Consider the following 288,358-nt stretch of genomic DNA (forward strand, 5'->3'; position numbering starts at 1 on the left):
TACTAAACTATAAGGGACTCTACCACTAAATAGATTAGCGCACTTTACAAGAGAAACCCGCTGCAAATCGGCGATAATGACCAGGTAATGGCCGTATACTTTACAGCACCTCAATGTAAAGTGGATTAACTAGGGGAGGATCGATCATCTTTCCAGGGTGTCGATGAAAGAGCGGAAACTGTGCACCTGCACGTGTTCGCTTCACACTGTTACGTGCTAGACGCCCGACCAAAACCGAGGTCAAGCCGTGCTTTGCAGTTCGGCACTCTTAGGCGTGGCGGAAACTGAGCCATTACGCTGATTGCATTCTGCGTCACCTGTGTCGCCGAGTCTACCTTCAAGGTAACGTGAGCTTCCTCGGGGTTCTTACCGGCGCATCCATTGGACCGCAGCCCAGTGGGCTTTTTGAGTGATTGCCTGTTTTGATTTATGCACACAAATCCTTTATTAGTCTACACAGAATGACACGTGGAGTTACAGTATGTGGGACTCTGGGGATGCGCCATCGTGGTGATGCGCTGTCGTGGTGTCAGCGTGCCAGGTGTGATTTCTTAAGGGATTACATGCTGTTGTAATATGTGTACAACTCCCCTATGAAACTGATACAGTGATACGATAATTCCCGTGGATAGGCCTACCTCGTCATTATTGCTATATGCCTGATATATTTTAGCCTGAGTCAATAAAGCAGATGTTAAAGTAAATCAGGGCTCTATATACAGAGTTGACATATAAAATAAAACAAGATACTGGATTGTTTACAACCCTAATCAAATCGACTGAACACATCTCACTCTGTTGTATAAATAGTATCCAGTCCTATTGGACCGTTTGCCTAAAAATAATCGGAAAGGAGAACTTCTTTCAAATTCCACAAAACGTTTACTGGCCATACTATCGCCCTTGTGTAAAATGTGATAGTGTTCCCGGGAGGTGTAGGACATCCGTTCTGCCTCGGTACCGTAGGGTTTCTCCGTTATAGGAAACGGCACGCGCTTCCGCGGTCTCCATCCCTTTCCACCGTCCCTCCTCCCTTCATCCGCCTCTGGGCCAGCCCCCCTACCGAACACCGGATTCTGAGCGCTTGCACTAGGTGGGCTCGCTCAAGCAGCCACACCGGGACCGAGTGAAAACGTCGAGGAGAAGTGTAACCCGGAAAAAAAAAACAGTCGCTGTCGAACAAACGGGAGCAGCCACAACAACATCATTTTCATCCCCGTCCTTCCTTCAGTTGTCGTTATTATCGTTCTGTGCAATAACGTGCGTCCCGTTGTGCTATTAAGCTACGGAACGACCAATTTTGTTTACACGCGCGAAGTGTTAAGGACGGACTTGAAGATGAAATAACGCACTGTGAAGACGACTTAGGACAACGGGTCTCCGGAACCGCGTGAAGAGAGAGTATGAAGTTTGCGGTTAGAGTGTTGTGGCTGTTGTGGTTCGCGGTCAGCGATGCAACGATTGAAGGTAGGCAGTTTGTGTACAGGGAAATTATAAATGCGCTTGATATGAAGTGGTACAGAAACCGACGTTCATTTCAACCAATGATTTACATATTTGGATCGTTTTTCTCATAATTATATAAGCCTACGCCACCACTCGATGTACACTTTGCATTTTCCATATTCAGGGAGGCCTTTTGATTGTGTTTCGGACCGGACGCGGAAAACCGTTAAACAAAACCGTGCCGTTTTTTTCCACCAATCTAGTTATAATAAAACCGTTATATATGTCAATTCAATCAGGTGTGTGAATTGTACGTATCTCCCAACCCTGTATACAGATAATTATTTATTTAAGAGGGGCTGGTTGTGTGGCGCCCTCCTTGGGTCGTGCCCTTGAATACAATCCAATACAACATCATAATATTGATTGTTCGATGGGAGTTAGCGGCCCGTATATTCCTTGGCTACACGTAGGCAGCATTTTGCAGAGTTGCTTGACTCTAGCTAAGTACTTCAACTCGTTCTTGTTTATGACCTCGAGTTGTGGTGTAATCAATGTCATAAGATTTGACAGCAACAACATTGACTCACCAACTGTCAATACTTGGACAATTCTATAATCACTTACCTGTAGGCTACTTATGTTTGTCCTGTTCATTAGTTGTTGTTTTTTTTTTATATTAAAATATATTACAATCAAAGTAACCTCAATAAAGCTTCAAAAAAATGTCATTTTTCTGTATATGACTACAATGTCAAGGCCCACTACAGACAAGGTGGTGCCGACCAATCAGATGGCATTTCATCAAAGGTCGCAAATGAAACACGGAAACGTTTTGGTTGTATTTGCCTTTTTATAGGAAACATGAATTTCAGTTCAATGGGCTTTCGTGAGCATGTCTGGTCTTTAGCAAACCCTGGATTCGTTAAAGCCTGTACAGTACAAGGCATAGTTCTGATTGGGCCCTTGTGAAAATATAAAAGGGGATTATTTCACAATGTTTTTGAACAGTTTTTCTTATAAGTTTCACAACAATAAGTTTCACAACAGATGACACAACAAGTTTAGATTCTCAGCCAGTCAGTTCTTCAATCAGTCCAGTGAACATTAGCCAAGAAAATGTCCTCATGATGTAAAGCAGAGGCGGGTTTCACAGCCTGCTCCTTTGACCCCCAACAACGTTTTACATTTTGGCTTTAACCCTAACTTGGCACACCATATTCATTAGTCAATGGCCTGATGATTACTGGGCTAACTGTCAATACAGAAATGGTGAAATGTCTGTGGGCTGGTGTTATCGTGGGCCATAGGAGATGGACTATTAAACCGAGTAAAATACAGACATGGTATGACAGACTGTAACACACTGTTTATATGAGTGTGTGTGTGTGTGTGTGTGTGTGATGTCCTGTGGAGTGTATGACTTCCCACAGTGCTGTAATCTGGGGAGAGGAGTCTTTGCTACAATCAAACATAAATCCTTACATCAGCGAGAGTATGTGTGTGTGTGTGTGTGTGAGAGAGAGAGATCCTGTGAAACCTTGGCTTTCAACAGAGGAAGGGTTTATGACTGTGTGCATGTGTATGTGTGTGTATGTGTGTGTGTGTGTGTGTGTGTGTGTGTGTGTGTGTGTGAAAGGAAGTGAATGTGTGCACACTCGAGTGTGTCAATAGAAATAAATCAAATAAAATTGTATTTGTTACATGCTTCATCAACAACTGGTGTAGACTATTAGTGAAATGCTTACAGGCACATTTCTAAACATGCAGACAGTAGTAAATACAGTAATGCAGGGAATACACAGAACATTATCTGAATAACAGTCATTTGGCTGTATGCAAGCAGTACTGAGTCGATGAGCAGGACTACAAGGTAATTTACATTTACATACATATAGGTGGGGCTTACAGCAGGTGGGTTATAAAGACAAACAGCAGCCAAGTGAAGTGTGTGTTTGTCTGTGCGCCGGCATCTGCTGTATACATGCGTGTTCATTTAACATTTGTATGTGGGCGGAATCAGGCCGGTCTCTCTTCGCCACTGAGTATGCATGAGGCCGGTCTCTCTTCACCACTGAGTGTGAATCAGGCCAGTCTCCCTTCACCCCTGAGTGTGTATAAGGCCTGTCCCTCTTCACCACTGAGTGTGCATGAGGCTAGTCTCCACCACTGAGTGTGAATCAGGCCGGTCTCTCTTCACCACTGAGTGTGTATGAGGCCGGTCTCCCTTCATCCCTGAGTGTGTATAAGGCCGGTCTCCCTTCACCACTGAGTGTGCATGAGGCCGGTCTCCCTTCACCACTGAGTGTGTATGAAGCCGGTCTCCCTTCACCCCTGACCTCCTCCCCTCCCTCAGGTCCCTGACCTCCTCCCCACTGCCACGCCCTCTGTTGTACATGTGTGTGTGTCTGTGCTGTACTGTGGAGTGTAAGACTTCCCTCAGCACTAATCTTGGGAGTGGAGACACCGCCATGACTAGGCATAAATCCTCGCTGTCAACAAAGCCTTTGACACTGTGTGTGTGTGTGTGAGAGAGGGAGAGACAGTATGGGCCTTTTTGTGAGTTTACATACGTGTGTTTTCCCCCCGGGCACGGTTCCGAGATCAGGTCTCTATGCCAAATCCCCAGACATTAAACCACCCAATAACCATCTGACCCTGGAACAGCCAATAGGGAACACACACCTCTCCCTCAAGGGCCGACGCCTTCCGCCTGGAAGAGGTGAGATGGACAAGGTGGGTGAGGGTGTTTGGTCCTGGCGGTTCCCCTGTAGGTGGTCGGCGGTCTTCATCTGAACTGCCTGTTGATAAGGACAGCTGACCTCCAATGGATGATTCCACATGGAGCTGTAACCACTAACTGGCACCCCTGGATCTTGGTGTTAGTATCGGCTGAGTTTGGGCCGAGTCTGGAACTCTAACATCTGTTTTCTACAGGGTCCCAGATTGTTAGGGCTGTTTGACCTGGTCACTTGGTGGTTCTCCTCTTTTGGGTGTATATATTTGGACCAAAGTATAGTCAATATTTTCAAGTAAAACGACAACAAATTAGACTGTGTTCCGTTTCTGTGGAGGATGACGTGATGTGCGTTTAAACATGTTTTTGTTTGTTTGAATATGTATTGTGTTGTGGGCTCCTAGACCCAATGGAGATGTCTTAAAACTCTCCCTGTGTCTCTTTCTCTCTTTTTTCTGTCTCTCTTTTCCATCGCTATCTTTTTTTCTGTCTCTCTTTCACTTCGTCTCTCTTTAATCTCTGTGTCTCCATCTCTTCCTTTCACACTGGTTTTCTCTGTCTTTCCTCTCTCTCTCTGTGGAGCTCAGATGAAGTGAAATTCACATGGACACACACAGACCCAGTGGCAGCTTCGGATTTAGTTGTGTCAGACCCTCTGTGGTCGTGGAGGCTTGATGTAACATCTTTTTCAAATCTCTGCCAAATCTCTTTCAGATGTAGCACTGGACTGGCTCCAGACTACACTCACCTAAAGGATTTTTAGGAACACCTGTTCCATTTCTCATTAATGCAATTATCTAATCAACCAATCACATTTGCTTCAATGCATTTAGGGGTGTGGTCCTGGTCAAGACAATCTCCTGAACTCCAAACTGAATGTCAGAATGGGAAAGAAAGGTGATTTAAGCAATTTTGACCGTGGCATGGTTGTTGGTGCCAGACGGGCCGGTCTGAGTATTTCACAATCTGCTCAGTTACTGGGATTTTCATGCACAACCATTTCTAGGGTTTACAAAGAATGGTGTGAAAAGGGAAAAACATCCAGTATGCGGCAGTCCTGTGGGCGAAAATGCCTTGTTGATGCTAGAGGTCAGAGGAGAATGGGCCGACTGATTCAAGCTGATAGAAGAGCAACTTTGACTGAAATAACCACTCGTTACAACCGAGGTATGCAGCAAAGCATTTGTGAAGCCACAACACGCACAACCTTGAGGCGGATGGGCTACAACAGCAGAAGACCCCACCGGGTACCACTCATCTCCACTACAAATAGGAAAAAGAGGCTACAATTTGCACGAGCTCACCAAAATTGGACAGTTGAAGACTGGAAGAATGTAGCCTGGTCTCGATTTCTGTTGAGACATTCAGATGGTAGAGTCAGAATTTGCCGTAAACAGAATAAGAACATGGATCCATCATGCTTTGTTACCACTGTGCAGGCTGGTGGTGGTGGTGTAATCGTGTGGGGGATGTTTTCTTGGCACACTTTAGGCCCCTTAGTGCCAATTGGGCATCGTTTAAATGCCACGGCCTACCTGAGCATTGTTTCTGACCATGTCCATCCCTTTATGACCACCATGTGCCCATCCTCTGATGGCTACTTCCAGCAGGATAATGCACCATGTCACAAAGCTCGAATCATTTCAAATTGGTTTCTTGAACATGACAGTGTACTGAAATGTCCCCCACAGTCACCAGTTCTCAACCCAAAAGAGCTTTGGGATGTGGTTGAACGGGAGTTTCGTGCCCTGGATGTGCATCCCACAAATCTCCATCAACTGCAAGATGCTATCCTATCAATATGGGCCAACATTTTTAAAGAATGCTTTCAGCACCTTGTTGAATCAATGCCACGTAGAATTAAGGCAGTTCTGAAGGCGAAAGGGGGTCAAACACAGTATTAATATGGTGTTCCTAGTAATCCTTTAGGTGAGTATATAGTAGAAACCCACTGCTCTGGACTGGCCCCTGGCTATATTCTGCAGCCCCTGTCCAAGGTGCTGAACTATCGTCTACATAATGGCCTCCAGGGGGCAGGCAACCCTGAACATAATGAATTCACACCTTAAAAATAAATAAAATCTGCAGAACCCTAGAATGTTGAATGAAAATCAAGTGATTAACGGTTTTCTTTCACCCATTTAGCCAGATTGCATTTAGCCTCATTTAGCAGGCCCTATTATGCAGAGTGACTTCAAGTAGTGAGTGCATGCATTTGCATACATTATCATATGTTGTTGGAAATTTATCAATCTCTAATAAAAAATGTATGAAACTAATAATAAAATGTATGAAACTGCACTGTATGAAACTGCACTGCTTTGGATAGAGTAAACAATTAGTCTGGTTAGAACATTTCTTCTACATCTCTTTCATCTCTTCAGGCATTTCCATTACAAATGTTGCAGTGATTTCCTTTTATCAATACTTTTTTTCTATATAACCCTGGGTCAATGGAAACCTGCCGACAGTTGTCTGGGCACATGATATTGTTTCACCACAACATGGCGTTTCGGCAAGTTCCATAATGTGGAGAAGTGTTAAGAAAACAAAACACGGCTTGTTTGTGTGTGTGTGTTTTTGTTTACCACTGGCACGGTTCCAAGATCTCCAGACTCTGACGTCAAACCATCTAATAACTGTCTGACCCTGCATCAGCCACTTGGGAACAGTACAAACTGGTCCACTGCAAACACACACCTCTCCCCCTAGGGGCTAATGACAGACTGGGTTAACCTTTAACCTTGTTGACGAGTGTCAGAGTCCTCTCTGGGCGCCTGTCGCTTTGCATTGTGAGTTTGAGTAGGTGAAGAAGTCAAGAGTTCATGGTTGTAGGGCATCTCTCTCTCACGGTCTATCTCCGTCTCTCTCTTTCTTTTCTGTCTCTCTTGCCTTCCCTCTTGTCTTTCTCCGTCTTTCTTTGGTGATGAACCGTGTGGTGTGAGACGCAGCGCTGAACCAGGATGCAAAGGTTCTTTTCAGTGTTTTTAGAAGCGTTCAAATACGAGATAACTTAGTTAACATGATTTAATTTGCTTTACAAATGTTCAAGCCCCTTTTCAGAAGAATGCATTCGAAGTATGGGGGGCTTAATGTTTCACCAGTGCATGGTGTAGTATGCGGGGCTTAATGTTTCACCACTACATGGTGAAGTATGGGGGATTTAATGTTTCACCACTACATGGTGAAGTATGGGGGGGGCTTAATGTTTCACCACTACATGGTGAAGTATGGGGGGCTTAATGTTTCACCACCACATGGTGAAGTATGGGGGGCTTAATGTTTCACCACTACATGGTGAAGTATGGGGGGCTTAATGTTTCACCACTACATGGTGAAGTATGGGGGGCTTAATGTTTCACCACTACATGGTGAATTATGGGGGGCTTAATGTTTCACCACTACATGGTGAAGTATGGGGGGCTTAATGTTTCACCACTACATGGTGAATTATGGGGGGGCTTAATGTTTCACCACCACAAGAGGTCGTTGTCTCCCTTAATCAACCTACTCGAGATGGCAACTCATTCTACAATTTAGCATGTATTCCTTTACAAATCCCTTAAGCGTTGTGTGTTTTCTACTTGATAAAGGCACTGGCTCGAAATTTGCTGATCATTTGTTGGTTGCGAGACCCGACTCGGAGACGGACGCCGGCCATTTTGTGCCAAGAATGCCCCGTCCCGCATCAGCAGTTCCCGCTGAATGAGGTGACAAACTCATTCAAGCAATAGCAACTGGAAGAAGATGAGTTTGGAATGAGCATCGGCGTGGAAGGGTTGCTCATTCTCCGCTTCCCAAACGGTTCCCTGTCCCCTACGCAGCCCCACAGGCTTTTGGTCTTCATGCCCTGGGTAGGGATTAGGATACCATTGGGGACGTAGGGACAGTGGAGACGGTTTTAATGTACTCTCTCAGTGGCAGGGCCTGGCTTCCTGGTGAAGTAAACAGACGGCCACCGTCCTGCGGGCCGCTCGGGGTCCCTGGGGACGTTTTGGATTTGTAAGAGGAGTTATGTGAGATGCAGGTATGTATGTCCGCACAAGATTTCTTTAGCAGGTCACCACAACTGTAGCGAAAATGCACTTCCTGGTTTTAGGGTTAGGGTCAGGGAGAATTTGTCATAGTGTTGGATTCTGTGGTTCATTTTAGGTTTATGCTGTATCGGTTAGGTTTAGGATTAGACGTTAGGGTTACGTTTAGGCGGAACTGTTTGGTTATTAAGGTTAGATTTAGGGCTAGCAAATAAGGGACATTGATTTCTGGGTCGAGGTTAGGTCTCAGGTCCTCACAAGGATTAAAAGACAAGTGTGTGTGTGTGTATTTGTCTATGTGTGTGTGTGTAACAACGGGGTGGTTTCCGATGATAAATTATTTGAAAACAATCACACTGACAGGCAGACACACACCCACCCACAGGCCTGGATCAATACAGTGTGATTTAGCTGTCTTGCTTGTGTCCGTGGTCGTCCGCCTGTATCCCGTTCAACAAAGACCGCGACCGTTATGGTTAAATGTCGACTAACCTCCCTACAGCCACATGCAGACCGCCGTCAATAAAAACCATACTGCTTCGTTTATTCTCTGGTTGAATATTTCCTCCCGTGGGTGTCCGTGGGCATCTCGGTGTGTGTGTGTGTGTGTGTGTGTTGCAGTGTGTGTCAGGAGTGGCCTTGCGAGGTAAATCCCAGAGGAGGTGGTGGAGGGAGACATTCACTCACTGTACGCTTCACTTGAGTCAGTCTCTGTCGGGTAATTAGGAGTAAATCAACTAACACGAGTCAGGACTGTCGTTCTCCTCCGTCTTTCCCTCTCTCCCTCTTTGTTTCTCACGCGCTCCATCACGCGTTCCCTCTTCATCTCTCCCTTTCTGTCCATCTCTCTCTCTATTTCTTCCGCTGGCTTCTCTCTCTCTCAGCCAGGAGGTCATTGTAAAGGCTACCGATCTGAGTCCCTAAGTCTCCCTCCTCTTCTCGTCTCTTTACATCCCTCTTCTTGTCCTCCTTTCTTCTCCCCACATCAATCTCTTCCTCTGTTCATGTCCCAACCCTGGGGGGCGGGGGGGGGGGGGGGTAAGCCTCAGTCAAATACCAGAGCCTGATTCAATGCAGCATCCACAGGCTACTCTACTTCACTGACTCCCTGGCACAGTGGCCGTCGTCAGACTGCAGAGGAACTCAGTGCTGCTGATGAGGTCCAGTCCTAAATCAAACCACGGGTTTGGGCGCACTGCCATTCGAATTTTAGTCCATTCCAGAGAGTGGACCGTAATTGCTCAGGGAAAATGAAACGCACTGGGCATCTTTAATTCTGCGTTGTCGCTGTACACTCGCGTTGAACGCACACTGGTGACAGACAGACGTGCTCGTGTTGACAATGCGCACGAGCACGTGCGCGCCTTTTGCGACCGTGACGACAGGTTGCTTTTTCCCTACCAGGCCGTGACTGTATTCAGTGACCGTTCTTGACTGTGATGTCCAGGGGATGAGTGAACGCGTCGCTCTGTGTTCCACGAGGACCCCTGGACGATTGTCTCCTTGAATGGGGTGACGGTTTCATCCGCCTGGGCCTTTCAGAGGTCTCCCATCAGCCGTGGTCCAGTCTCCTTGGGGGGTGGCCTCTTGCAATACATTCACGGTCTTTGTTAGAATTTTCTTCCACTGTATTTGTTCGCTGCCTCAGCTTGTAGATTGTTTCTATAGAGAGGACTTTCATGTTCAGTAACCCACTACTCTCTCTCTCTCTCTCTCTCTCAGCTCCGGAGGAGTTTGTGTCTCTGGCTGAACTAGAGGATGCGCTGTTGACAAACTTGTTTAGGGGGTACCAGAAATGGGTCCGACCCGTCCTGCATGCCAATGACACCATCACTGTACGCTTCGGACTCAAAATCTCCCAGCTGGTGGATGTGGTAAGATGACTGTCATGACAGATGTTTAAAGGGGACATTTGAAATCCGTTTTTGAAAGGCTATGGGGTAAGGTTTGAAATGCATCTGAAAGCTATTGTTAAGCTCCAAAACAACAAAGATGTTCTTCTGAATCGATAAGCACTACCACTGATGATGTTCTCTTTCCCCCAGTCTGATTTTGTGCCTTGGGTGTCCTTCGGTCCGGTTCACTCGATTTTACTGGGTTCTGCTGGAACCAGAAGACGTATACATGTTCCTGAGATCTTAATTAATATCTTTGTAATGTATTCTAGCTTGAGTCATTAACCAGGCCCAATTATTTCCCTCATTCTCGACCTGATTCTGAAATCAGATTTAGATAACACACAAACACACCGCCTTTCATAGGAACACAGGAGCAAGGAGATGGAGGAAGAAATAGGTGGGAGAGGGAGAGAGCCCTGGAGTAAATGGAAAAGGATGATCAGGTGAGATGGGAGACAGAGGTTGAGCTAGCGGCACTAATAAGTGAATATTTATTAGCGATCGGATATTAACTTGTCCACATCCTTTAGTTCCGTATCGTTAAATAGGTGGAGACTAAACCTACTCGCAGGTGTCAGGGCTCCAGATAAAAACACATTTCCTGTCAACTGAGGAACTCATCCAATCTCTGTGGACTCTACTTACCAGCCAGGTAGTTGAATGTGTCCCCTCGCCATCAACAAACCTGTTCTAACTCAGTTTTCCCCGGCCAGTCCCATTCAGACGAGTTAAATAATTCAGTTTCTTTCCCGACCGCGGCGGCAGCAACGAGGCCGATCTGTAGGAACGTTGAGTCATCTGAGAGAGAGAAACAAGATTTTTAACACGTTTGTTGATAGCGAGGGACAACACATTCAACTCCCCAGACGCAGGCAGGGTCCTTAGGGATTATACACAAGACTTTTGTTGACAGGAAACCTGTTCTTGCCGAGCTGGGATACCTTTGAATGTGTTCGTGTTTGGTCTCCGCTACAGTGTCTGACAATGCGATTCTAAGGGTGTCAACAAGTAGATATCGAACTAATAGGGAGACGAACGACGGGGGACGATCGAAAAGGAAGCTGCGTCGGGGGCGGGGAGGTGTGCGGCAGAAAACAGAAGGCGGGAGACGCGAGGACAGCGAGAGAGATGGTGGGAAAGAGAGTGAGTTCGAGAGACCCGGGAGAGTGACAGTGAGACAGAGTGAGACAGAGTGATTGACAGAGAGAGATGTGGAGGTGGAAAGAATAGAGGATGGCAAATGTTCAACACCATAACCCTGTTCCATCACAGTCCCTTCCTCCCTCCGTCTCTGTTCAGTTCAACACCATGGGCTGTTCCTCTGGCCTCCTGTCCTCCCTCTGTCTCTGTTCAGTTCAACCCTGTGGGCTGTTTCTCTGGCCTCCTGTCCTCCCTCTGTCTCTGTTCAGTTCAACCCCATGGGCTGTTTCTCTGGCCTCCTGTCCTCCCTCTGTCTCTGTTCAGTTCAACACCATGGACTGTCCCTCTGGCCTCCTGTCTGGGGGCGGAGTGTTAACAGGGTTATTTAGAGAGCAAGCGGACAGAGGAGGACAGGGAGGTGGGCTTTAGGGAGGTGGACATGAGGCAATGGCGATGACAGGAAGGGGAAGACAGGAGAATAGGGGGAGATGGGAGAGAAGTTGCAGCATGGAGAGTAAGGGGGGACTGAGAGGGGGAGGGTTATTCTGAGAGGAAGAGAGTAGAGCAGGAGGACCTGATGTAGAGAGGAGCAGAGAAGCGTAGGGAGGTACATTAGTGAAGATTTTAGAGGGTTTCCTTCTCGATCTCTTTAATGGCACCATCAGGCCAAGAAGATTACATCCATTATTTAGACAGACCTCCAAAACACACACAAGGGTGTCCACACATCCTCTCTCGCTCGCTGTCCCTTTCTTTCTCTGTTTATATTTCCTTCTTCTTTCTATGACTAACTTTCTCTTTTCTAACTCACACACAAACACACGCACAAACAACTGTGAACGAAATTCATCCTGAGCCCATGGTTTACACGCAACATATTCCTCACTGACATGGTGCCCCCTTGTGGTCATTTCATTTCAAGAAAACGCACAATTGGGTGTAAACCCTCTTTGGGACATTGTTCTGTCAGCTGCTGTCAGTCTGCTCCGTTGCCTTTGTGGGCCACAGAAGGTCCTTAACTTGACGGCCTTGGATGTCCTCTCAAGTCTAATTTGACCGACAACCTTCCAAAGCTGTCTGTGCATGTTTTAAACTTCAAACCGCACAGCCTTTGATCCAAACTTTTCCCACAGTTATGCATTCGTCTTGCATAAAGTAGCCTGTAATCTCTTCATCCTCCTCATCCTCTGATCACTTATGTAAATGCTGACCTTTTCCCTCTTCATCTGACAGGATGAGAAGAATCAGCTCATGACTACAAATGTCTGGCTATGGCAGGTAATGTTCTTTCTAGTTACTGACATTTAATTGGTTAGTTGGTGGCTGTAGAATTAGGCTGGGGCTGAATTCCCACAGTCCCCCACTCCCACATTGGTAAAATAGCTCTGTGTTTTTACCATCACGACACGTCAGAATATTTTAAAAGTAGGCCAACATGGAGCCTTTATTAAATTATATTGTTGTCTTGTTATTATGCCTTTATGTATTGAAACATTGCAGGAGGGTGTAATGTTATTGTGCCGTAACGTTGCAGGAGGGTGTAATGTTATTGTGCCGTAACATTGCAGGAGGGTGTAATGTTATTGTGCCGTAACATTGCAGGAGGGTGTAATGTTATTGTGCCGTAACATTGCAGGAGGGTGTAATGTTATTGTGCCGTAATGTTGCAGGGGGGTGTAATGTTATGGTGTCGTAACGTTGCAGGGGGGTGTAATGTTATTGTGCCGTAATGTTGCAGGAGTGGGTGGATGTGAAACTGCAGTGGAATCCAGATGAGTATGGAGGAATCACGTCCATCCGGGTTCCCTCTGAAACAATATGGCTGCCGGACATCGTCCTCTATGAGAAGTGAGCTTATTTTCATGCATTTCATTACATTCACTGTGGAATTGAACAGAGATATTAAATAAAACAGAGTTCCCCCGTGCTTTGACTACTGCTTAATAAAGGCAAACCAGTGCTCAACTGATTTTGCTAAATATTTCTGAACGGGTCTGTGTCCAGCATACACTGGACTGTCTCTAAACATTTCAAAGCATTTTCCGTCATTAAAAAAAGTAATGTCTTTCATGAAACAATTATATTTTTGAAGCTGTAAGCCCCCCCCCCCCCCACTTCCAATCTCTTTTTCTGCCCCCCCCCCCCCCCCCCAGTGCCGACGGGCGTTTCGAGGGCTCTCTGATGACCAAGGCCATCGTGAGGTGGGACGGTACCATCATGTGGACTCCCCCGGCTAGCTATAAGTCATCATGCACCATGGACGTCACCTTCTTTCCCTTCGACAGGTGGGACTGTCACACACACACAGACACACACACACACGGTCGTCATATCAATCCATCAGTCCTACCTGTCGGAAGGGAAGAAGGTGACATCCATGATTACCTCTTGATCACTTTATTGCTTTAACTGAATAGATTAGAGTTGTCTCACTCTTTAACTATAACTGAATAGATTACGTTTTATCTCACTCTGTCACTATAACTGAATAGATTACGTTTTATCTCACTCTGTCACTATGATTGAATAGATTACTTTTTATCTCACTCTGTTACTATGATTGAATAGATTACTTTTTATCTCACTCTGTAACTATGATTGAATAGATTACTTTTTTTCTCACTGTCACTATGATTGAATAGATTACTTTTTATCTCACTCTGTCACTATGATTGAATAGATTACTTTTTATCTCACTCTGTCACTATGATTGAATAGATTACTTTTTATCTCACTGTCACTGTGATTGAATAGATTACTTTTTATCTCTATCACTATAATTTATTTCAACTGTCACTCCATTTTGTTCTTTATAACACACTCACCCCTTGCCCTCTGGCTGGCTGGTTGATAGGGTGTTTGATTGGCTGATTGATTGGCTCGTTGATTGACTGGTTGATTGATTGGGGAACTGGTTGATTGGTTGGCTGGTAAGTTGATTGATGGGGTAGCTGGGTGATTGATTAGTTGACTAGTTGGTTGGCAGCTTTAAAAAAGCTTAGCAATTATGAAATTGCCCATTGTATAATATAACAACATAATAAAGACTTCCCCATCAAAATAAAATGTCATAACACAGACAGTTAGACAACACAGACAGAACTACAGACAGAACTACAGACAGATCTTCAAAAATCCTCGACAGAACTTCATGTACCCCAGACAACTACAGACGAAAATTACAGACACTACTACAGACAAAATTATGGACACCACAAAGACGGAGCTACAGACAGATTTTCAAACAGAACTACAGACAGAACTACAGACTGAACTTCAGACACCACAGACAGAATGTTTCCCCCTCAACACAGACAGAACTGCTCCATGAAGTTCGGCTCGTGGACCTATGACGGCAACATGGTGGACTTGGTCCTGGTCGATCACTACGTGGACCGCAAGGACTTCTTCGACAACGGTGGGTAGGAATGCTGTCGCCGTACGATTCGTTCAAGGCGTGTTCATAGCCCATACGCCCAGAAAAGGCAGTTGCTCCTCGTCCAATTGGGACTCATTCAACAAGCAACATTTAAAGAGAATCACTCACATAAAAACGACTCTCCAAAGTGTTTGACGATAACGTTGAATCACGGATGCCGTTTCCCTCCAGGTGAGTGGGAGATCCTCAACGCCACGGGCGCCAAGGGCAGCCGCAGGGACGGGATCTACTGGTACCCTTTTGTGACGTACTCCTTCATCCTGAAGAGGCTTCCCCTGTTCTACACGCTCTTCCTCATCATCCCCTGCCTCGGCCTGTCCTTCCTCACCGTCTTGGTGTTCTACCTCCCGTCCGACGAAGGAGAGAAGCTGTCGCTGTCGACGTCCGTCCTGGTGTCTCTCACCGTGTTCCTCCTGGTCATAGAGGAGATCATACCGTCTTCATCTAAGGTCAGCGGGGGTCACTGGGGGTGTGGCTGGGGGGGGGGGGGCTGTGTTCCCTGCCAGAGGTCAGCTAGGGTCAGGGTGGGTGTGGCTGAGTGGGGGGGACTGTGTTTCCTATCTGGGGTCAGCGGGGCTCACTGGGGGTGTGGCTGAGCTAGGGAGTGTGTTGAGAGAATTCCATTAAGAGGTGTTCTTCCTGTGACTAAGGTTATCCCGTTGATTGGAGAGTACCTCCTCTTCATCATGATCTTCGTCACCTTCTCCATCATCGTGACGGTGTTTGTCATCAACGTCCACCACCGCTCCTCCGCCACCTATCACCCCATGGCCCCCTGGGTAAAGAGCCTGTTCCTGCAGAGATTACCCAGACTCCTCTGCATGAGGGGACACACTGACAGGTTGGTGGGCTATTCCGCTCCATTTGGTTTTCAACTGTTTCATTTTATGATTATTAATTTTATCTTTCAAGATTACAAATAAAATTAATAGAGTGGAAGTTTATGATTGTCTTAAATCCCTTAACATTGTAAAGGCTGTTGGGTCGTGGGGTATCTCTGCACTGAATTAACATTTCACGTTTAGCCATTTTTTGTAATCGTTAGGTACCACTACCCAGACATTGAGCTGCGCAGCCCCGAGCTGAAGACCCGTGGAGGTCCAGGGCGGAGGGGGGCATCAGGGCAGGGCCAAGGCCAGCAGAGAGGCCCTGCAGGGGGGAAGGAGGATGAGAACCATGCCTGGCTGGCCATGTTGGAGAAAGCCACCAACTCTGTACGCTACATCAGTCGTCACATCAAGAAGGAGCACTTTATCAGAGAGGTGTGTATGTGCATGTGTGTGTGTGTGCATGTGTGCGTGTGTGTGTGTGTGTGCATGTGTGTGTGGGGGGGTGGGTGTGGATGACTGTGTGAGTGTGGTTTTGTATGTTTCTCTGTCTATATCAGTCTTTCAGTTCTCAGGAGGCACAAGCGTATCTTGATGTTTGGACCCCCCCCCCGTCTCCCTCTCCACAGGTTGTGCAGGACTGGAAGTTTGTGGCTCAGGTGTTGGACAGGATCTTACTGTGGGCCTTCCTCACTGTGTCCATTCTTGGTACCATCCTCATCTTCACTCCCGCCATCAGCTTGTACCTCACTACCCCTCCTTACAACACATAGTCCCTGGACCCTAACCCCTGCACTCTAACCCCTGACCCCTACACACATCCCTCCTTACAACACATAGTCCCTGGACCCTGACCCCTGCACTCTAACCCCTGACCCCTACACACATCCCTCCTTACAACACATAGTCCCTGGACCCTGACCCCTGCACTCTAACCCCTGACCCCTACACACATCCCTCCTTACAACACATAGTCCCTGGACCCTGACCCCTGAACTCTAACCTCTGACCCCTACACACATCCCTCTGTACAACGCATAGTCCCTGGACCCTGATCCCTGCACTCTAACCCCTGACTCCTACACACACCCCTCCTAACAGCACATAGTCCCTGGACCTTGACCCATGCACTGTAACCCCTGTGACCTCCACACATCCCTCTGTACAACGCATAGTCACTGGACCCTGAACCCTGCACTCTAACCCCTAAACTCTAACCACTGCATTCTATGCACTGACCTCTACTTACTGACCCCGGACACCATAAACACTAACCCCTACGACCTCTCACCCCAGACCCCATAAACACTAACCCATATGACCTCTCAACCCAGACCCCATAAACACTAACCCCTATGACCTCTCACCCCATAAACACTAACCCCTTCTTACCAACCCTGGACACTTACTAACCCTGTATTTGAGGGTCCTATATTCGGACCCAGTGTTGACCGGTCCTGGTTCTGATGACCCAGTGGGAGCCTGTGTCAGTTTCTGACCAAGCACACAGTGGCAAGCATTATTTTCTGATCATGGGAGCAACAATTCACACCCAAAAGCTTTCACAAACAGCATTTCACCATGGGTGAAATGTATAAGTGAAATATGTTGGTAACTAAGCTGGGTTAGATTTAGCAGTGAATGTATCAAACTAAACATGTTTGTTATTATTAATAAAGAAAAAGGTCTGTAAGTTCTAGGGGGGAAATTATCAGCCCTTTAGGTCCCTAGGGTTGATTAGAAAACAAAACCCAAAACCATGACCTTCACACCCCAGCCTCCACTACCATCATCATGTCTTCAGACGTTCATGCCCAACATTGTCGATCCTGACCAAGTCCCCGACCACAACTCTCAAACCCTGCCAAAAGCACCCTGTCCATCTCCTTTCCTCCCCAAGACCTCCAAACCACCTGGCAACAAGGTAGATTCCCCATCTGGACTTCAGCTCCTCGCCTGGAAACTACCACAACTACACTGAATAACAATTCGCCTCTAGACTTTGTTACTGAATCTTAGCCTGAGTTCCGGTCTGTTTGTGTCATCCGGCTAAATCCATTTAGTTCATTGTCACGCCTGTTGCCGGCCTGGTTCCAGATCCGTTTGTGCAGTCATTCCAACCCAAAGGGGTTAACGTGACAGGACCAGCAGGACAGGATCCGGGTCAGTAACAGCCTTGCAATGACAGTAATGGAGTTGACAAGAGGAGAGCGCCCAGCCGGAACCAAGCTAACTGCGCATCTGTTCGGTCCTCCCAATTCGCCTCGACTCGTCGGCCTCTGCGAAATGTACACGGACAACAAAGCAATAACAGGGCCGCCCACATCTTAAACCACCACGTCTGTATGTTATGATTTAGAGATGTGTCGGTTTGCGTTAAAAACCTACACGCTGGAATGCCTGCTAAATGTTATTTTTCTGGCCTTTCTGTTGTAACGGTCATGAATGACACACTATGGGTTATTGAGCACAATGTCACACACACACACAAACACACACACTAACTGTAGCTGTCTTTCTGTCACATGTCCTGTAACATTTTATTAGAAATAAACATCTTCAGCGTCAGAGTCTCCCGTGCTGAACTGAATCATATTATGTTACAGTGCCCTGGATTGTTAGTGGGATAAGGAAACATGTTGTGTTATTTCAGGTCTACTCTCCAAAAGTTTGGATTTGAAATCAGTCAGTTACTAAGTGGTTATTTCAGCTTGTATTCCAGGTTGTGTACATATTGTAAGTATTGGCTTAAACAGGTGTTTCTGGTTAATCAGGTGGGTTTTGTCACATTTGTTGGAGAGTCGCTAAAGTTTAGTAACGATTCCAGAGTTTGGAATCTGGTGTCTGTCAACATGAGGACCAAATAAGTCAATCAATCAATCAAATGTATTTATGAAGCCCTTTTTACATCAGCAGTTGTCACAAAGTGCTTTTACAAAACACCCGGCCTTAAACCCCAAGGAGCAAACAGTAGTAGTGTTGAATTTCAATGACTAGGAAAAACTCCCTAAGAAGGCCGAAATGTATGAAGAAACTTAGAGAGGACCCAGGCTCAGGGGGGTGACCAGTCCTCTTCTGGTTGTGCCGGGTGAACATATTAAGAGTACAAATTGTAATGATAAATGTACGAGGGCTGAGGCCAGAGTCTATTCAAACCTAGTCCAGGTCGGAAGCATGACCAGATGGACAAGGACAGGGACAACACCTTGCATGTCAGTGAATGCCAAGCAAGCCATTATGATGCTGAAAAGAAACAAGTCATAACCTTATGCTTATCTAAAACTCACTGGCCCAATTTAAATTTATTTTATTTGCTGAGGCTGAGACTCGAGACATAAAGGCCTCAAAACAGATAACGACTGATGATGGCTACTGTCCAGGCCTGACAGACCATCACAGGGTCTGTGGGGGTCAGCAGGTATCAGACTTCAGGTTGGTTTTGCATGCAAATAATAGGCAATTGAATACTATAGATACGTGCATAATTTAGATTTGTATTGATTTGTCACCGTACTGAGACATGCACACCAATGCCCTCATAGGAGGTGGTAAATCATTAATGGAACTTCGTAGCAGGTACATTTATTTTTCACATTTGAAGTATGGAGCCCAAGAAAGAAAACAGTCATTGACCCAATGTTTATGCTGGATGAGCCTGATGTTTTGCTCACCCCGATACAAATATATTGGTTCCCTTTTCACCACAAGGTGGCGCATGTTTCCGCTTGTCTTTTAATCTTTCCACCAGTAGAGGGCGACGAATGTCCACGTATCGTTCTGTCAAGTGGGACTCTTTATATAATATTAATTACTATATCCGTGGTGTCCATCCGTATTTCTGTTTCTATGAGTCACGAATCGCTTACCTTTGGACATTATACAGTACTTACATTGAAAAGGTAATTTAGTGGTATTTACAACGTTTAGGGCTGATTAAACTTAGACCTGGACTTAAAAATGAAGTTCAACGGAATAGAGCTGGACTTTTTTGTCCTGGATTAGGTTTAACATGTATCCGCGAAACCGGTCCTTTACAAAACTTGTGTAAAAATTATTTAGCACGTTAAATGATTTGGGACTAATTAATGATTTCACGTATATCAGATAACCTAACCCAGAAGATTACCCAGAAGTGTAAATTTACATATTTTTTTAATCTCAGTAACTAATCGTTGACAGCGTGGAACTTGCAGCAACTGAACAAAAAATATAAAAACATCCCAGTCTATCGTGACCCAAGACTAAGCATCGGTCTTGGAGTCCACATTGTCACCCACTCCATCGCCGTCTGTTCTGGTTAGCCCGCTGTGGAGGTAAGCAGCAATTCGTTATACAGTACAGTCCACAGGAAGGGTCATCGGTTGCACCTGCCCTTTGTCAAGGTCTCGTGTGACTCAGCATTCAGGTCAGATCCCCGTTCGCTCTCAACAATTGTCCTTCTGCAGGCGCGCGTTAAAGCTCCATCACAACCCCCAAAAATCCCGCCACCTAAACCTTTTTTTTCCCCCAGTGCCGTGTGGTTCTCGGTAACCGGCAGTCTGTCCCGCAGAGACTCACATCACCACAATCGCCACGTCGAGACACCTCCTGTCAACAAAATACCTGCATTATACCTCTACCAAAATGCGTTCCGTCTCCGTACATCGAAATACTACACACTGAAATGTACATGCGCACGTCAGCTGTGAATCCATTTATATTATACTCTCCGCTCATTTCCCACTATCTCGTATGCTCACCACCCGTTTTATATAAAAGTCCATCATGTAGATTCTGTTCTAATGTGTATTTACTTTTTGTTGTCCACCTGCAGTTACAACAATTACAATTCTATGTGGTAATGTAGGTGGCGACTAAATGTGATTCTGATCGTTTTACTCAGACCTGGCTGTTATGTTTGTGTAATGGGCACGCACACTCAGACCCTTGAAGCCCTGCGACTTCACAGTTTGAAATGTCATTTTTCGAGGACCACCCTAGGCCAAAAAAAATCATAGTTCTTTTTAATACAACCACATATATTTTCTTGTTTCTCTGAAGCTCAAAGGCATGTTTTTTTTTTTTTTTTTTTTAAATAGCCGTGGTTGTATGTCAGAAAAAGAACATAAAAAAAAGGAATGGATTTCAGCCAAGAAAGAATGGGGCGCCTTTACACAAGGACGACCACGTACGCTGCAGGTAGGTACAGAGAAATGGTTTTCCAAATACACACTGAAAAAGACTCATCTGTAGACCTCAGCGACTACAGCCATTGTGCCTCAACTCAGCCGTGATTTGTGTCGAGTTTCCCTAGGCGGTTATGTAGTCTGACCTCATCCCGCTGGTCAGGATTCCACGCTGAAAGTCTGACTCATGGAGACAGGTGTGTGTGTGTTAGTGTGTGTGTCTGTGTGTGTTAGTGCATGTCTGCTAGCATGCCAGTGTGTGTATGCATGTTTGTTAATGTTGTTATTGTCGAGCAGCACTCCCAGACATTCCTCGCTTTTTTCCACTGTTTACTGACTGACACCTCAGCAAGAAGCCATGCAAAGCCATTCTTTCCAGAAGTATTCATTCATATTTTATAAACAACCCTTTCTGCAGCACTGTTATGCATATGTAGGTTTGGAGAAAAATATAAAACTGACTGGGGCTTCAGGGTTTTGTTTGTTGTGTCCCGCACAACATCATCAATCAATCAATCAAATGAATTTATAAAGCCCTTTTTACATCAGCAGATGTCACAACGTGCTTTTACAAAACACTGGGCCTTAAACCCCACTGAGCAAACAAGAGTAGTGTTGAATTTCATAGCAAAGGGAGATGCGCCAGTCATTGTCTCGGACTTCTGTCTGTCTTCCTGAGGTGTCTGTCTATTCAATGTGTCTGTCAATCTGTCTGCCTGTTGTCTCAGTCCGCCTGCTTTTTTATGCCTGCTTGTCTGTCTCTCGATTCAGTCTGTCTCTCTGTTTGCATTTTTGTCTATTCACACACAATATGAGATGTATCCACAACATCTCCTCCTGTGCTGTCATAAGTACCAGAGATACAGCCCTGGGAAGAGTCAACTCTATTCTGATAGTACCAGAGATACAGCCCTGGGAACAGTCAGCTCTGTTCTGATAGTACCAGAGATACAGCCATGGGAAGAGTCAACTCTGTTCTGATAGTACCAGAGATACATCCCTGGGAACAGTCAGCTCTGTTCTGATAGTACCAGAGATACAGCCCTGGGAAGAGTCAACTCTGTTCTGATAGTACCAGAGATACAGCCCTGGGAAGAATCAACTCTGTTCTGACAACTCATGTTTGCTAATAAAGAGAGTTTGTGTGTGTGTGTGTGTGTGTGTGTGTGCGTGTGTGCAGATATGGGCATCAAAATGCATATTTAGACCACTCCTAAGAGTTTAGTCATACTTGTTTCATTTTATTCTCAACCACAGTCCAGTGTATTTCATTAGAAGGTACTTTGAAAGCTCATTAAAATAACAATACACATAATGCATTAAAAGAGTTAATTTGTACATGTAAAACGGCATTTTGGTAATTTAGTGTCTAGAACAACTACCATAGATTAACAACCACAAATCAGTCATGGCAATCATTCATTTATACTTAGTTCACATAACATACATTATGTAGTGGATTTTGAATGGAGGTCTTCCCTGTTATTTGAAGTAAAACACTGGCTTTCCCCTAATTCTACTAAATTCTACATATTAGAAACAAAGAAGCTCGCAATTACCCTTACAGGCCCCTTGGAATTGTGCCTTCTCCTGGACAAAAGTTCCTTCTATCCAGGCGAAGAGAAAGTCATGCTATTTTGCTACAATGTCATTGCCGTGCAGAGATACGCTGACTGACATAAAAGAGGTCCTCGGGACAAAGTGGAAAAGCACGCGGTCAATAGAACTGTCCTAATATTGCGCCGACTCATCACGCGAGTCATTGCGGAAACAGCCTATTCATGGACTAGCACAGGTCCTGAGACTAGCCGGCGGGTTTGGCCTCTCTGGGGCAACGCAACGCATGAGAACCAAATGACTCCCTTTCTCGTGTGGTGGCCCGATCACAAGTAGGGTACTACTTTGGAAATAGTGCACCGTTTGTGCCGAGGTCTTCGTCAGCCTGGCTGTGGGAACGCTGATGCGAGGCGATGGCAGGCCGCTTGTAGGTACGCGGTGAAACCAGGCGGTGGTGGAGCAGCGCACTGGAGCAGGAGGTGGTCTGCCGGTGCATAATGCAACTGATGCTGAGAGACAACTGGCAGCGTGCAGGTCCAGAAAAACTAACCAAAATAGACAGGGAAAGAGAGAGGAGGAGAGAGGAGGAGGACGAGAAACACGGGGAGAAATATGGGAGGGGGAGGAGATAAAAAGGGAGAGATGGATTGTGGGAGAGATAGAGAGGGTCAGGGAATGACTGTGTATCTTGGAATGTCCGTTCCAGAGAGGTCCATAGTGACTAGGTCTGTACAAGAACCCTTTGTATAAAGACCTATTATGACAGCATTCCAACTGGGACCCCCCATTATCAGATCCTAAATTCAACAGGGACCTCTCACTATCAGATCCTAACTTCAACAGGAACCCCTCACTATCAGATCCTAACTTCAACAGGGACCCCTCACTATCAGATCCTAACTTCAACTGGGACCCCTCACTATCAGATCCTAACTTCAACAGGGACCCCTCACTATCAGATCCTAACTTCAACAGGGACCCCTCACTATCAGATCCTAACTTCAACAGGGACCCCTCACTATCAGATCCTAACTTCAACAGGGACCCCTCACTATCAGATCCTAACTTCAACAGGGACCCCTCACTATCAGATCCTAACTTCAACAGGGACCCCTCAGTATCAGATCCTAACTTCAACAGGGACCCCTCACTATCAGATCCTAACTTCAACAGGGACCCCTCACTATCAGATCCTAACTTCAACAAGGACCCCTCACTATCAGATCCTAACTTCAACAGGGACCCCTCACTATCAGATCCTAACTTCAACAGGGACCCCTCAGTATCAGATCCTAACTTCAACAGGGACCCCTCACTATCAGATCCTAACTTCAACAGGGACCCCTCAGTATCAGATTCTAACTTTAATAGTGACCCCCTCAATCCAACTCCAGTGAGATAAAAAAACAAACATACAAGACTTTTACTCTCACTTTGCCTGTGAATCTCCGAATTAACCACATCCTGGGAAGGAATTATTTTTAATGCTTACAACGAAGATAAATTGCAGCTTAAGTTAGAATTAATGGAAATCTTTGCAGCTAAAGTTATACACTTAGCTTTTTATTGAACTCTAGTTTGAGAAGCACTGACCAAAATCATAGGCTTTTTTTTTTGGTTACTTTTTTGTATTTCAGCTTTTCTAAGTAACACTTGGGAATTGGGATTATAAATTACTATAAAAATGTGTGCATTTTGATAATGCACTTTGTGTACAATAATAATTATAATAATTATAATAACAACCTTGAATCGAATGCCTTCACTGATAAAACACTTTAATCAGCAACCCCAACTACTCAATTTGCTTGTGCTTTGATGGTCCCAAAACCTAAATAAATAAATACTTGGAAACTCTTGGACTACAGCCCAGCGTTAGCCAACTACATATGAATTCCATGCGCAGCGGCGTGCCCAGCAAATCCATAGTCAGCACTGTTTCTCGCCCCGTGGGTAAGCTGAATGTAAAACGCACTAACACTCTGTCTCCGTATTGGCTAGTGAAGGTATGGAACAGCGTCGCCGTCCAGAACACGCAATTCCCCCGGCACAGCGTCATAATGCATAACAACATAATGCAGACCATTTTTGTTTATGGTAACAATGTTTGCTCCCAGCTAATATCCAGCGGGTCAGAATATAACGCCGCTTTCAAAATGCTAAATTACGAATCGATGTAACACATTTGTACATAATAAATTTACTGACAGTAGGTTCCAACATAATAATCAGATTACACTTATCCAGGCCTATATTGTATTATTTAATGAATATCATGGGGATATAGTCTTGGTCTGTGTTCACTAGTGAAGAAAATAAGCCAATCTAACTGGGACATTTTTATGTCCAAATTAGATCAAAATCATTGTCTTGCTACCAAGAGAAAATGTGTCTCTTAAAAGGGGTCAGAAGACAGGGTGGCAGGAGTGTAGATTTAAGGAAATGTGCGATGGTCGAAGATTTTTTTAGTACCTGGTAAGTAGCTTCAAACGGGTTGCGTTTGGTAAGCCTACGACAGAATGGTGTGCAATGATGAAATAAAACGAAACGGTCCCGTATTGGCCGAAAGGTTTAAATGACACCCATTAATCAGGCCCCACCTCGTCACACCCAAAAAGCTGGACCGAACGTTGCCTACCTCTGTTGAAGCACGTTATGCACCTGGTTGGGGAGTCCATTACATTATGTAGCCCTACAAACCGTCACATTTGAAGATAACATACTGAGATTTAAACCGTCTTTGGAGTTCCTTCAAAATGAATACAGTACGATATTGGAATCAAGTGTAAAATATAGGAAGGAAGAGAGAGAGAGAGAGAGAGAGAGAGAGAGAGAGAGCAGAGGAATTTACGCTGTTTCGTATGAATTCAGTTAAACAGTCCACTTTCGTCTGCTGCGCTCTCTAACAACAGAGAGACGTGTGCGCGCGGCAGCGGTTTAGTCAGCCTCTTTCATAAGAGGATATTCACAGCATTCTCCTGGAGCCAAAGTTTAATCTCTGCGCACTGAACGGGGATTCTACAAGTACCATGCATCATCTGAAGTGTTTTGGATATGTGTCTGTTACTGTTTACCTTTGGACGTGCTTCTGCTTCAAAGGTAGGCAAATGCTTTTCTTGCGTCTTATCTTTTGCGCCGAAAGAAAAGCGTTGCCAGTTTAAGTGCACTGAATTGTTTTGAAAGACGAAAGTGAGCACTAATGGCAAAAGCAGGCAATTCTATTGTGTAAGACATGATCAATACATAGGCGAATAATTAGAGGGTTTGTAGAAAACCTAGTCTTACATATTATAAAAAACGGTGAAATTGTTAATTACAGCGGCTCTATTCACGCATTGGAAACCACCAATGCCAGTTGAAGTGAGAAGTGAGAAGCCCTGCTGTTATTCTCTTTTAGATTATGTTTGTAAATACTGCGACGGTTGATTATGGCATTGCTGTCGAAGCTGTCAAATATTTGCTGTTGGTTTGAATCTCACTCACTGTGTGTGTGTGTGTGTGTGTGTGTGTGTGTGTGTGTGTGTGTGTGTGTCAGTCAATCAATCAGTGATAGCACACGCGCGCAGTGCACCCTGCAGCACTTTGACCTCCTTAATAAACAGGTAACATCTGTCTTGTGTCTGTGTGTGTGCGCGCGAGTTATCTCCCACCAGGGAACGATATCCTTTATTTCATCCGTAAGTAGCGCGCGGTTGTCCATGAAGGCTGGATCTAGGAATCCGCGCTAATATGGTCTGGATATGGAGAGGATGTAGCGATATAAACATTCAATGTAGTTATTTGTATGGCCATGGAGTACATTTCGTTTTTTCATACAAGGACACGAGTTGATAATTTTTTTATTATTTCACTGAGTTTTTTTTTTACACTTCCTCCCTAATCGGATTCCCAAATGGCGCCCTACCGCCCCTCCCCCGTTTAATGTATTGCACTACAAAGGGAGTAGGATGCCCTTTGGGAATGGCGGTAAAACCTGAAAAATATCTGGATATTGTTCTGGATATAATTTACTTCCTTCCTTACCTGAACGCTCCGCTGCATGTTTGCTGGTAGAGGATCCAGGTCCTCACAGATTTGTCGGCTAAAATAAAAGACCCGTATTTAGACCTGGCAGGTCAGTGTGCTTCCCACAGTTTATCAGGACCAGACATTTATCACAGACTAATTAGGGATGACGGACATCCTCAGTCGGTTCCAATTCACATTCCACTCCTCAAAGGACCCTAGTTGACCTTAGTGGTATGTTGGTGGTGTGGGTTTGAGCTTCCCGCCAGCACCTGTTGTGGCAGATAATCCTGCCAGAGGTGTGGAAGGATTATGCCCCCCCCCCCCAAGTCCCTGGAAGAGCTTGGTGATACTGTTTTGTCTCTGTTTCCAGTATTAGCTGGTCGTAGTTTTGTGAGCCAAAGCTAATTAAGGGCTTCATTGCAACAAAAAAAACCTGACCTTTAAGACATCCAATTATCTTTATGGTGACAGATATTAATGTTTTTAAAAATGACTTTTCCCTCAGGGTTTAGACTAACTTGTGAGGGCGTTTCAGCTGGTTTCAGAAATCGAAAGTTTGTTAATGTCAAACCACTAAACTATAGTTCCAAGTCAGCTGGCTGAACATTAAAGATGCTGCTGTAAATTAATCTGTAGGTGTTCTAGGTGTTTGTCACCTGGTCTTTTTTTTGTGTTTGCATTCTTAACTTGGTTACACCCTTTCCCTTCATAAAGAACTACTTTAAAACAGGACCCATGTGTTCAGTTTAAAGTCCTCAGCGCCGGACCCAAATCAATATGTAATCTGCTTATCTTCATGTTATTGTGTGTGTGTGTGTGTGGGGGGGGGGGGTCTACCTCCGTAGTGCTCTGGGAACATAAAAGGGTCGGGTGTGAAGTGGGTTGAACCCATCCAGTTCAGTACCTGAGGTCCCTGATTGAGTATGATAACACTTCGGGAAGAGGTTTTACGGCAGCCTCCACATTCTACACGTTATTCATTTTCATCCTTCCCTTTTGGTCACTACTGTCTCCAGAGTCGCGGAACGTTTGTGCGTTTCGTACTGGGCATATGCCCCGGAATCTCCCATTTCTAGTTCTTCCGTCGGCGATGACAAGCAGTTTGCCACTGACCCCGGAGCCTTGACCCTGTGTGTGATAGAGTTTCTATTTAGGTAGGAAGACGTCACCTTAGCGCCTCACCCCAGAGAGTTAATCTGGGCCTTGGCACAGCTTTGTGTGCGTGTGTGTGTGTGGATGGGTGTGGAGTCTGGACAGGAAATGTAAAATGGTCAGTTAAGCCCCGCCTCCTGAATATGAATGGGTCACGTCGGGGGGCCGTCGCCGAGCCACACAGTGTGTTATAAGCGGTTCAACAATCCCTCGTTTGACCTCGATTCACCGAGCTGAGGGGTTTTATCTCTGTTCCACATAATGTTAAGAGACTGGAACAAGGCCGTGGCCACGTCCCAAACGGCATCCGGCTCCCTATCCCAGTGTGTGGCTTCCTTCACGAGGCCTGGTAACAAGGGGACAGGTCTCCGTTCGGGACGCAGCCGTGCCTGTCCTAAGTCCCCACATCTGTTGGTGCTATCTTGTAAATTCTATTTGTTCAGCGTGACGCTGGCATATGGCTCAGAGCACCAAGCAACACGGGCCTGGAATCCACGTTAGGGGCCCTTTGGTTGACAGGCCAGCATCTCTCGCTGCTGGGCATCTGTCCCGTGGTAAAATGGAAACATGGTCTCAAACTTTTTTTTTTTTTTAAATCTTTATAGAACATTGAAGATGCTAGTCAAAGGATTGTTTTGTGGACTATTAAAAGTGATTATTCCAATAAAATGTATTATTCTTTTATTGGTTCTGTATTCCCATGTTTCAGATTTGAAATTATACAATGGCTACAGGCTTAAAGTGCCGACTGTTAGCTTTAATTTAAGGGTTTCATAATCCATATCGAACTAATCAGTTGCAAATTATAGCATATTTTGTTAGGATTAGGATACCGAGAGCATTGGACAGGTTATGTACAATACTTAGTACTTGGTTGCGTAATATTTAATACTTGGTTGCGTAATATGTAATGTTTGGTTGCGTGTCCTTTGCCTGAAGTCGTTAACCTATAGACATCGCTAGACGCTGGTTGTCTTCCCTGGTGATGCTCTGCCAGGCCTGGACTGCTGCCGTCTTCAGTTCCGGTTTGTTCTAGGCCTTTCTGCCCGTGGTCTTGTCTTCAGCTTGTGAAAGGCACGCTCAGTCTGATTCTGAGGCTTGGCCAGTCAACATGAATCGCAGTCAAATAAGTTCAGAGGCATTTGGTGGTGTCTTGCAGATGTTTCTGGAATACCATGCCCCCCCCCCCCTCCCGCAAAAAGTGATGGTATTTCACATTATAATTTGCCCAACAATGTTGTTATTGGCTGTGATTTTTGTGTATTGATTTCTCTCCACTGCCCTGGACGTCTTGTCAAAATGGCAATATGTTTTGATTTTGTGGCTGGGGAAGGCGGCCAATGTAGAAATCATTGTCATTTCCTGATTGATAAAAATCGACCGAGTTGCTTCGCTTCATGTTTGTGATTAAACGTGCAATAAATAGGAGTAGCGAATCATGTTACAATCTAAATAGCTGTGAAACACTTTTTTTTTTGTAACTAGAAATATTTTTTATAGCAGTGTTCTTGTAGTTCAGCTTTCTTGGGAGAACTTCCCATCAGGCACTGCTAAAGAACAGTACACACTCTGAGACTGAAGCAATGGTGTTAGACTGGATACACTCTAAGTTTTTTTTAGGAAAAAACAACGTTTTTTTCTGTATTAACAATGGTTGTCTTCCTGTGACATCAGTGGGTTATTGTAGGATGTCTTGTATGACATCAATGTTGTAGTAAAGTTGGTATTTTATGATGTCAGTGGTTAATTGTAGGATGACTTAAAGGTGGTGTTGTAGAACATCAGTTCTTAATTATGTGTGGTTTTGTATAAAATCAGTTGTTTATTGAAGGTGATAAGTGTAACACAGACCCCATGATCACAACACTGCTTAGTGACATTTTAAATAATCGAGACAAATGAGTGTGTTTATTCACATTAGGTTTCAATGCACTATTATCCCTCAGGGAAACCAAGACGTGAGGTCGGGTGAATGGACCGAAAATGTGTTTTGTTGACTGCTATGCTGTTTGGGGGGGGGGGGGGGGTCAACCTGCCTGTGTGCAATAATGACATGTTTGAGGAGGTGTTTACATTGAGAATGGACTCGTGTTTTGGCTGTCTATTCCCGAACTGATTACTCTATCATCAACGAGCGCTATCGCCTGCGACTGACAGAATGGGAACGCCGCGGGAAGAACAATACGGCAGACGATCATTGGAGCCATAATGTTCGCCAGTGACATTGTACTGACAGCCGGCGTACAGGTGAACGCCGCTTAGTGTGCCGTCTCGCTGCTTGGTTGTTACGGCGAGAACCTAAGAACCAGTGCTATTTCAGTACAACACACGTGAACTGTGTCGGTCGAAGACGTCTCGTGTCGTTTAAATCGGGTTTTGAGAAGTTGCTCATGCAGTTAAACTAGTATGAATATACGGGGGTTGGGGGGAGGAGGAGATAAAGGAGTATGATTTCAATAGAAGTGAGGGCGGAGATGAGCCAGAAGGAGATAAAGGAGTATGTTTCAATACATTTGTGGAATAGGAAAAGTGTCGTATAGAGATCTTCTGAATGCGGGCAGCGTTGTTATCCGTCTGACAGAGGTGGTCTTTTTTCGCCCCCCTTTGTCAAACTTTCTTTAATGCAACCCAATGAATAAATTATGGCTGATGAATAATTTTTAAGGTAGACCTAGGCTGGGAATGTTATGTAATTTTAAATCTCTGCTCCACATTTAATTCCTAATGTTTTCCAGCTTGCTAAATAATATTATTCCACTACACAAACTGACATTTGTTTGCGCGGCAAAGGCTGCCAGAAAGAGTGATAGAATTTGTATTCTGGTTTTCCTGAAATGCCACACCTCTGTGCCAGAGTGCCTGAACTGTCAATAATGCATTAATGCACCATTTGCCCGGATGGATCATAGAAACACTTAATCCGCATTTTTACAAGTTTGTTTTTGCCAATACTCAGTTTAACTGTTATTATTCACACAATTCAATGGACACTTAACAGGCAGTTTTATTTATAACTAAATGTTGAGTCTCTAGATGACTGCACTCATACTGCAGTTATTGATTTTCTTAGGAAGAGAACAGGAGGAGTAAAAGGTTGAGAGGAGGAGTAAACGGTTGAGAGGAGGGGGTAGAAGGTTGAGAGGAGGGGGTAGAAGGTTGAGAGGAGGGGGTAGAAGGTTGAGAGGAGGGGGTAGAAGGTTGAGAGGAGGAGTAAAAGGTTGAGAGGAGGAGTAAAAGGTTGAGGTGTAGAAGGAGTGGAAGGAAGAGAGAAGTAGCAGAGAGTACGAGGAGGAGAGGAGGGATAGAAGGTGGAGAGGGGTTGGAGGAGAGCGGCAAAAGGAGAAGAGGATAAAGGGACCCCTCGTACTCTTCTACTCCTCACCTCTGATCCCACTACCCTCTCCTTCAAAACGCCAAACCAGGTTCCTGATTCTGGCAGTGTATAACAGAACGCTGTCTCTGGGTCCTGAACGGCATCCTGTTCTCTTCATGGTGCTCTGCTGTTAACTGGTTCCGTAAGGGTCAATTGGGACAGATCCCTGCAGTGTTTAATCCCGTCTTATATTTAGCCTTTCTGATCTGGTTATGCGAGTTTCATCTCTTTAGTGCACATCAGCCGTCAAAGGCGGCGTCCCACTGGCGCCCTATTCCGTGTGTAGCGGCCTTATTTGGCTGGGGCCTGGGTGGGGAAAATGGTGCATTTTGGGACACGCAGTCTTTAACAGAAATCACTTTAGGTGATTTTAATATTGAATAAAGAGACCCAGGTTCCTCTTCGTATCAGGTTTAATGTGGCATACTTGGACAGTCTAGGATGTTGCTATATTTAATTCAAGGCAAAATCATATTTATTTATTTATTACAGCAGAATTCACAAGGAAAGTGTGTTCTTGCTAACACGGTGCTTGTGTTTGATATTGTTGATGCTTGTTCCCTGAATTTTGTAGTGACCTTGAGCCAAACACCTAGAAACCTCTTCCAGAAGTTCAGATCCCTTGGCGTAACAGGAGGGTTGAGCTTTCCGATCCCTGGTCTCCCTAAACCACCTGACCTCTGCAAAATTGAAAGCCGAATTCGGATAGAAGACGAGCGCCATTCCAAGACCTTAAGTGGTTTGAGAGCCTGGATGAAATGAAGTGCAGAAACGCAGCTCGTCATCATCATAACGCCTTTTATGTCGAAGCGTCGTTAAAGGGACCATGGCTACAGGAGAACCGAGGACGAGATGAAAGCCGTCTTCTCCATAAGATGTTATCATCAGGCCAGACAGTTTCATTGGTTTGAACGAACCATTCCTCCTTGCATTTGAGACACTGGATAATATCTAACGGTGCGGGCATGTTTTCTCCTTGGAGCCATTTGCACTGTTTGTACCGAAATGATTGTTATCTCATAGCTTCATAACGATCATATATTACATATTACTTTACGGAGATTTCCAGATCGGTAGTGGGCCTGTATTTTCACTTGGAAAATGGTACGACATAAATGAAATTGGCTGGTAGTCTCTAGTAGGGAGGGCGTACACATTCAGCCATCTACAGGACAAGTACAATGCAGCCTGGACACCCATCGGTACCACAGAACCCACTCCACCATTGTTCCCTGACACGGTTCAAACACTCTGCCACACCGGGCAACCCAGGCTAGCCCTGAAATCAGGATGAACAACGAGAGTTCGGGGACGCCCATGCTACGCCTTGGTCTGAACCAGTGTCCCGGGGTTTTGTCGGTCGCTACGTAAACACGGCGCCTATTCAAACCTGCATTGATGGATGGGCTCGAGCTCCGGCTTGAGTAATAGGAACACATGGTCTTCAGGCACGGATGCGTTTAATTCCTTTAAATAAGTCATAAAGCATAACAATGACACACACACACACACACACTCACTACAGACTATGTTAATAACACTGTCAGATAAGCTTTTAAGAGAAGACTCCATGCCGACTGGCCCCGCTGGCGTGTTCTAGGGAGAAACCTTGGTATCCCGGAATCCCAAATACCACCCTAAGGCCCACGTAGGGCACTAGCCTGCCAGAGACATAATGCACGTTTGGGACTCCAGCACTGTGTTTCAGCCCCGGCTTGAACCTCCCAGACAAAGGCCTGTGTCACCAATGAGACCCTATATGCTATTGGAGCCAGGGAGCAGGAGTGCAATTCGTAGGGTGCAGTTTAGGACAGATTTTCCTGATGTAGCTGTGAGTAGACAAAAAAAGAAATCAGTGGATTTGAAAAAAAAATAAAATGTCAGGAACAAATGAGGCCAGGTTTGCACCTGTTTCCTCTGCAAAAGGATATGACATACTAAAAGAGACAGAATTATGAAAAAAGAGATGGATTCTCTTTGGATAGAAAGATTAGCATAATTAATAAGGTGCAAAAAAGTTGGTGCGTGTTCTTCAAAGGACTAACACAAGCTTTGTTCTCTCTCTTTTTTTTTCTCTTTCTCCATATTGTCTTAATTTCTCTATTTAAAATGGGTTTCATTGGCGTTGGAAACATTTATTTACATTGCCAAAACATAAAAATACTAAAGAACAAATGTGAAGAGAAAAACAACCTATACATTTGAGAAAACACCACACATACAAATGTCTCGAAAGGATGGACATCTAATGTGTGTGTGTGTTTGTGTTTTTGTGCATCTGCGTTTTTGTGTGTGTTTGTGTGTGTGTGTGTGTGCCTGCCCGCACGTGACAAGACGACCTTCACATTTGGGTGAGGAGGTTTGGCGATGAGGGCCCTCACCTTTCACCTCCGTCTGCGCTGATCAGCTGGTCTGGGACAGTTCCTGTTTGGTAACTTGAGAGGAGGTTGTTTGAAGGATGGACGATGCCCAGAATAGGAATCACTCTGTCGGGCGTCATTGGGATGCCACCTCACTCAAATGACTTCCCTCCGCCTCTGATTTACTTTGTTGGCACATTGCGTGTCTTTTGCTTCATCTGCACACTGTCTCTTTTGCTTCATTGGCACATTGCGTGTGTCTTTTGCTTCACTGGCACACTGTGTGTGTTTCTGTATTCTTCTTGTCATGCCAACATCACATAAAAGTCACTGAGTCACTTGACATCAAAGCCCCAGTGTCTATTCATGCGCCTTTTTAATTCGACTTAATCAGATTGTTTCTTCGCTTTTCATTATGACTCCAGCCGTTTGATATTACAATCATCTATTTATTTCATGTTTCCGGGCAACAATTGCAGATTAAACAGCACCATAGTAATTCCACCCACAAACATGACTGTTGTGATGATGACGATGATATGTTATTGTTGTTGAAGTCTGTGTGTTTGAAACCCGAAGAAACCGAGGAAAACGAGGGATGTTGAGAGAGAAAGAGATTGAAAATGAGACAGACGAGAAACATCTTCATAACATGATGCTGCCCCCACCTCACTTCGGTTGGGAGGGAGTCCTTTGGGGGGATGTGGGGACGGGGTCCTTTGGGGGGGATGTAGGGATGAGGTCCTTTAGGGGGGGGGGTCCTTTGGCAGGGGACAGGGTCCTTTGGTGGGGTGGGGGGTCCATTGGGGGGTGGGGAACTGGGTCCTTTGGAGGGGGGCTGTAGGGACGGGGTCCTTTTGAGGGGATGTAGGGACCGGGTCCATTGGGGGGGGTGTAGGGATAGGTTCCTTTTGGGGGGGTGTAGGGATAGGGTCCATTGGGGGGTGGGGAACATAGTCCTTTGGGAAGGGGGGTGTAGGGACAGGGTCCTTTGGGGGGAGCTGTAGGGATGGTGTCCTTTTGGGGGGATGTAAGGACGGGGTGATTTGTTACACCTGAGCAAATGTAGGATTTCTATGACAAGGGGATAGCGACCTATGTAATTATGATGTATCCGTTTTTTGCTTTTAATATTTCTTTTTATTTCATAATTTTCTTAAAGTTAATTTAAATTCTATAGTATGTTGTGTACACAAGTGGTAACTATTCCTAATTGAAATACAGGAAAGTTTGGTTATATTGTGCAACCGACTTAATGTTATTACTCCACAGCGTTCAATTAACACCAAATTATTTATACTGCCTGGCTATGTTTAATAAATCCCCTCTAAATAACAACGACCGTGTGTTAGACATGACTGAAGATCATAGTGTTAATTCAGAGCAGTTCATTATGGCGCGTGTCTCTGTGTGTGTGTATTGCGCTTGTGCGTAATGTTATTTTAATCACAGTGTGTCCTCTGGGTCTTCGTATAATGAGAGTTTGTCTCTGCAGTGAATGAAATGAGAATGCCGTTCTGTTATGCAAACTGATTAAACGGCCACAGTGTGAGCGTTCCATGAGGTGAAGTGTGAATTACAGAGAAACGATCAGAAGATATTGTTTCGTTTCTTCTTACATCAACAGCACTGTTATTTCTTTAAGTTTCTCATTTAATTCCATAGTCCTGTAATTTGTTTTCTTCATAAACCACCCACTGTCTTTGCGTCCATCTGTGTGAATATAATCGCTGTTTGGCATCAACGTTGCCACGTGATAACCTGGCAGGTCCCTGCGGTACGTGGACACACTTTTGTTTGAACGCGTTCACGTTTGGGAAATCTGTTTTACTTACTTATCGAGGTGTAGGCTATCGGTGACATTACTGGTTAGGGGGTGAAGTGAGCGAAAAAGACGTACATCGCTCATCTCTCGTGACTTGTAGACATTGGGGACAGAGTCGGTGGCGCAATAACAACCATCCACCATCGCTGGCACCCATGTCCAAGCAAAACATTTCCTATTTTAAAGTTACATGCATTAACTACTGCTCCTAGTGAACGCAAGTCCTACTTAAGGTCAGGACGTTACAATATGTTTCGTAAAAACCAGGCTAAATGTAAATGGTTTTCACGTTTGCGTTCCGTCGAAAACCAAAAAGGTTTTCACGTTTCATTGACTTTGAAAAGGTGAACGCACACACACGAAGGCCGGAGGTTGGCTTCGTGTACGATATTGCATGTTTTGGTCGTGGCGCCGGACGGTTCGATGAAACACTTCCTCAGTCATATCTTCACCACAGCGCTAACACACCTGCTTCCTGTTTCTCCCCCCTCTCTCCCTACCCTCACTCCCCCCTCGGTGTCTCAGGCAGTGTAGGTGGCCAGTACCAGAGGAAGCTGTACAAGGACCTTTTGACCAACTACAATCGTCTAGAGAGGCCGGTGTACAACGACTCTGCCCCCATACTGGTGGAGCTGGGCCTGACCCTGCTGCAGATTATAGACGTGGTGAGTGGGGGTGTGCATTTTGGGGTGCGTCGTCGTGTGGGTGGGTCTGTCGTCGTGTGGGTGGGTGCGTCGTCGCGTGGGTGAAGTGGGTGTGTTTTTCGTGAGTGGTCTGGGCGGTTGGGGTCAGTATGTTTGAAAGGCTGACTGGTTGAGAGGATCCTAATTCTGAAATCTCATGCTTTGTGTTTGTAATGTTGTTCTTCAGTAACCACGCTTATCCACCAGCTTTATGTACTCCGTAATATTAAGCTTCTTACGCCGAGTTCAGACGCCGAGTTTCTGCCAAGTCCAACTGGATAGATATGAAGCTGTCTGGCAGGGTGAAGTGCTTTGCTTGATGGTCGTGTCGTACAACTGCTGATTGTAGTTTCCAACACACTGCTCACTGCATCATTGTTGATTTTAGGTTTGTTTTAAGTTGTGAAGCAGTCACAGTCCTTTTTCTGTAAATGTTCTGTTATTCTAGAGCCAGAACAGTTGGATTTGTTTTTAATCATATCCTGGTCTACGTACTGGCCAGCTACTTTGCTTGCTGCCTAGAGGGTAGCTAGTAGGGCTGGTTAACAGTGAAAGTAATGTTTGTTAAAACTCAAGATGTATTAGTAGCTATTTAGCTTCCAGATGAGACTGGTTGAGTCATGGACAAAAATATATTTGAAGGCTGGGGCCCAACACACAGGACATTTTTAAATAATTACCTTTTGTCTTTTTGTAGAAAACATGTGCACATACCAGTATTACTTACTCAAACAGGTTCGGAGGCCAGAAAGAAATGTGATTGGTACAGGTTAACATCCAATAGAAATGGAGAGGAGGCGGTGCTCATGAACTCTTCAAATTACATCAAGGAGCGTGCAATTCTGCTAAAGTGTGCCTATTATGTTATAATGAATTACGTGCTAAAATGACTTGATTACGCTAACATTCAGTGGTGAATTTCTGGTTGAGATAACATTCACTTGCTTTTTCTGATCCAGATTGAAATGTTCATCACGATTGGGTGCTTGCCTCACAGGTTAGAGCTATTTACTGTTGAAAGGGGAGTCCAATTTGCCAGTAGAAATGTGTTGAAAGCTTACTGATGGGCTACTAAATTAACATTGGAAACAAAAATGAAAATGACAAGCGGAATGCATAAATACAATTGTAATAAAGTAGTTGCTGGCTAGCGTAATATTCTGTATAAACCCTAATGTTTTACTGCCCTAAACAAACATTTGTTTAAACACAGCGCCCCTACTTTCTTCAGCACCACGTATGCCCCCACAAATCCACCCTGGGTCATGTTTTCCTTTCAGTGCTCCCAGGGGCTTGACTCACTTTTCCAACATGGAAATGCAATAAAAGGAGTGTGACGTGTTGTTCTCCCCCTCTGCACATCGACTCTCCCCACCTCCCTTTTTTGGATTGTTTATCGCTTTTATTTTCGCCGCTATTTCAGCTCCCTCTCCCGGGTTTTCAATTTGGTATTGTTCCCCCCCCCCTTTTCTTGCTGTTTCTCTTTTTCTCTCTCCCTCTCTATCTCTGTCTTTCTTTTTGGCTGTAACAACAATGGCACATTTTCCTGGAGTATCATCAGTTCTTGTGCTCTACATTCATGCTTTCTGGACATAGACACATTCCCAGAATATTCCAGAACTGTCCCTTGACATTCAGAAAATATTGCCAGAGTGAACAATTATTTTAAATTGACCAAAATGTAATTAGTTAATCGACAGTGAATAGGGAAATAACGCTAAGTCTAAGAACCTTAAATTCACCTTTTAGTGACTTTGACTGTGCAAATGACACAACTTTTATGTACCACCCTTTATTAAGGTACATCTTTAAATCCTATCTTGTGTTGAAGGTGTTGAGCAAGCTTGCTCGCTAAACTGCACTGGCTGTCTGCATTGGCTGTCCGTCCTGGGCTCCTTTCGGCATCAGCCTGGCATCAGATGGCGACAGCCCAAGCTGGGAAACTGAATGCATGGCTTCCTTTGAAATCAGTTTACAGGCCTTGCATGCCTGTAAGCCAGCTGCTGCTTCAATCAACTGCTAACAACCACTCTCACTGTGTGTGTGTGTGTGTGTGTGTGTGTGTGTGTGTGTGTGTGTGTGTGTGTGATGTATTGCATAGAATGGACCCGTATTTTGCTACTGAAGCAATGAAATATTTCCGATTATGCAAATCCTACCGATCTGGCCAAAAGGCATAGATATACAATCCTAGAAAGGCCTTTGTCATAGATACCATATAATGGAATGTAGCAGCGCGTCTGCCGTCTTACCAGGGAGCTGTAATAAACCAGTTACAATGGGAACACGTGGCAGTGGAGGCATATAAGTCAGTAGTGTTTCCTTAAAGGGATATGAATAACATAGTCCTGCATGGCCTTATGTACAAAATCATTGGAATTTTCACAGTAGAAATAACTCATGTAAAAATGAAGGACGCCAATTTAGATATTATTCTAAAACATCCATTTTCTTATTCATTCTATAATTTTTATTTCATGAAAGCCATGTTCTATTAGTGGGTAAAATAACTGATTTTGAGCATTGTTTAAATGTTGATGTGATATGTAGTAACAGGTCGTAAGCCTGTTGGGACTCCATCACATGTTATAATGCTATTACAACACTTACCCGCTCTCCAGATCACCAGATTCAGCTGTAGATCTACAGCACGGGCCTATGTGTCCAGAACTCATCTGTGTTTGTGTGGGTGTGTGTGTCCAGAACTCATCTGTCTTTGTGTGGGTGTGTTTAAGTTTTTGTGTGAATAATGTAGGTCTGCAAACTCACAACAAAACGTTGCTCCATCTGGTCATCAGTAGGAAGTGGGACAGGTCACCCCCCCCACACACGCGCACACACACACACACACACACACAGACAGACTCCTCAAACCCAATTCCTGATACACGCAAATAAACAAACCAAATAGTTTCTTTGAAACTGCAAACCGACCGAGCAGGGCCGAGGGAGTGACTATACTGACAGGTCTGTTGTTCTTTTAATGATTTTGTTTGGGGTTTTATTAGGATTGCTAATAGGAACTGTCAAAAGCAGACCTGGGGTCCACACATAACATCCAACGTGACAGTACAGAATAGATGGGTACAGTACAAAGGCAGAACTATTAAATGTTTTAAAACCAGACTGCTCTACTAATCTTGGACAAAAAAAAAAGACCAGAAGGCCCAACATACATTTGTGTGCTTCGTTGTTTGGATTGCAACAGTGTGGGAAACGTGGATTATGATGGCCAGTCTGTTGTTACTCCAACCAAGTAATATGTTCAAGTTCTATCTCCATCTACGTCGGCACAGTGCCCCTCTCTGTCCTGGAAGTCTGTTATTAGTTTGTTTATTCATTTAGCTGAGAGCCAGCCAATGGCTGATTAGTTTGCTTTTAGAGTGATTTGTAAATGCATTTAGGACACACATTTGTTGGGAAATGGGCATTTCCATTCTTAGGCAGTGGAATGGCCTGTGCTTCCTTCCATTTTTCGGGACAAACGCTTTCCTCTAGGCTTGGATTAAATGTATGGCAATTGGTGTCGAACAGGTCCTGTTAAAAGTAGTGTGATATAGTTTCCTGGGTGTTATTCGGGATGGGCTGTTGGTCAGGCCCTTGTTGTGTGGGTTTATCAAGTGGTTTTTTGTGTGGTGACAATGGTGGTAGGTAGCGTTTCTTGCTAAGTCCTTAGTGGTGAGATCAAAGTGGTAGATTTGTATTAGAGTTTTAAACATATGCAGGTAAATAGATTTTTTTTTTATAAGCGTTCATTTCATGTACTCATTCTCTGTCGGGCATGGTTGTCTTTGATTCAACCTAATCCGGTAACGGCTGTTTGAGATGGCGCTCAGCCCAACGAGGTTCAAACTTTTCCTTTCAACCAAAAAACAAGGAAAGATGTAACTCGGAGGTAAAGACCTTGACTGCAGACAGCCTGTCACGCTGAGATAACAGATTTAGGCAAAAGAAAATCTTTTCGGGCTGAAGACTGGTTCTGTATAACAAATAGTGCCCTTTTCCCCATGTAGGGCACTAAGTTTGTCAGAGCTCTATGGGCCGTGGCACAAAAGTAGTGCACGGTGAAGGGTCTGGAGTGCCGCTCGGAAGACGGCCGACGACAGCCACCCCGGACATCGAAGAGGCAGTTGAACAGGCTTAGTGGCGTGATGACTAGAAAACGTGGGGTCTTTGTTCTGTATCATCGCAAAGTGACAGGCAGGAGGAAACAAAGCTGTTTGGAGGAAGTGGGATGAATAGGATTGGACAGGGATGGAGGTTTGGGAGAGGGACACAGGGTTGGGGGGGGGGGGGGGTGATGGTGATGGTGAGGAGAGGATAGGGCGATGAGGCGTTGAAGAGGACGGGTAGATATAGGGACGAAGAGTAGTCATGGATGGTTACAGCAGCAGTTGAAGCTGGGATTCTCAGACAATGACAGGAGTCATCCCACCTGTGGTTTGCGGAAAAGCTGAGGGATCGTTCTGGAGAAATGTATTGATAGTTTATGCACCTTTTAAATACAGATAAGAGAATTGGATGCAACAACTAAGATGGAGACCGATTGTACGATGGAGAACAAAACGGAAAGCTGAAGTGGAGAGTCCGAGATGGAGAACCGACTGCTGGGATGGAATGATGGTGGGAACCGAACAGGACATTTATATGACATGGGGAGAGGGAGAGCTAAAGGGTTTGGTCATGGGGGAGGAACTGTGTCAAGCCAAGACCACCCTCCAAGCTGCTGTGCAGTTGTTAGTATTGCCTAGCACTGCATTTCATAGACCCCTTGTTACAGAGTCCAGAAATTACTGCTTTGTACACTGTTTTAGGAAAACTTCTGTTGAAGCCAATGGTTTTTAACTTAGTCAGGCACCCGGTTCCGTGGGAGACCAGATTAACTTCTATGTTGAAATAGGAGCTGAAATTAGTAACCTGCACATCAATATTTTTGGGGGTGGACGTGGAGGAGTGGAAGTCAGGAATTTCCGGGTGCTTTATAAGGTACCGCTTACGATCTAGACTAATTAAAGAGCCGTCATCAAGGGATCTTTACAGGAGGGATAAATATTGCTGGTAGATCTCTGTTTATGACATTCATCATAGATGTTTAATGTCCTCAGTGTGTTCGTGCTATGCTTATCAATTAACCAGCTGCCTTCAGTGTCCGACCTTCATTAAGAAAGATCAATATTAGCAGACATAACAACCTGCAGTCAAGCAGAGCAGTTTTAACTGTCTCATTCCTCTTTCATGTCCAACACAGCTTGGTTAACTTCTCAGTAGCTCAACATTCTCAGTAGTTTAGTAAATAATTTAAATGCTTGTAATTAGAAAGAAAAGTCTACATTATATGCATGTATGAAATTTTGTGAGAATGATTTCTCTATCAATCTGTTTTGGTTTTATAAAACAGGAATGATGTATCAGTATGTTCTCTCTCGTTTTCTCTCGCTCACTCTCTCACCCTCTCTCTCCCTCTCTCTCTCTCTCTCTCCATATTTCTCTTTCTCCTCTTTCTGTCCTTCAACATGAATGTCCATTCTTTCTTCTCCCTCCCATCATCGTCATTCCTGGAAGTGGTTCAAGAACAAAAACAGACCAAATGTCGCTGTGTGTCGCTGCCAAGATGGCTGCCTTCCATGTTAAAACACATTTTAACTGCGAGCGTTTTGACTCTCAGACCAGAGCAGAGGAGCCAAGATCCCCCTCAGCGGTTTAGTTTAGTCATCTGTTCGTTCAGGGGTGAATGTGTGAGAGAGACAGCCAGAAGTCCACTGAATGTGTTAGTCTTCAGATTGAGAGGTGAATCGGAATGAACGAGTCACACTGGAACCTGACTGTTACAGTACCTCCTCTACCATGTGCGACGACGTCATACGATGGTCACACGGGGAACCACTCAAACGAACATGGGCGAGGGGTGTTTGATTCAGACGTGGCGTGACATGTTGCCCGACGCACTTGTTGCTTTGAGCCTCGAGCCAACATCTGAAAGATAATGGATATGTTTGATTTCCGTTCCTTTCTCTGGTTCCTCAGATATATTTTGTGCGGGCCAAACGGCGCACCGTTCCCCACATTGTCCACTACTTTGGGCCCGATTCCCGATAGGCTCTGTGTTCTCTTAACCCAGGGTGGAGTGTTCTTCTGACAGAGATGTGTTCTGAATACCTCTGCTCTGAAAAGCACTTTCCTCTTTTTTGTCTTTTCCTCTCTTCTTTTCCAGGATGAGAAGAACCAGGTTCTGATGACCAATGCGTGGTTACAGCTGGTAGGACTCCTTCTGCCTTCCGCCTTCTACCTTTCGGTCTGTCTGTGTGTGGGTGTGCATGAGAGAGCGATTCTAGTTCTGTGCGCCTGACCTAATTTGTCTGTTCCCCTGTCACATGCATTGTTTTTCCCCTTTTGGTGACATAATTTCCTGTCTCTAAAGATGCGCAAGCCCAAGTCTCAGAGGCTTCACTCCGGACTGACGCTGAAGGGGAAGCTAATGAATTCATATTCTGATCAACTTAATTAGTCTTTGCTTTCCACGCAAGCGTGACACCTGCTCAGAGTAGGTGTAAGAAATGCAACATTCAAAGATCAGCTTTGATACGGTTCATCCCAACATTAGCATTCTCTTCCAGCTTTGAATGGAACACCTTAATCTTCCGTTCTTAATTCCTTCACATGAGAACATGTAGCGGAGGCAGTTCGTGGGGGGATAGAATGCACATCTACAAAGTTTTTCCCCCCAAATGTTGACAGTGACATGTGGGCTCGCGGTCGAATAGAATGTTTGATTTTCCCCTGGTCTTGTTTCCATGGCACCTGTCAATAAGGGTAGTCCTTGGATGAGGTCACAACCTACAGGACTTCCTTAGGCCTGTCATTTCACCTCTCAGTTAAGGTGAACAGGCTCTGAATGGTGTGTTGTTTCTGAAATGAATTTATGATGACGTTGTGGGCCTTAATTGGTGTATTCGCTCTGCCAAAGAAAATGTTTTGTGAAGCATTTTGCAACAATAAAAATGTAAGTTTTCCGATTAGAAAACATTCCCCCCAGACGCTCTTTAGAAGCTGTTGAGTTCAATTTTTTTCTTAAATGGAAATTGTTGTTCTCTTGTGTTTGTCATCATAAAAAAATAAGCAGCTGGAAAAAGGAAGCTCACGGCATTTTTCCAGATGGAAGAGCCGGTAATTTATAGTTGTGTCAAACACTAGCAGACTCTTCAGACTTCTATAACACTTCATTACAGAAAGAATTGTAAAGTGCTCGGAAAAGCAAAACATAAGAATTATTAGAAACATCCTATGATAGAGTTGGTCTGGACGGGAGTTTCGGCCATTTCGCCCAGAGGCAGGTCCTCAGTGATGTCATAAATTAGAATCATAGATAATTGTACATCTTTTTTGTCAATCTACATTTTGCTCTTTCACTTCACACGTAGTGTTGACTTTCCTTCACCATCTTGTCAATATGACGTTCCATCTTCTACACCAGAAACAAACCCAAATAAAACTCCCTCATTATTTCCATTCGCAAGATAAAATCAACACATCAGCCGTTGAGAATCAAACCTTGACAGTTCTTGAGCTTGGATTCTGCCACAGGCACCTTAGCAGCTTTTATTTATTTCAAAATAAGCGTTCCCTCGATGCTGATGGTCAATGGCAATGCCTGACGCTGATTACTGTTAAGTAACTGGGCTACGGCTCCTACAGTATCCACATTCTGTTTCCAAGCGTTGTCTCTCAGAGGTTTTCAACCTGTGATCTTTGGATCCCTTTGGTACCATCCAATGGTGTAATGTGTTGATCACATTCAGCATCTCTAAGGCATTTAGACATTTACAGAACTGAATTTGGTGTAAAAGTGCTTCTAGAGGTGGTCAACCTGTAGAGAGAGAATACACAATCTACTTCAGTCGAGAAATAGAAAACAGTTAAGTCTATAAAAACCAACATTTCAATCTCCTCTCCCGCTATCGTCTCCTCTCTACTCCCTCTCTTCTCATCTCCATTCTCTCCTCTTATTTCTTGTCCTAGTACTGGACAGACACCTATCTCTCGTGGAACCCAGATAACTTCCCTGGGGTCCAGAACCTTCGTTTCCCCTCCGATCACATCTGGGTCCCCGACATTCTCCTCTACAACAGGTAAGCCCTCACCGCTCTGGTCTCCGCCAAAAAGAACACAGCTATGAAGTATTATCTCTGGTCTCCACCAATAAGAACACAGCTATGAAGTATTATCTCTGGTCTCCACCAATAAGAACAAAGCTAATGAAGTATTATCTCTGGTCTCCACCAGTAAGAACACAGCTACGATGGATTATCTCTGCACTTTGACTCAACCAATGATGTTTTATCTTCTGGCCTGTCCAAGGTGAAGGCAGAAGTACCTTTTCCATTTACCGGTTCACTGTTTAGCTCCACTCTACCCTCTGATTTGCAAGGTTTGTACAGGAATGGAACTACAACAAAAAAAATGCGTGTCACTATTTACTGTAAGCCGTTAAAAATGCTGAATCAGTAAAACTGAGAAGCAGGTGATTAACCTTGTAGTGTATATTCCCGGTAGAGTCGGAAATTGACAGACGTTGCTCCAGTAACCCAACGGTCGACACACCTCCCATGTGGTTTGATCTCACCCGTGTTCATAGCGTTGACTAATGAAATGATTAAAAGTTGACTGCCTACTGGCAGTAAATAAACTTCAGTACCCCAGAGGCTTTGCATCTGTGGCCCAGTCCTGTTGTAGGTTTTATATAGGTGGATGCATGGGTGTGGTTGATATTGGTAAAGACAGATATTTCTCAGATTACGGTTTTCTTTTTTGTAAAAGAATGACCGGAGGGAAACTGCTGCTGTCAGGACATCCCACTTCTCCCACGTGCATGTGGTGACCCTGGAAGTAGCCTGGAGTTTTAGTTTACAACAGCATTTAGGGCAGTTAATGCGACATCAAAAAAAGCTTTCATAAAAAGCGTTTTATTTACATGCATAAGCCCCGGTGCTGTTGCTGTAAACACCTCACCTCCCCTGCCCCGGCAATGCCCCGGTGCTGTTGCTGTAAACACCTCACCTCCCCTGCCCCGGCAATGCCCCGGTGCTGTTACTGTAAACACCTCACCTCCCCTGCCCCGGCAATGCCCTGGTGCTGTTACTGTAAACACCTCACCTCCACTGCCCCGGCAATGCCCCGGTGCTGTTACTGTAAACACCTCACCTCCCCTGCCCGGCAATGCCCCGGTGCTGTTACTGTAAACACCTCACCTCCCCTGCCCCGGCAATGCCCTGGTGCTGTTACTGTAAACACCTCACCTCCCCTGCCCCGGCAATGCCCTGGTGCTGTTACTGTAAACACCTCACCTCCCCTGCCCCGGCAATGCCCCGGTGCTGTTACTGTAAACACCTCACCTCCCCTGCCCCGGCAATGCCCCGGTGCTGTTACTGTAAACACCTCACCTCCCCTGCCCGGCAATGCCCTGGTGCTGTTACTGTAAACACCTCACCTCCCCTGCCCCGGCGCTGTTGCCTGTTGCTGTAAAGCATCCAATACAGTGTGACAAATGAAAAGCTAATACGGTTCTTAACAGCTCAGTGGTCACTGATTCAAGGAGCGTTCTAGCAGAACCACTCACAAACCCCACCCCCCCCAGCGCCGGCCCCCGTTACATTACAGCCGGAGAAGTCAGCCATTTTGTGTTTTAGAGTGGAACCATGTGGAGAAGGAGTGAGCGAGCACCACCGGCGGTCATTTGGTACGTCCTGTATGAGGAGCTAACACACGGTCTGCTGACGGTGCCGGCTGACCGATGTTGATGCCGGAATCAAACTGACGTCCGTGAACCCATTTCCGCTTACATTAACCGACTGTGACGCTTCAGGAAGTAGTTTGTGTCTGTGTGTGTGTGTGTGTGTGTGTGTGTGTGTGTCTGGCTCTCCTCTGTTGAACTGTCAGAGTCTGTACAGTCAGAGGGGGGGGGGGTAGCCAGGGAACCTGGGACCGCTGAGTACTGGCTGACACAGATACTGCAGAACAGCCTGTGAAAACGGTCCACTACTGGTTACATGCCTCCAAGCTGAACCCCAGTACGCTCAGACCCGCCGACAGGCTTTCAGAGTTCGCGGTGAACTCGCCGTGGAAGAAGAGGGACGTGGCTGTGGTCAGAAGTGCTCCTGGGTGCCTGGGGGGCGGGGGGGGCGGCGGGGGGGGGGGGGGTCCAGGTGGCTGGCTGCTTCACATGTACCGCTGCAGTATGGGTTTGAATCCTGACAACGGCTCTCAGCAACAACAAAAAACTAACAACAAAAAAATTGATATTATCTTTCACCATTGTCTGGGTGCCATTATCTTTCACCATTGTCTTCATGAATAAGGAATACAGGCCCGAACATGTAGGTTAAAAGAGACTCTTCCCTCACAGTAAAAATTCTAGTTGTCAGATGTGTTAAGGTACATTGCACTGAGAGGGATTATAATTTTTTTGCCAGGGTAGGTAATAAGCAATTGCAATTTTTCAACCTTCACAGAATTTCTTTTTCGTATTTCTCTTAGCTGGTTTTCAGTGGACGAGTAAGTAGCCAATTGCAACGACTCTGAAGGACCAGGAACAACGAGGAAGGTTGTCTGACTTAACGTTTGAACCAATAACGTCCCGCAGAAACACGGAGAGCTGTACTAAAAACACCCACGGCAGGAGGATTTGTTGCACACGTCGGTGTCAGACGAGGAGTCCGTCCCCCCTTTTTTACAGTGTCATTATATCAACGACAGCTGACATCAAATGCCGTCAGCCACCGTAATTGCTGGCTGTAATTTAAGTGTCGGCCAATGAAACCGGTAATATAACGAGGCTAAGTAAGATGTTGTAAATGCATCTCTCCACATCACACCCTGACGTAGTCACCCTCCCCCTGCAGCACACCCTCACCCTCACCCTCCCCCCTCCCCCTGCAGCCCTCCCTCCCACATTACCCCCCCCCCCCCAACCCTTCTGTCTAATGTCAATACTCACTTGCCGGGGTGTGAAGGTCTCTTTCTTTGTCGTAACATGCGAGTCAGTCTTCTTTGTCGTAACATGCGAGTCAGTCTTCTTTGTCGTAACATGCGAGTCAGTCTTCTTTGTCGTAACATGCGAGTCAGTCTTCTTTGTCGTAACATGCGAGTCAGTCTTCTTTGTCGTAACATGCGAGTCAGTCTTCTTTGTCGTAACATGCGAGTCAGTCTTCTTTGTCGTAACATGCGAGTCAGTCTTCTTTGTCGTAACATGCGAGTCAGTCTTCTTTGTCGTAACATGCGAGTCAGTCTTCTTTGTCGTAACATGCGAGTCAGTCTTCTTTGTCGTAACATGCGAGTCAGTCTTCTTTGTCGTAACATGCGAGTCAGTCTTCTTTGTCGTAACATGCGAGTCAGTCTTCTTTGTCATAACATGCGAGTCAGTCTTCTTTGTCATAACATACGAGTCAGTCTTCTTTGTCATAACACATCATTTGATTTTCTATTGATTGCACCCAGAGACATAGAATCTGAACAGCAGTTCTTGTGTTTCTGTTTTCAAAAGATAATACAGGACTTACCCACACAATGTGTAGATGGCGTTCAGACAGGAATATTTCTCTGTTATTGACTGAATACAGTGTTTGTATAAAATACAATGTACTCATTCAAGATGTTCAACCTAGCAGAACAAAATGCCTGAAAGGACTGCAGCCAGCATATATATATAATAATTTAGTGGCATATGCCTTTTTTGAAGGGTTTCAAAGTTTGTGTTTTTGGTTACACCTTTATCCTTCTCCCCCACAAACCCTTTGTGGAAAACATTCTGTTCCGTTAGGTTGCTATTGACTCTGGATTTTTAAGCAAGAGAGATTAAGAGTCTGGGACTGTTGAGACAAATCCCATGGCATGAGATTTTGTGTGTAGATGTATACTGTAGTTAAGCAAATTTAAACTGTTAATTACACATCCAACTCCAAATGGAAGGTTTTGACAACTATTTTGTTATTCAACAAAGTCCTAGACTGAATCCTTGATATAATGTAATAAATCTAACTACCAAGTAAACGTTATGCCTTTTGAGAAACTGTTCATTTAATCAATTACAAAATGTTGGTTAAAAGGGCAAATACTGTCTGTTTTTATGGTACAAGTCCACTGACCATGGTAGATGGTCCATTTGAAGAACAGGAAACCAAATATAATTATTATTTTTGATTAGTCGTCATAGTTCTCTAATGGGCAGGAGTCGCTTATGCTTTCACAACGCTCCTAATTTGGCTTTGGACAACGAATGGCTGATTACCAATGGGTGTATCCAAAATGGCACCCTATGTTCCTATATTTGGTACACCGCTAGTGACCAAGACCCTTAAGGGCCTGGTGAAATGAAGTGCACTACCTAGGTGATAGGGTGCTGTATTCGATGGGGTCTGTGTTTGGATGAGATCCCTAATGACCACTGCTGCCCTCCAATGCAAACAAGTGAATAACCAGACATGCTCTAAAACATAATATGAATTATGCAATTTCAGCGCAATCTCCAAATGATGTAAATCATGATGTCTTCTTGTTGGGTTTGGTTCACTGAAGTATTAACATAGAAATATAATTGTAATAATAATAATAATTAATTCAGTCAGTTCTACTAGTTTGTGTATGTTATGGTATTCATGTTGCTTTTCTTCCAGTAAGCAGTCAGGAAGATGCTAAACCAACCCCTGCCCCCTTTCAGTCCACTTTTTGTTTTCTGGGCATCAATCACATGACCAATCATAATGTCACCTTAATAAAAACAAATTGATGGATGTCGGCGTGACTCGTGAATAATTGCAATTTGGTTTTTGGGGAGGATGGGCACTTTAATTGATTACTCATTGTTTCCCAAACTGAGAGCAAATCTCTCCAAGCCTACCTGCTAGGCACTTATATAAGGATTTGATATGTATTTGCGTGTGAAGGGCAAATATGAATTAAAAGCAATCAGACTCTCTTTTAAAAAAGAAATACTAATTATATTTGGTGGGGAGGGATGGGGGGGTGATTCCAGGGTGTATAATCTTTATCTGCCGTCTGTTGTGATCTATTTCTGATGAATCGCAGCTCAATCATAGTCTTTTTGATGTCAACTCTGATTAAACCCTGTTCGAGAGAAGACATGATCAATAATATAAACACTGTCTTTCTCTCTAGCGCCCCTCTCTTAGAGAGATCCTCTGGCTCATTGAATATGTTTTTCTTCTCCTTTGCCCCTCCTCCCTCTCTCCTCCTCCCTCTCCCTCTTTACTCTCTCCTCTTGCTCTTTGTTTCACTCGTCCACCTTCGCTGTGTCCCAATGTCCTGTGTGGCTCAAGTGGACATTCAGTGTCTGGGTTTAATGAAATGGAATCCTTGATGTTGTTTCCTTCCCTCCTGCAGTGCAGATGAGAGGTTTGATGCCACCTTTCACACCAACGTCCTGGTCAACTCCTCTGGCTACTGCCAGTACCTCCCACCAGGTCAGTAACACCACAAATACCTCATTGTTTTCGGTCCTAGTGGGCACCAGGACATTTTTGTTAATTTCGTCGTACCCTAACCTTAACTTCAACACCCTAAACACAATGCCTCAACTTTACATTACCTTAGTGCCTAATCCTAACCCCCCCCCATACCTAAACCTAACCCCTAACCACTAAAACTGTGTATTTTTCTTGGTGGGCATTTTTTTCTGTAAACCAGGACCACACACACAGTACATTCCACCAGGTGTGTTGCCCTTGGTTACCAGATCATATCGCTGTGCTAGATTTCGGTGGTTGTCGTGTCGGCACTCGGGTTTGAGTGAAAGCCACTATGAATGCAGAGATGCAAAGTGACTTATTGACATTGAGTTATTGACTTGAATAATATACATAGTAAACATATTTACATATATGTACATATTATATGTAAATTATATTATACGCATTGACAGCCTGTCCCCCCAACCCCCCCCCCCCCCCCAGGTATTCTGAAGTCAACCTGTTACATCAACGTCCGCTGGTTCCCCTTTGATGTCCAGAAATGCGACCTGAAGTTTGGCTCGTGGACCCACAACGGCTGGCTGCTGGACCTCCAGATGCTGGACGTGGACATCTCCACATACATCCCCAATGGAGAGTGGGACCTCGTGGGTATGACACAGAGCCACCCGCCTGTCCCCCACGAGCTTCAACTGGAAGGCGGTGGTTGTGATCAAAGGAGCTGGGGGGTGGTGCAGGAGAACCTGGGAAGGCTAAACACGAGACAGGCCGCGTCGTACTAGAGAGGTTCCAGGGGTTTCGGTCACATAAGGCAGGAGACCTCCTGTGTCAAGCCAAGGTCATTTGCAGTCTGGGAGGGTCCTGGAGCGGCCAAGAGCGGCGTAGTCTCTGCATGGCTTACCTCTCCGACCGCTATGGACACTTCGGCCTCTGGCCAAACCCAAATGGATTTGGACATTCCAAGAAAAACAGTTGCCCGCCCCCCCCCCCAATTTAGGGGACCATCCAAAATATGGGTTTCTCATGCCTCACTGATCCTGAGTGTTTTGTCCCCTGGGCTAGACAGCCAGTCGCTGAGCCCGGTGGATTCCCTGCTAACTGAAATATGCTGTTTCACTTCCTGGTCCTCGCGGCTAGACAACTGGCCACGGAGCCGGGCGCCGTTACCGTTCCGTCACGCCTCCTGAATTATGCTGCTCTCGTCCCATGTCTCCATTCTGCAGCCGATCGATTAATGCAAAGCGCTTCTGGCGAAGTCTTAGTAACCTTAATAGTGTTGGAATGCAGATATCCACACACATACCCACCTGGTTGGAGGGGACCGGGGGAGAGGTGGAGACAGCTGGCCCAGGGACGGCTCACCAGATCTGGGCACGGCTGGGCAGCAAGCAGGGCTGGCTCCAGAGACAGACCTGTTGTCTTCTGCCAGATAAGGTGCCTGCCACGGCTTAACAGGGCACAGACCTTTTGTCCTCTGCCAGTTTGATTTAAATGGATGATAGGGCCCTCGTTACTGTTTTATACACACACATTGTACAGATGTTAGGTTTTAATCAGTTAAAAGAATGATACTTTTAAGTGATGAGTCTGAAATCCTCAGGCCCACAAGCCAATCAGCACTCTGCTGATTAATGCCCAGCTGAGTGATTGAACCATTCAAATTTCTCCTTCTCTCTCACTCTCTCTCTCTCTCTCTCTCTTTCTCACACACACACACACACACACACACACCTCTAATTACCATTGCTTCACTGTCTGCTGTGGAAAGCCTAACCACAGTGATGAAACTAATTCATGCAGACTGCATCCAAAATGTCTCCCTGAGTAGTGATCCACGATGTAGGGGATTGGCGACTGCTTAGGACACACTCGTGTGTTTTTAATTCTTTGAAATTAATTGGATACAACCTCATCTTGATCGCCCCCCCCCCCCCCCACCAAATTTTAATTTTTTCAATCTAACCTTGACTCTGGTACTGATTGCTAGCTGAGCGATTTATCTCGTGAAGTCTCGTGACACGCAGAACCGTCACGCGAGCACGTAGACAGGATGTGGGAGGCGTCGGTTGGCGGAGAAGCTCGGGCACAAACACACTGATGTGGAGCAAAGCAACAAGTGGTTTGTAAAGTGTCAAGTGGTTTGTAAAGTGTCAAGTGGTTTGACTTTACAGGATCCAAGTTGACACACCTCAGAATCCCCAGTCCCGTCGGTCCTGTCCTTCCTGTCTGGCCAAGTCATTGTGACATGTGGCCGTCGTTCAGTATACCACATTAGAGAGAGTGCAGCAGGAGACACAAATAGGAGACGCGTGTGTCAACACTTTGGAACGGACAAGGACAATGTGCATTAGGAGATTAATTCAAACCGACGCTTGGTTTACGTTTCCGTTGTTTATTCGCAGCAAGACGTTTTCAGTGTCACACGACTTTGTCTCAGCGCTGCTCTGGGGCGAGCCCTGTCTACAAATCAATCAATCACATTTATTTATAAAGCCCTTTTTACATCATGTTGTGACAAAGTGCTTTTACAAAACACCCTGCCTTAAACCCCAAGGAGCAAACAACAGTAGCGTTGAATTTCAGCGGCTAGGAAGAACTCCCTAAGGAGGCCGACATTTTGGAAGAAACCTAGAGAGGACCCAGATCGTTATTGGATCGTATTTCAAAAAGGCCTTTGCAGACCCTCCCGATGCCCGAATCCCTCTGATGGTGGACACCCTGGAGGTTTGACGGCCAGTGACCGTTACCCTTCTCTGTGTGCGCACGGGAGTCCCACGCATTAGTGTGCTGCCGTGCGTAGGAGTGCACGCGTGCACGTTAGTGCATCTAACCTTCCTCCGTGTGGGTCTTCTCCTCAGGCGTCCCGGTGAAGCGCAACGAGCTCTACTACGACTGCTGTAAGGAGCCCTACCCGGACGTCACCTTCACGGTCACCATGAGGAGACGCACGCTGTACTACGGCCTGAATCTCCTCATCCCCTGCGTGCTTATCTCCGGCCTGGCCCTGCTGGTCTTCCTGCTGCCCGCCGACTCCGGGGAGAAGATCTCTCTGGGTGAGAGGGCCCTTATATAGGCGCTAACTGCTGTGGAGGGGGGGGACACCCACCAGGGGGGAAGGGACACAACCAGCACAAGAACCGGAACACACACAGCCTGTTGTGTGAAAGCAGCGTGTAGGCTAAGCCTTTTATTGTCCTTCCTTCATGTGAATTCTGACACTGTGCTTTGAATAAGCCTCTTTATGTCATTCAGTATTATAAACAAATCAATAACAAACTAGGTGAGCAATACCTATAGAATATGACTGACTGACTGACTGTCTGTGTCTGTCTGACTGACTGACCGAACCCTTATCTGAAAGTCAGATCAAATAGCTGAGATCAAAGGATCCCTTGGGAGTGGTGGGGAGCTGTATTGACAATTGAAAGAAACTAAATAGATTCTTCTCATCCCCCTTCACTCCCTTTTTCTATTTCAATGACACCTAAACACCCTGTCTCGCTGTCTTTTTCCCGTCTCCCTCGATCTGTCTCGCTGTCAAACTTTTCCCTCTCTCCCTCCCACCATCTCTCTCCATCCCTCCCTTCCCCTCTCTGCCTGTCTGTCTCCCCCTCCCTCCCTCCCTCTCTCCCTGCCCCTACCTCTCTCTCACGTACTCTCTCCGTGTCTCCCTTCCCCTCTCTGTCCTTCTCCCTCTTCTAGGTATCACGGTGTTGCTATCTCTGACGGTCTTCATGTTGCTTGTAGCGGAGATCATGCCAGCTACATCAGACTCTGTTCCTCTCATAGGTAATACACTTTTCTACTGTGAATTTGTTCTTTTTTTCCTTTCTAGTACATAAAGGATTGCATTGACAGAATATGTCCTTTTGCTTTGTGGTTTAATATCACCAATGGATGATATCAAAATCATCAAATACATTTCTAATTCTGATTTTATTTACTGTAAATCCACATGGAATCCACTTTACTGAATAAAAAAAATATATATATTTGAAATTAACTACATAGAGTCTTGAATATAAGGAACTATCCGCATTTCAACTGTTAACCTTTAAACTGTTGCCCTGGGGTTCCTGGAAGCTGGGCTGTGCGTAAATGTGTGGTCCAGAGGAACCCAATGAAAAAAAGAAATAATATGACCCCCACCAAGAAAAATGCCATAAAACAAGAATCAGGCAAATGCAACCTTTTGGTGTAAATGCAGAACGCAATGCATGGCGCCAACCCAGCACTCATCGCCCTGGGAACATCATCCCCATGGTAAAAATGTGATGGTGGCCACATCGTATCATGGGGATACTTTTTGTCAAAGGGGACTAGGGAAACTTCTGGATTGAGTGCATAATGGATGCAGCCAAATATAGGAAAATCCTGCAGGGAAACCAGTGGTGCCCATCCATTGTGAGAGCTTGAGCAAGTTTGCCAAGAATGTGGAACAAAATCACTCGAACCAGATTTGCAATGCTGGTAGAGACTTGCCCTAATTGACTTGCAATTACAGCTAATTGCTGCCAAGTTTTATCTACCATGTATTTACTCAGGGGGTTAACACTTACCCCACCAACTCATTTTTTTTCATCTTTAATTACCTTTTGTTTCACATTAAAACAGAAATGATTGTGTATGTGCTGTTAATCAAAGTCAGACATTCCCAAATGAATCCGTTTTCCTTCCAGACTGATACAAAAGCAGCCAATTAGCAATGAAACCCAGAGCAGAGCTTTGCGAGTGCCAACAATTGGTTGGATATTTACAAATATACATTTGGGTTTAGAGTTGAAGAAGAACATTATTGATGGAATGAAGCAATTCCCAGGAGTGGGAGAGGAGAGGGCATGAGAGGAGGGGAGAGGGCAGGAGAGGAGGGGATGGAACATGGGAGGAGGAGGATGACATGCCCAGAGCACTGTCAGGGAGCTAGTGATTAAACCACCTCCGACAGACGTTGCAATTGTTCTTACCTTCTGAAATATTCACTACACTTCCATTCTTGCTTGCTTTTTCCTTTGTCCTTTCTGTATTTCTCCATCTTCATTAATTTATTTATCCTTCTTTCATGCTCTCCTCTTGCTCTTGCTCTCTGTTCATCCTTAGGCGGGGATACTCGTAGCAATAGCAGTTTAAGATCTCCATTTCTTTTCTGTTTTGCTCCCTCTCTCCGTCTCCTCTCTCCCCTCACTCCCTCTTCAACGTTTTCTTTTTTGCTGCCTAGAGGGTATCTCCTTAAGGGTTTGGTGTTTCCTGTTGGTTTTACGAGAGAGGTGCAGGCTGCTGTCATGCAGGAATCTGTGTATTGTTGGTGTTACACAGGGAGACAAAAAAATCTAATTCTTGTGACTAACAAGATTTCATTGCTTGGATGGTTCAAAACACCAACTATATTACATTTTTGATCAAAAGAACCAAAACGATGAGCACTTTGTCTCTCAAATGCATCATTAAAGCGTTGGTTAGCTAGCTACTGAATTTGAGCCATATTAGCATCAACTGAATACGACTTAATAACCGAGTACAACGAGCTGAAATGAGACAGCCGCATTTCCTCAGATGTCTACTTTTTGTCATTGTTGGTAGCGTACAGCCTCGGCGATGCGCACGCTTCTCCCCAGTGACGTCATCATCCAGCCCATCTAATAAGGCCGTGTTGCAGGGGACCGAAATGGCGTTGTGTCGCGGGGAGATGGTGACTGGCTGACAGATCTACAAATCATAATGAGTGGTTATTTATAATTCAAGGTGACTTGTAGATCAGTTGCCGGCGGTAGAAGGCGACCCAAGACAACATTAGTCACTCGGCCGCTGCCCACGGTTACTGACTACGAGACTGGTGTTTAGCCTGCTGGCTACTTGTTAGTTATGTATTCGCCCTGTCAGGTATAAGGAATGTTTTTAGGATGTTAGATCTCTCCGGTCCCCATTCCCCACATGGCCCTGGGGCGAGAGGGTGAATGTGCGTGCACATTGTATTCAGAAACGAATAGCTGAACGCATTCTGACAAATGGTACTAGGTCATTAAAATGTTGCTGTGCTAAAAACGTTCTCCCGCTACGCACTGGCGCTTTAATGCGCGTTCGTCATTCCGAACGCATTCGTTTGGCAGGTCGGATTTCAGTTATCGTTCGTGTTGTTGTGTCTTTAGCTGTTCATCTACTTGGCGTAGAGGCTCAGTGCCGCGGTGTCCCCCAGGGCGTGATGACGTTTGATGGCGATCCCCGGTCGGTCTGACTTGGCAACATCTACCATCTATATGCCCAGCACTCTGTTAACATCTTTGCCAGGGCTGCCCAACCCTGTTCCTGGAGATCTACCGTCCTGCAGGCAATCTCTTCAACCGCATCTGTCACCAACTTGGTTCATCTTTTCACCCAGCTAATTATTAGAATCAGGTGTGCTAAATCAGAGTTGAAGAGAAAACCTACAGGACGGTGGGTCTGCAAGAACAAGGTTGGGCAGCCCTGACCTATGTGTCTATATGTCTACGTTCCAGCCCAGTATTTCCCCGGTTTACCACTATAAGACGTCTGTGTTGCTCCAGCTCAGTATTTTCCTCTTTACCACTATATGACGCCTGTGTTGTTGCAGGTCAGTATTTTTCCTTTGCCATGATGATCGTTGGCCTCTCTCTGGTGGTCACGGTCCTTGTCCTCCAGTTCCACCATCATGACCCACACGGGGTCAAGATGCCTAAATGGGTAAGTAACCACGGTTACCGAAGATCTTTAAGTGTCCTGTTAGTTAATTCATACGACGTGCACAGTAGCTGTATTTGGGTGTCTGCTTTCTGGTGTTCTTAGAAACGACTCACCAGAAAGTTACAAAGATACATCACAAAACGGAGCACTGACTATTTTACCGGTCGAGTAGGAATCGGATTCTTGTAATACTTTTATGTAAATTCACTGGCTGTTTGCGGTGTCCGAGTTGACTAAGCTCCAGAACGTAAAGGCTTTAGGGGCAGCTCGGTCATGTCGTACATCCGTAGTGCCATCCCAAAGTAGGATTTATTAATGTAAGCGCTACAGCACAGTGAAATCCACCCCGCGAAAAAAAAATCTTCCTCCCCTGAGTTCAAAGTGAAAAGTCTTTGTGGAAGACAACTCATTGACATGGCGCGTGTCATACGCTACTTCCAGGAGTGTCAGTTTGTTTTCATGAAATATTCACAAGACCCTCAGAACCTCCTCAGTTGGAGCACAAAGGTCTATCATGGAGACAGCCCACTGACTGAGTCTAAGCCATCGTACCGGATGACACTTCACGGAGCGACACTCCCCCCCCCCCCCCCCCGTCCGTCCGTCCGTCCGTCCGTCCGTCAGACGGTTAAGGCCTGAGGGGGTAACAAAGCTCTCAGACTTTTGCATATTCGTACAGCCTCACTCAACATGCTTTGACAATGAACCATCCCCAGCTGCCCAGAGGCTCTCATTGTCGTCTAGAGACTGTATAAGATGATCTCCTTACATGGACTGCACACAATGCTCTGTATTTTTTTACCTGTTCACCCTGTCCTTAACCTATGTTCCCTTTATCTGTTCCCCCACTCACTTGACCCGCTTCTTCGTCACTCCTCCCCATTCTCTCACCCCCTCCCCTGTTCTCAACCCCTCCCCGCAACTGTCATTTCTTCCCCCTTATCTCAACGCCGCCCCTTTTCTCAACCCCTCCCCTTTCTCACTCTCCTCCCCGCAACTGTCATTTCTTCCCCGTTCTCTCAAACGCCGCCCCTTCTCTCAACACTCCCCGTTCTGTAACCCCTCACCCATTTGTCGCCTTGTCTCCCTTCTTTTACTCTCCCATCACGCCTCCCTCCCTTACTCGTCTCCCCTCCCTCCGGTCTCGTCCCTTCTAGATGCGAGTCATCCTTCTCAACTGGTGTGCCTGGTTCCTCCGCATGAAAAAGCCAGGCGAGGAGCGCAAGACGGCGGTCGCCACCACCACCAGCACCGCCACGGCCACGGCCACGGCCAGCACCACCACTGGAGGCTACAAGTACTCGCACCCTCCCCCTCACCACTCCAGCACCACTTCCATCCAAATGGGCGCCATCCCAGGGGGACAGCCCGCCAATACGTCCACCACCACCAACGGCAACATGAACCTGTATTTTGGCTTCCACTCCGCGGGGGGGGCCCCACGACAACCCCTGCTGCCCGCCTAGCAGTGATTCTTCTGGGGTCGGGGTCTGCGGTGGTGGGGGTGGGAGTCAGACCACGGGAACAGGGGGCACTTGTTCCCCGAATGAGGTGCTCCTCTCGGACAGAGATGCAGGGATCCTCCGGATGCTGATGTTGGAACAGGTCCCGGAAATCGGGCGGATCTTGGAGGAGGTTCAGTTCATCGCGCAGCGTTTCCGGGAGCAGGACGAGGGTGAGGCGGTGTGTAGCGAGTGGAAGTTTGCGGCGGCAGTTGTGGATCGTCTCTGCCTCGTGGCGTTCACGCTCCTCTCCATCATTGGCACGTTCACCATCCTGATGTCGGCACCCAACTTCCTGGAGGCCGTAACCAAGGATTACCTCACGTAATTCAGAATGGAGGTGTACAATCGACGGGCTGATCGCGTTAATGCTGACTAGCTCTTTAGCCAATGCTAAACATAACACTTTAAAAACTCTTACTGCCTCTGCCCTGTGATACCACCGAAAAACCCCATCCTGTCGATCTCTGAGGTCATCACTAGAGTAATATATCGTAGTACACCAGTTATTTCTTAACCAAATGTCTATATTTTGATAATGGGTGTGTATTATTACGATAACATATACAGTACCAGACAAAAGTTTCGACACACCCATTAAAGTAAAACTTTTGACTGGTACTATATATATATATATTCAAATATATCTTTGATGTGGGTGTGGCTAAACTGTCAAAATGGTTTCCGTAGCGGTAGTCAATGCTAACCACATGCAGTTACAGTCAACTGGTAGTCTACATCTGGTGAGGCTAGGGTTATAGTGTGTGAATCCACTGATACTTTGTATGCCTTTGCCCGAGCAACATTTCAGCACTCACTTCCAGCCTCTTGTTGTTTTCCCCTTTCTTTGTCAAAATCTTGATTGTTTTTCATAGGCCTACATTTTCCCATATTTTCACCCCATTGAAACCATTTCTTTACTTTTAGGCTCCTTTCCCTGTTTACTCCATTCTTTACTTGGTCCGCTCCTTTCTCCCTCTTTCCCCCAGACATTTCTCAGAGTTCTCATTGTGATTACGTGTGTAGTATTTTCTTGGACATGTTCTTGAGAATTTCCTTCATAGCTCAGCTTTTCCTTCCCAGTAACTCTATTAAATGTATATATACTGTAAATATGTACATAACATCACGGAAGCTCAGAGGAGAAATGTCATTATCCGGTACAATCAGCTCTCTGTGTTTCTCTTACTGTTTTTCCCTCTATTTATTTGTTTACCTAACCGTTCCTCTGTTTCACAGTTTCTCTCTGTATTTTCTCTTAGCACAGATATTTGTTGTCAGCTTTGAATATGATTCTCATTGCTAGCTAACGCGCTAACTTTGCTAAGCCACATCCAGTCAGTATGGGCGTCATATCTTTTTAAAGCAGTCTATTATGTGTCAGATTTGTAGCTACTGTACTGGTGTCACCGCTATCGGGGTACAGCTTAATCCTCGTAGATGTTCTCCCAAGTACCACTTAAAGTGAGGCGACACGGATAACGTCATTGATATTACTTTTTACAATCGGTTTTCCTAACTGTAGAAAAAACAGGAGCGGCTCACGGTGGATATACAGCGATGTTCCTCCCTTTGTGGTCCAGATTATTCTAGTGCCGTGTTCTCAAATAAGGAATAGTAAACAGCCTTTCCTAATCTCGTATTAAGCAAAGGACATGAAACCCGGTGGCAGGAGGGATTATTGCAATAAACTTTGATGAACCACAATGTGTGTCTAACCTAGTCACCGTGTCGACAAGAGCACCGTAAATTACTCACCGTGGTGACTTGTGGTGATCCTCTTATCGTTACATGGGTGACATCAGACAATGTGGACTGACTGGTGGAGGGACAGCTGTGTCCATGGCACTGCCGGAGCAAAGACTGGACCGGACTCACGGATAAGGGAAGTAGTAAAAAAACCAACAAACACAGAGACATTGGTCAAGAGAGAACTTACAGACTATGGAGAGTTTGTGGGTTTGAAGACGTAGCCTGATCTGCATCCTTCCCGTTGTGCTTTGGTGTTCATTTTACCACACCATGTAATAGAACCAGAATGGAAATCCCCAATGGAAAGCCCACTGCTTCGTCACAGAGTGAAGTAGCGGACACCCCCGAACCTGTCCTGTTGGGAGACATATGCTTGCCAATCCCAGAATCATACCGCTAAACGGATTTGAAAAAGCTAATTGTTTGACGTGTGTGTCACATGGTTTTCTTTGACTGTCAGCAAATTGTGTCAATACGTTGTTAGATGATCGTGTTCCCTGTTCATCCATGTGTAGCCCCCACGTCATGCCAAGTACTGGGACAGCCGTACTTTGTCCTCTTCGAAGTGATTGTTGTTGTGTGGTAAATGTTCATGTCACGCAGAAATGGATGCAGTAACAGCATCGCCCTGCTGAGTGGCCTTGCCATTTTAGAAACCTGATGAAAGTTAAACTAAAGTGGGGCAACTTAACAGTATGTGACAGCAAGTTTAAACATTCTACACACTGGCAGAGTCACTCTGACGCACACTGTTGGTTTAGATACGCTGCTTACCACAATAATCACAGGTGTAACACTGCCTGTTCCCAGTATCTTTGCTTTGCTACATGTTTAAGATTGTATCCTTAGAAACACGTGCATACATTAATGTTGTATATTGTTATTTTAATAACAATAAAAATAATATTTTTCTCTCTCAGATGTTTGTCAAAATGGCAATGGTATTCTGGGCTCCTTTTCTTGACCTTGGTGATCCCTCTTGGAAAAACTCCAGACCCTAATTCTACCTGAACACCATCGGCCCTCAAGGCTGATTTATGCTTCAATGTCAAACACATCTGCGTAAGATCCGCGGACACCACGGATAGCCGCACAGGTCCGCACATCCAGGTCGTAGAGCGGCACAAACGATGATTGGTTGAATGGTGGAGGGAGGGATTTACGGAGTACGGAATTCCAGTCAAATTTGGCTTCCTGTATCAACGAAGAGGGATAAAAGTACCTCAGTTTTATATAATGCTTTCGTGGCTGTCCTGGCACATTAAACACAGTGAAACCAACTCCAATTTTGGTGAGGACACACAAGGTAAGTTCAGTTTTTCAAATGGGCAAATTCAGTGTTGATTACTTCTACTACAAAGTTGGCTAACTGGCCAGTAAAGATGAATGATTCGTATTAACAACGCAGGAAACAAAAACTAAACTTGGTTGACGTTTTTCTCTGTACACTTGAGTTATCCCTATGAACTGGGAGTAAAAAAGATTTGTCACGTTGTTGGAGAAACTAAAGTGCATCCTTAAACTGCAAGTACTAAAAGTGTATCCTCCAGTGACTCGGTGGCATTCATTTTATATGTACCAGTCGTTTGTTTTGCATGGCTGCATTAATTAGCCAACAGTTCAGTTAAATGTAGTTCTATTTAGAAGTAGCTATCAAAAATGCTGCCACAATTGTATCTGTAGAAACAGACGTTTTATGTAAAGCAAGTTTGGCTAGCTAACAATAACAGTACTATTTTTGCCATGCTTTAGTTAGGTAAAGCAAGTTTGGCTAGCTAACAATAACCGTACTATTTTTTCCATGCAGCTTTTCGGTTGGGTAAATAGTTTTAGCCGAAAGAGAAAAGGGGAGCAGGGACAAGTGTCAGGCAACTTTAGTTTGAAGTTGAATGAAATGATGTATTTTCTGCTTTGTTTTTTATTTAGTAGGCAGGGAACAGACAAGAGTCTGATAGTGAGGGACAGAATGGTACAGAGAGCCAACAGGGGACAAGGAAGAGGAGAGAGTAGACCACAGTTTAAGGTTACTTGAAAGCAGGCATATGCCTGTTTATTTTCAGTCGTCATGAACTGCAAACTCATGCTGTGCGTCCCTCCCCCCCTTCAGGTTGAGTAGCCCTGTTGAATAGTCAAATATGTTGTCATTGCAGATGAAGTACAGCAGCAGCTCATTGATCCCAATAGTCACCTGAAACTGACCTGGACTCAAATGTAACTTCACCAGCTGCATCAGTTGCCCCCGAGGCTGAGAACGGACAACCATTAGAACCTGCCATGTCTAATTACCAAAGTAATTACCAAATATTTAGTAAGAACGGCCACCTGACAGCTTGACTTTAAGTGATAATAATTTGCACACTTCATGGATGTTGACCTTTAGTTATTTGATTTCAATATTGTTAAATTTTTTATTCTTTGATTTAAAATGCAGAGAAAGTGCACGTTTGAACAAAATACCTGAGTGCACTTTCTAACCCTTTCGTTGCATTTTAAACAAAGCGTTCTAAGTAATAATTTGTTACACTTACAATTGTACGTACAAATATATTTGACAAAATAAAGAGGTTTTCTTTAAATGTGTACGTCCATAATTCACTGAGTTCTGTAGGCCAGCCCTCAGCACCGTATCCTGCCATGACACATGAAAAACCTCCTCAAGTCATTGAGGACTCAAGCAGCCTGAGAGGCTCTCCCTGCATCAGCCAAGGTGCCTCCCTCTGTGACCCGTCTTCTCCACTCCCTGGCTGGGCCTCGCCATTGTTCAAAAGAGAGTCTGTGGTATTTAGGTGGTATATACTTTGTTGCAGGTGTGTTGGCAGCATCTGTATAGGCCAGACAGATGTGCAGTGCAGCACAGGCCTTCACAACATGTACATTTGTCTGGTAGGGAATCCTCCACCTAGTGACCGTCATTCCAAACGAGTTCTCAATCACACGTCTGGCTCGTGATTGTTGATAGTTGTAGATCCTCTTGCATTTGTCCAGATTGGCACCTGATAAAGCAGAACATCCTCATCTTCTTCCGCTTAATCCGGGGCCGGGTCGCGGGGGCAGCAGTCTAAGCAGAGATGCCCAGACTTCCCTCTCCCCAGACACTTCCTCCAGCTCTTCCGGGGGGACACCGAGGCGTTCCCAGGCCAGCCGGGAGACATAGTCCCTCCAGCGTGTCCTAGGTCTTCCCCGGGGTCTCCTCCCAGTGGGACGGGACCGGAACACTTTCCCAGGAAGGTGTTCCGGAGGCATCCGAAACAGATGCCCAAGCCACCTCAGCTGACCCCTCTCGATGTGGAGGAGCAGCGGCTCTACTCTGAGCTCCTCCCGGGTGACTGAGCTTCTCACCCTATCTCTAAGGGATCGCCCTGCGGAGAAAGCTCATTTCGGCCGCCTGTATCCGGGATCTTGTCCTTTCGGTCATGACCCAAAGCTCATGACCATAGGTGAGAGTAGGAACGTAGATTGACCGGTAAATCGAGAGCTTCGCCTTGCGGCTCAGCTCTTTCTTCACCATGACAGACCGATACATCGACCGCATTACTGCAGAAGCTGCACCGATCCGTCTGTCAATCTCCCGTTCCATCCTTCCCTCACTCACTCGTGAACAAGACCCCTAGATACCAGCTAACAAGGAACGTAACAGAGACATTTGACGATCCCTCAAGGTCTAATACAGGTACTGAAGGTCACAGTCTGTTCCGGACGTTCTAGGTACATTCATAACGTTCCCCTAAGGTCTTTCAGAGGTACGGAATGTCACAGCCTTTTCGGGATGTTACAGTTATGCTTCAGGTAGTCAGATGTGCTGTCAATCTATCTCTGTGACTGGTCAGTGTTCCGTACGATTGACAATTACGTTCCTTTGGATTTTTATAGGTATTAATTTGCAATGGGTGGAATTTTTTTTTTTACCTCTTATCTCCCTGTCTCTGTCCAATATAGGTGGTGTTTCTGTCATCTCTGTAAAGTAAATCTCACGTCATTTGGTTTCACGGTATTATGTCGTATAGCCTCCGCCCATGTGAGATTTGTTCTAACTTTAACTCATTTTCATGTAGAGATATTGAACCTCAAAACCCGCCCGCAGTGGTCGCTTTAAACTTTAGCTCTCCGAGGAGATAGAGTTGGAGCTTTTAAACTTAACTGACATCTCTCGCGCGCGCTTGCTATATGATTCATAATGGCATAGTGATTATGCAAAGAGCGTGCATTTCATCTGGATGTAAAAGACAGTCTGGGGAGCTGAATCACATTGCAGTCTGAGGAAGAATCTAAAGATCTACTGTGCGTTCCTACGCCCAGACGTGTTTAACATACCTTCCGGGGAGACATCACAGGTGGTCTCCACCCGTTTCCTACGCATACTAACTGCTCCATCTTTGTCTTTTTGTGTGTGTGTGAGATTGTCTTATTCCCCCTGGTTGTTTCCTCCGACTCGCCATCCGTGACTCAAATCAAACGCACGTGCTTCAGGAATAATACAGCGACATATCTCCGCGGCACGTGCTTTGAAAAACCCCTAAAGATCCTGCCGGTGTTAGGGAAGCTACTTTGAAAAGAGAATGCAACAAGGCACCAAACAAAAGCTGTCTCGTTCACAACAGACAGCTCTGTAAAAAAAATAAAAAAAACATAAATGTCCACATCCACACCTATTGCATTATATTGATGTTATTGATGCAATGTCTGATATGTTCATGACAGGTAGTCGAAACGCACAGGTTTTCAAATGCATTAAATCTGTTACAGACGTGCTTTTACAGCACATTATGCCAGTAACCTGTTTATTATTATTCCAGTTAGTTCTAATGATAATGCATAACATTAGATTAAACCAGTCATCTCTCTCTCGCTCTCTCTCTCTCTGTCTGTCTGTCTTTCTCTCACACACACACATTGTGACCAGAAGTTAGGCTGCATTATAACTTTTAAATTAATATAACGGGCAAATATCATAATTATTCTGTAGAAAAATGGGAAATAACTATAGTTTGTCATTATTGGCAAAACACGTAAGATAATTGGTGGGTTGTTAATTTACAGATATCTGTAATTCTACAGTTTTTTATACTATTTAAAAAAAACGGAAAAACTACTGTAAACATTTAGAGTAATTTACTGTAAAATTAAGATTTTTTTTTTTTAGAGTGTAGGAATTACTTTATGGTTAAATAAAAAGCTTCGAAATGCTCACTGCCTTTTGTACAGATTGTGTTCTGTGGTGACCAGACGATGCCTTTCCTACGAGCCTGCTGGCTTTCTGTTCTAAAACAACATGAACTCAACCCGGTAACCCAGATCTAAATCAGCATGAACTCTAACTCGGTAACCCAGGTCTAAATCAGCATGAACTCAACCCGGTAACCCAGGTCTAAATCAGCATGAACTCAACCCGGTAACCCAGGTCTAAATCAGCATGAACTCCACCTGGTAACCCAGGTCTAAATCAGCATGAACTCTAACTCGGTAACCCAGGTCTAAATCAGCATGAACTCAACCCTGTATCCCAGGTCTAAATCAGCATGAACTCCACCTGGTAACCCAGGTCTAAATCAGCATGAACTCCACCTGGTAACCCAGGTCTAAATCAGCATGAACTCCACCTGGTAACCCAGGTCTAAATCAGCATGAACTCCACCCGGTAACCCAGGTCTAAAGCAGCCACTGACGAGATTCCGACACTGATTTGTCGAGTTTGCCTGTGAACGATCTGCGCAAGTAATTCGCCTGTCCGTTGGCGAGAGGCAAGTCACTACTGCGGATGGGTTCACGTCAGTGCTACTGACAGACGGAATGGGCATGCTGCATCCGTCTGTCACGTTAACGCGCGTCAATACTGCGGAAGTATCCGCTGCGACGGGGTCTATCGCACATCAACATGCGCCTGGCCATTGTTCAAATCACCTTACTACAGCGACTGTCAAACACGACAGAATGGCATATTTAGGACAAATCTTCTGTTTGGTACATTTCAAATTGCACTGTTTAGTGTCGGCAAACACTGAACTTTTTGTCACGGAGATAAGTTGATTAACACAAACCACTCTGAAATAAATGCGATGTCAATACCCATGTTTAAACCGTGTGTCTCAAGTCTGACCTCATTTCACTCTGTTACAGCAGTGGTTCTCAATCATCAGGGACCCCCTCACTATTTGAACACACCTCGAGTGAGATATAAATAGCCTACGAGGGATTTTACTCTTGTCTTCCGCATTGCATGGCTGAATTTATCAAGTCTTGGGAAGGACATTTTTAATTCCCACTTTTGGCAACACAGATAACAATTTTCAGCTTTTAATCTTGTTAAGCTCTAGCATTTTGTCATGGGGCAGATATCCCCCCCCCCCCCCCATTTTTGAAGCTACCTATTATCCTCCAATTCACAAAATGTTGACAGAGATAACTTGGAATGCTTAAATTACATGTGGTGTCTAAATCACTCAATAAATGTAAGGCTCCTGTGTGGGTTTGAATCTGGCCAACTGCTCTTTCGGCAGCTGAGAACATACTTTGCTGATTCATAATATTGCATTGCTTGGCCAAATCCTGCGCTTTTTGGTAGATTTTTTATTTTTTTAAATACAAAATGTTTAGAACAAATTGTCTTTCATGGAGGACCTTTGCAGGTCCCAGTTTCAGATCTACTGTGTTCCAGCACCGTAGCAACAGAAGCAGATCGAAAGCAGAGCTGTGCATGAGGCTCATAGTTCGTTGCTGTGGAAATTTCACCCACTGTTCTTTTCTGCATGAAGGTAATTTCGCTGAGTTTACCTTTAAGATTGAAGTCTTCTCATCCAAATGGTGACTGTGGTGAAATGCAATCTCAGGCCACACCGACTGCACCCAAACGGGCAGACATTTATTGGTTTCTGGGATTGCTGTTGCTTCAGTTTTTGTGTGTGTGCGTGCGCGCACAAACACAAAGTCGCACAGGAAAGCAGGACAGCCAATGTGTGGACCACATCCCATTTTGTTTTTCTAATTTCAGCATGCGGCCCTGAAAGTGCAGTTGTTAAATTTTACAACCCTCAAAATTACGCTATTTAAAAAAAAAGGTGACACGTCAACCAAAGTGCGTCATTAAGCCTTTAGATATTTTTCAACGTGACAGTTTCTAACTCTGTAATCTGAGCTTGATGAGAGACCAGGGTAATGTCACACTGCATTTCTTAAACCCCACAATGCCTTGGGGCCGTTTCACTGGTCTGTCCCTTTAATGTGAATGGGTCTACAGGGTTTCCTCTCCAGTATCTCTCCGGCAGTACCATAACCAGGCGGCACGTTGCTTTTCTCAGGCGGAGGTGTGAGGATAGCTCCAGGAGTTCCCCTGGCATAGCACCTGACCCTTTCATACCAAGCTGATACACCCCCCTCCCCTGATGTTCACTTTTAGGTTAAAGCTGCTCATTTCCCCCAAGTCAGTCTGTTTGTTGAATCGATAGAGAAATGCAATGACTTTTTTTATTTATTTCTTGGTTGCCTGGCAAAAAATATGGCATATATAAGGCATTATATCTGGGTCAGTGTATAATGAGGTAAACAGTGAATTTGGAATAATGCAGTGTAAAATGTAGTTGATCAAGCCAATTACTGACCTAGATAGCAGTTGTAAGTTATGATTTTGCTAGTTCTAGAATTTTACAGTAGGTTCTAAATTCTGTATACGTGATCTCTGGTAGCTGGAATTGATTCACTGAAACCTTACAGATTGCATAATGAAAATTTTACAAATATCCAGCCCTAGATCGTTCTTTATGAAGGTAGAACAATTAGAATCATCTCATTTGGTCTTGATCACCTAGTTCTGTATGAATCGTCTGAGTTGGTGTACTGTTACTGAGTGAGCCAGCCACCCTGCTGGTTCCAACCCTTCAGGTCAGGCCGGGGACAACAGGCAGACCAGTGTCCTGACGCTCACCCCATCCCAACCAGAATTGTTTCTGCCAGTGAGATGCCTCACTCTGGGGTACCTACTCTGAAGAGTCGGGTCAGTATGGATCAGACTGTATTAAAATAATTGGTCTGTTTTAGTGCTTGTGCTGTGTCTGAATCTATAATGAATCGTCTGGTTTTGTCTAGGCCACCCTCTAAGTCTAGTGGGAGTTGTATTTGGTCCTGTTTTTGGCGTAGTCTTCTAAACCTCATCCAGTTTACCTAGTAGTGCATGTGTCTTCCAGTTTGGTCTTGGTGGTGTGGTTTGCTTTTTGAATAGTATGAATTCTCATTGTTCTGAGCTCTGCTTGGGGTGATCACACTCAAGGAAACACATTACGCTGAACATTTGTCTGCATGGTTAAAACCCTGTTTGTGTCCCTGACTTATCTCCCCTTTTCCTCTAAGTCAGGAGATACTAAGAGGTTCAAATTACGTTCGTATCATAATGAGTTTACCGCTCCGCTCTGACGTTGTCTTCTGCTGCCAAACGCCCCCTGGGGATGAATGTGTGGGCTGGAAAAGTAGAGTTCTTAAGTGGATTTAGCCCATTAAATAAACTGTGTTCATATGATTGAGAAAAGACCAACAAAAATCAACTGTGTTTAACCGCTCGATCTGCGCTAAATGAATTTACCCACCCACCCCCCCCCCCCCAGCATGTAAAAACAAAAAACACATGTATCTGCCTGGTGTCTCAGTCAGTGCTCGCAGCAAGTGTTTATTTTTATACACGCTTATGTCATGTGTTTTTTCTGCATCCATGCATGGGGCTATCTGACCCCCTCCCGTCTCTCCAGACCCCCCCCCCCCCCCCACCCCCAGTGCATCGTAATGACACATCACACACTGCCTCATGTGTTGGGAAGCCCCTTCTGTAATTACAGCTGAGTATGATTTCATTTGCTTTGCAAACTAAACAACCATGTCGTGCTTCCTGTTGCCTGGACTGCTGTGGTTCTCACCCAGTACCTAACGGGTGACGGTTAAAGCGCCGCGGCTCTGTGATTGTGGGGAGAGGCGGCTGTCAATTCTGCAGCGGGGGCATTTATTCAGCGTTAGTTCACACACACACACCTCCTGTGAAATCAGTTTAATATACCACCCCACAGCAAACATACTGTTACAGGAGTGAAGTTAGTTAGCAGGAAGAGACCATCAGATATTGTCACTAACATGTGATGTGTTCGTCCGTGTTACTCGTCGAGCTGGCAGAGCAGAGCGGAGGCCTTGGCGATCCAATAGTCGCTGGGCTGACGTGACGGCAGCATCACCGTGACGACAAAGTTAGTGGAGTGTCCTGGATGACGAGGCGACAAGGTACGGATCAGCAAAACAGGTTACACTGCCCTCCTGCGACACTGGGTTCAGTCCGTTACCCTTGACCCTGGCACACCAGAGGTCAGTGGTTGGTTGACCCCAGAGCACCAGATCGGTGTGAAGTTGGCCGATACCAGCACAAACAAAAAACATTAAGGCACAAACGGGGCACAAACCATTAAGCCTATTTTGCCGAAGTTTTGCGTGGGTGGTGGTGCCCATGTTTTATGGAGAGGTTTGGGTATAGAGATGGGGTTTATATTACCGGTGGTAGACAGAGTCCCAGCCCTGGCTGATGTCTTGTAGAGAGGGGCGGGGTAGAGGGAGGGCTCTGGGACGTAGTTCCGCTGGGGTTCAAAGTGCACCACAGGGAGCACGGGGTTCATCACCCGCGGCAGCGCGTCCTCAATCGCCGCGTTGACGTCGTCCCAGCGACAGGCATCCATGAACACCCCGTGCACCAGCAGGCCGTCCTTGATGGTGGGTAACTACGGAGACGGAGGGTCAGGAGAAAGCGCTGTTAACAGTTTAACATGGTAATGTTACGCTGCAGGGTTCGGCCTGAAACCTCTCTGCTAAGACAAAGCCACTGTCGGTTGATAAAGCCAGGCGGTTAGCTGCACACTGACTTTGGTTTGCCTGGTGCTGTGACCCAGGTCAGTGTTTGGCTCAGTTCTGTGGCCGGGGTTGTTTGTTGTGGTCAAGTTTGTTTGTCGTGTAATTTGATTTCAGCTGGGATGATTGCTGTAACAGAACTCATGTGGAATATCCCCAGTGGAATCCAGTGTCTACTGATAGGACGAACAGGTTGTGTAGAACACTAATCAGTGCAGTATTTTAATTGTGAAGCCTTGCTCAGGGGCAGGTTGGTGTATTCTGCCCCCCCCCCCCTCCCCCGGCACACCTCAGAGTCCATGTCGAGCTCGGCCCCGACAGGCAGGTTCTTCAGGGCCTCACTCACGGCCCCCTGGTCTCGGTACGCTGACACCATGTTGAATCGGAAGGTGAGCTCGTCGATGGGGAGGTTGTAGTTCCTGGCGTGGTTCTGTAGCGCCCCTACAGGATGTCAGGGGGAACAGCGTGACAACAGTATCATTAGTTCAGTCCAGATTGCAACTTGTTTGGTACCGTATTGAAGGTTCTCTGTAAATATCCAAGAGAATATTAAAAAAAGCCCAGCCCAGTGAAGACACTACAGGCTATTGAATAGAGTCTGGAATAAAGAGACCATAAACAAACAATGTACTGACCGGTGAGGAATCCCTGAGGGAAGAAGAGCCCAGAGATCCAGAAGGATTTGGGCTGACCCCGTGTGATCCAACTCTACCGACAGAGACAGACAGACAGATTTAGTTACCCTGCAGGAATAATGCACATACAGTGGCTAGCGAGTTCCCCTAGGCTATGTTTGCGCTACGCTAATCCCGGTAACCTCGAAGCTACTGTTAAGGTGGTCCAGAGGGACTCGCCAAAAACCACACTTTGCCCCGTTTTTATGTGAGAGGGTTAACCATGCACATTAAAAGAATGACCGGGTTCCCCATTCAAGTCAACGATGGCACCGTGGATGGACTGGCAGGCAGTGTTGTGTAGGAGCAGAAAAGCCATCGTTCTGCCAAGATCTCTGGAAACGACCACATCAAACTCACACATTCCTTTGCTTGAGCTGCACCAGTTGGCGTCATTTGGGTGAACATCCTACACTGTCATGGAAATGACGGCGTCATAATGACAGACTGTCAGACAAACTGCCAGGTTAGATGTCCCCGGGGGTCAGGCCCTTTGTCATGGGTGAGATAAAACAAGACACACACAGACTGTGGCAAGTGACGCTCGCTTCCCATTTCGGGGCTGTCCCAGCGTGTGCGTTCTGACCCAGTGGTGTGTAAATGTAGGGACTGCATAATGAAAGTCAGACCAGTCTCCTGGAATGGAAGCTGCCGTCTGGGGAAGCAGAGCGAATACACAGGGAGGGAGGGAAGACTGTAGAAAGACAGATGGTTAGATGGAGCAGAGGGAGGACTGGGAGAGACGGGCAGATTGACTGAGGCAGTGTACAGCCCAATCCTTAACCACACATCTCACTACCTCTGATAATGACTGAACGTGTCTGGCCTGGGGGGCAGTTCCCTGAGCGCACCACATCATACATTACAAGTCTTCCTGTGTGAGCTAATGAGAACGCACACAGACGTCTAAGAAGTGAGCTAAATGGAGATTTTGCTTCCGTGTGCACGCTACGTTGTGCACGCTACGTTGTGCACGCTACGTTGTGCACGCTACGTTGTGCACGCTACGTTGTGTACACACGTGATTCCAGATAGAAATAGCGCTCTGTGGAAACACTCCGGCCCGCAATGTCTTCTGGTACAGCTGTATGCTGGTGGGTGTGGTCAGTTGTTCCTGTCTGTGGTCCGTGGGTCTGTCAGCTATAGCAGTGGGGGTAGTAGCAGTACAGCTGCAGCTCACCATCAGGACCACAGACACAAGGTTCTGTCTGTACTCTCACCTGTATGTCTCTCACCTGTATGAAGGAGGTCCTGTCTGTCTCTTACCTGTATGAAGGAGGTCCTGTCTGTCTCTCACCTGTATGAAGGAGGTCCTGTCTGTCTCTCACCTGTATGAAGGAGGTCCTGTCTGTCTCTCACCTGTATGAAGGAGGTCCTGAGGGCCAGGTCTTTGATCCAGGAGGCCAGAGGTTTCAGGGAGGGGTAGGCAGAGTGGGTCCAGTGATCAGGAACCTGGTTGTTGAGGAAACTATTGTAGATCCTCTCCATCTCCTCTGACATCACCACCAGCCCAGCTATGGCCTTCTGTAGGGTGCACAGGGACTCCTGGGGAGGAAGGAAACCAAGCCAGGGTCATGGAGAAGGGTTTTAGATAATACATCTGTTATTGTGAATGTCAACCCTTTCCATATTCTAGTAAGGAAGTGCCTGACCCAGGAACCCCAGCCGTTCCATTAATGAGCTGCACTCCAAAGCTAGCACATTTCTGAAGTACTGCTCTGACCTCTGACCCTGTACTCACCCTGAGGACTCCGAGCAGGTTGTTGAACCGATCCACTTCCTGTCCAAGGACGGTGGTGAGGGAGTTGACGCGGCCGTTGGCGTCCCGGACAAACAGAGCCCCCGTGGCCTCGTCCATCTCCAGACGCTCTGAAGCAGAACGCACGTTACATGCTGAGAGGGCATGTGTCCGCATGGGTGCGTTTGTCCCCCCCGCTGGGGCGCGTCCACCTAACTCACCAGGGATCTTGGCGAGGACGGAGTCCGCGAGCTCGTGGACAATCTGGTCGTTGGTTTTGCCGCCGCCGCGGGCCGCCGAGCGAGGCTGCACCTCCAGGATGGTGTGGATCAGGGTCACGGCCTCCTTGCGCTGCACAGACCGACAGACACTTTGAGGGCCACAGCGGTGGTCACCAGACACCGTAGGACCTACTGTCACAGCTTTAGTGGCTAAAGGAGCCCCTAAAACAATGTCTCGCTGCTTCCTGGAGGCCGGGGCATTGTTCCAAAGTGCGGCGGTCTCACCTGGAAGGCCAGGTTGGCGTTCTCGTGCATGCCAAAGATCTCTGGGTCGTCAATGAGGGGGAGGTTCTCTATGTATGTCTTGTAGGCAGACAGACAGTCCATGTCAGGGGCGTAGTACACTCCTGACAGGCATTTTAGGAGACAAAGGCTCAGCCTATAAGTCGTACTATAATTTACAAATTGAGTCAAAGAATACCCACCCCACCCACAGCCTCGAGGAGGGGATCACCTGAGGGGGAGAAGGCGTATCCTGGTTCCAGTGTAACAGGGGAGAAGAAACCTTTCAGAATGGTACGGAGGCAGCGTTGATCCCAGGCATCAGTCACTCTTCCACCGTATGTTATCTCACCTGGGGGACGGGAGTGCTCATTAAGCAGCTAATAACAGGAGAAACCTACCCCGCGGAGACCAGCTGGACCACCTATACAAAATGCTAATTATCTAGTTTCCATTGCAAAACATGGCCATTGATTTCGCTAATGAGTCCAATCCAGCTCATGTAATTAATTAATAATAATTGATTGGACCTACACAGCACTTTTAGACACCCAAATGCTTTACATAGAAAGCAGGGGGGAGGCTTGGGTAATGATTGGCGACCAATCACAAAGCCAGCACCTAACAGCTGTGAGATGGTGACAAGTGGTTAGGATTTCATGATAAGAAAGTAGGGCTGCAAAACACTGAGTTGACAACAGTACATGCTACTATGGTTAAATGGACATGCAGTGCCAGACAAAATATGGTGGAATTATGAATTTAGCAAACATACATTCGGCAAAAAACAACCAAATTGAAAGATCTAGATTGGAAGATAAGTGTAATTTAAGATGAAATTAAATTAGGATAAACCAGACCAAGTTTTGGAGAATAATTTGTATTTGTGTTTATGCATGAAGGAGAAAGTAATTGCGTTTGTGTATCACGATTCTTTAGCAGGAGCTTTGAGTCTCTGCAGTAGGAAGGTTCCTGTCTGCCTGCTCGTACAGAAGGGGGAAATTATTTCAAAGTGTTAATGCATTCCATACACAACCACAGCCTCTGGGATAGTCTCCACTCACAGCCGGCCTGCCACTAAACCTCACAGAACCACAGGACCTCATACTGACCAGCAGTAACGGCATGAATAATAGAGGCCCGGGGGAAGGGGGGGGGGGGGGGCAGAAGGCAGTCAAGTAGAGGAAGGGGGGGGTAACATTCACCCACGCATTTTCAAAAATGGATTTGAGCCCACAAGTCAAATGTAAAAATTCCAGAAGGACTATTTCTGAGGTGTTTGGTGTGCGATACCTAAGGGGTGAAGACAACAGCCCACAACACACAGCGGTGTCACGCCAGACGCTGTGTGCCCTCGACACGTAAGCCCGCTGTCTCAAGACCTCATCATATCTCAGCCTGTGCATGTTGCCCAGACCCCTGAGCAGGACCGGCTCTAGCCTTCTGGGGGCCCCAAGCCAAATTCTATCTGGGGGCCCCAAGCAAATTCAATTTTGGGGCCCCAAGCCAAATTCTATCTGGGGGCCCCAAGCAAATTCAATTTTGGGGCCCCAAGCAAAATTCTATTTGGGGCCCCCTAGCGGTCAGGGGCCCTAAGAGGCCGCTTACACTGAGAGCCGTCCCTGCTCCTGAATACAAGTAACAGCGGTTTGCACTGATGACAGAGGCCGTTCAGTCGTAACATCAGTCAGCAGAAGTCACAAAAAATCGGGCCAGTCGGCCGTCTCGACTGATCTACGGGGTCCGTGGCACCGCGATCGATCCGTGGCGGCCGTCGTGTCCGGAAACGTAGCGGTCCTGGTAGGCACGGCAACCGCACAGGCAACAGAACGGATAACGTTTGATGCACGTAGCACTCAAGGGGAGGCTAGGAAGGAGTAAAGGGGCAAGTGGACTCGCACACACCCACCAGTGATGTAGATAAGCGCGTCCCAGGGTATGTGTCCTGACTGACAGTAAAGGTTTAGGTTGAGTAGGGCACACTCTCGGTCACTGTCGTTGAACTCGTAACAGATGTTCCAGCCCAGAGGGCCAAACTTCTTCCTCTCCTGCAACCCACACACACACACACATACAGTTAATTCTGCTGTGAGACTCAGCATCACTTACACTCATCTAAGACATGGGGGTGTCTGTTCGAACCTGTATAACAGCTTGGAACAAGCAGACGCCAAAGATGATCTTCCTCCATTTGCGTCCCAGGATGTGCTCCTCGAAAAGGTTCTTGGTAATCTCGGTGAACGCGCGGCGCACATTGGCGCGGAGACCCTTCGGCGGCTCGTTGGTCACCTGACATACGGTGAGGAGAAAAATCACTTGGGATATGCTTTTCCATACACAGTACAAACACTTTAAAGCACTAGATTGCAATTTACAAAAAACAAATTGCTAAATTACTTCGTAAATCTCCATATTTATATGTTTAGAAAACAAATTACCCCCCCCCCCCCATTTCTACTTTGTCTTGGACGCTTATATTTGAAAAATCTACCAGTACCAACAGTAAGTGACACTGATTAAGTGTGACATATTGCTGTATTCATCAACTATACTCAAATAAGAAAATACACAAAGCTTTGCCTCCGTGAAGTATTATACAGCCCAAAGCTACAGAACGTGAGGAAGTGTTGATCTAAAATATGAATGTTCCTTAAGAGATGTGCTTGAGGCCTCCGTGGGTGGGAAAAGCCTTCATTCCCAGCCATAGCTAATGGATCCATGAGAGATGCAGCCGAACTCAGTCAAATGGAATGGAGGTGTGTGTGTGTGTGTGTGTTGATAAAGCAATGGCCTTACTCTCTCAGGGATAAAGACGGCCTTGACAGAAAACACTGGCCGGGTGGCTAAGCCTAACTCAGCATGCACGCTGAAAACAGTGTCCACACAACGCTATTTCATATATCTTTTTTAATCCTGTCCTTTTATTTTCACAACTTCATTTAAAATAAACAAATCGGGGTGTTTAAATTGATGTTGAATGTTGTTGCCCGTAGCGGTCCTGTCCACACGTCCTAGCTGCCGCCCACTGAACTCAGGAGAGGATTGGTTACCAATGTCTGCGCTAACGTTTGTCACGTTTGCTGGCACGTTTCAAAAAGAAAAAGCAACAACACTATCCTAACATGTAACACTGCAGAACCAGAAGCTCTCTGTGTGTGCGGTTGTTCTGTGACGGGGATTGTGGCGGTGGTCACCTTGACTGAGTTCTGCAGGACGGTCACAGGGAACACCGTGGTGGGCATGGAACTGAGGAACAGGCGGAAGTTCTCGTGGATCACCGTGCCTACCGGACACACACACACACACATCAATAAAACTGGAGCAGGCCAGGGAAACAGCAGGTGCAGAGTGTTACAGCCATTAATATCCCATTCCCCGTGCTCCGTCCTGGATATAAACATTGTCCTTACCTGACCATCACCACACCTGTTACCCAGACACCAACACCCCATGTGGCTATACCACCCCAGTAAAAGGACGTCGGCGTCGGCCCGCTGAACGCCCGTTTAGTTGGGGATGGGGAAGGGTTGGGGGTAATTTCAAAACTAGACGTCTGGCTTCATGACTTTGGAATATTTGTTTCACTTGCGATCTCCCCTGAAGGCTTCCAGACTGAGCAGAATGCTCCATGCAGACAAGACAGCCCATGCCAATAGAAAAGCTGAAGCAGAGAGGCTGCTCTCTCACCTCAGTGGCTTGTTTGACGTGACTGAGTAAACTGTTTGGCTGGCTAGCTAGCTAGCGAATGACTGGAACATTAGCCAGCCCGCATGACAGCTACTGTAGCTACTGTATAATACCATACTGCATCTAATAATGCCCTCCCGTGACTGTATAATACCGTACTGCATCTAATAATGCCCTCCCATGACTGTATAATACTGTACTGCATCTAATAATGCCCTCCCGTGACTGTATAATACCATACTGCATCTAATAATGCCCTCCGTGACTGTATAATACCATACTGCATCTAATAATGCCCTCCCGTGACTGTATAATACCATACTGCATCTAATAATGCCCTCCTGTGACTGTATAATACCGTACTGCATCTAATAATGCCCTCCCGTGACTGTATAATACCATACTGCATCTAATAATGCCCTCCCATGACTGTATAATACCGTACTGCATCTAATAATGCCCTCCTGTGACTGTATAATACCGTACTGCATCTAATAATGCCCTCCCGTGACTGTATAATACCGTACTGCATCTAATAATGCCCTCCCGTGACTGTATAATACCGTACTGCATCAAATAATGCCCTCCCATGACTGTATAATACTGTACTGCATTTTGTGGATTATTTTTTAACTACAGAATATTTTACATTTACCTGCAGTGCATTTCAGTGGATATCTGTACAAGCACTTAGTGACAACCGCTGCTGTGAAAAATGCTTTATAAAATAAATGGGATTGGAAAGGGTGTGTGTGTTTGTGGTATCTGACCAGGCTCGGCAAAAGTCTTGATCAGTTCCTCCATAGCCAACATCCAGGAGACGGCCAGGTGGCAGTTCTGGAGGAAGATCCAGTGGCCCGTCTTCACAGCCTCCATGATCAACCTCTCTGCTATTGGACCCTGGCCCTGGCCAAGAGAGATGGACTGAACCCTGAGGGGGGATGAAACAGAGAAGGGTTGACCTACAGAGGTAGAGGTGTGAGACACGGGGAGTACACAGAGGGATGTGACACAGGGAGTAGACAGAGGGATGTGACACGGGGAGTAGACAGAGGGATGTGACACGGGGAGTAGACAGACGGATGAGACACGGGGAGTAGACAGACGGATGAGACACGGGGATTAGACAGAGGGATGTGACACGGGGAGTACACAGAGGGATGTGACACGGGGAGTAGACAGACGGATGAGACACGGGGAGTAGACAGAGGGATGTGACACGGGGAGTACACAGAGGGATGTGACACGGGGAGTAGACAGACGGATGAGACACGGGGAGTAGACAGACGGATGAGACACGGGGATTAGACAGAGGGATGTGACACGGGGAGTACACAGAGGGATGTGACACGGGGAGTAGACAGAGGGATGAGACACAGGGAGTAGACAGAGGGATGAGACACGGGGATTAGACAGAGGGATGTGACGCGAGGAGTAGACAGAAGCCTCACCTGTCCAGACACCCCCTCTCCTTGGCGAAGCGCTGGAAGGCCCCCATGGGATCTGAGCCGGTGCTTAGGATGAAGACCAGCGGTGTGGTGGGAGACATGTCGCCGTACAGTGTCCCCAGGTCCACTGGAGGGTTCTCCACAAACTGCTTCCCCAGACTCACAATGACAAACTCAGTCACGGCAAACACCACCTTAAGGGAGGAAGAGAGTGACAGAGAGAGAAAGTAAATAAAACGGATGAGTGAACAATGACATTGGTAGTCATCCCAAACTGGCCTGAAGGGAACTTCACGAAATGAGATGTAATCGAAATGAAAAAAGAGCATTGACATGGAAGCGCAGGCCTTTTCCCCATCACAGACAAACGCTCCTGTCCCTACCTTCTCCTCCATGAAGCTCTTGATGAGCACCATTCACAGACAAACGCTCCTGTCCCTACCTTCTCCTCCATGAAGCTCTTGATGAGCACCATTCACAGACAAACGCTCCTGTCCCTACCTTCTCCTCCATGAAGCTCTTGATGAGCACCATTCACAGACAAACGCTCCTGTCCCTACCTTCTCCTCCATGAAGCTCTTGATGAGCACCAGTCACAGACACACCCTCCTGTCCCTACCTTCTCCTCCATGAAGCTCTTGATGAGCACCAGTTTCTGGAAGGGCCCCAGTCTCTGGTCCCAGTGGCCCCGAACCCTGTCGGTCTCCTCTCCCTCGCAAGGCTCCTCTGAGAAGGACTTCAGGTCAGACTCAGGAACGTAGCCATGCCAGCTTGCTGGGTTGATACGCACTTCCAGACGACCTGGGACATACACACACCCACACACAGATTAATAATAAAAAATATCCACAGCAGAGTACAATGTAAGCAACCATCGTGTGTGTAGAGAGGTGTTGTTGGTGTTGTTGTTCCCTGAGCAAGTCAATTAACACTAGTTATTCACAGGCTGTGATGTGTCCTTAACGTGTTCTTAGTAACACACAAAAGTAATAGTAAAAGGCTGATAATAAATAAATAAAGCTTTCCTTAACAATTCCTAAACAAGTCTGCCAATTCCAAGTGTTTTAGTGAGATTCTGCAGCCCTGACATCGACCAAAAGTGTCTCCCACAGCCAAGACAACCGGGTTGGTCCTGGAGGAGCCGTGTGTGTCTGTGTGTGTGGGGGGGCGGGGGGGGGGGGCTATTTTCTCCCACTTAAATTGTTTCCCCAAGGCACACACGTAAACGAGAACCTGTTCTCAATGTGTTTGTCCCCGAAAAAATAAATACGGGGAGCCAGTGGAGGTAGAATTGCGGTGGAGTGATGTGCTCTGGGAGTGGGTGGCGTATTGGAGGGGGTGGTTTATGTGAGGAAACAGCTCAGTTCTGGTCCAATCGCAGCCTTCTAAGGCACTTGACTGACGCACCAATGAAAAGGGAGGCGACGATGAGTTGCTCAGCAGCAGGTTGTGACAGCACAGGTGGCGACCTTGCAGCGGCGATGGAAACATTAGAGTTGATGACAGGACGGGTTACCTGAACTGCATGCTAACACACGACCAATTCGTCAGGGGCGGATAAGCACACCGTCAGCAATCTGTGGCAAGTGAGAGCTAGCTTAGCATGTGTGCTAGTCCCGGCTAACTGGAAAGACGGGGGCTCGCTCATGGCGTGTAAAATCAGACAAAACCCTCAAATTTACATCGGCAGCTCTTACAAAGTGTTTCTACTGAAGCCCAAAGATCGGGCAACAGCAACCTACCTAGTTGGATGGAGATGGGCGTAGCGGAAATCTCCCGCTCGATGCCTTTAAAGCAGGGCAGAGAATCCTCAAGCTCACAGCAGGTCTGCCAGGCACACGGCGTTAACCACGGCACGTCAGGCCTCGCGGCACACTCCTGGGAAGGGGAGGGAGGCGGCAGGCGAAATCGACAGACGAATTGGAAAGGGGGAGGAATAAAGAGGAGGGGGCGGGGGTGTAGATGAACAGAGATGGGAGGCGAGAAGAGAGGTGGGTGGAGGAAAGGGAGGTGGACACGGGAATACAATGAATGTAGCGGAGATAGAAGAGGACGGGGAAACCGCAAGAAGGTTGGCGAGGCGACAGGAGGGGAGGGGGGGGGGGGTGCATGGGGGATTAAATGGAGTGTCCAAGTGATGGATGGAGAGGAAATGAGAAAATAATGGCAGGGGGAGAAACAGAAGATGAGCAGGAGGGCGGAGAGGAGGAACATCCGTTCACTGACAATTGTCTTCCGATTGTATCGGGCCAAAGTGGCCGTATTTCCTCGGCCTACATAATGACGTGTAAAAGGCCTTGTGTAAATGGCCCGCTGGTTATGAAGCCGTTGATGCATCTGGCAATTCGTGTGGTGTCAGAGCTGATATAGGAGGTGCGAGAGCCCCAATGTGGCCGCCAGACACTGATTTAAGGCCAGTTAGGGAAGCACTCAAGAACCTTAAGCACAACAACGCCGTGACGCGGTTGGAATGCGGATTGCCATTTTTAAGATTTGGCGCAGAATGAATGACATTACACAACTGATCAGGCAGTAGACAATGCAGAGGGATCCATTTTGGGCTCGTGAGCACCACTTCCAAAACCCCTGGCTGAAATGACCCAGGCGCTCCGGAGCGTCTCTTTAAGTAGGGGTTATGAACGAGGGAAGGGAATACGGCTGATTGTTGACCGGTGCCTCTGTCGAGACAGAACAATCAGTATGCTAGACACAGTGACAGCAGCGGTTAGAATCGCACCCCCACACCCCATCTCTCTCCATCCCTCCTCATCCCTCTCCATCTCTCTTCATCTCTTTCTCCGGTGTCTCAGAGGCACCAGAGCAGAAAAACAGGCTGACTGGCACACTGGTAAACAGACAGACACTCAATAAGGAGACAGAAAACGAGTGCATTGCAATCGTGCTCGGTGAAGAAAGGATAACTGCAGAGTTGCTGAAGGGAGCAATCTTGTTTGGTTTAAAGGCCATATCCGAGATATTGACAAAGGGTTCTGTCTGTGCCTAGATTTCTATAAATCAGGCACCTTTCTTTCATTTACATAGATCCGAAAAATTTGTAGGAGTTTAACAAAGGATGAAATCAGAGCCCTGTAAATAGCTATGAGTAAATGGCCTTGTTTAATTGGCATACTAATTTTTAAATACCCTTTTGTGTTTGGGTTGAAAACATAAATTGGTGATAAATTGAACATAGGAAACTGACTAAATGTATCACTGTTATATGAATATTCAGTCATTTAACGACGTAAAAGTCTAAAAAAGTTGCCAATAATGCCCATTCAAATTTGCTCCAATATAGTCTGTCAACCAACAGCACTCAACTTATGAATATTCATGTGCAGGGTCAGATATTAGCATACTACTAACTAGCAAAGCTAGCCATCACTAGCATTCACATGTTGATGTAACTTTAAACTGTAATCGATTACGTTTCCAGAGACCACCATTTAGAGCGCTGGTTGAAAATAAAACATGTTAGTGCCGACACAAGCTCCTAGTGTTGTAACAGCTTGCCCGTGATTGGCTAAGAAGAAGCCAATCAACTTGACTTCCTGACTACCTTGTCGAGGGGGGGTGAGCCCCGCAGGAAGTGCAGCCACTCCGCGTCGGACACCTCGCCACGCTGTCGCATGACTTCCACGCAGAGCATGAAGCTGTCTCCACAAAAACACACAAATCGTTACCGCCATACGTGCATTTTGATATTACGTTTCACACACGAAATGCAGCGGGCCAAGTTCCAGAGTAAAAAAAAAAACTCTGGAACTGAAAGACGAAAACCCTTGTCACCTGTAAATGGTCTTGTGCTCCTCAAACAGGCCGCGGGACACATTGGTGTAGCTGGTGAGCAAGGTCTGGTCCAGCAGCACCTGCAAACGCTCCTCCAGAACGCTGCTCCTTTCAGACATTTCTATGGTGGTGTTGAAGAGCTGCAGTCGTGGAAGAAAGAGGAGGAGTCATTGGTGGGGTGGGGGTGGATGTGAGAGGGAAGGGACGGAGAAACGAGGGGAGGAATGGAGATGGAGTGTGATAGAAGGGGAACAACAAACGTTCCTGATTTTTGGAGGTCAGAGAAACCATTCATCTGTCAGTACAGAGACATCTGATGTGGATCACCTGTTTGAAGTACTTTAGGGAGAACTGGTACATGGGGTCTATCTCGGAGAGGCTGGCGATGACAAAGTACATGACAGAGCCTCGGGTGGCCACGGGACGGTAGCGCTCCCTCGCCGCGTTGATCATCAGCTCCGTCGCCTCCGCCTCCTCCAGACGATGTTTGATGGCCTCCGATGTCACCTACAGGTTGTGGGTCAGATGGAAACCGATAGAAAAAAGATGATTGAGGAACACTAAGGACAGAAACTACACGTACAGAAAGGTGATACAAATACCGCTCAAAAGAAAAGGTGACCACCCCTGAGAGTTCAACAATCACACCCTTTACCATAACGAGTCCCCCCATAGACCTCAGTAACCCCTGGCCTCAGCTGATATATGTGTTTTCTTTCACCCCTATGACCCCTGACCTTTGACTCCTGCAGGGTCTGCACCAGCTCTTCATTGTCCAGGATGTTGCCCTTGGAGTTGAAGAGCAGTTTGAGGATGCGGTCCTCAACAGCCTTCAGTTGGTTGCGGTCGGCATTAATCCTCACAATCAGTTGGTTCCTCTGCTCCTCTAGTTCCGGTCGCTCCAAACGAACCACATCACTGTGGGTGGGAACACCAGACAACCGCAAGTCAATCACGCCATCACCGTTTCACCACGGGACTCAGCCCAAGTCCAACCCGCCTTGGCTGTCCAGTTAGCGGTCAGAATGTCTACCCAAACCCCCTGAGCGCTAATGGAACACCTCCCTTTGGAATCATAGGTAACACTATTTAATTGCTATAGGAACAAAAGTCCAGTTTGGCCTGGGGTGGTCAAGAGTTGTTGAGTCAAAGACTCCTTCAGATTGCCTGTGTGTACCTGAGAAGCTGATCCTCCAAGCCAGACTTGGTGACAGTGAAGTTAATGATGGTCACTTTGATGCACACCTGGAAAACATGAGAAGATAAATACAACAAACCAGCTTAAAGCTCATAGTAACATAGTACTTGAGAGAAACTATTTTAAGCATCCATAGCCATCCAATCAAATAATGTTCATAAATAAAAAATACAAAATGTTACCTCTTTAAATCGCTAAAAAGCAGCAGTGAAAAAGCTTTGATGTTTGATTCAAAAGCAATGTGTCTTGTCCGTGACAACTTTGTGCAGAGATGCCTAGAAGGCATGAAAGAGACAGACGTCGTAGAGATGAATGCCAGCCTGTTCTTTCACATCCCTTCTGTCTGAGGAACTAATGAACCAATGAACCTTGATGGTTGTACAGTCATCTCCCTAAAACTGATAAACCAATGAACCTTGATGGTTCTACAGTCATCTCCCTAAAACTGATAAACCAAAGAACCTTGATGGTTGTACAGTCATCTCCCTAAAACTGATAAACCAAAGAACCTCGATGGTTCTACAGTCATCTCCCAAAAACTATGAGGGACCTCAGCATTACCCTGGACCCCAATCTCTCTTTTGAGAAACATATACAATTTACTTCAAAGGTGGCTTTTTTAAATATCCAGTACATTGCAAATATTTAAAAGGTTTTGTACAAAAATAATGCAGATCCACAGTCTCGTCAGATTAGACAAAATCAGCCTCTCTACAGTGGCTCCATTATTGCGGAACAATCTGCCGATTACTGTGAGAGACAGAGACTCAGTCTCCATCTTCAAGTGCCTACTGAAGACGTGTGGTTAGGAGTGGTCTGGCCCAGGGGTGTGAAGCTGACCGGAAAGGAACTGGATCTACAAACCATCCCGCTGATGTCAAAAGGGCCCCGTAAAATACATGCGACAGATGGACGAACTGCCCCGCAGGGCTTTTGGTTCGAGGTCACCGGGGTGCCGCAACGTGGTGTGGCTGAGGACGTGTGAGCTCGGCGGTTTGGGAGCGTCGGGCCGGGGCTGGCTCGCAACGCCTTCAAATGGCAGCATGGGTTTTCTCCCGCAGGCTGGGTGAGCCAAGGGGCACAGCCGGCCAGCAGGTGGGAACACCTCACGTCAACCGTCCCCTGGCAAGACTTGGGCCGTGATGCCACCGCTCTCTGCCAACCGCTCACGGTGTTTATAGTGTCAGTGTGCCAACGTTCGTCACATGGAGCGAGAGAGGGAGAGGTGTTTGTGTGTGTTTGAGGGTGTGCGTACTGAGGGTCATTTATTATATTTGTACCAGAAACAGATGGGGAAACCAGACATTTTATTAACCTCAAATAATTCTAAACACTTGGTGACCCACCTCAGGTAGGCAGTGATTGGTGAACCACCTCAGATGGGCAGTGATTAGTGAACCGCCTCAGATGGGCAGTGATTGGTGAACCGCCTCAGATGGGCAATAATTGGTGAGCCGCCTCAGATGGGCAGTGATTGGTGAGCCGCCTCAGATGGGCAGTGATTGGTGAACCGCCTCGGATGGGCAATGATTGGTGAACCGCCTCAGATGGGCAGTGACTGGTGAGCCGCCTCAGATGGGCAGTGATTGGTGAACCGCCTCAGATGGGCAGTGATTAGTGAACCGCCTCAGATGGGCAGTGATTGGTGAACCGCCTCAGATGGGCAGTGATTGGTGAACCGCCTCAGATGGGCAGTGATTGGTGAACCACCTCAGATGGGCAGTGATTGGTGAACCACCTCAGATGGGCAGTGATTGGTGAACCGCCTCAGATGGGCAGTGATTGGTGAACCACCTCAGATGGGCAGTGATTGGTGAACCGCCTCAGATGGGCAGTGATTGGTGAACCACCTCAGATGGGCAGTGATTGGTGAACCACCTCAGATGGGCAGTGATTGGCGACCCACCTCAGATGGGCAGTGATTGGTGACCCACCTCAGGTAAATAGTGAGGGTTGGCCATCTTGGTGGTCATGTAGAATCGGAAGTTCTTGTCGTAGTCGACGTCAGAGTCGCCCAGGCGGATGAGGGTACGTCCTCCGGACACGAACGTCTGTTTCAGCAGGATTGGCTCCAGTGACGGGTCCACGCTTTCCTTCAGCTACACACAGACGCACACACAGGCGCACACACACACACACACACAAAAAATTTCACTAGTCACTTCGCGCAGAACAAATTACCACTAAGACCCACACCCTATTTGAGGACGTTATTTGTGAATAATACGTGGAATCCAGGACGGCTCACACCTGTTGAACCCTCTCAGATCTGCAGTGGGCGTAAGGACAGGGTGGACACTGGACAGCTGTTGAACGGTATGCAGCTCTAACCACGCCCCTAGGGCTCATTATAGATGTCATTCATTTGCAATTGTAAAAGTTTGAAGCAAACATTTGTAGTTAAAGCAGTGATTATTACTATTGAATGCAATCAAGCCTCCCGTGTTCAGCATAATACTTTTCGTTATTTCGTCAGGGTGTGTGGCTCTTTCAGTAAATCAACAGAGAACCAAATCTCCTTGGTTTTCTAGGTATTCACAGCATCACTTCTGATATTTTTCCTATTCCCTGTGACTTGGCCAGACAGTCACGGTGTCCAGTCCAGTGCTCTCTGACCCTGAACGTCAGGTTTTGTGGTAACTTGATCCGACTGCTTTCACTAGAGGTGAATATCAGATGGCGAAGCTATTGCACTTGAAGAGGGCCCTGTATTCCCGCGCGAAAATAAAAATAAAAAAAATAATGTATGTCTCTTCTGGTCACGAAGATTGCTGATGTAGCGCTTAGGTATGGATTTGAGACTGGTGTGGTGACTCGTGTCCAAGACAATCAGTCAACCCCAAGAATGTACCGGTAACCCCCCCCCAACATTGTCCCAACCCACCCCCCACTGGACCCACCTCCTCCAGCAGAACAGGCACGCCCATGCGAATGGCGTTCTCCAGGGTCCGCAGGAAACCAGAGTCGGTCAGTTTGATCACCTTCAGTCCGTTCTTGGTCTCCTTTGAGCGGATCCAACGGTTTGCCTTGGAAGGGAGACGGGTTTAAATATTCATTATGGGGGTATGAATATTCATTACGGGGGTATGAATAGTCATTACAGGGTTGTTCATTGTCTTTGTGTTTCACGTTGGTTTTGTTAGTTTGGCTAAATCCTATCAGACCATATGGGCCAGAATTTAATAAATGTTATTTCTATTATTGTTATTAGGTCAGTTCTTGTATTTGTTCGATTTCACAAGAAAGGGTGTTTTTGCATTCCCTACCATCCCTGAGACAGCATCGGGCCAGGTGTTATTGCCTTTTTTTACAACGAGCCGGAGAAATAAGGTTCAAGTGCCTTGCTCAAGGGCTAAACGACCAAATGATTCCATTATTCACATTAGCATTCATGTTATTCAGGTCGACTCCGGGAATCAATCTAACCTTTTGATTACTGGCCCGAAGCACTTAACGGCTAGGCGACCAGCTACCAAGCTTTCAGACTCTCTTTAACGTTTCAGGATTTCCATCATAGAGGGATATCAGAATCAGAAAGAGTTTCATTGCCAAGTAAGTTTCACAACAAACAAGGAATTTGTTCAAGTCCGTTGGTGCAACAACAACTTATACACAAGGAATAAGGGAAATAAAAACAAATAAGAACAGTGGTCTGAGCATAAAAATTAGTGCATTAATAAATAACAAAAACATTACAAAGAAGTATATGCAAGGTGCAAGATTTGTCCAGTTCAGGGTTATATGTGTATGTGGGAGAGGGTTATAGTCAATGATATTAAACCAATGATATTAAATCACTGATATTAAACCAAGCTTACATATTGTCTCTTTAAGGTATCAGGGTGTCCACCATAAAGGGTAATTATGGACATTTCTCTCCTATTAGAAAGGCTCTACAGCTACTAAGACGATGGGATTCATGAAACTACCAAATCTGAATCACTCACAATGACATGAATGAAAACTGACCCAGGCGCTCCACCACAGACCTGATGTTTGCTTTCTGTTTGTGTGTGTGTCTGGTCTGTGCGCGTGCGTGCGTGCCTGCGATGCTGAAGTGTCCCCACGCTAGGCTGCCAGCCAGCTAGCCTCCCTCCCCCCTCTCTCCCTCCCTCGGTGCCTCTCCCCATCTCCATCACAGGCAGTGGATGACAGAGGCAGACCAGTGGGCAGACCACTCCCTAGGGCACCACCGCAGACAGGAGGAGGAACGCTGGATGACAGAGAGGATAACAGGCTGTGTCAGGGGGACTGGAGCTCAGCATCGGGCTACAGAGGGACTGAGGAAGCAGAAACGTGTGTGTGTGTGTCTTGGTGAGAGGGCAGAGTCTTAGTACTCCCTCTGCTGCATGGCTGGCTGTGTTTGTTTCAGAGGATAGGCAGGCCGTCAACACTTTGTTCCAGCACGGGATCAGTACAAGGTTTCCGACATATTTCTGGTGGGCCGGGTCACCTGATCCTGAGGGTCGATCATGAGCGGCCAGCGCCTCCCGCGGGTCACCAGGATGCCGTTCTCCGTGGAGACGGTGTCCCTGGGCAGTCCGTCGGCGTTCCACTGGCGGATCTCGTAGGGGTCACCCAGGATGTTGATGAGGCTGAAGCTGCCGCTGATGGGAATGCCCAACTCCTGGCACCGCGCCCTCCACTGGTCCACAAGCTGTAAAAACACAAAAAAACACACACGCACACATACCCACACACACACACACACACACGCATGTTAAGAGCCAAGTCTATTCAGGTAGAATGAAGATTCCCCAGTTCCCCATTCGTCTCCATATCAGTCACTACACAGAGGTTCCAGCTGGGACTGGTGCTGACAGCCAGGCAGCCTGTCATCAGTCAGACGAATCAGGCGGAAAGCTCCGGACAGGGGCATAGGGGATGAGAGAACTCAGGGACAATGGGTTCAGTCATGGTCTGGCCCAAGGGGGAGAGAGGTGGGAGCACAACCCGGCCAGAGAGACAGGTGACATAACATCCTTACCCACACAGACCAGTGCAAAGTCAATGGTCTGTAGTGGACCCTGGTTATAAGGTGGTTATAGTGTGACATAGCCGGCGGTACAGGGCAGGTTATAGTGTGACATAGCCGGCGGTACAGGGCAGGTTATTGTGTGACATATCCGGCGGTACAGGGCAGGTTATAGTGTGACATAGCCAGCGGTACAGGGCAGGTTATAGTGTGACATAGCCGGCGGTACAGGGCAGGTAATAGAGTGACATAGCCGGCGGTACAGGGCAGGTTATTGTGACATAGCCGGCGGTACAGGGCAGGTTATAGTGTGATATAGCCGGCGGTACAGGGCAGGTTATAGTGTGACATAGCCGGCGGTACAGGGCAGGTTGTAGTGTGACATAGCCGGTGGTACAGGGCAGGTTATTAACAGTGCATACCAGCTGTCGGTAGTGCATGGTGAAGGCCCCATAGTAAGCCACGCAGGCGGCGGCGATGAACACGTTGCCCACCACGTTGCCAATCTCCTGCCGGAACATCTCCATGCTCTCCTGCCAGCGCACCTGCTCGTCCCCCAGGGCCGCCGTCAGTTTGCCCGCCCTGGCCAGCCTGGCCTCCGTCAGGGCCATGGTCTTGGCTGGGGTTGGGGGTGAGGGAAAAAGGAGAGAAGCAGCATTAAAGAGAGGGAGGGATAGTCAGGAAGAAGTGAAAGGGGAGAGATGCAGGAAGAGGGAGGATGTTCATGTATCATTCAGCAGACGGAGCAGGTCGCTGCACATCATCAGTCCTGTGTCCTCCGAAACGCTCTGGGCCTTAATGAAGGCCCTCACCCAGACCACCCCTTCTCCGTTTCCCGGCCAACCAAACCTGGCCAACGCTCCAGGGCGTGTGTCCCTGCGATACGCCTGGATCCGCCTGTCCGTCACTCACCCAGACCACCCCTTCTCCGTTTCCCGGCCAACCAAACCTGGCCAACGCTCCAGGGCGTGTGTCCCTGCGATACGCCAGGATCCGCCTGTCCGTCACTCACCCAGACCTTCTTTCTCCGCTACGCTCTGGTCAAACTGCTCCTGCAGCACTCGGATCTGGTTCTGCACTTCCTGTAGCTGCCCCTGTTTCTCCTTAAGGGTCGCCATGGTAGCGTTCAGCTCCATCTGCAGTGAGAACAGGAGGCGGTTTACGTTAAAGGTGATGTTCTTTGCTCTGAACATGAACGTAGCAGGTCAGACAGCAGGTCAGACAGCAGGTCAGACAGCAGGTCAGACAGCAGGTCAGACAGCAGGCCAGACAGCAGGCCAGACAGCAGGTCAGACAGCAGGCCAGACAGCAGGCCAGACAGCAGGTCAGACAGCAGGTCAGACAGCAGGTCAGACAGCAGGCCAGACAGCAGGCCAGACAGCAGGTCAGACAGCAGGCCAGACAGCAGGTGTTCGTGATTCTAACCTGTGCGGCGGCCAGTCTCTCTTTCTTGGGGCCGACCTCCTTGAGGACACGTGAGTAGAGGTCCATGGCCCTGACCCACATGCACATGGACTTACAAGCCTTGGACACCTTCTCCACCTTCTCAGGCACAAAATCTGGGTTGGAGATATACCTCTGGAGCTGAAAAACAAACATCCAAATAAAACATTATTTTGGTTCGCCTCCCAAACGGCACCTTATTCCCAAAAGGTTTCAGGGACCCGTGGTGCATTTAAAATCCCAACACACGTCAAAGTACATTTAACTAACGCATGGAAATGAATAAAGCAAATGAAGCCAATACAATATGAGTTTCAATGTTTTTAAGAAAGTCTGAAGGAGTTGTTGAAATTACCTTCTGTAAGATCTGAGGCTTGATGTTTTCCTTGTCGTAATCCATCAGCTTCCTGAGGAAGTAAGAATCACCCAGGACCTGCTTGGCACTGGGCCAGTCTGGTCTGTGGGAGGTGGAAGAGGAGGGTTAAGGAGAGACATGCAGTGGGTGTGTGCGGCCTTATCTCGGTTACATAACCTTTGCGTCCTCTCTCCATGCCTCATTCTCAATATCCATTGGATGAGAAAGCATGAGGCCCCTCCCCTCTGACCTTCTCCAATGGGCGTTGAGAAGGAGCGGAAGGGAAACTGGCATAAGGCCCCAGTCTGCACAGATCAGCTAAGACGACGAAAAGCAGAGTGGACAGCTGATTCTTGGTGACTGTCCGCGCACAAAGCCGAGGGTCACGCCGCCCAACTGGCATGCTATGAGGACACGACACACCAGTTAATGAGGCAGATTAAACCTCATCAGACAGTGATATAACGAGGCTCCATCACATCCCTGTTAATCAGAGTAACAGTGGTAGTTGCATCACATCCCTTTTAAGCAAAGTAACGGTGATAGTGGTATCACATCCCTGTTAATCAGAGTAATGGTGGTAGTGGTATCACATCCCTGTTAATCAGAGTAATGGTGGTAGTGGCATCACATCCCTGTTAATCAGAGTAATGGTGGTAGTGGTATCACATCCCTGTTAATCAGAGTAATGGTGGTAGTGGTATCACATCCCTGTTAATCAGAGTAATGGTGGTAGTGGCATCACATCCCTGTTAAGCAGAGTAATAGTGATAGTGGTATCACATCCCTGTTAATCAGAGTAATAGTGATAGTGGTATCACATCCCTGTTAATCAGAGTAACAGCGGTAGTTGCATCACATCCCTGTTAATAAGAGTAACAGTGGTAGTTGCATCACATCCCTGTTAATCAGAGTAATGGTGGTAGTGGTATCACATCCCTGTTAATCAGAATAACAGTGGTAGTTGCATCACATCCCTGTTAAGCAGAGTAACGGCGATAGTGGTATCACATCACAAAGTTATCAGTATGGCAGCTAAGCCTGGTGAACTCAATGACTCGAGGTGAGATCCACTTCTAAATGATATATATCTAAGCGTGGCTGGTGAACTCAATGACTCGAGGTGAGATCCACTTCTAAATGATATATATCTAAGCGTGGCTGGTGAACTCAATGACTCGAGGTGAGATCCACTTCTAAATGTTATCTAAGCGTGGCTGGTGAACTCAATGACTCGAGGTGAGATCCACTTCTAAATGATATATATCTAAGCGTGGCTGGTGAACTCAATGACTCGAGGTGAGATCCACTTCTAAATGATATATATCTAAGCGTGGCTGGTGAACTCAATGACTCGAGGTGAGATCCACTTCTAAATGATATATATCTAAGCGTGGCTGGTGAACTCAATGACTCGAGGTGAGATCCACTTCTAAATGTTATCTAAGCGAGGCTGGTGAACTCAATGACTCGAGGTGAGATCCACTTCTAAATGTTATCTAAGCGTGGCTGGTGAACTCAATGACTCGAGGTGAGATCCACTTCTAAATGTTATCTAAGCGTGGCTGGTGAACTCAATGACTCGAGGTGAGATCCACTTCTAAATGTTATCTAAGCGTGGCTGGTGAACTCAATGACTCGAGGTGAGATCCACTTCTAAATGTTATCTAAGCGTGGCTGGTGAACTCAATGACTCGAGGTGAGATCCACTTCTAAATGTTATCTAAGCGTGGCTGGTGAACTCAATGACTCGAGGTGAGATCCACTTCTAAATGATATATATCTAAGCGTGGCTGGTGAACTCAATGACTCGAGGTGAGATCCACTTCTAAATGTTATCTAAGCGTGGCTGGTGAACTCAATGACTCGAGGTGAGATCCACTTCTAAATGATATATATCTAAGCGTGGCTGGTGAACTCAATGACTCGAGGTGAGATCCACTTCTAAATGTTATCTAAGCGTGGCTGGTGAACTCAATGACTCGAGGTGAGATCCACTTCTAAATGATATATATCTAAGCGAGGCTGGTGAACTCAATGACTCGAGGTGAGATCCACTTCTAAATGTTATCTAAGCGTGGCTGGTGAACTCAATGACTCGAGGTGAGATCCACTTCTAAATGTTATCTAAGCGTGGCTGGTGAACTCAATGACTCGAGGTGAGATCCACTTCTAAATGTTATCTAAGCGTGGCTGGTGAACTCAATGACTCGAGGTGAGATCCACTTCTAAATGTTATCTAAGCGTGGCTGGTGAACTCAATGACTCGAGGTGAGATCCACTTCTAAATGTTATCTAAGCGTGGCTGGTGAACTCAATGACTCGAGGTGAGATCCACTTCTAAATGTTATCTAAGCATGGCTGGTGAACTCAATGACTCGAGGTGAGATCCACTTCTAAATGTTATCTAAGCGTGGCTGGTGAACTGACTTGCTCCCGAGCAGGATGCACACAGCCTCCATGACGGTCATGACCATGTCGGGGGGTTTGGTGAACACCCTGATCTCGGAGATGTCGGCCTTGTCCAGTGAGTCCAGAGCCTTGTTGGCGCTGTCCAGAGCGGGGAGAGCCTCGTCCAGATCCCTCTGGGCGTCGTCCGCTATGGCCTGGGTGTCGTCCGCCTTCACCTTGGCCGAGGCCTCGTCCTCTTTCACCACCCTGCGCACCTGCAGGACATACCCAAGGAGTTAACACCGCTTCACGCAACAATCGGACACGACACGCGGAAGAATTACACTTGTTTTGGTACATGTGTCTCCCCGTGCTGAAACATGGGAAATGTCCCAAGCCAGCCACCAGGTCTGGCGATAGCAAGCAATGATTTACGTGTGAAATGTTTGGCCCTGACCCACCCTGTCGGCTCTCTCCTGGTCCGCGGCTAGCTTCCCCATGAGGGCATTCACGTCCACAGACTTCTGTTTGAGGACCGGCTCCAGAGCCGAGAGGTCGATCTTCATCTTGTCCACCAAAACGTTGGTCTCCAAGAGCTTCGTCAGGCCGTTCTTCACGCGGTCCCGGGCCTGAACACAACCAAAGGATCGGAAGGTCGTCGTCTTATTCGTGGGATTTTTAGTCAGCAGTGGCTACTAGCCTGGGATCCAATCTGTCACCGCTAAACATGCTGGATATGACACGTCATTACGGAGTTGACAGGAGACCAGAACCAGACCAGGCCCCAGGCTAGATAGGTACAGGTTAGTGATTTTTATTGATTAGGAAACGCCAGAAATCATCAGCTGCATTGATCTCTTGAAACCTCTAGGTCTCTGGGTTAATGGTAGTTACTGATTACTAATTATAAATGACTAATCAGCGGTATGCATGTCTTACAGCCTCTAGCTGCTGTCTCTTCTCTCCCAACATGGCCAGATAGAGGTTGATGAGCTCCAGGTAAGAGGTGGGGGTGGTGTAGCAGCGGCGCCTCAACTCTGAGTGGAACTTCTCAGCCATGTCCTCCACACTAACGTGGACCTCCACACACATCTCACAGAAGCGGGCCTTCGTGTCCTCGCTGCCAAACTCCACGTTCCGGAAGAACGTCTGGGACACAGAAAGCAGGGCCTCACGAGGCCACTATGGGGGAGGGGGGGGGCGGAAATACAGAGAAATACAGAAAAAGAGTGAGTGATCAAGAGAGAAAGAGAAGAAAAAGATGTCAGAGGTTCTTTTTAACCAAGCATAATAAAGTGAGTAAACACCAGACTGAACCCAACCAGCTGGTGTCACCTTGGAATGAGGGAGAAGAGGAGCCGGGCAGATTAAATAATGAAATAACAAAATAAACAGGGAGATTAAAGGATGTGGAGCGAGAGAAGGGAGGGTGGCTATCATGGCTAATGGACAGCTGGGGTGAGCCCCCGCACTGTGATCCCTTCACACACACACACACACACACACACACACCTCAGGCCTCCCGACACACACTCCGAATGGAGACACGCGGAAGAGTGTTACACCCTGAGAACGCAGTGACTGCATGATCCTCATTAGACAGCAGAGTGGATGTGTGTGTGTGTGTGTGTGTGTGTAAGAGTGAATGCATACTGTTCATGTAACAACACTACAGTGACGGATAATTGACGGCCCTCAAGGCCTTGCTGCTAATTAGACAGTAACAATCAATGACATGGAGAGGGAGGGGGAGAGGGTGGGGAGGAGAGAGACACAGAGGGAGAGGGTGGGGAGGAGAGAGACAAACAGAGGGAGAGGGTGGGGAGGAGAGAGACACACAGAGGGAGAGGGTGGGGAGGAGAGAGACACACAGAGGGAGAGGGTGGGGAGGAGAGAGACAAACAGAGGGAGAGGGTGGGGAGGAGAGAGACACACAGAGGGAGAGGGTGGGGAGGAGAGAGACACACAGAGGGAGAGGGTGGGGAGGAGAGAGACACAGAGGGAGAGGGTGGGGAGGAGAGAGACAAACAGAGGGAGAGGGTGGGGAGGAGAGAGACACACAGAGGGAGAGGGTGGGGAGGAGAGAGACACACAGAGGGAGAGGGTGGGGAGGAGAGAGACAAACAGAGGGAGAGGGTGGGGAGGAGAGAGACACACAGAGGGAGAGGGTGGGGAGGAGAGAGACACACAGAGGGAGAGGGTGGGGAGGAGAGAGACACACAGAGGGAGAGGGTGGGGAGGAGAGAGACACACAGAGGGAGAGGGTGGGGAGGAGAGAGACACACAGAGGGAGAGGGTGGGGAGGAGAGAGACACACAGAGGGAGAGGGTGGGGAGGAGAGAGACACACAGAGGGAGAGGGTGGGGAGGAGAGAGACAGACAGAGGGAGGGGGTTGGGGAGGAGAGAGACAGACAGAGGGAGGAGGTTGGGGAGGAGAGAGACAGACAGAGGGAGGAGGTTGGGGAGGAGAGAGACAGACAGAGGGAGGAGGTTGGGGAGGAGAGAGACAGACAGAGGGAGGAGGTTGGGGAGGAGAGAGACAGATAGAGGGAGGGGGTTGGGGAGGAGAGAGACCGACAGAGGGAGGAGGTTGGGGAGGAGAGAGACAGACAGAGGGAGGAGGTTGGGGAGGAGAGAGACAGACAGAGGGAGGAGGTTGGGGAGGAGAGAGACAGACAGAGGGAGGAGGTTGGGGAGGAGAGAGACAGACAGAGGGAGGAGGTTGGGGAGGAGAGAGACCGACAGAGGCAGGAGCTTGGGGAGGAGACAGAGAGAGGGAGGGAGGATCAGAGACGGAGCGCGAGGAGGGGACACCCAGGTCCCCCGTGTCCTGACCTGTACAAACCAGTCGATGGTGCAGCAGTTGACCAGCGAGGGGAACATCCGACAGCGAGACCTGAAGGCGTCTCCAACAGGGCTCAGACACAACACCATGTGGAGCTTCTCCCGGACCCGCGAGATGAAGTACTGGAACACCTACAGGCAGTGACAAACACACACGCGTCGACACACACAACCTCACACGTTCCACTGTGCCATAACTCTGACGGTAAGTCGTGAAGGCGTGTTCCTGAAAACATTAGGACACGGTCCAGACTGGAGGCGGTGTTTGTCTTATTAAAGTAAAAGGGGTGGTACACAGATCGGGTGATGCTACCTGTCCAAATCACTGACCCAGCCAGAAGGCTCCACACAATGCCAGGAATGTTCTCATGATGAAAAGGACCATTTCAATATCAAAATGTGACTTGTTGCTTAAAATATAGCTGAATACTTAGGATGTGTGTGTGCCTGTCTGTGTGTGCCTGTCTGTGTGTGTCTGTCTGTGTCTATGTGTGTGTGTGTGTACTAATTTCCCTACCATTTCAGGACCAACATTCACCGCAATGTCCTGATCTTATAAGTCCTGATTTTACAAAAACTATTAGTAGGCTTCTGAGTTATGTTAAGGGTTTGGGTTCAGGTTATTGGGGTTCCCCCTGAGGAACTCCAGACACGGTACCTCGTCCCTGTTTGACTCGTTGACTCCGGCCTCCTTGGCTTTGGGGCGTGTGGCAGCTAGGATCTGCTCCAACTCGTCCTTCTCAAAGAGACTGGGCACCTCTCCACTGTTCAGCATGTTGTTGATGTCCTCCAGAAACTCCTCCACCACAATCTGTCGCAGACACGCCGACTCGCTCAATCAAAATATAACACACACACACACTCACTCAAACACCCCCCACCATCCCACCTGTGTATCTGTGAAGAGGAAGACCATGTCTTTGCCCTCTACCCCGGCCATCTTGTAGAGTCTCCGGAGGTCCTCGTGAAAGCTGTCGTAGTTGTACCCTCGGCTCAGCTCGATCTGGAAGCAGCGCATGCCGCAGATGTGAGACGCCAGCCGCGTCAGGGACTGCTTCCCCGTGCCCCCCACGCCTACAAGGAGGGCGTTACCGCGCTCCTGCCGGATCATACGCGCGATCCTGGGGCGGGGTGGCGGGTTAGTGACGTTAATAACTTCTTTTTATGTTCTTGGATGTTTCTGTCTCGGCTGACGGACACTGGGGAAGTACCTGGAGACGTGTTCGATGGCGTCCTGGAAGAAAACGAGTTTGGTCTCCTTGGAGAAGGTCATGTTGTAGTCGTCCAGGTAGTCCTGGAGGACAGCTCTGATCTTATCCAGGTCTGTCAGGTCCTCATACAGACGTTCTGACTTCTCTGCCCCCACCTGGAGGATGCAAAGACATGGATGCCAGAACAGAGTTCACTACCTCACAATATGAAGTGCTTTGAGGACCTGGGGAGCTGATTGAAATCATACAGCTGTAGTGCGTTTTACCTTGATGAAATCTCCAAATATAATGGGTTTGGTGACAAAGTAAGACGGCTCCAAGTTGAAGCCGAAATATTTGCCTGTAAAAGAAAGAATGGAATTCTAATTACAGGTCATATCTCAACAGCAGTGTTAAGGAAAGAGACTTAAGCAGGTAAATGGTTTTAAAAAGGAGTGAAAACACTTCTCAGTGACAGGCCAAAGTCTCACTATTTATTTCTGACCAACTAAGAGAAGGTGTTTTAAGTATTTGTATATAATGTAGAACTCTGTGGGTCTTACTGGCCATCTCAGAGACGATAGTATTGAAGTAGGTTTTGTCTTGGTTGTTGATGAGGCGGTCGTGGAACACTCTCTGACACTCGTGACAGAACAAACGGAAGATTCCAGTCTGGTCCCTCACAGTGCTCGGCTCACACTGCAACATCCCTGAGAAAGAGAGAATATGGATGGAAGAAGGACTGGAGAGAGGGATGTCAAAGGATGCCACACTATCGTTTCTGTAATATCTTGGTTCTATACTCCAAAAGTTTAGATTAGAAATAAACACAGTTACGATGAGGTTAAATGAATTCAAATAATATTTTTAGCAAAGTTTATGGTGAACATATTGGTTTCACCACTTAGAAATAACAACACCTTTTGTAACTATTTCCGGACACCACAATCACCTTAAGGAAAGGAGAGTGTTTACCACAACGAAAAACATTGTTCTGCTCTGGTGACGGTTTAGAGGCTGCAGGGTAGAGGAGTGTGGGCAGGACATTCATCTGCTACTTTTTTCATTTACAAATGACTCAACCAATACAAACTTTACTTTTGGGTCTGTTTGTGTCTCTGCGTGTGTGTCTGTATATATTTTACTATCCTGGCAGTGACCAGAAATCACAACAAGCAGAGTAAAACAAGAAAATGACTTAAGAGTTTAACCAAAGAATAACTGACCACTTATAATTAACAGATGATAACAATGTTTAGTCATAATGTTATTAACTACAACCTCCCTGAGTCACTAATGTTTTACAGTCATAATGTCATTAACTACAACCTCCCTGAGTCACTAAGGTTTTACAGTCATAATGTCATTAACTACAACCTCCCTGATTCACTAATGTTTTACAGTCATAATGTCATTAACTACAACCTCCCTGAGTCACTAATGTTTTACAGTCATAATGTCATTAACTACAACCTCCCTGAGTCACTAATGTTTTACAGTCATAATGTCATTAACTACAACCTCCCTGAATCACTAAGGTTTTACAGTCATAATGTCATTAACTACAACCTCCCTGAGTCACTAAGGTTTTACAGTCATAATGTCATTAACTACAACCTCCCTGAGTCACTAATGTTTTACAGTCATAATGTCATTAACTACAACCTCCCTGAATCACTAAGGTTTTACAGTCATAATGTCATTAACTACAACCTCCCTGAGTCACTAAGGTTTTACAGTCATAATGTCATTAACTACAACCTCCCTGAGTCACTAAGGTTTTACAGTCATAATGTCATTAACTACAACCTCCCTGATTCACTAAGGTTTTACAGTCATAATGTCATTAACTACAACCTCCCTGAATCACTAAGGTTTTACAGTCATAATGTCATTAACTACAACATCCCTGATTCACTAAGGTTTTACAGTCATAATGTCATTAACTACAACCTCCCTGAATCACTAAGGTTTTACAGTCAATAATTAGAGTCACTAAGCACACGGTTCTTGTATTTCTCCTCCTCAGGGGATGGCTTAAAGCGTGTTGGGGAAATCCATCATTTATAGACAGTGCAGTAGACAGACCCCAACTGCTTCACCAGAGGAGGATGTACTGAAAAGATTGCCTAAAAGATCTTATGTATGTCATGAATTTATGATGAAGCTGCTCAGTAATGTCTTTGTATAAATTACATTGTGAGACAACACAGGCCGGTTGTCTGTGAAAAGGCCATAGAGCGGGAAGTAGAGACAGGATTATTTCATGGGACCTCTATTAGTTAACTGCAGAATGATTTGTAAGTTAAACTGGGTAAAGAAACAAACAAACAGATCAATTAACTCAAGTAACTGAATATTTAGACTGACTGGTAATAACTTCTACACAATGTGTTTCTGATGAAACCAAACAGGAACATACTTAAAAAAAAAAAAAAAAAAAAAACGGAGCTTTGACAGACTTGTCATTTTTTAACCATTTCAAGCACCGCCTCAGTTCCCCTCACCCTGGACACACTTGGAGAGGTCCCTGAGGTTGAAGACGTAATGGGACTTGGCTGGAGTCGGCAGCAGGTCTACAGACATGCGGTGGTATATCTCAACGGCCGCGTCCACCACGCTCCCGGACGCCGACTTCACCGCCTGGGGGAAGTCACTGAGGAAACCGCTCAGAATGGCCTGCGGGACAGAGACGGTAACATATGTGTCCTAAGAACGCCAGGACAGCCTCAATGACCTAAATGTGCAACCAATATAGTAGCCTTCCACCAACCAATCCACCTGTTGTTTCAACAGTAAATTAGCTCAGAGGGAACGGGGGGTTACTAACTGGGGGGTTACTAACTGGGGGGTTACTAACTGGGGGGTTACTAACTGGGGGGTTACTAACTGGGGGGTTACTAACTGGGGGGTTACTAACTGGGGGGTTACTAACTGGGGGGTTACTAACTGGGGGGTTACTAAATGGGTGGATACTAAATGGGTGGATACTAAATGGGTGGATACTAACAGTGGAGTTACTAACAGGGGAGTTACTAACAGGGGAGTTACTAACAGGGGAGTTACTAACAGGGGAGTTATTAACTGGGGAGTTACTAACTGGGGAGTTACTAACTGGGGAGTTACTAACTGGGGAGTTTCAGAGGACCTGCAAGACCTGTTCGAAAAGGTTTAGAGATCAGAGGTCAGATGCTGAAGGTCACAGGTGACGGACATTGAAGAGATGTTTCTGTAAATTGGATTAGTGATGGGAAGTTGGACGTTAGAGGTTACAGGTCAAGGACCTCGAAGATATGTTTGTGAAAAAGGAGGTCAGAGGTTGCAGGTCACGGACCCTGAAGATCTGTTTGAGGCTGTGTTCGGACGGAGTGGGCAGACACAGCATGCTGAAGTGGCGGATGAAGCGAGGGGTCACAGGGTTTCGCCCCCCTCCTGGCGGAGCACATGCTGCTGCAATCGTCGTGTCCTGCAGTCCAGAGAGAAGAACAGGAGGCAGGAGAAGCACGGTACGGGTTACTACGCCGAGTACAGAAAGAACGTTACTTAAAACCATAATTTTACATGCATTTGAACTTTCATATTTTATGGATGGATTTAGTCCAGAAATGGTCTTCATTGGAGAAAGAACATCTCCTGCAACCACACACTACGTTCTGATCCCTCATATTGTCCATCGATTTTGTTTTCATTAAAACTGTATTTGAGCTTTGACTTTCAGCCTGAAGTCTGAAGCACATCCAACCGTTACAGGACTTTGAAATGAGAAGTCAAACTTCAAAGTGAAACCCTGATTGTATGAGTAAATATTGACATGCCCTGGAATCTGTATTCTGTGAGGGTGTGCGTGTTTGTTTGTATATGCGCAAACTGATGAAACACACTGTTTAATGTGATTTGGTTCATATTCGTTTAACATGGGTGTAGGGGCTTGTGTTGAAACACACTGTTTAATGTGATTTGGTTCATATTCGTTTAACATGGGTGTAGGGGCTTGTGTTGAAACACACTGTTTAATGTGATTTGGTTCATATTCGTTTAACATGGGTGTAGGGGCTTGTGTTGAAACACACTGTTTAATGTGATTTGGTTCATATTCGTTTAACATGGGTGTAGGGGCTTGTGTTGAAACACACTGTTTAATGTGATTTGGTTCATATTCGTTTAACATGGGTGTAGGGGCTTGTGTTGAAACACACTGTTTAATGTGATTTGGTTCATATTCGTTTAACATGGGTGTAGGGGCTTGTGTTGAAACACACTGTTTAATGTGATTTGGTTAATCTTCTGCTGTCCGTCTAAGTGGGGGGGCCGGTCCTAGTTGGCCACTGGGAGGAAGACCCCATGCAGCTGGTAGTGATGTTGGAGGGCCAGTAGGGGGCACTCTTCCATCTGGTTTAAAGATCAGATCCCACACCCAAAGGGGGGTAGATGTTAAGCTAGCCCTGAGTAGGGTGACGTCTTTCGAAATGGGATGTAAAACAGATGCCCTGACCATTAAACTTAATGTCCTGGCTACATTTCCAATCTGGTCCTCAAATCATCACAGCCGCCTAATCATCCCCAGCTTCCGATGGTGTCATTTATCACCTCTTTTATCAGTACTAGTAGTGAACGTGTTCGACATCAGTAATGTGAGTGGGTCTAAGAGGATAAGAGAGAAAGATAAAGGACTTAAGTGTAAACACAATAATAACATAATAGTAATTGGTCCGTAATAGGTACAAATAGCCCCTTGTAATGTTTGGAATGTCAATGAAAACCAATTACCATCTATTGGTGATGACATTGCACAACAGGAACTGAACACTAGGACAAATGCATGGCTGCGCACACGCACACACACACACACACACGCTAAATTACCCTCCTACCAGCTTGAGCTCAGGAGCACCAATCTTTAACGTAACATCGACCTGAGAACAAACCTCTGGCTGAATACTAAACAAGTGAACGTATTCGCTGACCATGAAAGAAAACTTGACATTCTTCCTTAGGACTACTCCAGCAGAATGAGAAATATGTTAGACCCAATATCCTCTAGCCCAGACAAGGTCAGGTTCTCTGTCTACATTATAAAAGAAGTGTGTGTGTGTGTGTGTGTGTGTGTGCGTGTGCGTGTGCGGGGGGGTGTATCTGTCTGTATGAACCTGGATCTCTTTCCAGAAGAACGTCTCTCTGTCATAAAAGCCTTGGAAGTCTTGGAACTGCCTGAGAAGCTCGATGGGGGGCTGGGAGCCGTAGCTGTCCAACTTGGGCATATTCAGATCATCCACAAACACCACTATCTTTCTGTGAGCGGGAGCACCTGAGATGGAGGGAAGACAGGACAGACGCACTGTCACTGCGATTTACTTACCTCATCTGTCTCTGACACTGTATATTTATATGTTTACCAGTCACTTGAACGTGTGTCCAAACTTCTGACTGGTACTGAATATATATTTTACCTATTTATATCTCTGTCATTGTTTCGGCAATATCACTATTTATTTTGGCACAACTTGGGCGTAGCTTGGATTAACCTACACCAAGCCAATATATTTCTGTGACAGATCAAATCTAGGCACGTGGTGTGGCCCCAGAGTAAGGTGATAAAATGGTATAGTGAGGGGAAAAAAGTATTAGATCCCCTGCTGATTTTGTACGTTTGTCCACTGACAAAGAAATTATCAGTCTATAATTTTAATGGTAGGTTTATTTGAACAGTGGGAGACAGAATAACAACTAACAAATTGAGAAAAATGCATATCAAAAATGTTATGAATTGATTTGCATTTTAATGAGTGACCACAACACTTTCACCCAGTTCTCCTCTGAATCATTCAGATGTTCATTGGCAAACTTCAGACGGGCCTGTACATGTGCTTTCTTGAGCAGTGGGACCTTGCGGGCGCTGCAGGATTTCAGTCCTTCACGGCGTAGTGTGTTACCAATTGTTTTCTTGCTTACTATGGTCCCAGCTGCCTTGAGATCATTGACAAGATCCTCCCATGTAGTTCTGGACTGATTCCTCACTGTTCTCATGATTACTGCAACTCCACGAGGTGAGATCTTGCATGGAGCCCCAGACCGAGGGATATTGACAGTTCTTCAATAAATAATCAATTTATAACATTTATGACATTCGATTTTCTGGATTTTGTTGTTGTTATTCTGTCTCTCACTGTTCAAATAAACCTACCATTAAAATAATAGACTGATCATTTCTTTTTCAGTGGACAAACTTACAAAATCAGCAGGGGATCAAATACTTTTTCCAGCCACAGTACTGGATTAAGGTTCTCTCACCAAGCACATTCTTCCTCTTCTTCTCCAGTTTGGACTCGATGATCTCCTGTGTTCTGGCCGAGGTGGTCTGTGCTGAGAAGTTGATGTAGATGGGAACCCAGCCCCCCTTTTCCTGGACCCTGTTCAGTAGATCACGGGCCACCACAGACTGACACACACACACATGCGCGCACACACTTAGGAAAACTGAGCCGTGGGCATTCGGGGACGAGCCACGATGGCCAGAAATCATCAGTGTTTTTGATGAGAGCTCTGCCTCAAGCTGTTTAAACAGTTGTGCACTGGCAAACACAGACAGTTGAAACAGACGAAGCTAGCGGGGGAAAAGGGATATTTGTCGGTCTGCACATAGCCCAATAGAGATTTAGCTTTTGAATTTAACCTAAGCACTCTGAAATGTAGATAACTGGGGGGGGGGGCATTTAAGACCCACTCTCTCTCCCAGGGACAAAACTACAGACGTGTTTTTTTCCGCCCTGGCGCCTCAGAGATTCCATCCCGCCGGCTTTCGCTTGCTGAGCACTGGGTCACCAGCAGCCTAGAGCAACGGGTGCAGGTGAGAGGTCGTGTACCATCCATACCTTCCCTACTCCGGTGCTGCCGGTGAAGAGAACCGAGCGCCCGACAGACAGCAGCCTCTCCATCAGGTAGCCGTATCGCACCGTGTCTGCCGTGGGCACCAAGGTCTCAAAGAAGGGCAGGTCGCGGTCATATCTGAAGGCAGGAATGACCCTCTCCCACGGCTCCAGACGCTTGCTGCTGAAGTCCATGTACACACTCCACAAGTCACCTGATCTGGGCAGCTACGCGCGCACACACACAGACAGACACACACACACACCCACGCACACAATTAACAAACGATCGAGCATTTACTGAACTTAATTTACTGCAGCCAAGTCCAGAACAGATCTCTATTATAAACTTATTATTGGGTTTAACTATATTTGTAATACTGGGGTGTATGACCCTTTATCTTGAATCGAACGGGCACAAAAAGCCCAGAAGAAGCTTCGACGGTTTCTTTTCCGCATTGTCGACAGATGTTCCTGGCGCTGGGCTCTGGTGTGTTGTTTTCCCCTGCCTACGTCTGTGTGCAGGAACAGCGCGTCCCCGCCCCGTGTCTGGCGCCCCGGTTCCGAGCCCGGCCGCAGAGCTGTCGGCAGGCCCCCCGATCACACGCTGAGAGAGATCGAGCAGCCAGCTGTTGCGGCCAGCGGACACGTGAACAGACACACGGGTCACTAAACTCGCCAACGCCCCATCCCCACGCGGGGGGGGTTGGATGTGTACATGGCGTTGAGGACTTCTCAGAGGGCCTCATCCCCTGGAGAAACAGTGGCGCTGTGTTCTCAGAGGGCCTCATCCACTGGATAAATAGTGGCACTGTGTTCTCAGAGGGCCTCATCCCCTGGAAAAATACTTCGTCAGGGGGTTTTGGTGCATGCGTGCGTGTGCGTGTGTGTAATATATGTTCCACTCTTAATCAGAGTCACACAAACCGTGAACAATACAATCAAGGTACAATTCCTATTGGATAACAGTGAAACCACCTATAGTGTCTTCAATGATGAGTTTAAAAATAATACTTCAACAGACATGAGATTCTATGTTTCTCCAGGTTATTATATATATATATACATATATATGCTTCATTCAACTGAGACGATGGGGAAAGTTAGAGCCGTGGGCCAGATTAAAACCCATGCTGCTACAGTATGTTCACTTGAGGCTTGGCCCAAGACCTCTGGACCAATATATTTAAACAGTGTAAAGTTGCTAAGGGAACAGATACAGGTTTTCCGGACGCTGTGTATAAACTGTACCGTCCAAAAATCCACATGAATCTGCCACAATAAATAACTCTACCAGGATTGGCTCTATTGTAGAATTGATTAAAAAGTGCAGATATTTATGTGGTTGCAGTCTTTGTCCTGCATTCTTGTTTGGTAGCAGGCTTCAAACTGAACGCACAGGTAAGGGGAAAAAAAGGCAAGATAAAATTCCCCCCAGTTTGTTGTGGTTCGGTTCAGCTTACTGCACATGCAATTTCAGATGGGAACATTTTCTGAACAACCAGGATAGCATCACCCAGTCAAAACTGTGTAGCGTCTACTGTGTGTGCCTACTGTATTTGTTTCACTACAATGAGGATATTTAGATGAGGGGGAAATATATATTTTCGGCTTCGGTTTAAGGTTATGGATAAAATTGCCTCTAATAAGGGTTATGTTTAGGGCTATTTTCAAGGTTATGTTTAGTGTTAGGAACAGTCAGGAAACCCTCAAGCACTGAGGTAGCCTGGACATCTCGTCTCCTAACAGCAGGGAAAGCAGAGTTGTGTGCGTGATTACAGCGATGTGGACGGCGACGAGGGAAGGCCCCGCTAACCTTGGCGTCGTTGTTATCCTCAAACTGTTGCCGGACGAAGCTGTCGAAGGCGTCCCAGTGAGTGTCCGTCAGGTTGCCCCCCACCGACCACAGGTAGCAGAACACAAAGGTCTGGCACAACACCGGGTTCACCAGCTTGGCCTCCTAGGTATTGGAAGGGGTCAGACTGCGGTTGGCCTCGGCCACGGTATGGTGGACGCACGGCCGTGTGTGAGTGTGGTGTCATTTACCATGTTGAGGTTGGGTCCATTGTCGCTGAGCAGCAGCGCCTCCAGCAGGCAGCAGAGGGTGGTGACTTTACTGATGTCCACCTGGGTCATGGCCTGAACACAACGCCTCAGCACAAACTGCAGACCCTCCTCCACGTACTGCCTGAACAGCCTCAGCAGGTACTCGCGCACCTCCTCAGGGAGCTGGGGGAGGCAGGCAGGGAGGGAGGGTAGGGGGAGAGAAAGAGAGACGCGGGGAGACAGTGACAGAGTCAAGGTAGAGAGTGGCAGGGGGAAGGAAAATGCAGCAGAGAGACAGAGAGACAGACAGAGATAAGAGGAAGTATTTATATGTATGATCAGCACACCAATGAAAGGTAGAAAGAAAAGAGGCTTTTCATTTGAGATACTGATCCATGAGAAGGACGTCATCCCGGATAAGAGCGTCTGCTAAATGATTTACATTTCAAAAATGTAAATGAAGCAATCAAAAGAGAATGAGTTATCAAGAGGAACCTCTTCTGACAAGACAGATGCAGTAAAGAGGTCAATGATACACAGCACGCGGGGGGGTGGGGGGGTTACTCTTATTTAACGCAACGGGATATTTGTCAGCTTTACAGTGAATTATTGGCACCCTCAGTAAACATGAACAGAAAAGTCTATACAAATGTTACTGTTTATCAGGCTGATCATATTAAAACTATTAAGCAACAACAAAAAAATATTTTATCAAAGAAATTCACAATTATTGGCACCCCCCACAAATAGAGGACAGTCCAAAGGGTGGAGGTACCAGAACTCTGGAGAGTTTCTGGATGATCTCAAATGTCCTGTGTTCTCCCACCTCATCCAGCATTATAGAAGATGTCTCAGAGCTGTTATCTTGGCAAAGGGACTGTGGATAAAGCTCTAAATTCCAGGATGCCAATCATTTCTTGATGCAGTTTCTTTTCTACAATTATCACTCAATTAAAGGTTCAGTTCATACTAACACTAACTAAGGTTCTTTGTCACAGACCACAATGTGGTCACTCAAGTTCGGTTTAGATATATTGGCCTGTTTTGGGGCAACCAACGTAAAGGTTGTACTTTGTAGGGTTAGATGACATGCCTGCTAAATGCTACCACCAGTTCATATGAGCTAGAAGCATAGCTAGCATACAGACACTGGTGTTGGTAGTAAAAGTGTAAGGTGATGATTATGACTAACATAAGCTGGCATCATGTTCATATTACTACCACAACATAGTGTGAGGCATGCACTTGAAAAATAACAAATAACTGCCTATTGCTGGGGGAAACGGCATACTTCCCACAAAAGTTAAATTTTTTTTGGTCAAGTTCCATTCAACGCCTCACCACTCCTATTTTTGCCCTCGTTTTAGCATCTGTCAGCTAGTAAATCAAAAAGAGTGGCAGAAGCAATAAAAGGCCCAGCATTTTTTTTAAAGATTCAGTGATCATATAGGATGAGGGAGTTGAAAAGCCCCTCCTCCGTCGATGCAAGAGATAAAACACAGTGGTTAGAGGCCACAGCGTAGAATCCTCTTTCATGTCTTGTTGTCAGTGATTTGGTTGTGAAGTTGAACTGCTGACACTGACGGTTAGAGCACAATTACAGCCGTCTAATCTAGCCAGCCAAATCTCCGTCTGCCTTTGGTCTGAGAACGCTACACATTCTCTGTGATCGTCAGACAGCGGGGGAGAGGACCACAGCCATTACCAGATGGAGGTGGCAGCTTATCGAGGGGAAACAGGCATGATGGAGACGGCACGTTGCTGGTTCTACAGCAGGGGGCCCGTTTGAACTCTGAAGACGTGGCAGACGGGTACTCAGGCGTGACTAACGAAAGCACCTTGTCAGTTAGACCGCTGATCCAGGTCTGGACGTGGGGCATCCACTTGAGCTCGTCCGAGTCCACGTAGACCATCCCGCAGCGGCTAACAGTGGCCGGGGAAGCCACCGCCAAGTCCTGGACCTGACACGCAGAAGGGACAGACGACACAAAAATCTTAGGAAAAAAAACCACCTGACCATGTTGCCCCTCACACTCTCTGACCTTTTACCTCCCAACCCCCCCACCCTCCCCCACACACACCTCGAACAGCATGTGTATGGACGGGGTGAGTTTGATGCGCTCGCTGTTGGCCAGGCACAGCATCTTGTTGTCGTCCAGGACCGTGTTCATGTTCTCGATCCACAGCGCGTCCACCGGTCCGTCCGACACGATCCACTTGTGGTCCTCGCCGGCGTCACTGCAGGCCGCCCGAACGCTCAGGGCCATCAGACCGTCCCGCCACTCCAGGGTCAACGTGTTTACCTGCAGGGGGGTCGGAGGTCAGGGGCGGAACGGGCAAACTAACAGGGGTAGAATTGATCGCCCTGTTAGTTCACCGGCAGCGTGTTGAATTGATTAACCAAAGGATCGGCGGACCTCGCCGTAGAGCTCCCCCATGGTGACAGCCTTGGGGTTGAGGACGGTTGTCTTCACAGGGAGGTAGAAGGGGTTGTTCTGGCCGTGGCCGGCCTGGTGGAGGCTGGCCAGGGTGTCGGCCAGGACGGCGTACACCGTGGTCTTCCCGCCGCCCGTGGGACCCACCAGCATCACGCCGTGACGCACCAACATTGTCTCGTACAACTGGATGACCTGGTCAAAAGAGCACGGGCGAGGGCGTGTGGCGATCATCGATAAGCTCGAAGCAGAAAACGACCACGGCGTCACGAGCGTGCCTACCTTGTTGGTCATGCCGGACAGGGGCTGAAGGTTGCGTTTTACCAGCGACTCCAAGACAGTGGAGGCTAACACGCCGTAGTCATGCTCAGGGATGGACACGCCAGGGAACAGGTCCGACATGATACCGCTGGAGGGTAGAAACACACACACACACACACACACACACACACACACACACACACGTAGCCATGTTAGGCAGAGGGCCTTGACTGCGGGACTCTGTTGGTCTGTGCGTTTCTTCTCTCACCTGAACAGAGCAGCATCATCTGTGAGGAACTTGGGCAGGTTGGAGTCTCTCAGAGCCCTGATCAGCACCACATCTTCACTCAGATGGGGATTCTCTCTCTTCAGAGACCTGGAGATAGCGGGGAGATGTAGAGATGAGGCAGCAGGTCTAGTTGGACCTGAAATGGTTCTAGTCAAAAAAAAATTATTTTACATATACTTAAAGGATAAGCTATGACAGGAGGTTTCTTTCTACTAATCCCTTTCTGAATAGAGTTACTTCAAGTTTTAATTGACCCCAATCTTCAATACAGAAAAGTACAACACTAACGTGCTTGTCACAGTATATAGACAGAGTGAGGGGGCATGGCAGTCAATCACTAGCCAATGACAGCAGCCGGCTGAGTAGCCTACACTGGGCATACAAGCACATCACCTGGAACTGTCACTCTCACAGAGTACATTTAGCGCACACACACACCTTCCATAGAGGATATTAGCTTTCATCACTGTACGTCCCCCTCTATTCTGTCCTCCAAGCCCCGACGCTCTGTCTTCCTCGAACTCTTCATCTCTGTCTCTTTATCTTCCCAGCTATCTTTTTATCTTCCAGGAAGACAGTGTGCGATGGATTCAGCCCATTACTAAACTGACCAAGTGGGCTGGTCTTGCTCTAACTCTCCTTCCATTCCCTCTCCTCCTTTCCCAGAGCGAGGCTTATCAAGGCAGATGATGATGCCTCTGTAAATGTTCGTCAATCCATTTGTTATAAACGCGGATTGCCGTCACACACACACACGCGCGCAACACACTCTGCTGGCAATAACAGGGGCCCATTAAATTGGATTTACAGTGGCAATAAAAAGTGAATCGGACGGAGGGGAAAAAGTCTGAATGACACGGCCGGGGCTTGTAACTCACACACCTGTTAAATTAACACCTCTGCCTCGGCTGGCAAGACAATGGCCCTATGAGTCAATCAGAGCCCGGCGCACAAACACACAGACACGCACACGCCCGTCAACCTGTGCCGGAGATAAAGCATGATGGATGGCACAGACAGGGGAAATGAAGTAATCCGTCAATCACAGCCGCATCTGGGCCAGGAGGATTTGAACGATGCAGACCGAGGTCTCGTACATTATTTCCATAATACCGTGTCTCAGTCATCGCTGGAAGGGAGCTGTCATCTGAGGAGGAATGTGCGGGCGAATCAGGTGGGATGTTGGGTCCTACCAAACGCATACCTTCTCAGCACTAACAGAGGACAAGAGGCTTCCCCCCGGTCCTGTGTTTGGTGTCACTGCCACCTAAAGCCAATGCTCGTCACAGCGTTGCTCTCAATCCACTTTAGGTGGGTTTGGGATTTCAATAAAAGTGCTTATGAAGTGGCCTCGCATGGCAGGGCTCTGTGACTGGGGGGGACGGGGCTTGTGGGCCAGGGAAATTGTCAGACACCAGGTTGACACTTGGATGAAATAGCTGTTTATCCAAAGTGTCAGGCTCTCAAAGAGATAAAGGCAGAGTGGGTCAGAAGGAGAAACGGCAGAGTGTGTCAGAAGGAGTAACGGCAGAGTGTGTCAGAAGGAGGAAAGGCAGAGTGTGTCAGAAGGAGGATCGGAGAACCGCTCCCCTGTGTGTCCTAACCAGCCGCGACGAGAACAGACCAGACGACAAAAAGTGCCCCGGAGACTGGCGCCGACCAGCTCAGTATGACGCGGCGCATGCCACCTCGGACGCCGGGGCGGCGCTTACAGAAGGGCAGAGCCAGCGTTGCCTACCCGGCCATGACCAGGACGGACTTTACGGCCCTCATGCCAAAGTCGTAGTGGTCCTGCTGGGACAGCTGCTCGGAGCAGAGCTTGTACATCTGGGTCATCTTACGGGCCAGCGTCTTACTGGACTCGAAACCCTCCGAGTACAGAATCACCTGCGGGAAAGAAGGGAGAGATGCGCGCTGGTCAATATTGGCGACCAGCCACGGCTGGCTGGCGGGCGGTCACGAGGGGGGGGCATCCGGCGCGGTACCTCAGCGATCAGCGCGTAGTTGGGTATCATCATGGCAATGGGCCTGAACAGGGCTTTGAGGTTGTCCGGGAGCTCCGTGCGCCCGGCGTAGCCAGGGTTCATGGTGATGAAGGCCGCGCAGGTCATCACCAGCTTGATCTCTCGGCCCTCAAACATGAAGCGAGACAGCTAGAACACAGAGAAACAGGGGGGGGGGCAGAGACAGAGAGACGGGGGGGCAGAGAGAGACAGACAGAGAGAGAGAGAGGGGGGGGCAGAAGGACACAGAGAGAGGACATCAGGGGGCATGAAGGACTCTCCTAAAAAGCCACCAGCAGTATTCCCACATCACGGTTAACAACGGCATGCTGTTATGGTAACGCTGGTGTGTCCCAGGAAAACAGCGGCTGTGAGGAGGGGACGGGTCTGGGTTCAGGAGGCCGGGGGCGTCCTGCCAGTGGCTGTGAGGAGGGGACGGGTCTGGGTTCAGGAGGCCGGGGGCGTCCTGCCAGTGGCTGTGAGGAGGGGACGGGTCTGGGTTCAGGAGGCCGGGGGCGTCCTGCCAGTGGCTGTGAGGAGGGGACGGGTCTGGGTTCAGGAGGCCGGGGGCGTCCTGCCAGTGGCTGTGAGGAGGGGATGGGTCTGGGTTCAGGAGGCCGGGGGCGTCCTGCCAGTGGCTGTGAGGAGGGGACGGGTCTGGGTTCAGGAGGCCGGGGGCGTCCTGCCAGTGGCTGTGAGGAGGGGATGGGTCTGGGTTCAGGAGGCCGGGGGCGTCCTGCCAGACAGCCAGGGGTTTTGACTGAAGGGGCTAAACACACAGCACACCAGGTGGAGGACCTGCGGAGGAGTCATTGTGAGCATCACCGTGCCGGTCGATCCACGTGCACGCTCGTCGCGCGAGGGGGGGGTGAGTCACCAGCTGACGGCCTGACGCCAAGATACAGAATGTTCCGTTCCCACCGAGACACACACCTTGGCGGCCTTGGCGTTGCGGACGGTGATGAGTTGCTGGGCGATGACGGACAGCACCTCGATGTCGATGCGGTTGAACTCGTCGAAGCAACACCAGGCTCCTGATTGGGCCAGACCGCTGAAGAACTTCCCCATCATCTGAAACAAAGACAGGCGATTGGTTAATTAGCGCCAGACTCTCAGCTGGGGGTCGTGGCATTGAGTCCTGTGGCGTCGCTGCCCTCCGGTGGTCGCACCTGGGAAGCGCGGCTGGGTGGACGAGGGAAGAGGAATGGAGAGAAAAAGAGAAGGTCAGAGGTCACCTTGTAGTCCAGGCCGTCAGAGCAGTTGAAGACGACACACTGGATGGACAGAGCCTTGGCCAGATCCTTGGTGGTCTCGGTCTTCCCAGTCCCGGCCGGGCCTGCTGGAGCCCCGCCCAGGTCCAACTGGAGAGCCCCCATCAGGCAGAGGTAGCACCGGTCCTGGATGACGCAGAGCAATACATGGGCTTAATGAATGGAGGAAAGGATGGGTGGAGCAGTGGGGGAGTAGATACTGCACGTCCGGATGTTATAACGTAACGGTCTGCCTGTAGTTACGGTTGGATGTGTGTGTGTGTGTGTGTGTGTGTGCTGACTGAACGTGACACAGAGACACACAAGGAGCGACAACATGACGGTAATCAGAGCATCCTGACAGAGGGCCTCTACCCCCATGTCTGATCAGTGGGTACTTGGGGGGACGTAGGACATTGAGGCGCACCGCGCACGCACGCACGCACACACGGAGAAGTCAGGTTGCGTGTTACCGTGAGCGGGGTGATGACCAGGCGAGGGCAGGCTCCCAGGTACTCATAGCCATAGACGTATGTGGACAGAGCCATGCGGGCCACGCAGTTATCAAGGCCGAGGTCCCAGTAGTAACGCAGCTGTCTCTGCCACTCAAAACTACTGGCAGAGTCCACCTACACACACGCACAGGGTCAGATGCACACTCGGTCACTCTTTTTGTCAGATTGACAGAAAACCAGAAATTGCTGTGAATGTGGGTTTTTGCCTTCCGGGTCACGAGGTCGGTGACGATGTCCCTGGCGTGGACGTCCACCGTGATGAGAGCCGTGATGATGGCGCGGTGCAGCTTGGGGAGGTGGCCTCGGACCAATGCTGCCAGGGCATTCAGCCTCTGTAGGAAGGAACACAGACACACAGACACACAGACAGACAGACAAGACAGACAGACAAGACAGACAAGACAGACAAGACAGACAGACAAGACAGACAGACAAGACAGACAAGACAGACAGACAAGACAGACAGACAAGACAGACAGACAAGACAGACAGACAGACACACAGGGAGACAGATACACAGGGAGACAGACACACAGAGAGACAGACACACAGACACACAGGGGGACAGACAAACAGGGAGACAGACACACAGACACACAGACAGACAGACAAACAGACAGACAGAGACACAGACAGACACACAAACAGACAGACAGACAGACAGACAGACAGGGAGAGAGACAGGCAGTCCAAGTCCGGGATAATTAAGGGGATTAATGAAAGTATTTAACAGAACTAGAATGCCTTGACTGAAGGTGTTCCATCCCTACATCAATGTTGACACGTTCAAAGTCCAGCAGGGCCTGGAGGCGGTCGTGGTCCCCTTCCAGACAGCCGTCCAAGTCCCTGCACCACATCAGCTGGCTGACCGTCAGCACCACCTGGTGGACACAGACGAACACTGCGACTGTGCTCCCACACCAGCACGTTTCCAACAACGTCTCGAGGACTATGACTCCATTAGGTCCTTTGAGGAGAGATCCGGCAGATGTGTGTGTGTGTACCTGTGAGGGGTGTTCCGCCACCACCCACGCCTCCCTCTCCCGGGTCTGGTAGTCGGCGATGGAGGCCTTGCTGAGCCGTCGCAGGGATGAGAACATGGCCTCCTCCACTTTCCCCAGCCAGTCCTCCACGTTGCCCCGCGCCTTCAGACCCTTAGTCAGGCCCACCTACACACACACACACACCCACACACACACACACACCCACACACCCACACACCCACACACCCACACACACACACACCCACACACCCACACACACACACCCCATGTTCTTACAACAAGTACCTCAGTTAATTTACCTGTCTAGACACTGCTCATTAGCAAACCCAGTGATGTGCAGATTAGGAACAACTCATTTAAGTACTATTTCAACTGGCTTAAAGACTTGATTTGCAGAGTGACTAATGTGTGCATCCCATTCCTGGCCTGGCTACAGGTAATTACTCTGCTATGTACGTGCAGGATTGAATGACAGACGGCTTTGTGGAACCAGAACACAGTCTACACACGCTGACTCTGACCAACTCTCAAAGCCATCTGTCTGAGGGGCTTCTATGATCGGCCGTGCCAGAGTTCTTCTCATCTCCGTCCACTAGAACGTTAAAACACATCCTCATCATGTCACTACAGGCACTTTATTTCCTCCTAATTTAGTCTGACTTCATGTTCTCAACTGAGCGTTGGGGGGTTGAGGCCAAGCGCGGGATGACGTAACGCTGCTGAAACACAACATCGGGTTTTAGGAGTGACACTTTGGCCGGGCTACAGTGGTACAGGGAAGTCATGAGGACAGAGATGGAGTGAAACATACAGGATCAGTAAAATCTCCACCCAACTTTCATCTCCCCAGTGAGGAGGAAGATATAGAATAGTCAAAACGGATCCCTCTCACAGAGAGACAGATGGAGGAAAAGACAGAGCGAAACAGAGAGAAAGACTTGAGGGAGACAGAGGGCCACAGAGACAGAAAAGAGAGAACAAGAGAGACAAAGAACTATAAAGAAAGAAACAAAGAGACAGAGAGAGAGGAAGACAGCCAGAGAAAGATGATCGAAACCAGATGGTGCTGACCTTCTCTCCCTCGGGCGACACCATGGCCAGGATGTCGTTGCTGTAGATCTTTTCCTGTTCTCCATCGACGGGCTGGGTTGCGTCCGGGGACAACAGGGCGAACTCCAGGCGGGCGATAGCGTCAAAACACTTCCTGAGGTGTGGCTGCACCGCTTGTGGGTTCCTGGTCTGGGCCAGGATCTCCAGAAGCTCGTCGTTGGACAGGAAGTAGAACCTGGGAACAGAACAAACACAGAGAAACACAAACACAGACTGGTTGAAATGTAACAGGGAACGTCGTCGTGAGACAGAATCGTCTGTGAGTTCTGATTAATGATCTCAATGTACCGGGGGAAGATGACCCTCTTGGACTCCAGGTAGGCTTCCAGACACTTCTGGATCTGGTCCAGTAAAGCATTGTTGTTCTGGAAGATCTCCAGCAGACCTGGTCAGAGAAGGGTGATCAAAGGTAAAAGGCGCTGGTGGCAATGACCCTGGGTCGTGTAACATTCCAAGTTGAAAGCGGTAATTGAGAGCACCTGATAAGTGGCTAGAAAGTGAAAATGTCTAGGAATAACTGGTGTCCGGGGAACGTCCTGTAATGTTCAGTGTCCGGTTATCAGCTCTGGTGAAATTTGGAAAGTGTGAGACCAAGAGGGACCAGGAGAGACAGTGAGAGGGACCGAGAGGGACTGAGAGAGAGAGAGGCATGGTCTGACCCAACAGGGTCTAGTCCCTACCTGGCTGTGTGGCGGCCCTCAGGGAGTTGGGGAGCTGGTTGACTTTCCTCATGATCTCCTTCCAGGACTTGTCCACCTGCATAAACATCTTGGCCTCCGCCGGGAGCTGCCTCTGGATGTCCGGAGCGCTGAAGATACTCTCCAGATAGAGCCAGCTCCGCTGACACCGCAACCATTCCTCCTAGAGAGAGGGGGGGGGGGGCGAGGGGGGAGAAAGAGAGGAAAAACAAGAGAAAGGAGGGAGAGGCAGGTTAAGGTATGACTTGAGGGACATGAAGCATTGTGTGAACGCGGCAGCACCAGCCTCACCAGGGTCTGACTGAAGAGAGCCAGCCGTCTCTGCCAATCGTCCACTCTGGTCCTCATGGGGCCGACGTAGCGAGAGGACGCCACCGTGGCCACGTTGATGGTGCTGTCGTCCAGGAGCACCTGGGGGAAACACCAGCGGGGGTCATCACCAGCTAGCCACGCCGAGGTCCCTTTCATGACCAAGCGCTGACACGATCCCAGTGGATTACCTGAACGTCATCCGTCCCGCCCAGGATGAACACGTCTTTGGACTCGCGGTGCGGCAGAACGGTGAACTCTGAAGTCTTCCACAAGTCCTCGACCTTCATAGAGAATAGAGTTCAGACGGTGACGTACACAGAACAGCCGAGGGAGGGAGGGGGGGGGTACTTGAGAAGGCTAACGAACCCATACAGTTACTGATAAAAGGCCCACGAAGGGTTGTCTCGAAGGAGCAACATTAAGTTGGGCGCGGCGCCGCCATGGGGGTCTGGAACCAACCACGCACACAGACCCCCCCCCCCCCCCTGTTGACCAAACAGACACGCACCTTTTTCAGAATGGTCTCCAGCGACGCCTCCCCCGAAGCCTGTCCCGACACCTGTAGGACCCATCAACAGCCACGTATTACGCGACTAACCAGGGACAGTCAGGACCACACGGCTGACATTCTTGGATCGGGGGAAAAATACCTCCTGTATCTCCGCGTCGTAACGGAATATGTTCTGCTGTTCCAGAGAGGCCAGGGTTCGGGGCTCTTTCTGGAGACTGGTCTCCATTAGGGCCTCCAGAACATCCCAGTGTCTGGCCTTCAGGCTCGGGTTCCGCAGGTCCGTAATCACCGGGAGCTGGAGGGACCCACAGGGAGCACTCATAACAGGACACACACAGCACACGCTCACACACAGACACGCTGGCGTACACCCACCTTCTTCCTCATGCCCTCCACCTGCCCTTTGAGAAGAGGCACCACGGTGTTGGGTGGCAGGCCTTTCTCCAGCTGGCCCACGGACTTGGAGTAACGGTTCACCTGGGCGGCCAGAACCTCTGGGTCCAGCTCGTCAAACTTACACTGCCAGGGGTTTAGACAAGTGGTTTTACATTCGGTTCGATTTTTTAGCGCTGCTTTCATTCACAACGGAGAGACGCGTGCCGTAATAACCATCAAAACAGTGCAGCGTTCGGCCCGAAACGTCCAGGAAGTCTGACTATGTCGAGACAAGCGAAGGCTACAGGACAAAGAGGTATCAGCTGTGGGGTCCAGACAGTACCTCCATCCATCCAGCCAGCAGGGACTCCCACTCCTCCACAGAGTCCCATAACAGCTGCTTCAGTTTCACCTCCGCGCTCAGCTCCTCCAACTCCTCATACTTAGTCACCTCCACCTACAGGGGTCAAGGGTCAAGAGAGGGGTTACCTCACCCCTCTGACGCCCAAAAATTCAGCCACCTCCATTTCTCCACTGCCCTGTACATTAATCCAGTCAAAACGGGACTATGAGCACAGAATATTTAGGTCATGACAGGTGGGGATTATAAACACCATACGGTCTCAGAGGAAGTTCTGACTGTGTTCTGGTAATGCATCGGAGTACCTTGAAGTTCTTTTGGTAAGACTTGTACTGACAGGCCTGGACCTGCAGCTCGTCTATAGAATGCTGTATCTCCTCCAGCAGCTGTCGGACTTTAGGACGGTCAGCGTCGCTGTCCAGGATCTGGCGGTTCTGGAAGAGAACAGTTCACACATTCCTAGTTAAATCTTTCTATATAAACACGCTCTTCAAAAAGGCAGCGTTTTCTTTCGTTACTCAGGGGGAATGTTACGTTTTTTCAAACAGGTAGGGTTGACTGAAAGCCCGCTCCCCTGCATGCTAATATACAGGGCTGGGTCCATTGTCCACCGTCACATCCAATGAAGTTATCAGTAAAATAACAGCATTACAATTACCTGGGCCAACTCTTTGACCTGTTTGACCTCTGCGTTGAGTTCGGATATGTCCTTCTGAAGGTGGGTACAGAACTTCTCCACGTTGGCGTCCCTCTCGCCCACAGCCTTGTCGATGGCATTTCGCACGGACGTGACGGAGGGTTTCAGGGTGGCGTACAGGGCCAAGTCCTCGGGTGGGGTGGGGACGGAGTAGCGCTCGATCAACGTGTACATTTGGGACACGGTCTCCGCCTGCTCGTCCAACACCTCAATCTGACAAAGACACAAACCGTGGCTGAGTGAGGACAACTGAGGTGGAATGATTTGGTGAGGATGGTTTAATGAAGATTGTGTAGTAAGGAGAGTTTAGCGAGGATGATTACGTGAGGATGGTTTAGAGAGGATGGTTTAGCGAGGATGATTTAGTGATAACAGAGTGGTGATGGGAACAATGACTTGACAGTGACGAGGGCATGGCCAACCACATGAGTGTGACCCTTACCCTCTCCTGTATCTCCTCCAGGAAGGTCAGTGAGTTGACAAACTCTGCGGTAGCCGTCGGGACAAACTCCAGCCTGAACTGGGCATCCTGAGCCTCAGTCATGATAGCCTCCATCTTCCTCTTGGCCAGCAGGGGGAGCATGTCGTTGATGGTCTGGGGCGGAAAGGGGGGGGGGGGGGGGGGGGGCCAGAGGTTAGCCAGCACGCAGATACACTTGGGTGCGTTGCGTGTGTCTTGTCCATACCTCCAGACAGCGTAGCGGCGACGGGATGAGTTTGGCTTTGAGCTGCGTGGTGTCCACCAGCAGAAGGCCCAGGTGTCTCTTCTGCTGGATGTTCAGGGCCTCCTGGTGTTGCCGGTGGTACTTCCCCAGACTCTCACCGTAGAAGGACACGTCTACAGGGAACAGCACACAGTCACGGGACGATTGGCCCGGGCGCCACCGTCTAGTTCCTTCCCACAGTGAAATACGAATGTTTTAAACATAATGCATCAAAACAGGCCCCAACTGGATCCAAGGGTCTGATCGAAACGGAGAAGGGAAAAAAACGAAGAGGTCCAAACAGAGAGGGGGATGGGTTTTGAATAAACGCTGGTCATTATGGCCACGGTACCGTGATCTTGCCCCCTGAGCCCCTCCAGGTCCAGACTGTCGTTCTCTTTGTAGAAGATCCTAAAGCACTCAAAGGTGCGTGCGTACACACTGGCCGAGTCAAACGCAAACTGGACACACTTCTGAAGAGAGAGAAAAAAAGGGGGAAGACAGACAGAGGGAGGGGAGACTTTTTTTTACAAGCAGCATCTTCCACTCAGGTTCTCAGGAACATTCTACTTTGACGCCGGTCATCAGAGAGCAGTTCTGGAGGTTTGCTGTTCATTGCACAACTCAATGCCTTAGGTGAAATCCAACAGGAAGAAAAGCTCTGGACTGTATTACGTAACCTGTGACGTGATGCAGTAAGAACACATCCTGACCTTGATGTTGACGATGACTTCTTGGAGGTGATGGTCATCCTCCAGCATATCCACCAGACTGGGACCATCACCACAGGCCTTCTCCTCCACCTACAACAAACACGTTTCAATAGTCAGACTGCTTTCCAACAGTTGGTTACACATGTTGTATGTTTGTTAGGCTCAGCGTAGACTCGTCCACATTACCTTGTTGTTGATCATGGGCTGAGTGAAGTCATCAAAGTAGGAGTCAGACACCAGAACATCCAGAGACAGGACAGCCTCCTGGAAGCGGGAGATGATCTCCGACACGCACTCCTGTTCAGAAAACACAGCGAAAAAAAGACCCAAAAAAGCGTATTAAATATGTTGTAGCATGATGATGTCAGCGTGGTGAAAGGTGAGAGGTCAGTCGTGACAAACCTGGAAACTGTCTACTGAGGGTTCGTAGGTCAGATCGTGGGTCTCCAGTATCAGTTCTGATACAAACATGGGCAGTGGTGTAACCACCTCCGCTCTGGGTTCTGCAGACTAAAAGATGTGATTACAACATTACTACAACATTACTATAACCATTACCCACCTCCACCCTGAGCTCAGCAGATTAAAAGGTGTGATTACAACATTACTACAACATTACTACAACCATTAACCACCTTCACCCTGGGCTCCGCAGACTAAAAGGTGTGATTACAACATTATTACAACATTACTACAACCATTACCCACCTCCACCCTGGGCACCGCAGACTAAAAGGTGTGATAACAACATTATTACAGCATTACTACAACCATTACCCACCTCCACCCTGAGCTCTGCAGACTAAAAGGTGTGATTACAACATTACTACTACTGCCACACCTTATGTAACTACAGCCTTGCTACAACGTCACTGCAGCGAACACAATTTTACTGCTTGCGTTGTAGTAACACTCGCTGAACTTCCGTACCTTTTGGCCCGTGTCCTCTGTGACTCCGAGTCCCCCGGCCTCTGCCCCGCCCCTGGCTCCAGCCGAAGCAGCGCGGACCCAGCTGTGGATGACGCCGTGCGCGGGGGTGTGGTCGACCTGCTCCTGCAGCGCGGCCAGCAGCCGAACCACAGAGTTCACGGCCAGGACGTGCAAAGTGCTCACTACCAGGTAGTCAGCCAGCCGCACGAAGCTACGACCACAGAGCGGAAACGCACACGTCATGACAAGCGAAAGCGGTACGGACTCGGGTCCTGTTGTGACGCGGCGCAGAGACGGTGTGTGACGCGGCACAGAGACGGTGTGTGACGCGGCGCAGAGACGGTGTGTGGCGGCAGAAGGGCGTTGGTGCTTGCAGACAACTATGAGTGGCAAGGGGATGGATGAATGTGTGTTTGCGGTACCCACCAGGTGAGACGTCTACTGTGGTATCTCTTATTGGCCTGCTCGGTGTAGGTCATCTTATCAGGAACCTCGTCAAACATCAGCTCCATCACTGGAGACGGCTTCCGGTCCGTACCCTCTGGAGTGCGCGCGCACACACACACACACACACAATGGTAGACGTCGTGTCAAGGTAAAGACATGCAGAGGAGGGAAAGTCATGGGGGGAAAGTCAATTTCCGGCTCAGTGTTTAGGTTTAGGGTCAAATTTACAATTCATTTTAGAGTTAACATTTGGGGTTCTTTAAGGCCCAGGCGTTTTTGGTTAAGTTTAGGGTAAAGGTTAGGCATTACATCAGGGTAAAGTTTAGGCATAAATGTTACTTTATTGAGGTTAAGGTTAGGGTTAAGTTAAGGGTTAGGGTTAAGATAAGGGCAAGGGAGCATTGCAATTTTGTTTTTCTTGGACCCATGAGGATATTAAAACAAACGTGTATGTGTGTGGGTGTGTGTGTGTACCCATGTCAGTGCTGGTGTCCGGTGGGTATCCGGCGTCCTTCATGGCCTCACGACAAGCACTCCTGGCCACCTCCTTCACCAACTCTCTGAACTCCTCCAGACGAGACGACACCTGAAGAGATAAACAGAACACGAAAATGAACGGAAACCAAAGGACAGAGAGACTAGGCCAGAGAGACTAGGACAGAGAGACACTGTACCTCTTTCAGCTGCTTATACTGTGCCTGCTGGAACTCCACCAGAGTGTAGGTGTGGTCTCTCTGGATGTTACACAGGCCCAGGTCACTGATCCTGAAACACATCTCCCTGATGCCAATCAGTGCGGGACGCAGAGACTGGACCAACACACACACACACACACAAACATACATACACACACACACACACACACACACACAGGTTATCTGGGATGTCGACTGTCCTCCCCCCAGTCCCCACCACCTCCACTCCTCCCACACTCCCCATCCCCTCATGTCCTCATCTCCTCCATTACTCCCCATCCTCTTCTTGCACCATCTCCTCACCTTCCACACTTCCCATAACCCCTCCGCCTCAGGCCTCTCCCTCTCCTCCCACACCCCCATCGCCCCTTCTCCCCCCAGAACCCGACACACTCCTTGCCCTAACAACACCACCCACCTCGTTGACAATGAACAAGCGCTCCTGCAGGGCCCGCTTGCAGGTGCCGATCTTCTTGGAGCGCATGTTGGTCCTCCACACTTTGAAGGCCTTCCACTTCCTGAAAAGTGCGAAGGTCGGGATGGCGAGGAGGCGTCGGTGACAGCGGTACTCGTGCTCCCAGCGCTCCAGGGGGACAAAGTCCACCTCCCCGGAGGACACGCTGGTCACACCCTGCGGGCTGATGGTGGAGTAGTCCTGCTGGTTCGTGCCCTCGTACGTTACCACCCTGACAGGAAGGGGTTAACACAAGGATGAGGGTGGAGGCGTCGTGTTTTGAGGGTGGAGGCGTCGTGTTTTGAGGGTGGAGGCGTCGTGTTTTGAGGGTGGAGGCGTCGTGTTTTGAGGGTGGAGGCGTCGTGTTTTGAGGGTGGAAGTGTCGTGTTTTGAGGGTGGAAGCGTCGTGTTTTGAGGGTGGAAGCGTCGTGTTTTGAGGGTGTAAACGTCGTGTTTTGAGGGTGGAAGCGTCGTGTTTTGAGGGTGGAAGCGTCGTGTTTTGAGGGTGGAAGCGTCGTGTTTTGAGGGTGTAAACGTCGTGTTTTGAGGGTGGAAGCGTCGTGTTTTGAGGGTGTAAACGTCGTGTTTTGAGGGTGTAGAAGTCATGTTTTCAGGGTTAGGGCGGTGTGTGTTTTACTTGGGATAAAAGGCAAACTATTTTTATTTAACGGAGCACTTACGTGTGTGTGTGTATGTGTGTGTGTGTGTGTGTGAGGAGTGTGTTGTGTTTCTCTTACTTTAGGTTATAAGCATCATATTTAATAGACGACTTAGGCGCTGCGGAGGTCATGTAGAGGAAGCCCAGATGGGGGTTGTTCAGGATGGTCCGGACAATATCCGGCGGGGAACATATTCTGGCACGGACCACTTCCTCCGCCGAGCTGAAGAGGAATGCCTGATGGGCTTGGGGAGCGGAGGGGCGGAAGAGGGTGGTCGGGTAGGACTTGGCGTAGCGGGCGTGCTTGGGGGGGGGCGGGGAACCCAGGGTGCGTTGGCGGATCGGAGCCTGAGAGAAGAAACCAACGACACGGCCATTTCATCTTCAGTTGTTCGGCAACTATGAAAACAGACAGCGAAGGGTTTTTGAATAGACAACTTGCCTTCATGGCCCTAAATTAGGTTGACGGAACTGCGGGAAAAATAACAAGCACGGCATTATAAAGAAAACGACTGTCCGCCCAGTATCTCTCCGGCAGAGCCTACACACTTACCCCCGTCATCAGAGAGTAAGGATTACATAAGGAGTCTCAGTGACAAACAAGAGCACCACTGTAGGCTGTCCCATTCTGCCCCCTGCAGCCTACAGTCAACCTCTGGAAATGATTTCACAAAGCGGCTACACGTCACCAGGGAAATCACAGTGGAGTTAAAAATCCGATTTTAAGCGATTTCGCAGGAGCTCTCATCCAGAGCAACCGCCGCATATGTTCTCCCCCCGTCCTCCCGATGGATCTGGAACCCACCAGCCCGGCACCACGTTCTAACAGCTGTACCACACGGGAGCCATTTCATGAAACTGTCCGTCACACGGACTCCACTCTGACCCACCTGTTTCCCCGTGATGTGCCCGGGAAGCTCGGGAAGGTGCAGGGCAGAGCTCTGCCTGTCGGGGGCAACTTCCAACCGCTCAGGCCCGGCAGAGGAGGATAAGAGGGGCTGCCAGCCTGACTGGACCAGCCTCTCGCGGTTCTGACTGTGGATAAACTCTGGCTGCTTCTGATCCTGGTACTTCTTCAACACCGGCTGAATGGGGGAATGAATGACAGTCTGTGTAGTTGGAATTGGTGTTTGTGAGAGAGTTGATGGTAATATAGGGAGGCCTAATAATAGGATAATATTTAACACTGTCCGGTATTCTAATTGCGCACACACACACAAGTGCTATCCACACACACAAGTGCTATCCAAGCCCACAAGGCTATCCTCATGGGGACCAGAAAATAGAAATTGCATGCTCCCTTGCCCTAATCTTAACCCTAAACCTAACCATAACCTTAACCCTAACATTTGGTCCCCAACTGTATAGTTAGACCTAAAACACACACACACACACCTTTACTTTATGGAGGCGTGAGACTCTCTCACCCCCCCCCCCCTTCCCCCCACCAAAAAACCGACTACCCCTCCCCACAAACCAGTATCTCGAGGGGGATGGCTCTCCTCCCTGCCTTCCTGCGTTCCAGAGCCTTGGTGGTGCGGCTGAACACCAGGGCGTCAGGGTTATGTCGAGCCTTAGTCGGGGGCACAGAAACTAGCCTGGCCCTCAGTGACTCTGGGTCTACATGTCCCAGGGGCTTGGAGACTGGGGCTGTAATCCTCTGCAGCCAAGGCCCGGTACCGTCGTCTCTCCCGGGAGGGGAGCCCTTCCCAGAGAGCGAAGACATGACGGCCTCTGACTTGAATAGTCTGCCTTGTTGGTTCTCAATCAGTGGACGCTAAAGATGAGGCTGGATGAATGTTAACACTGTCAATACAACTGTAAAAATTAACTGCCATGAATTGAGATTTAAACAGCATGCTGGTTGAAAATAATTCACATTTTGGCTATCGTCTTTATCAACAATATTAGTCAAAACACGGCAAATACAAACGACAAACAGCAACAGTCCGGTTAAAAACGGAACTACATCAACGTCATCACAGTTAGCGTTAGGTACTGTGTAGCGCTAGCAATTTACACTGCTTGTAACGTCGTCGGACCAATTCGTGGTGCAATTACTTACATATTAATGGCAGTTTACACTAGAGGGTGGTAGAGAAATGACGGCTGCAAAAATAGGAAACGTAGCTATCAGCAAAAAATAAGTTGGAGGCTCCACTCAAAACAAAGTGGAACAACTGATCTTGAGTTTACGGTTTCTTAGCAACAACACCACGCACCGCGCAGCCAAACAACGTTGCCCGGGCTCATCACAAAGCTGAAACTAAAACAGGAACTTCTCAAAGTTATATTTCCACAAGATCTCCGGACCTAGGGAGATGAACAAGCAGCATTCCCAAAATCGTCTTTATCCTGCAAAATGGAAACATTGTCTTACAGGACATTGACACTAAACCACACAAACTCAAAAAACAGCGAATTTATCCCACCACAGAAAAATAAACATAACCCAACACTGAAGAATATAGAAATATTTAAACAATGACGACAAAAAACACCAAAACTGAATTTAAATGTTTTATTATAACAAATATCCAAGTGCAAAGTCATATTAGCACACATTGGCTATACAGAAGTTGTTGGCACAGTCACAGCTAAAGAGACTCCAGGTCTGCAGTGGATGCCGTTTTCCTTCTCTGTGAAGTCATTATATTTAGCTGAAATAAACACAGAAGAAAGTGTCAAGAATTCTACCAATTTTAGGGGCTTAATCAAAATGTTGTCCAATGTCCATAACATTTTTATTTTATAGATAAAATATGACTGTCATGCAGATTAAAAAGTATAATTAAAAGAATTGTGTGAGCAGATGTATCCGATATATACATTTGTACGTGCAGCATTCTAAACCTTTCATTCCACTAAATGGATCATACTCATTGGCCACAAAACAACAGATATTTTTTCACAGAAAGTGCAAATGCTTGCTGTTGCAAAAAGTTTTGCTACGGTGTGTCCCAATTGAGTCATTTCATTGAAAGTATCGTCCTTCAGTCACCGCACGGGCCAACCCTGCAGATATCAATCTGACGGCCAAGCTGATGTCATCAGAGTGCGCCTCTCCCCATGCACAGGACGTCCAGTACCTGTTGTGAAGCTGAAGTTGCCCTCTGTTCTGCCTGTGTCAGACGCCTCTGTAGACGACTGTTCTTCTCCTGGTACTCTGCCATCTGACGCTCATACTGGACCACGAAAAACATTATTAACCGGCAATATCTCTTACTGGACCACACCAACATACTGCCAGGATATTATTGGCATTGGTTTCAGGTGGTGATTTTGGACAAGGTTAAATTACGTAAAACTGTTTACTTTTCATCATCTATTAAAAAGGTACATGTGAGTGTGTATGGGATTGTTAAATCACCTCTACTATGGTCTCATGGTCTCCCTGTAGCTGAATCTCCAGCTCTTGACAACGCTGCTTCTGGCGATTCAGCTCTCCCCTAAAGCGAACAGAAGTGGAGGTTGATCATAATAGTTTCTTAAGTCACATGTACTCATTAGCTCAGAGTGATCCAGTTCAATGTGGGAGTGTCTGAAACAGTACACATACATTTCAGTCATTAATCAGATATTCTCATCCAGAGTGACATGCAAAAGGAGTGCATTGGTTTTTGTCCCGGCCCCACTTGGGAATGGAACCAACAACCCTGGCTTTGGAAGCGCCGTTTCCTACCAACAGCTGCTGGCGAGTGTCAAGTTATTCAAACTAGAGTTTAAAAAGATGGCGCCTGCTTACTTCAGACTAGCGAGTTTTGTCTCAAAGGCGTGGGTCAAGCTCTTGGCCTCCTCCTTCCAGCGCTGGGTGGTCTTTTGCTGGGCAGAGAGGAGACGGGTGAGGTCAGCACTGGAGCTCCTGCTGTTCTCCTCGAGTTCTCTGACCCGGGCGTCCAGGCCCTGCTCCTTCAGGGAATACTCCTGCTCCATCTGAGAGACCTGGAGGAGGGGTGACTGTCTTGGGTGTATTTCTGGGACAGGCATGTGTTTGTTCATATTAATGTCCACCCACACACCTGTGCTCTATCCCGCCTTCCCTCCCGCTTACCTGCTGTTTGGCCTGTCTCTGGGCGAGCAGCGAGGCCTTGCGTAGCTCCTCCATCTCCCGGCGGAGCTGCAAGTTCTCCTGCTGAAGCTGGAGACGCTCCTCGCTGACTCCGCTGCAGTCCTCCCTGGCCGCAGACAGAGACCCCTGCAGCCTCAGCACCTCCTCCTGGCACCGGGATAACTCCTCAGTGTAGCTGTTGGAGGGAGCGGGATGGGAGGACACTTAGATTAAAGGATGGTCCTGGAGTTCACAGCCAGAGGGGTTCAGACAGACGACGGGATGAAGCGAGAGTGGAGATTAGAGGCAGACGGGGAGGAACAGCCAACGGACAAGACATCGCCATCACCACCACCACCCCCACCACCACCACCACCACCATCACCACTCACTCCATCTCCATTTTCTTCAGCTGGTTCTGTGTGCTCTGCAGGGTGATGTTCATGTCGTCCTTCAGCCTCTCAGCATTCAGACACCTCTGGTGAAGCGCCTCAATCTTCCTGTACTCTGGCTCCCCTCGACCCTCCTGATACACCTACACGGAGTCGAGAAATGGTTACAATGCATTATAATGCTTAAAGACATCAATCTCCCCACAGCATTAAAGCAGTTCTCGCCGGCTCTTCTCTGCCCGTCATAGAGATGCCATAGATCAGTCAGCATCTTTCTGTAGCTCATACAATCACCAATGGGGTATTGTACAAATGAGAGATTCTACGGTTAAACGGTCTGTAGACAACAGCTAAGTGATGTACATTCTGCGTTGTGCAAAAAAAAGAAGCCTTTTTAGCTTGAGTACACAGCCTACTTACCAGAATCCCTTTGTGAATGAATTATAACCTTCACTCATACACAACACAAGGTGCTCCTCTGAGGACACACTTTCTGTAGAAACAGGTTATAACCTGCTTTAAAAAGACTATTATTGGTGGTTTTCATAGTCATCCACCTATTCAACCTTTTCTAGTTCCTCCTCCACAGCTTTACGTTCCCTCAGCGACCTCTCGATCTGGGACTCTTTATCTGCACACTCCAGCTGTAGGGCAGACAACTCCTCAGCCATTCGATGGATCTGTGCGTTACACTGTTTACGCACATTCTCTACCTGACACACACACACACACACACACACACGAGAAGAAACAACAGATTGATCATGTGGAACAACACTGATGTTTACGGTCATGGCATAAAAACTAACATCTTCAGAAGGACATTCGGAGACAGACTCCTGGTGTTTCCAAATAAAAATACACACTGGAACTCGTGAGTTAAGTTTCCTTGGTGCCAAAGCACGTCTAGATTTAGAACCATCTGTGTCAGTCTAGGCTTAGAACCATCTGTGTCAGTCTAGATTTAAAACAGTCTGTGTCAGTCTAGGCTTAGAACCGTCGGTCAGTCTAGGCTTAGAACCATCTGTGTCAGTCTAGGCTTAGAACCGTCGGTCAGTCTAGGCTTAGAACCGTCTGTGTCAGTCTAGATTTAAAACAGTCTGTGTCAGTCTAGATTTAAAACAGTCTGTGTCAGTCTAGATTTAAAACAGTCTGTGTCAGTCTAGATTTAAAACAGTCTGTGTCAGTCTAGATTTAGATTTGTCTGTGTCAGTCCAGATTTAGAACAGTCTGTGTCAGTCCAGATTTAGAACCGCCTGTGTCAGTCCAGATTTAGAACCGTCCGTGTCAGTCTAGATTTAGAACCGTCCGTGTCAGTCTAGATTTAGAACCGTCCGTGTCAGTCTAGATTTAGAACCGTCCGTGTCAGTCTAGATTTAGAACAGTCTGTGTCAGTCTAGGCTAACATTACCAGGCCTAGAGAATTAAGAGTCTTAAGACCCATTCACAGAATAGCCTTCCAAGAGTCTATCTGCTGACAAGCAGGTCAGTGAGTTCATCCACTACAGTAGAGCGTGCAGAGAGAATATTGTAGTAGTCGTGACGATGTAGTTACTTGGAGATATAAAGAATGATTTAACACCCCTTTAGGTAGAAGAGACAGACCTCTTTTCTGGTGCGTACGGCTGCGTCCTGGATCAGCTGTCTGATGGCCTCCTTCATCTTCTCCACTTCCTCAGTCTTCTGCTTCTCTCTCAGTAGGGCCTGGAAGATGGACAAAACCCCCGCTATGTCATTAAAAATATATATGACCTATGAAATATGAACTAACTCATCTTCTACAACACATTAATTATGAAAACAGAACTAATCCGATCCAATTCATGGTTCGAAGGCGCACGAACAATAAAACACGAACACATTTTTCTACGACACACAAACCAAGTATAATTAACTACCCAATGAAAGTGTCCATAGTGGAGTCATAGTGGCGTCATAGCAGTGTCATAGCGGTGTCATAGCGGTGAGGGTACCTGGTCCTTCTGAAGCGAGGCCTCCTCCGCCAGCTGGGTGGAGTCTCGGATCTTGGAGAAGGCCTCGTATCGCTCCTCCTCCAGGGAGGCGCAGCGGCTCTGCAGTTCCCCCACCTGATTGGTCCAGGCTTGATTACACACTGCACTGTGGAACTACATCACCTGGTAAACAGTAGCTAAATCAGACAGGACGGGGACCTCTGACCTGTCTCTCCCACACAGCCTGCTCCCTGCGGACGCCCTCCGCCTCCTGACTGGCGGCCTTCAACCTACGAGACGGGAGACAAAGTTACAGGTAGAGAGGAGGAGGGAGCAGGAGAGACACACCCTGCCTCCCGACTGGGGGGGCTTCGGCAAGGGACAAACCAAGGAGGAGTGACTATGTGGGTGGGTCACGGCGATAGGAGGTCATGGTAAGGTTTGTGTGTCCCCCACACCTGGCTTCTAGTTGGCCCAGGGCTGACTGGAGATGCTGGAGACGTCGATCTGAGGCCTCCTCTCTCCCCTGAGCCTCTGCCGCGTCGTCCTCCTACACACACACGCGCACTTTCAGCATCACAGAAATCCGTCATTCAGGATCCGGAGAATGTCAGAAATCGACTCGTAGTCCTACCCTCCTCTGGATCTGCCCATGAACGTTCTGCAGCAGGCGGGTCATCTCCTCCACTTTGGCTGTGGCTATCCTCAGGTCCGCTTTGGCTTGCCTGCAGCAGGTCAGAGACAACACCACCGATGAACCTTGTGGCATTACCTGAGCTTGACAGCGGCTACAGGCCAACCTCACCCGGCGGCCATTCTGGATCTGTAGTGGTTAGGGCCTGAATTGTCTGAAGGCTAGCCCGGATGTGTACCTGAGCTGGTTGCGTAGCTCCTCCATCTCGCTGCCCTGTTCCGTCAGCGTCTTCAGGAACTGCTGGTTGGTCTGCGTGTGGCACAAGAGACACGCGTGGCGGTGAGGCATGCTGCCGCACGGATCTTCTCACGCACGTCCGCGTCTTACAACGAACATGTCGCACGCGCACACGGCTCCCTCGGAAAACACACACCACTCATGACACCACACTGCAAATCGACTGTGATCTTTGGAGACAGACTCACTAACTAAGCCAGTGCCTTGCCCCTCATTAAAAATAGAGAAGGATACATGACTCTGGAAGCAGAAAACGGGTGTGACAGGTTCATCTGTAATCTATGCTTACAGAGCCAGAGATATGCTCTGCGTGTGTGTCTCTGGGTGTCCGTCTCGTTCTCTCTCAGGGTGTGTGTTTCTTTCTCTCTTTTGCTCTCCCACGCTCCCTGTCTCTCCCTTTCCCGCTCCGTGTCCCTCGCTCACTCCCTTTGTCCCTCGCTCACTCCCTTTGTCCCTCGCTCACTCCCTTTGTCCCTCGCTCACTCCCTTTGTCCCTCGCTCACTCCCTTTGTCCCTCACTGTGTCTCTGTCTTCAGTGAGTGTTGTGTGAATGTGTGACGGGTGCTGCCAGGTCAGAGGGATTACCCGGTTAGAGGATTACGCAACACTGCTGGATGTTCAGGTTAAAGTTTAAAATGTTCTAGCCAGGTCCCAAAAAAAGGCTTCAGACAGCTGACAGCTCATTCTACATTCCATATCTCTGGTATCGTTCAATTAGCGGCAACTTACTGATTCCAGTTTCTGATTGGCCATCTGGAGGTTCCGGATGTGCTGCTGGAATTGTATTAGTTGATCCTACGGCAAAAGAATAAGGTAGTGACATCACGACCACGAACTCACACGGCGGTAATCACCCAGTGCATCTCATTAGGCGCCGGGGGTAGTGGTGACAACTGAAACAATATCGCCCCCTGGTGGCCACGGCGAAGAAGGTCTACCTTAAGGCGCTGTCGCTCAGCAACATAGAGCTGTCCGTCAGAGGTGGTCCTCTGGTAGAGCTGCTGTAGCCGGTCAAGCTCCTGGGCTGACTCCTGCCACAGCTCCATGGCTTTGTCCCGCTCCTACACAGACACACACACACTATATCACACACTATTCCCTATTTCTGGGCACCAAAGGTCTTGGGACGACCTACAGCCTCCAAAAGAACCACTTCTCCGTTTAAGTACGTGGCGATCCTCCGACAAGCCTGTACTGCTCAGTGTTAGTTTAACGTGTTCCACATCCAAACACGCGCCGTTCCCACCTGTACAGAGAGCTGGATCTGTTCCTGCAGGTTCTTGACAACCCCGTCATCCCCCAGCGCGTCCTCATCTGCCCCCGGTCCCACTGGAAGGGCCTGTAGCTGCCTCTCCACCGACTCCCTGAGCTCCGCGTGCAGCCTGGACGGACACAGACCCGCGACCCCGTCAACCACTGGAGTCCGTGCGGGCCACGTTCAAGGTTGGAACGGAGCAGCATGTGCAACCGCCAATGTGTAAAAGGGCGACGGTCAACAAGACGCACGTCAGCCTCTGCCCGGTTTAAAGAGGACAGACGGACCGCACCGCCGACTGCTTTTGTGCGGGGTCTCGAACAGCCCAAAGGTCTAGAACAGCCGTTAACAGGGCCACGCCTCGGCTGAACTCCGCGACCCCAGGTATCTCTGGCTAGTTCAAGGCCAATACCAAGGCAGCCGGAGGTTAACGACCGTGTTTCTGTGGCGAGCCAAGCCTACCGTTCGTTCTCCTTCACGACCCTGTCCAGCTTCAGTTTCACATCAGTCATCTGCACCTGCAGGTTCAGACGGGGTTAAAGGTCAACATGCATGACTCACTCAGCACACTGACGTTTCTTCAGGGTCGTCGCCCTCCGCTGGAAAACATACAACGACTACAGAACGAACGTTAGGATGTATGATTAGAGGGGCCACACATTATTTGCACCGTACCCTCAGATTATGTCCATAATTCGTCATTTACTCACAATAAATTGGGCGGGTACAAAAGCTTATCCTAAAATTCAGGATTTCTATTGACCTACAGCAGGAGCTACAGTGGGTTTCTTTCATCTATCACCTCCCCTCAAACAAGCAATAGCAGATGGCAACCAAATCGAAATCCCAGTCGTTTTCAGGTTGCTAAAATTCTAGACAGTTCACTCAGTTTATGTTTAAGTGAGAAAACTATCAGTAAAAATTGTGGGGAATCATTGTAACACCTAAAGCACAATATGGCATATTTATAATGTATATATATATATATAAAAGAAAAAAATCTGATGCTTTTGTAGGCTGATTGACCAAAAGTGGGGGAAACTCTGTGCTTTTAGGGAGGTACAACACATTCGCTAATTTCATGGCTGCAAAAACGCAACAAATCTCTGGGAGAATATTTACCTGGTAGCGCTGCAGCTGTCCAGTCATCTCATCCATGTGTCGGTCATACTCCGCTACGAGAGGAGCCATGACACTGAAACACAAGATCACACAAATCACCTCAGCCAGAATCACTAGGAATCAAGGGTAAGACCAGCGCACGCACACACAGCCTTAGCAGTGGCTTCCAATACAGATATTAGAGACACAAACTTTTCATTTTGTTTAGTGACCTTCGCCGCCCACCAAACAAAGAACTATATTTCTAACAACAAACAGTGTGGTAGTGTAGATGTGAACAGGCCCCGGGGCTGAGAAAATTGATACCAAAAAGATGAACTTCGGCTAACTCTGAAGTGAAACGTTAAAGATCAACCAAACTTTACGACCCTTTTTCCCCATCAAGACTAAACATATCCTGGTGATAAACTCTTGAGAAGCCTCGCATATAAATCGCTATACCACGGTTAAATTGCGGAGACGTTCATTCTCCTTGGGTCAGTGGCTCGGGGGGCAGGGCAGTCGGTTAACACTAGTCCTGGGAAGGGCAGTCCGTTGTCGGTGCTGTCAGCTTTATCATACTTTAAAATCTCTGCGCGCGCGCGCTTCGGACAGCCTACAGGGCTGAGACGGACCCCTTCTGCAACATGGCTGCCGAAAGGGTGGAAAGTCTCCAGACGAACGGTGAGAACATCCTCCTCGGCATGCGCGAGTACACTTTCACCCATGCGGCTGCAACCTCTAAGCACCGTCGTGGGAAAGATGCTGCTCTTCACTGTTGTTCTCATCTTCAGAAGACTACAGCCGGAAGAAGTGGAGAATCATTGCTTCCTCTGTCTTTGTGGTGTTAATCTTGGTGTTGGTCCTGGGTCTGTACTTTGGGCTGGTGGTGGAGCAGGTACTGCACAGCATCACACAATCATCAACTTTGAAATGTATTCAGACTCCAAAATGGCACCACACAGAGTGCGCTATTTTAACCAAAGCTCCCTGGACAGTAAAGACGGGTATTGCAGATAGGGGGCCCATTGGGACACCCGGTCATTAGTTCCTGAACACGGCCAGAGTCCGTCTGGGTGACCCGGTCAGAAAGCGGTTCATCCTCCCCTCTTACCCGCGGTCAGAAAGCCATGGCGCAGCGGCCTCTGTCTGCCTCGCCTCCTCGCCCTGCGAAGACAGGACATTTAGAAAGCTCTCAGCTCACTGCCAATCCCTACAAATGTGCTCTCCAGTCTCATGAATAAATATCGCAAAGGTCTCAATGCTCTCATCCTTGCAAGAAGTACAGAAAAGTGCCAATAACTGACAATTAGTTGCGGGGGAAATTCATCTCTAAAATGTTGGTTGATTCTCTTAAATCATTATGAAGTTCATTAAATTTCCTTTGAGTTAACAGTTCATACCTCATTACTTTTGGTTATTTTATGAAGCCTTTTTTTCTCATTAATAGTGACAATTGCTCAGGAAGATACTTTGTTTTTTTATACAGCAGAAGTAGAGGCAATTAATGCGCTACTTGGAAGCTTGAGATGATTAGGAGGCAATGATAATGAGAGTTGATTGGTTTATTAGTGACCAAAGTCCCTTGAACTTGACACTTTTATCACACCTCACTGAACATAAAAAAAATGTGCTGAGCTGCGCTCTGATACAATGCTTGCTAAAACATCAAACCTATATTTGTTTGTCTTGTTGCATGTGATGTTATTTGTTTATGATTATAATATAGTGTTTATTTGTACACACATTCAGTACATCAATAAGTATATTTGTTTGTGTATACAGTACATACAGTGGGGAGAACAAGTATTTGATAACCTGCAAAATCGGCAGTGTTTCTTAATTACAAAGCATGTAGAGGTCTGTAATTTTTATCATAGGTACACTTCAACTGTGAGAGACGGAATCTAAAACAAAAATCCATAAAATCACATTGTATGATTTTTAAATAATTAATTTGCATTTCATTGCATGACATAAGTATTTGATCACCTTCCAACCTGTAAGAATTCCAGCTATCACAGACCTGTTAGTTTTTCTTTAAGAAGCCCTCCTGTTCTCTACTCATTACCTGTATTAACTGCACAGGTTTGAACTCGTTACCTGTATAAAAGACACCTGTCCACACACTCAATCAAACCTCTTCACAATGGCCAAGACCAGAGAGCTGTGTAAGGACATCAGGAATAAAATTGTAGACATGCACAAGGCTGGGATGGGCTACAGGACAATAGGCAAGCAGCTTGGTGAGAAAGCAACAACTGTTGGCGCAATTATTAGAAAATGGAAGAAGTTCGAAATGACGGTCAATCTCCCTCGGTCTGGGGCTCCATGCAAGATCTCACCTTGTGGGGCATCAATGATCCTGAGGAAGGTGAGGGATCAGACCAGAACTACACGACAGGACCTGGTCAATGACCTGAAGAGAGCTGGGACCACAGTCTCAAATAAAACCATTAGTAACACACTATGCCATCATGGATTAAAATCCTGCAGCGCAAGCAAGGTCCCACTGCTCAAGCCAGCAGATGTCCAGGCCCGCCTGAAGTTTGCCAATGACCATCTGGATGATCCAGAGGAAGAAAGGGAGAAGGTCATGTGGTCTGATGAGACAAAAAGAGATTTTTGGTCTAAACTCCACTCGCCGTGTTTGGAGGAAGAAGAAGGATGAGTACAACCCCAAGAACACCATCCCAACCGTGAACCATGGAGGTGGAAACATCCTTCTTTGGGGATGCTTTTCTGCAAAGGGGACAGGACGACTTCACCGTATTGAGGGGAGGATGGATGGGGCCATGTATTGTGAGATCTTGGCCAACAACCTCCTTCCCTCAGTAAGAGCATTGAAGATGGGTCGTGGGTGGGTCTTCCAGCATGACAACCCTGAAACACACAGCCAGGGCAACTAAGGAGTGGCTCCGTAAGAAGCATCTCAAGGTCCTGGAGTGGCCTAGCCAGTCTCCAGACCTGAACCCAATAGAAAATCTTTGGAGGGAGCTGAAAGTCTGTATTGCCCAGCGACAGCCCCGAAACCTGAAGGATCTGGAGAAGATCTGTATGGAGGAGTGGGCCAAAATCCCTGCTGCAGTGTGTGCAAACCTGGTCAAGAACTACAGGAAACGTATGAGCAAACAAAGGTTTCTGTACCAAATATTAAGTTCTGCGTTTCTGATGTATCAAATACTTATTTCATGCAATAAAATGCAAATGAATTACTTAAAAATCATACAATGTGATTTTCTAGATTTTTGTTTTAGATTCCATCACTCACAGCTATGATAAAAATGACAGACTTCTACATGCTGTGTAAGTAGGAAACACTGTCAATTTTCCAGGTTATCAAATACTTGTTCTCTCCACTGTACATGTACTGTATATTTAATGTATGTGGTTCTGTGTTCGGTCCTGTCTTCCGGCAGGTCATTATTTATATCCTTAATTAACGATCCGTTCCCATACAATACCTGTACTGTGGATGATGTGTGAGAGCGGTGTCCATCTTGATAATGACTCAAGGCGGAGTTCAGCCTTTGAACTGAAATGCAGAATGACACCAGTTATAACATAGGTACCTTAAATACATACTACAGTCGTATCAAATAAGGCTATGGTTGTGGCTATTGATATAGCACAACACTAGTTACTAAGGTACGGTTAGTCCTCAGAGAATCATCAACTCACCTTGATCACGTAAAAAATCAATATCTGTGGACATCTTAGAATGGACTTGCAAAAGAGCACAGCTGGCAAAAATTAACTAGTGTGTGGATATGCAGTCGCTATTAACTTCACTAGCTATAAAGCTAAAGCTAGTAAATATAGCCCGCTACTGTAGATATTAACGCGACAGCTGACAGTACAAACGAAACAGCCTTGTACAACAACCAACAAGTGTTTTTCAAAATACTAGGGGAATTGTAGAACGCGATTAGACCAGTTGATTTGTAGGGTGCACCCTTGTCATGACCGTGAAAAACTACAATGTTGTTTAATGTTTACTGTCAGATTAGCTAGCTGGGTTTCTGGGCGTAGCCAGTTGGCTACTGTTGCTAGCTAATCCCAATTGTAGGTTTGCAAGCAGTGATTCTGCTTCGATATTTTAAGAGCGACAAACATTAGACGGGTAGTCAGAGGCATCTAGCATGCTATTAGGTAGACGTGTTTGCTTTTTGCTTGCATATATTATACAATTCGATTAGATAGTGTTATTTACAAAGATACGTTTTGTAATGTGCAATTCCAAGTTTACACTGAAAACACGGTATGTAGATACCCATTTAATTGGTCAATAATCCTTCCGCCATTAGTTTGAAGAAGCCAACAGCCAAAAGCCAATCAAAACAACGAGGTGCAACTTCGTATTCTGCCCCCCTAAATAAAAAACCTAAGCATGTAGTTCCACGTATTTATTGAAGTGCGGGTTAAAGTTGAAACCACGTAGTGTTTCATTAGGTTGTAAACGCCGTTTCATTATGTCAAAAACTGTATTAAGAGACAGTTGTCTTGTACTTCTTTAGACGCCAACTACTTCCCTATTTACTTCACACATCAATCATAATTCCAGGAAGTTGATACTGACATAATATAAGTGCATTGCTGGCAACAATTTGTTTTATGTTAACAAGATACAGCGAAGCTAGCCATCATTACATCAGCGTGTACCTGACTTGGATTCCTTTAACAAAGTGAGTAGTCTAGATTTCACACGTCTCTATGCGCTGATTTCTTTCACGGTCGCATCCTTGATTTTATTTACAGGAAGTATTCTTTTGGTTCAGTATCTGGTTGACTCTATACTCCTGCACTCGTTTTCCGATAAGTTATTGCATAATGCAATGATAAAAAAAACAATATAAATAAAGTCATAAATAATGGAAAAAACGATCTGGGATTAGACCCGTGTCATTATTACAAACCTGTCAGAGTTTCTATTTTTTTTAAGCGTTATTGTAACCAGCAAATGGATTGAAAACCAAGTGTCATTTATAATGCCGAGCTGGCCAAAGGCATTCAGTTGTAAGACAGTTGCAACGTAACCACTGTTAAAACCACAATACAGATCAACAGCAATTATCCGATTGCAGGTTGTTTATTTTCGTTTTTGAAGTGAGGTGATACAAGTGTTTCAAGCTTTTTGCATTTTGTTTCAGTCACTGGAGACTGTGCTAAAATGAGGTACAGTAGTATAGGCTTTAAGGGTGACCGAAAGTGAGACATTTCGTAGGCAGCAGGTTATTATTGAAATGGGCAGATGTTAAGGACTGAGGTAATAGTGGGTGGAATCACTTCTAGATAAATGAGGTGTTATCATTGAGTCCGAAGTCATCTGTGTATGGAGGGCCAATTAAACACGAGTTTAAAGTTGACATTGATGAGTGTTGTCGGGGGCACAGGTTAGAGGATGGCAGTGTGGTAAATTACAACTAACTTATGCGGGACCTTTTTAGCAGCAAGCCTACTGCGTACTCCGCTATAGTCGAGGACTGGCAGAATAGTGTATACAAGGCGGCAAGGGTGAAGGCTGCCTTATTGCAGAACCACAAACCAATGCTGGATTTCACTTTAAACCGCTCCCAACGCGAAGAATCAAAGGCAACAGTATCAATCTGTGTCCGTCCCAGACAGAGATGGAGTTTGTGATCGCAACAACGTGGGACAGCTTGCCTGTGAATCACGACCCCGTGAAGATGACCTTCTCCCCCGGCGAAGGAGGGATGAAGGTCCAGGTGTCGGCTCCCCTGTTTAACGAACCCCCTAGTCCCCCGGGACCTCCTGGGCCCTTCCCGGGCCTCTGGGACTATGAAGGTGTGTAGACCGATGAAACAGCGTTTGCTTGTGGTGGGGGTTCGTAATGACGCCATGACAACTGTGACGTGACGTAATGGGTGTAACTTTTGTTGTTTTTGGGGTTGCTTAAAATGAAGTGGGTCTGAATGGCCATAATCGAATATGTTCTTGTGTTTCCCACAGTGGTTGAGTCCTTCTTTCTGGACAGCACCACCGAGAAATATTTAGAGTTGGAGCTTTGTCCGTAAGTGTCTATTGCCTGCTGGTCATGATACACTCACAAGATATATTTAGTGGTATGACCATTCTGGTTCTGTTTCCTTCCCTTTCTACTGCAGGCACGGACAACATTTGGTGTTGCTGCTTTCTGGAAGAGGTCATGCATTTATGGTGGGTTTGACCGCACAACTCTCATGTTCGATCCATTAGAGGACTGGTCACCCCTCTGAGCCTGGGTCCTCTCTAGGTTTCTTCCTAAAATTCGACCTTCTTAGGGAGTTTTTCCTAGCCACTGAAATTCAACACTACTGTTGTTTGCTCCTTGGGGTTTAAGGCCGGGTGTCTCTGTAAAGCACTTTGTGACAACTGCTGTTGTAAAAAGCGCTTTATAAATTTTGATTGATTGATTTTTTTTATTTGACCAAACAAACAACACTATGCAACGCATTACAATTCCACCCAATATAGGCTGTTTCAACAAGACCCGAATACTATGTATCTTGTTACTGCCTAGATTTCAGGAATATTTATTTTCCCCTTCTTGATAACATGGTCATGTTTAATCCTGATCGGTCGAATCATCAACGGATGACAGTTTTGAAATAATGTACCCTAGACCGCGATTAAGCACGAGTAGGCTACATAGCAGATTTTTCATGATAGATGAGGAAATGAAATGTTTAATTTCAATTAAAGTGTCTCAGCCAGGCACATTTCCCATACTAAACGTCTCAATGATAGCGTACCAGACAGCAAAAAACGTCACACTGAAATCCCCGTCAGAGTTTGGACTTCGTCCGCGGAGGGGAATTAATCGCATACTAAATATTTAATTTAGTTTGTTTTTCACAAACGACTTCCTGTTTTGTTCTCTCTTCTTCGGCACGTGTTTAACATTTAACATTCTGTTGTGTTGTGGGGCATCCAGCAACAACTGCCCCTGTGGTTCGCGGCGTCCATGACAGAAAACCGCTGGACGGGGGAAGCTCTCGTCCCTTGGCGTTACTTCCCCCCTAACGTCAACAAGATGAACTCCTACGCCATCCACGGGTCAGGAGAAGGCCGAACCTACGAGTCCCTGTACCCCGTCCCTCAGGCGGACCTGGTGGAGGGACAGAAGCCCAACTTGTGAGTGTGGTTTCAATAGGGCAAAACCACGTGTGTATGGAAAATACTGTGATCCGTTTAAAGTGTTTGACTGTGAGACACATACTAAAGGTTACTGCAACACGGATTCATTACTGTTTATTTACTGGCACAGCGTACACGTAACTAAGCCAAACTGCAGTTATAGCCCAAGTACTATGTATATATATATAGGAAAAATTGTTTATTTCCTGTCTTCATTTCTTTTGTGAAAACGTAGTGTTTTTAGGAGAGAGGAACTGCAGTGAATTGTTATTCAGGGGAGGTGACACGCACACACACGCACACACGCACAGCCAACTCTACCTTTAAAAGTGTTTAGATGACAGAGATTAAGCACTGACAGAAACGCCTACTCGTCGTGTATGTATGTGTGTGTATGTATGTATATGTGTGTGTGTGTGTGTGCGTGCTTCATAACTATTCATGACGTAGATGAGTTAGCTGTCCTGTCATCAGCAGACACCAACAGTCAGCCTAACAGATTGAGAAAATTAAATGCAGATTTATTTTGTGTGTGTGTGTTTGTCACAAGCACGCAGTGTGCAACAAATTCACAGATTTTGTGTGTGTGTGTGTGTGTGTGTGTTTGTTTTTCAAACTGACAGATTGCACTTCTTTCTCCTCTCACAATGCAGCCATCTCTTGGAGTACTTCCAAGACTTCCGCCTGCAAAGCATCATGGGGGAGGGCTGGGTCCAGCCCGAATCGGATCTTTGGAAAGCGAAGTGCTGAGTTGGAGAAAATACACACAGAGCAACACACACACACACACACACACACACGCAATGACATCGGGCGCGACCAAAGTCACGAAAGGGGGAACAAAGTGCAATCTATCTTGATTAGTGAGTGATGTCAGGCTGGCTGACATGAAATATGTTTGTCAGATGGTATTACAGCCCCACCTCAAATAGCCTGCCGACCAAGCAGAGTGCCCGGGCTTAAAAACACATGAAGGGAAGTATTGAATCTATGCATTAAATAAGGTGATGCCACAGAATGAAATATTTTGTTGTAATTATTCGAGAGTCAGAGCTTGTCTGGAGCCCACGTAGAACCCAATCAGATCAGAACCCTATGGACAGATGGAACCCAATCCTCTATGTGGTGAACTACTTCAGATCTGAACCCTATCCCCTGTAGGGTTGTAGCGCGATACCAGACCCAACAGAGAGTGGGTTCATCAGGAAGTGTTTACACTTTCCATTGATTACTTCCTGCCATATATGCATTGATCGTCACGCCGTGTCTTTAATTCATAATTACTGTGACCAGTTCACGGTGCTGGAAATCTGTACAGAGGGATTATCCTTGGTTCCAAACCTCATCACATCCACTTCCAAGGCCCGTCGGAGAGTCACCTGATGAGATAAGCTACCTGTTATTGATGACAGCCATGTGTGCCATTTTGTAATTATGTTAAATGAGCTCTTGTGTCACCCTTATTTCTGCAATCAGTATAGGACTGTTGGCTTATGGAATTTTAATGTGAGTAGATGGGTGTCAGACTACAAAATAAATAAATGAAATAAATAAGAACCAGACTGTCCCATGGAGCATCATTTTCAATTTGTTACACCCTGAACCAATGACATGTACACACACACACACACACACACACACACACACACACACACACACACACACACACACACACACACACACACACACACACACACACACACACACACACACACACACACACACACAGGACATCTTAATCAAAGTGTTTTAAACCAGTGCATTAATCCTCACTCCGTCTCGCTAGAGACTCACAAACCATCAGGCGGGACCTCTGTCAGCCTCTCCATCCATCCATCTCTCCACCCCTCCCTCCTCCATCTCTCCGCCCCACCCTCCTCCTCTCCACCCCTCCCTCCATCCTCCTCTCCACCCCTCCATCCTCCTCTCCACCCCTCCCTCCCTCCTCCTCTCCACCCCTCCCTCCCTCCTCCTCTCCACCCCTCCCTCCTCCATCTCTCCACCCCTCCCTCCTCCATCTCTCCGCCCCACCCTCCTCCTCCTCTCCACCCCTCCATCCTCCTCTCCACCCCTCCATCCTCCTCTCCACCCCTCCATCCTCCTCTCCACCCCTCCCTCCCTCCTCCTCTCCACCCCTCCCTCCATCCTCCTCTCCACCCCTCCATCCTCCTCTCCACCCCTCCCTCCCTCCTCCTCCATCCATCCCCCTGCTCATCCCTTTTCATGCCCGAGTTCCCACTTCCACCCACTCTTCATAAACGTGTACAAGGCTTCAGCAGGGACCCGACCAGCGTATTCATCAAACCTCTCTCTCCTCTCGACCGTATCTTTCCCTATCTCTTTTACCCCCAGCCCCTCACCTCTCCTGTTTCTGTAAAATATGTCCTGAGACACAGCCGATTGATTTTCATTTCATGGCGCTAGTGTTCTTTTCCTCTTACTCCCCTAACAAGCTTTTACAGTTTCCCCTTTGAAATTGAACATGTCGGGGAAGTGGGTTTTTACAGTGATAATTGTTGGGTTTTGACGGTTACTTTTCTGTATAGTTGGCTGTCACAGTGCGAAAGTGAAAGTGAACTAAAGTCAGTGGTTAAGTTTAGCTTGGTTCACATTGGTTAACAATTAGATCATTTGTTTAGTTAGTTAGATCATAAATCTGGCACCATTCCAGTCATAACTCCTTTTAAGTGGATATTAATAAAGTTTGGATATTCGAGTTACCTCCTAGTTTGACATCCCATACAGTGAAAGTTCTGGAAGACAGAGTTATCAGAGAATGTCAATCTTGTTAGTCAGTAAACAACCAGATTCATCCTCATATATAAAGACCAGGGATAGGAGTCTCAGCACATCAACACATCCGCCACTATGACGACACTGATCCAAAGTAGTAAAGCTGCTCTAGACACTTTGATACATTTTAATAGGTGGCAGGCTTGGGGCGTTATGGAGTCTTTAATTAACCTTACATCTCAAAAAAGCTCCTCTCCAGTGAACACAAATAGGAAGAACACAATCAAAGAAACGTCCAAATCATCACCTGTTCCATCATGGCGTAGATGAAAGACAGCCTCTCCCCGCTTGAGACAGAACTCGCAGAGTTGAAAGAAGCACTCCTGGACCGGCTTTGCAGCGGCACAGATGGAGCTGCCGCGTTGATCAACTCTGCCAGGTGAAAAACGAACGGAGGCGGATGACAGAAAATCTGACACCAGACGTCAGAGACCTCCAGAGAGAAAGACAGAAAACGAGAAGAACTCTCTGAAACGGAGTCAATGACAAGGAGAAGCACGGACGAGATCAAGGAGGAGATGAAACACGTTTTGGGTAGCAAAGAACTAGAGAAAGAGCCAGGATAATGAAACAGGCCCTGATGGATCAGCTGGGGTCATCAACGCCAACCGCCAGCCGCCAACCGCCTCGCTCCACAACCCAAAAGAACATCAATGGCAAGAAAGCACAACTTTGTGTAGTTTGGAGTAACTACGTGAAGTTGACACTCTCCTGGGATTGCATATAATCTGTCCTAATTAAAAGAAAACCTTTCTTGGCTTGCGGGCGTCGTAGAGCTGACACGGGGGCAGTTTTTGTGAGTCTCAGTGGACACTTTTCATCCATTCGGACAGTCACAGGGGAGTAGAAGGGGCTGAGGGGTGCTACAGCGCCCACTGGTGGTAAGAAGATTAACTACACAAGGGAGCTGTTCGTTTCCACAATGCTTGTTCTCGCGAATACGGTGGCACCCTGGACCGTAGCCAGCGAGTGGGTCTGATGGGAAGTTCAGGTAGGACGGCAAGGTTAAGACCCCTAGTCTGACTTCCAGTGCCGTAATATCTTCCGTGTCCACAGACTCGGCACACAGTGACAGTCAGAACGAAACAGACTTGGCCCTAGTCTCGTCAACCTAGCCAAGTCCGCTTCGCTCTCCTGGGGCGTTGGGATTGGATCGTTCATCCCAGACGGAAGAGTGCCCCCTACAGGCCCTCCGACATCACTACCAGCTGCATGGGGTCTCCCTCCCAGTGGCCAACTAGGACCGGCCCCCCCACTTAGACGAATGCAGGGGGCCATGCTGTTGTCCCTGCTGGTGATATAACTCACTGCTGGTCACACCGGCAGGCTGAGAAGGCTATCCCTTAAGTCCTTGGGGGACTTTGCCTCGGAAACTAGTGCAATCTGGTTGCACGTCTCCCTCCACGTCTCCCTTCCCTATAGCCCCCCCCCCCCTCCCTAACCCCTCCACAATGAGTTGAGGTCAGGTCAGAAGCCCTCATTGAGATCCATCCATCCATCCATCTTCTACCGCTTATCCGGGGCCGGGTCGCGGGGGCAGCAGTCTAAGCAGGGATGCCCAGACTTCCCTCTCCCCAGACACTTCCTCTAGCTCTTCCGGGGGGACACCGAGGCGTTCCCAGGCCAGCCGGGAGACATAGTCCCTCCAGCGTGTCCTAGGTCTTCCCCGGGGTCTCCTCCCGGTGGGATGGGACCGGAACACCTTCCCAGGAAGGCGTTCCGGAGGCATCCGAAAAAGATGCCCAAGCCACCTCAGCTGACCCCTCTCGATGTGGAGGAGCAACGGCTCTACTCTGAGCTCCTCCCGGGTGACCGAGCTTCTCACCCTATCTCTAAGGGATCGCCCAGCCACCCTGCGGAGAAAACTCATTTCGGCCGCCTGTATCCGGGATCTTGTCCTTTCGGTCATGACCCAAAGCTCATGACCATAGGTGAGAGTAGGAACGTAGATTGACTGGTAAATCGAGAGCTTCGCCTTGCGGCTCAGCTCTTTCTTCACCACGACAGACCGATACATCGACTGCATTACTGCAGAAGCTGCACCGATCCGTCTGTCAATCTCCCGTTCCATCCTTCCCTCACTCGTGAACAAGACCCCTAGATACTTAAACTCCTCCACTTGAGGCAGGCACTCTCCACCAACCTGAAGTGGGCAAGCCACCCTTTTCCGACTGAGGACCATGGCCTCGGATTTGGAGGTACTGATTTTCATCCCCACCGCTTCACACTCGGCTGCAAACCGTCCCAGTGCATGCTGAAGGTCCTGGTTAGAAGGGGCCAACACGACAACATCATCTGCAAAGAGCAGAGACGAAATCGTGTGGTCCCCAAACCTGACACCCTCCGGCCCCTGGCTGCGCCTAGAAATTCTGTCCATAAAAATTACAAACAGAACCGGTGACAAAGGGCAGCCCTGCCGGAGTCCAACATGCACTGGGAACAAGTCTGACTTACTGCCGGCAATGCGGACCAAGCTCCTGCTTCGGTTGTATAGGGACCTGACAGCCCTTAGCAAAGGACCCAGGACCCCATATTCCCCAAGCACCCTCCACAAGATGCCGCGAGGGACACAGTCGAATGCCTTCTCCAAATCCACAAAACACATGTGGATTGGTTGGGCAAACTCCCATGAACCCTCCAACACCCCGTAGAGGGTATAGAGCTGGTCCAGTGTTCCACGGCCCGGACGAAAACATTGAGATCCATCTCTTTTAATTGGTATCTTTTTCCCTTTGAAATGCAGGCAGTGATTAGGCAGCAGAGATCCTTAAGACTCCTCGTTATCACCATTGGCTTCATTACATATGGTCTTCCACTCTGAACAGGGTCTGTGTGTGTGTGTGTGTGTGTGCGTGCGCGCATTTTTGAGTGTGTGATCTGGGCAGGCAGTCCATACTTTGCTCCACGTTCTGCGTCACACACACACGCACGCACGCACGCACGCACACGCCCATACCCAAATCACACACACAGCTCTCCATCAAAGGCGCGTTACCTGACAAAATTCCCGAAAGGTTTATTGTCCCCCAAGAAGATATACGCGAAGAGACTGGATGGAGCTCGGGACATGCAAAATTACAAGGAGGAAATTTACCAGAGGAAACCATGAGGTCTGACATGATGGATTTCCCACTATTTTGAATTTTATTAAATATAAAAACCCCAACTTGAAATGCTACCACTCTGTCACTGGTGGACACATCAGCGGGGAACCTGATGTGGTGCATCTAAAGACAAAGACGTCGCAACGCAATCATTTTCAGGTGACTACCTAAAACACAATGGCACAGCAGTGTATATACACCAGTTCTATCTATTCATCGGTTGGACTTTTAGGAGTGCTGAAATGTGGCATTAGACCTCAGAACTGGAGTGGCTCTAAAACCACGTGATATCGTTCTGCATCTTGCCAGAGAGATTTAGCATTTAGAAAATCACGCTGATTGGCTCGGTGGGGGTGGGTGATCTTTCTTGAGGGACAACATGATTGCTGCTTCATTGTTTTTAACTGAAGAACTGAAGAGGTGAAGAATAAAGTAGGAAGCTACACACACACACACACACACACACACACACACACACACACACACACACACACACACACACACACACACACACACACACACACAGAGAAACACTCTGCTTTTTGTCAAACACTATGGATGAACCTGGTCAAGAAAGAACTCGACAAATGGTTCCTAACCATTAAATTGGACCAGCTCACGACAGTTTGGTATGACTGAGAAACTTTCTGTGTAATCTCATCCAATTTCCCTTCATGGCAAAGTAATCTTATGACTTAAAGTTTGGAGATTCAGTGGGAATACATTTGGGGGGTTAAAGTATTGGAAAGAAATTGAAAAAAGGATCAAAAGTAGATGGGTGTTATTTCTAAGATCTAGAAATGTATGCAAGGGCTATTTTAGTTCTGACATAGTCTGTGACAGTGAATCGCAGCATCAACTATGAACCTGCAAGTGACAAGCATGCCTGTCAACACTATAAATATAAAAAAAATATGAAACAAAACTGAATAAAAATAAAAATGTTAATGCAGCATGTCCATTTTGGTCCATATTTCATGAGCTAAAATCAAAGATGACAGTAATGTTCCATACCCATAAAACCCCAATAAAATGTATGATACAAATACAACACAATAACACCAAAGACGGTCTGAGTGCTGTGGGGAATCTGATTTAAATGGGGTTTTCGGTAGCTAGCCTGAGCTTCCCGTGGTGGCGGAGAGTTCCATGTAGTCATGGCTCTGTTTAGTTGTGCACCTCTCAGCTTCTGTTTGAGCTTCAGCAACTGATGCCCACGCTTCATCCATCGCTGAGAAGCACATCACTACAGCGGGTCACAGTGGTTAAAACGGGCACGCCTCGCCCGTCCGCTCGATATCTGTCGATCAGCCGTTATCGGCACCCCCTGACCAAAACGCCTTCCCGTGGCTCAGTACGTGTCTCAGTGTTCTGTGCCAACTGGCCCTCGAACTTAGCCGTGCGAGCAAAACTCTTTTGTGTGTGTCCCCTGTCTGCTTTTTATTTATGTGTTCGAGAGGTATATTTCAAACAAAAGAGAGAAGAGTGACATTTTATCGCGGGCTTTCCATCTAGGGTGGCATCCCATCAGTTCAATCAATTCACACAATCTCCACGTATTTCCATACTATATCGAGATGAGGTTTAGCGTTGGGTAATCCCATATGCAAAGCTTGATGTGCATAATGTGTCATCAGCACAGGTACACTCAGGCTTTATTCAAGGTCTGTGGAAGGCCATTTGCAAAAAAAAGAAATCAGGAAACAGTAAAGGTTCAAGGCAGCTTCCCTGTGGTGCCCCTTTCCCCAACCGTGCTTCCTTAAACCAAGACCCTTGACGTTCTGTTAGGTGACTCCTCATCCAAAATATATCAAAGCCATATTTTCAAAAATGTTCAGATACATTTCATTAAGCCTGTCCGTTTAGCAGTACAGTAGTAGTGCAGCATCTAGGCTGGCATTTTTAACAGGTGTGTTGTAACGAATCATTTTTCAACTTCCATCCATCCATCGTCTTCCGCTTATCCGGGGCCGGGTCGCGGGGGCAGCAGTCTAAGCAGGGATGCCCAGACTTCCCTCTCCCCAGACACTTCCTCTAGCTCTTCCGGGGGGACACCGAGGCGTTCCCAGGCCAGCCGGGAGACATAGTCCCTCCAGCGTGTCCTAGGTCTTCCCCGGGGTCTCCTCCCGGTGGGACGGGACCGGAACACCTTCCCAGGAAGGCGTTCCGGAGGCATCCGAAAAAGATTTTTCAACTTCTTTAATAAAAAGAAATCATGGAGATTCTTGTTTTTTTGTTGTTTGGTCAGTTGTGCATAAATAAGAAGACTCAGTATTTGGTGCTGGCCCTCTATGTCTAAGTTCATACTCATTTTATTATATTTTATTTAACAAAAAAGTTGGGCTATGTCAAAAGGTTACGTAACGAATGAGCCAGTAAACTCAAGGAGAGAGGGAGCTGAGCCAGAATTCTATTGATGGAATTCCACTGCTTTCTGCCATCACTCTAATGTAATTTAGCTGCGTTTTGTGTTACAGTGTGGTTTTTTTAAAGTTCTGTGATTAGTGAATTTACAGTATATTTGACCATTTAACGCAACTCTAACTATGCTGTTGAATGAGAGTGTGTTCCCTCCATAAAGCTCTAGTGTACTGGAGTAGCACCTAGCTCTGGTCTAAAGTTCTGTACTAGATAGCACCAAATCTCTAGTTTAAAGTAATGGACTAGAAAACACAGAAGCTCTTGTCTACCAGGGATCCCATCTCCAAATCCTGCTTTCAGTGTTGAATCATCTAGTAACACATTGATGGTTGCATGGAGACAAAACAACGGTTGGGTGTTGAGTTGAAGACACAAGAACGACAGGTGGGTAAATGCTTATTAGCAACAGCTAATTATTTTCAGACAACTCCATCATTACCATGAGGCTGTGTGTGTGTGTGTGTGTGTGTGTGTGTGTGTGTGTGTGTGTGTGTGTGTGATGCTGGCTGACTGGGCCTAAAGATCCGATCAGACCAGGCGTGGACGGTGTGAGTGTGTGTGTACTTGTTTAACCAGACAGTGGATATAAAAAGTCTACCCACCAGTTTGCACAAGGCTAAATCTAGCTAAAAGGCAATATAATTGCTTCTTCCGAGCAATATTCGCTTATGCATAAGGTTTGGTCAAACAACCCACAATGCATGTTTGATTTCCTTAACAATTTGAAGAGAACACCAGGTTGAAACACTGTTTTCCAGTGGGAAATGGATTCAAGGAGTGTCTGCTCTGACACAACTTAGCTCGTTTGCTCATTGTCTCGACCAAAGACTTTGGAGAAACCTTCCCAAAACGTCTCTCCGCGCGCAAACAAATAGAATAAACAAGAACGTCAAAGGATTTTCTACACATTATAATTGTTTTCCCGTCATCATCAGCCTAGTAACTTACACATAGATTTCCGTGACCTTCTAGGCAACTAGTTCAATTAGGTGATGTATTCTACTTGTCAAGTAGAAGGGTAGCCAACCCTGCGTCACTGTTCACACAAACCGCTCTCGCCATCAAATGCAAAATGTACCTTTGCGTTGTCTTTCGCTGGCATTGGTTCTGTTTATTTACATTTCTGGGGCGTTCAGTGTAGGCTACGTGAACCCAAACCAAGCTTGTCATTGGCCCTCACCTCGTACACCTTCAGGGAAGCACACGCCTACGAATGTCCCGGCCTTCCACGTTTCCACGTCCCGGCCTTCCACGTCTCCACGTCCCGGCCTTCCACGTCTCCACGTCCCGGCCTTCCACGTTTCCACGTCCCGGCCTTCCACGTCTCCACGTCCCGGCCTTCCACGTCTCCACGTCCCGGCCTTCCACGTTTCCACGTCCCGGCCTTCCATGGCAGTGGGGAACAGTGTCAGGCCTGACGCATTACCGGAGACGGTTTTTTTAACGTTAACTGATGGTATGTAAGGGTTACTATCGGATATTGCACAGGGCACAGGGCACCTTCAAGGTTTGGATTAGAGATTTCGTGTTATGGTTCAGATTAGGTTTTGGAGTTCCTTTTTTTTTTTTTGGATAATAAAATGTTGGTCCTCACAAGTACAGTATCAATGAACGTTCCTCGCAAGTACAGCTAAACCCACACACAGTGTGTGTGTTCAGTCATAAAGGCTTGGCCGGTAATGGAGGCAGAACACAGCCATGATGTTCCAAGGCGACGGCGGGGCCGTGAACAGAATACAGTAAAAGGCGCAGGGAGACAAGAGTCGAAGCGAACGGCTGTACTTGTCTATGAGTGTCAGTTACCGCCAAGCAGAGATGCCAGTCAACATTAATGAGGCCCAGACAAGCTCCCACTCAACACACCAGAGCAAGGGAGGAGAGAGAGGGAGAGAGTGAGGGAGAGAGGGAGGGAGGGAGAGAGGGAGGAATGAGAGACAGAGGCTTTTCATTAGGGGAGAATGTCAAAAGCCCACACACACCCTCAAAACCCCTTTGCCTCTGAAACACACACACACACACACATCCGCGCAGGCAGACAGACACACACTTCAGCGTAATGCAATTGCACTCAGTGTGCCATTTGTCTCAGTGTGTGTAATCTACCTGTCCCAGTATTACCCGGCCAGAGCAGTGTGCAGATCTGTCCTCAGCATCAGACCGAAGCCAATCAGATGGACTCTTGCCTCCTGTTTATGAATCAGCGGTAATTTATGCATTGACATTTCCTAATGACATAATGGCTCATCAATAACAAACGTTTTGTTTTCAAATGTGCCTTGAAACACACACACACACACACACACACACACACACTGGATGCCAGCAGCACATCAAACATGTCGGCAGAAGGAAATCAAGCTCATATGTTCCTATTGAATAAATATTGGAACAAAATGGTTCTCATGAGGACACAGAGAAAAGTCCATTATCTTCCATCTGCTATCATGGGGACTCTGGTGGAAGTCATGTGGCTGCCTGAACTCCTGCCCTGTTAAACAGATAGTGTTGGTTCCGGGTGTGTGGGTTACAAAATACAATTACGCATGACGACGGACACCGGCAAACGTGGAAAGGAAATTATGAGGCGGGGTAACTGGTTGTAGTGCAAAATGTCTTTTCAGAGTGTCCAAAGAAGTGGAAAGTGCGGTAACACGCCTAAAAGGTGTGTGAACCAACACACCTTCAATTCCTAGTATTTTCCCCCAATCGTTTTCCAGTCTAAAAGGTTGACATGAGTATCTGATCTACAGCGAAAAAAGCATTCTATTAATTTTGTTGCCTTTGCACTGTGATTCTTGCCTTTGCACTGTGATACCACATCCTTCACATTGTTTTGCAAAAACAGTAAACAAATCTTTCATCAAAGGGCGCAAAATTCACTTAAAAGTATTTTGTGCCAAATTAAGATTAATTTGTTGCAGTCACTTCAGTCAGAAAAGGCAAGGGCTCAAGTTTCTGATTTGGCCAATCTGGTCAACCAGAACTACATAAAGAACAGTGGTTCTGACAGCAACGTATTCGACATAATGCGTAGAAAAGTAAATGCTGAAACTGTACTGAAATAAGTACCATTTAATATGAAGCAGAAAGGACAAATAATGCCTCGTTAACTGCAAACTGGCTAAGGCTAACAGGATAAACTGTCAAGCCAAGAAGGGAAGACAGGGAGGACTTTGGCACCGTCAGACATACTCTGACATTTAAATGACTACTCCCGTTGGCAACAACGCACACGGAACTGGCAAAGGACTCTGGGTAATGTTAGTGCATGGAGCAGCTGTTGCTGCAGGTGACCAAAAGCTCTGTTACCGAGCAGGAAAACTGAGGATGGAGAGAGTCGCGCCAACTCTTGCACCATCGCCACACCCCCCAGGTGGCGGCGTAGGAACAGGAAGCGCGGGTAAAACAAATGAACCAGAGAAACATTACCACACCCCAACAGACTGAAGCCCAGTTACTTAAAACAAACACTTCAAGTCACACCGCTCTCACTCTCTGAGAGATTTCTTTCCAGAGGAGACTGCACTCGAGAGCTAATTCTTTTATCTGTTAAGTGGCAGAGGAAGATGGAGGGTCAAAGGAGGAAACCAACTAGGATCGGTTCATTCAGTTCTGCACCTCTCATGGCTTCCTGACACAAGGCAGACTTCGGGACCCAAATGCCGACGAGCAGGCAGGACAGGATCCGCACAAAGAATGAAATGACAGAACCAGGAAAAGGCAGTCTCGTAGTCAGTGGGTTAGCGAAGGTTGGCAACAGAGCAGTAAGGCAGACGTACGCTGGGGTGGTGGACCGGCGGTGGTTGGCGACAGGGGCAGAGCGGCAGAGGTACGCTGGGGTGGTCTCGTTGGCCGGTGGACCGGCGGTGGTTGGCGACAGGGGCAGAGCGGCAGAGGTACACGGGGACAGACGGGCTCGTTGGTCGGGGGAATAACCGGCGGAGATCAAAGAACCAGGAGGGCATGAAGACGTTATGGGTAACGGGGAAACCACTGGAAACAAGGAATGCTGGAAGCGACTGTACCGGGACAAGATGACCTGGCAACTGCCAGTACGGAGAACAGGGAGGAAATACACAGAGGGGCGAATGGGGAACCGGGAACACCTGGTGGGGGGCGGAGACAAGACAACAGGTGAAACATCACGGTGTGACAGCTCCCTAGTCCCTATATAGGATACTACATCTGATGGGAGCTCTGAGGGCCTGAACCGACAGTCGTGTACTACAAAGGGAATGTGTGCGTGGTGCCATTTGGACCGAAGCCTAGTTGTTCAGGTATCCACGCTCTTCCACTTCCTGTTTTTATTTCCAGTTGGTGATAGATGCGTGGATGGATGGAGATGGTTCATGTGAAACTGAGTTCATTTCCGTCAATAAAAGGGTAAACAAGTAGAGTGAACTTGAAGATGTTAAACAAATGTTGTTTATGTCCCAGTTTTCCAAGTAGACAATACTGACAGGCGTTCAATTAAAATGTAAATGTCTTCAAAGTAAATATAGGAAGAAAACAACACATTTGGTTTGAAAGCCAATTATGAGCATTGCAACAGTGGCAGCATCCATTCAAATGCACAACTTGTTAATTGGTAAATTGTTACCGTAGCAACACAGCTTAAAGAAATTCATGGCATTGTTGAGTTAGTAAGAGAAAGGTTGCTTTATTTTCCTTTCCGTGACAATAACCTTAAAATTACTGTTGAAATTCAGTTTGTTAGTTTTCTTCGTCTTCTAAAAACCAAACGTACATATGCACACCTAATTTACTTCTCATGAATATTGCACACCAAAAAAATATTTTAATATGAAAAGATATATATATATATATTATATTTAATTACCCTTGCTGTGTTCGTGATAAGTGGTGTGAAACACAGACACACACCTACGCACGCGGACACACCTACACACACAGACACACATCTACAGTTAACAGAACTGCGAAATTACTAAAAGAAAATGTTACATTTTATTGAATGCTGTTCTTTCCCTCCCTCTCTCCCTCTCTCTCTCCCTCTCTCTCTCCTTCTCCCTCCTCCTCTCCAACACATCTTTCTGCTGTGAACACAGTGCAGTATTTGGTTATATATTCTTGATTCATATTCTGGGTCTGCAGTATATGATCTGTGGGAAATACTGTATAAGTCTCTAATGTGGTCTTTCTCAGGCGATAAGGGCATCTCCCTTTGCTCTTATCTCTAGGGTAATATAGGTTGATTTATTTTTTCGGTCGGTTCTTTCCAGTGTTTCTCACTCAGGTTTCTGTTTTCTCATGACTTCTGTCCTAGGACTTGGTGGGGAAACTTTGTGTTTTGAGGAGGCTCTTCATTAGGTTAACTTCACTGCAGATTAGGGGTCTGCAATGAACATTTCGGGAATCACTCTCCTTTAGGAGGATGTGAAGCTAGTTTTGGGGGGGGGGTGTTGATAATTAGTGCGAATAGTCGGCTCTTCGTGTGCTACTTGGGGATGTGCGTTGTCCTCTTGAGGATACGTCTGCAGTATTCCACACACAGTGTCTAAATTGGGCATTTGTCCCAATTTGTGAATTATTGGCTGTAACCCAGATCTCACAAACATTGCCCAAAAATCTCCCCCCTTTTTGACTCCCAGCAGTTGGGTGAAAGGGGCTTTATGTGTGGGCGTGGAATGCTCTCGTTCCCCAGCTCCTCCCTCCCTTTTAGGCTCCCTGCTCTGCCATCCTTACCCATCCCTCCCCCTCGTTTTCCTCTCTCTTTGTCTTTGCCCCTCTTTCCTCAGGATTGGTGGAAGCAGCGAAAGGCCAGGCAGCTAATACGTGTAGAGGCCGAAGAATAACACAGTCTGGCCTCTCTGAGTACAGGTGACTCAATACACTGTGTGTGTGTGTGTGTCTTGTGTGGTGTGTGTATCTGTGGCATGTGTGTGTGTGTGTGTGTGTTTCAGGCCACCGTGGTGACAGCAGTGTATGCAGACACCAGTAAATCCCCCTTTCAGTGTAAAAGATCCGGCGCCTAAGAACCCTATGATGAAGGCTATCAGATAATCAGAGATAAGCAAACCCGCCAGGAGAGGACTGGCCCACGGAAAACCAAACGGGAAGTAAATCAAGGCAATATGAGGGGATACGAAACAGAAGTGTGTAAGAGGTGAGGGGTTAGAGGTCATATGAGCAGCAGTGTATGTGAGAGATGAGAGTTCAAAAGGTTACATGTTCAGCTGTGTTGTAGGAATGAGGTCATTTGTCGAGTGTGGGCGGTAAAGGGGTCAAAGAGCAGAGGTTATATGTCAAGTGCTGCTCATCCCTGTCCAAAGCAAATAATAACTCAACCTTTAAACCTTTTTTTTATTTAACAACAATTTGAAGAATACCAATGTTACCATCCACTCAGTAGTGTCCCCAGAATACAGCTGTATGGTGGGAATCGATTTAGACGATCCCAAATGGCACACTATTCACTGTAGTGTCCTAAACTTTAGACCACAGGTACTCCCATAAGGGTTTGGCCAAAAGCGGCGAACTGAAGAGGGAACAGGTTATCACAGGGACACACTTTAAGCTAAATGCTAATGGGTTGCATTTAAGTGATTGATGAAGCTAATTGCTACCAGGAGAACTCAAGTGAGTCATTCAACGAAGGAGATCCACCAGTCTCTGATGATCAGGTAACACCTTTATCTATCGATTGAATCTCAGTCCCTGTCTTATCTTAGCTAACGGGCCTCGGGGACGGAACTGCCGGCTCATTTAGGAGCGGTTGTGGCCAGGGGTGTACAAAATCAGAACACTTCCCCCATTGTCCACCATTACCTGGCTGTGTTCACCAAGTGAGGGTTTTAATTGGGACCTTCCTTCACCCGGTAAACACAGCCAAGCACTTTTATGTTGTACATTTACCTCTGGTGGTCGCTGTCGTAGGTGTGTTTAGAACCACGCCTTGGGGCAGTTGTCTATTTTTCAAACGTCTCACAGTCATGTGGAGAAGCCTCAGGGAGGTAAACAGGTCTGTTGTTTGAGCCTTCTTCCTACCTTTCTGAAACTGATGCTTTGGGATTCTGGCTAAATAATGATATGACTCTGCATCCAGTAGGAAGGAGGTTAGGGGTTTTGGCGAGAGCTCATGCTAACTAGCGTTAGCGCAATGGCTGGAAATCTACGGCCACATTCTGTAAACTGAACACAGACATAAACATGGTCTTCGTGAGTTAGTCTGACTCTGTAGTAGAAGGGCTTGACTGAAAAAATTCCCACCTGCCCTTTTAATCTGTGCTCAAGCGAAAGCTCACATAAGCAGGCATGTGTCTGGTTGGCTGAACGGCTGACTGACTGGCTGGCTGACTATCTGATTGACTGACTGTCTGACTATATGAATGACTGGCTGCCTGACTGACTATCTGACTAACCGACCGACTGACTGTATATCTGACTGACTGACTGGCTGACTGATAGATGGTAAAGATAGATGGTGAGATATAAAAGAGGAGAGATGGAGATAGGTTGAGACAGAGAGAGGAGAGATGGTTAGAGGGACAGATGAAGAGAGTAGAGATGGAGAGGGAGATAGGAGCTGTAATAAGGCACTCTTCAGGATGAATACAGACCCAGCCAGCCAGCCAGTCAGTCAGTCGGTCAGTCAGTTAATCACTCATGCTCCATTTTTGGCATTCAAAATAGAATGCTGTAAATGCCAGCATCTCATATGCATTTTGGCATTTCGTCTAGTTCTCTGGTGAATTTCAGAATTCCCCGCACACCACTGAGATAGACAATTGTCGTGTCATTCTGAAGTGCGCTTTAACAAAAAAGCTGATAATCAAAGAAGGCTACGCGCTGCAGCGCATTAACCATCCGGAGCCCTTGACACCAGTTAAGCATTTCTGACACGTTGTCAGTCACGGTAAGCCTTGCGCGTTGGCAGTCGGTTGCATCGCAGCAAGTGTCATTTTTGTGATGGGGTATAAAAAAAAAGTACGATTTTGAAAATCGTCACTCAGTCACTCGGCCGCTCACTCAGCCACTAACTGCTTGTATACTGTCTGTCAGTCACGCTGTGCTAAAACTACAGAAAACATGGAAATAAATGGAAAATGAGCAGTACTCACAACATAAATGGAAGAGCAATTTAAACTGTCTGTGTGCACATTTCCTGTCGCCCGGATTCACCCAGGATGAGTCGGGGTCAAATCCCAGGTTCCGTAACTATTGACAGACCACATTGTTGGCCTGGAATGTGACCCGGCAACCTCTGGATCAGGGGCAGTATGCTCTTACCGCTACGCCACCTATTCCACTACACAGTCATTGAGTCACTAACAAACGCACGTACAAACTCTCCTCCAATCCCTTTAGAGAGCAGCTTGCAAGACACTGTAGGAAGGAAGAAGGGTTGAAGGTCAGATAGTTGGAGAGTGATAGAATTAGAGAGTGAGTTGGAGAGTGATAGAATTAGAGAGTGAGTTGGAGAGTGATAGAATTAGAGAGTGAGCTGGAGAGTGATAGAATTAGAGAGTGAGTTGGAGAGTGATTATTATTTTTTTAATCATATCCTGGGTGTCAGTGTTTACTGGCTGCTGGCCAATCAGATCTGGAAAAGCGCCACTGATCTGAGAGAGCGACAAAGTCATGAAGAGATAACTGCTTCTCTCATCCCTTCTCCCGTTCCTTCTCTCTCTTTCTGCCGCTCGTTCTTTCTCCCTCTGACTTTCCCTTTCTCCCCCCCCCCCTTTTCACTCTCTCGTTCCTTTAGCTCTGTGATGAGGCAAAGATAACCTTCACTTCACGCAGAAAGGATGAGGAGAGAGGTACAGAAGGACATTTTAATCTCTCCTCTCGGTGCGACGTGTTAATGCCAGCCCCAAGTCAGACCGGAGACAGAGAAACGGATAAACTTCTGACGCGTCCCCCACCTGCAATTAACTCCCCTCCATCTCTTTGTCCTGCTCTCTGTCACCACGACGAAACTCATCTGTCGGCGTGTCTTTCTCTCTTCCTTTAATTATCTTTGGTCTCCCTCTCTTTCCATCTCTCTCACTCTCAATTACATTTTCAAAATCAATTTCAATTTGCTTTTCTGGTATGACGTGTCAAAACATATTGCAAAAGGTCTGCGTGTTGAAAGCTCACGTCACATAAGTCAGTATTGACAATGGTCTTTTTGAATCAGGGATTTGTTCTGAAATGTTACCCGATCCTAATCAGTATGGATGGAGAAGTAACAAGAGTAACTCTACGGGCCCTGACTTTAAGGTTGTGGTAGAAATTCACAGATTAGAACCAGGTAAGGCAGATATCAAAATACTCTTTAACACAATAACAGTTTATTATTATATTTGCAAATAGAGACAGAAGGACACTAACTAAAGACCAGTGAAAGTCTGTCTGAAGCGCAGTTCGAATAACTTCCTTTTTGTATAGGTAAGAAGGTGTGACCACATCTTCCAAAAGAACTGACATTTCATCAAAACATGTTTGTCTGGTCTAAAACAGTTTGGTGTATTCCTCTTATCAGTTTCACTCTCCACCCCCAGGTTTCACCCAAATTCAGGTTGCCCACCTGCATTTTACAAATAACTTTTTACTTCAATTGTCCACCCATGTCTTGTACCTCTCCATCTTGTCTGAAAACAAGTTCGGTACCTTTCTAATTAGCCCAATACTCAACCAGTAATCCTCTACTCCCCAATACATCTGTAGAATTCATTTTAATACATCAGCTCAATAAATTTCTATAACGGGGTCCAGACACAGAACTCTTACTGAGGTAAACCAATCACAACATTTGTGGACATTCCTGGACTGGGAAAGTGACAATCAGATCTGACATTGATAGTTGTATGGACTGGCTGTTTACCAACAGAACACTTTGTTCCTCACGCTTGCTTCCAAAAATCATAGTTATGACCAACATTTGTAATAACACATATTCATTTCAAGCCTGTAAGTACTTTGTATTTATTTGGCCAAAGCGATATAAATGCTTAGGTTTCTCGTTTTCAATAAACTGGAACACATTTCTACAAACTTGCTTCACTTTGTCACTATTGTATGTTTAACAAAATGTATTTAATAAATAATAAATCAAGTCTATAACACTAGAACATTTGGAGAAAGAGAGGAGTGGCCTGAATACCTTTGGGGCCTGACTCTAGACAAGACCAAAAGAGATGGATCACATCAATCTCCTCTAGATTCCACATATGGCAAACTGTTAAATACCACATATATTTAGAATTTAATAAATACGTTTTTGTTACGTATATTCGCTCATAAACCATGGTTGCCATGGTTTTGGAAAATCAAGAATCATTTGCTAATTATCCAGTTTTTTTTTTTTAAACAGGTTAGTTGTTGACATTTTGACCCTAGACAGACATCATACATTTCTATTAATTGCATGTGACATCATTTTACCTTTGTTATTTAACGTAACCTTAATAAACATTCTACCTTCCTTATAATTTGTTTATCTCCAGATAATTGTTTGTTTATGCTCCATCAGTATGGTTTTCAGTTTGACCATATCATTTGCTGCAATGTCAGTTTTGTCTTCTCAGAGATTTAATTGAAACTGTGACCAAATATATATATGTATGTATATGTATGTATGTCTATATTCAGAAAGGAATATACTTTAAACAGAGTACCTTCCTCAATCCAAAAGAAATGGTTTGTTTTATTTGTTTAAAGGCAAGTTGTCATCCTTTTAAACATTAGGTGTGCCTCCTTCAGTTGCCTACATGAAAACCAGTTTGGATGTAAATATCATTTGGGTATAATACATGCTTTTAACAAGAGGTTCCATTACTTCATATTTTAGTTTTAATACTCCCCACCCATATTCGTTATACAAAGTTTTAACTTCATCTGGCTTACCATTCCAAATAAAATATAAATGTTTTGACATGAGGCAATTTTCTTTTCAAGTTGTTGAAGCCATAAACCCTCTTCTGGTGTTGGTGAAGCCGTAAATAAATATGTGAAATGAGGTATCACCAACAATCAAATCAGGGTAATTTTACCATAAATGGACAGACGTTTATCTCTCCAAGCACTTACATATAAGATCCCCTATGCAAAACTTGCTTTAGCCCAATTTAATTAGTTTAGGTTGGAGGAGAGAATGAACTAGGCCTAAGAAGAAGAGAAGTAAAAACTAAAACGTGACGACAAGACCCAAGACCATGACCAAATCCAAAATCGCTGCCACAACGAAAACGATGGCGCAGAATGCCCTGCATGCTTCTTCTCTCCATTCATTCACTGCCTCAATTAGTGTCCAGTTCAGCTTGTCTTTAAACCTAAATAATTGCAGTGTGTGCATTGCTCAACGGAGAACATTGGTCTAATTCCCTGAGATCTGGATCTCCCCTCAAAAATCATTATCATTATCTTGGCCTCTCTCTCTCTCCTCTCCGTCTGTCTGTCTCTCTCTCTCCGTCAGCACTGGCAAACTCATTTGTTTGATTTCTTTCCCTTTATTTTCACCCTGCTCAGTAGTTTGGCGAAGCCACCCTGTGAATTCTTGATCAGGGCTAAAGCATCCTTCATGTCTACTTGCCTTTAACCCGCTAATGAAGCAGAAAGGGCCGGTACCAACAGCTCCCCGCATTCCACCAATAGTGCGCCACTTTTGACAACCTGTGACTATAGGGTTCTGTTTGAAAGAAGTGCACTGCCCTGGGACTAGGGTGTCATTGGGACGCGGCCGTCAGATTAGAGAACGACGGATAACCTCTGCCCGGCCTTGGCTCGTTGGCGGGACATTGTTTTCTGTGCCGGCAGATAATGTTGTTTCTGGCTTGGTGAGGCCTAATCTCATTTTGAATGTGAGACTTGTTTAATTTTGGGGAGCTTGGGTGTGTATGTGTGTAGGTGTGTATTTTGGAAGTATGTTTGCAGTTATCCGTGCGTGTAAGAGAAAGATAACCAGTTCTTAAACACGACTCGTACGACAGCAGAGACACCAGCACTTCCATTACCGTGTCCTAACTGTGACCCTTTTCCCTAAAAAGAGTCAACTACTTTGGGCAGGGCTCAAACGGCTCCAGGGGGCAACTGGGTGACGTCGTCGTCTCAGAATGGACCGACGTTCGTGCGCAATTCACGACCCGAAGAACGCCGGCTGCTCTGGAGGAAAAGAGATCCGACCTAATTGAGACGGGTGTACCTAATTAACCGGTCACCGAGTTTGTATAACCGTACGGGAGAAGCAACAGTCAAGACAAGGAGGTAAGAATAAGACGTAGCGAAAGGCCTGCTCTAAAGTCCTCGACCACCTAAACAGTCCTGAGATTGTCACAAAGGAAGTTCTAAAGTCATCCGAAAGAAGAATCACTTCCATCTGTATTTTTCCACACAAACCCAAAGCTTTACTCGGTGTAATGTTGCGGAACCACAGTACGGATAATGTACACAAAGAGGGAATCCAACTGTCATGTAGGAGACCTTACTGGTGACACCAGATCCGTTATGTAGCCAGTTGTGATGTCATTTAGGGCTTTGTAGACCAGAAGGTGAAATCAATACTTTGACTGACTGGAATCCAATGGAGTTCGGCGAGGATGGAGGTGGTTTGGGCAGAAGTATTCGTTTACCTCTCGGATCCTATGAGCAATAAACGAGCTGTAACTTATGAATTGAGTTTAAAGCGCCCGCCCCCCAACCGAGTACTGCCTTTCCATTACCAATTCGGGAGAAATGTAATGCATGGATAGGCTTTTCTGCAAGTGCTGAGAGATAGTCTCGGGTGAAATAATTACGTTTTACAATCTTGAAGTCCCAGGTTGGTGATGGCGGATGAGTGTGGGATGACGAGGGCATCTGAGACAAAGTGGATCGGGGCGGTGGGGGGGGGCTATCACTTCTGCCTTGTCGCCATTGAGTTGGAGGAAGTTCCTATGCATCCCACGTTTTACCTCATCCAGTCAGTCGGACATGACCGACGCCGGGATGATGTACCCCCGGCGTATCGTCCCTGAGGCGTTGGGGCCGACCGCTGTTCTGAAGGTCCGGCCGAGTGGATTCACGTGGCGCAGCAAGGGAAACGGGATCAAGCCTGGCGCTTGCGGACACCGCAGGATTGCGGTCAGAGAGGCAGGAGGTGAACCGGTTCATGGGCAGTCGGCCGGTCAGAAGCAGCACTGCGGCCGGGGGAAGAATCAGGGTCGTGGCGGTGCAGCCGAGAGCAGGTCATTCACAACCCTCCCCCAGGAGCTCTCGTCACCGGGCCTGAAGGCAGAACGGAAAAACCTTTCGAAAAGCTAGCCCTCGCTGGCATATGCCCGAAGATGAGTAGCTGCCATCTTCCCCCAGAAATCGGAGGTTTGGAACTTGGCGTGCCGCCTGAGAGGAAGTCTGGGTCAAGGTTCTCTTGGGCGACGGGATGACGCCAGCGATCTTACACAGTGTGAAGAGGCTTGTCGAGGGGTTCCACGGGTAGTTTTCTGATTACTTCGAACACGGCAGCAGGTGACACAAGAGCAAAGATCAATATGTCTTATAGAACACAGAGAAAGGGACATAAAACCCTTTCCACAAAGATAAACAAGAATTCCCTTACAATGTTCTCCAGGATGGTGTAGCTCCAGCTTGTAGTCATGGTGTTAAAAAGCTGTAATTTACTTCCTGTTCCTACGAAGCTGACAGGCTGCACATGCGGCTTGAGATGATTTGATTGACAAATCCAGTTGAATGGTAACATCGAAGGATTTCTTTACAGGCCAAGAAAATCCCAGTTCTCCAAATAAGGTAAACCTATTTCCGAATAAGGTTGTGTGTTGGCATTTAAAAAGGTTTAGAGTGTCCGTGCGAATGTGCTACTATGGCCTTAAGCAAAGCACTTATCAGGCGTCCACATGGACCCATTTCAAACACCAAATCACAGACATCTCGTCACAAACATCTCGTCACAGACATCTGATCACAGACATCTCGTCACAAACATCTCGTCACGGACATCTGATCACAGGCATCTCGTCACAAACATCTCGTCACAGACATCTGATCACAGACATCTCGTCACAAACATCTCGTCACGGACATCTGATCACAGGCATCTCGTCACAAACATCTCTTCAAGGGTGGACACATGCCAGTATGCAGGTGAAGGTGTCTCTTGGAAGACAGATATGTCGAGAGGCGTGATGTTGCTGAATGTTATAGTGTGCGTCGGTGCGGCGCTGAAGTGCAAGGGGTACTGACAGACTATATCAAGGCCTAGCAGACAGCTGGGAGCATTAACCTCTCTTAAACTACTGCATGCCCAACGCATACCCTTGCATGCCCAACGCATCCCTCTCTTAAGCCCACACACTCACTTTAGTAATATCCTGAGGGGAAGACAGGTAAAGGATCATGAGCAGGACTTCTTATTTGGTTTCTATGGGAATTAGGTAAGATTCCTTCTGAGGATTGGGGCAGTTTTCGTCAGACTCAGTAAATGTGGACTGCCTGGGGGACTTGTAGCTCCCACTGGAGCGAGATCACAGCCAAGTGCTGTCAATCAAAACCTGACTTAGGTCCTGCACTCAACTGTTTGGCCGTAATCTCTCTCTCTCTCTCTCTCTCTCTCTCTCTCCTTCGCTGTGTTTCTCGCTGAGCTACAGCGTACTGTGTCAACTATGAATTGCAGACACCAGAAAGGGCCCTCTCTTCCTTTTACACTATTATCCTGGCCTCTCTCCACCTCCATGCTCCTCTGCCACTCCATCACACTCCATCCATCTCCAGTGTGTTGTATGTCAGCATTAGTAACCAGAGGGGAGCTGGGAACAGCTACTATTAATAAACGATTCCATGTTGCTAAGAGACCCCTGTGACACCGCTATGGCGACATCACCGTAGCGACAGACAGTCACACTGTGAAAGGGATTGCCTCTTTGGCAGGGCAGGAGTGCGTGTGTGTGTGTGTGAGAGGGAGAGAGACAGAGATAGGAATGAAAAGAGGGTGAGGGCAAGTGGGGAAGGAGTCTGTATGTGACTCTCAAGAGCTTCTTAATCCCCCTCTCCCCTCTTCCTGGCCCATTCTCTCTCCTCTCCTTCTCCTCTCATCTCCTCTCTCTCCCTCTCCTAACTCCTCCCATGTCTTTCTATCTCGGTTCCCCGTGAATGTAATTACCTTATGCACAGAGTAAAGGAAGGGGGCAGGGGAGAGGAGCGGGGATAAGAGGACGGGAAGAGGGGTGAAAACAGCTTAATGCAATCTCACAGTGGAAACTGCAGTAATATATCACCTGCCACGGTTAATAAAATGTCACGTTGCCACTGCGCTCTCCACAGGGAAGAAAGGTTAACTGCTATTTCATATAAATGTACTCTTCCCCTTTCTCCATGAGCACAGGTGGAGCCGGATGGGGGTTACAAGCCGCTGTGGTGCACACGCCCGCACGCCCGTTCACACCACACACACACACCACACACACACACACACACACACACACACACACACACACACAAAACGGTATAAGTTAACTTACGGAAAGCTGTCTTGTTTCGCAGCTGCCTAAGGAGCTGACCACCGCTGTCAGTCAGTCTGGGAAGCTTCAACCATTGGGCAGCATCCAGTGGCGGGGGGGGGAGGCTTGGTCGGCAGGGATTTCCCGATCCCGACGCACTCTACTGACTCCCTCTGGCGACACATGGGGACGGCAAAATTAACATTGGTGAGATTGTCCTGAAATGACCAGAACCACACGACCCTTGTGTAGAAAAAGGGCGGGGTGATCGGCAACAGTGTGCAAGTCTCCTGAAATCCGCTGGGAGTTGTTGCGATGAGTCAGGGCCGCAGGTACACCTCGACAGGAGGAAAATGGGAAAGGGAGAATTACGCCAGTTGCATTATTAATGCAACTGGCGTAAGTCTTTTATAAAACGTACACTGGTAAACAAGTTCCCGCGAGGTCTGCCCAATTGGTTTGTCCCACTGGTGATGTGTTTTGGCAATACCGTTTTTAATCTATAAATCTTTTTAGAGATTTCTATCAGTTATTTGTAATGCTAGACAGTAAACAAAAGGAAAATGTATTACAACAAAAGACGGCTATTTTGTCGGGGAAAGGGTCTATATTAATGGGAATGACAGCAAATATTGAAAATGTGTCTCGGTTCATAAATCAGTTGAACTCGTTGGACTGTCACTGAAATTGCTCAGCCCTTACGGAGGCATAGCGAGCTTCAGCTACAGCAAGGCCTTATGCCACAAGGACGGCAGAGTGAAATAAACAAAACAAGGTGTAAACAAAGTTAACAAGAAAAGCTGAACATTCCCAGAGACTCCTTCCTCTACATCTCCTCCTCCTCCATCTTCCTCTCTTCATTCCTCCTCCATCTTCCTCTCTTCATTCCTCCTCCATCTTCTTCTCTTCATTCCTCCTCCATCTTCCTCCCTTCACTCTTCCTCCTCCCTCTCTATCCTTTCACTCCTCCATCTCACTCTCCTCTATCTCTCCGACCCTCCTCTTCCCCTCCTCTCCCCCCTCCAATCCATCCTCCTCTTCTTCCGCCCCTCCTCCGTCTCCCTCTGCCATTACTCCTACTGCATCACCCTACCTCCGCCCGCTTCTCTCCATCTCCTCCTCTCCCTCCCTTTCCCGTCTCCTCCCTCGTTCTACTCCCCCGACGGTTTCGGTTGGCCCGAGGGACATCACCCCTCCCACGCGTCCTTGCCTCATCCCTCTCTCTCTCCGTTTATTTATACCAACGACCACAAGTCACCCTTTCATCTGCCTCCAGACAGAGCAGAACAGTTCAACCGTAGAACTGTGTGTGTGTGTGTGTGTGTGTGCAAAGAAACTGCAGCTCTTGCTCCCTCTCTACAGGCCCGGCTAACTGAACTGAACGACCATCTTACGTAAAGATGCGTGTGTGGTGGCTGGTATTAAAATGGACTGCACCCCAAAGCCAATGAATGTACATATCAATGCTTGTAATTTGATCCAAACTGATACATTTCATGCCCTCTTAGGACTTCAAATGCCCTGATGTGGGATGCTGTGAAATGAGTGTTCTTCACTGTGTGGTTAAATAAGAAACGTTCAGAGCATGAGGTTTGGTTTGTGACATTACAATGGGGAGAATAAAACAACACGATGAAATTGTAATGAAATAAGGCTTGTCGACTACAACCTATCATTATGTTAATGTATAATGACCTTTATTCATGCCCCTACCAACTCAGAACTGTTGATCAACACTGTCCTGCAAGAAAAGAAAGCTCAAGAATAAGTCGTCCTGGCCTGGACCTGAAAAACATTCTCAGTGCAGGATCTCACTCTGATTAATTTGTGACTAGGAAAACCCCCAGCTGAAGAGCACCCAGTCAAATTTACAAATCAAGGAAACAGCTGGGCTTGGTAGCAATGCCCACTGACACCGATTTATTACAAGGATGAAATCGGGCCATCCCCTCAACGATTACTGAGCCCATGGAAGCTCTCAGTTGGATGGAACTATAAACTGAGGAATTTGCTGCGTTCGACCATTTGGGCGACGCAGTAAAACAGAATGGTTCATTTCAAATGACAGATTACAAACGAGAAATGACAGATCCACACCTGTTGTGATATCATAGGTATCCTCTGGCTGTAGTCACCTGGAGGCTTTCTTCAGGCACCATGCTGGACCTGCTAACAGCTAGGTCCAGCACTGTGACCTGGGGGGGTGGTATCTGTGGGCAGAGGGTGTCGTACTGTGACCAGGGGCTGTGGTACTGTGACCCAGCGGTACTTTGGATGTGTTAGGAATATATGATTGCACAGTTGAGAATTGGGAATCACAATCCTCAGGGGCGCTGCTGTTCAGATCGGCGAGAAGGACTGAGGGCACTGAGACTCTTTTGGTGAGGTGCCCATTGTGCCCCGCATGGTCAAATTCACCGCAATTTGTTTTCCGAACAGATTGGGTAGTGTTCAGGATCAGGAGGGCCTGCGAAGACGAATCGGCTATCTCAGTAGCGCAATGCTTGGAAATGTTTCCAGAACCGTGCACTCTAAGCAGAGCATATGATTGCATGGTCCTTTCATCTTACCTGTCTATCAATGCATTAGACATTTTTGTTCTGTTTTGTTACTCCGGGTGGCACTGGGACTTTTGGGTGTAGCTTATCGGAATCCTGATTAAATCCTACATCCCAGGTATGCTGCAAGGCAGGATCAATACAATACCAGCAGGCTCTGATTAAACACCAGATTCAATAGGAAAGCCAAAGTAGTGCGTAACAATAAATCTAGCCGTAAACATCTAACTTTAAACCTAACCTTAGCCTAATCCTAGAATTAACAGCAAAGACCACAAAACGTTATTCCCAAACTCTAATCCTAATCCTGACCCTAAATTAAAAAAAAAATTACCTTTATCCTAAACTCTTAACAAAAGAAAGCCTTTTTACAGACACACACACACACACACACACACACACACACAAAGATGGGTTCCGTACAGGGAGCTGATATGTCTGAATGAGATGAATTGTAGGAGGGAGATGAAACACCTTGGATTTTCCATTAGTGCAACACTGGAAAGAGAGTAATAAGGTTACAATGGGAAGAGAGGAAGGAATGACAAATCCAAACGGGGTAACTGGTGTTGGTTTAAAGGAACAACACAGAAGGGAAAACGGGATATTAAAGTTGTTTCCTCAACCACTGTGGTACAAATTATCTCAGAAGACACTGTCTCTCTCACCCTCCCTCCCTGTCACTCCATCCCTCCCTTTCTCTCTCTCTTTATCTCACTATCTCACATTCTTGTAAGCACACACACACACACACACACAGAAACACGAGCTCCCTCGACCCAGAGCAGTCGGCCCACACATCCGACATGTCAGGTCTCTGGCCGGCAGCATCGGTGTGGCCGTTAACTAACTTCTCCAACAGCCCGACATCCCAAAACCCGCCCTGACTTCCTGGCAGGACACAGCATTCAACAAAGGTTAAACACCTCCGACTCTTAGTGCCTCCTGCGGTCCCGCAACAACAAGTGCCCTAAGCGCCTCCTCCGGTAGAGGTGTTTGCCGACAACACCCCTCTGACGTCGGTGAGTCCGTGTACGGGGAGGAGGTGGACCTGCTGGCGGCCCGGCGCCTTTTTACGGCGAGGGCTCCCGGCTGTCGGCTCGATCATTCAAACTCCCCGGGGAATGTCAGGTGGGAGGAAAGCAGCGAAGCGTCACCAAGGAGGCACCAGATGTGTCAATCGCAGCAGGTGAAGCAACGACTGAAAACTCGGATGGTCTATTTTTCCGCCCGTCCGTCTCCATCGCTGGTTGGGCTCAGGCGGTTGGCTTCCTGCGATCCGGGGCAAGAGAGCGGGCCAGACCAGCGCCGACCTCCTCGACCTGGTTACCCACTGTTCCAGAAATCTGTCCACCAGTGGGCAGGGATGAAGGGGACAGTACAGGTCAATTGCGGACGAACCCTGCCACTTGAACGGTTTTTCTTCTGTGTGCCGTGGCCCTCAGCAAGCAGCCAAGTGTCCCATAAAGACTGAGGGCTTTGCTCCCTGCATCCGCCCGAATGTAGAAACACAAATGAAAACTATATTCAAGAGAAATAAACGACTGCACAATATCCAGCGAGACACGTTTCAACAACGTAACGGCTCGTGTGGTTTGTTTACCAAGGCGTGAGACACCGTTAAGATATGAGGTAGACGGGTAGGTAGACGGGTGTCTTGCAATTCGTTCCATTCGTTGGCAGCAGAGAACTCAAATGAATGACGGCTAAGGCATGTGCAGTTTTTGGAAGTGATGAGGTTTGTGATATCTACTGGAACTTTCAACAGACATATCTGCTGGAATGGAGCAGAACTATCTACAGGAAACGGAGCACAATTATCTACAGGAAATGGAGCACAATTATCTACAGGAATGGCAGATGTTGTGACCTTTACCAGAGGGTAAAGGTCCCAATGATGAGGTGTCTACAAGGTTCAGAGGATATAGGTCACAACGGTGAGGGGTTGAGGGGGGTGAGAGTGTAAAGGTCACAAGGATGACGTGTTGAGGGGGATCAGAGGGTAAAGGTCACAATGATGAGGCGTTGAGGGGGTCAGAGTGTAAAGGTCACAATGAGGACATATTGAGGGGGTCAGAGGGTAAAGGTCCCAATGATTAAGTGTTGGCGGGGGTCAGAGGGTAAAGGTTACAGAGATGAGGGGCTGAAGGGTACCGGTCGGCAAATAATAAATTGAGGAACCTTTCAGTGAAGGCGTGGCAGGACGGAGACCTTTCCAGGAGTATAATTAGCAGCATGAATGAAAGGTGCCTTAGCAGAACAAGAAAGCAATTCTGGATTACACTTGTGACTGCAGGGTGTATATGAGTGTCACGTGACAGTTAGCAGCCGAGTCAAACACCAATGTAGCTTTGGGTGCGCGTACAGTACTCCACCTCAGAACCAGAGTGGAGCCGAATGGGCAGGGGCATCGAATTCAGAGTTTTAGCTTTTCTTTTAGCATTAAGAAATAGATGGCAGTCAAACCAGTCAATGTTGTATGTTAGTATACAGAGACAGGTGACAAATTAAAGGAAAAACCAACAAAGTAAGACACTGGGCCACAAGCCGCTAGAACTGCTTCAATGCGCCTTGTCATAAATTCTACGAGTCTCTGAAACGCTACTGGAGGGATGGGAAACCATTCTCCCTAAAGATATTCCCCCATTTGGTGTTTTGATGATGGCGGTGGAGAGCGCTGTCTAACAAGTCCGCCCAAAATCTCCCATAGGTGTTAAAGTGGGTTGAGGTCTGATGAACACGAAGGCCATAACATGTAACCCACATCATATTTATACCCATCAAAGCATTCAGTGGCCCCTCGTGCCCTGTGGATGGGGGCGTTGTCATCCTGGAAGAGACCCAATAATGAATAATGAACCCTCTTTCAAAGTCCCTTAGATCCTTTCCTCTTGTCATCTTGATCCGAAATCAAGGTCAACTGTGCCTGCCACCATTTATATACACGCCACAGAGCCTGACAGGATGTTAATTGGTTAATTGGATCATGCAGTACACCTGTATGGAAGCATCTGGATTCGTTCTCTTCCACCACTCATTTAAATCAGGTTTTTCCTTCAATTCATCACCCGTGTGCACACACTCTGTTTTACAGACGCGTACAATGGAACTGTAAAATCTGTAAATGTGATGTCGATATTGCTACTCTGACACCGTGAATGTCTACATCAGCTTAAATGAAGGTGTAGGACACTCAGTGTTCATGTCCGGTTGCAGTAGATGCAGCCAACGTTTGGTGCATTCTGTTCCTGCACGCTGTCACCCGCCTTCGGGCACATTACAATGGGACTGGTGAATGAAAGGTGATTCTGATTCAGTCATTAGCTGACGCAGGGAGATGAACCGAGGAAATGGCAAACAAACGCGCATCTTTAATTAGCATCTTTATTTTTAGCCCCGTTTTTACCAGTCAAGTGTCACCTTTCATCACGTCGTCACGTCATCACGTCAGCCCAAGAGACGCGTTTCCTCAAAATCAGCCGCAATTAACGGCAGGTGTCCACTCAAGTCACTTAAGCGAATTGAGTCGTAACTAAGGTGACAGGTTAAGACTTTGAGGCGAGGGTTTGAACTTCAGGTTGCATTTGGCAACAACGTGTGTGTATGTGTGTGTACGTGTGTGTGTGTGTGTGTATGTGTGTACATGTGTGTGTGTGTGTGTGTACGTGTGTGTGTGTGTGTGTGTGTGTGTGTATCCGGGTGGGCTTAGGGCTGGGGTTAGGGGAATAGGATTCAATTGAAAAGAGAGAGCAGGTGATTTAAAGTTTGAGATAGAGAGGGAGCAAGAGGGAGATAGAAAAAGAAAACATGACAGTTCAAATAATCCTTTCAGAAACCAAGAGAGCCAACGAGTAAAAAAAAAAAAAAAAAAAGAGAGAGAAAGATAGAAGAGAGAAAGATAGAGGAGAGAGGAAATGCCAAGAAAAGCAGGGCTCTCAAACTGAAGCACGGCGATAACATGACCCAACAACCTAACAGCATGACACACACACACACGTACACACACATGCACACACACACAGACACACACACACACTTCTTTGAGAAAGGAGGAAAAAAGATGAAGAAATGACAACCACTCCAGTGAATGAAGGAATGAATAGCATGGTCCTCTCTTCCAGGCTCTCTGGGCCATTATGCATTCCTCCAGACTCTGTCAACCTCAGATAACGACTGACAGAAGAGAGGGACAGGAGAGGGGAGGGGGGGATGAGAGAGGAGACCGAGGGATAGGAAAAGAGAGAAGCAGGAACAATGAGGTGTGAGGAGTAGAGGGAAAGGGAGAGAAAAGACAGATGGATGAAGAGGGATGTAGAGGGAAAGAAAAGACAGATGGATGAGGAGGGATGTAGAGGGAAAGAAAAGACAGATGGATGAGGAGGGATGTAGAGGGAAAGGGAGAGAAAACACAGATGGATGTGGAGAGATGTAGAGGGAAAGGGAGTGAAAACACAGATGGATGAGGAGAGATGTAGAGGGAAAGAAAAGACCGATGGATGAGGAGAGATGTAGAGGGAAAGGGAGAGAAAAGACAGATGGATGAGGAGAGAGATAGGAAAGAGGGGCTGCTCCCTCCATTTTGTGCAATCCTGTGAGTCAACGGAGATACACACTGCTTTAGAAACCCCATCATTCAGCGGTATATGTCCTGTTTAATACTCCACACCTAGTGTGAAGTCTGGTCGCACTAATGGTGATTAATCTCACAAAAGGTTATATTTGTTCTTGACAGAAGCGTATTGTTTGCTACAAACACGGAATCACCATATTTTGACATGGTTTTGAATCAGCGGTTTCCCCGGCCATCCTCTAGCAATGTTGCATTCAAGACAGCAATCTAGAGAGCACCTTTTGGAGCTCCACCCAAGCAAGGTATCTGCTGGGAGACATAACTGATTTACACTAGCGTCCGACCCCTTTTAAACACATTTGTTTAACGTGAGACCTGGTTTAAGAGGCTAGCGCAGCGCTTCTCAAACTCGTCTCGACATTTCACATCTTTATTGTAGCCCCGAACTAGCTCGTCTGATTCACCTAATCAAGGGAGTGTCAGTTAGCACATAAGTTAATCAAATGGCTGCTGGTTCCCAAGGAGAGGTCTGAGAACTGATGATGAGCAGCTGCAGTTATGGTTAATAGAGCTGCATAGCTAACATTGGCGACGTGTAGCTAGCACTACTAGATCTGTACAGTAGCTAATGTAGCTAATGTCAGTGGACGTGTTGCTAGCGCTATTACATCTGTAGCTAATGTGGCTAATGTCAGTCGATGTGTTGCTGTGCAGCTAATGTCAGTCGATGTGTTGCTGTGCAGCTAATGTCAGGGGATGTGTTGCTGTGCAGCTAATGTCAGTGGATGTGTTGCTGTGTAGCTAATGTCAGGGAATGTGAGGCGGTGTAGCTAATCTCATGGGAAGTGCAGCTGTTTAACAAACATCACTGATGCGTAACTGCGTTGCTAATGTTGCCGATCTGTGTCTGCGTAGCTACGGTTAGTGAATTTACTCATCGACCCTAACAAAATCAGCTGCGGAACTTCCGGTGGCAATGACTGAGCGAAGGATATGCGACTTTTAACACTTGTATTGAAGCAGGAATTTAACTTCACAGTGAACCAAACTCTATTGATAGGCATACTGGCCCATGGTTGTTTTACTGATGGACCTGGTAAGACTACGAGAAGTACAGTGAAAGAGGGCAAAACACATAGGAATTACCATGAATAGAAGGGGCACCCTCACTGAAGTCAATTAAAGCCTGTTCCATTCACTGTATTTCTATGATAAAGGATGCCTATTCTCTCCAAGCACATCAAACCCTCTGGCTAAAGTCTAGTCAGTAGTTTTACTGAGCGTTCAACCTAATATTTCGCACACACCTTTGGACTTGTTCCACCTACGCATTACTCATCGCACACACACACCCACACACACACATGCACACACTCCAACAGTAGCCTCACTTTTCAAGTGCCCAGTCATCCAGAACTTTCCCCTGAAGAAGGATATAAACTCCTCCATAACCTTTGCCCAACCCTCTTCCTTCCTACTAAAATGCCTCCTGGCTAAAACGCAAGTTTCCAAATGTCTCATTAGAATCAGGTACGGAAGGATGATAGTGTTGAGGAGTTATTACCCCGCCCCCCCTCGTCCGCCTGGCTCTTTGGACATAATCCATCCCTCGTTACTTAGCTCACTGATTAATACAGATAAAGTGTGTGTGCTGTTTGTGGTGTGTTTGGTGTGTGTGCTGTGTTTGGATAGTGTGGTGTGTTTGGTGTGTGTGGTGTGCGGTGTGATTAACCCGCAGTGTGTGAATCTGTATGGAAGCACATACTAGTGAGGATGTGACATTTAAACTTAGCAGACACACTGTAGCCTAATGTCTTTAAGATTATATTAATGCTATTCATAATATATTAATAATATCAAAGTTCCTGTCTCTGTACTTCCAGGAGGGAAACAGAAAGAACAAAAGATGTGAGGAGAGTGGAGAGAGTAGTACTAGTATAATATAAAGGGCAGTGTGGTACTTGTAGAATATAAAGGATAGTGTGGTTCTTGTAGAATATAAAGGACAGTGTGGTACTAGTAGAATATAAAGGACAGTGTGGTACTAGTAGAATATAAAGGAAAGTGTAGTACTAGTAGAATTTAAAGAACAGTGTAGTACTAGTAGAATAGAAAGGACAGTGTAGTACTAGTAGAATAGAAAGGACAGTGTAGTACTAGTAGAATATAAAGGACAGTGTAGTACTAGTAGAATAGAAAGGAAAGTGTAGTACTAGTAAAATTAAAGAACAGTGTAGTACTAGTAGAATAGAAAGGACAGTGTAGTACTAGTAGAATAGAAAGGACAGTGTAGTACTAGTAGAATAAAAAGGAAAGTGTAGTACTAGTAAAATTAAAGAACAGTGAAGTACTAGTAGAATGTAAAGGAAAATGTAGTACTAGTAGAATATAAAGGAAAGTGTAGTACTAGTAAAATTAAAGAACAGTGTAGTACTAGTAGAATATAAAGGACAGTGTAGTATTATTGGAATATAAAGGACAGTGTAGGACTAGTAGAATTCAAGGACAGTGTGGTACTACACGTAACTGAATGTCATATTTCTTGTTTCAAATGGTTATTTGTTGAATTTAACAAAATCATGTGTTTCTTTACCCCGAGGATTAATCCAAACGTAAATGGGAAATTAATATAGTTTTTTGTCAATATATTAAAATAATCCCAGTTTCATCTTTCAATGTCCTATGGGAAGAATGTTTGTTTCAACCAATGAGAGTGGGACCCGCAGTGAGCCGGCATTGCCTAGCAACGCAGACGCTCTCTGACGGGTACTAGCGGTTTAGATACCATAATTGAAAAACGCAAACGTTTAAATATATTTCGCAAAGCTTGTGCGCGCAGCACAGTCGATCTAGTTAGCATGCTGCATCTTCCCCTCTCTGTGTCTGACACTGAAAGTTACAAATCTTTAATTATCTACTTCTACAGCAAAATAACTTGCTTCACTAAATACAGACACAAACACGCACACACACACACACACTCCTACATATGCAAATCCTCAAAACACAGTCGCAAGGAAAACAGAGGTCTAGCTTTGCATGTGGTCTTGCTGCTAACAGCATAAGTCATTAGTAATTGGATGCCACCACTGCTACTGAGAAAGAACACTTTGTATCAGAGCGTGGTGTTCCCTCCTGCTAAAGGGCTACGATATAATTACCCCCCCTAGTAAATTAAGTGTCTCAAAGAGTAGCCTTTGTTCTAACCTTGGCGTCTATACAATTCCTACTGGGTTTCATGTGCAAAAGAAGATAACATCTAGAAGCTCTTAGTAGTTAGGATTGGGTTTAGGATGAGGTTCTTGATAGTTTGGATTACAGTGGGTTTAGTGTGAAGTTCCTAGTTGTTAGGACTGGGTTTAGAGTGAGGTTTGTAATCGTTAGGACTGGGTTTAGAGTGAGGTATGTAATCGTTAGGACTGGGTTTAGAGTGAGGTTTGTAATCATTAGGACTGGGTTTAGAGTGAGGTTTGTAATCATTAGGACTGGGTTTAGAGTGAGGTTTGTAATCGTTAGGACTGGGTTTAGAGTGAGGTATGTAATCGTTAGGACTGGGTTTAGAGTGAGGTTTGTAATCATTAGGACTGGGTTTAGAGTGAGGTTTGTAATCATTAGGACTGGGTTTAGAGTGAGGTTTGTAATCATTAGGACTGGGTTTAGAGTGAGGTATGTAATCATTAGGACTGGGTTTAGAGTGAGGTTTGTAATCATTAGGACTGGGTTTAGAGTGAGGTTTGTAATCATTAGGACTGGGTTTAGGGTGAGGTTTGTAATCATTAGGACTGGGTTTAGAGTGAGGTTTGTAATCATTAGGACTGGGTTTAGGGTGAGGTTTGTAATCATTAGGACTGGGTTTTAGGAGGACATTCCAAATAGTTAAGACAGGGTTTAGGAGGAAGTTCCTAGTCATGAGGACAGGTTTTAGGAGGAAGTTCTTAAAAGTTAAGATTGAGTTTAGGATGAAGTTCCTAGCCATTCGGATTGGGTTCAGGATTACAGGCCGTCAGAAAACTAAATCTGACTTAGGTTTTGCAGTTTGTCACTTCCCAAACAGCAGCGCACCCCCTAGTGCAATGTTCTGATAATAAAGGGCACTATCTGGTGATTAGGGTGCCATTTTAAACACTACACTATATTTAGTCTCAAGGGAGCCATTATCGCTAGGAGGTCAGATGCCAGATGCAGAGGTCAGATGGAAGGTACAGAGTTCATATGGCAGAGGTCCATGGGCTTCTACCACAAGCCAGCCATTTATTCACACCTCAGAGGAGAACGAGACACCAAACAACCTCCCTGACCTCATTGGGCTTCATGGCTGTGTGTTTCTATGTGTTGTGTGTGTGTGTGTGTGCGTGCGGGTGTGTGCAACAGCCTAACACTGTAGAAACCACAGCGAAATACTTTCCAGTTGATACACAGAATTCCCCGCTGTTGACTGCCCTGCGTTAATACTCTGGTAGCATCTCAACTGTTGAGACCTTCAGTTAAATGTTTCCCTCGCTTCTCAATGGCCGTGGCTTTTATTGGTCGATGGGGCAAGATCGATGGTTAGGCCATGGAGTTACACTGGAGTTGCATTGGTGCTGTTGATCCAGGAAAGCTCAGTGGGTCCCCGGAAACACTCAGTGGGTCTCTGCCTAGCAGCTGGGGTTGCTGTGGAAAGAAAAGAGGTCCAAAAGGGTGTGAGTGTAACTGGTGTAAAATGGATAGGCAGTTACAGATGCCCACTGCTAGCATTTCATTCAGTTCACTTCTCAAGGGCTGTTTTTATTTATTTCTTTTTTTGTGGGGGCAACGGAGCTTCGTGGGTGGAGCTTCGTGGGTGGCAGTCGTCCAGGTGTTGCTTGGACCACTGGTTGTAGCCCAGATCGGGGGCAGTCAGTTCGACACATTCAAACGATCCGTCTCAGACACCAACTTCCCGCTGTCGGCAAAGACACATCATCAGCAAATATCCTCTGGAAGGGCAGTGAAGTGGAAGAATATTTTCAGCAGATTCTGTGTGGATACTTTGGACGTCTGCACAGCACCAGGGCCGTCAAGCTGAACCCTTTAATACGGCGTGAATGTATTACATGTTTATCGCCTGAAAAACCTGGGATATGGACAAACTCTTTTAGTTCTTGAATTTTGGAGTCTCTGCCAAGCTCTGAGGTTCCCAGTGCCTCTTTTTGGGTTTTTTATTAAGTTGAACACGCTATTAAAATCAAGGCAATATATATAATTTGGTATTCCTGTCCCAGTGAAATTAAACACCTATTTGTTTCTGCTGTAAAGTCACAGTATTTGCTAAACCAGTAGTAGTGTATGTAAATACTTAGTGACACACAGAGCGAGGAATTTATTTGTGAGTAAAATAATTTGTGATATTGTGTAGGCAGCTAATAATAATAATACATTAATATACGTTAATATTAATAACATAATTTTTTTGGAATACAGTGACAAATATGTACCAAGATAAAAAGCAATGTCGCCAATAACAGATATTGACTGTCAGTGTTTGATCGTACAGAAGGTGATATTTTCAGTAACATTGAATGACACAAGGCACTGTGTATTTGTAGTGGCGGCAAATAAGGAGTGGACAGATTATCAACAGAAGCAACAGGAACATATGCTCTAAAAGAGATGGATAAAGAGAAAGGACAGAATGAGAACGAGAGATGAGGAGCAAGCTCTGGTCCAACAAACGGTGGAGGGTCTAGCAGATGGATGTGAACCGGAAGGACCGCGCCGGCATAACGGCGCAACGTCACAAATACACCCACGTGAGAGGTGTGTGTGTGTGTCACTCCAGTTCATCTTAATTACCAAGTAGTGAAAGCCAGAAGGGAGTGCAGCGCTCACTCTTTTTGTGCGCGCGCGCGCGCGTGTGTGTATGTGTGTGCATGTGTAAAAAAGGAGGGACGTGAAGTGTTGGAGAGATGGGGGGAGGGGGCAATTAAGAGTTTTGTATACAGGAGTGAGGGAGAGAAACGAGCAAGTAATGACAGGGAGACAGACAGGGAGACAGACAGGGAGACAGACAGAAAGACTGAGCCGCAGACAGGGAGACAGACAGGGAGACAGACAGGGAGACTGAGCCGCAGACAGGGAGACAGACAGGGAGACAGACAGGGAGACTGAGCCGCAGACAGGGAGACAGACAGGGAGACAGACAGGGAGACAGACAGGGAGACATACAGGGAGTGAGATGGGAAGGAGTCACGGAAGAAAGGAGTGGTGAAAGGAGGTCGATATGTGTATAAGTGTTTAGGAAGGAGCCCAGAAGGGAGAGAGAGAGGGAGAGAGAGAGGGAGGGAGGGAGGGAGGGAGAAAAGGCCTAGTGGTAATCACGGGTTGCTGATGTGTAGTCAAGCTCTGACTGCACCCTGTGAGTCTTTATGTGAGTGTGTTTGTGTGTGTATGTGAGTGTGTGTGGGTGTGTGTGGTCAGTAGAAGGTCCAGTCTGTGTTTGTGTGTGTGTGTCTATGTGTGTGTGGTCCGTAGAAGGTCCAGTCTGACAGTGTGTGTGTGTGTGTGTGTGGTCCGTAGAAGGTCCAGTTTGACAGTGGGTGTGTGTGTGTGGTCCGTAGAAGGTCCAGTCTGACAGTGTGTGTGTGTGGTCCGTAGAAGGTCCAGTCTGACAGTGTGTGTGTGTGTGTGTGTGGTCCGTAGAAGGTCCAGTCTGACAGTGTGTGTGTGTGTATGTGTGTGTGGTCCGTAGAAGGTCCAGTCTGACAGTTTGTGTGTGTGTATGTGTGTGTGGTCCGTAGAAGGTCCAGTCTGACAGTTTGTGTGTGTGTGTGTGTGGTCCGTAGAAGGTCCAGTCTGACAGTGTGTGTGTGTGTGTGTGTGTGGTCCGTAGAAGGTCCAGTCTGACAGTGTGTGTCCTACTGTGCTCACCACTGTGTGACCAGCCTATACAAAGGTTTGCTTCCATCACAGTGTGCGTGTGTACTGGATCGCTAACTCCGCCTTCAAGCTGCAATCACTGAGGTGTATCAACCCCCCCTTCTCTCTCTTTATCTTTCCCTTCCCATTATTCTTTCTCTCCCTCATCCTCCCTCCCTGCCCACTGAACTGCCCACTATTTTATTTAGTCCAGACACTTTTTACCACTGAACCTCTTCAAATCGACATTCAGTGCTAATTTCCCGATGGCCTTTTCATGGATCGCAGGTGATGTAACAACATTGTGTCGCCATCATGTCCAAAGGCTCTATATCATGAGCCGAATTAGCCAAAATCACGAGTCAAATGAAACAAATGAATTCACGGGGAGATTTGTGTTGTACCATTTTACACAGAGGTAAGGAGTTTTTTCTGCACATCTGACCACGTCGCAAAGCCAGCATGAGTTATCTAACATTAGATAGCTATGCGCAAGATAGCTAAGCTAATGATCTTAGCTGAACAAGCCCTTACTCCATGAAACCAAATGGAGGTATAGCCAGCAAACCAGTGAAGCACACACAATAATATATTTCACCAAAGCTAGCTGACTGCTGTCACCAAAAGTAGCTTACACAAAGCAGCTGCCTCCTGTCGGTTGTTGCCATTTACAGCCATTTACGGCTGCTGCTGTGCACAGCTTATCCCTAGTGGGGATACTCGATCTGTGCTATTCTGCAGACACGTTTTGCACTTAGCTTAGCATACATCATTATGCTAAATTAAACAAGCTACTTTAAATCAGGTAGAGTTCGCTAGCTAGTCTAATGAGTAAATTAATTTTGCTAGCTAGGTTGTGATTGTTTTCACTGGCCTGAAAAACATTTGTAGGGACACGATTTAGATCAAAGCTGAGCAGCAAAAATATATATGTTTTTTTTTTTTGTTTAACCACAGTTGCTCCTATAACTCAATGGCACTTGAAATTGTGGTCCTAAAGATAGGGTACATGACAAACAGTCCCAATGACTAATGGCTCTGATGAAAATGATTAAGTATTTTATACAAATCCTTAGGTCTCACAGACACATAAACAACCACAGTTATATAAACCAAAACAATTAAAGACCGGTTAGTTGAAGAAATCCTTTTATTAGGGGCTGTTAGGTCGAAGAAACACCGGTTGGTCGGACTACTACTGACCCAGATGGACCACTACTGACCCAGTCAGACTACTACTGACCCAGTCAGATTACTACTGATCCAGTTGTACTACTACTGACCCAGTCAGATTACTACTGATCCAGTTGTACTACTACTGACCCAGTCAGACTACTACTGATCCAGTCAGACTACTACTGATCCAGTCAGACTACTACTGACCCAGTCAGATTACTACTGACCCAGTCAGATTACTACTGACCCAGTCAGACTACTACTGACCCAGTTGGACTACTACTGACCCAGTTGGACTACTACTGACCCAGTCAGACAACTACTGACCCAGTCAGACTACTACTGACCCAGACTACTACTGACCCAGTCGGACTACTACTGACCCAGACTACTACTGACCCAGACTACTACTGACCCAGTCGGACTACTACTGACCCAGACTACTACTGACCCAGACTACTACTGACCCAGACTACTACTGACCCAGTCGGACTACTACTGACCCAGACTACTACTGACCCAGACTACTACTGACCCAGTCGGACTACTACTGACCCAGTCAGACTACTACTGACCCAGACTACTACTGACCCAATCGGACTACTACTCAGGTATATGCTCCCTGCCATGTGTGCGGCCCAAATTAACTCCCTACTGTTCCCTAGCTAGTGCACTACGTTTGAGCAGCGCCCTATGGGCCAGGGTCAAACACAGTGCACTAGGTAGGAAACAGGCTGCCCTTAGGGGCACGGTTCTGCAGATGGCTAGACAGGTGTGAGCTGCTAGTCTGTTTGGCAAGGTTCATCACCTTCTGTGTTGAAGATGATTAGACACACGCGCACGCGCAAGACAAACACAGGAACACTACAGCACTGAGGCATGTACAGTAAGTGTCAGAAACTTGTTTGGCATCAACGATGATCGAACTTCTTGGTGTGTGCGTGCGTGCGTGTGTGTCTGTCTGTGCATGTGAAGTGTACACCAGGTAGGCGGATTTTCAAACCTTCTCCATCTCTTAAGTCCTCCCTGTCTTCCCCTTACCAGCCATCCCTTTAACTCCTCTGTCAATGTTGTTCTGTCTCTCCCGCTCGTCAGTAAGATAAGTGACTGTTTCTCTCCTTGGCTTCAGGGTGTTTATGAGGAGAAAAGGAGGTGTCAGTCACTGCTTCACAATGGGATCTCTGTTCTCTCTTTTCTCTGCTGGGTCTCTCTGATGCTGGTCTATTCCTCTCTCTCTTACACACACATACACACACACCCTCTGTGGGCAGGCTAGCCCAGTGGGAAGACAGGCAGACAGAAACGTGGACACAGCCCAGTGCTTGCCCTCAACAAGACGTCATGTGTTCCACACTCGTCTGTGTGTGTATGTGTGTGTGTTCAATATCTGTGACTGAGCGTACACACACACCCACACACACACAGACAGACAACTGCGCTCACACGTGCACACGTTCTGAGAATTATCCTCATTGCATCTCCTTTTGACACTTGCCATTTGTTATACTGCCAACGTAAACTTCTCCATTCATTTTCCTTTACCCTCCTATTTGCTATACACTCACTCACACACGCACATGCTCACTCACACACACACACACACAGACACGCATACAGTCTATTTTACATTCAAATCCTTCTCTGGCTCGAGAGCTGTGATTAAATTCCCTCAATTTCTCTGCCTGAGGATGCCTTGGTTTTGTTCCCCTGAAGAGAATCAGTCCTGAGAACTCCATTGTGGCTCAAACGGTCGCACTGCGTCTACCAGCCCAGACATGGAGCAGGGTGAAACAGGGGAAAATATGGCCACCTACCAACTGCATTAGTTAATGTCAGAGAAATCACTGCTAACATTATGAAAATCCCTCGAGTTGCCAGATGAGTCTATGGCTCTCTGCCTGCATGTAGTCTGTGTGGAAGGTAACAGTTCAAGCGGATCGGCATATCTTTACAAAATTAAATCCGTAACATAGAAAACTGACCTAAAATCATGGTTTTGAGTGTCTGCGTTTGCCTGCATTCTTGTTTCTTGCAGTACCGGGCTTGGCCTGTGGGTGTCACTGTAGCTCTGCAGCAGTCGGCGTGTGAGCTCTGCATGGTGATGAGATGACATCTCACTGGTGGTGGGAGAAAAGACCGAGGGCACGCTAACCGACAGAGTGAAAAGGGAGAGAAAACAGGGAGGCATGGCGGGAGGAGAGGGTGAGGCAGGGAGAGACAGGAGGGAAGGCAGGAGGAGAGGGGGAACAGAGGAAAGGAGATAAATGTCATGCAGGCCAATGGACGGGGGAGGGAGGGCAGGGGGGGTTGGGAAATAGGCTTGGAGCTGGAGAGAGTGAATGTGAAGAGATGCCATGCAAACCAATGGACTGTGAGTGTCTCTGTGTGAGTGTCTCTGTGTGAGTGTCTCTGTGTGAGTGTCTGTCTGTGTGTGTCTGTGTGAGTGTCTGTGTGTCATCCTCAGATGCCAGTACAGTATTCATGACAAAGATAGCTGGATTTACAACCTGGTAGGAGCCAGGGATTGTGGAAAGTAGAACCTCTCTCTCTGTGTGTGTGTGTGTGTGTCTCTCTCTCTCTCTGTCTCACTCCGTCTGTCTCATTCTCTCTCTCTCTCTGTCTCACTGTCTCTCTGTTTCACTCTTTCTCCCTTTCTCTCCCACTTGCTTTCCTATCTTTGCTTTCTCTCTTCCTCAATCTCTCTCTTCTCCTGTCTTTTTTTACGTCTTCTTCCCTCTCTCTCACTATTTTGATATTCCATGTTTACATTCTCCAAAACACTCTGCTTCTCTCTCACTCTCACCCTCTCTGTCTGTCTGTCCTTATCCTCTCACTCCATCTCTCCCCCCTTCCTCACTCTGTTCCTTCCTCATCTCTTTCTCCTCACTCTGTTTCACCATTAACCAGCTGGCTAGTTTGATAAAAGACCGCTCACGCCCCCCTGTTACAGCCAGCTTTATCATGTCACTCTAAAGACCAATGTCACACTGGGCAAGTCTGTGTCTCTGTGTCTGAGTCTACATCTATGTCTCTGTGTCTCTGTGTTTACGTCTCTGTGTTTATGTCTCTGTGCCTCTGTGTTTATGTCTCTGAGTCTCTGTGTTTAAGTCTCTGTGTTTAAGTCTCTGTGTTTATGTCTCTGTGTTTAAGTCTCTGTGTTTAAGTCTCTGTGTTTATGTCTCTATGTTTATGTCTCTGTGTTTACGTCTCTGTGTTTATGTCTCTGTGTCTCTGTGTTTATGTCTCTGTGTCTCTGTGTTTACGTCTCTGTGTTTATGTCTCTGTGTCTCTGTGTTTACGTCTCTGTGTTTATGTCTCTGTGTCTCTGTGTTTATGTCTCTGTGTCTCTGTGTTTACGTCTCTGTGTTTATGTCTCTGTGTCTATGTCTCTGTGTCTCTGTGTTTATGTCTCTATGTTTATGTCTCTGTGTCTATGTCTCTGTGTCTATGTCTCTGTGTTTATGTCTCTATGTCTATGTCTTTATGTCTCTGTGTCTCTGTGTTTAAGTCTCTGTGTTTAAGTCTCTGTCTTTATGTCTCTGTGTTTATGTCTCTGTGTTTATGTCTCTGTGTCTCTGTGTTCATGTCTCTGTGTCTCTGTGTTTAAGTCTCTGTGTTTAAGTCTCTGTGTTTAAGTCTCTGTCTTTATGTCTCTATGTTTATGTCTCTGTGTCTATGTCTCTGTGTCTATGTCTCTGTGTCTATGTCTCTGTGTCTATGTCTCTGTGTTTATGTCCCTGTATGGAGCGGAAACAGAGATATTATGCTGTTCTCAACTGGGGAATGTCTGACCGACCGGGTATTGAACACAGGTATCTGTGAGCCACAATGATGTCTCAGGCATAGAGGTTGTGTTGTTTTCATGGGGACCACTGCTAGCTATAGTAACTGTTAGAGGGGTCAAGGTACCAACATGTTTTTCTTCTTTTCTTTCAATGTCTCCGTCACTGCCCTGGGGCTTGATCTTCAGAGTAGAGGGAAGAATCCACTACTATTGTCCTGTGCAGCACATTTGGTAGCACAAGGGCGTGGGTTCGATTCCCACAGGGGTCAGCATGAAAAGTGGCCTCGCTACTGTAAGTAGCTCTGGAAAAAGAACATCTGCTAAGTGATTTCACTGTCCAAATGTTTAATCTGGCCCTCCAACACCACCTCACCACCACCGCATCTAATCTCCCATCCAGGGACTGACCTGGACATGACACACACACACTCACTCACACCCACAAACAAACACTCACACAGACACCCACACACCCACAGACACACACCGTCCGTCCCCCAAAAACACCCACAGACAAACACCCACAGACACACAACCACAGCTCCCCCAAAAACACGCACACATGCACACACATATACCCACACCCACACACACACATCCCAAAACACACACACACACACACCCAGCAGGCACTGTGAAGTCTATACATCATTAGAGAAGCAATGTAATGTTAAACAACACCCGCGGTTTCTTCACTCTGTGTGTGTGTTTTGTGTGTGTGTATGTTACATTATCCTTGTTTAGACAACTAGGAGGAACCCCTGGGGTGTGTTTGTGTTTGAGACAGCTGACGGCTCTCTTTCTGATGATGACTACAGGGTAGGGGGCCACACACACACACACACATGCACGCTGTAAGATGTTCTGGTGATTACCAGGGTATAGGGGGCAACATAAACACCAGAATGAGCAAATACCAACCAACAGGGTGCGTCCCAAATGGAAGCCTGTTGTAGTGCACTTCAGTTGATCAGAGGCTCTGGTCAGACTTAGTGCACCAGGGTGCTCTTTGAGACGCAGGGGAACAGGCAAGTACACTTGTTAAACCAGTGTTGTGTAAATATTCTCTCTCTCCCAAACACCCCCTGTCTCTTGCCCCATCTCCCTCTCCATTTCTAAATTCCTCTCTCATTCTTCTCTTTCTGTCCAACACCCCTGTCTCTCAGTCCCTCTCCGGTTCTCTTTCTAACTTCCTCGCTCATTCCTCTCTCTCTCTCTGCAACCCTTTCACATTCTGCCTCTACACTACTCCACCGTCTCCCTCTCTCAAAAAGTAAAGGGCTTTTATTGAGTTTGAAAAACAACATGAAATCTCAAGGAAATACTGCACAAAACACATTTTCGGGCCTTTCAAATATTTTACATCTTTGGCAATTTAAGGTCTAAGCAATTCATTTTCTATTCAGTCCAAGTTAGTGCGAAGTTTTCATATAAAACAGTTTTATGGTTAATATTTCATAGATCATTTTTCATTTTAAATACGGTGGCGCTACGCTAATCTTGCTTTAATATAAACTGTTATAAACTCTACAATGCATCCAACGTTTTCTAAAGGATTAGAAAATAAAAAATGGTTATGTTATACAGTTAGGTCCGGAAATATTTGGACACTGACACAATTCTCATGATTTGTTTCTCTGTACACCACCACAATGGATTTGAAATGAAACACCCAAGATGCAATTGAAGTTCAACAAAAATATAATCTGAAACGTTTAGGAATTGCAAACATTACCATACTCAGTCCCCTTATTTCAGGGGCTCAAATGTAATTGGACAAATTAACACAATCATAAATAAAATGTTCATTTTTAAATGTTTGTTGAGAATCCTTTGCAGGCAATGACTGCTTGAAGTCTGGAACGCATAGACGTCACCAAACGCTGGGTCTCCTCCTTTGTGATGCTTTGCCAGGGCCTTTACTGTAGCTGTCTTCAGTTGTTGTTTGTTCGTGGGTCTTTCTGCCTTTAGTTTTGTCTTCAGCAAATGAAATGCATGCTCGATCTGACTAAGATGAGGCGATTGACTCGGTCTTGCAGAATATTCCACTTCTTTGCCTTAAAAAACTATTGGGTTGCTTTCGCAGTATGTTTTGGATAATTGTCCATCTGTAAAGTGAAGCGCACTCCAATCAGCTTAGCTGAATTTGGCTGAATCTGGCCTTTCTATTCTTGAGGCTTATGAATGGTTTGCACCTTGTGGTGAACCCTCACTATTTGCTCTGGTAAAGTCCTCTCTTTATGGTAGACTTAGATAATGATTTGCGACTTCTGTCTCTTCTAGCACCGCACCTCAGCCAAAACAAAACGGCAAAACCAGCATTCTGGCAATGCAACAGATGACTGGCCTGTACACAGTGGACTGAGTCACAAGACTGTTATAAATAGTATAAAAACCCACGTGAGGAGATCTGAACAAACCAACGAGATGGCTTTATTCCATCACGCCGTGTGAACGCAATAGGCATCAGAGTGTTGAGTTGTTGTTAAAAGCATTTGGTGAATTACAAACGAATAGTTTAATTGTGAATGACAGTGAGTTTCCAAAATAAGATCAATACTGGTGATGTTCACTGTTTTCTTCTTTTTTTGCTCCACTGGTTGCCCTTTTGTCATGGCAAAAGGTCATAAATCTTGCTGCTCTGATCAGCACATTGCAGTATTAGTTCTCATTATTTGGTTGGGCCTCACTGTGCTGCTGTCCCGGGGCTCTGTGGGTTCTATTGGGTTTGTGAACAGAACCTCAGAACAATATGGCGTAGGAGGATCTTCTCCAGGTTCATCTCTATGTAGATGAGGGCTTAGTTATGGGTGGTTTGAGAACGGCTGTCCTTTAAGTGGGTGTGAAATTCAAATTCTCTTTTCTGGATTTTGATAATAAGTGGGTATTGTCCAAATCCGTATTTGTCAGGTTCTTTGTTATGCTCTGACGATACATAACTGGTATAGTCTTAGTAGAGTGTTTGTCCCTATTTGTGATTTTTAGGTTGGTAAGTTGATGCTCAATTCAAGGTAGGTTTATTTTCTTTATTTTTCCTCACCATCTCAACTATACGCACTTTACAATGATCGCTCTTCCAGTGTTTTTGAGAAACGTTTGTTTCGTGAAAATTCCTGACCACCAGTATATGTTTTTGGTCCTCTTCAAACAGACACCCCATAAAAGGGTTCATCACGGATCCCAAACCAAAAACAGATTTAATGCCTTGTCAGTTATGTTTAGTGCCATCCCATCACGGAATGCTCTGCCAAGAAAGGTTACTCAAGCAGAAAGTTTAGCTTAAAACTAAATATTCAAAAACACAATGTGTCACAGCGCTTACCCTCCAGCAAAGGCCCTAATTTAACAGTACTGTAAGAACATATCTTTTTTTATTATTGTTAATATGGTTTTTAATTTTTTCTTGTCGTTATTGGACTTTCTACTCTTTTATGGATTTATATAAAAATAATGTTTGTGTTTCTTTATTGAAGGTAAAAGTCATTGTTATGTTGTCTTGTCCATGACTGTTCCGTTTGCTCTGTTTTTTGGTTTATACCCTCGTGTCAAATTGAGTCATTCTTTTTTGAGATCCACTAAGGAAGGATAAGAAGATTTCGCCATAGTTCAGTTTTCTCAATTAGCATTAATACATGTTTTTGTCACTTGGTGTGAATACATGGTTTACACATCTGTCCCGAGGTATTAAGATGGCAGTTTGATATGCTCACCTTTGTTAAAGGAAAACTGAAATAAAATCCTCCAGCTTGACTAAATTACTGCAGGTTCCAGTTAATGTTCAACCCTCTGCATAGCTACTACCTAGCTAGCTAAGTGCAAGGATGGATACATGGAATCCAGGACATAAAACATTTGCAATATTGGCTACAAAAGACAATCGCATTGCGGAATTACAACAAAAAGGTGATGTAACAAAACTCAATGGAAGCAAGATTAAATAAAGTTTTCTCTCTGTAGCTTTTTGACTTACTCCCCCATACTCTCTAACTCAGCCATCCCCCATACTCTCTTTCTCCAGCCCTCTCTAACTCCCCCATACTCTCTCTCTTACTCTCCCTATTATCTTTCACACCCTCACCTCTCTCTCTTTCTATCTCTCCAGATCTCTACCTAACTCCCCCATACTCTCTCTCTCTAGCTCTCTCTCTCTCTCTCTCTCTAACCCGTTGAATGTCTCTCAATTAACCTCACTTTCTCCATATTTCTAAATCTACCCTAGAACATAATGACCACAGAAGGTTTAGCTAACTAGAACATCGAGACCACAGAAAGGTTATCGAGCTAGAACACAGGAAAAAGGATGAGCCAGAAATAGGAAATACCATGGCTAAAATTCTGAGGTAAAAGCGCTTCATTAAGCCAGAGCTTTAATGACAAACATCTTGACATACCGGTTCCTTCTATCTATCTATCTATCTATCTATCTATCTATCTATCTATCTATCTATCTATCTATCTATCTATCTATCTATCTATCTATGGATTCTTCTCTTTCTCCTCCTTTCTACATTCAATTCTGTACTTGCATCAGTATGTTGTGAAAGGAAAAGCAACCTGAATTAATGCATTATTCTCCATGTTCTTTTAAGGAGTTCATGATGTGTGGAGTCTGCGATGCCAGATGAACACTTGGATTCACTTCTCTTTACTGCACAACTATCTGAAACCAAAACAAAACGTTAAGGAGTCCATGGAAGTAACATAAACACTGGTTATTTGCTCTGTGCCTGCGTTCCAAATGGCTCCCTTCCACCATGGGCCCTTGTTGAAATGAGTTCACTACACAGGGAACAAGGTGTTAATTGGGATGAAGCCTCTGTAGTTCAGAATGTATTTATCTCTTTTTTCATCGTCTCCAACCCACCCATCTTTCTAAAGAGCTTTTAGTATCTCCTTCACAGGCAATTTTGGCTAACACACACACACACACACCCACACACACACACTGTGTAATTGTCTTTTTCTCCAAGAGAGAACATTATGGGGGAAAAGAGAACACTAAGCCCTTTCCCAAGTAGAACCCTAATCACTTCCTGGTGCAACTCGTTTTGAGCCCCGCTCCCAGGGCACTGGTTAGAAGTAGTGCCCTAAACAGGAAAAGGTGTGGAATTTGGAACACGGACGTGGTCTTCCTCCCATCATTTCCTGTCTGGCAGAAAGCCGCGAAACAACAGGCGGGGCCGGACTGGAACACAGATCCGATCGGAGCAGCACGGAGTCATGGCTTATACCACAGACCCGATACAATCTGTACCACTTCCTGCCACCGGCTGAATTCATAAAACATAGTGCGTGCCCAGAACACCCCCCCCCCCCCCACACCCGTTCCCTATACACTGGAGGGTACATCACCCTTACCCCTGTAGGACCCTGGTCAAAAGTAGTGCACTGGTCAGAACAGGCCCCCGCCCATGGCCACTCTGAGATCCTAGATTCCGCTCCGAGCCTGGACGTGTCTCTGTAGAGATGAAGCCAACATGCGTCGCTCGGGAGAGGGGAGGGTCCGTGTGTCGCCGCGGCAATGACTGTCAACCCCCCCCCCCCCCCCGGTCCACCGCGTGAACCACAGCGGACGGGGAGATCACGGGCCGGCACCCCCCCGCTGTCACACGGGGGACCATCCTGGATACGCACAAGTGTGTCGCAGCCCCATGCGGCTCTTGGGTCTTTTCCATTAGAGGCGAACGCTCCGGTGGGTTTAAATGAACAACCGTCCTCCACTCGTCGTCCGGAACGGCAAGGGAGTAGAGAGAAAAGGGGGGGAAAGAATCGGGGAGAGAAAACGGCAAGAGTGAGGGGAAATGAGAGAGACGGAGCGAGCCATGGTAACGGGGAGGCTCAGAGAGGAAGAGTGGAGGCTGTGGAAAGAGTCCTCTACATCTGGATACATGGACCATGATGATACACATCTTCTGCCAATAGATGACAGAGTATTAACCTGAAACGCAGCACAGATCGGGACTGAGATCAGGTGGCTACTTCATCCGTCTTGGACGTCTATTTAACAGACTCATGACTTTGACGGGAGGCTCAGCGGCAAATTCTGGCACCCGGTTACCATCCCTGTGCGCTGGAGTTGATGGCCTCTGACCTCTGCAGCGCCCAACACTGTACTGGGGGATTGGCGTCTCAGGTTACCGGTGTTATTTGTTGGTTGACTAAGGGCCTCCTCAGAGACAGCGGTGCCAACGTTCTGCGAACTTCGGTGCGGCTCCAGTCGTTGAACTTCATTCGTCCGACTTGATTGACTTTGTAGAAGTGCCCGATCGATAAGGGGCTCTACTTCCTTCGAGCACTTTTTCTTCCCCTGGTGTTTTGCAAAGACCTTTGTAGAGGTTACGTTCTTACATCCACGAGAACAAACCTTCAGGTTTCCTGTAAAGTACTTCCTAGGTGATTGCGAGCGCCAAAACTGAAACCTGCTTGATGCTTTTCAGACAAGGATGGGGAAGAGAGATATTTTGTCGTGGGGTTCTCAAAGTGGTCACTTTCTAGAAGACGCAAAGTGGATTTCTGTCCACACCCGCCCATTGGCCTTCCAGCTCGCTTTGTGGCCCAGCTGGTCTTCTCCTCACCCAGTGCCACTATTTCCATCAGAACTCTCTGACATTCCATTAACGGATAAGGCTCGTGTTTGCAAGGTCCTTCAGCAACCACGGCGCCAACCTACACTGCTGCGAACTCAGCACACCACACTTTTCCCCTTTACGCTTCATCCACAACGTCCTCCCAAGACACTGTTAACCAAAGTAGACAGCGCGCCGAGACTCGGACTGCAGCATCAGGCCTGGTCGTAGTATTTCCGCCGAGACGTTGGCCCTCATCCGCTATTCATCTTCCAGTTTCGGCGCCATCGTACTGTCTGGCTTCTGACCCTGGAGACAGATGCTTCTCGTTGCGCTCGGTAAGGCTTTCCCAGAGAAAAGTTTTTGGTCGTTATCCGGATGGTTTCAACAGCCGTGGCACATCAGTACCTGTTTGTGTGTTCTTGTGGGAGAGGCTCACTTCTCATCCCATCAACACCAGTTTCAGCTGGAGTTTGATGTTTAACACAGGCAGGAAGTTCAGTGTGGACACCAACATGAGGTTCTGAAGAAAATTGAGAATCAGGGAGTTTTTGACGAATACAAAACAACAAACACGTGGTTTTGTGTTTGTTTTTTCGCACACACTGCATTTAATCGTTCATGGTATTGAACCTTCGGTGTTCATTTTCCTCGCCTTGTTAAGGTTTACTCGACATGCAAATAACCCCCCCCCCCACTGAAATTAGCAAGAAAAGAATGAGAGCTGGGTAGGAAGGAGTTAGGGAGAAAGTCGGGGGAGGCATAACACAATAAGAGAAGCAGAGGGAGGTTGATGTCGGGGAGGGGCATGGGGGTGTAGAGGGAGAGAGAGACAGACGTATAGTGAGAGAAAGCGTCCAAACAGGAAGAGAGATGGCCAGAGAGGGAAGGCCATCTGTGGCAATGAAAGTGCTTAGGGTGCAAAGTGTTGCCATGCTGAAGTATGTTTATGTGTGTGTGTGTGTGTGTGTGTGTGCGTGTGTGTGCGTGTGTGTGCATGTGTGTGTGCACTTGGCCCGCGCTAACCTTGGATTGGAGGTAATTGGCACTTAACATTAAACGGGCTCGGTCCCAAGGGGATGATTCAGACCAGGGAACGACAGTTAAAACGACACACACAGCAGAGAGTGCGCACGCTGCTCAGAAAAACCACCACACCTCCACACCCCTCCGGGGGATGACCAGGGAGCTGCTGGGGAGAAGAGGAGGTGAGAAGGCTGGATCTGAAGGCTAGGTGTGAAGGCTGGTGTTGGTCAGTAGATTATTCTAAAGTTGAGGTGGTCTTTGTGAGACGAGTGATTGGCCGGTAGTTATTATAAATGTGTAACAAAGGCAGACATGTTTGGTCAGTAGATTATTCTAATGTGCTAGAAAGATCGCTTGGGGAGACACGACTGGCCAGTCGATAAAAAATCTGTCCAAGTTCTGAGGACGCCAGTCAAAGACTGGAGTGTAATGTATTGGATGACAGAAGGCAGTAAATGTGGTTCTGTGTTCACTCCTGGTTCCATGCCACTCCGAATCAGCACCTAAGCATGCAATGCTTTACCAAATCCAGAGTAGTATAACAGACAGAGTGTTGGGTTTGTTCACATTCTTGTTCTTTTTTTAAAACAGATTTTTGCAGGTCCCTCTAGGTACGGTGAAAAGGCCTGCGTCTTATGACCATAGCATGTGTAGGTACGTCAGGACCGAATTAGACAGGCAAGCAGGAGCAGTTCCATCTTATGCTTTGTAGGTAAACAATAAAACCTTAAAATCAGTGCTAACCTTCACAGGAAGCCTATGTATAGAGTCTTGTACGATGATGATCAACACTGTAAGTTCTAATTAAGAACGTCGTATTTAGCACTAGTTTCATTTTATTTATTGTCTTATCAAGGTAATCTCAAGTGTTCCTCCTCTCTAGGTGTTTAAAGGACGCGTGAATAGAAATGGAGATGGCAACGTCCTTGGTTCTGTTTGGAGTGGACTGCTTTGTTAATTCAAGGCCTTCAGTTAGCATATATCCAAACACTTTTTTCAGGGACTAACACACACACATTTCCCAAACGAATCCTGGCTCGTGTCTAACCGCAGACTAAGGCTCAATATGAATGCACTTCTGTGAGATCTTGTGAGGAGTAGTTTGGGAGAAGAATCACCTTTAAATCCAGGAATCTCTTTAAAAGAAAAGCTACGCCGAACCTCCCAGCAGTTTCAGTACAATGTTCTATTTACCACGGTTGACAGGAAGCTGTCTTTATTATGATAGTCAGGGGTTAGTCGGGGTGATTAACTAGAAAACCAGGACACAATTCTCTCATTGTTCTTCCGTATTCCCTTTCTCTGCATTTCGTTTTCTTTCACTGTCTCGTAGTTCTACTGGGTGTTTCTGTGGGGAAGCGTGGCGCATGCTAAACTATGTCGCCCTTCACTGAAGGTCTTCCCTTTCTTGTACTACAGTCACATTCAAAGCAATACCACAGCGATAGATTCAAGCAGAAACACACACAAATGCACACACACACACACACCCTCCACCCACACGCAGACACACACAAACGTTATGTGTTAGATGAAAAGCCTAAACGTGTACAATATCCAAACGACATTTTATTCAATCTAATGCATTTTCTAAACACAAACTATACATATTCTGTTAGTAAAAGCGTGTCAGGCTTTTTGTTAGGACAGAAGAAGTTATAGGTATTTTTTTTTTCCTTCATCGCCATGAACTACCAGGAACAAACAAACCATGCAAGCGAACTTTTATGTGACGACTCTTCACGTGTTTGGTGAATCAAACTGGGCCAATAATGCAGCAGAATCTGCCAGGTTCCCCATTGGACAAGCCTAATGGGCTCATAGAGAAGTATACATCGCCCCTGAGCTTATACTGATCTTGGCTTACAACTAAACCGTGTAGGGCTAGCTACTGCTAACAAGCCAGTGATGAACTAATGCACAATTTGCCACCATCTATTGTATGTTGATGTAGAAATTAGTATTCGGGAAAGTTTTATCCAGATGGCGATGAACAAGATTGATTGTTTTATAACTGGAAGTGTGATTTACGATACATGGAATTAACAATGCATACATTGTCCGCAGCGTCGCAGGATTTCTCACTTCTCAGTTCTGAGTGACACAGTGTGTTTTTATGCAGCGAGGGTGATTAACTTACAATGAAGATTTTCAAGATAAGAAAGTGTCTGAAAAGCTCATTAAAGACACCTGAAGACTTTATGCTTGTGCACACACACACATGGCAATCTTCTGCATGAGAATATCTGCACACACACACACACACACACACACACACATATGGCTCCACACAGCAAAAGCCATTGACTCTCGTGGGACTCAATTATTGCCACAGACGAGTCAAGACTCAAACTTCTTTATATTATTAACGTGACTTCATTTGTCTTTTAATATTCAAGAATATTTCTTATTAACTAACTCAGGGAGAAAAAAAGGCCCTTCTTCTCATGAAAGAGAGTAGAGAGAAACAGCCAAAAAAAAAAGAGAGAGAAAGGGAGGACATGGCTTTGTTCCTTCTCGCCAAAGAAGAGGTGTGGAGATTAAAAGCCTCCAGGTCTAGTCTTTGAAGAAAGCGGGATATTATTTAAAATTAACAAGACTCTTCTCAATAAGACTATTTGTTCTTTTATCCTGTCCGCTCTGTCTTTCCTCAACACTTTTAACACCAAACAGATTTCTAATTTTCTTTCAGCCCTCATCCCCCCGCATCATGTTCCGTTGCTTGTTGTCATTTTTTAGGTGTTGCAACACACACGCCGTTAGCATACTGCTATTAGTATACAAAATGTGATGTAGCACTTTAGTGGCAGCACTCTCTAACTCCCTCCCTCTTGTTTCTTTCAGCCGTTTCCCCCATTTTGACAGCCATGAAACAGAAACAGTCAAATGCTCTGTTCTTTTATTTTGTTTTAATTACAAAAATTCAATGCATATCTCTGATTAATATCCAACGCTTTTTGAAATGGACATTGTGTGACTAAGTAGGTACCCAGTGCTTTGAGTGAATGCTTTGTTTTCATTGAAATAGCATCACACGCTCCGCATCCATCTAACCACACATGCGCGCGTGCGCGCACGTTAAATAACATCCCGTCCTTTCTATTTCAACGAGCAGTGATGGATGAATCTTCTTCAGTAGAAAAGCTCTGTTTGATACAAGCAGAATAACTTGGGAATATAAAAGCTTAATGAAATATAAAAGCTGTAAAAAAAAAAAACACATGAATGAAGGGGTATAAATGAAGGGTATGATTCTGTATTTGAAATAATATCTGTCATTATTCTTTGGGCATTAAATGCTGTGGCATTCCCACAGTGTTTTCCAGAACTTTTGGAATAACTTCCTGCTAGGTCCAAAAGTATATTGCTTTAGCCGTATCTCTCAAGAGTTTATTTTGTAAAAAAAATTAAAATAAAAATAAAAGGCAAATCAATCACACTCGTTCGGTTCGTCTGTGCGCTGAATTCTTGTTGATTTCACGGCGGACATCGGTTGAACACAGTCGCATATGCGTTTCCACGCCTGCATATTTTACTGTGTACTTCGGCATGATAGATTATGTATAAACGGTCTGCTGCTGTTTATTTTAATCATGTCGCACCTGGTTATTTAAATGCGAGCGATTATGTATGTATATAAATAATTCATCCTTCATACAGGCTGCATCCCCAATGTCACCATATTTACCTTTGGGCCTCTTTGGGCCACGATCCCAAAGGACCCTTATCAGAAACAGTGCTTTGCATATTGCGCAGAGTCCCATTTAGGACAGTGCTTGATGATGTATTATTTTGTATTTATAGATGCACTGATTAGTGGATGGGTATGTACAGCCCTGGGAGGGGTGTGGGGGTTGGGGGTGGGGGGGCTGATTGTGTTGTGGTTAGAGCGCGCGGCCAGATAACCAAAGGTCCCTCGCTGGAGCCCCGGTGCCACCCGGGGTGATAAATCTTTCCTCATGCCCTTGAGCAAGGCACTGAACTCTGACAGATCCTGTCACTCCGGATATGAGTCTGATGCGAATGACAGGAGGTACAGATATATCACTGCACCATGGTCTCCATTCAGTTATGTGTGTTGGTACCATTTACACAAGTGTGTTGTGACTCTTCAAAACTTATGAACAATACTTTCAGCAGGTCAAACACAGGCATTAAACGCATTACATTATGTGTTAATTTTGTTTGTAGACATCTATCACTGCAAAACCCCTTGATTCAATATACAGGTTTACTGTAATATATTATTAGTGCATGGGTGCCATCACCAAGACACGACATTTCTATAAAAATAACCCTTTGAATGCCACACATACTACAGTGACGTAAATGACTGTACGTCTCTATCCTGTCTTTGATCCGAGGTGTCATCACCCGACCGCATCTTTCACCATCACTGACGCACCGGAAGAAATGTACCGTTTAAATATTACAACATTTGTGCTGCATTGAAATGAGCCAGTGCTTGGGGGAGACACCAGTTTCCACCAAAGCCTGTCGCAAAGAATTCTGCTACCGATTGTCCATGCCACCGTTCGCCAACGTCCTCATTGTTCGCGCACCCAGGTAACGACCAATTGGTATGGTGAACTCGGAGAGTGGCGGAAAGTGGCAGTCTCGTCCTCCACCTGTTCCGTAATCACATACGGTATTTTCGCTGCCCTTACTGTACGCTTCATATCCGCCATGCGGAGCCCGCGGCAGATTGTTAGGGCGCGAGACTGGCAGCCGCCGGAAAACGCCGGAGTCCGGCGTTCCGGTATCACGACAACGTGGGAGGAAAAAGAAGACATTTTTTACCACGGGAACTGCAAACCTTTGTGCCTATCTGTGGATGAGCATGTATTATTTTATACTGCGGCCCTCAATTAGTTGCTTATTCCTGTTTATCTACGTAAGTTCCCCGAGGGGCTTTCATCTATCAGGCTCTTCCTTGTTTGTTTGTGTGTGTGTGTGTGTGTGTGATGTTGTCTATTTTGAACAGCGGGTTGTCAACACAAGACCACGTAGCGATTCGCAGAACACGTGTGTTTTCACCCACACATCATCAGCACATGCCAGGATTAGGCTGTGTGTTCCGTCACACACTAATCAACAGCCTTGTTTCATGTGCCATATACTCCATCACAGTGGAACATTACATGAAGGTAGAATTTCATAGAGATAAATGGGTTATAATAAAGAAAATAATTGATGTATGCTTTAGTTCTACTTGTACACCATAGGCAAAGACTACTGCGCCACTCTCTGTCCCATGTAAAACATCTTCAGAACGTTCTACTGCGCCCCTCTCTGTCCCATGTAAAACATCTTCAGAACGTTCTACTGCGCCACTCTCTGTCCCATGTAAAACATCTTCAGAACGTTCTACTGCGCCACTCTCTGTCCCATGTAAAACATCTTCAGAACGTTCTACTGCCCCACTCTCTGTCCCATGTAAAACATATTCAAATATTTAAATATGAAATGATGGTAAGTGGTGAGTCTCAAAATCCCTTTTAAACTGAATCCTAAATTAGCTACGGTATAACCAATCACCTTCAAAATCACACACTGAGTCTATTAGCGTACACCTATGTTAAATTACAGTGATTTAAATTATTTTGGGATTAATTCCGTTTCTCTAGTTTCCCTCTATTGGGAAGTGAATTGCAAAGCCGGAGCTTTCAAAAGCAATAAGGGACAATCTTGTTGAAAGAAACAGGTCAGGGGATGGTTCAAAAAAGACTTCAAAGTTCCTGAATAGCTTCGGGAGGTCAAGACGTCTATTAAAAGCTGGAAGTTGTACAGCATCATTGAAGACAGTGCCTGGATCAGACCGTCCCTCCAAACTGGATAACAGAGAAAGACGGAGGCTGATCAGAGAGGTCACCAAGATGTCAATGGCAACTTTGACAGAGCTACACCCTGTTATTGCTAAGACTGGTCAACGTGTGCCTGTAACAAAACATCTCACATGTTCTATAAATCTGGCCTGTGTGTTTGGATGACAAGAAGGAGGGCGTCAAGAGAGCCCACCTTGAATCCCATTTGAAGCGTGCCATAAAACACTGCGAGTGTTCCCCTGAAGTTCCCTGTTCAGCATGACAACGCCTCGAAGACAAACAGCCAATGTTACAGTGGAGTGGCTGAGGAATAAATAGGCACGTGTCCTTGAACAACCAAGTTATGGCCTCCACCTAAATCCAATAAGAAATCTGACTTGAAGATTTCGGGGTGCATTTTATTCCAGTTATCTCATGCTTATCTCATGCTTATCTCATGCTTATCTCATGCTTATCTCATGCTTATCTCATGCTTAGCAACCACCAACGTACAAGGGACAGTCGATGTAGAGACATGTCATTTTAAACATGTCCAATTCTGTTCCGGTTCTTATTACGCCGTTCAACCAGGAAGATCTACACCATACCACCTTACACGCCGGATGCACAGTAATGCACTCTCCAGTCTTTAACCTCGACTGACCACACAGGCGCCCAGCTCACCACAAGGAGGCGCTAGAGTGTGATGAGGCAAGAGAACCATATTCCGTTACTTACTCCACAACCCTGGAGGCTGATCCGCTGGCCTGGTTCTCCGCAGGGACTTTACTGTGTGATTCAGGGGCTCCACCCCAAGGAAATTGGCGGTGCTCATACAGCGACGTAATGAATGCAAACGTGTACAAATTGACAACAACATAAAAAAAAAAAAATCTTATAATTTCATAAAATGTATGAATAAAAAGCTAATCAAATTCTTACCATTATGTCACGTTATAATTTATAAAAGTGTCTGAAAACTTTTTGTTTGTACAATTTTGTTTATTGTGGCAAGTCCGAGGAATCCACATATGCAAAGCATTTCATTCTACTATAAATGAAGACCATATAAGAGCCAAAATGTCAAATTAGGGCCAGATGGATAAAAGACCTTGAACCTTTAAGGGTGAAGGATAATTCAATAACCCTCAAGGGAATTATGACCACTTTATACACCCTTGACAAACGTCACATTGTATTAACGTGTGACCCGAATAAAGTCTGTTGGATGAAGGCATAGATTTTCAATGCATTGGGCCCTCATCTGCATCTCTGGACCTGAAAGCCAATTCCACTCCTCTTTCCTCACCCTAATCAGTGACTGATTTAGACCTAGGCCACCTCAGGTGCGATAATTATATGGTAGAGCAGAAACCAGCAGAGTCCCAAACCCGTCAGGCAGGGATATTCTGCAGCATTGTTAATCAGGCCAAATTTACAGGGGGTAAATTTTCTGCATTGCATTACTTTTCATGAAAGGTGTGTGTTGTGTATATGTATATATCCAAGATTGATACAACTCGAAAGCCCTTTTTCTGGTACAAGTTCATTTTAAGTGTTTTAAGAGTAATTTAGTGTACAAATAGTAACTGATTACTTAATAAAATAAGTGGGCGTATTTCACATTCGATTTTTTGCCAATTCATAAATTTCCACTTACGTACATTGTTCATTGTTATTGCTTTGTCATTATGGGGTATTACGTGCGGATTGTTGGCAAGAAATGTTAAAGTTAATCGATCACAAATGAAGTCTATCACACAACAGAATGTGTAGAAAGTTATGGGGTCTGAATACTCTCAAAGGCACTTATATATATATATATATATATATATATGTACATATATATATATAAATATCTGATATTCATATACTGTATCTTATGTATGGCATGCGTTCTAGTATAGGCATGTTTCTATCTCAGTGGAGCTGCATCACATTCTGTTCCATTTGCTTATCATTGTATTATTTTCTCTGCCTTTCTTCTTTTTATCACATAGGAAACCTTTCATGCGTGGCACATCTCAGTCGACTAGCTTTTGCGGCGAGGTCTCCCCCCTTGTATCAGAAGAAATCGGGCCCCTTGCAAATTGCAAAGCCTCTGTGGGGAGATTAAACTCATCAAATCCTGTTTCAAAGATATATTTCATATATGGTTTATCTAAAAACCCTGACATCACAGGAGGGATCTGTGCTGATGACGACCGAAAATAACGGCACGGCCTGGGGAAATCTAGCATTGCGTTTTGGGCTCAAATTGAAAAAGAAAATAACACTTTCATATGTGAACAACCGTTTTTATCTCGTGTGGCGCCGAATTAAGTAAATGAAGACGTAAAAAGTCAAGAAAAATGCAAAAACAAACCAACCTCTCCCGTGACCTCCTCCTGGGGCATTTTCTCAATACGCAGTGGCTTTGTGGTCGCTGGAACCGACTGGAAAAGTTACTTCCTGCACCTCAGGTTTACAGGCAATTTCTCGGGTGCACTAACCTCAGCCACAAGTTTCATTTAAAGGTAAATCATAAGGTAAATCAGTGTTGCAAGCTAGATGTGGATTGGATAAAGGTTACGATAGCCAAGCAGACAGACTTTAAGACTTAGTCCCTTCTAGCCGGCTCTGATTGGCTGTATGTTGGGTTTTATTGATTGATAACATTTCATGGGCAGGACAACCTATTTTCAGCAGATTCTAAAACAGATTTTCTCATTGGAGAATATCAAACAATAGCAAATTTCGGCAGCCGGGGCCATAGTAAATTGATGACTTGATGAACAGAACGGATCTGGCTGCCCGTTAAATAGTACTATGGTAGGGTAGGATTTGACTATCCTGTTCTCAACGTACATTGCCTGCTGGCTCAGGTCTAAGCAGAGATGGAACTGGATTCCAGGTGAAGACATTCTTTTTACACTGAGTGATTCTTGAAGAGGGGTGTGGAACATTTTTGATACGAGATGTGGAGCACCTGCGCGTGTTAGACCGTGTGACCTCTAGATTAGAGCGGGGAAAGTGCCGGAAGCCATATCAACGAGAGGAACTTTGGAACGACTGGCGTCACATTACAAAATGTGTCTCGTCATGAAATGACAGATGCCTCATCCGTATCCAGCCAGTCAGACGGTATCTCGGTCCAGGAGGGCCTGAAAGGACGTAATGGCGTCTCCAGCTCGGTTAGTGCTGGCGTCTGGCTTGCCGACTGGATCAATGGCAGTCAGGGAAGCTGAAGAGGAGACGGAGAAGGAAGGACGTCTTAGTGAATGTCCGACACGTCTGTTTTTCTGTGTCGCAAGCCGTCTTTGTCAAACTCGGATTCCACCTTTCAATCGATTGTACCACACCATATACTGTCCATTTAATATGACAAATGTCAGTCACAGGGTTTTAAAGTTGACATTTTTCTAACAGCTCCTTCATAGAGGAGACGCTCATGTCGTAATCAAAATTGTAATAATTCTTTACGCTTTCCCAACTGTCATTTCGTGAGCCGAACTCGAGGCGGAACAGCAACTGTAGTTTTAAAATGAAGCGCGGTGGTATTGATAAACCAACACGTAAAAACTTTCATCTATGATTGAATCTCCATGGCATTCTAGCTGACTACAACTAAGAGGGAATGAGAGGTGGGGATAAAACATTAACTGTATGTCGCCGCCGCTCGACAAAAGTCTATGTAGGTGCTAACACCTCAAACGTGTTGACACATCTACAACAACATCATCCCAGTATGGAAATATCCCTGGAGCAACATGGAGACACCGAAAACAACACAACATTGTCTCCCCAATGCATTCAAGCAGCCCTTAGCATCAGTCCAAAACGGGTTAAAGAAATGATAAGAGAGAACTGCGGATATATAATGGATCTTACGAAACAAATGTGATTGATTGACTGAAAACCTAACCTTAATCCTAATCTTACAACCTAGCCCTGACATTTATTCTCACCCTATAACCTAACTCTGACCAGGACACATTAAGGCTCCTTTCGCTTCACATATAGATGTTGGCTTTCACTACACCTGAAGGAGTAACGTGACTTACTGGCGTGAGATAATGTTGGGTCTTGATGTTATGTCGATATGTTTGCCTTGTCACCTGTCCTTTCCTGTGTTCTCCCGGCCTCAACCAATCAGGTTTCCTCTTTTTCTCTGTGCAGTTGAATGGCCCAGGGCATTGTCCTACTGAATTGCTTTTTTACTCCCTGGATTCTGAGCCTGTGTGTGTGTGTGTGTTTGTCTCTGTGTGTTTGTGTGGATATGAGTGCACAGCTAGTTGCTGAATGGGAAGCTGATTGCATCTTTCTCTTCGCAAAACAGTCCTTTAAGTTTTCTATTCAAAACACGTTTCTAAAGATAGTTTGTAGCAACATAGTTTTAAGATCCTCCTATCCTCTAACATATCTCCCTGTCTTCCCACTTCTTCCTCGCTCTCCTGCTCCCTTTCTCACCTCACCCTATTCTCCTCTCCCTCCTCACTCTCCCTCACTCTCCCTCCCTCACTCTCCCTCACTCTTCTCATTAGTTATTTCTCAATTTCATTCTCTTTTTTGACGTTGATATTCTGTACTGAATACCTCTGTCATTTGAGAGTGTGTGTGGCCCTGTCGTATTAAAGCGTAACCCCAATCTTGTTATCTCTGTAGGTAAAGGTTTAACATGCATTCCCTCCTCCCTCATCCCCCTTTCCCTCCCCCCATCCCTGCCAGTCATCTGTATGTCTGTTCAAAATGTGTACGAGGGGATGTATGACAGGTGGGTAATCATGTCGACTCTTTCCACGAACAGCTTCGTCAGCCCCATATGGAGACAGTGTATGGAGTACCCCTTCTGTTTCCGGATAATATACCTAGCGAGAGACTGACACATACTGTACACACACACACACACACGCAAAGATATGCAGGTTTGAATGCCATCTCTCCACCTCGATCTACCCCATGACTTCCCTCTCTCCCTCTCTCTCCCTCTCAGTAGTAGGATTAGGGCATTAGGAGCTAATCTATGTTGGTGCGGAGAATTATGGTAACACACACACACACACAGCACTGCGAAGGAAACAGCCTGATCTTGTTAACTGACGCTCAGTCATCCCTGGCACTGCCAACCGTGCACATTAATTCCATCTGTGTGTGTGTGCGTGTGTGTGTGCGCGCACCCATTAATTTCCACCATCTTTGGCCTGGAGTGTGTCACAGTCACGAGTGCCAAATCAAGTGGCTGCGGAGGAAAGGCGTGAACACCCACCAGGACACGCGTGCACCCAATGAACGGTGGCTTCATGGGGGGGGCGTGGGGGGGGGGACCGTGGCGCTAACGAAGCCCCTACGACACACCGAAGCCCTGCGCGGAGGAGGTCCACCCAGCACCGGGCCACAGTCCCCAGAACATGACGTCCACTGGGGCCGACACAACAGACGAGAGTGGCCAGCTGAGGGCTCGTCTGGGCTGTAGTGTTCCGGTTGTTTTCATGTTGTTCATTCATTGTTTATGTGTACGAGTGGCTGTGTGTGTGTGTGTGTGTGTGTGTGTGATGACTCCCCATAGTGAAAGGTGGCTGGAGGCAAACAGGACAGACCAGATGTTGTCTTTTATTATGTATCCCACTGTTCCTCTGTCTCGATTTCTCTCTCTCTGTCTCTCTCCATTTCTATCTCTGTTTCTATTTCTCTCTCTCTCATCTCTCTCACCTTCTCTACCCTTTTCTCCTCCCTCCCTCCCTCCCTCCCTCCCTCCCTCCCTCCCTCCCTCCCTCCCTCCCTCCCTCCCTCCCTCTTCTCGTCTGTCTCTCAATCTCTATCCCCCTCTCTGCTCATTCTCTAGTCTATATCCTTCTGGCCAAGGTCCCTCTAAACACACACAAGTCTCACAATACACTGTTAGATATGTTTCTAACCAAGTACTTCAGCATGGATAATAACACCATCAAGCTTCTATATATTTCCATTATGGACAACGATTGCCAGTCCATCCAACTGATCATGTTTCCTGTGACCATAAAGAATTACAATATTAAATATTAAATTAAACACTGCTCCTGAAATCTAAACACTCATTATAAATACCAATTATGTACGTGTATTTGTTGTCATGCAGGCCCGATTGAACAAAAAAAAACAAGAAAGAAAAAGAAAGAAATAGAAAGAAAAAGAGAAAAAGAAAGAGAGATAAAGAAAGAACGGTCATGAAATGGTGTACCTTTAACATCAACAAAAAGAGCTGCATGCATGTGAAAAAACAAAAAGAGATGCATGCGTGTGAAAAAACAAAAAGAGCTGCCTGCATGTGAAAATAACCATAAAATTGCCATATGACCCTCTATGGATCCAGAGCGTGTTTGACTGGGACACTTAATTGTTTGAACTAGTTTAAGTCAAAGTTGTAGAAGTTCAATAACAAAGTTTCAGTTAGACCTGTGGACTCAAATTCGATTGATTGATAAAAAACTCCAACATTTTGGAATGAAACTAGTTTCTGAGAGCATTGGGGAGCCCAACACTACAGAGGGCAGAGAAGCCATCTCCAACCACTTTTTCCTCCTCAAAAACCATAATCAATGCTGGCCATTGTGTTGTATTGTAATCCCAGAGCTGAATATCAAATGCAGGAAGCAACTCAAACAGGTTGTTCATCTGAAATGTGAAAAAGATCAATGAAACCACCAGATGCCCAACAGTCTGTTATTGTTTCTAGTAAAGATCCATCCATAGAATTTAAACTTCATTTTAAGTGTATAATATAAACGCATTCCTTCTATTCCAGAGGAACAACTGCTTTCAGGTCACTATCAGCTCTGTTGTGCTGTTAAGCTGATCGCTGGTCAAAATTTAACTGGGAAATCTTTTGTTGGAAAGTATTTAAAGACAGTAGTTTATTGCGGTAAGATAGGTCTTTGTAAGAGGGCGGGTCAAAAGTGAATCGCGAACAAGCCTTTTGTTGTTGTTGTTTTTTTATTTACTTTAAAAATCTAAAAACGTATAGTTTTTAAAAAGCGGCTGTAATCTGATTACAATACGTTCTATGTGTCCCAACCTATCAGCAAATCTGATTGACTGCTGTTACCAACAGTCTCCAGGAGAGGGTGGAAACTGAGATGCCTTGTCCCTGCGCTCTAGCGACTCCTTGAGGTGGATCGGGCACGTGCAATCTTGGTTGGGGGAACGCCTTCAGTTCCAGGACGCGCGGCGGACTGCTCTTTTTTGTCGCGGAAACGGCTTCGGATAGGCCCGGCGACGCCTGCATCGCAGGGTGAAGGCGTGGTGGCGGTAAGTGGATGCCATGAACAGCTGTCGGACATAACAAAATCAGGAGGGTCGGGATGATTAAGAAATGGGAAAAAAGCAAGAGGCCTACAGCATACTGCAATAAGTCATCTGCTAAAACAGGTGTGTTTAAGTTAGTAAACAGAGATGTTTTGGCACAGAACTGCAGAACACACACACACACATCAAGTGTCTGCATACCATGAAGCTTTACTTGGCTCAGCTCACAATGAGACAGAGTGATCCATCTTAGGACTGAAATACAGCGACACCCTTAAAGCTGCGATGACTATCTAAACAATGCTTTGATCTGACATCTATCTTATATCCCTTATATCCTCCTCTCTCCCTCTTTCCCTCTAACTCTCACCATCATTGTTCTGTCTCTCTGTTTCCCTCTAACTCTCACCATCATTGTTCTGTCTCTCTGTTTCCCTCTAACTCTCACCATCATTGTTCTGTCTTTGGGTCTGTCTGTCTCTCTGTCTCCCTCTAACTCTCACCATCATTATTCTGTCTTTGGGTCTGTCTGTCTCTCTGTTTCCCTCTAACTCTCACCATCATTGTTCTGTCTCTCTGTCTCCCTCTAACTCTCACCATCATTGTTCTGTCTTTGGGTCTGCCTGTCTCTCTGTCTTCCTCTAACTCTCACCATCATTGTTCTGTCTTTGGGTCAGTCTCTTTGTCTCTATCCCTGTCATTCCCTTCTCATTCACTCAATTTGGTTCAATAGACTTTTGACACAGAGTTTGGTTCCTTACATTGTCAACAAATACATAAACAAACAGTGGTCAGATTGAACTCAGTAAGCGAATAAGAAGAAGAATGATGGTGATTTAGATGGTAACAGCTACAACAACAATAATAATGAGAACCGAACATACAGTATGCCATGTGGGTATTACTAACAAGCCTCAAGGTACAGAAAACTAAACCAAGTGGCATGTCTGTCTCTCTCTCTTATCCTCTCATTCTGTCTGCATGTCTGTCTGTCTTTCATCCCCTCATTCGCTCTGTCTGTCTGTTTGTATGTCTCTGTCTTTTCATCTTCTCATGCATCTCTGCCTCTTATCTTCTGATTGTTTCTTTCTCTGACTCGCTCTTTCCCTCTCATCACTCAATTCAATACCATGCAGCAAAAAAGAATACTAATAAAAACAAAGATTGTTAACAGGACAATCATGGGATGGACAATCAAGGTAAAAGAAAATACAATAGGCAATAAAAACAACAATTGCTCCGAATGTTTTTTTATTACATTTTGTCAGGAAAAATCTCTCTGTCTCAGGTTCTGCTGTGGGACCGTGATTACAGTCTTTCCTCCACAGGGAGCCATGTTTCCCTGGGTCTGCCTTTCTCAGAGGCATGGCCAGGCTCAATGAGCCTGGACTCTGTCGAGGTAGAAAATTAGCGACAGGGTTTTGTGAACTGACGTGGTCAAACCGATTTGAACTGATTTAGATTGTATTTAGATTGACTTTCCCGATGTGTCGTGTAGTTTTGTTTTGACTGCGTTGTACTGATTGTACTTTCTGATCCTGAGGCAGTGTGTGCGCAGAACACATTGGTGAACTCGGCCCTGAGACCAGGCTGATGAAAGGACTTATCTCAGCTCAACCCTTGGTAGTGCAGGTTTTGGTAATTATGTGAAAACATAAAACCATTTGTATTTCTAAGGTTTCCTACCAGGGCACGGGGCTGCCGGTACTGCTCTAGCAGGTCCTTCTAGCAGGTCAGGCTTTTTGGGTGACAGGAGGCACAGGTCATCTGTGAACAACAGGTGTTTGACCTCTGAACTGTGGAGGCAAACTTACCAGGGTCTGGAAGTGTCGCCACTTCGTTGATGTTCATTCTCTTATCCATTCCTCTCCTGTACTCTTTCTCCCTTCTCCCCCCCCGCTCTCTCTCCTCCCCTGCCTCCCCCATCTCTCTCTCCTCCCCTGCTCCCCCCCTCATCTCTCTCTCCTCCCCAGCTCCCCCCTGCCTCTTCTCTCTCTCCTCCCCTGCCTCCCCCCTCACTCTCTCTCCTCCCCTGCTCCACCCCCCATCTCTCTCTACTCCCCTGCCTCCCCCCTCTCTCTCTCCTCCCCAGCTCCCCAGCTCCCCCGCGCCTCTTCTCTCTCTCCTCCCCACCATCCTTTATTCCTGTCTTGTGTTTCAGAAGAATGTGGACGACCAGCTTTCAAAAGTGTGGGTGTCATGACAACGTAAATCCTGCCGTGTAGGCGTCACAATAGAGTGCGTACACAAGTGTGATTTTGTGTGTGTGTGTGTGTGTGTGTGACAGCGTGTGTGTATATGAATGTGTTTACATGACTGTGTGTGTATGTGTGTGTGTGTGTGTGTATGTGTGTGTGCATTGCCAGGGCACTGAATTCATGGTTCATTTGGCTCCTGGCAGTAGCCAGGGATTGACAACTTCAAAGGTTCCCAAACAAAGGCAGGCGCTGCGGAGTCCCTTTTGATCAGTGCTAATCATTGTTTTAGTTAATGGCCTAATTCTTCACACTGAGCTGGAGTCTGTCAAGCCACGACACTGAGAGTGGCGACACCACTGACAGGTCCAAGTGTGCGCGTGTGTTTGTGTGTAAATAAACCCGTGATTGCACCTGAGCACGTCCGCATGCCAGTGTGCGCGCGCTCGTTTTTGGTGCGCGTGTTTTAGCTGTGGCATCTCTCCGTTTCGTTCGAACCATTTTAAGTAGTGACAGACGATCACCAACGGCCGACAAACTAGATCATTTATTGTGGGGGGGAGGGGGGGGGGGGTACAGCAGATGGAAGTACACGTCCAGCAGGGTGACGTCCAATGGACAGGAGACCCGTCTGTGGTCGTGTGTGTGTTTGAGTGTGTGTGTGTTTGAGTGTGTATTAGAGTGTGTGTTTGCGTGTGAGAGAGAGACAGAGAGCAGGGGGGTCCTTGTGTGTTTGTGTGTCTGCATGTGTTTGAGAGTTAGATATAAGGAATCCTAGCCCTCATAATAAGCTGAGTGACTCAATATGAGCATCAGTACGAGTGTCTCTTCAATGACTGTAATCTATGGTAGACAATAAAGCCGTTTAATATTGTGTCAGACGGCTGAGTGCATATCTGTGTGTGTTCATACTTATATGTGTGGGCGGGTACCTATGTTAAAGCACATATGAACACAGATAAAAAACGCCTTTTCACTCAACACAACACAATCTTTTAGAATATGAAATGACCTGGTTGGCTTTAACAAGATGCTGATCTTTGAAAAGAGGGAGGACAGAGTGAGAGATAGAGAGATAAGGATGAATGGAGGAGATTGAGCAGAGAGAGAGACAGAGAGAAGAAAGGATACTGGGATAAAGAGAGCAAATCTAAGACAAGGGGAGCAGGAGAGCATCGAGAAGGAGCAGTCATCTTTAAATCAACATTATCTTCCTCTAAGACAGTGAGAGGTGAAAATAAATAAGTTGAGAGGCTGCCAACGCCTTTGTCTGTCAGTGTGTGTGTGTGTGTGTGTGTGCGTGCGTGCGTGCGATGCATGTGCTTGTTAGTGTATTGCAAAATCTGCAAATCATGGGCTTTGTGTGGGACATGTTTGAGAGGTGGATTCCTTCCTTTGATAAGTCCCCGACTGGGGATTGATGGGGTGTCGGGGATAAAAGACTGGCTTGGATTATCCTTCCAAAAGGTTGACACGCACACGAACCCGCACATGCACACACACACACACACACAGCCACCGACACTTTGTTTTCATCCCTAAAACAACCCCCGTACAACCTGAAGTTAAAAGACAGTTGGTTGCGGGTGTATCTTTGAGTTTGTGTTTGGTTTTTTTCAGTAGTCTGTGAGTTCCCCCCTCCCCCATTTCCTTCCCCTCTCTGGCTGAAAGTGTAAATAAAAGCGGTGAGTTGGCGTGGGCCCAGGGGATAATATATCTTATCATGTTTTAATGCAGCAGGATTAGAAGGGCTTTGCTTGTGTTTGCTTCTAAAACGCTTCTGGGGCTACGAGAAAGAGAGAGGGAGAAGGGGAGGGAGAGAGAGAGAGTGGGGGAGAGAGAGTGGGAGAGAGAAATACATACCTAACTAGTAATTCCTTTACCCTTCTCTTTCCTTTCACTCCTGTCCCTTTCTTCTCCTGGTCTAGACACTCCCTCCTCTATCTGCTCCTGTTTTAGAAATCCTCCTCTATCTTCTCCTGGTCTAGACATCCTCCTCTTTCCTCTCCTGGTCTAGACACATCCTCCTCTTTTGTCTCCTGGTCTAGACACATCCTCCTCTTTCGTCTCCTGGTCTAGACACATCCTCCTCTTTCCTCTCCTGGTCTAGACACATCCTCCTCTTTCTTCTTCTGGTCTAGACATCCTCCTCTTTCTTCTTCTGGTCTAGACATCCTCCTCTTTCCTCTCCTGGTCTAGACACATCCTCCTCTTTCTTCTCCTGGTCTTGACGTCCTCCTCTTTCCTCTCCTGGTCTAGAAACAACCTCCTCTTTCCTCTCCTGGTCTAGACACATCCTCCTTTTTCTTCTTCTGGTCTAGACACATCCTCCTCTTTCCTCTCCTGGTCTAGACACATCCTCCTCTTTCCTCTCCTGGTCTAGACACATCCTCCTCTTTCTTCTCCTGGTCTAGACATTCTCCTCCGCTCACTTCTGGTCTGGACGCCTCGTCTCTTCTCTTGTTCGGCACAGTTCTTCCCTCCCCTCCTCCTGGTCAGGAGAGTTCCCATCAGTATACCTGTGCTCATTTCAAAATACCCACATACTTTTTTGGCAGAACACAAGTAAGTCGTTTGCTGTCTGCAGTCATTTAAAATCCATGACAGCTTTTGTAAATCTTAAGAAAAACCTGTGTGCCTCTCAAAGGACTCCCGCACGTCTCCCGGTGATCTTCAAAGTCAACAGAGACTGCGTTTGAAGGCGACGGACTGAAGATGACGCTGATGACACAAAGGGATGTCACGGAGCGGTGTTGATGTTGACGTCAGCGTCGCTCCGGTCTGTCCTTGATTGGCTGAACGACAGGCCCCGCACGGTCGCCGCAAAGTGTCATAAAGACTAAGAATGGGGTGAGAGACGCGCACAGGGATGGACTGATGAAGAGAACGAGGGAGGGGGAGAGAGAGACGCGGAGAGAGGTAGAGAAAGAATTCAGACAGGTTATCAGAGAAGGTTTGGAAATCCTGTACGTTTGTGTGTGTCAGCAGTGCGTTTGCTGTGTGTGTGTTTGGTGGGGGGGGAGACGGCAAAATGGTGACAATGTCTTTTCAGACAGGTGGTCTGGGATTGGCCCTGGGATTCCTGAGGTCCTGCGAGTGTGTTCTCTCACATGTCAATCAGGGTCTGTTATGTGTGAAGGTGAATCAGACAATTGACCGACATGCCGGATATCTTTTCATACCAGCACTCAGACTGCACAGGACAGCTCACACAGCTCTCTCCACAACCCATAAATGAAGGACAGACGGGAGACAGAGAGGGGAGAGAGACAGCAGGAAGTAGTGGTGTAGAAATGGAAGGGGGGGGGTGAGTACGAAGAAGAAATTGTGTTTGTAGAGAGACAGAAAGACAGCTGGGACTCAAACAGTGATCAGTCAGCCAGTTAGATTGATCACTCAGCAGGTAGGACACCGACCTCCTCCAGTTGGAACAACTTCCTGGTCCGTCTGTCCGTCTGTCTGTGAGTTCTACTATGATATACTCCGCAGGACATTGCCCCCCACTCCAGCTCACAGGAACTTTATTTGGCAACAAATGGTAGCCCTGGCTGTGCACTCCTCTACCCTGCCTGTCTCTCTCCTCTGCCTATTCCTCTACCCTGTCTCTCTCTCTCCTCTGGCTACTCCTCTACCCTGCCTGTCTCTCTTTCCTCTGGGTACCCCTCTACCCTGTCTCTCTCTCTCTTCTGGCTACCCCTCTACCCTGTCTCTCTCTCTCCTCTGGCTACCCCTCCACCCTGTCTCTCTCTCTCTCTCCTCTGGCTACCCCTCTACCCTGCCTGTCTCTCTCTCCTTTGGGTACCCCTCTACCCTGTCTCTCTCTCTCACCTCTGGCTACCCCTCTACCCTGTCTCTCTCTCTCCTCTACTATATGAGTACCACTACTACCACTGCAACAACTACTATTACTTCTAGTATTCATAATTAATTAGGTAATAATAATAATAAATCAGGTAATATTAATAATAATCATTCTCATATGTTTGTCTATATAAACTTCAATTGTATTTGATGGCTGGTGTTTTTATTTAATTCCAACTATAGATCCAAAAACAATACAAAGTTCTTGCTCTGTTACATCACACCCAGATTGTGCATGCTGTTGACTTCTTCTATGACATGTGTATTTGTGGCAAATGCTTAAATCACAGGAAATAAAACCTATAATTAGTTGAAGCTGCCAAATCAGTTTTCTGGGAAAGAATGAGCCAGCCAATCAACATTCTGAAGAAGAATGAGCTGGCCAATCAGCAGTTTTTGTGTCTGAATATTTAGTCTATGAATACTTGACCGCTTCTTGTAATCGTTGCCATAGCTACCTGACCATTTAAATTCATAATACACAGTCTTCTGTTCCCCTCTGTGCACAGATCATTTGTGTGACATTGTCAGCCAACCTGTCTATTAAAATCACTGACGAATGCGCACGAGATCAAAGGCCACAAGTTAGATTATCCCATCACACAACCTTGCAAATCACCTTGATTTGGTCCTTAATTATGTCCGCTAACCAATTCACTATAAGTCAACTAAGCTTCATTGTTGGACATTTTCCAACACTCTTGGTACATTTCTTCCATAAAATATCCTACCTTAGGCCCACATGTTTTTATTTTATTTATTTGCATGGTTTCCATGGTGTCTTGTATATTTGTACTCTCTCATTAGCTATTTTTATTTGGTTATAAATGAGTAGTTCTAATCAACTGTTTTGTTTGGATAAGGCGAAGATAATGTGTTCCATATTTCTGCTGCGTTGAACCGCATATTTGCCGGATGACAAAACTGGCGAACACAACTCAGCTTGGCCAGCTGTAGCTAATGTAGCCCCCCGAAATGTTCACCCCCCCCACCCACCCCCACCCAAAAAAGTACAAACTTTACAAACAGTACAAACTTTTTTGGCTTGGCTGCCAGATCCTGATCTTTTGAGAACTTTATTTGAGGAGTTGCCTGAGGCGTGAGAGGAACCAGAAGAGCACAGTCATGCTGAGGCGGGGGGCCCATAATGAGGACAACCAGCTCCCGCTCTGAACTTTATGTGGTGATCTTCCTGGCAGCGAGGTCTGCCGAGGCATCGGAGAACTGGGAGAGGAAAGTACAGCGACGTCGAGATCAGACTCGCCCTCTACGAGATCATCAGCCGACTCCATCGCCATCATCTGGCATCCTCCCTGACCCTCTCCATCTTCAGGGCACGCGGCATTCAAAGACTTGGCCTCCGTTGGCTGACCTGTCAGGACTCCCTGCACTGCTCGTTTGTTATTTCGCTCTTCAGGCACGTTGAGATTCTATCAAAGGCGCTATACGAGTCATTATTACTATCACATTTATTTGACTGGCTGGTCCAATTGCTTTATTCCAACTCCAGATAATTGTAGCTGATTGTGGTGAGGCTTTGATTCTCACATGACTTCTTTCCCTCTTTGAAATTTAGAATAGCAAGCATTGTGGTAAGATACAGCACGATCCTGTGTGTGGATGAAGATACAAATATATTTAATAAGGAGCCAAGCCTTTCTTCAGCTTTTTAGACAAACAACGCTGTTTTCTTATCGTATCACATAGGTGCGATTTAGGCCACATAAATTCACCAATAAAAAGATCCTTTAAGATTTTTTATAATCATTCGATTTTTATCGGATTTCTTCATGTAACCTTTTCAAAGGAACCAATCCTAAAATATTTCTGCTAGACTTCCTTATAAAAAAAAAGTTAGATTTGAAACATTGTCTACTTTGGGTCATTTGCGATATGTAACCGAATCAACTAAAGAAAAAGAAACGCACGTAGATGCGGCTTTGTGAAAGAGATACTTGTCCTCTGTGGCAATATAAAATGTTGGCATTCTACCTTTGAACAAGGCTAAACTTTGAAGATGGTGAAGCTGACTTTGCCACGGTTTGAGGAGAAAAAGTTATTGATTTCAAAAGGCTGAAGGAAGAATTTGCCACTGGATACATCGATGGAGATTTGCAAAGTGCTTAATATGGAAGCTTAGGTCACTGGAGGAGCGAACTTGACCTTTGACCCTCAGGTGTCCCAGATGACAACCTCTCTAGTGTCTTACTTTATACCAGGCAATTCGGTCCGATTTGGGATACAAAACGTAGAGTCGCTGCGTTACTCCTCTGCCAAGGTTACAACATGCAAATCACGCGTCAGAGAACAAACGGCAAAAAAGGAACCATGGATATTTCTCCTCCTCTGTGTTGCCATCAAAGTTACTTGATTACGGTTTGGATTAGAGAAACTAATTACCGCCGTCATCACAGCAACATTTCAGATGAGTAACCTGACGATGAAGCAATTTAAACTGTATAATATGAATCATATTATCCATAACTAAAACACATCAGCCATCCCACACGCACGCGCACACACACATACACACACAGGGATTCTGCAGTGCCATCACAGGTTGCTATAGCTACAGGAAGAATAACAGATAAATAAAGAAGGAATGGTGTGTGTCTGTGTCTAACAGACAGAGATAGAGAGGTAATTTCCTGCATCAACTGTGTGTGTTAGAATACGTTTTTTGGTTATCAGTCCTTGCCTGGTATTTGTGAGGTGAAGTGTGTGTGTGCTCTAGGGTCTCTTTTTGCCTCTATTTTGCCTTGCTAACATTCTATTATTTGTTTCTTTAAATTACACCATGTTTTCCTTTCTTTAACTCCAATTCTTTCTTTCTTCCCCCTAATTATAAACTCCAGTCCCTGTGGAGTTTGGCAGTGATCCAGGTCAGAGCAGCAGTGTGTGTGTGTGTGTGTGTATGTGAGAACAGAGTGCAGACATGACACCCAACAGACAGTGAAAACAGATGCACTGCCGTCTCTCTCTCACACACACACACACACACACACACACACACACACACACACACACACACACACACACACACACAGCTGCTGCTGCTGGTGTTTACTGATCCACTGTTTACACAACAGACCGGATCGGACACACTCTATTATGTTCAGTTACAGTATTTGTATACACACACACACACACACACACACACTCACCCCTGTTGTGTTGGAATACTGTGGTTTTCCATATTTAGAAGTAGAGGTTCTTTCTTAATCACGTTAAGAGGACAAGGTGCTTAATTCCATACTCTCTCCTCTCCTCTATTCGTTCTGCCACCTCTCCCTCCCTCCTTCCCTCCCTCCCTCCCTCCATGGTTAGTGTCCCTCCCTCCGTCCTCTGAGGGATGAGAGGAATCACTCACTGAGCTTTGAACATAAAAAGCAACAACAATTATATAGATCAGCTCGTGTTGGCGTGTGCATTTCATTTCTGTATTTATGTTTTCGGGGTGGTGGCAGTTGTGTGTGTGTGTGTCTGTAATATCCTGGTCCATGAAAACATGGGAACAAGAAGTCTCCAAGTTACACTTAGGTTTAGATTTGGGGCATAGGGTTACTTTTAGGTTATATTCATGGGTTAGGGCATTAGAGCTAGGATAGGTTTAGGCATGGAGGTTAGATTGAGGTTAAGGTTAGGCTAGGGTTAGGAGTTAAGGGCAGGCGAATGTGAATTTCTGGGATTAAAAAAACAAACACCTGTGTACATGTTTGGATGCTTAGGGTTATGAGGAGGTAATAACATCTTGCTCTTCTCGTACACCGTCATATGTATTTACGCTCTTCATTTATACCTTAATGAACTGTTCCCACCTCCGTCAGGCTGGCACTGAAACAAACGGCTGGAGAAAAGACTTCTGCCCGCGTCACTGCGCGCGTCTCCCAAAAACACACTTCTAGGCCCCTACTTTGTAGCAGGACCCAGGAAGCGCCGGTAGCTCGTAGTGCCCCACTTAGGGAAGAGAGTGTACCATCTAGGACTCGGCCCCCCCCGCGTAGCACAGGACTAGTGAAGGAGGGAGGAGAGCGGACTGAAAAGACGGAGGGGAGAAACGGGAAAGAGGACACATCCAGGAGGACAGCTGTTCGGTTTCTCACTCCTCCCCATCGACACTGGATATCCCTGACAGGCCTTTGAAACCGCCGGACCCAAGGGACGGACCGGGTCACGGCGGTCCAAACGGAAAACGCCAGGAGGAGAGCCGAGAGCACCACACGACAACGCACCGCTACAGCCAGGTCGTCCAAACGCAGTGTCGTCTCAGGACAAGTTGCTGCGGCAGAGAAAGTCATTAACTAGGCCGGCCAGAAGGGCTCTGTTCAGTTGGAGTTTTACAGGAGCTATCAATCTCAGCTGTCGTGGTTGAGATTTTAGAGCTATCTATAACACACGCACGCACACGAAAACAAACAAGCGCACACATGCACCTTACACACACACACGCGCCAACACAGAGTTTTAGAAGGGGCTAAAATGAGTGTAGCGAACAGCCATCCATCACTTAAACCAAACAAAAACAGAAGCGACTTCAAACTGATAAAAATATAAACTCCTGCAATATCTGCAAAACCCTGTGAGGACCTGGTCTACCAGTTACCTCGGCAATCTCAATCATCTCTGTGTCAACTGATAAAAGGTAGTGGATTAAATATTAAAGTTATTGTGCTGCTGATTTTTGGTTTCGTACTAACGGTCCACAGTGACAATATTCTGGTAAAGCCAAGTGTGCTTCATAAACTTTCTGGGTGAGATGAAAACTATGAGTTCCTCCAACCACAAACTTCACCTGAACTCAGCCATCCCTAAACTTCAAAGACACCTGTTCTTCTCTGTGAAATGATCCAACTCCCCCTAACCCCCCCCCCCCCCCCTTTGTAAAGTGCTTGTGTCCCAAATGGAACCTTATTTCCTTCATGATGTACATCTTTTAATGGGTCCGGTCAGGTGTAGTGCACTATAAAGGAATTAGGGTGCCATTTTATGTGCAGCCGGCGTGTTGAGAATGAGGTGAAAAGGGAGGAGAGACACAGCGAAAGGAGCACAAAGCACCCCCCCCCCCCCCCCCCCCCCATTACAGGGTCGCTACGACAACGGGGTAGACAATTTCTGCCACATTGTCATTTTCCCATTTTCCCAATAATTACCCGGAAGAGGCTTGTCCCAAATGGCTCCCCATACACTAAACACTGCTCCACTTCTCCCCGGGATCAAGGGATGAGTAGCGCACTGCGAAGGGTGTTATTTGAGACGCAGTTTAAATAAAAAAAAAGCTACTTCCTCAGGTTTTGCGGGTGTAAGCACATCGCAGGGACGCTCCGCATATAGCAATTAACGCAGTTATGTCCTATCGGGTGTGAAATTATCGGTTGTAAAAAAAGCACACATGGGAAGCAAAGCAGAAGGTTGGAGAAGGATCTGGAAATAAGTTAGGATTGTGTGGGTACAGAACAGAGAAGTGAACATGAAAAGAACAATAGCGTTAATTCTGCAAAACATTAACTGGTTTGTGGCCAAGAACACTGACTGTTTTAAAGAGCTATAATAGAGGAAGGTTCTGAATGAAGGTTCTGTAATGACTGTCAGCCATGTTGGATGAACCCGCCTCCCCTTTCCTTTCTCCCTGCCTCTTCTGTTCTGTTCTCTCCTTACCACACCAGGGCAATGTTCCTGGACAGCTACCCTGCTGAAGATGTGTTCAATCTTCTACTAGATTTTAACTTCAACCCCAGCACCTTATTGAGGACCTGATTGAAATTCACCTGTGATTATTACAATCAGGCACATTAGGGTTGTAGTTACAACCTACAGGATTGTAGCTCTTCAAGAAAATAGTCCTGATTACAGAGTCCTACTATACCATTTGAACAGCGTTTTCAGAATTTCTCAGTTTTTCCTTTGTGTGGGTATTTAGGTTCCAAACTGTATACAGCCAGCAGCTACTTGGCCAAACATATCTTATTCAATTGAGTGCAATTTCTGTCAATGTGTCCAACCGCCAAATGCTATGCCAATGGCTGTAAATGCATCCGACTGCCAAACTCTTCCCCGTCCAAGTGAACACTTGTTAGTTGTAAATTTTTCCCAGGTTAAAATAAATGACAAACAGAGAACAGGGGGACCATAAGAGAGGTGGAGAAAGAGAAGGGCGGGAGAATTTGAAGGGGAAGGCTTGACACGATCTTCAACTTTCCTGAACCCGCTATGGGTGGTTGATACGCTACAGTGCAGTATACGATTCTATAGATCTGGAATTAGGAAATGTAGAAGGGGGGCATGCTGGGAAACTGCTAGGGGGAAAAAGTATTTGGTTAAGTCATGAACCGCAACGTTAGGGCGTGCTTTTAACCCGGCGCCTCGGGTTGAGAGACAGGTCCAACCTCCCACGGATGACATGGGATCTGTTGGTCTTTCCTGAAGACGTTCCTTTAAATCGATAGGGAAGCTTGTGGGCATCGTAAAGTTAAATCCCAAACATTTGCAAAGTACAAATGCCTTGATGACATAGATGGACAGACGGACATGGCTTAAAAGACATACATGTAATATAAAAATAGAGGTCAGTGAACAGTCAAAGCATATCTCATGCATAAAAAAATCCTTGTTTTTGATTCCTTAAAAAGTACAGAACGCAAGGCCCTTGACTTTCTGGTCTTTTCCAAACTGGATCAGAATGCCCTCTTGTTGGGAGAATCACCTGGCCCTTCTATAAATGTGTATATTGGGCATGCTTTTCTCAACTGGGGAAGAAAGGTATGTTGGCCTTGAAACTGCATTCTATTTCCCAGAGTAGTCTGGGTATAAAATCATTCCTGAGTAATCTGTAGCAAAGCAGAGAAGGAATCTAAGATATTTGAGGTATAAAAACAATTCTTTCCACCCTAGTTGAACATTGTTTTATTGTAATTCAGACCAACACTGTTACGTACAGTGGCTAGTTACACGTCAGGAATTTTGAAAAAACCTCCATCCAGTTAATTACCAGACCGACTGTAGAGAAAAACCTTTGTGATCATTGTTACAGTATGTAACGAGGTAATCATGCCATCAATGAATTACAGTTGTTCATAGAATGTGGTCAATCTGACCATCAGCCGACGAACACTTTCGAGTGGTTGCAACCAAACATGGAACACAGTTCACTCAGCAATTCCTCACAATGAATGTTGCGCCTTAGAAGCTGAAACGTTTACAGGGGAATGTACTGTAACGAAACGGTGTACAAGCAGTATACAAGACGATCTATAGGTGCCTTGGCATATAAAGTTCTACATTGGATTTCTGTCCAGTTATGTATTTGACAATGTAAAATAGCCCTGTTTATTGATTAGTGTGCCACATGCGTTAATATGCTGTCATTCAATAACATGATTACAGTCATAAGCTAAATTCGGTTTAGTCCCCATCTCCTTACACTGTACTGGACCCATTGTGTGGGGGACTTAATATTGTCCCAGAGTGTTTACATAGGTTACTTAATGGTTTCAAGTTCACATTAAATCTGCACTATAGGTTATTAGTTCCAATTTAGAATAAAGATGCTGTTTAACACTGATGAAAAGATATGTCCACTCACTCTCAAAATTTAATTTATATCTACAGGTTTACTTACCCTTACAGTGTGTGTGTGTGTGTGGGGGGGGGGATCTTATCCCCTGCTGATTTAATGTTCAGTCTATAATTTTAATGGAAGGTTTATTTGAACAGTGAGAGACAAAATAACAACAAAAGAAATCCAGGGAAATGCCTGTCAAAAATGTTAGAAATTGATGTGCATTTTAATGAGTGAAAAATGTATCTGATCCCCTCTCAATCAGAAAGATTTCTGGCTCCCAGGTGTCTTTTATACAGGTAACGAGCTGAGATTAGGAGCACACTTAAAGGGAGTGCTCCTAGTCACAGCTTGTTACCTGTATAAAAGACACCTGTCCACAGAAGCAATCAATCAATCAGATTCCACACTTAACCCCATGGCCAAGACCAAAGAGCTGTCCATGGATGTCAGGGTCAAGATTGTAGACCTACACAAGGCTGGAATGGGCTACAAGACCATCGCCAAGCAGCTTGGTGAGAAGGTGCGATTATTTGCAAATGGAAGAAACACAAAAGAACTGTCAATCTCCCTCGGTCTGGGGCTTCATGCAAAGATCTCACCTCGTGGAGTTGCAATGATCCTGAGAACGGTGAGGAATCAGCCCAGAACTACACGGGAGGATCTAATCAATGATCTCAGGGCAGCTGGGACCATAGTCACCAAGAAAACAATTGGTAACACACTACGCCGTGAAGGACTGAAATCCTGCAGCGCCCGCAAGGTCCCCCTGCTCAAGAAAGCACATGAACAGGCCCGTCTGAAGTTTGCCAGTGAACATCTGAATGATTCAGAGGAGAACTGGGTGAAAGTGTTGTGGTCAGATGAGACCAAAATCGAGCTCTTTGGCATCAACTCAACCCGCCATGTTTGGAGGAGGAGGAATGCTGCCTATGACCCCAAGAACACCATCCCCACCGTCAAACATGGAGGTGGAAACAGTATGCTTTGGGGGTGTTTTTCTGCTAAGGGGACAGGACAACTTCACCGCATCAAAGGGACGATGGACGGGGCCATGTACCATCAAATCTTGGGTGAGAACTGCCTTCCCTCAGCCAGGGTATTGAAAATGGGTCATGGATGGGTATTCCAGCATGAAAATGACCCAAAACACACGGCCAAGGCAACAAAGGAGTGGCTCAAGAAGAAGCACATTAAGGTCCAGGAGTGGCCTAGCCAGTCTCCAGACCTTAATCCCATAGAACATCTAAGGTGGGAGCTGAAGGGTCGAGTTGCCAAACATCAGCCTTGAAACCTTAATGACTTGGAGAAGATCTGCAAAGAGGAGTGGGACAAAATCCCTCCTGAGATGTGTGCAAACCTGTCAAGAAACGTCAGACCTCGCCAGCAAGGATTTTGCCACCAAGTACTAAGTAATGTTTTGCAGAGAGGTCGAATACATATTTCTGGATTTTGTTGTTGTTATTCTGTCTCTCACTGTTCAAATAAACCTACCATTAAAATTATAGACTGATCATTTCTTTGTCAGTGGACAAACGTACAAAATCAGCAGGGGATCTAATACTTTTTTCCCCTTTTTTTATATCCATGACTTAATAGCACAGCATTGAAAACTCCTAACCTGTTCTTTTTACAGAAAACAAACCCAACCAACTGAACCGATGTCTGTAACCCAGCATCTCGGTAAAAAAAAAAAACAGAAACAAAGATGTTTTTGAGGGCCCCGTTATTCTCGACCATACTCACCTCCTGTCACCTCTAGCACAAAAAGCACTCGCACTCGCACAACCTAAACACAAACCAACAAAAGAATTGTTCATACACACAGACACGACACTTCAAACGAGTGTACCACTGGTTCCCATCCCATTAACTACAGACGTGTGTGTGTGTGTGTGTGTGTGCGCTTGACAGAGAGCACACCAGCGTACTGAGCAAGACTCTTCATCATGAAGAGCTCCTCGTTATCGGCAGCAGGACTAATGCCCTCCGACGTGAGTCTTCCTTTGAACACTGGGAAGGTAATCCAGATGTCAGCCTCCCGGTGTAGTGCTCTCCTTCTGATCAGAGCCCGATAGAGCCCTGGTGAAACGTAGTGCCCTATATACAACAGCCGGGTACCATTTGGGAGTCAACCGTAATCTCAACTATAACCTCCTCGATGTGTCGGACTGCAAACTTCTTACTATCGTTCTCTCTTCTTTTTATCTGCCGCCCTCCGTTTCCCCTCCGCTCTCTCCCTTCAAACTTTTGCAGCCTGGGAATGTCCCCCCCCCCCCCCCCCCCCCCGCCACCCCTCCCCCGCTCCTCACCAGGGCCGCCGTGGTATCACATGCTCGCTCAGCCTCAGAGGCTTCGATTCGCCACAAGGTCGGCCGCCTCAAAGCTGGGGTGGGGGCAGCGAGCCGCCTGGAGGACGAGGCCCGGGTACAGCAAGGGTGGCTGGGTATTCAAATCAAATCATATGCCAACATACTTCTCAGGCAACACGTGTCACATGCTTCTGTCATTCGAGACGTTCCCTTGGACCAGCACGAGTCTCTCTCCATCTCCCTCTTGCTTTCTCTAATTCTCTCTCTACCCACCCCTCTCCTCCCTCCCTCCCTCTCTCTGTCTTTTACTTCCATCTCCCGTTCCCCTCTCTCATTCTTGTTTGACTGCAGGTGGCCAGGAGACGAGGTCAGTAATTTGCTGTGTGTGTACTTAAGCATGTGCGTACATGTCTCCTTAATTGTGTGGGTGAGTGTGTGTCTTCATTGGCCTCCCTGTGTGCCTTGGCAAGGTAATACAAGCCGCTGCTTAATTGGCAGCCTTAAGCCGCTCTCTGGCCATCAGGCCTATAAACCTCCACACAGGAGCTGCTCTCTTCCTGTCTCTCCTGTTCTCTCACTGCCTCTGTCTACATGTCACACCCCGACTCTCATCTCTCTCCGTCGCCCCCTTGTAGCTTGTTTTTCTCCCCCTCTTCGTTCGTAGCTTTTATTCAACCTGCCGAGCATGAGAGCCAGACAGAGAGAGAGAGAGAGAGAGAGATAGATGCTAGTGATATTGGCGGACCATGTTGCAGTAGAATCAGGAGGGATGAGTCCAGTGCCACACCATTTGTCTCCCAGCACAGCACCCTGACAGCCATGCTGATGCAGGGCAGCCGCCCAAATGGCACACTACCGCTCCTTCAGTGCACTACCTTCTGCCAGGGCCCCGTTAAAAGTAGTGTACCCTAGCTAACGGAATGAACTAATGAACGGAGGCAAACGACTTCCTACTGCCACGACCCAATGGCGTTCCGGTTTTAACTCCGTGGCGTCGCGCTGACGTGAGGTGACGAAGGGGGGAGGGAGGAGCGGGAGAGGGCGGTGGCGGAGGGAGGCCGCGAAATGTTCCGTTTCTGACTGAACCCGGTGGCGTCTCCCTGAAGTGAGGAGACGAAAAAAGAGAGGAGAGGTTAGAAACGTGTGTGGATGAGAGGGAGAGAGTCCTTCCTTGTTCCCCCTCGTTCGCCCCCTCTCCCCCCGACCTCCCCCTTTCCTCACCTCCTCCCCCTTGTCTCATTAAACTGGGCGTGGCTTTCACTTCACACCAATTATGTTCGTCTTCTGCTTTTCATGGAATCACAGTGGCATTGCTGAGATGAGGGAGAGGGGAAGAAAGCGGATGACAGCTAGCATGGCTTCTCCTCAACAAATGACAGATGGCGTTCAGACTGTAGCGTAGCCCTCGCTTGTTCATTTTGGTTAGTAGGGCGTGCTGATAAACGGGACCCACCCGTTTGGGAGCTTCTGGAAGCTCCCAGAACAGTTGAATCCACAGGCACCCCGCTATTTTGATTGGTTGCTCAAAATGAACCTTTCTGTGTGATTGGGCGCTAGAAAAAGCAGTGTACTCTTATGAGCAATATTTATATGTTATCACTGATGTGTTTATCTATCATTATACCATGAACTTCAATGTACAGAGGGAAAGAGAGACATGCACACAGGCAAAAAGGCAGGCATTGTATGGATACAAAAGGTTTTCTTCTATTTCTAACCATTACTAAATGGAACCATTTTCTATCAATTCCATTCTGTCTTTTTTAAACATCCCAAAATTAAGATCCAATTATGGTTAATATGTTGCTAAAAAAAAGCAGAGCAGTCCGAATTCCAAATGGCACCCTATAACCTATATAAAGTAAACACGGCCCATTCGGACGTCCAGAAGGCTCTGGTCAAAAGTAGTATACTATTTGAGGAATAAAGTGCCCTACCACAAACAGCCAGGCCGGTCGACTCCATCTCACACTAATTCCGACTCTCTGACACACACGGACAGACTACTAAATCAGTGAACATTTAGAGGGCCTCTGATCTCGATAATAAAATTACCCAGGGTGCAGTCTTGTCACACTCGTTACTATGGCAACGGGGCAATTGACAGGAGGGCTGGAATCGTCATCAAGCGATCTCTCATTCTGTCACAAATCATGAGACATCCGATTCGCCGGAGTGATATCTACAGAATACTGCTCGCCAGCTGTAGTAGCGACTGTTGCTAGTTTTCAGTGTTGTCGGTCATACGTTTACAAACACCAGACAGTAACTGGCAGATTGTGGAGGGCAAATAAACCAATACTGTACATGTGTGACTGGATGTAGTATGGATACATGATGCAATCAATCAATTATTACATTTGTCAATCAATCAAGCTTATATTTCAGAGGAAATAATTATAAAGAATATGTAGAACAGAGTTGACCCAAAAAAACCATCAAATATATGTTTCTCTTATATTTAAAGTGAACTTTGTCAAACATGTTCTAAATAGAAAGCTTGTTTACCCCCATGAAATCAGACCTTTTGGAAACCAACCCAACAATCAAGCTAACAGGGTTTGAGTTTTTACACAGCCTTGAAAAAAAAAAGTGTTTACTCAAAAGGTATTTCCTTCTACATTAGTTAACTTATAATGTATATAAGTCAGCAGTGCAAAAACTAAAATGAACAAAACACTAAAATATAATTTTACCACCACCACACTACCACCACCACCACAACAATACCACCACCACCACAACAATACCACCACCACCACAACAACACTACCACCACCACACTACCACCACCACCACCACCACAACACTACCACCACCACAACAATACCACCACCACCACAACACCACCACCACCACCACAACACTACCACCACCACAACAATACCACCACCACCACAACACCACCCCCACCACCACAACACTACCACCACCACAAGACTACCACCACCACAACACCACCACCACACTACCACAACACTACCACCACCACAACACTACCACCACCACCACACTACCACCACCACCACAACACTACCACCACCACAACACTACCACCACCACAACAACACTACCACCACCACCACACTACCACCACCACCACACTACCACCACCACCACACTACCACCACCACAACACTACCACCACCACCACACTACCACCACCACCACCACAACAATACCACCACCACCACACTACCACCACCACCACCACCACAACACCACCCCCACCACCACAACACTACCACCACCACAACACTACCACCACCACCACACCACCACCACAACACTACCACCACCACAACACCACCCCACCACCACAACACTACCACCACCACAACACTACCACCACCACCACAACACTACCACCACCACAACACTACCACCACCACAACACTACCACCACCACAACACTACCACCACCACAACACCACCACCACAACACTACCACCACCACCACAACACTACCACCACCACCACAACACTACCACCACAACACTACCACCACCACCACAACACTACCACCACAACACTACCACCACCACCACCACACTACCACCACCACCACAACACTACCACCACAACACTACCACCACCACCACACTACCACCACCACACTACCACCACCACCACAACACTACCACCACAACACTACCACCACCACCACACTACCACCACCACACTACCACCACCACCACCACAATCACCACCACCACCACACTACCACCACACTACCACCACCACAACCACAACATCACCACCACCACAACCACAACATCACCACCACCACCACAACACTCCCACCACCACCACCACAACACTCCCACCAACACAACACCACCACCACCACCACCACACTACCACCACCACCACCACAACACTACCACCACAACACTACCACCACCACCACACTACCACCACCACACTACCACCACCACCACCACAATCACCACCACCACCACCACACTACCACCACCACAACCACAACATCACCACCACCACCACACTCCCACCACCACCACCACAACACTCCCACCAACACAACACCACCACCACCACCACCACCACACTACCACCACCACCACAACACTACCACCACAACACTACCACCACCACCACACTACCACCACCACACTACCACCACCACCACCACAATCACCACCACCACCACACTACCACCACCACAACATCACCACCACCACCACCACAACACTCCCACCACCACCACCACAACACTCCCACCAACACAACACCACCACCACCACCACCACACTACCACCACCAACACCACAACACCACCACCACCACCACAACACCACCCCCACCACCACAACACTACCACCACCACAACACTACCACTACCACCACCACCACAACACCACCCCCACAACACTACCACCACCACAACACCACCACCACCACCACCACCACAACACCTCCACCACCACCACAACACCACCACCACCACCACCACAACACTACCACCACCACCACCACAACAACACCACCACAACACTACCACCACCACAACACTACCACCACCACCACCACAACAACACCACCACAACACTACCACCACCACAACACTACCACCACAACAACAATACCACCACCACAACAACAATACCACCACCACTACCTATACCCCTACCTCTACTACAACACAATCACCACTACAACACTACTACCACTCTACTCAAGTTACATCATGATTACAGATATCAATAGCATAGTACTTCAGCAGTATGGATGACGTGGCAACGTTGAATGGATGTTTTGTGATATTTCAGGAGAAGTGTGTTGGCCATGACCATTCAGGCCAGTGAAAGAGTGCAGTGAGGACAGTGTGGACAGTGAGGACAGATGTTGGCCATGACCATTCAGGCCAGTGATAGAGTGCAGTGAGAACAGTGTGGACAGTGAGGACAGGTGTTGGCCATGACCATTCAGGCCAGTGATTGAGTGCAGTGAGGACAGGCCACACTTTCCATCTGATCCGGCAATTTCCGCCATACACAAGTGGGCCATATAAATTCTGCTTGCTCTGGGCTACCAGTGAAGTAACATCATATCCCTAGTTGCTACTGGCTGCAGATAAGATTTACTTTGAGCTCAGAATGCAGGTGTAAGACTCTGCTTATTTTCGTATCTTGCATTTGGAAAATCGTTCTCGTGAATCATATACTCCAGCAACGGCATAGTTTGGATCCCAGCCCATTTGGAATACGCAAGTTTGAGGTGGAAGTCTACCAACTCTTCTGCCAGAAACAAGTTTAATTATAGAATACCGTGAGTGTGGCTTTTTATTGATTACTGGATTTGTGCTTGTTCAAAAGACAAAAAAAATCTGCAGGTCACATGGACATGTTAACCTGTGCACATTTAACAGATTGAAACAGCTGAAATTATTGAGATATCTCATCACAGAACCTTAAGGCTTTGCTTATATCTCAGCCTCATCCCATCTCCATCCTGCTTGCTCCCCTCCTCTCTCGGTTCTGTCTGCTTTCATCAGTGCTACTACCACATTCCGATGTACGTCTGTATCACTTAGATCTGCACGGCTTTGAAGACTGTGCTTAAGAGGTGATCGCAAGACCTGTCTCACGCCGGAAAACACACAAGCTCACACATACACCCCCCGCCACCACCCCACCCCAGGCAGGCACACACACACACACACACACACACACCTCTATGTAACAGACAGGCAGGCAGATCAGACGGATGATGATTAACAGACAGAAAGCAGGGACTTCAGCTGTGGATATAAGAGGCTTCCTGCCTGGCCGCCTTTCCTCTCAGGATCCCTGCAAAGTTCTTAAGGGATTTACACTGAGCTAATGCTAATTCTTGCTAGCACGCTCTTATGAGATTTACACAGAGCAAATGCTAATTCTTGCTAGCATGTTTTTGTGAGAATTACATGTTTAATGCTAATTCTTGCTAGCATGTTCTTATAGGATTTACATGGGGCTAATGCTAATCTTAGTTGGCATGGTGGGAAACATTTAATCTGTTGTCTACGTCATGTGAATATTAGTCGTGTGTACTTTATGCGTAAATGTAGTCTTGAGTGTACTCCACGTGCACATTTAGTCTAGTGTTCACTTCAGGGGTATTTTGTGATTTCGTACTGTATTGTGTCAAACAGGTAGTTGTGTGTTACAATGGTGAGCACACACATACACACCAGCAAACACTGCACGCATGCATGACCATTAAGATATTCAGTCCTCCATTAGCAGTGTATCACTCCATTACATGCAAATATCTCGCGTTTCAATGCGTACACGCGGCATCTCAATAACTACCTGCCCGCGAAAGAAACAAGGAAATGGTTCACTCCATACAATCACTATCCATTATACACCCAGGCGTGTTTTGAAACAATGTGTTGTTAGAAGAGAAAATCAACAGTGCCTTCACTCAGTACGGCCTCCCTTTGGCTGGCTCCTTCCTTGGCTTCTCCCTGTTTGCTTCAAGCAGTTGTCAGGGCATCGTATTCCAAAGGAGTTAATTAACTGGCGGCTGTCTTCGTTGTGTGTGTGAAATGACAGATGTTAAACCCAGATAGCACACAAGTGTCTTGCCGATGTCGGCATAAGATCGGAAAGATTGAAAGCGGTTTAGAGCGTTGAGTGGAGGTCGGCTGTACGTGCGAACGATCGAAAGGGTGTGGCCAGGAAATGGGTCTGCGATGGGCGGTTCTATGCGTTTACTTTGTACAATCCTCTGAGGTCTTTTCCGTGGCCATTTATTTCCTGACCTAAGTCCGATAAAGACCTAATCCGGCGACAAGATATTTTTGCTAGAAAACAATTTTCATAGAGCATAAGGTGAGTACACAAACTCTATCTCGAAATCAAGTTAGCCAGCTTAGTCATATGCGTAGGTACGCAAATTGTGTTTCTATCTAATAATGTGAACTAAAACAATGTGTGCAGTGTACCTAGCTAAGTACCCAGGTATTTTTTTAAACTGGGGCTTTCTATGAGTTTTGGATTTTCATCCAAATGCAAACCGCATTTTAGGTAACTGAAAAGGGACCTTTTGAAAAACTTGTTTCAAGGTGAAGATATACAGAAACGAAATTTTCAGTGTTTACAGGGAAAACTGAGATTTTAGCTTGTAACGCCGGTGTGCCTCTTATCTCTGGTTTGACGACAGAGTGTGTGCCGTTCTCTTTTATTTACATGAGGCGATTTTGTGCAGTTGCGGACGTAGCCAAAATAGTGCTGGTTTTAATCTAGCTAACAGTTACACTCCCACTGTGTTGAGGAACAGAGGCAAAGTAGTGGTATTCTGATGGTCTTGCATGGTGGCCCCCTTATGCTGACCAAGCCCAAATTTTAAACACTTTGTTCAGATCTCCCCAAAACCAGCCAAAGGATGGAAGCAATACCCAGCACAAGTACTCTTTGAAACAGGTAATATTCTGTTTGTAGACGAATATATGTATTTGTAATACTACACATACATATATACTTGTATTACCGTCATTAACTGTGCATGGTCCTTGTCTTCTGTTACAGAATATTTTCACAAGATTGCAGGGCGGTGGGAGAAGTCACGTGTGACATCAAACCTCAACACTGACTAGGAGCAAGAATGCCAAAGAGGCCGACAACATATCAAGGGAGAACATTTAATTTTTTTATTTTATTACTTTAGCCCGATGTAGGAAAGTGAGTAAAATATATCCAAATAGACAATTAGTCTAGTAAAATATCTTGACTAAAATAATCTGGTAAAAAAGCCTTTTCAACTAATTTGTTGTCCTTTCATATATATCTGCACTTTACGTCAGCAGTAGATTCGTTAAACGTCGGCAGTAGAGCTATTAAATGTCAGCTAAACGTCGACGGAGAAGCGGGAAGCATCATTCAAACATCGGCGGAAGGTAAAAATCTACGTCTACTCGACATCTTGCCGACGAACAGCCGACGTGCATACTGCATTCCGCCGACATCTCGTGTGTACGATGGTACTTGGTCGAGGACGGGTTACAAAGATTTGAAACATCTTTCTGAGAGGATTGCAAAACATGAGAGCAGCGGGAGTCATCTGGACAATGCTGTGAAACTGGGCTCACTTGGAAGGTTAAATGTCAAAGCCCAAGTTGACAGTGCATACAGGCGCTCCATTGAGCAGCATAACAAACATGTGGAGGAAAACAGGTACGTTCTCAGTCGTATCATAACGTATTAAACTGTGTGGAAAATGTGAAACCGCACTGTGGGGGCACGACGAGTCAGTGGACTCCGTGAATCCTGGAATATTCAGATGCATTTTCGAGACTTCAGAGGCACTATGATGCTCAGCCCATCTTCAAAGGGACATCTAGCACTGTACAAAACAAACTGTTAGTCTGTATATATGAAGTGTACAGGGAGGAGATAGCCAAGCAAGTGGACGAGACATCATTTGTTGCCATACAGGCAGATGAGACAACTGATGTCTCCTGTAAATCACAAATGGTGGTTGTGTTGCGTTACATGTCAACACAGTGACAGAGGTTTTTGGAGTTTGTGGAAGTCAAAGATAAAACTGGACTCGGCCTCTCTAATAGCATCAAGTGTGTGTTGGAACCACTGAAGCTGGAAGAAAAGCTGATCGCTCAGACTTATGATGGTGCGGCTGTAATGAGTGGAAACGCCCGAGGGGTACAGACACTAATGAAAGAGACATACCCACATTCCCAGTTTGTTCACTGCTATGCTCACCAGCTGAACCTGCCCTTGCAGCAACTTTGTTCAGCAAGGATGAGAATCCTGAAGGTGTTTTTTGCAGATTTAACTGCATTTGCCACCTTTTTTTCTGTTGCTCCAAAACGTGTTGGACTTGCTGAGGCAACACAGAGATGCATTCCAAGGCTACCCACTGTGCGATGGAACTTTAAAAGTAGAACTGTCAATGCAGTTTGGGAAAACCACGCTGCGCTGCTCCTGTGTATGGAGGACAAACGCACACAACCAGGATGGGATGAGGCCACCATAAGTGAGGCATACGGGACCAGAACTCTGGGACCAGAATTATTTTTCTTCCTTTTGCCTGAAGTTGATGTGCACACAGAGCATTGATGCATCTGGGAATAGCAGCGCACTCACCCATTTCAAGGGGAATGTCCAGAATTAGCGGAAGCAAACTGATGAATGGGCTGCCACCGTTCACGATGGAACAGACGAGCCAGGCCGAGTAACCAACACAGCACCGGTGATGAAGGAGGCATGCGACACAGTCATCTCCCAGGTGGAGCAGAGGTTTTCACAATGTGACCACCTGATTGCTTCCAAGCTGGTTGACAGCTCGCTCTTCCCACAATTTGTCCTTTCATTCCTGAGCTTGACTGTGCAGTGAAACCATGGCCTCTAGGAAACAAGGAAAAAGAAGCATGAGCTGACCACTCTGTACCGCCACACTGAACTTCTGTTAAGACCCATCCATGAGAACAACCTAGAGGAGGCTTTTGCAAAATAACAACATCTATGACGACACTCCGAGTCAGAGAGGAACTTTTCCACCTTGAAGAGGTGCAATGCATTGGCCATGTTGTCCATCGAAAGCCAGCTGATTCAGCAGCTACACCACTTCATTCCCAAAGTCATCGAAAAGTTTGCCCAGAGGATGAACTGCCGTGCCACCTTTCTCTTCAAGAGAGCCCTGAGTGAAAGCATATTTTATCATCCTGCCTTTGTGGTGCTGGTCCGTGCATTGGTCATATTTTTGTGCTGGATCGATTGATATAGATGGTGACGATTGTCAGTGTGTTCTTTCTTATCTATTAAGGTTGTGGTCATAGAATGGATCTGTATCCCTAAAACATTGTCTTTCCGCTTCGTTGTAGCTTTCAGTGGTGTTGAGCTCATTGCTGTTTGCGTATGGCCCTGTAGGCACAGTGGTTCTGAGCTTGGTTGCATTCCTAATTTAGGTTTGTAAATGTGACAGTGGCAATTTTACATGTGTGAGAGAGAAGGAGAGCAATTACACAAGATGGTCTCTCTCTCTCTCTCTCTCTCTCCAGTATGTGTACAACAACACCTGGCAGAAGCAAGCTGCTCTGTCGTTAAAGGTGTTTTGTGGAGCCACGCTGTTTGTTGATGTGTTAAATAAACACATCAGTAGCAAGAGGGAGTTTTGTAGCTTTACTGCTATGTATCCTATATTTTGAAATGGTTCGTGCCCCAGCAATTTCTTTACATATAAAAACGCCACTGGACATCGGTAAGACTAACGTGTGTTATCTGGGAAGTAATAGCAGGCATCTATGGATCCTTCCCCTTTGCCAACGCAGGCCGCTAATGAACACACTGAGTGGTACAAACGCCTGCGGATGTGTAGAAAAACAGAGGGAGAAACGATCACTCCACACACAGCAGCCTCGCTACTGGCAACGGCACACAGGGTTACCATCCGAACAGACAAGGCGATGCGGCAACCGGCGACTTTGGTTTGCTAGGCTGTGACGGACGGGAATGCCGAGTGGAAGGATGAAGCCCGCGGCGTAGATTCCCGAAGATTGTATGTTTGAATCCGCGGAGATGCAAAAGTTTTTGTTTTTACACACACACACACACACACGCACGCACGCACGCACGCGCGCGCGCGCACACACACACACACACACACACACACACACAAAGCGCCCCACCGCCACGGCTCCCTTGTCGTGCTAGCTAATTAGCATAAGACGAATATCTCAAAACATATTTGCCCGGTTTGTTTTTTGCACAAAAACTGAATCCACTTGAAAAACACGTTTGCTGACTGACCCAATTAGTTTGGGACTGGATATCAGTGTGTATCGCCCTGCTCCCGCCCTACAGCGACGTGGAGTCCGGGCGACCAGAGGCCCGTTCATTGGTAGCGCCTAGCAGCATTGTTTTGCAGAGGCTGCCGCTAACACGTTTCTGTGAGGTGCGCGTGTTGAACGCTTTCTTCGTCTTCTCTGGCGTCTAACGCTTTCATTGTCGTCTCCGAATTCTCTCTGTTTTAACTAGCATCACCGGGCCACATTCCGCGAGATGATATGCGCCGTTCTGAATCGTTCTGAGGTTTTGCTTTTTAGACGTTGCAACGTGGTATGTGGGAGGCAGGATACAGACTTAAAACAACCAAAATTTAACAAAACTGAAATTAAGATATGAAAACAGAAACAATGTTACATAGGAGCAAAGCCAAACAATGACCGACAACATACGTTAGGGAAGGAGGATGTTGAATTGTCTGCATGTCTGTTCTCCAAATGAGGGAGAGAGGGCGTTGGATTTCAATGGAAAGGCAGGCCTGCGTTGTCGAGATATGACAGATACACTGTATATACAGTGCAAAAACATATTTAAATACATATTGGGGTAATTGAATGAACGATATAGTAAATCAATATATGTTGGTTTTGAGGTAACCAAATGTATGTTGGGATAATTAACTCTATATTGGGACAATTGCTTATGATAATGATGGAGCATATCACTCTGGTGGTGGAAATGCTGGAACCTTGGATTTCAGGACTGGATGTTGTTTTGCTGGAGGGCATCTGCCTGTAAAATGTAAAGCCGTCACTCTTTGAAAGGAAGGAGTTGTGGGTGATGAACCTGATATGTAAGCTTGGCTATAAGAATGCTAGGCTCTAGGCCAAAAGGGTTAACGTTCAAGACAACCCTTCATTACAATTTTAGTGCACGCTGCCGCTGTTCACTTTCAGTTTTCTTTATAGCCTTTCCTCAACCTTCCCTGACCTAAAAAGTACCAAACCTTAACACATAATCTTCACCCATAACCCTAAACTTAACAAGTAGTATTTAAAACCACTTACTCCTTAAACCCAACTTAACATACTTACTTACTATGAGGTTTTACAGTTGTCACATCTCCTATTGACTATATCTCCCCATGGACAAACACTGATGTGAGCTGTGACGCGCACACGCACCCGCACACACACACACACCAAATACCCTCCCCGGGCTGTCTGGGGGTGTTCTGTGGGAGCACAGTGTTTCTTATAGCTCTTTCACTCCTCCTCCCACATGAGGCCTGAAGCTACATGGCCCTGTATGTCACTAGGGGTGTGCAACTGGGTGAATGGACCCGCCCCCCCCCCCCCCCCCCCCCCCCCACGAGCGATAGAGTCGCGGTAGGCACCCCCACCCCATTTCTCCCCTTGGTGCCATTGGACCCTTTCCGAGCCAACTCCACGGAACGGATTGCCAAGTACAGTTCCATTGGGGACTCTGGGAGAGATGAAAGAGCTCCTTCTGAATCTCACAATGGTGTTTGCGCCCACAGACACACACACACACACACGCACACACACACACACACACTTTCACAACAACACACAAGGACATGGCCTCACACACGCATTGCACCAGTGATAAAAACCCTTCAAATCTACAAGTTAGGCGAGGCGAGGAAGAATGCACGCCTTCAAAGGTTTGCCACGGAGCGACTGAATACTTTGTGGAAAAGCTGTTGATTGAATGAACTCGCTGGGGTCAACTGGGAGTCACGCATTCTGTTCGCCTCACTCACAATCTCTGGGATTGCTATTGTATTCATTTGCCAGTAAACACTGATTTGAAATGGCGGACAACAGGAGAGCGTCAGCATTTTCGGGATACCTTTAGTCGGATATCAAATGTCATTTGGTTTATGTGTACGATCGAGATAACTGGATTTTTGCTTTCAAGAGTCCATTCATGAAAATGTTCAAATGATAAAACTTCCAACACACTTCAGTAGAATCCCAGGGCCAAATGTTTAGGAGGTTTCCCCCTGCGTCGCACCAAGATAAAGGTATCCTTTACCTGGCCGCGTATTTTTGGTTACATTTCAATGAAATCTGTAACTGTTAAACTGGGTGGGTCAAATCCAATATGGTGATTGGTTGAGAAGAAAACAGTACGACACTGTGTTCCGCCGCACGCCACATTCTTACTTCCATGTGACATCGTCCCTGGACGCGGTAAACGTCGCCACGCTTCTGAGAAGAGGCACAGTTCTCTGACAAGGTGACGGCATCTCACGACAAGCGCCAATTAGCCCAACACCTGGTCTCCGGCTCAGCGTCTGACAACCCAGGGAGGATGGCGGCGGTCGCATCCCACCTGATGACTCGCTCGCAAGCGACAGCAGTGTGCCATGTGGGGAGCAGGGCGCCATTTGCGCCGCGGACAGAAGCTAATTATAAGCAATTTAGCTGCTAAGGCAATCAATACAAAGCCGTGCAATTAGCCTACCCTGGCGCGGCGCTGCTCTGCACGGGGCTCACACACAGCTAGCGCGGCCCAGAGGGCAAAACGCTGCCATCCACGTGCAGTTCTGGTTCGAAATGGACGCCTTTGCCGGTTTCGACTCGGACCGCTTCCCAAGTGAAGCACTATTACCTACAGTGTGTACTGTTTCCGAACAGGGCCGATAGGGCGCATGGCTAGGGAATAGGATGCCAGTTGGATCGTCGTACAAGATAAGCAGGTATGTTTTATGGGGAGGGGGAGAAAGACGAATCAGAAAACAACAGATTTTGTGAGGAGGGGTTTGGGTGATTGTGTTGTTTTTTTTTTTGAGGAATGACAGGTTTTGTGTTGACTGTTGAGGACTGTTTGCATATTGAACAAGGACTACATGCTGAGATCGAGTGGAACATTTCACAGTTGCTAGGTTAAAACATTTCATATTGCGTTGATTGATGGGGGGAAAAGCATTTTGTTTTCTTCTATAATTATAGAAGTGAAGTGTTGAAAATAATGTCTCTGAACTGTAATCTTGGCTTTCTACTGAAGTTGGGACAAGGAAAATTCTAGGGTTAGAAATAGCTGACTAGCACATCTGCTCTTTGCTTGCCAAAATCATAACTCACCCTGATTGGCTATTAGAGTACACAATGATGGTCATGTGATAACAGGAAGTGATTTACCCTCACCGACCCAAATCCCTACCCTTCTAAAGCATCTGTTCTAGCCGCATGAAATCGGGGATGTGGTGAAAGGATTGTAGCGTAGACAGGAATAAAGAATACAACCTCCCTTCAACCACTCCTGAAGCAAACGAACGCAGTAAATCAATGGGAGCGTACACCAAAGACCATGACAGTGTCTGCGTCGGGTCAGATCAGCGTGTGAACTGTTTGCATAATCATCTGAAGACCAACGGAATGCGTGGAAAATATGGTTAGCGATGAGTCGACGGCCAGAGTGCCACCCTGTTCCCATGTGGATGTCATTCCTGGTCTGGAACGGAAATGGCTCTTTTGATTCCGCTTCCAAAGACCAACGGAATCATCAGAAATGAGCGAAACCAGCTGGCGGAACTAATAAGCAAAACAAATCTTAGTGTATCAGTGGACCTTGGTTCTAAAAGGCAAATCAAGCAATTCACTATTTACAAAATGTCATTTTGTATTATTTAATTGATTATAATATTTTGCTGGTAAAAAATGTGGAGGTGCCGTCACATATGTCTGCACCCGTAATAAAATTGTATCCGTGGCAATGCGGGCACTTGAGGTGAAAAATCACTACAGAAATTCAGCCATGCTGCTGGGTGGTAACATTCAAATGTTAACCAGCCCTGAAACGAAACATAGGCTAAAAATAATACTTGCATCATCACGTAGAAACAAGAGACGACATCTTGCCAAAAAACGATGACCTATGAACATGGGTCTACAGACTCTCGGCCAACCAGCTCTGGCCAACATGTAATAGCTTGAAAGAGTGACTTCTGTTAGTGTGGGTGGAGTGAACAACTAAAGAACTTCTGGAGGGAAGGGAATTGCCCCCCTCTCTCTCCCCCCCTCTCTCGCTCTCTCACCCCTCACTCTTCATCTCTCTTCCACTCTCTCTGCCTTTGTGTCGCTCTCTCTTGCTTTCTCCCTCTTTCTCTCTTCACAGCAGTGGCTGGCTGGAGAAGGTCTGTGTGCAGATGGTTGGTTGAAGGCCTGTAGTGTGCCAATGCTATGGAAACATGTGCAGCGTGAAAAGACACTGTGACATAAAACACTAACAGCACGCACGCACACACACACACACACACACACACATTATGGCGCTTGCCCCGTGCTCCCTGGCATAAACACACACTCGGTGTGCAGCGTGGTGCTACTGTGCGCTAGTGGCATTTCGAAGTGTGCCACGGGGACTTCTCGGAGAGGACTGGCACCGAGTGTCTGTCTGTGGGTCGGAGATAACACAGCTGTCATCGCTCTGGACACACACACACACAAACACGCGAGCACACCCGGCTGATGCAAAGGACGCGGAAAAGACGTTGAAAAGACATCTTTCAAATGATTTTACTCAGTGGGACATGCTCACAGTGGGACTAGATGCACACACACACACACACACACATACACACACACACACACATACACATACACATACACATACACATACACATACACATACACACACACACACATACACATACACATACACACACACACACACACACACACACACACACACACACACACACTCTCTCTGACAGACGTGTGCACACGTACTTGAATAAACACCAATACCAATTAAAGCATCCATTTCCCCCTTTATCTTGCCCTGCATTCAGCCATTCAGTATCACTGACTTTCCTGTGCCTCTCCTCGTTAAGTGCTACAGATGGGACAGGTTTAGCTGTATGTTTGGTGTATGAGTGTGTGTGTGTGTGTGTGTGTACCACTGGTTTTTACTAAAGTGAGTAAAATAAGTGTGTGTGTGTGTGTGTTTGGACAGGTGGCGTCTAAAATAAGGTATAAGGTACGTATGTAGCTAAGTAGTAGGTAACAACACACACACACACACACACATACACACAAACACAGTGGCACATACACACACGCGCACTTACACGATAACACAACCTGTCTGGCTGTCACAGGGACCTCAACAAAGAGACACCTGTCTGCGCCTCACTCGTTCAGGTTGCCACACCTTTGTCATCCCTGGAGAACCGGGTGGAGGTGGGGGGGGGGGGGGGGGGGGGGGGTGGGGGGGTGTTTGGGTGAAGAACCTACCGAAAGGGAGAATTCACTGGAAATTCATGGCATCAGTGACTGTGCTGGTTCCAACAAATGACTGCACATTATGGATGTGGAGGGGAAAATGGGGCTGTGGTAAACCAGGGCTATTGTCCCAGGGGAGGGGACAGTAAGTGTGTGTGTGTGTGAGAGTGTTGCAAGGCCACAGTACAACCACAGACCTAAATCCGTACAAACTGGAGAGGTGCTCTCCTTGTTCTTGCTCTCTCTCACTCTCAGTTTCCTTCAATTGAAATAGCTTTATTGGCACGGCTTAACAGTGTAATAATGACAATGAGTACTTCAGTAAGAAATGTTAATCTATAATATTTCATCGTTATAGCAATAATAACGATAATTATTAATAATAACAATAATCCTGATTGCCAACAGGACAATTAGTACAATGAAAAACATGAACGTAATTTTCAAATAATATGAACGTAAAACGTGTCATGAGAGAAGTGTGTTAGTGTGTCACACACTGTCCTTCATCATAAGTCAGGCAACAATACACTGAATTACCCATCCATTACTCATAGTAGCTCTAAAGGCATTGGTGTTCTACTCTCATCACAGGTCTTTCAAACCATCAGTAATGTCTAAAATTTTGTGAAATTACACATTTTAAGTGTTTCATGTCTTTTATTAAATTGTGTAAGGGAATTTTGTCTCTACAAGTAGCCAGGTTTTCCCTTTCTCCCTTTTCAATGCAAGGCCGTGTTCTCTGAGTCTGTACTTTCATGAGGTTTTTCTTAGGTTTTGATTAGCAACTGTGGTCAGATATTTCGCTGCGCGGTCGATTTAGGGTCAGCTAGCACTGCATATTGCTTTGTGCTTGTTTTTTTTTCCCCAATAGGTTATGTTGTTTTGTTTTGACAGAACTTGATCAATTCTGATTAATTGGATGTTCACATCACGAGGTGTGAGTAGAACAGGTTTATGAACTGAGCTTCAGCACCAGGTGGCTGAAGAGACTGATCAAGTCTGGGCATTCTGCAGGTGTTTACCTATCGTATTAAATAGGTAAATGTCGTGAACAATTGGATGACGTACATACAAACAAAACATAACCTATTGGGAAATACGAGCACAAAATAGCTTACTGTCTGGACCAAAGTCAATACACTTCTGCTTAACAGCAAAACTTGCAAAACTGCTGGTTGGAATTATACGAAAAACTCTGGAGCGGAGCTATAATTGCAATGTTTTGTTTTAATTATCATTATGGATATAGGCCCTGTAGGATTTGTTTGTAGTTTTCCTCTGGACATTAAACAGACAAGTTTGGAGGACTACATTTTATTTAAAGAAGTGCATTTATTAATTAGTAATAGTATTTTCAAACACACACACACACTCTCCAGACAAGCAGGTATTTTGGAAACAAATGTTATGGGATGGCTTGAAAATGTCCTAATATGATCTTTATGCAGCACAGCCAGAAGACTGGCCCTCGTTCTACAGTAGGTGCCTGCCTCCCTAGGGACTTCACTTGCATATTCTGGGTCAAGACGAATGAGGATCGTTTTAGAGAACAGCTCTGTCCAGATTTGGCTTTGGGTCGTTAGCAGGCTGAAAGATTCATCTTCAGCCCAGTCTGAGGTCCTGTTCAATCTGGATCAGGTTTTCTTCAAGGATCTACCTGTATTTTATTTTGTTCATTCTTCCCTAAATGCTTCCCTAAAAGTCTCCCAGTCCATGTTGCAGAGAAGCATCCCCACAACATGTTGCTGCCACCATCATGCTAATTTTGTGAAGCACACAGGTTATTTTTGGGGTATGCCAAGTGTCTCCCAGCTTAACCATGGAAGACTAACAGTTTTAGTTGCCACTGGCCTCTTGGTGGCACCACTGATTATTGCCCTTCTCATCCAGAGACTGGTTGGCTGGTTTCAAATTTGTTTTGGAAATCAATAAAGTAAGCATTCATGTTTGTCTGTTTTTGATGACATGTTTATCAGGGGTGGTAGGGCGAAAATGTGCAATCTTTGTTTATAAATCACATTTTGACTTTTACCTTGTCACGTTCTATAAAGACTAGGTCTGCAACTAACAACTGTTTTGATAATTGATTAATCGACTAATCGGATAGAAAGAATACATCAATCAGAATTAAATGAGTGTTTTATTTAAGTGTTTTTCTAACTTTTTAAAATGCCTTTATTAAAACAACTGTATGCAGTAGTAATAAAACAAATAAAAATAGCCGCTGCTCAAATATACACAAACTCAACGTGCTCAAGTAGATCACTGGTTTGTTGGTGTAAAACTCGACGTTAACGATAACTAAGCCGTTCTTTCAAGATGAATCATTTCTAAATTGAAAAAAACGTAACTCAGTGAATACAAATAGAAATGAATAACAAAGTTGTATTATATTAACTTGCCGCAATGAGCACTATTCATCTAGTCATCACAGCTAAAATGCGTTTTTCTCTCTAATGCGGTGCAGTCGTGCTCCCGTGCTACGAGAGTTCTGCTTTGAAAATTAGTTTTTGGTAAATTCTTAAACGCAAAGTGGTCCCACGCTTTTCACGTCGTACGCGACTTCCTTCTGGTGTAGACTCCGCCATCTTTAAAAAAAAAAATGTTTTTCCTACGTCTCGTATAGACTAATCCAATTAATCCATAAAGACATAAAGTTTTATTATCAATGTTATTTTTCGGTCTTTTTATCGTTGCAGCCTAGTGAAGATGTTTAGAACCTCAGTGTAAGCCCAGGTGGTGGTCTCTCCGTCTCCCTCCCTCTCTTTTGGCCACCCTCTCTCTCCATTCTCTATTGTGCACTCCCTCGCATTTCGGTTCTTTCTTCCTCATTCCCTCACCCCACTCCATCTCTCCCTCCTTGTCTGTCTTTCTCCTTCTCCTCTCTTTGCGTTGCTAAGCAGGTCCATTTATCAGGGCACTTGGCTGACTTGCAGATTGTAATTAAGGGGGACTTGTGCACAAGGCTATACCCAGACACAATCAAATTTTCATTTAACACCTTTGTGTGTGTGTGTGTGTGTGTGTGTGCGCACGTGTGTGTGTAAATCTGCAATTCATGGGGTGTGCTCAAACTCTAACAGGAGCAGAGAACGCTGGTTACTATGTCTTATGACTCTAATGTGTACACACACGCATGCACGCACGCACTTTTTTGGTGCGCGCACACACACCCACGCACACAAGCAGACACACATGCGCATTCACTCACACAAACATCGACACACACACGCACACAAAAGCAAATGCTCTTGACCTACTGGAAAAGTTCATATTGGAAAAGTGTGATGCAAGAGCTGATTGCCCGTGGCTCTTGCTTGATTGGTCAACTAGATGTAGAATGTAAAAAAAACAGCCCACTCCACATCAGAATCACCAGTTCTCCAGTCAATCTACACTTCTAGTATTGATATAATAATATATATATTATTTTATGGATCTTTCTGAAAACGTTTTTTTCTTCATTGTTTCATTTTTTATGATTTGTTTGAAATTACATTACCCCGCATGGGAAAAAAACTGAATTATTAGGCTTTAGGTTTTGATTGCCTGTCAGTTTTTGAACGTGCCTAACATCTAAAAGGAAAGGGAGCATCTTGCAGGAGTTCTTCAAACTGTAACTGTCGAGGAGCTATCATACGTTCTTTCAAGAACGTTTTAATAGTTCCTCAATTAACACTTTGAGGAACCATTATAGACTAGTTCGTCGAATTCTCCGCTTACATTTCCCCCCTGTAGAATGTAAAGCAGTTTCCAGACGATTCAAATGCGAGAAACCCCTAAAAGATCCCCCAGGCGTTTCTATTCAGTGTATTTCCAGTGTTTGCAGGACCCCAGAACACATTTCATCCCTCCAACACACCCTGCTGGTGAAACAGCCTTCGATCTGTCAGCAATCATCCTAATGTTCATCCAAAATATCGTCTCCTCCGTCCCTTCTATAGTATCATCCATCCTTATCATCTCATCATCCATCCCTACCACCTCATCATCCATTCTCACTCCTTCATGTCTAAATCAGTCAGTGTGCTCATCCATGGGCGTGCGCTCTGTGTGTATGCGTGTCCGAGTGTGATTATGTTCATCCGTGTGTGTATGTTCGTTTCTGTGTGTGTTTGTATCTGTGTGTGTGTGTGTGTGTGTGTGTGTGTTTAAATCTCAGGTGGTTCAAGTCCATTACTTGGGGAGATGAAAAACAGTGTTGAGGTCCTCCTGATTGAACAGCATTAAAATTCATAAGCTGTGGAATAAAGTAGGAGATAAAACAGCAGAGAAGCAGCCACAGAGACCTGAAGAACGAAGGGCGCCCTGACTTGTGTGTGTGTGTGGTAAAAAAAGGATGGGGTGGAGACACCCTTGGCAGCTCTGCAGCCCCGCGTCCCTCCCCACTCCTCTCCCCCCTCCCCTCCCCCCCCCCACCCCACCCCGCCACAAAGGTGGAGAATCACAAGGCCGAACAGGAAGTCGCCTCAGGTTTCACGACAACGGGGGCGGTGAACTGAGCACAATTAAAATAATAATAACTATAATAGTAATTAAAAAGCATTATTTCTCTGCCCGAAGCCCCACTTGACAGGATTAGGAGTCTGAATCAATGGATGGCGAGTCAGAGGACAGTGTTTCCAGAGCCCAGATGCAACATACAGTGTCCCGGGAAAGGGCTCCGACTGCTTCATCTTTGACTCATTTTGTTGTGTGGCAGACTTGATATATGCTTTAAAAAAAATGTCCCGTCAGAACCACACACACACACTGGCCCCTAATGACAGAATGACAGAGCGTGCAAATGTGCACATTTAATTAAAATAAATGCATCTTGTACATTGAGCATTAAGAGACTTGGCCAAAAAGTTATTCTACAAAGTAATAAACAGTGATCACAGATTCATGTCTTCTTGGGTATCCACCTACCAGCTTTGCACTACTGGATTTGGGGCAGTGCCTCCCATTCTTCCTTGTAGACCCTCTCAAGCACAACATTATTGGATAGGAATCAGGTCTTTCCAGTTTGGGCTTTGCCTGGTTTGCCCAAGGACATTCACAGACTTGTCCTTGTAGCTTGTTTTTGCCAGACCGAGTGCTTGGCATCTAACCTGCTAGTTTGTTATTGGCCTCATCCAACCAGAAAATCCTTTTCCTCATGTTGTCAGAGTCTTTCAGGTAGCTGGTCATGTCTTTTAGGAGGAGACATTGAAAACGCATCCAGAAAACATCCATCAACAGTAGCACAACAGCCTCCAGGTCACAATGTCTTGTTTATATTTGTTTAAAGACCAACAGAAAGTATTAATGCTAAAACAATGAGCTATACGTTATATTATCATATTGAGTTGCAAGCAACACTGTGCCTTCATATCACACTGAATCCTTGCACATCCAGGTAAAAGCTTATTGGCACCCTAAAAAAGACTTATTGGGACCCTAGGTAAAGGCTTTTTGGCACCCTAGGAAAGACTTATTGGGATACTACAATAGGTAAAGACCTATTGTCACCCTACAGTAGGTAAAGACTTATTGGCACCCTAGGTAAAGATGTATTGGCACCCCACAGTAGGTAAAGACTTATTGGCACTCTACAGTAGGTAAAGACTTATTGGCACCCTACAGTAGGTAAAGACTTATTGGCACCCTACAGTAGGTAAAGACTTATTGGCACCCTACAGTAGGTAAAGACTTATTGGCACCCGACAGTAGGTAAAGACTTATTGGCACCCTACAGTAGGTAAAGACTTATTGGCACTCTACAGTAGGTAAAGACTTATTGGCACCCTACAGTAGGTAAAGACTTATTGGCACCCGACAGTAGGTAAAGACTTATTGGCACTCTACAGTAGGTAAAGACTTATTGGCACCCTACAGTAGGTAAAGACTTATTGGCACCCGACAGTAGGTAAAGACTTATTGGCACCCGACAGTAGGTAAAGACTTATTGGCACTCTACAGTAGGTAAAGACTTATTGGCACCCTACAGTAGGTAAAGACTTATTGGCACCCTACAGTAGGTAAAGACTTATTGGCACCCTACAGTAGGTAAAGACTTATTGGAACCCGACAGTAGGTAAAGACTTATTGGCACCCTACAGTAGGTAAAGACCTATTGGCAACTGACAGTAGGTAAAGACTTATTGGCACCCTACAGGCAGTATTATTTTATAATGTCCGATGAGGCGAGAGAACACAGCAAGGGACCAGAGACAATACATTCACACAAAGACTCTCCAGATTTCTCAGAGTACTTGGTCCTTGCTTGTGTACTCTGCTCTTCAGCTCACCCACTGAAGTTAAACAGCTCCACAACATCACATATCCACCACCGGACGTCAGTGGGGAGAAGGTTGAGTCCTCGGGGCCAAGCCCATTTTAACATCTGACCACAGAACCCTGTTCCAATCAAGATCCAGTCCCATTTAGCAGAATCCGGACAGCAGAGAAAAGGAAGCTTAATGGAAGTCTTGTTGAGAATTGAGGACCTTGGGTGATCCTCAAAATTCAACCAACTTGTTGGTTTGGTTCTTCAGAAACCCCACCCATCGTCCACACTCGGGAACACAGCCAGGCAGGTTGATCACAGTTCCAGCTCCATTGCCCTAATACTGAAGATGGATATTTTCATGCACGTAGCATTTTTTTCATAGCCATTGCCAAATTTATGAAGGTCAACAACCTTATGTCTCATTTACATGTAGTCTGACCTTTCCCTCGTTGATAATGATGATTGAGGTAGTATGCCATTTGTGTCACTGGGAAGACACTTCTGCAAGATTTGGTTCATAATAATTTGTAGAATTGCCAACAATGGCAACGTTTCATAGAGTAATAATTGTTTCAAAAGAATACATTTTCACTTTAAATGATTTTACCTCAATTGAAGGTTAGACTTCTATCATATTCATAGTGCAAGCTCAAGCTAGTAAATGCCAATGCCATTTTTTCACAGCTTTTTTCTGCTCATCTCATTGGCTCATTATCACAGATAATTCTGGAGGGGCACCGTTGGTTTTAAGTCCAGAGGCATTTCAGTGAAGTGACATGAGGTCATAAAGGTGGGGTCCACTGCGACACTGAGAGATGAAAGAAACAGAATATGCCTGTTTGCGACAACTGTTGGTCCACTATGGCCCGTGGACCAGAGGATAATGAGAGAGCTCTCTAGTCAGGCATGGTCGAGGGAAACTAACAAGAATCCTAGATCAAGAAAACCCGTCCATACAATTGCTTGTTTGTGTATAATGAGCCATTGGGCGCTTGTGGTGCGAGAACACTGTACCTAGTTTAACACTCAGTCTTCACCTGTCTGTCAGCCTGTCCGTCTGTCTGCCTTCCAGCCTGTCTGTCTGTCTGCCTTCCAGCCTGTCTGTCTGTCTGCCTGTCGTTGAGAGCAGCCTTTAGAAATGAGCCACAGGGAGACTGGTTATCTTTTTCGTTTGTAGAGGAAATTGAGGTAGTTAGTGTACATTATGTGCACACACACACAGACACCCTTAAACATGTGCACAGTCACTCTCTCTCACGCACACACACACACAGATCGATAGGGGTCAAAGGCCAGTGGAGACTGCGCTGTGATTCCTAAAAGGCAGATTTGAGGGAAGTAGAGGGGGAGGGCAGCTCGAGTGAAAGGCGAGCAGGGAGAGTTCCTGGTCTGTACAGGGATTCAGACAGACTGACCTCCCTCAGCCATCTCCTCTCCTCCTCTCCTTCCCCCTATCCTCTCCTTTCTTCCTCCCTCCATTCTTTCTCCATCCTGTCCTCCCTTCCATTCAACTTGAATCCGTTCTGTTCATGCGCCATGTGGAGGGGTAGAAGCTGACATTACACACTCTCTGTCTATGTTTGGTTGGTCAGAGAACAGGTTTTATGGTGCTGATAGAAAACTAACCCCCCCCCCCCCCCAAAAAAAAAAAAAAGAAAATCACACCCAAGGCAAACTGCTAAACTTCCTCCATCCAATATTACCTCTTAAATCCTCCGGAAGGTCCCGGTAAAAATACTGTAGTACAACATAAAACAGTATATATCAGGACCTAGATCACACTTCAGCTGATTTAAAGAGTTTCTGGTCTCCCAGAAAAGCTTTTAGTGAGTCTTATAATGCTCCCATAAAAGCCTTGTAATATTCCATGTATATTACATTCATTTGGCGCTTTTTAGCCACGTGACTCCATATGAGAAGGTGAAAGCAAAGGGACCTCTGAACTTCTCATCCCACAGGCTTTGCAAGGAGATGATGCAACAAATCAAAGAATTTGCTGTTTAAATTCTCTGTTCCCAACGGATGGAAGAGTCGCACGTGACACCTATCAATCATTTTATTGCCTGACTGACTCACTGACTGGCTGACTGACTCATTGACTGGCTGGCTGACTAACTGATTGATCGTAATACAGACAGCCTGTCCAGAAACAAGTTACTATACCCACTCCAGAGTCTTGAAACCTGTGTCAGTGGTATTTAAAATGATCAGCTCATCACAAAATTCGATTAACATGACCTTATAGGTCACCATATCAGCTCTTTAGTTGATGTTTTAAGAAGTTTTTTTGGGGGGTGCATATTTTAAGAAGTTGTCAAAATTGTTTAATTAGTTCTTCATGTGAATCCTAATAAAAACCAATCAATTTTAAGCACAATTCTAATAGTGTCATGGTTTACTTTTTATAGTTGACCACACTGCTTCATTCAGTCTAAGATGAAGCAGTTAACAGACCATGAATGTTGAACTACTGTAATCTGGGCATGTACCAGGTGTTCTTATAGACCAGCTGATCTGACATTTTTCAGGACTCGAAGTCATAGATCAAAGATAGATCAACTATAGGTTAAAGTTGAGTCCAGTTAAAACAACCTACACGATATAATTTTTCAGTTAAGTCTTTCCAGCCAATTGATTTGATTAATTGTTATAAAAAAAACAGTATCATTTAGAACTGGGATTAGTTTGCTAAGGATGACACTCAGATATGGAAATTAATAATATTCAACATATTTACTAAGGATTTCACTATAATAAAAACAAGGATCCTCTATACTGAATAAGGACTGTCTAGATTAGAAGTTTGCTGGGTTACCATGCATCAGAGTTCAGTGTTGACAGTGGCGTAGCTTACTCCCACACAGAGGGTAAGACGGGTCGAGATGGGGTGAGACTGGGAGAGGAGGGGGGGGGGGTAAGACAGACCAAGTTCACTGTAAGCGTTCCCAACATAAGCCATAACATTATTCCCTCTCTGACCACACATTTGGAGCGCTGGACGACTCTGCACCCAGGCTCCTGGTACAGATGCTTTTATAAAACCAGTCAGGCGTATAATGGCCACCATACCTACAGAGATAATGGCCACATGACTTTATTGGAGATGCAGTACTCCTCAAAGCTAATAGCTGGGTTTGATGATGGCAGAGTGGCTTTCAGTACAGAAGCCGATTACAAGGGTACCTTCCTGGTCTTGTAATAACCCTAACAGTGGGGTAAGTGTGTCGGCGTGTGAGACAGTGCGCCTGTGTCCTGTTGTTTCATTTTCACCACATCTAAACGTTCCTACCCGTTGCGGTTTCGGTACTACCGGCCGGTTCTGGCTCTGGTTCTGACTCTGCGGCGATATAGGAAGGAATTAAACAAGCCGTAATTACGGAGATCCTAGGAAATGGCGGAGAAGGGACGCGGACAGGAAAGGCAATATTTAAACGCACGTCCCCCGGGGTTTTTGGAAGTAGGCCTAGCGTCGATACGGGTTCTGAGGGCAAACTAAACGTTCACGGGCCAGCGCGGCTCATGAAAGAGAGAGAGGTCTTGGATTGGTTCGTTCATTTCGGATTTCTGTTCTCTTTAAGGCTCACTCAAACGAACCAGCCGGAGACTGCATGCCTTGAGCACATCGTGCAATGTGTGTGTTTGTGTGCGTGAGTCACTCTCTGCGTTTGCGCCTCTGTGTTACCGTCAGTGGTGTGTGAATGTGTGTATAAGTGTTTCATTTGCAGCACAGCTAAATGCTCCTGCCTATGCCATTACTCTACTCCATGCTGGCTCTCTTTCATAGGGAAACGATAGGAAAGAATGAAACAACCTGTAATTTAGAAAATCATAGGAAAGTCCATTAAATGATCAGTCTCAGATTGGTTCATCCATTTCAGTACTTTTTTTAAATAATTGTATAGGGGTGATTCTAGCAATACAGACTTTAAATTGGAATAAAACATTTAAAAAAAAAAAAATCACAGCTTTGATGTATCACAGAACGTACGAAGAAAATGTAAATTAAACTTGAGTACCCCTCGGAGGGAGTTGGAAATAAAAACAGACTTCTGAGTATGAGTGAGTTGACAAGTTAGAGAAAAGAAGCTAATTAGAAGCAATATGAAGGGAACATAAAATGGACATGCTACATGGGGAGAATGAAATGTATTTATTTTCCATTGTAACTTTACAGAGGATAACTGATTGTTGAGGTTTTTACAGTTCTCAATCGATTTGCTACATTATATAAAGAAAAGTTGTTTTAAATGGTACACAAAATGCATCTTACTTTAGGATTGGAAAACAAAAGGCTGCCCGTAAACACATCAAAAGCACTATATTATTTTATTCTGGTTCTGGTTGAATACAGACAAAAAATGTTTTGGGGGGGGATATTAACAATTTACTAAAAATAAATACTATGCACGACACAAGACAACATACTGTACTAAACGTACAGAAAATGGCAATCAACATTTCGGAGCACAGGACGAAGTCCATAGGTTGTGGGGCTTTTACCGGAAGAAATGACTATAGAAACTTTAAATCACTGCTGATTTATAATTTCCATCTATAGTCCTGAAATGAATGTAAATCTATGACACGCCCACGTGAGCTGTCCTTCAAAGCCGGGGCATAAAGCCACGCGAAATGCCTTGAGACGTAACCACACGGCCCCACCAGCAACCTGGCGATGAAAACAAAGAAGTAACTTAACGATAATGAGCAAGACGTTGCAAAAAACGCCATAGAAGTATCTTGCCGTGGCGGTCGAGACGACCAGGTCGCGCGGAGTCGCGCAACATAGTTTACTCGCGATCTAAGAGCGCGCCGCCCGCACCACGCCGCGTGCAAGTTCGCATCGTTGAATAATCTTGACAGTGACGTTCCCCCGGATAGAGGAGTGCGTCTGTTGGCCATATGGGTGAATGCGATCCGGCGCAGCGATGGAAGACGTTAACATCCCGAGCAGACGCACTCTGTCGTCTTGTTGTCATAATCATCAAATAATTGTCCGTCTTGTCTGAAACCTGGCTGTCACTTCAGCAGATGTGGACTTGAGGAAACACCGGTCGGCGTCCCAAACGCCACCCTAGCCTACATCCCGCGGATGCACGGCGACGAGCCGTTCGGGGCAGACGCGAAGCAGTCGATGAGCCCCCAGGAACTCCATCAGTCATGAGGAGATAGCCTTGAGGCAGACACTGCAGCGCCGTGCTATATTTCCCAGACAACACAGTTATAATGGTTGGATAAAATAGCGCTGATAACTAATATATGATTACATTATGTTCTTTACACATGATTTTAATGAACCAAGTGCACAAACACAGACACACAGACACTAATGCAGTCACACAAACATACACAGGCAGACATACACACACACACACACACACACAGGCAGACACACACACACACAGGAAGACATACACACACACACACACACAGGCAGACACACACACTCGTGTGCGTTGGTGTCTTTGAATTGTCTTGGTTTACAACAATTAAACACTAATATCAAGAGAATTAGTTGGCCTCGCTCTGTAATTAACAAATGTCCACGAGAAGTGGCGCGCGCACGCACGCACGCACACACGCACACACACAGAGACATTAAACTTCTCCATGCCACTCTGCGCCCTGAGATCCTATTGGGTAAAAGAAGCTTCTCCTTCTCCACGCCACCCGGCACCCTGAGATCCTATTGGGTAAAAGAAGCTCCTCCTTCTCCACGCCACCCGGCGCCCTAAGATCCTATTGGGTAAAAGAAGCTCCTCCTTCTCCACGCCACCCGTCGACCTAAGATCCTATTGGGTAACAGGAAGCTTCGCCTTCTCCACGCCATCCGGCGCCCAGACGAAGAACGAGCCATAACTCCGCCAAGTTGGACTCAGCGCGAGATACAGAACAGATCACTATCACGTAGACACACACACATACACACCCCTTTTCTTCGTTTTAACTCTTTTGTTCTTTTTCCCCCTCTCCCTTTTCTTCTTTTTTCGCTCCTCATTTCCGTAATGAAAACACAGTATGGCTGAGTCATATTTAATAGGTGCTGTTATTCAGCTTTGAGTTCCAAACGGCACCCGTTGCCGTGCGAAAGCTTTGACACAGGGAAGTGCACTATAAAGCGAAAAGGATGCAATTTAGAACCTAGAAATGAATTTGTGAAAAAAAAGAAAAAAAACTAAGGATTATTAAAGAAGCCGCTGGGTGATTTAAGAGCGTTTAGCTTCTGTCTCCTTCCTTATTGGTTTAACTTATTAGGCCTTGTGGCTTTCCATAATATCAGCCAGTAAAACAAATGTCAAATCGGCCATGTTTATATCAATGCAAAGTCAACCGCCTGTTGCATTTGGGTCCTCCCACCAGGTCCCGGTCAAATTCTTCGCCATTCGGGTCATTCCACCAGGTCCCGGTCAAATTCGGTACCATTCGTTTCATTCCACTAGTTCCCGGTCAAATGGTCTATTGATCATTTCGGCCACTTTCCCAAAGGTGCAGCATTCTAGACATCCTGGTTTTATTACCTTCCTACGTTTTTCCAAAGTTCCTGGAATTTTGCAACACTCTTTCCGACCACTTGGTAAGTTTCAACACACTTTCAGGTTTTGCATAACTAATCCAAGTCACTGGTGCCACAGAGTTTTCACCAGTGTAAACCAGATCTGGATAGAAGGCTATGGCTCTTTTCTAGTTAGTGTATATCTATGCCCGCTCGCACCATGTTGAAAGGAGGTTCCTCCAAGGGCATCAACTTCCGTCATCAGAATACAGATGATGCTCTTATCTCTATGACGACGACAGTCGATGAACCGTGGTTTCAGCATAGGAATCATACACACACACACACACATATTCAGATTCATGGTGTGTGTGTGTGTGTGTGTGTGTCCGATGCCTGAGTGAAGACTTGGAGGTTAATTAGTTTTAGTGACAACGGCCAGCGGTTCATATCATGTCATCTGTGCTATAATACACACACACACACACACACACACACACACACACACACACACACACAGGCAAACCCACAGACTGACATACACACACGTATCTCATGTACTTTCTCTCCTAACGGAGTCCACCGTGCAGACGAGCAAAGAGGGACACGCCTACATATCAGGTTCAGGATCCAACAAACTTTCACAACCATCCAGGGGATTTAAGTTCTTTATTTTTGGACGCTACCCAGTAGTTAGGTCTATTTGTTCTACATCTACGGACGCAACTCGGTCATTCTAAATATTCCGTTGCCATGCTGGCAGCCAGTTTTAATCCGTGGGTGTTTTCAAAGTCAAGATGAAAAATGTTTTGTCGCAATAGCAGTGGGGGAGAAAAATTATTTAGCAAACTTTGTTTATAACGAGAAAAGTATTTTGATAATTGCCTTATTTAAACTTCATATAGCTAGTTAGCAATCTAGTTAGCATTAGTCTTCGAACTGTTAATAAGACCCAAATTTAAGTTTCTGGCTAAGGGCCAGCTAATATTTCCGTTAGCATTTGCTCACAATGCAAGCAGTGTGTATTGACAATGGTAAGCAATCACTGTGGTGATGGAAAAACACTTGATTACAAAACGGATGAGATTTCTGAGAATTCCATTATCTAGTTTGGAAGTTCATATTGTTGTTGTTGTTATTGGGGTGAGTGAATGTTAGATTCGTTTTATGTTTGAAATACACTCATTTGAAGATTGCTATTAATCACTTGAGGCAAGAGAAATTGTCTGCCACGTTTTTTACTGATCAGCTGCTTGAAGTTGGCGTATTGGTACTTTTACATGGCATGCTACTTCACTGAGTGATTAGCCTGTTTCTGACAGCGCGGTGAAAAGTTTCTAACCCCATTCAAACCAGTCAGATGGCAGATCTCAGAACCCGTTTTATAAACAACATTTAAAACCACATCGGTTGTGTGTAAAAGCCCACAGTATGAAGGTTTTATGGAAGCTCAGACAGGCTGGGGAAAAAAAAAAAACGACTGGGGAAAAAGTACTCCACATCAGACCGAGAGTGATAATTTCACATTCAAATGCAGGGGAGGGCGCATCCCAAACGACACCACGTTTTCTTCACAGCACTCTACTGTGGACGGCAGGCACTGGTGAAAAGAAGTGCAGAAGGTAGGGACTAGGGCGCCCCGTTAGCTGCAAGGTGCAGATTTAGCAGCACTTGCAGAATGCCGTCGCAATTACTGGATCACTGCAAGGACCCTTGCTGATAAATGCTAAACAGTCTTCCACTCACTCTTTCTTCCCCGTCGTCGCTTCCCTTTCAAACTCCAAGGCTGCTTCTCTCTCATACTGGGTCTAAACTGTTAGAGAGCTCACTAAATCTCCCACAGGAGTGTGTCAGGTTTTTCCATTTACAAATGCATGCCTTTCCGCCCACTCACCCAGCTGCTCCCCCCCTACCCCCGTCCACCCACATGGAGCTGTTACGCACACACGCACACACGCACACACACACGCACACACGCACGCACGCACACACGCACGCACACACGCACGCACACACGCATGCACACACGCACGCACGCACACACGCACCGCCCTCACCTCTGTGTATAAGGAAGAGTTCACCTCTTAGGCAGGCCGCCATCTCACCGTTTAAAGCCCGTCGTGCGAGAAAACGATGCGATCACAAATCAATCGGAGGTGCCGTGCATTTCTCACGCCGTGTCCATGCATAAGCCGGACTGCGACTTCCTTGTGACGAGTTAACAGACTCAAAACGGCAGGCTGGTTTGTGGAAAACACAGACGCAGGCGTGGATAAACATTCGCAGGGTGGCGTACACACGCGCACGGTGACACAGAGAAGCAAACACACACACGCGCGCACGGTGACACAGAGAAGCAAACACACACGCGCGCTCGCACACACACACAACTAAATCTTGAGATTGCAAACACAGTGCTTTGTATGTGTCAAATTACAGCACTTGATAACAGTAGGTATAATCAAGGACACACTGAAGTAGAGTGACTACTCCAAAGCAGAACAGGGCTCGGGTCTAAGGAGATGGAGGACCGTTTGGGACAGAAATGGAAGCCCGCCTTGTTATCGTCAAGACAAACGGGCCGTTGATTTCACCAGACAGGTTTTTGTTCAAAAGGATCTCACAAATCCTTTCAATCACTGGCAGGAAATATTAAACAGTGTTAAACAGTGTTTACACCCCAGTAACTCATGGTTTCGAATAGATACACACACAGTTAATCATCCTTTTATATCGTATTCCTTGTTTTATGTCATGGAGTGAGTATATTATTGCCATGTAGAAGTCTGATCATTTTGTATATAATACATGCATATAGTATACTTATAAACTGGCTGGCTCAAACACTGAACCCTGAAAGCAGTGATACACAATGCGATATAATAAGACACGTATTTGTACAGTACAGCTCTGATTGCGCTGGTTACCGGATCTTAAAAGGAGTAAGGCATCTCTGGGGTTGGTGGCCAATACACTACAGCTAAGAGCTGTGTCCAGGCACTCCACAGTGAATCCTGCCTGCATTGGAACACACACAAACACACACACACACACACACACACACACACACACACTACTTATGCACTGATTAAGACTTAAGGTCGGGGACTGGTATTTGGAGTGAGGACAATCACCAACATTAGACAAGTATCCTCAGAGGATCAATTTCTACAGCATGCTTCTCCTTAAACACTGGGAAAATATAAACACAAGGAAAATGTACACCGATCAGCCTTAACATTATGACCACTGACAGGTGAAGTGAATAACACTGATAATCCCGTTATCATGGCACCTGTCAGTGGGTGGGATATATTAGGCTTCAAGTGAACATTCTGTCCTCAAAGTTGATGTTAGAAGCAGGAAAAATGGTCAAGCGTAAGGATCTCAGCGACTTGGACTTGGGCCAAATTGTGATGGCTAGACGACTGGGTCAGAGCATCTCCAAAACTGCAGCCCTTGTGGGGTGTTCCTGGTCTGAAGTGGTCAGTACCTATCAAAAGTGGTCCAAGGAAGGAAAAGCGGTGAACCGGCGACAGGGTCATGGGCGGCCAAGGCTCATTGATGCACATGGGGAGCGAAGGCTGGCCCGTGTGGTTCCATCCAACAGATGAGCTACTGTAGCTCAAATTGCTGAAAAAGTTCATGCAGGTACTTATAGAAAGGTGTCAGAACACACAATGCATTGCAGTTTGTTGCGTATCAGGCTGCATAGCCACAGACCAGTCAGGGTGCCCATGCTGACCCCTGTCCACTGCAGAAAGCACCTACAATGGGCACATGAGCATCAGAACTGGACCACAGAGCAATGGAAGAAGGTGGCCTGGTCTGATAAACCATGTTTCCTTTACAGCACGTGGATGGCCGGGTGTGTGTGTGTGTGTCGCTTACCTGGAGAACACATGGAACCAAGATGCATTATGGGAAGAAGACAAGCTAGTGGCAGTAGTGCGATGCTTTGGGCAATGTTCTGCTGGGAAACATTAGGTCCTGCCATTCATGTGGATGTTACTTTGACACGTACTACCTACCTAAGCATTGTTGCAGACCATGTGCACCATTTAATGGCAACGGTATTCCCTGATGGCATTGGCCTCTTTCAGCAGGATAAGGCGCCCTGCCACAAAGCAAAAATGGTTCAGAAATGGTTTGAGGAACACAACAAGTTCAAGGTGTTGACTTGGCCTCCAAATTCGCCAGATCTCAATCCAATCGAGCATCTGTGGGATGTGCTGGACAAACAAGTCCGATCTATGAAAGCCCTACCTGGAAACGTACAGGACTTAAAGGATCTGCTGCTAATGTCTTGGTGCCAGAAACCACAGCACACCTTCAGAGGTCTAGAGGAGTCCATGCCTCGACGGGTCAGGGCTGTTTTGGCAGCAAAAGGAGGACCTACACAATATCAGGCAGGTGGCCATAATGTTATGACTGATTGGTGTATACACCAATAAGGAAGATAAAAAAAATTCTGTGCACACATTGGCATGGACACATGAATTAGATGTCTAAAGTGGATTGCCCTTAAAAGAAAATCTTAATTCAACTAATCCTAACCCAAACCTTACCCTAACCTCAATAATCTAAAATGAATGCCGAAACGAGCCCTAACGCATAACACTAAACTTAACCAGCAATGCCTGAGCCTAAATGCAACATTTGTCCTAAACATAATTTAGCCCAAAAAATGCCTGTTTTCAAAATGTGGACAGGAACAGTGTCGATGTTTTTTCTGAGCTAACCATTTTATGTGGACACACACACACGCACACGCACACGTTTAACATCCAACGCCGGCTTAACAACAGATTTGTAAAGCACATACATGTACAGTAAGAAACAGCACGAGCCTGTGACTAAACCACATGGCGGCGAAACTAACTGTTCAGGTGTCTCTCATCCTTCAATCCAAAGACCCAGAGCGTTCCAGTGTCTCTGCGTGTCCGCTTGTCATGTTCAATGGGCGTGCGCCCGCCGGGTAAAACACACAGGTTGGCTGTGCTACAGTCAGTTAACACCATCTGCCGCTCTGAAACTCACTCACAGCGGGGCGCGACTCGGATCAAAATGGATCCCTGTGAATAGAATCTGATTGAGCGCAAGTCTGAAGCCTTGCCCATAAAGGAATATTTATCTCGTTTTTTTATTTAATTTTTTTGTAGTGTAATGAATGTCTCACTTGATTCTTTCGGAAACCGTAGCGACGTACCTGACTGAACTAATGAACAGGATTGACGCGCCGGGTGGTTAGCGAATCATCTTTGTAAGTGCTGGCGGGGGGACACAAATTTGTATATTTCCTCTAGGAAGGAGATATTTTGGGTTCGAGCTGGGTCGATATCTCAATAGTACCAACTGACGCCATATCCCCTAACTTGTCTGCTACTTTCGCCCAGAGCCTGGTTGAAACAATTTAAAAAGTAGTCTACAGTGAAGGGAACCGTGTGCCATTTTGAACTGCACATGAAATCCTAAAGAACGTAACACTGCAAGGAACGACCACAAGTCAACAAAGAGTCAACAGGGAGTCAACGGGGAGCATCAATTGAGTCCCTCAACATGGACGTGACGGATGTTGAAACCTCAGTCAGACTCGCAGAGAACAAGTGTCTATTTGAAAATACCATTAAACGGCTCCACACGGTCAACGTGAAACACTTCCCCGGCCAGCCGTCGTTCTTCCACCGCGCCTGGGCTGAGTCCCAGACGGCAACCTGTGCTCAGCATAGAGCCCTTCTGTTGAAAGGAGTCCCGTGGGTCTTAAAAGTCCTGGTCATGAGTGGCGCTCTGCATAGGGAGTAGTGTGTTGTTGGGGAGTCGGCCCTGCTTTGAATGAAGGTGATACCTTTTGAAAGACACTCCACCGCTGATAGCTGAAGTACAGCTGGGGGGGGGGGGTAAAGAGGGATGAAGCGAGCGAGAGAAGACGGACGATTGACAGGAGAAGCAGTAGAATGAGAAGAGTGAGACACGCTAACATATATATATTATTAAAAGGAGAGTCAAGTTTGTGGCAGACTAGTGGAAGTGAGACTGTATAAATTAAATTGATAGACTAAATAGATTGATGACCAGCTGCTAGAAAATGCAATAATACAGATCAATACCAACACTTATATCAGCACGTGAAGTAATTATAGAGCTGTGAAATAGTGAAGTATACAACAGCACCGTTTTCTGATTTCACAAATGGACCACTTTGAAGTTAAATCGTTGTGGAGACAGTTATTTATCCATTGACAGAACGCAGGCTTTGGGCAAATTGACAGAACAGAAGTGTCCTTATTTGTTTTTTACCCGTTTAATAAAGAACACCAGCTGAAATGAGCCGCGTACCATTCCTCAGATGGTGGCTTCGCTTCGTTCCGAAATTATGACAACAAACAGTGTTCTGTCTTTGCAATGCCTGTTCATTATTGTTGTAACAGCCGACCCCTCTATATGAGACATTAGATGATGGGAGGAAGAGGAAGACACAGCAGGAGGGCATAGGGGACCAAATAACTCGTTTAAATTCAAACAATAAAAGCGGTCAATTATCTCGTTTGTCCTTGTCCTTCTCTTATGAGGTCTTGTCGACATCGTCCGTCCGTCCGTCCCCCCCGTTCATGTCCGTATCCTTTAAACGTTTGCCTTGCCGTAGGTGTTCATCCTTTTATATCCTATCCCTTGTTTTATGTCATGGAGTGAGTATATTATTGCCATGTAGAAGTCTGATTATTTTGTATATAATACATGCATATAGTATACTTATAAACTGGCTGGCTCAAACACTGAACCCTGAATGCGATATAATAAGGCACGTATTTGTACAGTACAGCTCTGATTGCACTGGTTACCGGTTCTTAAAAGGAGTAAGGCATCTCTGGGGTTGGTGGCCAATACACTACAGCTAAGAGCTGTGTCCAGGCACTCCACAGTGAATCCTGCCTGCATTGGAACACACACAAACACACACACACACACACACACACGCACAGTACCCAACCTCATTGTTGATTCTAAAGATATTTTTCATCATCTTGATCAAGGGTCCCAATCACTTTAGGGTGACTACATGCGGCAACACAATGTGTATAGTTGACATGAAACAAAAGGCAACAAAACATAAACAACTGAATTGTGCTGGTTGGGTAAGTGTACACCCTCCTCAGCCAGTACTTTGGAGAACCAACTTTGGCAGCAATTACCTCAGCCAGTCTTCTAGGGATATCCTCCATAAGCATTGCACATCTGCTTCCATTTTGAATTTGCATTTCAACCATTTAGCAGACACTCTTATCCAGAACAACTTACATTACAGAGTGCACACATTTTCATACTGGTCCCCCCGGGACTCGAACCCAGCAACAATCTTCCAACAGCACCACATGGGAACCTGCAGTGTACTGCAATATTTGCCAGTTCTTCTTGGTGAAATTGCCCAAGCTGTCATGTTGGATGGGCCACGGTTGGGTAACATAATAACATGTATTCCCCCAGATTCTCAGTTGAATGTTTTCAAACTGCTCCTGCGTGCTTGAGTGTAGAATGGTCCAATGTCTCACCAACTGATGCAGGTTTTTACGAGGATTTTCAACCACGCCCTCAACCCTAACAAGCTTCCATGTCAATGCAGATGAAAAGCATCCCCATGACTTGTTGCTGCCACCTCCATGTTCACTGTGGAAATGGGCTGTTTGGAGGAGCAGTTCCGGATTGGTCTCAATCCCACCTGTTTCACCTTTACGGCAGAAACTTTAAATAAAGCCCCCATCTGGTCAATTACACTTTTGCTATGTCCTCTTCCAAATGCATTATGGCAGAGTATATCAGATTCTCATCAATGGTGTTCTCAGCTGCAATATGACCCAGTTCTATAGAGAACTTTGGCAATAGTAGACATATTTTCGCCCATCCTGGCGATACCACTGTGTAGCTCCATTAGAGTTCCATTTGCATCAGGGAGAAAGCGGAGACATGGAAGAGTCAGAGAGGAGGCACAGGCGAGATTGAGGAGACGTGGAAGAGATGGAGGTGAAATGGAGGAGACAGAGAAGGGGCATGGGGGAGAAAAAGAGGAGACATGTAGGAGGCCGACAATAGACATAGGAGATATGGAGCAGAGAGAAAAGAGACACAGAGGAGACAAAAGAAGACTAAATGAAGAAAGAAAAGAAATGAAAGAGGGGAAAACCAGATTTTGATTATTTGGGTGTCACAGCAGTAATGGGATTTTCACTTAACCACAGACTGGGGAGACCAGAGCAGACGAGCACCTATTTCACATGATGAGATTGCACACAGCATCCCTGGGGCGCTTCTTTCCTCACTCTTTTGATTCAGACTTTGATAGAAAAATGGTGGGTTGGTTTCCCTGATGGGGGAGTTAAGTGGCTGATAAGATGGAGGTACTAGGGGGAATAGAGAAGCATTAGAGAGGCATTAGGCCGTGTCCCAATTTGCACCCCCATTCCCTATGTAGTGTGCTGCTTTCGACCAGAGCCCCCCAGGCCCGGGGTCAATGGTACAGCACTTGTAGGGGATAGGGCGCCGTTTGGGGCTGGATATATAAGGCTCAGGGAATAGGGCCTCCATCTAGAGATTCATATATCACTCCTTTGTATGCATACAATCCCATTGTGTGCGTGTGCGTGTGTGTGTGTGTGTGTGTGTGTGTGTGCAGCACTTATTTCCATGCAAAGTAAGCAATTTCTCAATCTGCGCGTCTAAATGGAAAGTGACTGTGACGACGCCAGTCTTCACTCATAAATACACATTTCCTAAACAAATACGACAGGCCTGTTTCATTCTCAACACTAACAGCAATCTCTCTCCCTTCCGTTTTTCCCACTCCTCTCTCTTCTCCGTTCTCCCTCCGTGGCTCTTCTCTCCCCCTTCTCCCCCCCCCTCTTACTCAACACGTATTTATGCCCATTTGTTTATATGAAGCACACTAACAGTCCCGGCAATAACATTTAAATTCCACATCAAATCCCATTCCACATTCCGAGCTGAATATTCGATTCTACTATACGACGCGCCTTCTCTTCACAACAACAAGGGAGAGCTGAAGGCAGGGAGATGGAGAGAGTGACAGACGAAAGAGAGAGATCTCATGAAAGAGAAGGAAAGACAGAGAGAGGGAGAGAGGGAGAGAGGGAGAGAGGGAGAGAGGGAGAGAGGGAGAGAGGGAGAGAGGGAGAGAGAGAGATCTCATGAAAGAGAAGGAAAGACAGAGAGAGAGAGATATTTAATGTATAATGAAGCTCTGGTGGCACATTGGCCCTTTTACATCTCACATGCGCGCCACACACACACATGCACGCACACGCACACACGCACGCACACACACACACGCACGCACGCACGCTCCCCTTCAGCTGTAGATCAGTGGAACATACATTGGTTGACTCACACAGACAGGGATAAATTAAACTATGAAACGGAGGACTGGGGATTCTGAAAACCAGAGGGAGGATTGTACAGATGGACCTGCTCTCCTCTTCTTCCACTTTCTCCTCCTATTCCTCCTCCTCTTTCTCCTCCACAGCCAATTAAGTGCTTCATCAGAGGATGGACTTAACTTGTTAAGAAGGCTGCAGTGACAGATCGCAGATTGATTCCCAATTCGGCCCTCTGCACGCCCTAGATAGTGTGCTGCCTTTGACCGGGACCCTCTAGGATATAGGATAGTGGATATAGTATAGTGGATAGTAGATAATAGATACAGGATAGTGGATATAGGATAGTGGATATAGGATAGTGGGTATAGGATAGTGGATAGTGGATATAGGATAGCGGATATAGGATAGCGGATATAGGATAGCGGATATAGGATAGCGGATATAGGATAGCGGATATAGGATGCCATCTGGGATGCAGATCTTGTCTCCTCAATGTAACAAGGTTATCCAGTCCTCTTTCTCTCTCATCCTATATCCACAGATAGAAAGGGGATGGAGAGAAAGAGGGGGAAAAAAGAGAGGGAGAGATTGAGACGAGAAACGGGGAGAAGTGAGAAGAGGGGGAGAAAGAGACAGGAGGTAGGACATGATGAATTACAAGACCAAAGCTATAGTCCCCTCTCTCACCACCGAACTCCATCCTCGACCGTCCTCTATTCATCTCCCTCTTCTCCTTCATCTCTCTCTCTCTCGGTGTCAGAAAGCACACTCTCCAGATAGCTTCAGGCAGAACTCTCCGAGGATCATGTAAATTACGGTGCGGGTCGATTTCGCCAATGGTCCGTTTGCGTGTGAGATTTATACTACAACTGGGTTTAATTATATCAGTCTTTTATTTGCTCTGTAAAGCACAGGCCACAAAACCCTTAACAAGCCTGCTACTACTGGGATATATCTGACCATGAATTGATTGGACAAATAGAGTTCTCTTTTCTCCTGCAGTTTTTTCTTCCAACATTTTTCCACGTCCCTCCCTCTATCAGTGCTATGGTTCTGACGGGATTGTTTTACTTTATGTATTTTATGTATATTATAGCCATGCTTGCCATATCGATATTATTTAATACTACCCATTTGCTGCTAGTTGTTCAGTTCTCTTTTTAAATTGCTTTAAGTTTTACAGTTTTATGTATATTATCGCTTTAATTCCTTTTTTGCTATATATTGAGTTTTTTCTTAATTCTTACTGCATAAATGTCGGGTGCCATGTCACAAGAATTTCATTGTGCAGGATGTCACTGTGTTATCCGGCGCTTTTGACAAATAAACACGAAACTTGAACTTAAACTTGTCAGCCTGGCTAAGTGTCTGGCTGCCTTGGTGACTGACTGGAGTATAAGTCGATGTATTACAGGGGACTAAACCTCTGCATTAAAACTCTAATCTGGGGTGTGTGTGTGTTTTCAGCCAAACCCCGGCCCTGCCACTCAGCCATTAGGCCTTGACTAAAGAACACCTTTGTATCACCTACTAATACATTGAAGGTACGACCTGGAGATTGGGTTGAATGTAATGGTATTTTTTGTTGTTGATATACACTCCCAATCACTCAAATCCCAGACAGGCCCTTTAACGCTGTCTATTTATTGGATGGCCGTGTCATCTTAATATCAGTTCAGTCAAAGTAATGCCAGGGGTTCTTAATTAGCCTTTATGACACCATAAATCTCTCCATGGCAATAGCAGACAGGAGGAGAGCAGGGTAAAATCAAGGGCACCTCCTAGTCACTGGTCTCTCTCCCTGGGTTAAACCGCCTAGTCACTGGTCTCTCTCCCTGGGTTAAACCGCCTAGCCACTGGTTTCTCCCCCTGGGTTAAACTGCCTAGTCACTGGTTTCTCTCCCTGGGTTAAACCGCCTAGTCACTGGTCTCTCTCCCTGGGTTAAACCGCCTAGTCACTGGTCTCTCTCCCTGGGTTAAACCGCCTAGTCACTGGGCTCTCTCCCTGGGTTAAACCGCCTAGTCACTGGTTTCTCTCCCTGGGTTAAACTGCCTAGCCACTGGTTTCTCCCCCTGGGTTAAACTGCCTAGTCACTGGTTTCTCCCCCTGGGTTAAACTGCCTAGTCACTGGTTTCTCCCCCTGGGTTAAACCGCCTAGTCACTGGTCTCTCTCCCTGGGTTAAACCGCCTAGTCACTGGTCTCTCTCCCTGGGTTAAACCGCCTAGTCACTGGTCTCTCTCCCTGGGTTAACCCGCCTAGTCACTGGTCTCTCTCCCTGGGTTAAACCGCCTAGCCACTGGTCTCTCTCCCTGGGTTAAACCGCCTAGTCACTTTGCTCTCTCCCTGGGTTAAACCGCCTAGTCACTGGGCTCTCTCCCTGGGTTAAACCGCCTAGTCACTGGTTTCTCTCCCTGGGTTAAACCGCCTAGCCACTGGTCTCCCTCCCTGGGTTAAACCGCCTAGCCACTGGTCTCTCTCCCTGGGTTAAACCGCCTAGCCACTGGTCTCTCTCCCTGGGTTAAACCGCCTAGCCACTGGTCTCTCTCCCTGGGTTAAACCGCCTAGTCACTGGTCTCTCTCCCTGGGTTAAACCGCCTAGTCACTGGTCTCTCTCCCAAGGTTAAACCGCCTAGTCACTGGTCTCTCTCCCTAGGTTAAACACCCTAACGATAACATGCCAAAGTATGTCTAATGATAACAACAATACGATGATCCTATATAACGTTAGGTACCACGGCAACGTCGCGACTGAGTGATGGAGGTGCAATCAATGAATGTGGACACCACGAAATGGTCCTGTATGTCACACTGGTATCCACAAAAACAAGTTCTAAACGCTACAGGAGACCGGTGGCCAGCTTGTCCCTCCCAGTGTGCCGCTTCGATCAGTTCGGACTCCGCCGGAGTCGTCCGGAAAACCCGAGGCCAACACCTGGATCCAGAGGCCCGGCTCAAAATCGAGCATCCAATCAGAGGTCCCTGTCGTGCCCTGACATCGGTAGCAAAGCTGCGCTCGGCCCGCGTTCCAAATGCCACCCTTTTCTAGCGCCCTACAGCAGAGCCGGGTGTCTCTGTATTAAAGCTGTACATTAGTGTCAGAGGAGCTCTGTGTCCTGGGAGGATGAAATGCAGTGTGACGCCTGGACGACGAAGGCGACGACAACTTGCCTCTGCTCCCCGCGTGTATTACAGCCGCAGCAGCCTTGCAGTGGGCAGGTTCTCGGTCCATTCATTATAAGCACACAGAATGAAAACATTGTCTTCATGAAAGACCCCCATGGAGAGAGAGGGGGAGAGAAAGGGAGTAACAGAGGGGGAGAAAGGGTCATTCAGTAATTACAGGAAAAAAATTGAGACTCTGTGGGTGGGCCCCGAAAACACATTTAGCTGCTTATAGAATTATAATTCACCCATGAAAAGAGACAGACTCATTTCACCCCCTCTCTCTTTTTGTCTCTCTCCCTCACAATATCCCCCTCTCCTTTTCCCCCCACTCTCTCCCCTTCCTTCAATTTCTCTCTGTATCTGTCTCTCCCCCTTTTCTCTCTCTTGCCAGTTTTTATTCCCTGTCATTGCACATTAACGACCTTCATTTTGATCAAAATACAAAAGCTTTCAAATTCCCATTAGACATTTCTTTAATGGTGAGCGAGTAGCGGCTTTTCAAGCAAATGCTTTGAATTCAAAAAGAAACACTTGGTAGCCATTTATCTAATGTTAATCACGATGGGCTTCCTCAGTATTCATTATACTAGTGATTCTTTGACAAACAGTGCGCCAATAAAATGTGTAAAATCAAAGGGGTTTCGTTTCTGAAGAGCGGTTGGACGCAAATATCTTTGTCAGGGGGACACTGCACCCTGAACAGGGCGTATCACGTTGGAAAGGCGTACGGAGCAGTGAGATTTGTTTCACACATAATTGGCCAGAACGTTTCTTGTGTGCCAAGCAAAACACACTAGCACGTAACCACGTGACAAGAGAGATCTGAAAAATACAAATGTAGTCGTGCTTTGTTTCCACGTTATACAATTCGCGTGACGAGTCTTTTTGTCAACAACATCCCGTTAGACTGACTGAAGTTTCATAGCAGCCTGTATAATCACACACTCCTTCCCGTGTTTAGATGGCACATTAACAGCTAAAAGCAGAAGTAAAGAAAACCTAGTTTAATTGAGTCATTAGTCTAGTCGTTCCCTGACACTTTTGTTACCCTGTTGTCGCTGTGGGCCGAAAATATATATATTTTTAACTAACCTGGAGGGAAAGAAATCCCATCGAAAACGGATACATTTGTCTGGTCTCTGTCGTCGTATGAACAACTAACTAGCCTGAAAAAACAGTGATGTTACTGAATAGCACTGAACTTGCTTTGCCCCACATGTGTGTTTCGTCTTGATATACACTGTGGATACAATTGCGACAGCAATGTTGATATATGTGAACTCAGTGAGAATAGCATGTACGTTAAACTAGTTAGCTTGAAAGCTAATATTGTCAAGCAAAAAAAATAAAAATACATACCAGTGCTTTGGAGGTACCTTTCTCCAGTGACTGGTGCGCTCTCTCTGAACATACAATCATGTTTCACACAGCATGAGGTACCAATATTTCTCGTGCGGCTGGTCTGTATAGACCGTAATGGATTCATTGACCGGCTCCAACGGAGGACAGTGAGCAGTGTCTTTCTCAATTGGCGTCTGAAAAAAAACGAACATGCAGAGATAAATAACCTTAATAACACTGTGTTGTACCTGGACAGATCACCCACATACAAAGCAAATGCAATCCATGTGCTCAACAAAACGGAAATATCGGGACCCTGGTAGGATTCTTTTTTTCAGTTATTTTTTGCTATGGTGAAATACCCCTTTAAGTTGTTTGTAATTACATGACTCATGAAGCTATGCGTGCACGTGTGTGTGTGTGCGCGTGTGTGTGTCAATCAAATTTATTTATTTATTTATAAAGCCCTTTTTACAACAGCAGTTGTCACAAAGTGCTTTACAGAGACACCCGGCCTTAAACCCCAAGGAGCAAACAACAGTAATGTTGGATTTCAGTGGCTAGGAAAAACTCCCTAAGAAACCTAGAGAGGACCCATGCTCAGAGGGGTGACCAGTCCTCTTCTGGCTGTGCCGGGTGAGATATTAAGAGTCCAATTGGAATAATAAATACATTTCTCTGGGCTAAATCCAGAGTCTATTTGATTCTAGACTAGGTCAAAAGTATGACCAGGTGGAAAAGGACAGGGACAGCAACGGGCCCCCCAAACCAGGTACTCCGCAGGTGTGGACCAGGACCTCATCTCCTCCTAAAATGTAAAACTGGAGGAGACTGAGAAAAGTTAGAAAGTGCATTCCTCATATCCCCCAGCACAATAATATAGCAGCGTAACACCTTGGAACTGAGACGGTGATGTGTGTGTGTCCAGTCATTGCATTACTGCTAGTAAGTTACATCCTTCAAAATGAACACGAGGATCTTAAAATGTCCTTTGAGAAAGTAGGTGAAGGTCTCAAGTCAAACCATGGTTTGAACAACACATGCTAGCATGCCGTCAAAGCGTCCATTATACTTCCTGGAACAATTTGAGAAGATGTGATCTTGCCGTGCGCGCGTGCACACACTCACACACACACACACACCACCATTAAAATGCAGGCTCACACACACCCACATTCCAGTCAGTAACAGTGTGTGCGTGTGTGTGTGTGTGTGTGTGAGAGTCTTACTTGACTTCAGTGGTGGAGTAGTTTAGCTCTAGAGAATGGCAGAGGCTGTCTAGACATCAATCATTCCACCGCATCTTTCTCTTCTCTTCTCACCCTCCTCCCCCTCTCCCCTTCCTCCCCGCCTCTCCACCTCCCTCTTCATCACTCATCACTCCTTCTGTGTTCTATCACTCTGTCTGCTCAATACCTTTCCCAGGTTGTCGCTTAGAGGGGGAAGTCTGGCCATTTTCACATTAGGCCTCACTTTCACTTCCTGTCTGTGCTTTTGGTGATTCCCTGAGATGTATTACATTAATCCGTTCACAACATGGACAGACATCTTCTAAGGCATGTTAGAAAACACTCCGACTTCAAACCAGCTCATGACCAGCCCGTGACCGGCTCAGGACCATCACATGACCAGCTCAGGACCAGCTCAGGACCATCACATGACCATCACATGACCAGCTCAGGACCAGCTCATGACCAGCCCGTGACCGGCACATGACCAGCACATGACCGGCTCAGGACCAGCACATGACCGGCACATGACCGGCACATGACCGGCACATGACCAGCACATGACCGGCTCAGGACCAGCACATGACCAGCTCAGGACCGGCTCAGGACCAGCACATGACCGGCACATGACCGGCACATGACCAGCACATGACCGGCTCAGGACCAGCACATGACCAGCTCAGGACCGGCTTAGGACCAGCACATGACCATCACATGACCAGCTCAGGACCATCACATGACCATCACATGACCAGCTCAGGACCAGCTCATGACCAGCCCGTGACCGGCACATGACCAGCACATGACCGGCACATGACCGGCACATGACCAGCACATGACCGGCTCAGGACCAGCACATGACCAGCTCAGGACCGGCTCAGGACCAGCACATGACCAGCACATGACCGGCACATGACCAGCACATGACCGGCTCAGGACCAGCACATGACCAGCTCAGGACCGGCTCAGGACCAGCACATGACCGGCACATGACCGGCACATGACCAGCACATGACCGGCTCAGGACCAGCACATGACCAGCTCAGGACCGGCTCAGGACCAGCACATGACCAGCACATGACCGGCACATGACCAGCACATGACCGGCTCAGGACCAGCACATGACCAGCTCAGGACCGGCTCAGGACCAGCACATGACCAGCACATGACCAGCTCAGGACCAGCACATGACCAGCACATGACCAGCACATGACCAGCTCATGACCAGCCCAGGACCAGCTCGTGTTTCATCACACTGTCAGTCTGAATGACGTGTCGGTACTCAATGATACACAGTTCCACAAATCAATCTGTGAATTATGATCCCTGCCCCTCACTTTCTCTCTCTCTCTCTCTCTCTCTCTCTCCCGCTCAACCTCTTTCGCTCTTCCCTTTCACTATCTCTCCATCTACCTCTGCCCGTGGCTCTCTCCCGGCTGATTGATGTGAGCAGATACATATACGAGCCACGGGCTGCCGGCGTTTGTGTTTTAAATCTGAATAAGATATGCTCGTGCTTGCATTTCTCTTACCCGAGGATACAGAGAGAGACACCACTACAGAGCCACACTGACAGAGACACTGAGTCTGTCTGATTACCCCCACCCCCCAATCTACACTACAATACCCAAGTGACCAAAGACTGGCTCCCAAACGCCACTAGATTCCCATTTTAGCACACTCCTTTTTAATCCGGGCCCATAAGACATAAGGTCAGAAGTAGTTTGCTAGGCAAGGAATGGGGTGGAATTCAAAATTCTCAATTAGAGAGAATGGGTTGGTGCATAATAAGAGCTGTGTGTGTGTGTGTTTGTGTACGTGTTTATGCAGTGTGTACACATTGTATTTCCACCCTTACAAATAATAAAACCAACACGGGACCCTTTGGTTTGTCCCCGGCAGAACAGAACACGGTTCTACGCTGTGTCCGGTGATCTTCCACAGCCGCAGATGTTGAGGCAGCAAGGAAGGCAGTGGGGGTGGGAGTCTCGATCAACATGTCCTCCCACTGGACGGGCCACTGAAAGGGCCAGTCGCCCCTGGAGTGATTAAACAGCTGTAAGATAAGTGTCTGACCCCCCCCCCACAAGGTCACCTGCATCCCCTCACACCAACATGTTCCAGAAACACAGCAGGTGGATGAAAACAAGACAAAAAAGCCAATTCCACCTATTTGACAATTGTCCAGCAGCTCTGTGCTTCCAGACTATGAGATATTTCAGCTTAGGAATTTATATCAAGTGAATGGGAATGCGTGTCCAAACTACTGACTGGTGCTGTATATAGAATAATCATGTGACAAAAGACTGGCTCCCAATGTAGAGCTGCAAACATACAGGGGCTCCTTGTCTAAGCTTCTGCATGGTGCCATGGTAACCATATCACAGCAAACAGGACAGCAAATAAATTAGAACAAGCGTCTCCATAACAGGTGCAATAAATCCTAAACTAACAGATAGTGTTTTCTAAACTAATACAATCTGTTAAGAGAACTGTTACTTATCTCTGTGTAAAACACAGATATTAAAGCAAACAATTCCCAAAATCACCCTGCGATAGAGCATGCTGGGAAATAGTATGGTTCTTTTGAGGAACTCTTCTCGCATTACTAGAACTCTAGAGTAACCCTTTCCAAAACAGGTTGTTAGAATGTTAAAGGCTTTTACCAGAACCTTTTGTCTTATAAAGAACCCTTGGAACATAAAACAGAGCAAAGCAACAAAAAAAAAATAGAGTTCTACAGATCCGTCCACAAATGTTCCCGTTTGGAACCATGTCTTCCTAAGTTTGTATGCCTGCAGTCTGTGTGATGTTTACACAGTGTGTGAGTATTTACAAAGCCTGTTAACACTGCTGACTGGTCTGTTTTCTGATGTTACATGCACTGCCTCAGACCATGTCCTCCAAAGCAGGGGTCTGTCATATCTACTCAGAGACGTCACCAAGGCTCCCCCCGACTCATGGACACACGGTCAATCATATATTCCACTCACTCTCTACATACATTATACATTCCACTTCATTCTTTATACATCACAAATTCCACTCACCGTTTTCCTTCCTTGCCCGTACGTGCATGGCCGTGTGTGTGTGTTCGTGGGATTTTCAACACGTGTTCTGAACGGCGTCCTCATCCTTGGAGCGGGGCTGAGTGGGCCCGCTATGCATCACACGTTCCGCTCGCTCCCTCGCTTTCAGGCACCGCGAGCCCGTCAGCCCTGTCAGTGTGCTCAGATCCTGCCCGTGATAAGTGTACTGCTGTATCCAGTTCCGAGTCTGGATGAATTGATTTTGTCTCTGTAATTCGCCTGGTCGGTCACAGGCCTGTCAAATTGGGATGATTACGCGTGAAATATTCCACTCGCTGCCGTCCCAATGCGGCCAACGTTTGATTACGTTCAGATCAGAGACCGAGTTGCTATGACAATCATTTTTGTTACCTGGTTATGGTTATAGTATTCTGAAACCGGAACCTTCGAATATTGAGTAATGCATCATAACAGACTTCTGTTCAGAACCTATAGGCCTCCTCCCCTCCCGTCCTTGGAAATATGGTGATCCAGGTTACTGACGGTTATCAGCCGCATCGCTTCACATGTTAACTGGAAATGGCAAGCGTTGTTTCATCACAAATTCATTACGAATGAAAACAGAAATGAGACTCGTTTATAAATAGACAACGTGCATTTACTGGTAATCATACTGAAAGCAACACATTGTCTAATGTGAGGGAAATGTGTTAACTATGTTCAATGAAAGTTATATTTTGCCACCATGATGCCGTCCTTACGTTTTTCCCTCAATATGTTTCAGGATCTGTGTTGAAAAACACGCCCCCCAATCTCTAATTTAGTGCATCCTGGGTTGCCAATCCAAGTATAACAGCCTACTTGTAACCAAAAGCGGTAAATTCTCTGTAGGAGTTGATCTGTCACCTGAAAAACGCTCATGTCAACATGAAATCGAAATGGAGGGAGCCAAATCCAGGAGCAGCCCTGATTCTCTTTTGATTCCAACAATATGAACACATGGCGAGGTGCCCGGCCGCCGTTCTCTCGCGCTGTCTGAGACACTCCGAACAAGTTGGCAATAACGATGCGTCTGGTGCGATCACCACGGCAATGAGGTTCGATGGAGATGGAAGCTTCGAAACAGGGCCCAGGTATGCCGGCTCCACACAAACTCGGCATACTCTGAACACACCATACACCACGAGGTTGAGAGGGGTTGTGGGTTGGAAGCGGCCGGTCACTCGTCCAATCAGTTATTAGCTGCGGTGTGTGTGTGTGTGTGTGTGTGTGTGATGATTGTTAGGATTTGTAAACAGATAGGAAGTGATTAGAGAGAAATACTGCTAATCCTGTAGGAGAAGCTTATCTTTATACACTAATCTCATCTGAGACACTTCTCTGTTTGTGTGTGTGTGTGTATGTGTGTGTGCGTGTGCTAGCATGTGCAGTTTGGTGTGGTGCTTGTAATGAGATAATGAGTAGAGAACTTTTTACTTGAAAACCAGTCAGTGAAAGTTGCAGACTCACAAATGCCTGAGAACTTTTTACTTGAAAACCAGTCAGTGAAAGTTGCAGACTCACAAACGCCTGAGTAGAGAACTTTTTACTTGAAAACCAGTCCGTGAAAGTGGCAGACTCACAAACGCCTACAGAGAAAAAACACACACTTTGATGGGAGAGAGAGCCTTGAAAACATCCTGGCTAGTTTACATGGTAATTGGTCATTTTCTGGACAATGTCTAATGTATTGGTGAATGACAGGCAGCGAGGAGCGCGGGTGACGCCGTCAAATGAAAGGCCTGGGAGACGGTGGCGGCCAGAGTCCGACGCGAGCCGTGTGTTTGTTTACACGCACGCACAGACTCAGGCAGGCACGCGGACACACGTGCACACACACCACACACACACACACAGGGTGAATGTAAATGACATGGACTTACATTGTCCCTCCTCACAACACATAACCAAATGTCACCCTCCCATTTCTTTCCATCCACCACCATCTCTCTCCTCCTTTCTCCTTCACACTCCTTATTTCCCACATTTCATCACTTGCTCCCTACCTTCGCCTTACCATTTTCTCCCCTCTGTAAAGCCTAACTGGAGCGTGTCTGAAATCTATACAGAAATATTCACATAAAGGCGGGAAAACAACAGGCATATGCAAACACACACTGTTCTGTTGACTAGTTGAGTTAGAAAGCTAGGTCGGTGCCAACATTGGGACAGTCGGTAACTAGGTGTGATTCTGGATTATTCTGAGGTGAAATTACTTCGGACATTTCCTGGTCGCAAAAAATCCCAAACAGGGTTTTGGGGCGACCCTCAAGGCACAGTGCATTGAAAAACAGCACAGCTCAAACAGCTGTAACAATAAAGACAGGCTCTGCTAATTGCGGAACCTGGTATAAATTCCCAGAGGCTAGTTCAGTTTTGTCCGAGCCCCTCGTCTGGTTTAGTGGTCACACCGCAGAGTAAGTCTCCATTCTCGGTTGAGGTCTTCCTTTGTGATATTTGCCGATGCCAGGTTTCACGGTCGTTTTTGTTCACCGCTGTAGCTAGCTTTCTCAGACCTATGGAATCTTCGTCAGACGGTGTGTGGAGACACCCCTTCGCGATCTGTACCCGTCCTCGCTCTCCTACCGACTCAAGTAACAATTTTAAACTCGATAGCTATTTATCTGGGAAATTGGTCAAAGATGCATAAAAACTATATTTCTGTCTGTCTTACCCGTGTTGACCAAAAAAAATCAAGAAATAAAAACTGTCAGAATGATTTATATATAAAGCCCAGACATACCCCTACGGAATGTACAGCACGTTTGTTAAATTGTTGATCAATCTCTCCGTCTTCCCGACACACCCCGTATGATAATCACATTTTTCCATCAATATGCAAATAACTGTTGCACTTGACTGTCTCGGTCTGTGGCAACGCAAACCACGTGCCCCAGGGCTTCCACCTCCAGTGGTGCCCAAGCCTATTATATAATACTAATAATAATAATAGAATAATATTAGAATAATATCTGGCAACAGCTGGGGAGCCCTGTCATGCCAAATGGTGTCCCCCTGCTAAATAATGCTCCCCCACTGTCTCACATTAGGATTCCGTATGTTTTAGCATCCGTTACCAGGGCAATTGCTACAACTTGCCAAATTCTGCCCGGCCTTGTAGAAACGGGAGCATTCATTCTCTATGCTGGCTGGTGTGTTCCGATTTTGAGTGCAGTGAGAGAGTGTGCTCCCGTCAAAGTAAAGAGTTTTAACCGGTGTTTTTATCTGTGAATCTTTATCTTCACTTTCTCGCTGTAAATCTCGACTGCAAATCTTCATGAAGCATGCACGGAAACTGCTTTTGTTATTTGTGTTTCTAGAAAATCCTAAAATAGTTAACGTAACTCAAAGCAATGTAGTGTATAGACTGCTGTGGAAATACTGAGCTCAAAATGAACACTGAGACGGAGAGAAGCCATGCTATGCTGAGGTAAGTCCAAATTTGCCTATACCGGATAAATACAGAAGAATAATTGACCTACTTTTGGACCCAGTAAGGCCAGCTGAGCTTCTAACGATCCCGTCAGGAGCAAGGCGATTTCATTAGGTGTTTGATGATGCATTCTGAACTCAGGCTAATGGATTTGATGGGATTTGAAGCAATGGTATGTTCTATACATGAGTGGCTATGTTTTGTTCTACATAACATACTTCTATCTGAATTTCTACCTCGGAACGCTATGTCCCCCTAACCTACCTACAGTATAACCTGTGGGATTTCAGTCATCTCTCCTTCTCCTTTGTTGATCCGATTGTCCAGAATCTGCTCCTGGAACACCCCCCCCCCAACACATTGATCGACCTCCCATCAATATCCATATTCATTAAATGAAATAGCTACTGGTATTGTCATGTTATCTAATCGGCTAATGAACTGTGCTGGCCAAATCATCTGGGGCACAGTGAGAAACGCGGGTTGAGCCACAGACACTGCAAACCATCCAAGAGGGAAACACTCCACTGAGCCTGGACTTAACCGTTCCCTTTGAGTCCCTATTAAAGCACTGGACACCGTTCACAAGCCTAACCACTCATCCGGCCTGCTCTACAGTGGTTTGAAGTACAAAAAAATACTTTCAAATATTACTTACGTTTTTTTTAGGGATATCCGTACTTTAACTTCTATTCCTGAAGAAAATACTGTACATTTTACTTAAATAAAAAGTAATAATAAAAAACTTAGCAGCACAGGATCCAATGCATATACTGACATCCCTACTCTACTGGTGAACTCACTAAATGACATACTGACATCCCTGCTCTGACTGGTGAACTCACTAAATGACATTCTGACATCCCTGCTCTGACTGGTGAACTCACTTAATGACATTCTGACATCCCTGCTCTGACTGGTGAACTCACTTAATGACATTCTGACATCCCTGCTCTGACTGGGGAACTCACTAATTAATTTCTGAGTGTTGGAGAGTAGCAATCTGAAAATATGTAAACACAGATGGGCTGTCTGGTTTGCTTATTTACAGTTGTATGTCAGTTCTAGCACTACAATAGTTCCAAGTAGTACATTTTTATGTCAGTATTATTATATAGGGGGTCATTTTCTGTCAAGGTATCTTAACTTCCATTGACAAATGACAACAGGACACTTCTCCCCTCATTTCATCTTCTTCCTTCCCCCCACCAGAACTGAGATATACATTTAAAAAAATCACTTCTTCCAATACTATTTGAATCCCCTGGTCTGATACTAAGCTCTTTTTTTTTTTTTTTTTAAATAAACTGCATTTTGTGTGTTGATGTTAGCCTATGCCCACATACTTCTAAAACTAAACTATTATACTCTGAATAAAGTTGCCACACCTGTTCTACAGAAACACTATAACGCTCACATTGCAATCTTACGGCGTGGTGTTGACAAAGCGAATCATCTAATTATTTGTTGTCGGTCCCGTCTCAGTATTTCTGTGTTCAACGTGAATCCGTCGGTTTTCTAGTGCATTGCACACTCAACCGCAGTTTGACTACTGTGCTGTACTGGTCAGCAATGACCGACGTCATACAGACGAAGGGGTCATAGAGGACTGTAACGGATAAGTGGACGGAGGCCAGTGCAGTAAAGCTCACAGGAGTGTGAAGCTGCAGAGAAGCTTGATGTGGTCACAGCAATATGCCACTTGTGTGCTTTCTTTGCAATTTGGAAATGTAGAGACCTCTAACGTGTGTTTACACTGCAGAATTACTGACATCGTAGCCTAAGTAGTTCATGGTGATGTATTCACATTATTAGCTAAACCAATCTGGTTCCAGCAGAAAAGTTGTGCAGAAATCAGCTTGGTTTACACAGCGTGTAAGTCTACCACATCACTTTGGCTGTAATAATCTCCAAAGGTCAGGTCACAAGCTGCAAGAGGCCCATGGGAACTTAATTGGCGGTCGGTGAAAATATTATGTTCATGAGAGAGCCTCACATAGGGTCTTGACATTACAGCATTAGGAATACCTTGAAAAGAAACCACACAGAAAGGATGTAACTATTACTAGACTTGCTTTAAATGACAATTACAGATCTAGAACTCAATTTCTGCATACATATGTTCAGTTTGGCAGGCATACAATGGTAGAACCGAAGAGTTCTAGAATTTTAGTGGAGAAGACTAAAATCCTTTGAGTGAAGATTAGGGTTCTATTATATTATTTTGAAGGATAATATTAGAGGGGTTCTGGAATGTGAGGGTTTTAACATGTTTGACAGGTACATTTAGAATATTTACATAACATTACAACTGACTTTAAATCAATTCCCTTAGGTTCACAAATAGCATCTGAAAGGTGCTACACATTGGATTTGTCCCCCGGGTGGAAGATAAGGGAATTACAAGTGCAAAATGCTTCATAAAAACAAATGCTCCTTCCCCAGTCCATATCACGACCACGTTGACTTTTCTTGGAGGAAATATATCTCACAGTGATCTAGGTGGAAACGCGATTCCCTACACCATTTAGTGCGTGTTTTCTCATATAAATACAAATTGAGTGAACTGTGTAGATTTTTAGCAAACAGAAAATAACAACGATTTCTAAATTGGCTGCTTGCCCCGGACACAAAATGAAAAACACCGTTCTCATTAAACAAATCAGGACTCGGGGAGTGGAATCAATAGGCGAATATCACAACCAATCACAGGACTGGCGGTAAGTGATACTGTGAAACACCAGCTTACCACTATGCCTGCATATATATTATTGCCATTTCACACAATTACTCAAACATAGAAAATCCAATGTGTAGAACCTTTAAAGTCCTATAATTATGATTCAAATCTGGCCTCGGATATCCTCAGATAAGGTGAGCTTTTAAACTGAAATTACAGTATAATTGCAAGGTTAGAGGGATCTGATCAGCACAGCAACTCTGTCTGACAACTGATACATAAAGCCTACCTTAAAAACTGACCTTGGATCAGACAATACCCAGCCTGAAGGACCATGAAAGAAAAAGGCTGAGTAATTATTTTATCGAGGTCTGTATATGATATACAGCAAATGGTTTAAAGGTGTACATATAGACTATAGGTGTTTATAAATTAAGTGTGTACATGGCAAAGGAAAGGCAAACTACTGCCCACGAGACATTCAAGGTTTGAAAACAAACAAAATCAGCTTTTAACAAAAAACAGCCAGTCCATGTGAACTGCATAGAACCGAAGCAAAAAAAGTAATCGACCCAGCAGTGACGCCTCCATAAATAAAAAAGCAAGAAGAAAAACGTGTCCAAGGCACGATGTCAGAATGATATCACGGCACGTGCGTAGACCACTTAGCATGTATTTGGTGTTGCCAGCCAGCCTCGGCATTCCCAGAGTAACTCCGGACCAGAGTGGTTTGCTCAAGGTTTGATAGAAGACTGACGACTGCTGAGCTCAGAGGAGGCAGACGCATTTCATTTACTTAATAGAAGAAAGAGTACAGGCCGTGGCAGCAAAGGCCTCGCTTTCGCCAAAGAGCTATAGAGGAAAAATCAAGCACAGGTTCCCAGAAAACCATGTGTCTGCAGCCACAGCTGCAGCTGGCCTGACTGCTGCCGGGAGGTCCCAGGCCCTGCCTTAGTCGTAAAAGCGTTGGCGTGACACTGACGCAGCAGGCGGCAGCACGTTCAACCCATAATATGTATATTACGGGGAGGAGGGAGGAGTTATGCTGTGTGTTTTTACAATAACCTGGTTGCATACGTGTGCACACCCTCTTATAAATGGGGATGTGGCTGTGTTCAGAATTAACCAAACACATTCAAACTCATGTTAAACAAGTCATTACACACCTGCCATCATTTAAAGTGACTCTGATTAATCACAAAGTTCAGCTGTTCTATTAGGATTTTCCTGACATTTTCTTAGTTGCATCTCAGAGCAAAGCCATGGTCCGCAGAGAGCTTCCAAAGCATCAGAGGGATCTCAGTGTTGAAAGAAATCAGGAAAAGGGTACAAAATAATTTCCAAAGAATTAGATACACCACGGAAGACAGTCATCATCAATTGGAGAAAATATGGCACAACAGAGACATTACCAAGAACTGGACGTCCCTCCAAAATTGATTAAAAGAAGAGAAGAAAACTGGTCAGGGAGGCTTCCAAGAGGCCTACAGCAACATTAAAAGAACTGCAGGAATTTCTGGCAAGTACTGGCTGTGTGCTACATGTGACAACAATCTCCCGTATTCTTCATATGAATGGGTAGGGTGGCAAGACGGAAGCCTTTTCTTACAAAGAAAAACAAACAAGCCCGGCTGAAGTTTGCAAAAACAAAAATCAAGTCCCCCAAAAGCACATCGGAAAACATGTTATCAGCTTTCCATCAGTCTGATGAAACCAAGGTTGAACTTTTTGGCCATAATTCCAAAAGGTATGTTTGCCGCAAAAACAGCACTGCACATCACCCAAAGAAAACCATACCCACAGTGAAGCATGGTGGTTGCAGCATAATGCTTTGGGGCTGTTTTTCTTCAGCTGGAACCGGGGCCTTAGTCAGGGTGGAGGGAATTATGAACAGTTCCAAATACCAGGCAATTTGGGTACAAAACCTTCAGAAAGCTGAAGATGAAGTTCACCTTTCAGCACAACAATGACCCACAGTCTATTAGCATGTGCCATGCTAATAGACTCCTACCCAAAAAGACGTGCTGTAATAAAATCAAAAGGTGTTTCAACAAAGTATTAGTTTAAGGGTGTGCACACTTATGCAACCAGGTTATTGTGAGTTTTTTATTCTATATTTTCCCCCATAATTTTTTAAAGATTTCAGTTTGTTTTTCAATTCACATTAAAGGTGGAAATAGTTCTGACATAATTGATCTTTGTGTCATTCTTTTACATCACAAGAACCTGGCATTTTCATAGGGGTGTGTAGACTTTATATCCACTGTAGATATGCTGTGGGTGTGTGTGTGTGTTTTGTGTGTGTGTGTGTCGTAGATAGATCGGCTAGTCGGAGATGTAAATACAGTCCAGCCCAAAACTCATCTAATCCATTACATGCTGACACAACCACTTTGTGCGTGTCGCTGTGTGTGTATGTGAGTGAGAGAGTGAGTGTGTATTTGTCTGTGTGTGTCCTGGTTAGTGAATAATTCATCTGTAGTCTCCTATGATACGGCTGGGCACATAATGCATTTAAACTCAATGTATAGACACACAGGCATTCACAAACACGTATTAACACACCTTTGGGAATGTCTGCACCCCCCCCCCCCCCCACACACACACACACAAAATGCATGCAGGTACGTTGGCAATCTGCAACAAATAAATATAATCCCTCCCACACGCGTGCCCACACACGCTTCACACACAGGCACGAACACTGAAGGAGTCCATTCAGTTTCATACTCCCTCATTGATCAATACTTCAGGGCCATTCTGTGTTCTAATGTCCTCCAAGAACCAGCGCCTACTTGGCTAGACGCAGGGATCAATAACGCCCTGTGTATTTGGCTGCCCCTGTCTGCCCCGACCCACGTGGGTCACCAACACCACCACGGGGGGGGGCAACGCTGATGACATTCCGATTGCCCCAGAAGAGGAGCTTGTTATCAAAAACATGCACTCTGGCACAGATGTCTTTCTGAAATGGTCCAAGCTAGATGGCTTTCAGATTGCCTCCAAAGAGGAGCTTGTTATCAAAAACATGCACTCTGGCACAGATGACTTTCTGAAATGGTCCAGTCGAAAAGTGAAAGACAGGAAATGTGCAGTTCTCTGTGTCACAGGGAACCACTGGCCCCAGGTGAAAAACTGATAAGCCCCAAACATTTACACTGATGAATAAAGCAATCTGCAATGAAGTGTACTCTTTTAACAAAACAAACAGCTTTCTTGGAAATCCATTCCGAGTTGCTGGCGTTTCTAAACAGTCTTGATATGATTGACTTTTCCCCCCTGCTTGTGGCCATTAAGCTAGAAGGTTTTGAGAGTAGTGGCCCCTTGCGAAGATTCAAAAGGTTCTGAATCTCCCGGGAAATGGAAAAACAAATCTGCGAAAAAGCATTGAGGAAGTGGCAGAGGCTTAGACAGACATACGCAACGTTATCTTCCAAAGCAGAACAGGGGGGGGCTCCGGCGTGCCGAACGTGCAGCGGATTCACCGAGCTACCACATGGACCCAGCTCGCTGAACGCGCCCACCATGCAGAAGGTTGGAACTGGAACCGCCGCCCTTCTGGGTCCTCAGGGAAAGAAAGTCCCGCCCACCACGGGCATCAAGGACGATTTTGGTAGGCTGCTGGATGGTTCAGCTCCAGTCCGGCCATGCCCCAACAAAATGCGCAACGATCTCATCCTGCATGGTGGACAACACCCTACAACAACACGAACCTCTGGAACATTCTTAGCTACACTTAAGCTAGCCCTAATGCCTAACACTAACCCGTAATGCCTAAGCTTCACCTCGCCCTAAACCTAACACCTACGCCAGTGTATCTAGTTTTTCTCTTGCGGGTACATCACTGCGCGGTCTGTTTTACTTACCTTCTGCAGACTTTCAGTCCGCCGTAAAAGTGAAACGTGCACGCCCACACACCCCCGCCAGAATGCCCACCCACACCCACAAACACATTGCCTGGGGTGAGTCACCTAATTAACGACAGACAAATATTCAATTAGCCATCATAATGAGAGACATAAAGTACAGCATCTGTGTAAAACTGTTACCATGGTTTATCGTCTCCTCTAGAATCCGGGCCTTGACTACTGCAGAGCTTGGTCCTGTTCATTTGTAGAACCTGTAGCAGAAATGTTTTGCAACAGAAATCAAACGTCATTGGACATATTCCATTAGGTCCCACCTTGTTTGGAACTGTGTGTTTCAGTGGGGCGCCTGATGAATACAACCCCGGTTTTAATAAAAAAAGAAATGAGGAAAGACAGAAAAAGATGGACAGACAGAAAAAGAATAAAGATTAAAAAGAAAAGTCACAGGAACCAAATTGCTTGAAGATGGATAAGAAGAAAGACAGGAGTATTTAATGTTCATTAGCTTCTTTCTCTCTGTCTGTCTCTCTCCCCTGTTAAAACATTTAGCATTCCCCTTCTTTGCCATCTTTGCCCTCCAATTTAAAAGCTGATAACCTGTCACTTTTGGATGTTTAAAGGTCCCAATCATGTCTTATTCCTAACCATCTATCCTTGACAGTGCCATTGTTCCAACATGTCACCCTTAATAAAGCTATTATCTAACCATCATCCAGATCAGATAGAGATCTGGGTGTGTCTGTGTGTGAGTGTTTAGATAGATAACTAACCGATGTTAATCGCTACATTGATTGTTACAGTGATGTGGTGCATGGTGGATATGGATGTGGTGCATGGTGGATATGAATGTGGTGCATGGTGGATATGGATGTGGTGCATGGCGGATATGGATGTGGTACAGGGCGGATACGAATGTGGTGCATGGCGGATATGGACGTGGTACATGGCGGATATGGATGTGGTACATGGTGGATATGGATGTGGTACAGGGCGGATATGGATGTGGTACCGGGCGGATATGGATGTGGTATATGGCGGATATGGATGTGGTACAGGGCGGATATGGATGTGGTATATGGTTATAGTCTCACCAAAATAGAAATTTAATGATGATTTATTCAACTTCTATAACGCTTTTCACTATAGAAAATAATCAAAGAGGTTGACAAAGCAAAATAAAATAAAACAACTACAACAGAGTAGGTCTTGACTAGAACTTCATGACAGAGCTGAATGTTTTCAGTGGCCAGAATGACCATCAAGAGGAACATGGCTTGTGATGAATGTGTTGAATGAGGGAGCCGAGCAGGTCCTCCGGAGGCAAGCAGCACATCTCACCCAGCTCCTGGTCTCATCAGCACCGTGCCATCTCTGCCATCTAACCACAACTTCTCCAAAGCTGCCAACCCTCTTTCCACTCGCAGCTCGTCCTCCTCAATGTGTGGCCGTCTTCTGTAGGATTCCAAGTTGCAGAAGTTGTTCCCCATGTTGTTCTCCCAAAACTATAAAGAAATACTCCTGAATGTCTCAACGAAACCCAGAAATCCAACAAATGTCTGCACCAGAACCGCCAACCCCCCAAAACAAAACGATAAAGACAAGTATTTAGACTCGCTACAGAGAACATGGCTGAAGGTACTGTCTCAAATCCAACCGAGCGTTTCATCTCAGAACTTGTCTATAATAAAACAGGAGAGACCGGGGCTCTAGTTCCCCTAGAGTAACCTGGCTGCTGACAATGTTTACACAGTGTAAATATAATGCGTAAACAAAACAACAACAACAACAACAACATAGAGATACACAAGTGGCAATAACAGACGTGCAGCAATTATATACCACGCTTTTCCCACGGAGACCGGAAATATTACGTCCCTGCAATAAACCCGGATAAACATTCACATGAATACACTCACCGCCCAAGAGGAGACTAATCAAACAAACAGGGAACAGTCCTTACATAGGTCCTGAATTTATTTGGTGGCAGACACCTTATACATGTTACAGCTTAATGAAGATTAATGCAAAGACGATCGAAAACTTCTGAGAAGACGAATGAGTGGCCCTCTTTCTCCTTTCTTTCTTTCTATTCTCTCTCCCCTTCCTGTCTTTCTCTCTATCCATGTCCTTAAACGGAATCAGTGACAGTTGTCCACACAAATGAGAAGTGTCTTAGACAATTTAAACTAGCGTTAATTACATTAACTCAGAGAGCTGACACATACAGAGATGAACACACGTGCCCATGTGCTTGCACACACACACACACACACACACAGACCTTTAGTGAGTGGGCCCTCTGCTAATTTGTGTTTTACAGTCTGTGCGAGAAAGATAAGGAAAGAAGGAAAGGGTCGGCGGAAAGAGAGTGTGTGTGTGTGTGTGTTTGAGTGTCTGTGTGTGTGTGTGTGTGTGTGTGTGTTTGAGTGTCTGTGTGTGTGTGTGTGTGTGTGTTTGAGTGAGGCAACTCTGCTTAAAATGCAATGCTGTGTACAGAGGGTTCATTCCTTCCTGCCTTGGTAGCATGCTGCTTTGTTCCCTAATGTTCCTCCCTTGATAGTGGGGACTTCAATAGAGCCATCACTGGTTCAAATGAATAATGCCTTAAACCACTTAATTGAGCGTGTAAGTGCTTGGCTGGAGCAAAACCATGCACACACACACACACACACAGAATTTCTCAGTGACCAGGATGTGTGACTACAGAAACACACAGACATTTGACAGAAGGTGTACTATTTATGTGATCTACCAACTTTTCAGTCTGGTACCTAAGAAGAACTTGACCCCTGACCTTTTCCAGAAAACATTCTACATCCCGTCTTTAGTTCCATCCCACCAACCCGTCCTCTCAAGTTGTCTTTCAATGACACACACACACACACACACACACGCCATGAAATACCAGAGAATTGGAAACGGCAGAACTCTGTACAATCTAGTGTGTTCCGTTCCCATGGGAAAGAAACGATGATTTCAAAAGCATTTTTCCCCATGTTAAGTTACGTTTTAGCTACTGAAAATGTCGATCGTGTGTGTGTGTGTGTGTGTGTGTCTGTATTGTGAGATTTTCCATATGTAAAACCGATACCATTTTTAAATAAACACATTTCTTCAGTTCGTCAGTGGGTGTCAACACCTGCTTGTTAAGTGGCATCCAATGTATTATTTAGTGCACTTCTTTAAACCAGGGACCACTGGGATCTGGTTCATAGTTGCATCCTATATTGGGAAGAGGAAGCCCATTTGGGACCGTCCTTGGTTATGGGAAAAGATAGCATTCACATAATATTTTCACGACTTGGTATCATGGCTTGTGAAAACCTTCATTCTTGTTCGATTGTGTGTCCCAGCTCCAGTTTTGTGTAACGGCTATAGGAAATGCCATAATGTCATTGTCGCTTAAAAATGGCTTATCTCCCTAACAGAAACATTTCAGGAAATGGAACAAGACACATTTTTAAAGCCAATTTCTTGGTCATTCAGATTTTTGTGTACATTCTAAAAATGAACGTCTATGTGTCGGATTGCCGAATATGAACTGTATAATGAGGTAGCACAAGTTACAAAAAACATTTGTAAATGCACTGAAACACACTTTAGCATCCCTTTCACACAGGTATTTTCTCTGAAAAGGAATTTGGTGACACAACACCTTTCACACAGACACATGTTCATTTATTCTTGGCTCGAATTAAACGTGCATTAGTAAACAGTTTGATGTTGACAATTAACTAACTAGTCAGCTATGCATTTTGGAAGCAAGCCAGAGGAACCAGCTGGGCAGGTGCACAGCTTAGACATACAGCTAGCAATGTCACAGTTCGTCGTGATGCCAACACGCCTTTTGGCAATCTTTGAGACGTTCGCAAAAAAAGAATGGTCAAGCTGGGAGGTTTGAGGCTCTGTGCTAAGGCATTAAAACTAAACAAATTTGACCACTGCCTTCCTAGTTCCGAGACTTATGACAAGATCATCTATCTTTTTAAAGAGTTTCAGACCAACACTGTGTTAAAAAAGCGGAAGTAAGAAGTACATTCTCATATTGATTAATTCTATCAAGGATGGGAGAGGGAGACAGAAAGGGGTCAAATTAGGAAAAAGAAAGCAATACAGAGGAGAGAGGAGGAGAGAAGAGGGGTAGAGAGGAGGAGAGAAGAGGGGTAGAGAGGAGGAGAGAAGAGGAGGAGAGAGGAGGGGTAGAGAGGAGGAGAGAAGAGGGGTAGAGAGGAGGGGAGAAGAGGGGTAAAGAGGAGGAGAGAGGAGGAGAGATGAGGAGAGAGGAGAGCGAGAGAGTGAGGCAGAAAAAGAGACAGATTGGAGAGAATTAAAAGAGAAGGACCATGTCTTTAGCCAGGCAGCCAGAGTGGTGCTTAAGACTGGGGCTATTTCACATGATTATGTTAAGCTGAGTCCAGGCTAGTGTTATCAGAATGAATGCAGAGAGACATAGGAAAACCAAGGGGAGTGGGGGGGGGGGGGCGAGGAGGAAAGACGGCAGGGCAGGATGGATCGAGAGGGTGGGAGGGAGAGATAAAGTGAGGGAGAAAATGAGAATGGAAGGGGAGAGAGGGAGGCAGAGGAGGGGATTGAAGGAGATAAGGAGAACGAAGAAGAGGTAGAACCTGGAGAGAGGTATAATTCAAGGGGAGATAAAACTAGCAAGGTAGGAGGTGAAAGAGGAGGAATAAACCGAGGGAGAAGATAAGAGAAGAGGGAAAGGGAGGAGGAGATTGCTTTCCTTTCAGAATCCTGCAATAAAGACAGAGATCATCTTGTCAGAAAGGGGAGGAGAGAAGGAGGTAAAGAGGTGACAAGGAAGAGGGAGATTCAGCCTTGAAGTGGCTGAATGTTGAGTTCGTTACATTACGGAGCGCAGATTGCTTTCACCCCCAAAAAAGTCACGAAAGTCCATCATCATCCTCAGACGACAAGTGACGAACCCCTCAGCCGGCGATGAACAGGTTTTCAAGCGTTGTCTCTAAGCGACAGAAAAATCAAAGCCAACCAGGTATTTTCCTGTCAAACAAAAACCTCATCGCGACCTGGTACAGTGCAGCAGATCCAAGGACGACCAATTGTTTTATCAGGTCAAACCACCCTGTTGCACGGACGTCCCTATACTGTCCAGCGGCTCATTCGCTCCGGTGAAACCTTCCCTCGCGCTGAGTGACGGCAGTGCTGTGTCCACTGGACGACCACATTACTGTGGATGAGAGTAGGCATCAGATACTCAGTGACTGGCTAGTATCCAGGTTTGGAATTGCCCCCAATGAGGGATTTTAGGCGCACAAGCCTGGTGAAAGTGTCCAACAAGACATGATGACATCTTGGAACAATTTCGCGTCACTATTAAAAGGGGCAGGAAACGCGGCCTGGGGCCAAGAAGACCGAATTTCGGGCCAGTACACAAAGACAGTCCCTGGCCTGTAAGGCAATTTGAAAAACGAATTATGCCTGCGAACCAACTACCTTATAAATGTCACATCAAATGCAGGTATCTTCATGAAAAGATAATGATTATTTATAGGCCTAGTAATATTTTGGGAACTATTAATTATAAAGTAATCATGTACGGTGCATCGTTTTTATGTAAACAGCAATTACCTGTATCTGGTCATGTCTCACATCACATGCAAAACTGGTATAAATAAATATTTTGATGACACTTACATACGATATATTTTTTTAATTCAGTTCGGGCCAGTAAAAATCAGTCCGGGCCAGTAAAAATCAGTCCAGGCCAGTAAAAATCAGTCCAGGCCAGTAAAAATCAGTCCGGGCCAGTCGATTTCAGACCAACTGGCCCGTTAGGGCCCGTGAGAAAAAAGGTTAGCGCTGGACCCTGCCCGGCGAGAACCAAACGAATAACACCTACGCGCACATTCTGGACCCTTTGGTGCCTGGCGCCTACGTGCAGGGGTCACGGCAGGCTCTCGGTTCTGCGCTGCTCGTCACCGATGACGACGCCTCCACTAATGCATCGGTCACGTCGCTTAGGTCTGCAGGTGACCACGCCGGCTCGTTGCATCTTTTCCTGCACCGGAGGCCCTGCTCGTCTCCCCGCGGCTAAAAAGACGCATGTCCGTGAATATTGTCTGGTACACCACACCCCTCATTGTGCACAACCATACACCGAATTTGAGTGCATCTTGTGTGTTCCGTCTCCATACGGCGACTAGCTCTAGCGGCAGCATTACACCAAGTTCTGATTCTACTAGGGTAGAACCCTTGCCAGTTCTGCATTCTAGACATCAGTAAAGCAGAGGCCTGTAGAGTCTTGGGTTCACGTGTGAAACAAATGTCCATGTCAACCAGGACACCCAAAGGGAAACCGAAAGGAAGGAGGGAAATTGAGAGGGATATGAATTGAGTGAGGGATAGGAACCGACAGGAAAAAGAAATGACAGGACTGAAATGAAGATATTACGAAGAGAGAAGAGAGAAAACACTATCCAGTCCTCTTTACTTTCATTTTTGCTTACGCTGCCATTTTAGATAGAAGAAAATTGCCAGGACACCTTTCCAGCCCATAGAGTGTGCGTTCTTCTAACTGTTCTATTCATTCAAAAATCTATTCTATGTTCAAAAGGTCACCAGAACAAGTCTTTTGGGGCTTTCATTGTGTGTTCTGATCGCTAGGGGAAACCACGGAAGGAAATTGATATTACAGTTAAGTGTTAAAGGTTACTTTACCAGCTCACGGAGGGAAGCGAGCACCTATGGGAGAAATCTAAAGCTCGATTATTTTATCTGAGTGAAGGAAAATCTCATTTTGGAATTAGATTTTCCCATTTCATCCTCTAGTCAAACAAACGGCAGTCTTAGTTCAAATGATTATTTCTTGTTGAGATGGAGAAATGTAAACTGCGTCAGACCATTTTAAAGCCTCATTATTTTTTGGACACTTGGTTCAATACGCTCATTATTAAGACATTTTAGGGAGGTCAGAGGACATTGTGTCCCTCTGGGTCTGTGTTTTGTGAAGAGCAGACGCAGTTAGGACAGACACACTCATGAACAGGGTGGTACGTGCGCGCGCATACACACACGCGCGCACACACTGAGATCAGACTTGCACAGCACGCACTGGCATCAAGCTGGCTTAGGCACAGAGCTCTGGAACACTGCAGGAAGACGAGTTATATAGATAAAGACAAAGGCTGTTTACACAGGCTGGAAAAGCTTGACACACACACACACACAAACACACACACTACGTACTATGGATGAAGACCGAGCGTATTGTATAATACGGTGCCAGGAGAGGGGGATTTAAACTGTGTTGGCAATCCAGTTATGATGTAAACACACACTGTCACACGCACACTTAGACATGTGCGCGCACGCACGCACACACACACACACTATGGCTGTGCAGCAATCCTATTAAACAATAAAAGGGTTATAATCTCTTAACAAGGAAGAGTGGAACCCGGAGACAGAGAGACTTACCGGAACTGACAGACAGTCTGGAGCGCCCGGTCAACACACACACACACACACACACACTTTTTATTTCAAGTACCTTCCCTCTTTCTCACACCTCTCCCTCCCTCCCTCCCTCCCTCCCTTCCACACACCTTTCCCCCACTCTCTTTCTCACTCAGTCGCTCCATCCCTTTTTTCCCTTCATATCCTTCATGAAAAGCTGACCACAAGGGAAACCAGCAGGTGTTACAACAGCAGTAGGTTTGTGGCCATTCAGGACTTCCTGGATGGGGGAGGGGGGGGGGGCTTCGACCCAAAGCATCCCTCCTGTCTGATTCAATGTGGGGACTAACTGTAAAACCATTTCAAAAAGTAACTTTGTTGGTGCCCAGGAAAAAAAAAAGTGTCCTCTCAAAATTGTTTTATAACAGACATTTTCTGAGTGATACAAAACCTGAATGACATTTGCTAATAGGCTTATTTAGAAGAAGTCAAGGATGGAGGTGGGCAGGACTTAATATATTACTTTATACATTTGATTTGATTTAAAATTACTCTGGTCTTTATAGTGTAAAGCATTTAATTCCCGTTGCTGTCAATGCAACAAGCCTTTCTAGGTTTTAGGTTTTCAACTTTCTTTGATGGTTCTGTATGTATAAACTGATAATCTATTTGGTTTAGGTTGTTTTTAATTGTTAGCTCAAGAGAGTTGTTTCTTGGGTATTTTGTGGGGGTAAGTTCCCTCATGGTACTGTAAAACTTGTAGGTTTTCCATTTGGAATTTTTAAATGTGTTTTTCTGTCAGAGGCCCACCTGGGCGTCTTATTCATCAGTGTCCACAGTTCAGTTTGGGGTTAAGGTTAGGCACCAGGGTTAGGGCCGGAGGAAAGTTAAGATAAGGGTTCGCTTGCCTCTCGAGGGGATCGAACTCACAACCGATTGTGGAGACGGCTGCCCACCATCTCTGACCACTACTCCCTGGCCAACAGACACGCTATTTAACTATTAATACATTCATAACTGCTCCTGGCGGCACGTTTCCAATGTTTGAGAAATGGCACTTCTCACATGTCTATGCTGAACTTAATTGTGAGTCATTAAGGATCAACCGCGCTGGGATGTGTTGACACTGAATGTAACCGCCTTCTCCTAAATAGTTCCGCATTGAGAGAATATGGGCATGAATGAATCAAAAACTGACCGAATCTAACAGCTTGCACGCAATTCCTGTGATGATGCATTGGATTGGTGAGAATGGTCTCTCTACCTCGGTCCTCTCTTCCGTTGTCTCTCCCCTCCCACTTCTCTCTCCCCTCCCACTTCTCTCTCCCCTCTCTCTCCTCCCACTTCTCTCTCTCACCTCTCTCTCTCACCTCGCTATTCACCCCCCTCTCTCTGTCTGACAGCCAGGTGATATATCCCTACATAATGGGTATCCCCCAGTTTCATGGGTATTAAAGAGATAATAGCCAACAAATGTGATTGTCCAATGCTTACCCACGACTAATCTACCTACAGCCCCCCTACACACACACACACACACACACACACAGGCGTCACTAATACCTTCTCTTCAGGTAAGTCAGTGTGAACAGTCAGTATGTAGGAGGCTGGGCTTGTTGTATAACAACTACAGATTACATGGAAAGGAGCAAGAAGATGAGAGGAACGAGACGGAGAAGAGCGGGAGAAGGGAAGGACATCAGAACAGATGAGGGAGGAGAGCAGTTTTAAACAAAGTCAGGGAAAGTTACGATGAAACTGAATATGTTCCAAATGCTACCCTATTCCCTCCGAAGTGGCCGATGGGCCTTCCAAGGAAGTGCACTATATAGATAATAATAGGGTACCAGGAGGGACAAAGACGCTGTGTTTCACGTCACACACGTGGTGGTTTTGAAAGACAAGAGGGATCTGATGGTGGGTATGAAAGAGGGAAACGATTTCAAAGCATGAGACGATGAGATGGTGAAGGAAGATAAAATCAATGAGTGGGTTCTGAGGACTACAGTGTGGGACGGCATCAAACACACACACACACACACACACAAGTCGGTGTGACGCGGATGTTCGGTTTGTGTGCGCGTGCGTAAGCACACGTGTCTGTGTTGCCAGTGTGCATGTGTGTGTGTGCGCGCGCATGGGTGTACAGTGTGTGTGTGCGCGTGTGTGTGTTTGTGATGGACGGTCCTCTTTGACACAAGGGTGATGTAAGTAAAGTGAAACTGAGCATGAAGGTCAGAGGGGTGCTGGGAGAACCCTGGCTCGCATTACTGCAGTGACAGAAGATAAATCGCTCTCTCACACACACACACACACACACACACACGCGCGCATAACACACATGCACACCAACTGAAAGCTGAGTGGTGTATTGCCCAGTCTATCACATTTGAGGCTGAGGAGTTTTTCCACAGGTGGTGATAAATGCTGTTTTTGACGCTAATGGGTTGTTAGCACGTGTTTAAGAAGATCTAGCAACTTCTGTCGTAATCCCGATCTGGCTGGTTTGATTTACTTCGCTATGGCACTGGTAAATTAGCAAGCTAACTAGCTATCACTGGAGTACCAATGCAAAGGAAATAAAGAATATTTACTTGTGTGTTGGCTGCCGATTTAAATGAGTCAAAATGTAACTAAATAAAACACACACCTGATACTGGAGTGATTTTACAGAGTGGATGTGATTGGATACGCAGACGGTGATAATTAATGCCGTAAATGAGTAGTTTAATAGGGGGTTGTTTTATGCCCAGACAGATGAATACAGCCCTGTGTCCCCGCACATGATGAGGCGGAAGATGCTAAACTAGCGATGTTGGGACGCTAAACCGTCAGTCAGGCCGGATGAGGGGGATGATGCTAAACTAGCGATGTTGGGACGCTAAACCGCCTGTCAGGCCGGATGAGGGGGATGATGCTAAACTAGCGATGTAGGGACGCTAAACCGTCTGTCAGGCCGGATGAGGGGGATGATGCTAAACTAGCGATGTAGGGACGCTAAACCGTCTGTCAGGCCGGATGAGGGGGATGATGCTAAACTAGCGATGTAGGGACGCTAAACCGTCTGTCAGGCCGGATGAGGGGGATGATGCTAAACTAGCGATGTAGGGACGCTAAACCGTCTGTCAGGCCGGATGAGGGGGATGATGCTAAACTAGCGATGTAGGGACGCTAAACCGTCTGTCAGGCCGGAAAAAATGAGATGATTGGTGAGGGCAGTGGCAGCGATGACACAGGACGCAGCCTTGTCCTTGGCATTAGGTATTTGATGGAGGGCAGGTGACAACTGATGATAACCTTTCCCACGGACCGGACTATCTGCTGAAGTCTGCAATTGTAGAAGGCTGGACTTGATGATGGATGAGTAGAACCCGACGGTGATGGATCAGGATGGACTTGATGATGGATGAGTAGAACCCGACGGTGATGGAAGAGGGTGGACTTGATGATGGATGAGTAGAACCCGACGGTGATGGATGGATGAACTGAGTAGAAACCATGGACTTGATGACTACTGACGAGCAGAACCAGACCGCGATGAAAAAGACGACTTGATTTGACAATTCAAAACCGAGCAACAGATACACACATCTCCCAAGATTGAGGATATAAACAAAATGAAGTCCAAGACTTTGTGGTCCTAAGTAAACACAAGATTATCAGGGCAACACAGACACGTGACGAGGGCAGTCAATCCCTCAATCCCAACAACAATAAAAGTTACATATACAGAATATATTCACCAGAGAATTTTTTGAAATTCTACTATTCTAACGCAATCCTCTAGTATTCTGCTAGCTTACAGCTGATGCTAACATACATCCAGCTAATGATAGCCTTTTGTTTGGGCACAAACCATAAATCCAAATGTGGTGATTTCAAAACTGATTGACAATAAAAACATTATTAATTCACTTTGTCCCCTTGCCACCAAAATGATTTATACTTCACTTTGCCTGCCTGCCTTCCCATCTCATCTCCTTCCAACAGACTCCAGTGCCTCCTATGATTTGGCTTTATAACATTCTTAAAGAGACAGCGCTCATTTTTATAGCAGAGATCGCTTTTTCTATGCAATGTTTTGTATGTAATTGATCGGTACAATGAATCTCCTAGCCAAAAGAAATAAGCCTTACAATCCTTTTATTTATTTTAGTGCCATGAAATCATGTTCAGTTGAGTGAATCAGAATGTGCAAAAAAATAACTGCCTTTCCTATTATACATTTGTTATACAGTTGTTGGACATTATATCATTATACTAAACATTTAACAACTGAATTAGACACTAAACCTATTCCTGCACTCTGGATGCTGCATGTATTTCTGTATGGAGACTTGGATCTCCTACAGTAATGCTACAAGGAGAACTGCATAAACATGTCTTTGGTTGAAAATGCCTGAAAAAAAAAAATCGCTAATATACATCCAAACCCCTCTGTATGTATGTGCAGAAAGGGAACGGCAGATTTGTCTTCTGGGGTTACACAATTACTCAGCATCCTCATGTAAAAAAACTGTCTGACATTAGTGCCAACCTGTGTTCACCCACCTATACTATATATGCAGCGCTTGTTTATAAAAAATATATTAAAAAATATTAATGCTCATTAGTCACTCCTGGATTCAAGGTACACTCCGTGGAAACCGGGTATAAACAGTTGCGGCCAAATACATCAAAACCCTTGACCTTTGTGGACTGTTTGGAGCTGGCCAAGAAAGGATCCGGGTCTGAATCACATCCATAACCCCTTGTGAGAAGAAACAGCAGTTGAAGGAGGGCACCTCTCATACAGTGAAGAATTAGAGTGGTTTGCTGCAAAAGACTTGGCCAAATTGCCAGCAGAAAGGTGTAACTAACTCAGAATTCATTCCTGGCAGTTATCGTCGCCAAAGGCTGTGCATCCAAGTGCATGCTTTAAAAAATGGTTCTTCGATGTCGAAAATCAGAAAGGAGGAGAGTGGGAGAGAGAAAGTGGAAGGAGGGAAGTTTGAGGCGGTGGAAGGGGTAGAATAGAGAAATAGAAATGCTTGACAAAACATGACACGTTTTTTTGTAACTAAAACATTTTGTTTGCTGGGACGACTACACCCCAGGGCTATCACAGAGGCAGGTGGAGAGGAGGCGTAGTTGCTGTCTCAGTCATCCTCTTTGTCCCTGCTTGCTGGGAACACACACACACACACACACACTTTGTGGTTGAAATATACAATACTCTCTCAAATGTAAGTAACACTCACTGGGTTGCCCCGGGACAGACCGGCACGGTACCACCGAAGTCCTGGGAGATATTTATCCAGGAGCGAACGGCGCTACTTCCCCCGCTGTGTTGTCTGGGAGGAGAACCAGACGTTTTGCATATTTCGCCCTAACCCCAAACTGAAACCGATTCTATTAGTGGAGGGCTTATTTATTTTTTATGTCTTCATAAAACACCTAAGAATTAATGCGTGACAGACCGTGGGGTTGTCTTCTGACCTTAACGTACCCCGGGCCACTCCTTTTACTGTTGTCATGTCGACCACTCCACACAGACCAAGTAGTCCCCATTATGCCAAGCATTTGTAACCAAGCTATCAGACGTAAACGATCGTTTACCAGTCTCAGTCTGTTTTAGCACGGTCCCAGCTCCTACATACCCCGCTGTCTAGCCAGCTAAACGAGATGGCCAGTGGGTGAAGTAGCACGGAGTTGTTCCAAACGCCAGGTGCTAACGTGGCCTGCAAACATGCTTGAGGTGGCCCATTGATGACATATTTACCTTGTGTCGTTAAAGCTGAAGGACTTGTTTCTGTTTTTAAAAACCATTCTGCTGTGCACAGTGCACCAGTTTCGGTCTTTCTTCGGTTTTACGGAGTAATATTTCCTTGCGTCGCTAACGAACACGTGACACGTCACTCTTATTCTTCCCCCTATCACCCGTGTGTAGAGGTCTGGATCCTGCTAGTTTTCTGTTCAAGCCCGTCGTCATCATCACCCACCTGGCGACCCAGGTTCTGAATAAGTCCCAGGTCAGAGGGGAAGTTTTAAAACGATGGAGTGAACCTGGAGTTGAATGCAGCTCTGGCCTACAGTAAGAGCTAAAACAGGAATCCACCAAGCCCATTACATATAAAGGTGGAGCTGTCACCATGTCCCCACCCAAGCAAACGCCTCAAAGATCTCTACAAGTAGGCGGAGACAGAGACAGAGAGTATACCAAGACAGACGGGGAGACTGAGAACAGAGAGGGAGACATAGTTGCAAGATCTGTGACTCATAGCTATATGGCTAACATAGCATTGTCGGTTGTACGATTTCTGTGTGTGTGTGTGGGCAATTTATGTTTTCACCAACCACATTTTAATGCCTTGGTAATATGCTGATCATCTTGGGGATTGTGTAAATAAATGTAAAGATGTTATGTTAATTTGTTAGTACATATAATTTTAATCCATTGATGTGTTTTAATCTCATCACCGTAAATTCTATGTACACATATACACAAACACACACACACACATACATACACACACACATATAATCCTGAAGTCTCGAGGGTGGTGTGGAAGCAATAACACACCCACATACCCAGCAAAATGCGTAAGCAGGCACGCGGTCTCTATCACACACACACACACAAAAACCAGTTAGAGACAAATTCATAAACACACAGGCTGGCTCCCCCTCCCTCCCCCTGACTCCCCCTCCCTCCCCCTGACTCCCCCTCCCTCCCCAGAGAGTGAGTGATAACTTTAATAATTTGATTTGAATCTGTCTAATCAAACTAAACTTTATTCCCAGGCTAGTTTGTAGTTTGTAAACGCTTTTTCCTCATCAATCTCTCCTCAGCGAAAGGGAGGGTCCCTCAGGACAACACCAGCCCAGAGTTGTAATTATGAATCTGTTTTCATAATGACAACATTTACTTTCCAACGCCGTCCTCTCCTCGATCTCAATTAATATACACAAGCGAGAACGCACAGAAAAAGACACACGGCCGCACACACACGGCCTCAGAAATACACACACAGATGCAGAAACACACACGTGCGTGCCTACACTGTCCTGCACCCTTGTGATCGCCATCTTCACTCTCAATCAACACATACAAATCAATTACAATTACACCACGGCTGATATTAGGTTTGTTTACCATTTACTTTCAAGCACAACACACACACACACACAGACACACACGTTTTGGAGGTAACCACCCTGTCCCAGTCAGTCTTCGCGTTACGGCTAATTGCATCACTTCGTATTGATGCCATTTCTGGACAAGCCATAAACATAAATCAAATTAGCTCCTCACATCACAGGGTCCCCCGATACACACTTCAATTAGACAGGAATGGGACAATGCATTGTTACCCCCCCCCCCCCCCCACACACACACACACACACAC

The 288,358-nt window shown here is 46.2% G+C and overlaps 4 protein-coding genes and 1 pseudogene across 8 annotated transcripts; 3 read left to right on the top strand and 2 right to left on the bottom strand.

The window, feature by feature from the left end:
* The first annotated feature begins 949 nt into the window (after nucleotides 1-949).
* Nucleotides 950-18,094, top strand: chrnb3a (cholinergic receptor nicotinic beta 3 subunit a). Of its 3 annotated transcripts, none has more exons than XM_034291264.1 (11): nucleotides 950-1,467; nucleotides 9,940-10,091; nucleotides 12,489-12,533; nucleotides 12,994-13,103; nucleotides 13,409-13,540; nucleotides 14,570-14,673; nucleotides 14,866-15,143; nucleotides 15,345-15,535; nucleotides 15,740-15,956; nucleotides 16,151-16,290; nucleotides 16,358-18,094. In XM_034291264.1, exons 1-11 carry the CDS (start codon nucleotides 1,404-1,406, stop codon nucleotides 16,359-16,361), a joined length of 1,437 nt encoding a protein of 478 aa, XP_034147155.1. In that variant the 5' UTR covers nucleotides 950-1,403; the 3' UTR covers nucleotides 16,362-18,094. The 3 variants fall into 3 exon arrangements, with proteins under 3 accessions (XP_034147155.1, XP_034147156.1, XP_028974204.1); XM_034291265.1 differs by having other exon boundaries at nucleotides 16,425-18,094; XM_029118371.2 differs by lacking the exons at nucleotides 12,489-12,533; nucleotides 16,358-18,094 and having other exon boundaries at nucleotides 16,151-16,349.
* Nucleotides 18,095-24,856: 6,762 nt separating this feature from the next.
* On the top strand, nucleotides 24,857-59,991 carry LOC105024702 (annotated as a pseudogene).
* Nucleotides 59,992-67,865: 7,874 nt separating this feature from the next.
* On the bottom strand, nucleotides 67,866-122,668 carry dnah6 (dynein, axonemal, heavy chain 6). The gene is made up of 83 exons (XM_034291263.1): nucleotides 122,569-122,668; nucleotides 121,981-122,292; nucleotides 121,394-121,588; nucleotides 120,583-120,851; nucleotides 119,810-120,077; nucleotides 119,371-119,505; nucleotides 119,171-119,282; nucleotides 118,676-118,790; nucleotides 118,250-118,460; nucleotides 117,722-117,829; nucleotides 117,506-117,616; nucleotides 117,320-117,409; nucleotides 116,959-117,079; nucleotides 116,589-116,740; nucleotides 116,345-116,497; nucleotides 115,864-116,115; nucleotides 115,511-115,639; nucleotides 115,188-115,301; nucleotides 114,845-114,988; nucleotides 114,609-114,764; nucleotides 114,467-114,517; nucleotides 114,147-114,239; nucleotides 113,938-114,057; nucleotides 113,629-113,809; nucleotides 113,237-113,333; nucleotides 112,910-113,123; nucleotides 111,839-112,003; nucleotides 111,605-111,715; nucleotides 111,041-111,166; nucleotides 110,793-110,948; nucleotides 110,305-110,466; nucleotides 110,003-110,140; nucleotides 109,052-109,219; nucleotides 108,805-108,953; nucleotides 107,046-107,153; nucleotides 106,799-106,925; nucleotides 106,499-106,711; nucleotides 106,163-106,384; nucleotides 105,920-106,042; nucleotides 104,082-104,264; nucleotides 103,852-103,995; nucleotides 102,042-102,263; nucleotides 101,461-101,608; nucleotides 100,320-100,477; nucleotides 98,507-98,638; nucleotides 97,680-97,851; nucleotides 95,736-95,882; nucleotides 95,460-95,533; nucleotides 95,194-95,348; nucleotides 94,872-95,103; nucleotides 94,641-94,793; nucleotides 93,974-94,114; nucleotides 92,077-92,319; nucleotides 91,599-91,766; nucleotides 91,177-91,412; nucleotides 88,747-88,849; nucleotides 88,374-88,532; nucleotides 87,961-88,084; nucleotides 87,371-87,567; nucleotides 86,427-86,630; nucleotides 84,874-84,999; nucleotides 83,908-84,072; nucleotides 81,953-82,020; nucleotides 81,513-81,693; nucleotides 81,103-81,282; nucleotides 80,776-80,915; nucleotides 80,546-80,639; nucleotides 78,729-78,864; nucleotides 77,606-77,787; nucleotides 76,990-77,180; nucleotides 76,309-76,469; nucleotides 75,046-75,134; nucleotides 73,994-74,140; nucleotides 73,761-73,899; nucleotides 72,084-72,203; nucleotides 71,855-71,976; nucleotides 71,570-71,699; nucleotides 71,352-71,479; nucleotides 70,970-71,155; nucleotides 69,572-69,644; nucleotides 69,226-69,377; nucleotides 68,587-68,809; nucleotides 67,866-68,301 (listed from the first exon to the last, which is right to left on the bottom strand). The coding sequence occupies exons 2-83, from the start codon at nucleotides 122,227-122,229 to the stop codon at nucleotides 68,198-68,200; spliced, it is 12,540 nt and encodes a 4,179-aa protein (XP_034147154.1). The 5' UTR covers nucleotides 122,230-122,292; nucleotides 122,569-122,668; the 3' UTR covers nucleotides 67,866-68,197.
* A 342-nt stretch (nucleotides 122,669-123,010) lies between these two features.
* Nucleotides 123,011-134,542, bottom strand: sclt1 (sodium channel and clathrin linker 1). Of its 2 annotated transcripts, XM_010894792.3 has the most exons (22): nucleotides 134,456-134,542; nucleotides 133,864-133,908; nucleotides 133,647-133,717; nucleotides 131,297-131,349; nucleotides 130,204-130,276; nucleotides 129,544-129,599; nucleotides 129,073-129,208; nucleotides 128,765-128,887; nucleotides 128,556-128,621; nucleotides 127,768-127,838; nucleotides 127,530-127,620; nucleotides 127,354-127,445; nucleotides 127,122-127,185; nucleotides 126,917-127,030; nucleotides 126,549-126,647; nucleotides 125,510-125,656; nucleotides 124,944-125,086; nucleotides 124,555-124,747; nucleotides 124,249-124,445; nucleotides 123,874-123,952; nucleotides 123,593-123,688; nucleotides 123,011-123,163 (listed from the first exon to the last, which is right to left on the bottom strand). In XM_010894792.3, exons 1-22 carry the CDS (start codon nucleotides 134,457-134,459, stop codon nucleotides 123,101-123,103), a joined length of 2,076 nt encoding a protein of 691 aa, XP_010893094.2. In that variant the 5' UTR covers nucleotides 134,460-134,542; the 3' UTR covers nucleotides 123,011-123,100. The 2 variants fall into 2 exon arrangements, with proteins under 2 accessions (XP_010893094.2, XP_010893096.2); XM_010894794.4 differs by lacking the exon at nucleotides 131,297-131,349 and having other exon boundaries at nucleotides 133,864-134,491.
* A 102-nt stretch (nucleotides 134,543-134,644) lies between these two features.
* c25h4orf33 (chromosome 25 C4orf33 homolog) lies at nucleotides 134,645-138,873 on the top strand. Of its 2 annotated transcripts, none has more exons than XM_010894790.5 (6): nucleotides 134,645-134,867; nucleotides 135,808-135,987; nucleotides 136,153-136,213; nucleotides 136,308-136,359; nucleotides 137,117-137,316; nucleotides 137,973-138,873. In XM_010894790.5, the coding sequence occupies exons 2-6, from the start codon at nucleotides 135,810-135,812 to the stop codon at nucleotides 138,067-138,069; spliced, it is 588 nt and encodes a 195-aa protein (XP_010893092.1). In that variant the 5' UTR covers nucleotides 134,645-134,867; nucleotides 135,808-135,809; the 3' UTR covers nucleotides 138,070-138,873. The 2 variants fall into 2 exon arrangements, with proteins under 2 accessions (XP_010893092.1, XP_010893091.1); XM_010894789.5 differs by having other exon boundaries at nucleotides 134,648-134,867; nucleotides 135,804-135,987.
* The last annotated feature ends 149,485 nt before the right edge of the window (nucleotides 138,874-288,358 follow it).

This window comes from Esox lucius, chromosome 25 (genome assembly GCF_011004845.1).
Source record: "Esox lucius isolate fEsoLuc1 chromosome 25, fEsoLuc1.pri, whole genome shotgun sequence".
Taxonomy (NCBI): Eukaryota; Metazoa; Chordata; class Actinopteri; order Esociformes; family Esocidae; genus Esox; species Esox lucius.

Coding starts and splice junctions, on each gene's coding strand:
- chrnb3a (XM_034291264.1), top strand. CDS start 1,404: ATGAAGTTTGCGGTTAGAGTGTTGTGGCTGTTGTGGTTCGCGGTCAGC. Junction 13,104..13,408: donor GACATCGTCCTCTATGAGAA/GTGAGCTTATTT, acceptor CCCCCCCCCCAG/TGCCGACGGGCGTTTCGAGG. Junction 14,674..14,865: donor CAAGGACTTCTTCGACAACG/GTGGGTAGGAAT, acceptor GTTTCCCTCCAG/GTGAGTGGGAGATCCTCAAC.
- dnah6 (XM_034291263.1), bottom strand. CDS start 122,229: ATGTCTTCGCTCTCTGGGAAGGGCTCCCCTCCCGGGAGAGACGACGGT. Junction 97,852..98,506: donor GCCTCAAACAGATCTTCAGG/GTCCGTGACCTG, acceptor TCTGTCCCGCAG/GCCATTCTGAGCGGTTTCCT. Junction 71,156..71,351: donor ACCTGCTCGGAGTCCTCAGG/GTGAGTACAGGG, acceptor CTTCCTCCCCAG/GAGTCCCTGTGCACCCTACA.
- sclt1 (XM_010894792.3), bottom strand. Junction 128,888..129,072: donor AGATCCAGCTCTCTGTACAG/GTGGGAACGGCG, acceptor GTGTCTGTGTAG/GAGCGGGACAAAGCCATGGA. Junction 124,748..124,943: donor CTGAAGAAAATGGAGATGGA/GTGAGTGGTGAT, acceptor TCCCTCCAACAG/CTACACTGAGGAGTTATCCC.
- c25h4orf33 (XM_010894790.5), top strand. CDS start 135,810: ATGGAGTTTGTGATCGCAACAACGTGGGACAGCTTGCCTGTGAATCAC. Junction 135,988..136,152: donor GGGCCTCTGGGACTATGAAG/GTGTGTAGACCG, acceptor TGTTTCCCACAG/TGGTTGAGTCCTTCTTTCTG. Junction 137,317..137,972: donor GAGGGACAGAAGCCCAACTT/GTGAGTGTGGTT, acceptor CTCACAATGCAG/CCATCTCTTGGAGTACTTCC.